This window comes from Rhinoraja longicauda, chromosome 3 (genome assembly GCF_053455715.1).
Source record: "Rhinoraja longicauda isolate Sanriku21f chromosome 3, sRhiLon1.1, whole genome shotgun sequence".
NCBI lineage: Eukaryota > Metazoa > Chordata > Chondrichthyes > Rajiformes > Arhynchobatidae > Rhinoraja > Rhinoraja longicauda.
In genome coordinates, this window is record NC_135955.1 from 14,102,854 (window position 1) to 14,356,635 (window position 253,782).

Genomic DNA, 253,782 nt, shown 5'->3' on the forward strand with positions numbered 1-253,782 from the left:
CAACCTGACCTTGGGTGCTGTCTTTGAGGAGTTTGCACTCCCCAACACCCCCCCCCCCCCCCCCCCACCCGGGTGCTCCGTTTTCCCACCACATCCTAAAGACGTGCGGGTTTGTAAGTTAATTCGCTGCTGTAATTCGTAGGGAGTGGGTATGAAAGTGAGATAACATAGATCTAGTGTGAATGCGTTATCAATGGTTGGTGTGGTTTCAATGGGCCCTTGGGCCTGATTATCTCTTTTTTTAAATTGAAAAACAAGAATTGATTGCACAGGTAAGTGCGGAAGATATTGTTTGGGATGGAACGTTTCAGTCGTGAGATTGTATAGGCTTCAAGCATCAGTCTGAAGAAGCGTCCTGACCCGAAATGTCACCTACCCATGGTCTCCGGGGATGCTGCCTGACCCGCTTTACTGAGTTACTCCAGCATTTTGTGTCTTTCCTTGTTTCGGCTGGGTTTGTTTTCCTTGGAGCTGCAGAGGGCCTGAGAGCTATACCAAATTGAGAAGAGCAGATAGGGTATTCCCCATAGAAATTGAGGTGTTTACGACTAAATGGCATAACTAAGAAATTTAACAAGGATTTGAGGGGTTATTGTTCACGCAGAGCATGGTTGCAGTTAGATGCACTGCCTGAGAAAGTCATATAGATAAACATTATCTACGTTGATGAAGCATTTAAACTAGCACAGTAGGCTACAGAACAAGTGCTAGTAACTGGGATTAGTTTAGATACGTACTTGATGGTTGCCATTGCCTGTGCTGTATGACTGACTCTAAAAGAGACCCAGTGTGTTCACCTTTTACTGATAGCATAGATTCTGGTGTGTATACAGTATATGGATTATAAATTGAACTTCCAGATTTCTGACCCAACTAGCCCGCATTGAAACCTGCTTAAAATAATGATAAACTGGATCGGAAATATTTTCTGAAGAGGCTTTATGAAACAATGTACTCTTTGTTGTGAAGGGTTACGACATTTGTAACTTCTTCACAAAAATTAAAAAACTCCCATTTTTATCTGGCATAGAGCATCATTGTACTTCATAGTATTTCTGAAAAATAAAATATTTTTGATGGGAAGAAAATATAGCTGTTTGAATAATTTAATCTGGGTTTAAGGCTAAATTCTGAAACTACATTGTCTGTAATAGGATATTTCAATGATTGCACCAGCCCAATTGATGAAAAACTGCTGTAACATGCATTGGAATTGGTTTGATCTATATTTTTCAATCTTCAGATATATCACTGGAACAATTTACATGAACTCCGATGGAACTTAAAAGAGATCATCGGAACAATTTTTTTCCTGAAGCATTCAACTGAGGGATTTCTGGCCGCTTTAATAATGTGTTGGTATTAGTATTGTGCTGTTGTAGGAATTTAAACAATGCAAAGACAAGCTGATCAAGTGAAACATCGTTCAAGCGCTAAACCTTCCATTCGGATAAGAAATGTTGACATTGCCAGAGGAAGAACTGGCTATGGATTTACTCTAACTGGGCAAGCTCCGTGTGTGCTGAGCTGCATTCTCAAAGGAAGCCCAGCACATTATGTCGGCCTTAGACCTGGGGATCGCATACTCAGTGTCAACGACATTAACGTCTCCAAAGCCTCCCATGAAGATGTGGTGAAACTGATAGGACAGTGCACGGGTGTACTTCGACTTGTTATTGCCGATGGTAATAACCACTGTGACACGGGTTCCAGCGATGAAGAACTTAACTTCACTGAAGACAAAGTGACATGGGGGAACAATAAACCAAAGTCTAAAGTACTGGGACTAAATAGGGCCGAAAAGGTTGTTGCTGATGTACAGTCGGGTGGGATTTTTAAAATGCTATTTGACAATTCCGGTAGTTCCAGAAAATATGTTCGGAACTGTACACAGCAGCAAGGACAAGGCTCTGAAAAAATCAGTGGGCTTGCCATCGGTCGCAAAAGTGCAAAAAAGAACCACAATTCACTCTCTGAAGACGAAGTACTAAAGGTGTTACATGATGACCCTGCCTTTGTCAATGGCCTGGAAAACCCAGATGGATTTGTTCTCGATGCTAGCATTTTGAACGTTGGGATGATTGTAGGCTATTTGGGTTCCATAGAATTGCCTTCGACAAGCTCCAATCTGGAGAACGATAGCCTGCAGGCCATCCGTGGGTGCATGCGACGCTTGCGCGCTGAGCAGAAGATTCATTCCCTTGTCCTGATGAAAATAATGCACGACTGTGTTAAGCTTTTTAATGATAAACACAGTGTACTGGCTTTGTACCCAGCAGAAAAATTAGCCTTCAGTGCTGTGTGCCCTGACGATCGCCGATTCTTTGGACTGGTCACCATGCAGATGTTTGCCGATCATAGCCTCGCTGCTGACGGTGATGGTGGATTGCGCACTTCGTGCCATGTCTTCATGGTCGATCCGGATCTTTGCCAGCACAAAATCCATCAGGGAATTGCGAGGCGATTTGGTATTGAGTGTACACCAGACCCGGACACCAGTGGCTGCTTGGAGTTCCCTCCATCCTCTCAACCCGTCCTTCAGTTTGTATCAGTGTTGTACAAGGACATCGGGGAGTCATTTGAAAGTGCGCGCGCAAGAGCCTTTGTTGATGGGGACTCATCTGATGGTCAGCAGAACAACAGTATTAGTAGTAATAGTGATAGTGGTATTGGATGCTACAGTCAGGAGGAAAAGAATAGCAGAGTGTTGGTTGTCGATCTAGGAACCAATTCAAACAAACATCCTCCCACTGCCGCCTGGGGTAATGTACAAGGCAAAGGACAAATTCAAGGTACTCAGTGGAATGGTTGTCGTCAGGACTTGGAAAACAAATTTCTTGCTTCTCGACACTCAGAGTTTGCACAGAATGAATGTTCTTTGCATAACGGTAGCAGACATCTTAATCACTCCCGGCTGGATGTACCAGGAACATCTCCGCGATCCGTGTTTAATTCAGCAAAGAAATCCGATGTGAACGGGTTGCCTTGTGGAACTCCAAGGTGGCTCCCCCTTCACGTCCATAAGGATTGGCAGTATTGCAGCAGTAGTGACCAGGAATCCTATGCAGAATCCACAGACGGATTATCCAGTGTCAACCTCAGTACACTGAAGCAGGACCTTCCTCCTCCAATGAGCAAGATTCAGACAGAGAAATACAGAGTTGGAAATGGCTTAAGCCAGCCCTTTCGAAATGCAGCTCAAAAGAATGAACTGACGAGCAAATTGTTTGGCATGGAAAAAATGTTTGGGATCCAACAAAATACCAAGAAAAGCAAAGATAACAAGGTAAGGCTGTATGTGAAATTTGTTGCAGCACTGTATGCGTTTGGAAGCAAAGTGTTTTTTGGTAAATTATCAAAGGTGCACACCAGAGCTTCTTTTGCCTGCCAATTTGATTTTTACAAAAGCTGAGGTAGCATGTTTCTGTTCATCTTTTACAGCCGGCACAGTTACCTTCTAATTGCAAGCATGTAACAGTGATTCATCCATTTTTGGCTTCAACTAACTTGTTGCATGTGCTTGTAATAACTAAACAATTACACTTACTCCTTACATTCTACAGAATACATCGACTTTACCTTAAAGATGATTTATCTTCCCTTTACAGTAAAAAAGGCTTTAAGTCGCTGTGAAGTCGACTGACGGAAGCAGGGTGCCTGTGGTATGTGCGTACATACTGAAGATGCTCCGTCTGTAGTGTACCGAGGTCTTTGTGTACACTACAGAAATTGTTGCAAAACCTTTTCCAGCATGTCCACTAAGAGCATTAAATTTAGCCATGAAATGGCAGATTTTACATAAGCTATTTAATGCATTGTAAGAAACCGACAAATCTACTGCATGTAAATTATATAATTGACACACCATGTGCATGTGTGTCCAACAATCCTGTTCAAGTTATTTTATGTTACTGGTTTAACTGGTAGCTGTAAGCACTGTTTCAGCAGTGGAAATTCCCTGTTATGTTACACGATTAATTCCATTATTTCCATCTGATAGGAAAAGCTGGGAGGGTTCTTTGGAATATTTAAAGACACGCTCTGTTTATTTTTATAAAATATTCATTTCCCATTAGACACACTGGACTTCTTAATCTGCATGATATGCCTTTAGTATTGCCTCTTGGGTAGTCATGTCAAAGGAAGTAAAATTGATTTCCTGTGGTGTCTAACTATTAGATTTAAAACAAGCAATACTGACACATCTTTGTGTTACTTAAAGCAGAAAATTAAATTGTAACTAAACCAATCTATGTGATGTTGAGCCATACAGTATGGATACAGGCCCTTTGGCACAACTAGCCCATGCCAACGAACATGCCCCATGTTTGTTTGTCCACATTTGTCCACAATATCAAGTTTGTCCACATTTAGCCAATATCCCTCTAAGCCATGCTGTTATCGAGGGGCAGCTGGTAGAGGGACTGTTGTCTCACAGAGACAGAGGTTTGATTCTGCCCTCGGATGCTGTCTTTGTGGAGTTTGCATGGTCTCCCTGCGACCTTGTGGGTTTCCTCTGGGTTCTCCAGTTTCCTCCCACATCTCAAAGCCATGTGACTTGTAAAATTGTCTCTTATATGTGGGGAGTAGATGAGAAAGTGGGTAACATAACTAGTGTGAAAGGGAGATCAATGGTCGGCATGGACTGGGTAGGCCGAAGTGCCTTATTCCATGCTGTATCTCTAAACTAAACTACATCCTCTGGCAGCTTGTTCCATATACTCGCCACTCTCTGAGTGGAAAAAGTGTCCCTCTGGTTCCTATTAGATTTTGCTCCTCTCAATTTAAACGTGTGCCCTCTAGTTTATAATTCCCGCACTCTGGGAAAAGACAATGCCCATTCACCCTATCTATTTCTCTTGTGATCTTACACACCTCTACAACATAGAAAATAGAACAGTACAGCACAAGAACGGGCATTTCAGCCCATAATGTTTGTGCCAAACATGATGCCTAGCTGAACTGACCTCATCTGCCTGAAAGTGATCCATATCCCTCCTTTCCCTGCAAATCCATGTGCCTATCTAAAAGCTTGTTAAACACCACTATCGTCGACCACAACCCCAGGCCCCGACCATCTTATGTGTAAAAAAAACCTTGCCCTGCACAATTTATATTTCCCCTTCTCGCCATATACAGTGCCCTCCATAATGTTTGGGGCAAAGACCCATCATTTATTTATTTGCCTCTGAACTCCACAATTTGAGATTTGTAATAGAAAAAGTCACATGTGGTTAAAGTGCACATTGTCAGATTTTAATAAAGACCAATTTTTATACATTTTGGTTTCACCATGTAGAAATTACAGCAGTGTTTATACATAGTCCCCCCATTTCAGGGCACCATAATGTTTGGGACACAGCAATGTCATGTAAATGAAAGTAGTAATGTTTAGTATTTTGTTGCATATCCTTTGCATGCAATGACTGCTTGAAGTCTGTGATTCATGGACATCGTCAGTTGCTGGCTGTCTTCTCTGGTGATGCTCTGCCAGGCCTGTATTGCAGCCATCTTTAGCTTATGCTTGTTTTGGGGGCTAGTCCCCTTCAGTTTTCTCTTCAGCATATAAAAGGCATGCTCAATTGGGTTCACATCGGGTGATTGACTTGGCCACTCAAGAATTGACCATTTTTTAGCTTTGAAAAACTCCTTTGTTGCTTTAGCAGTATGTTTGGGATCATTGTCTTGCAGTAGAATGAACCGCCGGCCAATGAGTTTTGAGGCATTTGTTTGAACGAGCAGATAGGATGTGTCTATACACTTCAGAATTCATTATGCTACTACCATCAGCAGTTGTATCATCAATGAAGATAAGTGAGCCACTACCTTCAGCAACCATACATGCCCAGGCCATAACACTCCCACCACCGTGTTTCACAGATGAGGTGGTAAACTTTGGATCTTGGGCACTTCCTTCTCTCCTCTATACTTTGCTCTTGCCATCACTCTGATACAAGTTAATCTTTGTCTCATCTGTCTACAAGACCTTTTTCCAGAACTGCGGTTGCTCTTTTAAATACTTCTTGGCAAACTGTAACCTGGCCATCCTATTTTTGCGGCTAACCAGTGGTTTGCATCTTGCAGTGCAGCCTCTGTATTTCTATTGATGAAGTTTTCTGCGGACAGTGGTCATTGACAAATCCACACCTGACTCCTGAAGAGGATTTCTGATCTGTCGGACAGGTGTTTGGGGATTTTTCATTATTATAGAGAGAATTCTTCTGTCATCAGCTGTGGAGGACTTCCTTTGCCTGCCAGTCCCGTTGCAATTAGTAAGCTCACCAGTGTTCTCATTCTTCTCAATGATGTTCCAAACAGTTGATTTTGGTAAGCCTAAGGTTTGGCTGATGTCACTAACAGTTTTATTCTTGTTTCTCAGTCTCATAATGGCTTCTTTGACATTCACTGTCACAACTTTGGCCCTCATGTTGATAAACAGCAATAAAAGTTTCCAATAGTGATGGAAAGACTGGAGGAAAGACTAAGTGCTGAGCTCTCTTATACCTGCATTAAAGAGGCATTTAAACACACCTGAGCAATTACAAACACCTATGAAGCCATGTGTCCCAAACATTATGGTGCCCTGAAATGGGGGGACTATGCATAAACACAGCTGTAATTTCTACATGATGAAACCAAAATGTATAAAAATACCCTTTAATAAAATCTGACAATGTGCACTTTAACCACATGTGATTTTTTTCTATTACAAATCTCAAATTGTGGAGTACAGAGGCAAATAAATAAATGATGGTTCTTTGTCCCAAACATTATGGTGGGCACTGTAGCAGTGTTAGACATTTCCACCCTGGGGAATAAGGTTCTGTCTATCTTATCTATGGCTTTCATCATTTTATATACTTCTATCAAGTCTCCCCTCAACCTCCAACATTGCAGAAAAAACAATCCAAGTCGATCCAATCTCTCCCTGTAGCTGAAACCTCTCTAATCCAGGCAGCACTCTGATGAACCTTCTCTGCACCCGCTCCAAAACTTCCACATACTTCCTGTAATGCAGCGACCAAAAATGCTATACTCCAAATGTGACTAGGACTGCAGGCAAGATCACCCCTCAGCTGCCTGCGCTCCAAGGAATAAAGTCCTAGCCTGCCCAACCTCTCCCAATAGCTCAGGTCGTCGAATCCTTGCAACATCTTCGTAAATCTTATCTGCACTCTTTCCAGCTTAATGGCATCTTGGTGATTCTCCTCTGCACTCTGTCCTTCCTATAGTGAGATGACCAGAACTGCTCTAAGGGTGGTTTGAACTAGCGTTATGTAAAGTTGCAACATAACATCCACACTCTTACATTCCTGACCTGTGAAAGCAAGCATGCTTTACGAAGGGGAAATCATGCTTGAAAATCTACTGGAATTTTTTGAGGATGTAACTAGGAAAATTGACTGGGGAGAGTCAGTGGATGTGGTGTACCTCGACTTCCAGAAAGCCTTCGACAAGGTCCCACATAGGAGATTAGTGGGCAAAATTAGAGCACATGGTATTGGGGGTAGGGTACTGACATGGATAGAAAATTGGTTGACAGACAGAAAGCAAAGAGTGGGGATAAATGGGTCCCTTTCGGAACGGCAGGCAGTGACCAGTGGGGTTCTGCAAGGTTTGGTGCTGGGACCCCAGCTATTTACGATATACATTAATGACAGATGAAGGGATTAAAAGTACCATTAGCAAATTTGCAGATGATACTAAGCTGGGGGGTAGTGTGAATTGTGAGGAAGATGCAATAAGGCTGCAGGGTGACTTGGCCAGGTTGTGTGAGTGGGCGGATACATGGCAGATGCAGTTTAATGTAGATAAGTGTGAGGTTATTCACTTTGGAAGTAAGAATAGAAAGGCAGATTATTATCTGAATGGTGTCAAGTTAGGAAGAGGGGATGTTCAACGAGATCTGGGTGTCCTAGTGCATCAGTCATTGAAAGGAAGCATGCAGGTACAGCAGGCAGTGAAGAAAGCCAATGGAATGTTGGCCTTCATAACAAGAGGAGTTGAGTATAGGAGCAAAGAGGTCCTTCTACAGTTGTACCGGGCCCTGGTGAGACCGAGTACTGTGTGCAGTTTTGGTCTCCAAATTTGAGGAAGGATATTCTTGCTATTGAGGGCGTGCAGTGTAGGTTCACTAGGTTAATTCCCGGAATGGCGGGACTGTCGTATTTTGAAAGGCTGGAGCAATTAGGCTTGTATACACTGGAATTTAGAAGGATGAGGGGGATCTTATTGAAGCATATAAGATAATTAGGGAATTGGACACAGTAGAGGCAGGAAACATGTTCCCAATGTTGGGGGAGTCCAGAACAAGGGGCCACAGTTTAAGAATAAGGGGTAGGCCATTTAGAACGGAGATGAGGAAGAACTTTTTCAGTCAGAGAGTGGTGAAGGTGTGGAATTCTCTGCCTCAGAAGGCAGTGGAGGCCAGTTCGTTGGATGCTTTCAAGAGAGAGCTGGATAGAACTCTTAAGGAGTGAGGGGGTATGGGGAGAAGGCAGGAACGGGGTACTGATTGAGAGTGATCAGCCATGATCGCATTGAATGGCGGTGCTGGCTCAAAGGGCTGAATGGCCTACTCCTGCACCTATTGTCTATATGCCACCTTTACCACTCTATCCACTTGTGCCATTTTCGGGAACTAAAACTTGGACCCCTGGTTCTGGTTCAAATGCAATTTTTCTCTCCTGGCATACGAGTGAAAACATGCAAGGTTTTGGGAAGTTTGGATGAAACTACTATGTAGCTTTTGCATTTTTTTTTATCGAAGCATTGTGCAGTCGCAACTCTTTAATTGAAAATGTAGGTATTAATTTTGAGCCTTCGTCATTTTAATTATAACTTTTCAGTAAGTTGTATCTATTTCTTGCTAAATCGGATCCTTAGTGACATGTGATAGGAGGTTTATCCTCCTTCAATATGTTTAGTAATTTCATTTGTTAGCCAGGCCAACACATCAAATACCCTTGAAAATATAGTAGTGAACCACTGTTTTGAAACGCAGCAATCCTACTGAGGGTACTCTCACGCATACTGCTGTTGGGTATAGTTCCAAAACTTGTCTTTAGCAATGCTGAATCACTGGCGATAAATGTCCAAGAAAGGATGATGCATGATATGAAGGGCAGCGTGCACTTGCTGGTGCTTCCATATGCCCACTGTCAATGTTCTTGATGTTTGCAATAGGTGCGGCATAGCCTAGATGAGTAACTGCAGTGCGTTTTGCAGATGATACTTACTGCAGTCTATGTGCGTTAGTGGTGGAGGAATGAACCTTGGTAGAATGCCTGTTTTATTCTGGTTGGTGTGCTTCTCTAGAATTGTTGGTACTACACTTATCTTGGCAGGTGGAGAGTATTCCATTATTTGGTTACTTGTGGCAGCGCCCAATAAGCCATAAGAGGAGAGTATTTGGCCCATCAAATCTGCGTTGGCCATTTGATATATGTGAGTCGTCAACTTGTTATTTCTGGGATTTTTCCAAAATATATCCTTCAATATTCCTCTTTCTGGGACCACATTCTAAAACAATTTAAAAACGAACTGTAAGAACTATCCCCAAATTAAAGAAAACCATTAGATTTCCCTTCAAGTATTTTTGGGAATACCATCAAAATTTTATCATCTCACTATTGTGAACCTACATGAGATCAGCTGGAATTGCTCTGCTATGGTGTGGCGAAAAAAAGTCTTAACATTTGACGTGCCTGTTCAAAATTAAGGCGATATAATTATTTTAAGTGGGAATTGCCTTCTGTCTTTGAGTTTATAATCTCAATGCATCAGCCCTTGTCATAAAATTAATGCTGAACACATCAAAAATGCATGCCTTTCCACTTTTTGTTGTGTGACTGGAGGAACATAGAAATATAGAAAATAGGTGCATATCCCCATATCCCTTGATTCCACTAGCCCCTAGAGCTCTATCTAACTCTCTTTTAAATTCATCCAGTGAATTCCTCCGTGGCAGAGAATTCCACAAATTCACAACTCTGGGTAAAAAGTTTTTTCTTGCCTCAGTTTTAAATGGCCTCCTCTTTATTCTTAGACTGTGGCCCCTGGTTCTGGACTCCCCCAACATTGGGAACATTGTTCCTGCATCTAGCTTGTCCAGTCCTTTCATAATTGTATACATCTCTATAAGATCCCCTTTCATCCTTCTCAACTCCAGTGAATACAAGCCCAGTCTTTCCAAACATTCCTCAGATGACAGTCTTGCCATCCCAGGGATTAACCTCGTGAACCTACACTGCACTGCCTCAATAGCAAGGATGTCCTTCCTCAAATTAGGTGACCAAAACTGCACACAATTCTCCAGATATGGTCTCACCAGGACCCTATACAACTGCAGAAGGACCTCTTTTCTCCTATACTCAAATCCTCTCATTATGCAGGCCAACATGCCATCAGCTTTCTTCACTGCCTGTTTTAACTGCACGCTTACTTTCAGTGACTGGTGTACAAGGACACCCAGGTCTCGCTGCACTTGCCCGTTACCTAATCTGACACCATTGAGATGATAATCTGCCTCCTTGGTTTTGCCGCCAAAGTGGATAACCTCACATTTATCTACATTATACTGCATCTGCCATGCATCTGCCCACTCACTCAACCTGTACAAGTCACCCTGCAACCTCCTAACATCCTCTTCGCAGTTCACACTGTCACCCAGCTTTGAATCATCTGCAAACTTGCTAGTGTTACTTCTAATTCCATCATCCAAATCATTAATATATATTGTAAATAGTTGTGGCCCCAGCACCGAGCCTTGCGGCACTCCACTCGCCACTGCCTGCCATTCTGAAAAGGACCTGTTTATTCCTACTTTTTGCTTCCTGTCTGCCAACCAATTCTCTATCCATGTCAATACCCTACCCCCAATACCATGTGCTCTAATTTTTCCCACCAATCTCCTGTGTGGGACCTTATCAAATGTGTGTGGGACCTCATCAAATGAACATCAATGTATGAATGATATATACCATACATTGCTTGGTATATCAGAAAAAAAACTTTGGATAGACGCCAGGTCATGAATTTGGCCTTGATAACTTTTCTCCTTGAAGAGCACATGATAATTGATGCACATATGGTTTCAATTATAATTTAATAAAATATAGAAATGTCTATCTTTTAGTTTAAGAAAATAACTGCAGATGCTGGTACAAATTGAAGGTATTTATTCACAAAATGCTGGAGTAACTCAGCAGGTCAGGCAGCATCTCAGGAGAGAAGGAATGGGTGACGTTTCGGGTCGAGACCCAAAAGTTTGTTCAGAGTTCAATGATATTTTTTTGTACTTTTCATGTGAAGGAAAAACAATGTTAGAGATACTTCGCAGATTGAACAGTATCTGTACAAAAAAAGCAGAATTAATGTTTCAGCTCAATGGCCATCATGACTGGAGAACAATCATAATTTATTTTACCATGATTGAGAGGGGCAATGGAGAGCAAAGGATGTGAAAATCAAAGTTGCTCAATTGTTTTCAGCAGCAAGGCAAATCCTGTTGAGAGGATCGGAGTTGCATTGTGGGCGCTCTGTTGCACTCTCTTTCAAAATTTCCCTCAGTCCATTTTACCTTGCTCACCCTCTGTGCTTCCTTTTTCTTGTTTTTGATGAAATGTTGACCAGAATTCACTCCCACGGCATCTCTCTTTGTTGACTCTGCAAGGTTACCCGAGGTTCCAGTTGTGTTTCAGTCCAAACCTTCATCCCACTTTTGCACTCATTAACTAGCTGCTAGCAAAAGCAATTGTGTCACCTAAGTCTCAGTTCTATCACAGATTATTCTCTTTGTTCTCTACTCTGTATCCTAAAGCATATTTGTTTTCCCTTCCTTCCAGTTTCAATGAAGGATCATTGACTTGAAATGTTTCTCACTTCAAGGATGCTATCTATCTAACCTGTTGCATAACTCTTATTTTATATCTTCAGATTTTTTGGCATGGGTTTTATTTAGGTTTTCCTCTCAAGGTGTCGTCCAATTGGCATCAAGGAGAATCCTCCTCATTGTAAGTGTTTTTAACGAGGCCAGTCTCTGCTTACTGGATTTTTGAAGTCTGCAGCAGCATCCTGAATGAGAACAAAAGAGTGTCTTTGGTCTTGAGATAAGCATGAATTATTCACCCATTGAGCCTAATTAATCAGGTTTGTGGAGTGCAGTGGACAGATGGATACTGTGTGCCTGCAATTACTGCCGATATTCACGACACTGACACTTAATAGCTTTAGATGGGTGGCACAAATGTTAAATATCCAAGCATGAAAACTTTTGGGGCAGTCCAATGAGATTGTGAAATATTATGATCAACATAATTGTAATGACAGGGGCAAGAGTAAGATTTATTCAAACTTTGAACTCATTCGTGTTGCATTGGGATGAAATATATAATTGACTTTGGTAGTTAAATGTCATTGGTCACTGTATTGAAAGGCATACCCCACTTGACGTTTTCATGTGACCTTCAATCAAGGTGTATGAAGAGCCTTTAATAATTAACTGTCTATCAGAAATGTGAAACTTAGTTTTATGGAAAGACATGCATTTATCTCTGTTAAAAGGCCTTTTGCCAATTATTCCCTTTCTTACTGCTGTTACCCATCCTAGAATTAGAAATGCACGGAATGAAAGAAAATAAATGTCGACCACACCGAATAAGGGCATCAATAACACTAAGTTTATAAAATAATGCATAAATTGAGTTTTTTTCTTATTTGCTTTGACTAAATTTTTCTAATTCTTCGATTGAGAGAGAAAAAAATTACTGATAGACTGGCTAGCATTCCTATTTGACAAGGTACTCTTTTGTGGAGAGCCCCATTATTTTCTGTGTTTACATTTGTAGCAACTCACAAATCATGAAACGAAGACCTACTTGTCTGAGTTGTACATGGCAAACCACAGGATAAGAGGTCTGATTGGACATATACTCTGTCCACAGTTTATTTCTCCTTTTTATTCATGCGTTTGACCTTGAAATCGAATAACTATATTTGTGAGTCTTTCAAACTTACAGAAATAAACTAATTATAGGAACTGTTTGCTTCATCGACTCTAGAACTTGGTAATATAACACACCTACACACTATCACTTACCACCATAATCTTCTTTGTAAAGGCAGAAACCAGTATTACTTTTGGCAAATTTAACATTTCCTCCTTGATTTCCAGATGAATAAACTGAATTGGAGGTATAAACAGTACTTACTAACCTATGTTGAATTATAATGACTATATCATTATATTTGCCAATATCACTCAATTATTTAGCTTATTACTTAAATGCCTTATTCATTGGGTCAGATTTTCAAATTTTAAAAGAAAGGACCTCAAAATTTGCAAAATTAACAAGCTCCATTACCTCTCAATCTACTTTAAACTGGATATTGAGGTGATCCTCAGAATTTCAAGTAAAATACATTAGATGTACTTCGGAAGACATTGCACTTCCTAAGTAATTTATTTGTAAATATAATTAATCAAAAATTTAATGAAATTGCATGTCTAAAACCAATGTCAAGACAGTGTCAATTTAGTTTCATAAAGCACAATTAGGATTGAATGTTGAACATTTCCATGGGGAAATGGTGAGGTGCTATATTACGTGAATCATTACAACCTTGTGCCCTCAAACATTCATTGATTTCTCAATCAAATTGGGGCACTGAGTATGAAGTTTCAATGATTCACGTAACGTAGCACCACATATTTCCCATTGTAATCTTCAGCATACAACCCAAGTGTGCTGCTTGACGCTAAATTGCGGTCTTGACAATGCTTTTATACATGCTTTTATATATTTATCCGAAATTGAAAGACATCTACTCCAAGAGTAATTTCATTTGGAATTAATTGAGACTCTCATGAATGCAATTCTGCTCATTTTTCACCGTTCAATTCATGCTTCCCGTCTTTCATTCTTGGTTCATGGTCTGAAAATACAATTGTAAGAAATTGCTTTGCTGACCAATATTACAGCCTATGAAATGAATATTAGTGAGGAAATGTGGTGACTCAGAATGTTAACACATGATAGCAATTTAATTTAAGTGTGCTTCCAGTTACATTTTTTGGTCAAATATAAAAATATTTGTTGGAATGGCTTCCAATCTAAGAAAAAGACCAAATGTCCAAACCAGTTTGCACAGAAAGCATCAATTCATTCTATGCAAGGTATATATTGATCTTTTGAGAGACTTACAGAAAAAATATTTAGCCTTTGATTTTGTTCACAACTCTCCAGTTTCTTTCTGCTTTTGAAGTAATTTAGACAATTAAAATGGTTTGCCTGAGTTTCACATCAGCTTCATGTGCAGGAAGGAATGGTAGATGTTAGTTTATACCGGAGATAGATACAAAGTGTTGGAGCAGCTCACTCGGTCAGGCATCATCTCTGGAGAAAAGGAATACCTGATGTTTCAGGTTGGAACCCTTCTTCAAACTGCAGAAAGGGCTCGACCTAAAAAGTCACCTATTCCCTTTCTCCATAGATGCTGCCTGACATGCTGAGTTTTGTGTCCATATCATATCATATCATATCATATATATACAGCCGGAAACAGGCCTTTTCGGCCCACCAAGTCCGTGCCGCCCAGCGATCCCCGTACATTAACACTATCCTACACCCACTAGGGACAATATTTACATTTACCCAGCCAATTAACCTACATACCTGTACGTCTTTGGAGTGTGGGAGGAAACCGAAGATCTCGGAGAAAACCCACGCAGGTCACGGGGAGAACGTACAAACTCCTTACAGTGCAGCACCCGTAGTCAGGATCGAACCTGAGTCTCCGGCGCTGCATTCGCTGTAAAGCAGCAACTCTACCGCTGCGCTACCGTGCCGCCCTATCTTTCACATCAGCTTCATTTTATATTTAGCGTGATCAACATGGTTTCAGTTCTATCGCACTTGTCTGTCTGTGGTAGATTTCAAGCATTTATGAATGCTTGAAATCTACAAACCGGGTGCTGGAAATACTTGACAAAAATGTAATCTGTGGAGAAAAATAGTTCCTGTTTTGAATCAAAGAAAAGTGATTAAAAAAAAGTTAACATTATTTTGCTCTGCACAGTGTTGCCAGACTTGCTGAATATTTCCAACACTTTTTTTATTTCCGTTTTTTTAATTTCCAATCTCTTCTGCCAGTTTCATTTTTTTAACTACTGGCTCAGATCAATGCAGGGAAGTGCACGCAACTCCTGAATTAATAAATTTGTTCCCTTCTTGTTGAAGAGTGCACAATAGCTTTGCAGGTTTTATTACAGAAGCTCCATGCTTGCCAATGGCAGCTAAGATTTCACTATCTGTACTGTCATACCTTGTGAGTGATGCACAACAACAGATGACTCTCATTCAGGTATCTTATTGCAGCTTTCTGAGTTGTCAAAAGAGAGCAACATGGTGATGTTGGTAGAGTTGCTGCCTCTCCTCTCCAGAGACCTGGGTTTGACCCTGACCTCGGGTGCTGTCTGTGTGGAGTTTGCACATTCTCCCTGTGACCACATGGGTTTCCTCTGGTTTTCTCCTATATCCCAGAGACGAGCAGGTTTGTAGGTTAATTGGTCTCTGTAAAATGGCACTGAATATGTAAGGAGTGGACGAGAAAGTGAAATAGCATAGAACTGGGCTAACTGGATCATCGATAGTGTGGGCCGATGGGCTCGTTTCCATACTGGATCTCTAAACTAAGCTAATCCACTGTGCGTTTCGAACGGAGTTCAGAATATCAACTGGTTTCCTCTTGATACTGGTAACACCACCAAAGTGTGCCAGAATTTGTATTATCTTCAGACAGTTTCTTATGTGTTATAATTGTCAATCATAGAATTTGATGACAATATCTGCTGACTGTTTAGCTGACGTCTGGTGGAGGGCCTGCAGTGGAAGCAAAGATTTTGGCGAGATTTCTTGATTTTTTAAAATATTGCTTCAATATTTCTGATAATCATGACAAAGATAAAGAAAACAAAGATCAATTAATGCGTCCATATCCGTGGAATTTGGGATTCCATAAATCTGGACTGGAATTAGAAAGCATAATGAAAGAAAAATTTCAGAAGCTTGAGTGTTATGTAACTGTCTCTGCATGAAGGCGGCAGCAGTTAAACTGGTGAAACGTGATACAGAGCTTCAAAATGAAAGGTGTAGATGAAAAATAGTCATCCAGCTAGTGCAGTGGAACTGGAGGACACTTAGAACATTCACAAAGCTCACTATTTCCACCTCTCCGCTGCTGTTAAGCAGATAAATAGAACAGACTTTTAGAACAGGAAATTGGCTTGGCATCATTGAAGTGAGTTATATTGAAACATTTGATGACTCTTATTTTTATAACATGCAAAAAAATGAACTCAGAAATGGGTGATAGATGAAGTTCATAAGAGCAATACATTTAAATTCTAGTTGGAGTAGCTTGCAGGAATAGCGTTCTGGACTTTTTAATGTCCATTAAAAAGACACCACACTCTGAAATCCTTCAGTGGTCTGGAATTTGCAGGTTCATTGAAAAGATCTGCTGATTTAGATCTCCACCAGGTCAGGTATACATGGGCTTTTAGCAGGATACATAGTCTATTTTTGTTATGCGTTATTTCCTAAAGGAAAATGGCACAAACAATGAGTGAATAAAATAGCATGTTGGCCCTTTTAATACTTTGCAGGCTGTTTTTAATTCTTTAACGGTGACATAATACAACGAGGGAGATTGATGATAATTCAAAAATTTTTTAAATGTTGGCAAGTTAACCAATGACTCCCAGTGGTGATGGCAAAATGGTCAAGAAGTTAAGTTACTTTTCAAGCTTTCTTAAAATTACTGATAAATATTTTATAATATTCCATATAGGCTTGTAAATAAAGTCCAGATGGAGAGCAGTGTAATAATATGTACTGAATCTAATACAAGAAATAAAAAAGACTATTTTCAAATAAAAGCTGGACTTTTTTTTGCAAAATGTGCTCAGTTTGTTTAATGTTTTACTTTTTAGGTGGTGCTGTGTTATTTCAAAATAATCAGTCTTCTGACTATTGTGTTTATGATACTGTTATAGCAAAATGACACCTATAGCAACATTTGTGAGGTCTGAAATGTTTTAATCTAACCCCATTCTCTTTGACTCCAGCATGGGAGAAGCACTTTATCAGTTTTCCAATGCAATATCCTTCTTTGCAACAAGCACAAGTGGTCCTAGTTCCCATCTCCATTCCTTACCACGATTATGTGAGGGCCCTCCTATTCTTCCTTGAGTAGACACCCAACCAGTTGGCACTCACCATCATTGTCCTTAATAACATTGCTGGACTTGTTCTGACACTCATTAACTTTTTCTTTGATTACATGTTCAGCTTCAAATAAAGGATGTATAGAATTAGAACATCACATGTCTGACAGTTTGGTGGGATGCAGAGAAAGTTAGTTTTTATTCTTTCTTCGGTCCTTTTGATCTGTAACTGATTAGTACGGGTGTCAGGGGTTATTGGGAGATGGCTAGAGAATGAGTTTAGGAGGGAGAGATAGATCAGCCATGATTGAATGGCAGAGTAGAAGGGCCTACTTCTGTTCCTATCACTTATGATCTTATGACCTTTTTTCAAATATATTGGTAACTGTTGGTCTTGACTATATTCTTGCCTCAGATAATTTTCTTGCAATTACTTTGCTTGCCCCTTTTATCATTCTCATCCTCAACATTGTGTTTCGCCATTAAAAGTTTTATGCTTTTAATTACATCATATTTTCTATGTATTTTTATTGCACATTTTTAATGTAATTCCCAAATGGATATTATATATTTTTATAGTTCTATAGTATTTCTACTATTTTGAATAATGCAGCTCATAATTGCAACAGTTTTCTCATCGGCAAGGAACTTATAATTCAGTCACGGTATCATTTGCTCACTTCCATATGGTAGTGTCAAGTAGGAATTGCTAACGCGCTTTCATTACAAGACAGCTAGAATTCATGTTCATAAGTTATAGGAGCAGAATTAGGCCATTCAGCCCATCAAGTCTACTCTACCATCCAATCATGGTTGATCTATCTTTCCTTCTCAATCCCATTCTCCTGCCTTCTCCCAATAACCCCTGACACCCATACTTTACTCTTTCCATAGATGCTACCTGTTCTGCTGAGTAGGACCGACTATTTTATTATTCGAAATCTCTTTAGCTTCTTTTTTCTATTTCGAACATGTTGCCTTTATTGGGTTGGAGATCATAATATAATTGGCAATGAAAGATGTAGGTTTCATCCTTCTAGCTGTGCTTTCAAATTTTGGATCTGCCATGGATGTTATGTTGGGTTACACCAGCTGTACCTTTTGGATCTCCTAACTCCATCATGGTAGAAAATGTATTCAAGAGCGAGTTAGGCACAGCTCTTAGGGCTAACGGAATCAAGGGATATGGGGAGAAAGCGTGAACAGGGGAACTGATTTTGGATGATCAGCCATGAACCTATTGAATGGCAGTGCTGGTCCGAAGGCCTGAATGGTCTACTCCTGCAACTATTTTCTACGTTTCTTTGGAAACTCAACATCAAAATTGTCACCATTTTCAAAAAAGGATCCAAGTCTGATTGTGGTCTCTCCTCTCTCTGGGGAGATTCTTTCCCCAACCTTGCTGGGTTGACCTCCCTCTTACTGAGGAGGTCCTCCCTTAGTCCCTGAGGCACCATCCAAAAACTCCTTTTATGACCTGATAATTACCTTCATCTCCCAGAATGAATCTGCTGAAGAACCTTTTGGGATTTAAACTAGATTCCAGTGGAACTGAGTGATGACACCGTTTTGTTTTCTTAAAATCATGAATATAATCAACTAAAGCTATCTGCCATCTGGTATCAGATGGACAGGGACCACTTCATCTTCTCCTTCCTCCGTGCCAACACCAGTTTACATTATTGTCTTAATCTGCAACTTATGTGCACCGACCGATGTCTGTGCTGTTGATGAAAATACTGGGGAGGTCCTGCAAACAGTCAACAGATGCTTTTCTTAAACATATTGCAGCCTAGAAGTCCAAGTTGGAAAGACCTGGTCGAGGACAATTATGTTAAACACTTGCATACCTCAGTAGTTGTGCTTCACAGGCTAATCTTGATGAAGTTCAGACTGGGTTTGGTATGCTATCTTTGCCTTTGGAATGAAGCATTCAATGTCCATGACAAGGAGCACTTATCTACACTGTTAACTACAAGAACTAGCCGATGACCCTGGAATGCCATCACCAGCATTGCCTCCAGAATTTTTTTGATGCAAAGTGGGAGATTTGCCTCGCGATTTTGGAGTCCTCAACAAACTCAGTGCACCAGTGTTGAGGTAACGAACGTCCAACCTTACAGTGATGTTGTCTACCTGATGAAGTGCAGCACCCGCAATTCCATCACACAAAAGGTCTCTCGGAGAAATTAACCTAAGAAAACACTATATGGTCTTGCCATGAAAGAGAGGGGACATCCCAACTTGACTTAGAACCAAAAATAATATAGAAAAGAAAGTAAGCAAACCTTTGGCACCCACAGTCTGATTTTTCCCCATTGATTTCTATCTAACGTCTGCAGAAAAATCTCAGTTCAAGGATCAGAATGATTGCACATGCATTTTGCATGTTTTCCTGATGTTGGCACACTTCTCTGCGGACCTTTATTTAATTCATTGGAGGAGACAGTTCTTGATTGTGAGAAAGTACAATTGCAACCAGACTATAGGGGGAAAAAAAGGACTTCTTAACTTCACCGTTCCAGATTGATTTTTAGACTTACTATCCACATCAGCCACTGATGTTTACCATTACCAGTCAAGGTCTGGTTAACTAAATGCCCCCCACCCAGCGTATGCTGACAAAATCCTCCCATTATATTGATATTGAACATACGGCCAAGATAGCACACCAACGCCTTTACTTCCTCAGAAGACCAAAGACGTTTGGCATGTTTCCAACAATTCTTACTAACTTCTACAACTGCATCGTAGAATGTATCCTATCTGTGTTCATCACAGCTTGGTTTGGCAACAGCTTTGACCAAGAGCACATGAAATTCCAGAAGGTTGTTGATGTAGCCCAGCCCATCACACACCAGTCTTCAACCTCCCCCAACTACCGTCATCAGTTCCGTACACACTTGACACTGCCTTTGGGGAAAGCAGACAATAATCGAGGACCTTTTTCACCCCGGTCATTCCCTCTTCTCCTCTTTCCCATCGGGCAGAAGATACAATAGCTTAATAGTGCCTACCACTAAATTCAAAATCAACTTCTTGTCTGCTGTTAGCAGTCTACTGAACAGTCCTCCCTTAAGATAGGGTGCAGTCCAGATCTCCCAACCTACCTCATTGCAGACTTTGCACTTTTTTAAATCTGTGCTTTCTCTGAAACTGTAATGCTATAATTCTGTTACACAGTTTTCTGCACTCTGGTATTTTTCTCTTTGCATTATCAGTTGCACTTGTGTCTGGCTTACTTGGACTTGTGCGTAGTATGATTTGATTAGATAGAATGCAAATAAAGTTTTTAACTGTATTTTGGTATACGTGACAATAATAAACCAATGACAAAAAAATCAACTGTATGTTATAATCTTGCTTGTGCCCAAACCAAGAATTTATTTTGCAGCAGTAACCTAAATGAAGCAGTAACCTAAATCTTGTAAATGACTCACCTGGTGCGTTTTATGTATAGTGTTGTGCCGTAAAAAGCAGTTTTGATTCCTATTAAGAAATAACAAACCTTGCACACAAATGGGGTCCAAGCAGACCATGTTGGTGTTTATGGTCCACTTGAGCTTTCCTCCTGCAAATCTATTAGCTTCTCTCTCATGTTTACCCGACTTCGGATGAAATGTATCACAGCTATTCCCTTCAGTCTATAGTAGCAAGTATTACATTTCCACCACGCTCTTAATAAAGAACACTTTTCTAAATTTGCTATTGGATTTCTCGGTGAGTATCTTATAGTAATGGCTTCTAGTTATATTCTTGTCAACAAGTAAAAACATTAAAATATGGTAAAAACATTTGCCAGACCTAACAAGGTGTCCAATAGGTCATCCCTCTCAATAGTAAAGGGATTAATTTCCCTGTGTATATACTTTTGGTTTCTTGATATCATCCCTGCATTCTCACTCAATGTCTGTTTATCTTTTTGATAACATGACAATCAGAATTGTATGCTGTATTCTTAAATATGGCCAAACCCAGGTTCATTACAGGTTTTGCACACTTTCTGTGCATTTTAGTTCAGTTGCAGTCTAAATAAATGAGAGCTAAGTTTGCTTTCTAAAATTGCTTTGGTAACCTGTGGTGCAACTGTTAGTGACTGAATGTATTTGTACTGCAAAATCCCTTTGTTCTTCTATCCTGTCTAGATATGAGCCTTGATTCACAGACCTGGATTTATTCCCAATGTAGCGTATGCCAAGCCAAATACGAGCAAAGAAAAATATTTTGGCGTGGACAGCCACAATCTAGACCAGAAAGGTGACAAAGGGTGGGGTGCAAGGAAGAGCAGAATGGAAATATGTTATTGAAGGAGGACTTTTAAGATTAGGGATCAGATTGTGTTCTCCGTGGCAAGAACAAGAATAGAGATCCGTTTGAGTAAGGGGCATCTGGAGGGAAACTTGGGAAGGGAGGTCATAATTCGAGTTGGCATTGTTCATGTTAGATGGGAAGGAGGTGTTACTCAAACAGTATCAGGTGTTGTGATGTGGATTGCTATGGTAGAATGCAGCAGTAAATAGTGCTATTTCACAGCTTCAGGGAGCTATTGGCACCAGTCTTGGGACTGTAAGTTTCCATTAGTAATGACTCCCCCATTCTAGTTATGTTGGGACCAGTGGAAAGCTTTAAACGAATAAGAAGGAATTTACAAGAATGTAAGCAAATTAAGTCGACTTTATTATATGCACATTATAAAATCTTGTTGAAGCAACATATAGACTCATAGAACACACAAAAACAAATAATGCAATAAATTACAAAAAGTATGTAAGTCAACATTTTGAAGTAATAACCAAGAAGGTTGACGAGGGCAGGGCAGTAGATGTCTATCTGGACCAAGGACTGTTAGGAAGCAGGGGTTGATGGTGAAAGGACGTTTCATTCTGCTTGTCATTTACATCAACAATTTGGATGAGAGCGTGCAAGGCATGATTAATAAGTTTGTCGATGGCACTAAAATTAGCAGTATTGCAGACTGTGAAGAAGGTTATCAACCATTACAGTGGGATCTTCATCAGCTGGATAAGTGGACTGAGGGACGGCAAATGGAGTTCAATTCACATGCACGCGAGGTGCTGCACTCCGGAAAGTCACACAAATCTAGAACTTTCACAGTGAATGATAAGGTCTTGGGGAGTGTTGTAGAACAGGGGTGAACTGGGAGTATAAGTACATAGCTCCCTGAAAGCGGCATTGCAGGTAGACGGTGCGGAATATTTTGCATGCTGGCGATCATCAGTCAAGGCATTGAGTATAGCAGCTGGGAAGTTGCAGTTGCATAAGACACTGGTGAGGCTGGATCTAGAGTAGTGTGTTCAGATTTGGCCACCCTGCTAAAGGAAAGGCTCCATTAAGCTGGAGAGAATGCAGAAAAGATTTGCATTGATGTTGCCAGGACTCTGAGGCTTGAGTTATAGATAGTGGTTGGGTGGGCTAGTACTTTATCCTTGGAGTGTATGAGACTGAGGGGTGATCCTTTAGTGGTCTATAAAATCACCAATGGCATATATAAGGTGATTTGTAGGATTGGGGGAATTAGGAAGGAGGTGACAAAGAATTAAGGCGAGAGGGGAAAGATTTAACTGGATCCTGAGGAGCAACGTTTTCCACACAGATTGGTAGATATATGGAATGGGCTGCTGGTGGAAGTGGTTGAGGCAGGTACAATAACAACATCTGGACGGGTGCATGAATAAGAAAGGTTTAGAGGGGTATGGGTCAAACTTGAGTAAATGGGATTAGCTTTGAAATGCATCTTAATCGGCATGGACGAGTTAAACCAAAGGGCCTGTGTGACTGACTGATATTTCACTGAAGAAAAGGGATGCAACCATAAAAAAGGCAAGATAGCTTTCACTTATATCATGATAAAATATATTAAATGGTTAATTTCACTAACATGTAAACTGCAGAAAACCAACAAAATGGAAGAGAGGTAAAGGAGGAAGTAGAGAGAACATGGCATATTCACTGGGGATAGTAATTGGAGGGCAGAGTTCGGTAAAGGGGGCAAGAGAAAGGAGTTTCTGCAATGTTAACAGGACTTTATAATTTAATGTAAAAACCACAATTGTTCAAGTAGGACAGATAAAGGTCAAGTAGAGGAACATCTTGACAATACTGATCACACAGTATATTTTACTCTATGATAATAGAAAAGGACACAAACACGATTAAAAAAAACAGTTAAGTGGATTGGCAAAAAGCAGATGAGGGTCTAGAAATAGAACCTGGGTAAATAAAATAGGAAATGGTATTGGCCAACCATGATGTAGAACATCAGAATCCTCTCCTGCGCCGGTGTGACCAATATTTAGGCTATCCGCTCAGATGTGCAGTCTTTGGAAAGAGACAGATTGTTCTGAGATCCATCTCAGCGTGTGCTTCCCAGAAAGAAATGTAAACACTTCAAGGATGTTCTCAAATCTTCCTTGATGTAGTGTAACATTCTCATCGATTCATGGAAGTCCCTAGACCATGTCTAATTGGAATGGAGAAGGAGCAGTAGCAGCAAGGCTGCTGAGATCGCCGAGTCTCCATTGAAAGGCTTTGTGAAAATGGCCACTCACCTGCCCTTTCACAAGCCCATGGCAGTGCGTGCGGCTCCTACATCGGACTTCGCAGCTGCTTTGTAAGTGTTCAAAGTGAGGGTGGCGCAGCCGTAGAGCTTCTGCATTACAGCGCTTGCAGTGCCAGAGACCCAGGTTTCATCCCGACCACAGGTGTTATCTATGCGGAGTTGGTACATTCTCCCCATGACCTGCATGGGGTTTCTCCGAGATCTTCTGTTTCAGGAATTGGGGCTTGCAATCGGCTTCTGGGACTCTGTAGTATTTATGTACATGGCACCAGGGGAAACAGAATTCAGTCATGGCTCTGATTTCCGTAATGGTTGACTCGCTGGTCAGAAATTTGCATGTGGATTTGCACAAGAGAAAATGCATATCTCTATAAGAACAGTAATTGTCTCGGATGTTCCCCTGAATTTACAGTTGTACATATTTTAATGTGAGAAAGGATTGGGACATTTTCTATTAGCAATTTAAAGAGTTTAGTGCAATAATTGCCATGAAAGTAGTTGAATAACAAATAAGGAAGTGATAGCATACAGTGCCCTCCATAATGTTTGGGGCAAAGACCCATCATTATTTATTTGCCTCTGTACTCCACAATTTGAGATTTGTAATATTAAAAAAATCACATGTGGTTAAAGTGCACATTGTCAGATTTTAATTAGATTTTTATACATTTTGGTTTCACTATGTAGAAATTACAGCAGTGTTTATACATAGTCCCCCCATTTCAGGGCACCATAATGTTTGGGACACAGCAATGTCATGTAAATGAAAGTTGCCATGTTTAGTATTTTGTTGCACATCCTTTGCATGCAATGATTGCTTCTAGTCTGTGATTCATGGACATTGTAGCGACCATAGAGATTAGTCCAGGGAGTTGAGCCCGCTGATTGGACAGCGACGTCACGTGTGGTTTTGGCGCCCAAAACCAGTCAGTTGGGAGAGTTCTTCGATGTGAACAGTTAGAGTTAATGGTTGTCTGTAATCTCGTGCGTTATACTTTGTAATCGAATGTTGCTGTCGCAATAAACTTCTTTAACAAAGAACGAGCCTCCAGACTCGCCGTATTGGTGACCCCGACGTGATCCAGCCGATCACCTACCATGGGTGAACAAAACGCCTCGTCTTCGGTTCCTACGCCCGGCACACCGCAGCTAAACGCGGTCAGCATTCACCTTCCGCCGTTTTGGGCACATCAACCACAATCTTGGTTTGTCCATGCCGAAGCTCAGTTTCACCTAAGAAACATCTCGACGGACGAGACAAAGTACTATTACCTCGTCAGTGCTCTACCGCCGGAGACGTCCGTGCGGGTGATGCGGTTCATCATCGCCCCTCCTGCAGAAGGCAAGTACGAGGCACTGAAGGTACTCTTGTTACGAACCTTCGGATTCAGTTGGCATGACCGAGCTAAGAAGCTTATGCACCTACCGGATCTCGGAGATCGGCTGCTGTCCGTCCTCATGGCCGAAATGTTGGCGCTAGCAGATGAACACACGGATTGCCTCATGTTCGAGCAGGCATTCCGAGAGCAGCTTCCCGAAGATGTCAAGCTCATGCTCACGCTCACGGATTGTTCTTTTAAGGACCCCGTGGCATATGCGGAGAAAGCTGATGCGCTCATGGCATCCAAATCAAAAAGAAACAGTTCTATCAACAAGGTCTCGGCATCAGCGGGCAGCCCGCAGCGGCACCAAGATGGCGCCGCGTCTCCCGCCATTTCTCCAAAAGCCCGCCAAAAGGATCCGCACAAGCGCGGCTGGTGTTACTATCATCTACGATGGGGTGGAGAAGCCCGCAACTGCCGCTCACCTTGCACCTTCTCGGTAAATGCCTCGGCCGATCATACATAGAGGCGGTCGCGATTGGCCAGAACCGACGCCTCTACGTCCGAGATCGATTCACGGACACGGAATTTTTGGTTGACACGGGAGCCATAGTCAGCATCGTGCCGCCGACCGACCTCGAAACCCGATCGGGTAAGAAAGGGCCTACCCTCATCGCAGTTAACGGCAGCCCCATCCGCACGTACGGTACGCGGACAATGTCTCTGGCTTTTGGCACCCGCACTTATGAATGGCCATTCATCATCGTGGAAGTCGGTCAGGCGATCCTGGGCGCAGATTTCCTCTGGGCCTTTTCACTAGTCCCCGATGTCCGCGGTAACGGTCTTCGACCCTCCGCCAGCAGCGATGAGCCCGCCGCTCCACCGGCCGCCACCCCGCCCAGCCCGACTATCCAGGCCGTCGTCGCAGCACCCGACCCGTATGCTGCGGTCCTGGCGGAGTTTCCGGAGCTGCTCGTTCAGCGGTTCGACGCCCCTTCTGCCCGGCACGGCGTGGTCCACCACATCCGCACCGAGGGACCCCCCGTCTTCGCTAGGGCCAGGAGGTTACCGCCCGACAAACTGGTGGTGGCGCGGGCAGAATTCCGGAAGATGGAACAAATGGGCATTGTCCGTCCGTCCGACAGCCCGTGGGCCTCTCCGTTGCATATGGTCTTCAAAGCATCTGGGGGGTGGAGACCATGCGGCGATTACCGACGCCTCAATGCCGTCACCACGCCCGACCGCTACCCCATACCGCACCTCCAAGACTTCTCGTCTGGGCTGGAAGGTGCCGTGGTTTTCTCCAGAATCGATTTGGCGCGGGGCTACCACCAGATCCCTGTGCGCCCGGAGGACATTACCAAAGACTGCCACGATCACTACGAAAGCAGGTAGCCGCTTGGGCCCGTTCCTGCGTTCCCTGCCAGACCGCTAAAGTTCACCGCCATGTTCAACCCCCGGTGCAAGAGTTCGCGGTTCCTGCGGCCCGTTTTTTCCATATTCATGTTGATTTAGTTGGGCCTTTACCTTCCTCCCCGGGCTACACTCATCTGCTCACGGTGGTTGACCGATTCACCCGGTGGCCGGAGGCTTTCCCGTTGTCCGATACCTCCGCTGCCTCTTGTGCCCGGGCCCTGGCCCTCCATTGGGTGGCCCGTTTCGGTGTTCCGTCCGTCATTACCACAGACAGGGGATCCCAGTTCACCTCTGCCCTTTGGGCCACGCTGGCGGAGCTGTACGGCTCCCGGTTGCAGCAGACCACGGCGTACCACCCGCAGGCTAATGGGCTCGTGGAGAGGTTTCACCGGCAACTTAAGGCGGCCCTCAGTGCGCGGCTGGAAAACCCGGACTGGGTAGACCAACTTCCCTGGGTCCTTTTGGGCATCCAGACTGCTCCTAAGCAGGATCTCGGTGCTTCGTCCACGGAACTGGTATATGGCTCGCCACTTCGAGTGCCCGGGGATTTCCTGCCGGAGTCCTCGGGTCAGCAGCCCTCGGTTCCGTCCGTTTTGGCATCACTCCGGGCGCGAGTGGGTTCCCTGGCTCAGGTTCCTACTTCGCGTCATGGGTGTTTCAGGGTGCATGAACCGCCTGCCTTGAAGGACTGTGAGTTTGTGTTTCTGCGTAGGGTTGCTTATCGTTCCCCGTTGCAGAGTGTTGCGTAAAGGGACGGTCACCTTCACCTTGGATGTGGGCGGCAGGAGTGAGCTCATCTCGGTGTCCAGGCTCAAACCTGCTCACTTGGATCCGGTCAGCCCTGTCCTGGTCGGCCAACCGCCTCGGCGGGGCCGTCCTCCTGCAGTTCCACCCAATCCGGGACCCCCTGCTCCTGTGGTTCCGGCAGCCTCTCTCCTTACTCATTCTGGTCGTGAAATCCGGCTCCCTGCTAGGTTCCGTACCTCGGGTTCTGGGGGGGGTCATGTAGCGACCATAGACATTAGTCCTGGGAGTCGAACCCTCAGATTGGCCAGCAAGGTCACGTGTGGGTGCGACCGTAGGGATTGGTCCAGGGAGTTGAGCCCGCTGATTGGACAGCGGCGTCATGTGTGGTTTTGGCGCCCAAAACCAGTCAGTGGGGAGAGTTCTTCGAAGTGAACAGTTAGAGTTAATGGTTGTCTGTAATCTCGTGCGTTATACTTTGTAATCAAATGTTGCTGTCGCAATAAGCTTCTTTAACAAAGAACGAGCCTCCAGACTCGCCATAACATCACCAGTTGCTGGGTGTCTTCTCTGGTGATGCTCTGCCAGGCCTGTATTACAGCCATCTTTAGCTTATGCTTGTTTTGGGGGCTAGTCCCCTTCAGTTTTCTTTTCAGCATATAAAAGGCATGCTCATTGGGTTCAGATCGGGTGATTGACTTGGCCACTCAAGAATTGACCATGTTTTGGCTTTGAAAATCTATTTTGTTGCTTTAGCAGTATGTTTGGGATCATTGTCTTGCTGTAGAATAATCCGCCGGCCAATGAGTTTTGAGGCATTTGTTTGATCTTGAGCAGATAGGATGTGTCTATACACTTAAATTCATTATGCTAAGACCATCAGCAGTTGTATCATCAATGAAGGTAAGTGAACCAGTACCTTCAGCAGCCATACATGCCCAGGCCATAATACCCTCACCACCGTGTTTCACAGATGAGGTGGTATGCTTTGGATCTTGGGCAGTTCCTTCTCTCCTCCATACTTTGTTCTTGCCAACAGTCTGATATGAGTTAATCTTTGTCTCATCTGTCCACAAGACCTTTTTCCAGAACTGTGGTTGCTCTTTTAAGTATTTCTTGGCAAACTAATCTGGCCATCCTATTTTTGCAGCTTACCAGTGGTTTGCATCTTGCAGTGTAGCCTCTGTATTTCTGTTCATGAAGTCTTCTGCGGACAGTGGTCATTGACAAATCCACATTTAGGCGCATTTAACCTTAAGAGTCACGGCAGCCTTATTTAATTTTTGCACACCTGACTCCTGAAAAGTGTTTCTGATCTGTCGGACAGGTGTTTGGGGATTTTTCTTTGTTGTAGAGAGAATTCTTCTGTCATCAGCTGTGGAGGTCTTCCTAGGCCTGCCAGTCCCTTTGCGATTAGTAATCTCACCAATGCTCTCTTTCTTCTTAATGATGTTTCAAACAGTTGATTTTGGTAAGCCTAAGGTTTGGCTGGTGTTTCTAACAATTTTATTCCTGTTTCTCAGTCTCATAATAGCTTCTTTGACTTTCATTGGCACAACTTTGGAAACTTTTATTGCTGTTTATCAACATGAGGACCGAAGGTGATGGAAAGGCTGGAGGAGACAGGGGGCTGAGAGCTCTCTTATACCTGCATTAAGGAGGCATTTAAACACACCTGAGCAATTATAAACACCTGTGAAGCCATGAGTAATGGAGGTTGTGGCACTTTGGGAGACTGAATGTAATGTAAAGTTATACGGTTGATGGCAAGAACCCTAACAGCCCAGAGGAATCTTGGGAACCAAGTCCATAGCTCCCTGAATGTGGCAACACAAGTGTTTAGAGTGGTAAAGAAGGCATGCGGTATGCTCACCTTCATTGGGACAGGGCATTGAGTATGAGAGTCGGTGACATTTCTCATGGTGAGCTTATTGCAGTAAAACTCCGATAATTCTCTGTCCGACTGTTCAGAAATCCTAGTGTTTTGGCATCAAGTTCACTGGGTAATGTTTTCCATGTTTCCTTCCATCTCTTGGGACCCCAGCTCCCATATTTTCTTCTGACTCCCGGAACACAGCTCCCACACTTCAAAACTCACCAGGTTTGGTGGAATATTTTAATCTAATACTCTATAACAATAAAAAAAAAAGCAAATTAAAAATATTTTGGGGTCTTAATGAAAATAACATCCACTGGTTTAGAAAACTGGCTAGTCCAGCACTAATAACGTCCTGAGCATGCCAGATTATTGGGTTTTCCAATAATCTTGTCTTCCTTGTAGCACAGCGGCATAGCTAGTAGAGCTGCTGCCTCACAGTGCCAGAGACCCTAGTTCAATCCCGACCTTAGACTTTTAGATTTTTGGACTTTAGAGATACAGCATGGAAACATTTACGCCCTTTGGCCCACTGAGTCAGCACCGACCAGCGATCACCCTGCACACTAATCTATGCACACTGGGGACAATGTACAATTTACCAAAGCTAGTTAGTCTTTGGAGTGTGGGAGGAAACCAGAGCACCCGGAGAAAACCCACGTGGCCACAGGGAGAACACACAAACTCTGTACAGACAGCACCCGTATTCAGGATCAAAGCAGGGTCTCTGGCGCTGTAAGGCAGCAATTCTACCGCTGTGCTGCCCCAAACCTCAGGTGCTGTGTGGAGTTTGCTCGTTTTCTCTGTGATCATGTGGGTCGCCCCTGGATGCTCTGGTTTCCTCCCATTTCCCAAAGATGTCTGGGTGTTTGCTTTAATTGGCCTCTGTAAACTGCCCCTAGTGAGTGGATAAAAAAGTGGGATAACATACTGTAGAACTAGTGCGAATGGGGGATCGATTGTCGGTGTGGACTGAAGTGCCTGTTTCCAATGCTGTATCTTTCAATAATTCAACGATATTCATAAATGTCTAAAATGGAATATGTTGTGTTGACTCTTGCGGATGACGGTCGGTGCCCCCGGCATTTTGATTCATAAAAATAAATACCTCAAAAAGGAGTTAATGCACAGATAGATGGTGTAACCTCAGGCTGCTTCCGTCTGAAGACAACTACCCGAAGCGGCCCCACGATAATCCTGAACAGAAAACTTGACTGATTCTTTTTAAAAAAACATACCCTGTCTCCCCAGCCCACAGCTGTAACTAATTGTAACATTCCTCCGACCATTGTAACTAAAATAAGCCAACTCCACACAGTTTAGAGGTTGTACCTCTCTGTACATATAACTTGAATTGATTCCAAGCCACCAGCTTTCTACAGGAAATTGAAACCTCGCTGATGTACATGCTTGTTTCACCTACGGTCAGATGGTCTTTAGCAATCAATGTCTGAGTGTTTTTAATGCAATACAATATAATACAATATCTTTATTGTCATTGTACAGGGGGACGACGAGATTGTTAATGCGACTTCCATACGATGCAATAAATTAAGTAGCTAATGATCTCCTGGCAGCAAAAAGATATCCCTCATAGGTTACAACTCAACATTCTCCTTCATTGCAAGTGTGTGCCTGCATCAGTAATATGCAGACTCCATTTGTGGTCATCGGAAGCTTTCATCCCGACTGCAACAATCTATCCACGCTGATCAGCTACTGAGAAAAGATTATAGGAAAATGTTGATAATCTGCTAGATAGACACGCAATGCTGGAGTAACTCAGTGGGACAGGCACCATCTCTGGAGAGAAGGCATGGGTGACGTTTCGGGTCAAGACCCTTCTTCAAACTGAGTCAGGGGAGAGGGAAACTAGAGATATGCATGGGCAAGGTGTGGAAATGACAGATCACAATGCTCAAGAACATGTAGAATGGTTCATTGTTGGCTGAGGGGAATATGACAACGAAGCATACAAACAGTAAAATTAATCAGGACAGTGAAACTAGTCAGAGAACTAGGGTGGGGGAGGGACATGGAGAGAGAGGGAAATGGTAGGAATAATGTCCAACAGTCCAGAAAGACTGCCACTCAGGAATCATCAAAATACCAAAGGTGCTTGATTAAGGGAGTTTTACTCTAGATTGATTATAGAGTCATGAACAGAGAAACCGGCCCTTCGGCCCAACTCATCCATGCTGACCAAAATGCCCCAACCAAGCTAATCCCATTTGCCCGCGTTTGGTACATGCAGCTTGTTCCATATACCCACCACCCTTTTTTTGAATAAGTTGCCCCTCAAGTTTCTAATAAATCTTTCCCTCTCTCCCTTAAACCTATGTCTTCTGGTTCTTGATTTCTCATACCATGTGTAAACAAAAACTTTGTGCATTCACCCTATCTACACCCTCCATGGCCTTGCACATTTATAAGATTATCGCTCCAAGAAATAAAGTCCAAGCCTATCCAACTTTTCCCTTTTGCTCAGGCCCTTGAGTCCTGGCAGCATCCTTGGAAATCTCTGTACATTTTCCAAAATTGTCATCAGCATTTCTCAACCCTTACTGTAAGTGTTACACTGAACTGATATTTTGCCTACCCTAAATGTCTCGCAGAGCACCTGACTGACGCCATCATTTGGTAACCTCCTCCGGCTCCCTTCAAAGCATTTCATGTTCATTGTTTTTTTGTCTCTCTCCCACCTCCACTATATCTGCACAATCTGCCCCTTGAGGTATTGTCATTCCTGGATTTTCTTTTGCTCGTCCTACAAAAATTGACATCCATTCAGATGCCAAGGCCCTAAACTCCGGAATTTCCTCTCTAAGCTTCCAAGCCAGTCTCGCATTCTTTAACGTGCTCCTTAAAATCGACTTCTTTGGCAAAGCCTTTGGTCATTTGCCCTAAAAACTAATTTATTTGGCTGAGCTTGAATTTTCTTTTGATAGAGTCCAATGTAACATTTAGGAACTAAACATGCTCAAGTGCCCTGAGCCGTAAGTTGTTGATCTGATTCAAATGTTGACAGTTACTCAAATGTTACTCTTTCATAGTGGCGTTCAAACGATCAAATCTGTGTTCTTCGGACAATGCACTGGATGCCTGTAACTTGCATTACTCATGATCCAATAGAATGTGTGATTTTTATTGAACACATTCTATTCAGTTTTTATTGCTCCCAAATAAGGTACCAACATCCAGATGTAGAATAAATATATATTTTTTTCTCTTTTCATACCTTCCCCATTGTTAAAGCACAGAAAGCATCTGAATACATTGCCATCATTTTTCCATTTCACACTTTCAGCCGTTTATGAAAGAACTTGAAAAATTAGGCCAAATTTAGGTAGTCTCATCATCTTGCGGAACCGAGCAGAGGCACAATATTATATTAATTTCATAAGGGATATGGGCAGGCAGCAACTATAGAAGATACCCCAGCATTGTACCTCATTGAACTATATATGAAACAAAGTTAAGGAAATATACCAATTGCACTCCTATAATTGATAAATTATTATACATTTACGCTGAAAATCTGAAGGCAGCTTGGAGACAGGAAATTAGACTAGAAAACCAATGACTTTATATAAGATCTCTATCCTTAACTGTGGTGTAGTCCGGTGACTACATACTGGAGTCCATCCTACATAACTAGAGACAATTTATAATTTACAGAAGCCAATTAATTTACAATCTGGTACGTCTTTGGAATGTGGGACGAAAAAACCCACGCAGTCATTGGGAGCACGTAAAAACCATACAGACAGCACCCGTAATCATGATTGAACCCTAGCCTCTGGCGCTGTAAGGCAGCAATTTTAGAGGTTGAGTGTATTGAATGTATCAAAGATTATGGATCTTGATAATAGAACCATATATTAAAGACATTTGATTCACTGAACCAAATTAATCAGATATCTAGTTGGAAAGCAGTCATAACCAGAGTAATTGAATTATACAACACAGTATTTTGAACGGTGTAATTGGACCTGCCTCTCCAGCTTCCTATGGCAGTTTGTTTCATATACCCACCACTCTCTGTGGAAAACGTTGCCCTTCAGATCCCTTTTAAATCTTTCCCCCCTCACCTTAAACCCATGCCCTCTTAAACTTCCCCGCCCTTAGAAAAGATTGTGAACATTCACCTTATCTATGCCCGTCAGATCCAGTCTCTTATCACTCATGCCTTCCCAATCTAGTAATATCCTTGTGAAACTTTTCTACACCCTATTCAGCTTAATGACATCCTTCCTACAGCTGTGTGACCAGAACTGTAACAATATTCCAAATGCAGTCTCACTGACGGCTTGTACAGGTGTAACATGACATCTGACTCCTGTACTCCATGTCCTGACTGATGAAGGCAGGCGTGCCATACTTCTTCACCACCCTGTCAACTTGTTTTGCCACCTTCAAGGGATTATGTTTAGTTTTGTTCATTTTCACGTTGCTGTCTGCAGTATACAGATGCAGGATAAAGGGAATAATGTTTAGTGCAAGATAAAGTCCAGTAAAGATAGTCCAAGGGCCTCGAATGAGGTAGATAGTCGGTCAGGACCACTCTAGTTGGTGATGGGGTGGTTCAGTTGCCTGATAGCAGCTGGGAAGCAACTGTCTCTGAATCTGGAGGTGTGTTTTCTCTCACTTTACCTCTTGCCTAATGGGAGAGGGGAGAAGAGGGAGTGTCTGGGGTGAGACTCGCCCTTGATTATGCTAGTGTCCTTGCTGAGGCAGTGTGAAGTGTAGATGGAGTCAGTGGAAGGGAGGTTGGTTTGTGTGATGGTCTGGGCTGAGTCTACAATTCTCTGCAATTTCTTGCGGTCTGGGAATTAATCTGTTCCCAAGGTCACCTTGCTGTGATGCACCCCAATAAAATGCTTGCTACGGCGCATCTGTAGAAGTTGGTGAGGGTTGTTGGGGACATGCCGAGGACTTGGTCTCTCTGGGGCACCACCATTTACTGTGCATGTCCTGGATTAATTTACCAAATTGCAACACCTTGCACTTGTCCAAGTTGAATTCCATCTGCTGTTCATTGGCTTGCTACCTCGATTCACCTGGTTCCTGTTGTAATCTTAGATAACCTTCACTATTCACTATACCATTGGTGTCATTGACAAGGTTTGCAATCCATGCAGTGGTTTTGGGTTGAGGCAGTGTGAACCATTGCAGCTTTCCATGTGTGGAGCATGTGAACATTCCAGTACGGATCTTCTGTGGTCTGTCCTTGGAATTTGTATTGGTTTTTATTTGAAGTTTAATGCTTGGGACTTCAGTGTTTGACCTAGTTGCCAAGTTACGGCTGGAGATGTTTGCTGTCACCCAAGAAACTCACCAATGAGAGGTGGATTTGACATTAATGTGTGGAAATATGGGCTGCAGGATTTCAAATAGGTGCCTGGATTTGTTCTGGTCCTTTGTACATTGGGATGTTTCTGCAGCTATTTGAGGTTTTATCTTGTCCCATGTATTGAGGTACAGTGAAAAGCTTTTGTTTGTGTCCAATCTAATCAGATCAGATAATACTTTACATGAATACAATCAAGCCAAGCACAAAAGGTAGAGGGAAAAGGTACAGAATGCAGAATATAATTTATCTGCATTGTAACGCAACAGTTCAGAGAAAAAAATGAGGTAGATTAGAGAACCGGGACTGAACTCTAGCTTAGAGAAGGACCATTTTGAAGTCTGATAAATGAGGGGAAGAAGCTGTTTCAGAAGGTCTCATGTAATGTGGAAATATGGGCTGTGTCTTAATGTGTTGGCCTCAGTCTTCCAGAGATGATCCTCATTGGCACTCAAGTGTGAAGACACTCAAGTCAGCTTGAGCAGTGTTACTGTTGATGGATAGACCAGGCTGTGAAGTAGCATGCACTATCTTGGCTCTGCTGCCTTAAATTTCTGCGTAAAATACACTCTAAAGAATGAAGAAGGGATTTTAATGTTGGATCATGATTGAGTGGTAGAACATAAAGTTCTTCCCTGGCATTCAACTTGTTCAGATGGCGAACTGAAATTCTAGTCTTAACGTTACTTTATTGTGGATTATCTTTGCCTGTCAACTAAATGGAAACTGGTCATTATGCAGTATTTTGGAATAGTCGCTGTTAGCTTTTCAGATGAACACGTTTGTGACTTTTCCATCGTCCTCATATATGATATATTAATTCAAATGTTGTTCATATTTTATTGTGAATACAAAATCAATCGAGGAGGAGAATTATTGCAAGATGAGGGCAGGTTCAAACTACAGTGAAAGGTTCCAGCATTACAAGATATCTAATATGCCTGAGTTAGCTTGATGTCAGCAATCTGCACTTAATGGAAACTTATTGCGGTCCATAGCACTGCCAACTGTCAGTCTGAACAAGCAGACAAAATACCAAAAAAAATCTTAAAAAGGAGACATGAATAATTATTACAATCTAATTTATTGCAGCAACTCCACTAATTTGCCGTGATACATTGAATTAAAGGGATAAGCTATTCCTGTCGAGTGCAACCCAAATGTAGAGGTGGACTTGATTGAAGCTTTCAGAGCTTAGTGGCAACTGGCAACAAAAGTAATAATTGTTGAGAATTCGTGTTCTTAAATGTTATCATATCATATCATATATATACAGTCGGAAACAGGCTTTTTCGGCCCACCAAGTCCGTGCCGCCCAGCGATCCCCGTACATTAACACTATCCTACACCCACTAGGGACAATTTTTACATTTTACCCAGCCAATTAACCTACATACCTGTACGTCTTTGGAGTGTGGGAGGAAACCGAAGATCTCGGAGAAAACCCACGCAGGTCACGGGGAGAACGTACAAACTCCTTACAGTGCAGCACCCGTAGTCAGGATCGAACCTGAGTCTCCGGCGCTGCATTCGCTGTAAAGCAGCAACTCTACCGCTGCGCTACCGTGCCGCCTGTAGCATGTAGCATGTCTTCACCTCTGGAACTCTTGAAGGCAGGAGTCTGCAGGAGTATTTGATGCTGGCTTGTATATTAAAGCGTAAAGCATTGTTAAATAGTAGTCAAGGTATCCATTGAACAATAGAACTAGAAAAGACCGTAATTTTTTGTTAAGTCACAAAAGACTTGGTTATCTTAAAGGAACCCGTGGAATGCCAGCTGGACTTTGTATGATGTCGCATCTTATAACTATGTGCATTGACCTCAAACAATAATCTGTTTGGAAATGATGCAAGCTAGATAATGTGGTTAATATTTAAGAGTTCTTATAGGCAATGGGGTTAATGGCCAAATGGATTACAGTAGTATTTGCCTTTAATAAATAATTTGAGACAATGCAAACTTGCACTGAATTTTTAATAGCGAGCAATCCAGCATATTTTACAGGATTAATAAAATATCAAGATAACAAATGCGCAAATTGCAAAGTAATAGATACTGGAATGTTGTAAAACACAAGCAGCACAATGGCGCAGCGGTAGAGTTGCTGCTTTACCGAGCCAGAAACCCGGGTTCAATCCTGGCCACGGGTGGTGCCTGTACGGAGTTTGTACATTTTCCCTGTGACCGCACGGGTTTTCTCCGGGTGCTCCGGTTTCCTCATACACTCCAAAGATGTGCAGGTTTGTAGGTTAATTGGCTTCAGTAAAAATGGTCAATTGTCCCTAGTAGGATAGTGTCAGTATAGTGCCAGGGTGGTTGCTGGTCGGTGCGGCCTGGTGGACTAGAAGGCCTGTTTCTGCGCTGTATCTCTAAAGTCTAAAATACAAGCGAAAATCAGGGGAAAATTCAGCACTTTGGGCCACAGCTTTGGGAAAGTTAACTTCATATGCCAGGTAATTGTCCCTTCATCAGATCAATGACAAAAAATGTGGTAACACGTATTGCCATTTTGAGGGTGCTCCACCAGGTGGCACCAGTGTGTACAGCATCATTGATTGTGAATTCAAACAGCTTTCGATTTTGCTTTAGAAAACCTTGCAAATTTTTTCTTGCATTCAACAAGAAAGTGGGAAGAGTCCACGATTTTACAGATCAAATGGCATAGACACAGTAACAGGCCATTTGGCCCGACAGGTCCAGGCTGACGTTTGTGATGTACTTGAGTCTCTTCACAACTTTTCATATATCAATGTAACCACCTATTCTTTTCTCATTTGTATGCTCTTGTACCCTCCCCTTAAATGTATCTATGCTGCTATCTATATATTCCATGTGGTGGGTAAATTGTATATTCTTGCTACTGTTTGGATAAGGAGTTGTTGCTACATTCTCCATTGGATTTGTTTGGTGACTATTATAATGATGTTACTTTACGTTGCTATCCACAAATGAGGATCATTCCCTCCGCCGCCTGTTCTCAAGTGGGGAGAAAACCCAATCTATTCATTCTTTCCTTTCATAAAACATGTCCTCACAATTCTGGTAACATCTTTATAAATCTTATAAATCTTAGACCATATGTCCATAAATGATGGAAACAAGGAATTGCAGATGTTGGTTTATCTCAAAGTACTGAAACATCACCCATCGTTTTCTCCAGAGATGCTGCCTGACCGCTGAGGTTCTCCAACACTTTGTGTCTTTCTTAGACCATATATGATTCTGCCGTATAAGGAGTATAAGAAAATAACTGCAGATGCTGGTACAAATCAAAGGTATTTATTCACAAAATGCTGGAGTAACTCAGCAGGTCAGGCAGCATCTCAGGAGAGAAGGAATGGGCGACGTTTTGGGTCGAGACCCTTCTTGGCGTATAAGGAGGTCAATGGTTTAGGAGACAAATCATTTATATTTCCATCGTGATGCTGCATAACAAACTTTACAAGCCTGAACTTGACTGAATTTTTTAAGATTGGAATCTAAGGTCAAAAGATATTAGACATTATTCCCATACTTCCTTTTATTGAGCATATCTTGATTATGATTCCCACTGCATTATCCTTTTATTTTAGGTTTTATTTCTCTCTTTGAAATGTCGCTTCCTACTTCGCTTCCTACTTCTCTTCATATGATGAATTTGCCCTGTTCCCTTCGTATGAATACTTGGTGCCGATTCATTGTGCTATCCTGCTCTTATTTGCTTTTGATTGTCTTGCTCTGAAAATGAGTTAAATCCTGGTAACTAAATGAGGAATTCAATTAAATTTGATGTCCTGCTTGTTGCTTTAGGTACTTCAGAACAATTTAAGTCTTTATTCCATAGATGTTGTTGTAAAAAACAAATCGATTTTTTAAGCAGTGTTGTGTGTTGTATAAAATGGAAGGCCAGATCAGTTATCCAGGCATAATATGTCTGAAGAAGCTTCTTGACCCAAAATGTCAGTCTGGGGAAGGATCTCGACCTGAAATGTCACCCATTCCTTCTCTCCAGAGATGCTGCCTGTCTCGCTGAGTTACTCCAGCATTTTGTGCCAACAATATGACCAAAGATATATTATGCAAAAATGCCTAATTTTTATGGAATAGCTGGTCTTGCCCCTGCACAATATCTTCCCAGTTGATGCGATGGGCAGGTTGTTGTCTTTTTCATTTGCAGATGAAACCCCGAGGCTGATTGCTGCAATCTGCTTGATTTGTCTGTTCCTCCCACTGTGTGCCTATGACTTGCTCCTTGTCCAGATGTTTTAGATAAATACATATGCTGCATGATAAATAACATGTATGAACCTGCACCTCAGCATTCCACAGCTTTTATAACCACTGCTTCAGTATGGAGAAAATTAAGCACTGAATTTAAAATAGATGTACTTAGTAGTGCATCACTGGATGTTTTCAAGAGAGAGTTAGATATTGCCCTTAGGGCTAACGAAATCAAGGGATATGGGGAGAGAGCAGGAACGGGGGAACTGATTTTGGATGATCAGCCATGATCCTATTGAATGGCGGTGCTGGCCCGAAGGGCCGAATGGCCTACTCCTGCACCTATTTTCTATGTTTGTATGCTTCCTGCAGTACAATTTAATAAAAATGTTCATTACAAGCTCACACTTTTCTAGCCATCTGTATATTTGTTGCATTTTTGGGATTTATTGGGGAAAAAAAGACTGAATTTGTAGGCTTGCTTACATGCTCTGTGTGATATCCATCTGGATATTGCCTTCTCTTTTATTGCCTTCTCTTTCTGATAACTATGATGGGTGTCTCATGCTGATGCAGAGGAATTGATTTTATTTAGAATATCTGTTATCATTAGTCTTAGGGTCTTTAATTAGGTCCATGGAAGTATTTGTATAAGGGATGGACATTTGTTGTAATCTTTTTCTCATTCTGATTTTGACCTCCAGATTTTTTAATCCTATTTATATTTGTCATTCAACTGTTTTGTTTGCTCCATTTTATGCTGAGAGGGCTTTTCTTTTCATCCTTATTTATGCCATCTCCATTTTGGTTGTATTACTTGGGGAAACTGAGTCTGTTTGCTTCAGATTAGAGGATGTTGCAGAGTGTTTTGTTTAGAGTTTTTAAACTTTGAGGAATTAAACCAAAGCCCCTCTTTAAAAAGGGCTGCAAAATAAAACCTGAGAACTATAGACCAGTGAGCCTAACATCTGGTAGGCAAGTTACTGGAGAGTTTTCTGAGCAGTAAGATATATATGCATTTGGATAGACAGGAGCTCATTGGGAATAGTCAGCATTGTTTTGTACGTGGGAGATCATGTCTTACAAATCTGATTTTTTTGAAGAAGTAATCAAAAAAAATTGGTGAGGGCATGTTGTTTCTATGGATTTCAGCGAGACCTTTTTTTAAGGTTCCGCATGGTGGGCTGCTCTGGAAGGTTAGATCGCATGGGATCCAGGGAGAGCTAGCTGACTGGATAGAGAATTGAAGATAGACACAAAATGCTGGAGTAACTCAGCGGGACAGGCAGCATCTCCGGATAGAAGGAACAGGTGACGTTTCGAGTCGAGACCCTTCACTTCATGGAAGGAAGCAAAGGGTGATGCTGGAAGGTTGGTTTTCGGACTGAAGGCCTGTAACTGGTGGTGTGACTCAGGGATCATTGCTGGGCCCTTTGCTGTTTGTGGTTTATATCAACGAATTGAATGAGAATGTAGAAGGCATGATTAGTAAGTTTGAGGATGACACTAAAGTGGGCGGTATTGAAGAGAGTGAAGATGGTTTTCAAAAATTGAAGCAGGATCTTGATCAGTTGGGCAAGGAGACTGAGGAACGATTAATGGAGTTTAATGCAGTTATGTATGAAGTGTTGCATTTTGGGAAGTCAAACCAGAGCAGAACCTTCACAGTGAATAGCAGGGCCCTGGGAAGTGTTGTCGAGCAGAGGGATCTAGGAGTGCAGATACGTACGTACAGCAGGTACAGGTGTCACACGTAGATAGGGTGGTTAAGAAGGCTTTTGAAATATTGGCCTTCATCAGTCATGGTATGGAAGTTGCGATGTTATGTTACAGTTGTACAAGAAGTTGGTAAGGCTGCATTTGAAGTTTTGTGTTCACCCTGCTGTAGGAAGAATGTTGTTAAGCTGGAACGAGTGCAGAGAAGATTTATGGGGATGCTGCCAGAACTTGAGAGCCTGAACTATAGGGAGATGTTGGGCAGGCCAGGACTATTCGATGGAAGGCAGGAGGCTGAGGGGCAATCTTATGGAGGTGTATAAGATCACATGGGGAATAGATAAGGGAGAATGCAGTCTTTTACCAGAGATGGGGAATCAAGAACCAGAGGACATGGGTTTAAGGTGAGAGGAGAAGGATGTAATAGAAACCTGAGGGGTGACTTTTTCACACAGGTGGTGATGGGTATATGGAATGAGCAGCCAGAGGAGTTAGTTGAGGCAGGTACTATAACAGCATTTAAAATACATTTGGACAGGTACGTGGATAGGAAAGGTTTAGAGGGATATGGGCCAAAACACAGACAGGTGAGACTAGTGTAGGTGGGGCATCTTGGTCGACATGGGCAGGTTGGGCCGAAGGTCCTGTTTCCATGATGTATGTCTCTATGACCAGGTGAAAGATTAACTAATGGATAATTGATATAAGATTATCTATAATGATTGAAGGAACAGGTTACAAATATAAGATTACAAATATACAAGCAATGGTGAACAGTTCCCCAGTATATTGCTGCATCATTTAGTTTGTAAATTAATTGGCCTCTGTGAATTGCCCCTGTTATGTAAGGAGTGGATGCTAAAATTGGATAACATAGAACTATTGTGAATGGGTGATCGATGGTCAGTGTGGGCTGGCTTGTTTCCATGACGTATCTCTAAAACCAAAACTAATTATCTCAGCCTTAGCGTAGGAAAATAACTCCAGATGCTGGTACAAATCGAAGGTATTTATTCACAAAATGCTGGAGTAACTCAGCAGGTCAGGCAGCATCTCAGGAGAGAAGGAATGGGTGACGTTTCGGGTCGAGACCCTTCTTCAGACAGATGTCAGGGGGGGCGGGACAAAGGAAGGATATAGGTGAAGACAGGAAGATAGAGGGAGAACTGGGAAGGGGGAGGGGAAGAGAGGGACAGAGGAACTATCTAAAGTTGGAGAAGTCAATGTTCATACCGCTGGGCTGCAAGCTGCCCAAGCGAAATATGAGGTGCTGTTCCTCCAATTTCCAGTGGGCCTCACTGTGGCACTGGAGGAGGCCCATGACAGAAAGGTCAGACTGGGAGTGGGAGGGGGAGTTGAAGTGCTCAGCCGATCAGGTTGGTTAAGGCGGACTGAGCGAAGGTGTTGAGCAAAATGATCGCCGAGCCTGCGTTTGGTTTTGCCGATGTAAAGACATCGATGTAAAAACTCCCCCTCCCACTCCCAGTCTGACCTTTCTGTCATGGGCCTCCTCCACAGTGAGGCCCACCGGAAATTGGAAAAACAGCACTTCATATTTCGCTTGGGCAGCTTACAGCCCAGCGGTATGAACATTAACTACTCCAACTTTAGATAGTTCCTCTGTCCCTCTCTTCCCCTCCCCCTTCCCAGTTCTCTCCCATCTCAGCCTTAGTTATGAGTTTAAAATTTTGGACTGCTCTTGAGCCCATGACCTTCAGAAAGAAGAATGCACAACTGAGTCAAATCTGATGACTATCAGAAATTGTGTTATATTATCAACATCACTCCATCAAAGACCATTATCCCTCAGCTATTTTCCATGCAGAACTTGGGTAATTTAATACTAGCCTGCACATTCCAGGTCTGTTTAGGTTTATCCCCAGATGTAACGCATGTATCTGCTGCTGCCTGCTTTTCAGTTCTGTTAGTTACTGTAAGATACCAATTCCTTTGATTTTGTTTCATTTTTTAGGGTGCGAAGTTTTCTGCAATTTCTGTCGGATTCTTACATGCTGCCCAACGCTCTTCTATCCGGAGATCATATGGACGGTCAAAGCGTTTTAGCATAACTCGGTCTTTGGACGATTTGGAAGTAAGTAAAAGATTTCCCAATCAAATATAACAATTCTATTGCCCAGTGAGATGGTGTGATGGTAGCATGCATTGTAGCTTCTGGTCAGGAAGCTAGATAAGAAAACAGATTTCAACGTTGCGTTTTGAACACCGCAAATAGCCAATCACTGTTAAAATCTCAACAGCTACCTTCTAGCTCAAAGAGATGGAAGGCTTGATGTGGTTAGGACATTATGATTCTGCGATAAAATGTATAGGAAAAATAACTGCAGATGCTGGTTTAAATCGAAGGTAGACACAAAATGCTGGAGTAACAGCGGGTCAGGCAGCATCTCTGGAGAGAAAGAATGGGTGACGTTTCAGGTCGAGACCTTTCTTCAGTCTTCAGTCTGAAGATGAGTCTCGACCTGAAACGTCACCCATTCCTTCTTCCCAGAGATGCTGCCTGACCCGCTGAGTTACTCCAGCATTTTGTGTTTACCTGCAACAAGATATAGATTGATTGAGTGATTGAGTGAAATGCCAGCAAACAGAATGTATTGTGGGGAAGTAAAAGATCATGAATTTTGGTAAGAGGAATTGAAGGGCAGATTATTATCTAAATGGAGACTGCAAATGAGTGACGTTCAGAGGGATTGAGGTCTTCCAGTGAGTGAATCACAAAAAGTTGGCTGCTGTAAGTAGTAGTCAAGAAGGCACATTGGCCTTCACTGTAAATGTGTTGGAGTTCAAGATTACAAAGGCTTTATTACAGTTGTACAAGGTGTTGGTTAGGCTCCACCTAAATACTGTGCATAGTTTTGGGCCCCTTGCCTAGAACAATATATAGTAGCGTATTCCTGGACTGAAATGTTCTATCAAGGGAGATTAGACAATTTGTGTGTGAATTCCTCGTAGTTTAGAAGAACCTTATTCAAACATATACAATCCTAAGGGGGCAGATTTTTTTTCATAAATAAGAGAATCACAAAATATAGGGCAGTTATTTAAATTGCAGTGCACAGAAATGACTTTTCTCAGAGTGGTGAAGTCTCTGGCCCCTCGGTTGGTGGAGGCCAATTATCAGATATATTTAAGGTGGGGGTGGATAAATATCTGAAAGATCAAATTAAGGGGGCCGTGCATAAAAGAGTTGAGGCCAGCATAGATCAGCCACTATCTTGTTGAATGGTTGGGCAGGCTCAAGCGATCGTCGCCAACTCTCGCCCTGATTGTCTTGTGTTTAGCATGCACAGATTGTTTAGGATGGAGGCCAATTACAGACTGATGCAGTTTTTGAGGCTTTGCAATGGGATGGGGGAAGGTTAAGTTTATTGTGGTTCTGCAGGTGAGGAGGGAGGGGTGACAGAGTGTGTATAAGTCAGCAAAGAAATGTTTTGTTTTCATGTACTCTCCATTAGGTGCCCAACAACTTTGGTCCCTTTTAAGATACAGGAAGTCCTCAGGTCACGGCTAGATTCCATTCCTGAGCAATGTTCATTAGTTTAGTTGAGTTTATTGTCACATGTACCGAGGTACAGTGAAAAACTTTTGTTGCGTGCTAACCAGTCAGCGGAAAGACAATACTTGATTACAATCCCGCCATTCATAGTGTACAGATACAGGATAAAGGGAATAATGTTTAGTGCAAGATAAAGCCAATAAAGTCCAATCAAAGATAGTCTGAGGGTCTCCACTGAGGTGGATAGTTGTTCAGGACCGCTCTCTAGTTGTAATGTTCATTACCCGAACTGTTTGTAACTTGGAGATGAACAAAAACAATGTTGGGAGAGGATCGCACAAGCACCAGTCATGGGAGAGGAAGTTGACGCGGGAAGAGTGGCCTCAGTGACTCAGTACACCCAGTTCTTCACGTCTTCACTCGTCGCCTAATCGTTGAGGCTTGGGAGTGGGGGTGGGGCGAGGCAAGCAAATAGGTAGGGATGTGGGAAGTGAAGGCACATGAAAATGTCCTCCATTCCCACCCGGCAGAAGATGTCTGCAGCCCTGCAGCAGCTGGCAAATCGATCCCCATCTATCCCGCTGGTCTCCTAAACCAGATCTATAAATTGGGCGTTCGTTAGTTGGGGAGGACCTGTATGTAAAATCACTGCGGAATGGCATTGGAAGGGGAAGAGTCGCGCTTAATGTCAACTAAATTCTGGCTGTTTTTTATGCCGTATCGACTCTATTAATATTTATTTGCAAAATAGTGGCCGAGACAACAATACAGATAATTTAAAATGAAAGAAAGAACATAAATGAAACTAGCCCACAATATCTGCAAAGGATCAGGTATTTCTGTGAGATTGATGTTCCAGGGTGTTATGAGTATCCCTGTTAAAGATATGGCTGACTTGCTTAACATGATAAAATTCCTTCCAAAATCTCTGGCTGCCTGTTACAGTTTGCATGTGTATATCTCCTTTTCTTTTCAAAGACAAAATAAAATTAAGAACTCACCAAATTTGGGATTAGATTTTATTTTGTCTTTTATGCAGGTGGGCTAATTGCTTAAAAATATTGTCAAACAATCCTATTTCTTTGACATTTTCATTTAACCCCAACTGAGCGGAACATTTGCAAGATCAAAGCAGCAGTTTGTATGTAATGTATAGTTTTTTAGATATTTTTGTAAATAGTTGCAAAATTCCAACTAGATATCACTCCAGCTAATAGAATAATTGCAAATATTGACACAAGGAACTGTGGATGCTGGAATCTGGGGTAAAACACAAAGTGCTGGAGTAACTCAGTGGGTCAAGCAGCATCTGCGGAAGGAAGGGATAGGCAAAGTTTTGGGTTGAGACCCTACTTCAGATTGTAAAAATAGGATTGAAAGATTTCATCAGTAAATCATGCATGGATATAAATCACACATGGTTCTGCTAAAGAACATTTCTATTGTTGCTACTGATTTTACAGATGACTCTGGGAGTTTTATCATTGTGAGTGTTTAATGATAATGTTGTGACTCAGCAAGGTCTGTGTCCGAGTCTTCAGCACTTGCAGTAGACATGTGCCATTGTTTTAAAGATTTATGTGGAATTATGTGACTCATTCAGTACTGCTTAAAACACACATCCTAATGTTTACTTTATTGCCACTAATCTCTTGTAGTACTTTTCTAATGGAAAATTTGTTTATTGGACTATTAATCATCTAACAAATAGAATGAGTTTATCGATGTGGTGGAGGAAAAAAAAGAACTGCAATCTTGAGTAACTTACAACCCAACTGTAAACATTAAATTCTTCAATTTGAGGTAACTTCTAACAACCCGTACCTATTTTTCTTCCTCCCCTCCTCCCCTGTGCCCCATGTGGACTCTTTCCTCTCTCTCCCCAGGACTGGCATCTCAATGACCCAGTGTGCAGATGCTTCATGAGAGACAGAGGTGGGGTTAAAAGGTGGAGCTGAGAAATAAGAAAGGGATGATCACTTTGTTTGGAATATATCACAGGCCCCCAAAGAGTCAACAGGAAATAGAAGAGAAAATATGCCAGGAGATTGCAGGCAGCTGCAGGACTAATAAAGTTGGTCGACGTGGGGAAGTTGGGCCGAAGGGCCTTTTTCCATGCTCTGTAACACTATGACACTGTCCGCCAAATCCAGTGCCTTGTTCGAGACCACAGCAACAGGACGGACCTTACTGCCATCACTGCTGGGTTAAATCACTCCTCCTCTCTCTGCCAGTAATGTCTGGGGGGTGGGGGGAGGGGGAGGGGGAAGGGGAAGGTCGCAATGCGTCATATTGAGGTGTTTGAGTACATTTCACACTCTTGTCAGAGACCAGCAGGCAGAAAGAGAATGATTGCAAGCTGTCGTGGTGCAGCTTTCCATTGTCTACATGTACCTTGATTCATCCACATACCAATCTTCCACTCTGCATGAACTGCAGGGGGTGACTTGGATAGGTTGGGTGAGTGGGCAGGCATGGCAGATGCAGTATAATGTGGATAAATGTGAGGTTGTCCACATTGGTGGCAAGAACACGAAGGCAGATTATTATCCGAATGGTGTCAGATTAGGAGAAGGGGAGGTGCAACGAGACCTGGGTGTGCTTGTACCTCAGTCACTGAAAGTAAGCATGCAGGTAGAGCAGGCAGTGAAGAAAACAAATGGCATCTTGGCCTTCATTGTGAGAGGATTTGAGTTTAGGAGCAAGAAGATCCTACTGCAGTTGTACAGGGCCCTGGTGAGACCACACCCAGAGTATTGTGTGCAATTTTGGCCTCCTAATTTGAGGAAGGACATTCTTGCTATTGAGGGAGTGCAGCGTAGGTTCACCGGGTTAATTCCCGGGATGGCGGAACTGACAAATGATGAAAGAATGGGTTGACTGGGCTTGTATTCGCTGGAATTTAGAAGGATGAGAGGGGATCTTATAGAAACATATAAAATTCTTAGAGGATTGGACAGGGTAGATGCAGGAAAAATGTTCCGGATGTTGGGGGAGTCCAGACCAGGGGTCACAGTTTAAGAATAAGTGGTCGGCCATTTACGACTGTGATGAGGAAAAACATTTTCACCCTGAGAGTTGTGTGAATCTGTGGAATTCTCTGCCACAGAAGGCAGTGGAGCCCAATTCACTGGATGTTTTCAAGAGAGAGTTAGATTTAGCTCTTAGGGCTAAGGGAATCAAGGGATATGGGGAAAAAGCTGGAACGGGGTACTAATTTTGGATGATCAGCCATGATCATATTGAATGGCGGTGCTGGGTCGAAGGACTGAATGGCCTACTCCCGTACCTTTTTTCTATGTTTCTATGTCAGTTTCCAATTGCTCAGCTTCCAGTTGATGTCTCACCATAGGTGGTGAATCTTGAAGATAAATGCTTACTATCGTAGCTGCAGTCATGATGCTTTCATTCTTTTGACTGTCCTTTTTGTTCAGTGACTGTTTTAAAAGTTCATTTTTCAGGAAGCAAGTGTAGCTGGCAAGTCCAACATTTAATACCTGTTTTGTTATTGTGTTTCCTTTCTGTAACCTGCTCCATTACAGCTACACAACTAATTAACAGAGGCTTTACACTCAAGTCTTGGGTTCAGCCATTTTAATTCAGGATCCCCTTGGTAAATCTCTTGAACTCCTCAGCTGTGAACTGTGGCCCATTATCATATCATATCATATATATACAGCCGGAAACAGGCCTTTTCGGCCCTCCAAGTCCGTGCCGCCCAGCGATCCCCGTACATTAACACTATCCTACACCCACTAGGGTCAATTTTTACATTTACCCAGCCAATTAACCTACATACCTGTACGTCTTTGGAGTGTGGGAGGAAACCGAAGATCTCGGAGAAAACCCACGCAGGTCACGGGGAGAACGTACAAACTCCTTATCTGTGATGAGCTGATCTGGTATTCCATATCTTGCGAACTGGTCTTTGATTTTATGGATGACATTCACTGCCAGTGTTTTCTCTCGATAGTCTATTTCCCAATATCCTGAGAAATAGTCCACAGTGACCAAATAGTTCCTTCCATCCAAGTGGAACAAATCTGCACCCACCTTCGCCCATGGCCTCTCTGGAATTTAATGGGAATGCAGTGTTTCTTTTGGTTGCTCTTTCCCTTGAGCTTGACATGTCTCACATTTCTGTACGAAGTCCTTGATTTCTGCACTCATTCCGGGCCAGTGCAGACATTCTCTTGCCCTTCTTAGACAGCCATTCACACCAATGTGGGAATCATGTACTCGTGTGAGCATGTCGCGTCTCCTGGCTTTAGGGATGATTACTCTCTCTCCCCTAAATATGAGGGCATCTCCAACACAGCTCATCCCTCACATGCAAATAGGAGATGAGCCCTGGGTCAACGTCCTTCTTGTTCTCTGGCCAGATCGTTTGATCACCTCTTGCAGTTTCTGCATAGTCTCATCTTCTCCTGTCGCATCCCTTATGCCATTTAGCAGAGGCTGTGCTATTGGGATGTGCCTTGCCAGGTTTACAGTCTCCAGTTCTTTCATGGTCTTGTCAGTCTTGCCAGTCTGAATATATGCTCTGCTCAGCGTGTCTGCAAGCTGCATCTCCTTCCCTGGTCTGTATCTTATTGTCACATCATAGGTCTGCATCCTCACCAGCATCATCTGCAATCTCTTTGGTGCACGATGAAGTGGTTTTGTGGCGATTATCTCCAGTGGCTTATGGTCTGACTGCACATTCACTGGCCTTCCATATGTGTACACATGGAACCTCTAGACCAAACATCACTGCCAGCAATTCTTTTTCTATTTGTGCATATCTGGTCTCCGCATCCGTCAGGGCCCTGCTGGCATAGGCAACTGGATGGCCCTCCTGCATCAGCGCCACACCAAGTCCAGTTTCTGACGCGTCGGCCTGTACTGTCAGCTCCCTGGATGGATCATAGTATCTGAGTACTGGCTCGGCAGTTACTAGCTTCTTTATGTCCATCACCGCCCTGTCATGCACCTGTGCCCACCACCAAACTACATCCTTCTGTGTCAGCTTGCGCAGCGGTTCACATAGGTCGCTTAATCCAGGAAGGAATTTGCTCGTAGTTAACAAACCCAATAAATCGCTGAACTCCTTGGACATCCGTTGGGTTAGGCATCTGTAGCACTGCTTCTACCTTCCCTGGATCTGGTTTCAGTCCTGCAGCAGAGACTCTATGTCCTCTGAAAGTGACTTCCTTCACCTTCAGCTTTGCCTTCACTATGTTCAGCTTCAGGTGTCGGTCACGACATCTCTCCATCAGAGCTTTAACCTTCCTGTCATGGTCTCTTTCTGCTTCCTCTGCCGTTTTTCCTTTCCCAAACACTAGGATGTCGTCAGCAACAGACCTCACTCCTTCCAGGCCCTCCAGCACTTGGTTCTGTCATCGCTGGAACTCCTCAGGGACCGTGGACAGATCAAACGGCATGCGTCTCCATCTATATCTACCATATGGTGTGTTAAATGTTGTAAGCTGAGAACTCTCATCATCCAGTTCCACATGCCAAAACCCATTCTTGGCTAAAGACCTTGGCATCATTCAGGTTGGTGAGGACATCTTCGATCGTCGTCATTGGGTAATTACTTCTTTTAAGCCCCTTGTTCAGATCCCTCGGGTCTAAACACACTCTCAACTTCCCATTGGGCTTTTCTACACCCACAAGGCTGGATACCCATGGTGTGTGGGTCTCTACTGGGGCAATTATTTCCGCTTCTGTTAGTCTGCCTAACTCCTCTTTCGGCTTACTCCGTAAAGCTATAGTGACTCTTCGTGGTGGATGGATCACTGGCGTTATGCTGTCAGCTACCAGCAGATGGTACTTGCCCCCCGGCGTCCATGTCTCTAGCGTTTGGTAGAGCTCCCTCCCTTGCGGTCCAACTAGGTACATGAGCAGTTTCCTCATTGTCTTGTCATCCTTCCCTTCCATGCTCAAATCAACATAGAGCTCAAACTCCTCCCTCCATTGCCTCCACTCCATTGGCAGGTCCCTTGCCTCAAAATTCATTTGCCTCGGGGGCTTTAGCTGCTCCATGTTCCTGATAAATCCACCCCTCTGTCGATGGAAACAATGTAGGCCGCACAATCGTCTCTCGGTAGTACTTACAAACGTCGTCCGCTGTCGCCGTGCACCCAATCAACTCTCAACTAATCCTGAAACAGGCCCCGATCTGACACCATGTTTTGTTATTGTGTTTCCTTTCTGTACCTGCTCCATTACAGCTACACAACTAATTAACAGAGGCTTTACACTCGAGTCTTGGGTTCAGCCATTTTAATTCAGGATCACCTTGGCTGCTGCCTCATGGGTATTATATCCTCGGTACTGCGCCACAGAGTGCGCTATTCCCGTAACAATACCCATCCCTTATTTTCCTTCAGAGGATGAGAGTGCACCAACTTTTTCAACTGCTGCATTGCATCTGGTGAAAATACTCTAAGTACTGTTGGGCAGGGAGTTCCAGTATTGAGATTCAGTGATGATGAATTTCCAGTGTATTTCCAAGTTAGGGTAATGTGCAATTTTGCAGGAAAACAGCTGGCTAATCATCCTTGTTCATGCATGTCTTTACTTATCCAACCCTTTTCTAAAGTTTTAGCGCAGAGCTATTTGAGTTGCTGCAGTGTTGGGAGTGTCTAGAACCAGAGGGCACAGCCTCAGAATAAAAGGACGTACCTTCAAAATGGAAATATGGAGACATTTCCTTAGCCAGAGGTTGGTAAATGTGTGGAATTTGTTGCCACAGACGGTTGTGGAAGTTCAGACTTTGGGTATTTTTAAGGTGGAACTTGATAGTTTCCAGGGGAAAAAGCAGGAGAATAGGGTTAAAAAGGGAAAAATAGATCAGCCATGACTGAATGGCAGAGTAGCCTCACTGGGCTGAATGGCCTAATTCTGCTCCTATGTCTTATGGTATTTCCATTACACAATTAAGATATTAGGTGGATGTGATGGCATTAAATCTGCACCATTAGCCTTAAAATGCTGCATATTGCTTGTGTTCACAAGCATGCAACTAGAGTTGGCCACCACATTCACACTGGGAAGGTGGGCTGCAAGCTTTGTGCATAGCTTTAAGGGCCTGCCCACTTAGGCAATTTTTTTTGGCGACTGTCAAAAGTCGTAGCAGATGGCCAAACTTTTCTTTTACCCGACTACAATGACCACAACAATGCCGAGTCAGGTCGAGATTACAGCGTCTTCTGAAACATCGCGAAAATTCCCATGCTGTTAATGCTTTTCTGGCGTCCTGGTTTTCGCTGAAATCACTGACAAGTCGGTAAGTGCTTGAGAGTTTTGAACAATAACACCTTGTATGGGTTACTTAAAAACCAAGCTTCACTGAAACAAGGAATAAACTGGATTTACTTCCAGTTTACTAATAGCGGTATTAAAAATGTTTTTTTAAGTGGTTAAGTGGATTTTTGTGAAAAGTGTGTGGGCATTCTTTGAAAATGTAAGGGAGATGTATATCTGGTTTCTGGGTTGCATATCTGGGTTTGGAGCCCACATTAAATGTAATGGCTGAGGCCAAAAACATCGCAAAAATTCCCCACGCTTACCTGACGGTCAAACTGTCGCCTCCAATCTACCTGTCAAATGTCCTGACGGTAAATAAATTCGTTAAACACAAGCATTTTATGGTATTTTGAAATGACTTTATTTATTTTAATATTACGTGCTTCTAAATGCATCTAAGAGAACCTATCAAACCCGGGGACAGCATGCGACAGCGCCCGCAATAAGCAACGATACCTGGCGATAAGCCAGCTGTCGCCGAGAAATTTCAAACCGTTTGATTTTTCAGCGACGCGCCGAGATCTACTACGATCCACTATGATCTTTGGAAGACTTCTCACGATCATGCCCACGACACCCCGGCGAACTGTCGGCGAAAGCCTAGTCGCCGGCAGTCGCCTTAAAATCGCCTACGTGGGACAGGCCCTTTACCCCAAATTGGTCCCAGATAGTTCCTTGCTACAAGCCTTTGAATGTGGGCTTTCCGACGGTCTTTCACAAAAATGGTGTTTTTCTGCAGGTTGCCAGCCTGAGTCTTGTGCAACAGAAAATGCACTCTCTCTTTATACCAAGGCTTTTCTAAACTAGAGTGCTATTCCCTTTCATTTTGTGTCACTTCATTTTTTCACGTTTGCTTCAGCTGTGGATGCCTGCCAGTACCTTCTGCAAGCACAGTGCACTACTCTATAAAAAACGCAGGCTATCTTTAATTGAAGTTAGCCACTCATGAAATTGGTCCTTGTGTAGCATCAAACCAAAGAAGAGTGCCGTTAACATTGGCTGGAAACTATAATGATTGCAGTTCGGAGCATCGTTAAGTTGGCATGTTGCCTGCATTACCACACAACAGGCACAGAATAATTACAATGCCATCTCCAATTTTAGGAGCCTATTGATTTTAGCTTCGTCTATTTTTAATTTTATTGTTATGCCTCTTCTATTTCTTGTGAATCATTCAAGCTATTGTATCAATTTGCTTTTAAACACTTTCATTTTTATCTATTCATTTTTCCTTCTGGTTCCCTTCACTGTGCTTTTTTTAAGTGCTTTTGTTTCAGTGGGCTGTTATCACTGAAACATTAATCTATTACAATTTTGAAAAATTAGATCTACGACAATATAATGAGTCATGAAAACAGCTTTTTACTTCTACATCTATTAGTCATTTCGTTAAATATTACTTCATGAATTGTTGTTTATGCATGTTTGACCGGGCTTTTCCCTTCTGGATTTCCAAATAGAACATTATGGTCTGAACATTGCAAAGTTTTACAAATTTTGTAAATTGCTTCAAATAAATACCCGAGTTAGCATTTAAAGGTAAACCCCTAAATTAAGTGTAATGGGACATTGTAAAAACAGCATGTTTAAATTTATTTCCCTGGGATTTTGTTGCAATCAAAGATTTCAAAATTCCGGAGTGACAGGATATTTTTTCTCTGTTAAAGGTTTCCTTTTACTGAGCATGCTTGTGTAACTGTGTTGTTCAGCCTTCAGGCATTTAACATGCTGAGGCAGTGGGCAGCTGCTGAAAGAGCATTTAGTTTGGAGAGAGCAAGAACAAACACAGGAAGGTGGAATGAGTGGAAAGATGGTACAACCAGAAATGTTTTCTCACTTAACACTTTAGCTAAGTCATCCATTGGTATTAATCAGTATTTTTCGAAAATCTATGTTCTGGAACCTATGTCAAGGACATTTTGTGCAAACCTCACGGTATATGGAGCATAATTTTACAGGCGATCAGGTAAGAAAAACTGTAGTACTTTGCTTGAATTGGGTAGGGCATAAAATATATGGTCTGTCGTACATATTTTCTGACGGTGTTTTTGAAGTTATAAGCTTAAAAGTTGTAACTTGGGCAAAAGTAACTAATGCTTATATATTTGTCAAAGCTTTAAAAACCAAGAAGGAAAAGACGAAAGGATGTGACTTTCATTTTAAAAATCAACGTTTCTGAACTGACTAGGAAGTGCTAGCCCATGATTAACTTTGATCCGTTTACAAGCAAAAGGATCAGCACAGAGTTTTTGATGTTGGCCACGAGAGGGCAAATGGAATTATCTGCTTACCTGATGCAAACTGTTAGCAAACAGTTTATTTGGTTCAAGAAAAGTATTTGCTTTATGGATTTCAGTTAAATTTGTTTTAACTATCAATTAGTATCTGTAATATTTTAACCAGACAATAGGGGGTATCAACGTCTTTCCTTATGATTACCTGGAGAAAAGACTTTACCTTTATTGTACCCCTTAATGCAGAAATGTAGTTTTCTACTTTGGGATCAACAATATTAACATTTATGTTGTCTTAAGTTAAAATTGAGGTTGAACATTAAACCAGTTTACATTTATCAATGCTAGAGCAGATATGGTGTGTGTAAATCTTAAGTTATTTTCATAATGCGCCATAGCTAGCTGGATTGTATTGTTCTATTTTGTATTCTTCTCTAAATACCATCAGCAAGTAAATGTAGTGGAAAAAGGTAGGCAGAAAGTTTGACTTTTTCCGTGTTCAGCCGACACAAGATTTTTGCTAATAAATGTTGCTAATTACAATTTCCTGCCTCCATGCAAAATGTAGCAGTCCAGACATTAATGTCTGAGTCAAGTCTGCTTTGCTAACAGCAGGATTAATTTACATTGCCATATTTTCACTCGGGCTGCTCAATAAGGTTTGTGCAGGGCCTTGCGCTTTTGATTACTTGGCCATAAACACATTCCCTACTTAAGCAATTTCTCTCCTCCACGTATCTTGTTTAGACATGGCAAGTGTAAAATGTTTTCCTACTGCCGCGAAGATTGGCAGGAGGAACCATACAGAGAATTTGCCTGGGGCGATTCTTGTTTTACATTCCCCTTTCATAGGAAAAGTCTGCCTTATGTGCATTGCCATTCCGTAGCACTATGGCTGATATTAGGTGGAAGGCTGTTAAAGGAAAACATTGTTTATTGAATATGTTGGAACCACCACTTTCATTGTAAAACATTGCTAATGTTTTAACCACATTCAGTCTCTGCAAAAAATGGGATAATCTATGATAATATTGGATCTGAAGTTACAATTGCACATTCTAAAACTAAAATATTGAAGCTTTAAGACCAATAGTTTGGTATGACTAACCATTTCAAATAAAGTTTTAAATATATATAATATTGTATATATTACATATATATAATATAGATATATAATATTATTTATTTATATATATATATATATAAAATATAGACATATAATATTGTGTGTGTGTATGTGTGTGTGTATATATATATATTTGTGTGTGTGTATATATATATATATATATATATATATATATATATATATATATATATAATGTCTACCTACCTGCGGTGTTACAATGTACCAGACTGTGGTCTTGAGGCATTTTGAAAGCTGTGGGAGGAAAAATGTTAAGTGCCATAAAAAGACTGCAAACGTGTTGTACCCGATACATGTTGATCTTAGACATCTGTTGATCTTTGGTCTCACCTAGATTCCAAGAGCTAAAAGTAGGGAGTGCAAGAGCACGGAAGTATAAAAGAATAGTATCTGTGTACATTTTGGGCTTGAGCAACACCACAGGTTAGATTTACTAAAATAATAATGCTTAAATTAGATATGACTTATTTACAACGTACAGCTAAACAGGCAGTTGGTGAGGCAGCCGCAGCAGTGAATCAAATAAAGAAACATGCATTTGAAGATTTTTTTTGTAATGATCTCTGCATTTCGATGAGATAAAGGTGCAGGAGATAGTACTGCTGTTCATAGCTCCAGGGACCAGGGTTTGATGCTGACTTTTGGGTGGTCTTTTTTGTATAGATTCTGCTGGGTTGCTCCCGCACCCCAAAGATATGCTGAGAGGTTATTTGTGTACTGCAAATTACTGCTTAGTATAGGTGGGTAACAGAAGGATTGGAGGGGTGGGTGCAGGGGTTGAATGAGTTTACATAGAAATTATAGGGGGAATGGGTCTGATGGGACAGGCACAAAAAGCTGGAATAACTCAATGAGACAGGCAGCATCTCTGGAGAGAAGGAATGGGTGACGTTTTGGGTTGAGACTCTTCTTCAGACCAGGTCTGATGGGATATCTGTTCTGGGAGTTGGTATGGACTGAATGGGCCAAATGATCACCTTCTGTGCTGTGGTATTATGTTTAGTATAGCCAGAGACTCTCTTAGCTCTTCTGGCTAACTTAGCACATACTATGACTCAAAACTGGTGTCTTCCAGATTACATAACCCAACTTTTTGTTTTCTAAATATACTGAACCATTGGTTTGGTTTAGTTTAGATATACGTGCGGAAACAGACCTTTCAGCCCACCGAATCTGCACCGACCAGAGATCCCCGTACACTAGCACTATCCTACAAACTAGGGACAATTTAGAATTTTTACTGAAGCCAAATTAACCTACAAACCTATACGTCTTGGAGTGTGGGAGGAAACCGGAGCACCCGAGGAAAACCCACACGGTCACGGGGAGAACGTCAAAAGACGGTCCACTCGGCACCCGCAGTCAGGATTGAATCCGGCTGGATTCGGTTGGCGCTGAAAGGCAGCAACTCTACTGCTGCGCCACTGTGCTGTCCTTGTTCCGATGCCAATAAAATCCATTCGATGTGCAGACATTATCATAATATTGCAGAGTATGAATGAAAGATTTTTAGTTGTTTAATGTTAAATTTTTGTGTTTTTAAGTTAAAAAACACATTCAAATATAGCTTCTTTTGACACGTGTATGAAATGATCTATATTAATTTGCATGTGCTTTTAAACTGAGTTTCATGCCTGCCTAGACTTGGAGCCTTCCCAGTTGTGGTGTACTGCCAAGAAAGTTATAATACAATCTTTCTCCAAAGTGCATCGGTGCATTATGTCATCTCATCTCAAGGCTAATTTCTCAAGATGCGATAACATAATGTGGTGGTGCATTGCGGAGAAATCTTGGTAGTATAGCTAAAAACATTGCAGCGGTGAACTATTTTTACATTTGTTCTGCTGATTATAGTTATGAAGTAAAAAAAAAAAAAAAGCATTTCTCCCTAATTTCAATCCCTGTCCAGTTCAAGGAGTAATTTTCTTGCTGGTGCTTGTTCAACAAAGACACCTTATCCTTTTTGCCTATGATTCATGTGTAAGAATTGTAGGGAGTGTCTCTTTATTATTAGGTTGGTTTAGACCAACAGAGCCGAGACACATTCTACTCAGACACGCAGGCTTTCATTGGGGATTAGTGGATAGCATTTTGGAGCAGGCTTTTCTTTTTCCTAACCCATGACTGCTGAAAGAAATTATAGTGCTAAACTGCTGTTCTGGCTAACTTAACACACACCATGAATCAAACCTGGTGTCTTCCAGATCACATAACCCAGCTTTTCGCTTTCAAAATCTACTAAAGAGTTGATGGAACCCAGAAGTAATATTTGAATTACTGTGAAAACACAAAGTACTTGTGCTACAACACCAGGATAAGCACACTACCAAGAAAGCCAAGCCCAATGCCAAAGTAGTATCTAAGCTACCTATACACACTTCTGCTATAAGGCAATAACTAACTTCATATTCAGTAATAAGCTATCTACATAATAACATACACGCAAGCTAAATGTCTAACCAAGAAACCCAATCCCAATGCCACATGAGAATCTGAAATACCTTTACACAGTTAAACTATGGGACAACACAAAGTAGGCGTGTAGTTACCAGTATATCATTGGGGTTATCAAGTGGGCACCTCCCTTTACTCGTGTTTCGTTGAGTTCCATCCAATTTCAAGCAGCACAGTGGCGCAGCGTGTGACCACGTGGGTTTCCTCTGGGTTCTTTGATTTCCTTCCACATTTGTACTTTAGGAGTATTTTCTCTCTATGCTGCCTCATCCATCTCCAACCTAGTATTATTGATGTAATTGAAAGATGGAAGCAAGCTGAACATCAATCACCCATTCACACTATGTGTAGGAAGGAACTGCAGGTGCTGGTTTATACCGAAGACAGACACAAAATGCTGGGGTAACTCAGCAGCACAGGCAGCAACTCTGGAGAGAGGAATGGGTAGGGTCTCGACCCGAAACGTTACCCATTCCTTCTCTCCAGAGTTGCTACCTGTCCCGCTGAGTTACTCCAGCATTTTGTCTCTACCCATTCACACTAGCTCTATGCTATCCCACCTTCACATACACTCCCTACACATCAAGGGCAATTAACCTACAAACCTCACCTCTTTGGGAGGAGACCAGAGCACCTGAAGGAAACATACGCGGTTGCGGGGAGAACGTGCATATTCCACAGACAGCACTCAAGGTCAGAATCGAACCTAGATCACTTGCACTGTGAGGCAGCGGGCTCTTCTGGGTGCGGCATTGTGTGACCTATATCTCTTGTTTATTTGGATTTTTTTTTCCACATTGATATTTACTTATACTAATAGTTCTAAAATGACCCTTTTCTCGCCCTTTTCTGGTGATCTACCTGATCCAACAGCTCAGGTGTAGAGAGGATGGTTTCTCTTCTCATCTTCCTTTCTTACTTTAGAGTTTGTGGCCTCATTTACTCTGTTTTCATCATCATCATTGCATAGATGAAAGGTTTTGCTCTTTGTCAATAAAACAGCTTTGGCGAATGAAAACTGGTCATGGTTTGATTGCACCCTGCTGTGGTGTAAAATGGTAGCTCAGTAGCATGTGTACCAGTCACATCTTCATAACACATTGTGTTTCCTCCAGCAAGCACATGATTTAAGCAGTGTTTTGTGGTCTTCGATATTTTGCTGGTATTTCGCCAATTCAGATGAGTAACTTATTGTTTTACTGAATTTATTTTTGTTTTTAAATGGTTTAGTTACTTCTACTTAAAACAGAGTTCCCTCTGGCTCTTGAAGAGGTGCTGGTCAAGTCTATTGCTTGATTTGATTGAAAATAAATATTCATTTAAATAGTACCTTCAAGAACTGCAATTAATTCCTTCATCAAAATTTTATCAGTTACGTAGCATTTTTACGTCCTATTGTCCAGATCTGTAGTCACACAGAAATATTGTCTCCTGGTATTGTTGCTAAGGGCATACTGTAAAAATGTAAAAATCAAATGACAAGCCCACTGAAATGGTGGTAGAATGTATCGTCAAAAATTCCACTGTCACAATAGATGTTACTCCATTGTTACCCTTTTTTTCCCAACTCAGAGATGTGCCTATTAATTGGTTAATTATTGACTGTAAATCACCTATAGTGGAGATGGGTGACAAGAGAATCTGGGTGGGGGTGGTGTTGTTGAACAGGTAGGAGAAAAAATGGAATACGGTAGGATTATTGTAAATGCTTGATAGCCAGCGCAGGTATGGTGGGCCGAATGGCCTGTGTCCATGCTACAGGATTCTTGTCTCTATGAAAGGACAGGTTCATGCCAACACCACTGCCTAAATGCATGTATCATTTTCTTTGCATTTAATTGATTGAAAGATGCAGCATGGAAACAGGCTCCCCGGCCTGGCACCCGTTCACACTAGTTCTACATTATCCCACTTCCTCATCCACTCCCTACACACCAGGGGCAATTTACAGAGGCCAGTTCCACTGCAAACCCACACTTCTTTGGGATGTGGGAGTAAACGGGAGGAAACCCACACGGGAGAACGTGCAAACTCCACACATACAGCACCCAAGGTCAGGATTGAACCCAGGTCTCTGGCCCTGTGAGGCAGCAGCTCTACAATCTGTGCCGCTCAGCCTTACGATTCATGGTCAAGAATTGCTCATGACACAAAGGATTCAGACCCTTTGGCCCAGCACTTTGATACCTTTTTTTCCTTTCTACACATCCTGTTTGCCCAGTATATGACAGTCTAATCCTTTCCTCCCCTTCCCTGTCCCCCCTCTATGAGGAATGGGGCCCAACGCATCCACTTGGTCTAGTCTTATATAAATCTTCCAGGTCAGCGTTCAGCCTCCTTTGCTCCAGTGAACATAAATCCAGCATTTCCCGTCTCTCCCCATCTAATCCAGGCAACCTTGTGAATCTTCTCTGCACTCTCTACAGTGCAGCCACATCTATAATCGGAGAGCCTGGTAAGCAGAACTGCAGACAATACTCCGAGTGCAGCCTAGACATTGTAAAGTTGCAACTAAACTTTCCAACGATGACCTTTAATGGTTCATTACAATCACATGTACTGGGATACTGTGAAAAGCTTGGTTTGCATGCTATCCAGTCAAATCACACTATCCACGAGTACAATCAAGCCATACACAAGTACATCACGTGGTGAAGAGAGAAAAATATCAGTTACACAGCATTGTAGCATTACAATAACAAAGAAAGAGTTGATTAAAAAAGTGCTAAGGGACACAATGAGGTGGGTTGGGAGATCAGGGCAACACCCTTAGCATATTAGAGGATTGTTAATCTGGTGGTCGGTGCTTTCAAGCCTTTGTATTTTCTGCACGACAGGAGAGGGAGAAAATGAAATGATGGGGGTATAAATTGTCCTTGATTGTGTTGGTTGCTTTTCTGAGGCAGCTTGGAGTTGGTGGGGAGAGTCTGGTCTGAACGATGGACTGTACTACATCCACAACTCTGCAATTTCTTGCCGTCTTGGGCAGCCCTGTTACCAAACCAAGCAGTGATGCATCCCGATGGAATGCCTTCTACAGTGTATCTGTTTAAGTTGGTAAGAGTCATTTCTGAGGAAATAGGGATGTGCATTATTGGCCATAACTTCTCTATGATTTGTCAAATTGTTGGCGATATTTACGCCTTGGAGTTGGAAGCTCTCAACCATCTCCACTCCATTGATGCTGACTGGGGTGTGTTCACCACTTTGTTTCCTGATGTCAGCCCTGAAGCGAAGATCATTCAATATTGACCTTACAATAGATTCCTTTTATTACTACATTGGGGTCGTTAAATAACCAAAAAAAAGCACTTCGACTTTTCTAAATCCAATTTGCAGCAAGGATGTTGAAAACTGACACACACGTGGTAATATTTAAATGCAACACTGAACAAAATGCATGCAGTGCTGAAACAGGATTTTTTCTTAATTAAAGATCCAGAGAGAAAAAAATTAAAATCCCTGATATATGTCCATTGAACCTCCCATTAAAAGCTGTACTGTGGAGATTAATGCATGCTCTTTTGGAATAGGATTGCAACTTATGTGGAAAAATATAAATATATCATGTTCATTTAAATTTTAGCAAATGGTGTGCTTTTTGAATCGATTTCTAAATTATCAGCTGGACCCCATACGGATGCTTTGACTTCCGTTATTTCGACTTTACAATGGTGTAAACGCTGGGCAATGGCAGCGACCCGTAGCTCGCCCCCGGCCACGTATTCAGGTGTATTAAATGCATTTCGACATACGATATTTTCAGTTTACAATGGGTTTATCGGAATGTAACCCCATTGTAAGTTGAGGAGCACCTGTATAATCTACTTGAATTCTTGACACCAGTTTAGTTTAGAGATACAGCATGGAGAGTGGCCCTTCAGCCCACTGAGTGGGCACCGATCATCGATTGCCCGTTTCACGCTAGCTCCATGTTATCCAACTTGCACCTCCACTCTTGACACACTAGGGGCAATTTACAGCGGCCAATTAAGCTACAAACAGGCATGTCTTTGGAATGTGGGAGGAAACCGGAGCACCCAGAGGAAACCCACGCAGTCACAGGGAGAACGTGCAAACTCGACAAAAAATGCATTACAGGTCAGGATTAAACCTGGGTCTCTCGCACTGTGAGGCAACAGTTCTACCAGCTGCACCATTGTGCCTCTCCACCATTTGATAGGAATTCCATTTAATATGGTGATGGTACACTGAACTCTATAATGTAAAATGTAACATAAGTCACAAGAGCACAAGGCAAGTCGATTCCTTGAGTCTGCTCTGCTCTTCAGTAGAATCATGGGTGAATAAGTTTTGGCATCAATACTACCTTCTCACTATATTCAATGACAAAACAACAAATTCCTCCTCAAGTAAATCTAAAATGAGTGACTTGTTTCTTGAATCAATGCCCCTTATTCTGAAACTGATAACCCTACTTGGAAAACATCCTCTTATTCCCCCTCAGAACCTTCTATGTTTCAATGAGTTCACCTCCCATTCTCCGGTGACCAGTGATGTGCCCTCGGGATTTCTCCTGTGTCCACTGTTGTTTGTCGTATATATGTTAATGATTTGCATGAGAATGTAGTTGGCATGATTAGTACGTTTGCATAAATAAATTGACTGGTCGCAGTCTTTTTCCCAGGGTCTGAGATTCTAAAACTAGAGTGCATAGATTTAAGGTGAAAAGGTAGAAGATTTGAAAGGGACCTGAGGGGCAACTTCTTCACACAGTGTGTGGTGGATATGTGGAATGAGCTGCCAGAGGAAATGGTAGAGGTGGGTACAATTACATTGTTTAAAAAATGATTAAACAGATATGGGGTAGAAAAGATTTAGAAGGATATGGGCCAAATGCAGTCAAATTGGACTAGCTAGTCAGGCAACTTGGTCAGCATAGATAAGTTAGACTGAATGGCCTATTTCTCTGCTGTTTAAATCTTGTGACTCTGTATTCCAATGTATACAGGCCCAACCTGTTCAATCTTTGAGTGGGGTAATTCTGTATTAAAAAGTTATACTTGCTTGGATTAGCAGTGTCAAAATCAGACAAAAGAAGTGAAAGAGTAAATTTGGGGGTCTCTAACAGAAAAGCACACCTTCCCAGGCAAATGCTCCTGCCAGCCCTGGCCTTACACCCATCAAGTCAATGCCAGCCGTCATGCACAGACATTGTAGGCCGAAGGGCCTGTTCCTATGTTATATATTCTATTAGCTTTAGGTGCGAGGGCAAAGTTTCTTACACAAAAGGTAGTGTGTGCCAGGAATGCATTACCGATGGTGAAGGTGGAGGCAAGATAAGATAGTAGCATTTAAGAGGCTTTTCGATAGGTACATGGAAAAGCAGGGAATGGGAGAATATGGATTATGTACAGGCAGTTAAAAGTTGGGCATGGCATCTTGTTTGACACAAACATTGTGGGCCGAAGGGCCTGTTCCTGTGCTGCACTGTTCTGTTCTATTTACACCTATCCTACTTCCCAACAAGTTCCCCTGGATTCTACTACTCACTCGCACGATAGGGACAATTTACAGTGGCCGGTAATCTACTAACCCCCCACATTTGGTTTGGTTGTGGAAGGAAAGTGGAGCACATAGGAGAAACCAACATTATCGCAGCGAGAATGTGCAAACTACAACAGTCAGCACTGGAGGTGGGGATTGAACCTGAAGCTGTGAAGCAGGAATTTTAGTAATTACGCCATTATGGTCAATGGGTGGATTTGTGGTAGACTCAGTTACAACAGGAAATGTTCACATCTATCTTGTGCAAAACACAAAGTGCTGGAGGAACTCAGTGGGTCAGACAGCATCTATGGAGGGAAATAGAGTAACAATATTTTGGGTCGGGGCCCTTCTTCATACTGTTTGGAGTAGGGGAGAGAAAGCTGGACAAGAGAGTTGGAGTGGGACAAAGCCTGGCAAATGATAGGCTTGCGATGAGAACGTTCTGAACCTTTTCATACCTATAGTTTCCCTCTCCCCTGACTCTCAATCTAAAGAAGGGTCTCGACCCGAAAGGTCACCTATTCCTTTTATCCACAGATGCTGCCTGACCCGCTGAGTTACTCCAGCATTTTGTGTCTGTCTTTAGTGATAACTGAATATAGGTTGAGGGGGTTTTGATTTGCAGATGGGTGCAGTGAGTGTATTTCTTTCTTATATTTGGTATATATCACTAGTTTTCATAGCAGGAAAATCAAACAGGTTGACATTTCAACTCAATTCATAAATTGTCATTTCCAGCTGACGAGCCAAGTCTGGGAAAGTAAAAGATTGGTGGCTCTATGCAGCTCAGTTATGACCATGTATAGTGACACTGCGAGTTTATGAGAGGTTTTAAACCTTGCAAGATTGGATTGCTCTGCGCTGAGAAAGGGCTGCGAGAGCTTGCATTATTACACTTTTGACGTGATATTAGATCTTGCAGGCTGTAAAATATTTTTGCAATATTTCATAATCCACTTTCCAGAGAAGGAGCAGCTTAGTTCAGTCTATCAAGAAAAGATAATGTTCCCTCAATTTCAGCAATTGCAAGATTGCTTTTTCAGAATCCCCTTACGCAGGCCCACGTCCAAAATTCAAAGCCTGACTCCTGTTCTGTACACTCATCTATGTATCTTTACCCGGCTGTCTTTAGCTGTCTGCGCACAAATTAAATTGATTTCAAAAAACGTTGCTCTTAAAGTCCTTTGCATATTCACTGACTCTCTTCGAGAAATCATCGGATAATCTTGGCATGTGCCTCCTGCACTTCCTCCACCATGTAATTAGTTTGTGCCCTCTGCAAATGCCTCCCAATTATTATTCATCTTGTTGCTTCATTTTCAATCGTCAAGAATTGTCGTAACAGTATTTTGGGGATTTTCCTTAGTTTTCAATGTACCATTTTCCTCCCTCTTTCAGCAAACTCACTTCAACAAAAATGATGAAGATTGATTGACCAGAAATAGACAGGTTAAACAGACATAGATAGGGTGAGCAGTCAGAATTTTTTTCCCAGGATGGAAAAAAATCAAATACAAGACGGCTTTAAGGTGAGAGGGTCAAATTTTGGAGATGTACAGGAGAAGTTTTCTTACACAGAGGGGTGAGTGTTTGGAATGAGCTGTAGGGGATAGTGGTTGAACCAGATACGGGATTAGTTGCATTTAAAGGACTTTTGGATAGGCATATGGTTATAGAGGGAATGGAGGGATATGGGTTATGTACAGGTATATAGGTGATGGTCTTGGCATGGCGTTTGGCACAGGTATTGCGGGCCGAAGGGCCTGTCCTTGTTAGCAATTAGGCTTGTATACACTGGAATTTAGAAGGATGAGGGGGGATCTTATTGAAACATATAAGATAATTAGGGGATTGGACACATTAGAGGCAGGAAACATGTTCCCAATGTTGGGGGAGTCCAGAACAAGGGGCCACAGTTTAAGAATAAGGGGTAGGCCATTTAGAACGGAGATGAGGAAGAACTTTTTCAGTCAGAGAGTGGTGAAGGTGTGGAATTCTCTGCTTCAGAAGGCAGTGGAGGCCAGTTCGTTGGATGCTTTCAAGAGAGAGCTGGATAGAGCTCTTAAGGATAGCGGAGTGAGGGGGTATGGGGAGAAGGCAGGAACGGGGTACTGATTGAGAGTGATCAGCCATGATCGCATTGAATGGCGGTGCTGGCTCGAAGGGCTGAATGGCCTACTCCTGCACCTATTGTCTATTGTCTATTGTGCTGTACTCTCCTATGTTCTGTGTTCTAAATAACCGTTTCTCCATCCTGCTTGGTGCTGAGTATCACCATAATTTTCTGGCATCATCAGTTTTTGTTATGCACCACACAAACATGGTTCTTCGTGCAGTGCTAGCTATATGTAAATTGACTATTACAATAGGGGCAGTGCTTTGGCAGTTCTTAAAACGCAAAGCACTTTGGTACGTATTGGGACTGTGAAAGGTGTGATGAAGAGCCAGTGGCCTAGAAGTCTAGTGCTGAAAAAGATAGCCTGTGAATTGAAAATCAATGTAACCCAAAGTAAAGCAAAATTTGGTACTAATTTCGATTTCTCTCAGCAACCAGGAAATTGGACTTTTGTTGGTGTTAGTCACGTGCTTTTGTATTGAACACAGAAAGTCCAACTATAGTAAAAATGGTTGTGAACGATTGCAGCAGGGTTTGGATCGATTGGCCAGATGGGCGGAGGAATGGATGAAGGAATTTAATACCGAGAAGTATGAGGTGTTGCATTTAGGGACGTCGAACAAGGACAGGACCTACACAGTAAATGATAGGCCTCTGGGTAGTGTTGTAAAGCACAGGGATCTAGGAGTGCAGCTGCATGGTTCCTTGAAGGTCGAGTCGCAGGTAGATAAGGCGGTCAAAAAGGCTTTTGGCACATTGGCCTTCATTAGTCAGAGTATTGAGTCTTGAAGGTGGGTGGTCATGTTGCAGTTGTGTAAGACGTGGGTGAGACCGCAGAAGACAAGACACGTACAATACATCTGACAGCATGAAGTCGGCTGAGAGAACGGAGAGATCTTGTTCTCAAAATTATCACTGGAAGCGACAACTGCAAACCTAAAAGCATTGTCTAAAGTACGGTTCCAGGGCAGAACACGGGATTAAACAAACCTTTGGATGACACCAATTCTGTTTTGTTAACTCATCCTGCTAACTTCATAAGTGTGTACAGTCATAGAGCAGGAATGGGTGTTGTTTCGGTTTAAGACCCTCCTTCACACTCAGTCTGAAAAAGAGTCTCGACCCAAAATGTCACACGTTTCTTCTCTCCGGAGATGCTGCCTGTTCCGCTGAGTTACTCCAGCATTTTGTGTCTGTCTTCGGTGTAAACCAGCATCTGCAATTCCTTCCTACATATATTGTCATAGAGTTGTACACCACTGAAACAGGTTATTTGGCCCATATTGCTGACTGGAGACACAAAAGATTGCAGATGGTGGAATCTTGAGCAAAAAATAAAATGCTGCAGAAAGTGTCAGATCTATGGATGGAAATGATGTTTTGGCTCGGAACTTTTCTTCAGACTGTATCGTTGACATTTTCTTGGCTATCTACATTAATTCTTATGCCTGCATTTGCCCTGTAAGGAGAGGAAAATCCATCATATTTGTCAGCAAATTTGAGCTGCTTATTTCACGTGGCAGAATCTGTATGCATTTATTGAGTAATGCATTTACTCATTTACTTGCATGTATTTCCAACGTTTCATTGGAAAACTGGTTTACATTTAAACTGAAACATAAGGCTCAAAGTTAAATTCAGTGGAGTTTCTACTCTGCAGCTTAACTTCTTTGGAAGTTGCTTGAAAACCCTGTTAATGTGCCAAGTTCTGGTGGGAGGGGAAACTCCAATGAATCCATCCTATAGTGTCAGCTGAGGTTGTGGGTTTGAGTTGTCACAACGCTAAACTTAGATGCTCAATGCTTCCCCCCCCCCCTCCCACCTCCGTTGTCTTTTTACGAAAATGATTATTATTTCCTTTAAAATGTGTAAAGGGCGGTACAGTGGTGCAGCGGTAGAGTTGCTGTCTTCAAGCGCCAGAAACCCATGTCAGTCCTGATTACGGATGCTGTCTGCATTAAGTTTGTACAAATTTGGCCCCTTTAAATGGCCCCTTGTAAATTGTCCCTAGTGTGTGTACGTTAGTGTACAGGGTGATCGCTGGTCAGCCTGGACTCGATGGGCCGAAAAGGCCTGTTTCCATGCTGTTTGACTAAAGTAAAGTTAGTTAATTTAAAAAAAACTATAATTATGTTTCACGTCCTCTGGACGCCTCAAAGTGTTTCACAAAGCCATTGACGTACGAGCCCCTATAAAATTCTCATGGGGTCACTTTGATGGAAAATAAAAGTTTCTTATTAGATTCACAAAATGCTGGAGTAACTCAGCAGGTCAGGCAGCATCTCAGGAGAGAAGGAACGGGTGACGTTTCGGGTTGTTTCTCGACCCGAAACGTCACCCATTCCTTCTCTCCCGAGATGCTGCCTGACCTGCTGAGTTACTCCAGCATATAGTGAATAAATACCTTCGATTTGTACCAGCATCTGCAGTTATCTTCTTATATTTCTTATTAGATTGTTGGGCGAATAAGCACAACGTAAGTTTGGATATAGGATTTCAAATGGTAGGAAATATTTTCCTTTTAGTTTGGCAGTTATTCAAGAACAAAGTGTAAAATGTTTATGGTATTACAGTAAGAAATCCAGCCTCACCCATCGCCTTTTTAAAATCCGTTAAGAAGTGGCACTGGGATGGGTTCATAAAGGAGATGGTTACAGCTGAAAAAATGCATTTAGGCTCATTCACTGGGTCTGACTTTGCTCTCCACTTCAGTGAATGTGCTTGTTCGGACGCTGCTTAAATTAATCATCGGTATTTAGTTTAGAAACAAAAAAACCATATCAGAGTTATTGCAATGAAGTCTTCTCACCCCTGCCTCTCTCCTTTCTTGCAGATAGCGGCCGTCTCCGATGGAGGTTAGTGCACATTTTCCAGATAAGTGACAATGAGAAATGGTATGATGTTGACCGCATGTTTTTACTTATTTTCTGCTTCTCTTTAATCTTTATTTGCTTAACTAAATCAATTTTGCAAACTGTGAGCAGAGATTTTGTATTGGGCAAACATTGCCGAATATTTTCTTGGGAATTTCAGGAATTTTGTGATTTGCTCGTGTTCTGATTTCCTATCAAATTGGATCGCAGTTTTCCTTCAGATCTGGTGATTAAATGCGATATTCCCCTCTTTTTTGTTCACATTTAATAATAACTTTGCAAAAGATGAGCCTATTTATACTTAAAATATGTGTAATTTAATATTATGTTCAGTATATATACTGTACATATGTATAATATTATATAAAACGTATGTTCAGGAACAGCAGCTTCCCAACAACCAGCAGGCTATTGGATGCTAAACTTCAACTAAACTTCGAACTACAAACTGTTTTTGCTGCATAATTAACTTTTGCACTAATTTTGGTTTTTTTATTTATTTGAACTTTTTAGATTTATTATTATGCTATTTATTGAGTGCTGTGTTTACAGACCTGTAAACTGCACTAAGAATTTGTGTTCTGTTTCGGTACATGTGACAACTAAACACTCTTGACTCTTATGCAAGTAAATAGTTTGGGAAATTCTACACTTGCAGTAGGGAGTGGCGATTTCAGAGGACTGAGGCTTGGCAATTGAAAGCCGGTGCAACCCTGTAATTTGTATACTAGATGCGCAGTAGATCATCAGCATGTTGCACTGCCAAGATATCGAGAGAGGTTTGGGCGTGTGCATTGGCGTGTTAAATCTGGTTCTATTTGTTGTTTTTTTTAAAAAGTCCATTTTATACAAAACTCTCAACCAAAGAGCAAACATTTGCAAATCTGTGGAGAGAATGGACAGATGACGTTTCGGGTTGGCACCTTTCTTCAATCTGAAGAAGAGTCCCGGCTCGAGACGTCGTCTGACAATTTACTCCACACATGCTGCCTGACCAATGGAGTTGCTTTAACACTTTGTGACACCAGGAAAGATGGTGAGGTTAGCACTTGCGATACATGCCTTTGCTAATCAGCGCTTAAAATATTAGTTTAATAACATTTCCGCCATCTCCAACGGGATCCCACTACTAGCCACATCTTCCCATCTCCACCCCTTTCCGCTTTCCACAGAGACGGTTCCCTCCACAACTCCCTAGCCCACTCGTCCCTTCCCACCCTTTCCCCAGGTACTTTCCCCTGTAACCACAGGAGATGCAACACCTGACCCTTTAACCTCCTCCCTCGACTCCGTCCAAGGACTCCGACAGTTTTTTTTAGGTGAGGCAGAGGTTCACTTGCACCTCCTCCAACCTCATCTACTGTATCCACTGTTCCAGGTGTCGACTCCTGTAGATCGGTGAGACCAAACGCAGGCTTGGCGATCATTTCGCTGAACACCTCCGCTCAGTCCGCCTAACCCTACCTGATCTCCTGGTTGCTCAGCACTTTAACTCCCCTTTCCATTCCCAATCTGATCTTTCTGTCCTGGGCCTCCTCAGGCCCAGCAAAATTGGAGGAACAGCACCTCATATTTCGCTTGGGGAGCTTCCACCCCGGTGGTATGAACATTGACCTCTAACTTCAAGTAGCCCTTGTTTTCCCTCTCTCTCCATCCCCTCCCCCTTCCCAGTTCTCCCACCAGTCTTACTGTCTCTGACTACATTTAATCTCTGTACTCCCTGGACATCAGTCTGAAAAAGGGTCTCGGCCCCAAACGTCACCCATTCCTTCTCTCCTGTCCCGCTGAGTTACTCCAGCATTATGTTTAAATCTTTGATTTAAACGAGCATCTGCAGTTCTTTCCTACACTTGAAATATTAGTATAGGAAGGAACTGCAGATGCTGGATTACATCGAAGATAGACACAAATTGCTGGAGTAACTCAGCGGGACAGGCAGCGCCTCTGGAGAGAAGGAATGGGTGATGTTTCGGGTCGGGATCCAATACTCTTTCGACTCTGGACATGTATTAGTGCAGGGAGGCTATAGTAATTGGAGCCTGTGTCCGGTTCCAGTTGCCACACTATAGTAGGTTATGCATTTAAATATCCAATGCAAAAGGCCGTGGACTAATATGGACCCAATATAAAAGGCCGCTGGTAAATGGGATGAGCATGATGGGTTCTTGATGGTTGGCATGGACACAGTTGGCTAAAGTGCATGTCTCAGTGCTGTATGATTAAAATTGAACGTACTTAATTGGAAACATTTCAGAGATGTGAAGAGCACCAGGTTAGCAAAACAAAAAGCTCTAGACTAGTGTCTGCAGTCTCTTGTATCTCAAGCGGGATAGTAATGCGGGAATAGCTGGTATAAGCTTAATGGTTTGAATGGTCTCCTCTAATTTGTACCGTTCTATGGTTTTATTCAAGTTCGAGTAAGTAGAGTGGATTTTTTCATGTCCGTATGGCGGGCCGAGCCACTTTGGTATCGAACCTTTGTTTGTCGGGCTCGAACTCTCGTGTGGACCGGGCGTGATCGTGATTCATCGGCATGGTGAATTTCTATCATCTCTGAGTCTACGACTTGCGTTCAGCACATCGCGGGCAAGAGCATCCGGGTCGCAGATGCGTTGGCCTGCACCGCCATCAATGCCATCCACGTTTTGGCCCCAGGTGTCGACTACACGGCTCTAGCGCCGCACAGCGAGGGGATGAGGAGATACTAGCCTACCGCACCGCCGTCTCAGGCCTGTTGTTGGAGGATGCGCTATTCGGGCCTGCTGACACCACGCTCCTTTGTGATGTGTCCACGGGACAGCGGATACCCATCATCCCTGCAGCTTGGCGCCGCTGGATTTTCGACATGATTCATGGTTTGGCTCACCTTTCCATACGGGCAACAACGGCTCTGGTGGCGGCCAGGTTCGTGTGGCACGGGTTGCACAAGCAGGTCGGCAACTGGCCCAGAGCGTGCACCCCTGTCAGACTTCAAAGGTTCAGCATCACACCAAGGCACCGTTGCAGAATTTCGACCTGCCACACCGGCGTTTCGACCACATCCACGTCGACATCGTGGGACTGCTGCCTCCATCCAGAGGTATCACCCACCTTCTCACCATCGTGGACCGATTCACGAGATGGCTGGAAGCCATCCCGCTCTCAGATACCTCCACTGCGATGTGTGCACGTGCCCTCACTGCCCACTGGATCGCCCAGTGGACAACTCCTCTGACAGAGGTGCGCAGTTCACCTCCGAGTTGTGGTCAGCAATGGCCCGGCTGTTTGGCGCTCAGCTGCACCACACTACGTAGGGCCTACCACCGGCAAGCCAACGGCCTGGTGGAACGTTTTCACTGTCACCTGTAGGCATCCTTAAAGGCACGGCTCGCAGGCCCGGACTGGATGGGCGTGTTGCCGTGGGTACTGCTGGGAATATGCACTGCCCCGAAGGAGGATCTGGCAAATTCCTCGGCCGAGCTGGTGTACGGCGCCCCGCTTACGTCCCAGGGGATTTAAACCCGGCAGCACGTGGACATCAGGACCCACCCGCGACCATGCTGACACGCCTCCGGTCAAAGGTGGGCACGCTCACTGCCATCCCAATGTCCCATCACGGACTCGCCCCCATGAACGAACCACCGGCCCTCACAAATTGCCAGTATGTTTTTGTTCACCGTGATTCCCACCGTACGCCACTGCAAAGGCCTTATGAGGGACCCTTCCAGGTACTGCAACATGGTGCCATGACCTTTGTCATCGACATGGGCGGCAGGCACGACACTGTCTCCGTGGGCCGTCTTAAGCCGGCACACTTGGACATTGACCAACCAGTGCAGGTGGCATAACCCCGCCGCAGGGTCGGTCCACCGTGATGACCGCACACGCCCTCAACTCTGCCGGCTGCGACCCTGGACACAGGAGACCTATATACGCAATCAGGCCGCCTCACTCGTCAGCCAAACCGCCTCCATTACTCCGGTTCTGGGGGGGTCATGTGGCGGCCCGAGCCACTTTGGCATCGAACCTTCGTTTGTGGGGCTCGAACTCTCGCGTGGACCGGGCGTGATCTGGGCCGACCAATCATGCGGTCGGGGGGGCGGCCGTGGTGTGCCAGGACAACAAAGGATTTGGCAGTGGGGATTTGAACTCGGGCACGCGCGGGTGAGCGACGGAACTGTATTCGGGTAATGATTAAGCAGAGTGTTTACACGACGTGTGGACCTCCACATCTGTCAGATTTAGGTTGGCCATAAACTCGAGCAAGTTGGGGCCTGCTGTGTTTGATATTTGATTAATAGAGTTTTATCTTGTATAAGATTTGTAACAGTGAGAATCAATGTATTAGCACTAAGGTCAGCCCACCTCATACTGTCCCTCAACAGGAAGGGCATGTAAAAATGTCAGGAATTTTAACTTCCCAGTCACAACTGATTTTTTTTGCTACAAAATCAGTTGCAGAGAATTCTGTTTGAAAATGACAAACACATGCTTTTTAGCAGTTTTGGCCTTCACCCAAGCCTTCACCTCAAGTCTTAAAGAAAGCATTTAAAATGAAACATGAGTGACATTAGTATTGGTATTGATCTCATAGTGGTGATTTTTCTTGTTGGAGCTAAGCCATTGCGTAACCCCACCCTCTCTCTTTGTCTTCCCTTCCCCCTCTCTTCCTTGTGCCCCAACTAGATTTTCACCCATTTCTCCCCTTCCCCTTCCCCTCCTGTACCCTTCCACCTCTATTCCTTCCTCTGGCTTACATCCTTATCTCACACTTGAACTTAACTTTCAAAAGTTTCAATAAATAATTGCAGATAAATGCTAGGCATTTCCTCCAAGTTTCAGAAATACCATGTTATCGAGAACAGTTTTACTTTCCAAAAATGATATGCTAACATTTCCTACCCCTGAAATACTTCTCTATAGTTTTCATCTGTGCTGTATTTTGTACCCCACAAGTTCATCAATAATTTGTGTTTCCACAGTGGAATAATTCCTCATAAATAATTTAGTTGGCATTCTTAAAGCTTTGTCTTTGACATTCTATCTGTTTCCTGTCCTTGCGGCCTCGAGGAAAGGAATTGTTCTGAACCAGCGGAGAGGCAAGCTCGGCTGTTTTGTTGCCCGTGTTCAGCCGTTTGTAGAATGAGCTGCGTTATCTTCATGTAAAACATAGGAAACCTGCTCAAAATGCCTCGGAGGCTGACAGTAGTTCTGGTGGTTGCAGTGAAGATGCAGTTGAGACTGGCATGGGTTCAATAGGTTGGTTTCCGGTGAACCGTTTAAGATATTTGACAAGGCGACATCACACTGGATCCTACCAGGTTCAGTCAGGTAAGCAGAGGACTGTATTCTTGGATTCACTACACTGCCTGAGAAATGTAACCAATTCTTTTGAATTCAGCTATTGCTAAAATTTTGCTTTCAGCGATTTTTAGGATGCATGGAAAGAAAAGAAAAGAAATGAAATGTAAGGTTTCCAACTTTGCCGATGCTGGTGTTCGTAATATTAATGAATGCGCTGGATGCATTTTGATAATTTCCCCTATTCACAGCAGTTTAGAAGTTGCAATAATGACGGCTCACTGTGATATATTTAAGGCTACATGCTGCCACATGTTGTCCAACAAGAGGACAAACAATGTGTAGGAATGAACTGCAGATGCTGGTTTACACCAAAGATAGGCACAAAAATGCTTCTGAAGACCCAAAATGTCACCTATTCCTTTTCTCCAGAAATGCTGCCTGACATACTGAGTTACTCCAACACTTTGTGTCCACCTAGCAGGACAAACAAATTATTCAGAAGTTAATACAACCTAGTTTGGTGAATGCCCTCAGAGTGAATTTACACCGTGCAGATTAAGTGTTTGTGAGATCAGGCAACCTTGTTATGCTGCAAGTCCAGAAAATCCCAGGAGCACTCAGCAGACCAGGCAGTATCTGTGGAAAGAGAAACGATTAACATTTTAGTTCCGGGGCCTCGTGTCAGAACTGGGATAGAAAGTAAAACTAGTTAGTTTGGAGAAAGCAGAGTGAGGATAGTAGTTCATTGTCAAAGCTCGTACATAGTGGTGGTAGTGCAAGAGTGATCAAAGGCTGTAGATTTCACAGCAAATCCACAGTTTGCAGTAAGAGTTGGTTTTGGCATCATGTTTGGCACAGATAATGTGGGCCAATGGCCCTGTTCCTGTGCTGTACTATTCCATGTTCTATGAATTTTTTTGGGAGAACAGACAATCAGTGGAAGATAGATGAGCAGATATGAAGGCAAATCACAGAGTTAAAAAATAATAACATGGGAAATTAATCCAGACTGCAAAAGCCAGTGGAACAGCGGTAGAGTTGCTGCCTTACAGTGCCAGAGACCTGGGTTCAATCCTGATTACGAGTGCTGTCTGTACAGAGTTTGTACGTTCTCCCTATGACCGTGTGGGTTTTCTCCGGGTTCTCTGGTTTCTTCCCACACCCCAAAGGCATACAGGTTTGTACCTTGGCTTCAGTAAAATTGTACTTTGTCCCTAGTGTTAAGGATAGTGTTAGTGTGCGGGGTGATCGCTGGTCAGTACGGACTCACTGGGCCGAAGGGCCTGTTTCCGCGCTGCATCTCTAAAGTCTAAATGTCCAGTCAATCAGATTCAGAGCCATTTGGCGAATTGGATGTAACATGGGCTTGGTGATAGGAGGCAGAGGATGATGGTGAAAGGTTGTTTATATCAAACTGACTAGTGGTGCACCTTAGGGATTGGTGTTGATGATACTATTTGTTATATATGAGCAATTTTCACGTGATCCTAGAAGTTGGTGTGGCATGGTAAGGTTCCAGATGACATGAGATTGGTGTTGTTGATAGTGAGGAGGATAGACTTCGACTACAGAACAATGTTGTTGAATTGGTAAAATGGGCAGACAAATGGCAGATGGAATTTAATGCTGGAAAAATTAGGTGATTTCCTTCAAGGGGTGATTTAAAGAAAAAAAAAATCAGCCCAGAAGATGGTTGACATATGGAATGAGAGTAGTATAGGCAGAATCTGTGGCAACATTTGGTTGAGCACTTGAATGGACCTGACATAGACAAGCCAACAGCTGGGAAATCGATCAATGTATGGAGTTACAATGGCCAGCATGGGAATAGTGGCGAAAGGTTCTCGACCCCAGCGATATAACTCAAGAAATCCTTGATATAGTTTAATGGTACGGACAGTTTCTTGTTGACAGACGTGGAGGTTATTTTTTCTTTGAATTCATTGTTCAGAAGCATTTGCAGATTTTATATTTGAATGCTGAGTAAAACAGAACATAAAACAGGAGCAGAACCTTCAGTCCATGATATCTGTGCAAATCTAGATTGGACTGCGGCACAGATATGGGCCATTAGCAATTTTGCAACTATGCTACTGCACCCATTGAGTACTGCATGGGTAGTTAAATTGCTCCCTTGTGGTGCAGAAATGGGCCGTGTGGAGAAATTGAGCTGACTCATCAGCTGCTATTTATTTGTCTCGTCTGTGGCATTTTGGTAACATCTTCAAAACTGGAAAGATTAGCCCTGATCGCGCAGTGGAAAACTCTTTGAATCAGAATTGTTTTCTTGTGACTGTTATTTAAAAACCATCCAATATACTTGGTAAATAGTGTTGTATGATCGTTATTAAGACACAGCCTAGTTCTTCGTTTTGCTATGGTGTAGCTCGTTGAAAAGTGCACCGCAGAAAAAAAATTGAGCAATTATTTGTCATAATGCCTTTAAACTCCTGCTTTCAATAATTTCCACTGCTTTTTGCTGTTAATAAGTCTGCATTAACCTAAAGTAGTAACCATACTGGGCTTTGAGGGGTGACTTTATTGAGGTGTACACGATCTTGATGGGCACGGATAAAATGAATGCTCATAATCTTTTTCTTAGGGCAGAGTATTCTAAACCTAGAGAGCATAGGCTTAAGGTAAGAGGGGAGAGATTTAGCAAGGACTTCAGGGCCTAATCTTTCACTCACAAGAGAGTCTGTATCTGGAATATGTTCATAAGTTCTAGGAGCAGAATTAGGCCAATCGGCCCATCAAGTCTACTTTGCATTCAGAGTCATACAGTGTGGAAACAGGCCCTTTGGCACAACTTGCCCACACCGGCCAACCAGCTACACTAGTCCCATCTGCTTGCATTTGGTCCATATCCCTCCAAGCCTGTCGTATCCATGTACTTGTCTAACCGTTTGATAAATGTTGAGATAGTCCCAGCCTCAATTACCTCCTCTGGCAGCTTGTTCCATACACCCACCACCCTTTGTGTGAAAATGTTACCTCTCAGATTCCTATTGAATCTTTTCCCCTTCACCTTGAACCTATGTCCTCTGGTACTCGATTCACCTATTCTGGGTGCACTCTGTGCATCTATCTGATCTATTCCTCTCATGCAAAAGGTAAAGAACTCGTGGATACTTAGCAAGGCCAAAAGGGACCACAGTGAGATCAGTTTGGACCATATTAATATGCCAGGGCAGTTTGAGATCAAGAAGAAGGTGGTGTTGGGTTCTTGAAGAGCATTAAGGTGGATAAATCCCCAATTGACTAGGTTTCAAAGGTCTTTTATTGTCACATGTACCAATTAAGGTATAGTGATATGCGAATTAAAATACAGCCATACAAAAGAAAAAGCAACAAGACACACAACTGCACAAAGGTTAACATAAACATCCACCACAGCAGATTCGCCCCATTCCTCACAGTGATGAAAGGCCAAAATGTTTGAGCTACTTCCTCTTTAATCTCCCACGGTCGGAGAAGTCAATCCGTCGGGGCGATCAAAGCTCCCGCAGCCGGCGGTCAAAGCTCCCGCGTTGATACGATCGAAACTCCTGTGTCGGGGTGATTGAAAGTCCCGCGTCAGGGCGGTTGAAACTCCCGCGTCGGGGTGGTCGAAACTCCCGCGGCTTGGAGTTCCCGAAGTCGGTCTCTGACCAGAGACCGCGGGTTCCATGATGTTAAGTCTGCAAGCAGCCACGGTTGGAGCTCCGAGGTCGATCAGCGGCAAAGGGATCGCGGGCTCCGCGATGTTAAAGCCCGCAGGCTCCCCTTGATGGAGCTCTCAAAATCGGTCTCCAGCAAAGGCCGCCAACTCCTCAATGTTAGGCCGCAGTGCGGACGGAGATACGATATGGAAAAAATCGCATCGCCGTCGAGGTAAGAGATTAAAAAACGTTTATCCCCCACATAAAAACAAGCTAAAGAACACTAAAACATACCTTCAACACATACAATTAAAACACAAAGAAGGAAAGGACAGACAGACAGACTGGCGAGGCAGCCACTGCTGGCGCCACCCGGTGGTACTAATTCTCTATGAAGTAAGATAATTCACTGCGAAGATAGAATTTTAGTTGTAAAAACACTTCTTGGTTCAGCACTTTTTTTTTAATCATTAATTTACATTCAAGATTAGATCTCAAGATTTGCGGCAGGTCAAGTTGTACTAACTTGTTTGAGTTTTTAGATGAGGCGACAAAGGTGATCGATGAGGGTAGGGTGGTGGATGTTGGTTGCATGGATTTTAGTAAGGCATTTGATAAGGTCCCCCGTGATAGGCAGGTCCAGAATCAATCATGGCTGATCTTTCCCTCTCAACCCCATTCTCCTGCCTCCTGCCCATAACCCCTGACACCCTTACTAATCAAGAATCTGTCAATCTCAGCCTTAAAAATATCCATTAACTTGGCCTCCACAGCCGACTGTGGCAATGAACTCCACAGATTCAACAGCCTTTGACTAAAGAAATCCCTCGTGGTCTCCTTTCTAAAGGTACGTCCTGTTATTCTGAGGCTATGGTCTCTGGTCCTAGACTCTCCCACTAGTGGAAACTTCCTCTCCGCATTCACTCTATCTAGGTCTTTCACTATTCAGTAAGTTTCAATGAGGTCCCCCCTCATCTAAACTCCAGCGAGTACAGGCTCAGTGCCTTCAAATGCTCATCATATCATTATACGCTCATTATAATGAGCTGCCAGAGAAGCTGTAGAAGCGTATGCCATTATAGCTTCGAAAAAACGTGGATAGATACATGGATAGGGAGGCTTAGAGGGCTACTGACCAAATGCAGGCAAATGGGACTAGACCATTAAGCCAACTTGGTCGGCATGGATAAGGCAGAGTGAAGGCTTGTTTCCATGCTGTACACTTCTTTGGCTCTATGGCTCTCTAACATTTGCAAAATAACATTGCTACATCTAGCCAAGGTCATAGGTTGCTTCCCAATTCCATTTGGTATTGCTGATAAGCAAAACATTACTGCTCTCTATCCTTTCTCTATCAGGATGGTTCCCAAACAGTGAGATTGATGAAGAAAATTATTTGAAACTTGCGTCAGTGAATCTTTGTTCCTTTGTGTACATAAATATTGAAATACGTTAACTGGCTAGTTACTGGGGTCAGGGGAAGGAGGAAGCGGAACATTTTATATAGCTCTTTCATAAAGAATTAATCCAGAACTTTGGGCCAAATGGTTTTCCCCTAGTTGTAAGATTCTTTGACTTTGACACTTGAAAATTTTCTCTGCTTTTCTATTAGTTCTAATGCAAGTGAGCACAATAAAAATGTATTTTTGTGTATCAGACATTTGTTGTCTTTTTTGACAGAGTTAAATGGTGCCGATCTCAAGAACTACAACAGTGAGAATAGCATCAACAGCAATGCCAGTCTTCCCAGTGTCCAAAGCTGCAGAAAACACAGAGAGCGACTGGTAGCCAGCTGGGCTGTGTCCTTTGAGCGGCTTCTACAAGATCCAGTTGGCATCAGATATTTCTCCGTAAGTAAACTCTGATAGAACCTGTGATAGAACTCTTGAAAGGAAAAGGATCAGTCTGAAGAAGGGTCTCGACCCGAAACGTCACCCATTCCTTCTCTCCCGAGATGCTGCCTGACCTGCTGAGTTACTCCAGCATTTTGTGAATAAATACCTTTGATTTGTACCAGCATCTGCAGTTATCTTCTTATACAAAAGGATGAGCAATCTGTACACCACATTGTCGATGAGATCACGTCATTTTGCATCTTTTGAATGCTGAGATAACTCAAAGACAATTAAGAAGGAGTGATAACAAGGATATGCAGCTGCTAGTTTATACCAAACAGAGACACAAAATGCTGGTGTAACTCAGCGGGTCATGCAACATCCCTGGAGAACATGGATAGTTTAGTTTAGAGACACAGCGTGAAAACGGGCCCTTCGGCCCACTGAGTCCACACCGACCAGCGATTCCTGTACACTAGCACTATCCTACGCACTAGGGACAATTTCCAATTTTTACCAAAGTCAAATTAACGTACAAACCTGTATGTCTTTGGAAGCGACATTTTGGGTTCAAATCCTTCTTCAGACTTCAGTTATCGATTCCTGGAAAAACTGAACAAAGACAGGATAGGACATCAGTGCAGAAACTGAGGAAAGTCAGAATTAGCATTATTTATGGACGCCTATAGTTCTCCTCTTTGCTTCTCTGGGCTTATGAAACGACTTCTCCTGTGCTCATCTGCTGCTGTAAACAGGGTGGAATTTAGTACTCAGAGCACGACCCATTCTTACTTCGATCTTATGTTTTTGATTACTGCAGGCCCAGTTAGAAATAAAGAAACCAGAGAAACTTATTTACAACTATTCTGCACTTTATCTTAAACTCAGCTATATCAACTTACCTTATATTAACTGGATTATGATGACAGGTTGAATTCAGTTTTTACATCGAGGGTTTTTGGAGAGTTTACCATATTTTTTCAGCAGAAAAGGAAAAAATAGCAGTTTAGACGGTACCTGCTTTTAGCTTTTATTCAGCCACGCTATTTCCTTTTCAACAAACAGCAAATATTTAACTTTGACAAAAAGAGATTGGATAATAGGTTTATTTATTTAAATTGCAGTATTGTTCAAAATTAACACATGAAAAGTGAATCAGAATAAATGTGAGTTTCTGTATTAAAGCAGCAGGCAAACAGCAAGCATTAGGAATTAATCATTGGATGTTAAAAAAAAGTATCATGTATCTCACAGAACTGGAGTATGCAAAACAATATTGCAGGAGTTTATGTTTACATATATATAAAATAATCTATGGTGATTGCTCAGTAATAAAACTCTTCTGAGGTGGAATCATGAATGCAGCCGTTTCAGAAAGCAAGTCAAGGAACTTCAGATGCTGATTTAAAAGAAACACAAAGCACTGGAGTAACAGTAGGTCAGGCAGCATCTCAGGAGGATGTGAATAGGTGACGTTTCGGGTCGAGACCCTGCTTCAGTCTTCTTTGAGAGTTCATTACATTAAAAGCAGGACCTTGTGTTGATACGGATGCATATATATTTTTTGAAGAATGATCCTTTGCTGTACCTTTAAAAGGCTTTGGATGGAAAACTAGATAAAAAGACAACATGATGAATCAAAATGTCCAAACTAAGATTTACTTGGTTGTATTTTGGATGTCATCGAAGTAAGACTGCCCATAGCCCTGAAAAGATCATATTTCTGATTGAAATTTGAATGCTTTTGTGCGGTCAGGTTATTTTACCATATTTAACAGTAACTCTTCCAATTTTGCTAAAAATCAAACCAACACTAAAGATTGAGACAGGTCCAATTAATATGTTTTTCTACTGACTGAGTTTCCAAAAGATCTTATGTTTTTGATTACTGCAGGCCCAGTTAGAAATAAAGAAACCAGAGAAACTCGGTCGTTTAGTTCTTTACCCCTGAACAATGACATATTACTTGGAACTGCAGTAGATGTTGTCAGATTGGCAAATGCGGCAGTTGTTTTTGGCATGTCTTGTATGAATGGTGCCTGGGGGATTAGGAATATCCTTCCAAACTGCATGAAATGGGAAACGGGTCTTTGGGTCTCCATTGCTGCTGGCAATCAGCATTTCTTTACAAGTTGAACACTACTCTTGATTTTACCTTTTAACAAAAAGTTACTTAAATCAAAATACAAGTTTTTTTCAGCAAGGAGGAAGGTTTTGCGAGGTTCGTAGTGTAACTTGTGGACTTGGATGTACAAATATTCTCTGCAACTAAAGTGCATCACTATATATTCGCTAGAAATGAGCATTACATTAGTCAGATACAGACAACCCATGCTTTACGCAGAGGTTATGCGCTTGAAAAGCGGGCATGTAAATCAAACATATGCGAGGCGCGGTGCGGCACGGTGGCACAGCGGTAGAGTTGCTGCCTTACAGCACTTTCAGCGCCATAGACACGGGTCTGATCTTAATTACGGGTGCTGTCTGTATGAACTTTGTACGTTCCTCCCCTTACCGCGTGGATTTTCTCCGATATCTTCAGTTTCCTCCCACACGCCAAAGACATACAGGTTTGTAGGTTAATTGGCTTGGTATAAATGTAAATTGTCCCTATTGTGTGTAGGATAGTGTTAATGTGCGGGATCACTGGTCGGTGTGGACTCGGTGGGCCGGAGGGCCTGTTTCCACGCTGTATCCCTAAACTAAAACTAAACTAAACAGTACTCAACTAAGCTGCCACACAGTGCCAGGCATAAATCTGAGCGCAATATTCTGACAATGGGAGCAGATAAATTAAACTTTGGTAGTAATTAGACAAGTGCAAATTAAGCACGAGTGAAATGCGAGGTGTGTGTATGTAAAATTGCTTCTGTAGTTGGCGAAGAAAATTATGAAATATTATTAAGGGAGTTCTTTTATTTTGCTAGGAATTTCTGAAGAAAGAATTTAGTGAAGAAAACATATTGTTCTGGCAGAACTGTGAATACTTCAGCCAAATCTCTCAACATGACAAGAAACAGGTGAGAAATTTGTTCAACGATGAACTTCTGTTTTTCATGTCTACTCCTTACCTTTGAGCTTCCTATCCCTGATTTAGACCAGTGTAATGTTTGGACATATCGGAGGGATGGATCATGGAGGGACAACATTTAGTAATGAAGAACTGCAGATGCTTGCTTATACCTAAGACACAAAGTGCTGGAGTAACTCAGGCGGCCAGGCAGCAGGCCAGGTCGGCACTGAACTGAAAGACTGAAAGCAGGGGGTGGGGGTGGGGAGGGAGGTGAAGAGCTGGAGGTGAGAAAAGACCAGGATCAATCAGGGCCAGCCTTAAATGGCCGCAGGCAGGGAGGTGCCTGTTAGATCCACTGTGGGCTCGGTAAAAGGTGATCTCAAGAGAATCAATGTGGCGAACTGTGTGGAAGAAGGGGGCAAAGAGGGAGGGGAGGGGAGTGTAAGATGAAGTTATTTAAAATGAGAGAATTCAATGTTCATAATGTCTGAAGAAGGGTCTCGACCCGAAACGTCACCCATTCCTGCTCTCCCGAGATGCTGCCTGACCTGCTGAGTTACTCCAGCATTTTGTGAATAAATCAATGTTCATAATGTTAGGTTGTAAGCTACCCAAGCAAAATATGAGGTGCTGTTCCTCCAATTTGTATGTAGCTTCACTCTGGCAATGGAGGAGGCCAGAACAGAAATGATAGTATGGGGATGAGAAGGGGAGTTGAAATGAGAGGTAGACACAAAATGCTGGAGTAACTCAGCGGGACAGGCAGCATCTCTGGAGAGAAGGAATGGGTGACGTTTCGGGTCGAGATCCTTCATCAGACCTCTTTTACCCATGATAAGGGTATCAAAAGGGAGCAGTTTTAAGGTGAGTGGGAGGAGTTTTTAAAAGGGTTCTGAGTGGTAGGTTTATCTCACCCAGAGCAGCAATCCAAGTTTATGAACTTATGAACTCCTTTTCAGTAATCTATATACTAAAACTCTCGTTTGTTTGTTTGTTTGTTCCTGAACTACAGCCAAAATGGTACATGATAGCACGACAATTTTAGGCCCACCTTACTCGCCGCCGTCCCTTTGGTGCTAATGGAAGAAGTTTCATTGAAATCGGTGTTATATTTTCAGTTATTCACATTTTAAAGTTCACTTCTATCTCCCAGGGAGGGTGGGGGGAGGGAGGGGGGTGGAGGGGAGAGGGGAGGACAAGGGGGGTTAAGGGGGGTGGAGTGGAGGGGAGGGGAAGTGGGGAGGGGGAGGAGAGGGAGTGGGGGTGGAGGGAGGGGGAGAGAGGGTGCTGCACCAATGCAGGAGTGGTTTGGGCCCAGCGGGTCCACTTGGTCTAGTAACCTCTAATAAGACAGCATTATGGTAAACCCCCTTCTGCACTCTGTCAATGTAGCAAGCAGAAGTGCACAGTGCTCCAAGTGCAGCCCAACCAAAGTCCACGAAGCTCTTGCACTCAATGCCCCACTCTTGTACTCAATCTCCTTGTTTACTCATCCTTGTGCTGGTAATAATAATAAGATAATTGTTAATGTTTGTGCACCCTTTGTTTGTCTAATTCCACTGTGATTTACAGCTTTTGTATAGAGCACGGGAGATCTACAACAATTTCTTATCCAACAAGGCAGTGACCCCAGTCAATATTGACAGCCAGGCGCAGTTAGCTGATGATATTATCAAAGCACCACATCCAGATATGTTTAAAGAGCAGCAGCTGCAGGTATAGTAAGCAGTGCCTTTATTCATTTAATTATTTCAAAAAACTTTAAATTATAGAATTTGTGTGAGTAACACATTTTCATTAAAAAATATATTTGCAAAAGATATTTTCAGTATTATGTTCTGATCTGAAAATAATCGTGTCATGGTATGTTTATACATGAAGATAATTCACTGTTCACACCAAAAGGTAACATCTATTTTTAGGCTGAAAGCTATAGCTCATGGAAATGAAAAACATAGCATTTCTTTTCTTCAAAGTAGATTTTTAGCCTGATGAAGTTTGACAGCTATACTCGTTTTCTGAAATCAACGCTGTACCAAGAATGTATGCTGGCGGAAGTGGAGGGTCGTGCCTTGCCTGATCCTTGTCAGATACCTTGCAGTCCTGCCTCAAAGCACAGTGCCAGCTCAGACCGGTCCAACCTCTCTACCCCAAACAAGGTAGGTAGTATGTTGATTTCAGCATGTGCATTAGAGCATGCGAAATGGAAGCAGGAGTAGGTGGGACAGTCGTTGTCGTCCCCCCCCACTCTGCTCCATTGTTCAATAAACTCAAAGCTAGTCGTAGAGCCCATCTATTTTGTCCAATCCTCATATCCTCCAACCCCCTTAACAATGAGACTGCTGTGATCCAGGATATGATTAGGGTTGTGGGGTGAGTGATTGAAGCTTCTAGTTTTATGAACTTTATCATGATAGATACACACTCATAAAAGCAAGACCTAGGTTATGGATCAGAGAGCCTCGAACACTCCTCTGTGAAATGGTATCCCATTACCTGGTGCTTTTAAGTTGACAAAATTGGGGAGGAAGAAAGGATGAGAACTTGTGGAAATGTTCAGCCCTTCAGTTGGACAAGTTGCAGAAGGGAGTGAGATGCATTTTAAATCCAATTAGTCTTGTCAGTTTTGTATATGTAAAAGGAGGAGGATGTTATTTAGCACAGACAAAGTAAAATTATATCGACTCTAACCATGATAATTTAAAAGTGGAAGTTAAAAATATTCTGAGCAACTAAGAATTATTTTACTTTACTCCATCATTCATCTTTGACCTCCGCACCATTTCTCCAGCGCTTACCACATATCTCTGCTTTGAATGAACACAGTGACTGAGTTCTCACAGCGTCAGCATAGAGAATTACAAAGGTTTATCACCTCTTGAAGATATTTCTCATCATCTCAATCAGTATGGTTTGCCCCTTATTTTCAGACTGTGTTCCCTGATCCTAGACTTCTGAGTTGGTGGAAGCATCCTGCTTGCATAGAAACTATCAGCCTACCTTTAAGAATTTTGTGTTTTGCTAAAATCTCACTTCTCATTCTTCCAAACTATAAAGAATATTTTTAACTTCAAGAGTCAAGAGTGTTTAATTGACATATTTTAGTTTAGAGATTTTTTCGTTTAGAGATACAGCGCAGAATCAGGCCCACCGAGTCCGCGCCGAGTCCAGCGATCCCCATGCACATACACACTCCTACACGCACTATGCTTAATTTACAATTACGCCAAGCCAATTAACCTAGAAACCTGTACATCTTTGGAGTGTGGGAGGAAACCGATCTTGGAGAAAACCCATGGTCATGGGGAGAACATACAAACTCCGTACAGACAAGCAGCCTTAGTCAGGATCAAACCTGGGTCTCTGGTGCTGCAAAGCAGCAACTGTACAGCCACACCCTTATGTACCAATAACAAAACAATTCAATTCTTACTTGGAAGAACATAACAGGAATGCTCATAGATAACACATAACAAACAAAAAAATTAATAAATTAATAACCCCAATATCAAAAACCTTGAAGTCCTTAATGCAACCAAAGACAGTCTACAGTTCATAGCTTAGTTAGAGTTTTGTAATGTTCTTTTTGTAAAATAGTGTTACTTACAGCAACAAAAATAAATTTGGAATAAATTAAAAATAACTTTTTTTTAAATCTGCAGAGAAAGGAACTCTGTTATTGTGAGACTAAAACCCTCTGGCTCTCAATCCCCTCTTGACACAATGGTTTTTATTATATAATTTTCTATAATTCTAGGTTTCTTAGGTCTGCAGCCATCCTGTTATAGCAGAACTACCTATACCTTGTTTAGTTTAATTTAGTTTAGGGATACAGCATGCAAACAGACCCTTCGGCCCACTGATTCTACACCGACCAATGATCACCCAATACACTAGCACTATCCTACACACGAGGGACAATTTACAGAAGCCAATTAACCTACAAACTTGTACAAACTTGAAATGTGGGAGGAAACCGAACCACCTGGAGAATACCCCCGTGGTCACAGATAGCAGCCATAGTCAGGATCAAACCCGCATCTATGGCACTGTGAAGCAGCAGCTCTACCGCAGTGCTACTGTGCCGCCCAATGATGTGAGCACTCTGATGATATGTATTCAGTTACATAATTTTAAACAATTTTCTGTACTTTAACTCCCTTTGCTTGTTCACTTTATTTATGCTGTCGCTTTATCCCACTTGCTATTATACTGGCTTCCTATTCCTGGTTTGACTGTTTCCTGAACCCCCATTGAGGTTTCCACCTCCTCTGCCAAACTAGTTTAAATCTCTCCAACAACACCTACAAAGCCTGCTGAAAATGGTACTGGTCGCAGCCCTGCTATGTTCAACCTGGCCGATTACTCCTTTAATCCTGATTTGCATCTTTGTTTTACCTTTTTCTTTCCTAATTGCACATTATTTCTCAGTCACTTGTGTGCTAGATGACCTGAGTTCCTTTGATCATCAATATTTATCAATATGTTACCATTTCAAATATACCCTGCTTTTTGTCTATTCTTCATTCTTTGTCCAATGATTAAAACATCACTTTTTTTAGCTTACTAGGGTATTTACCTGATAATTATTTATAAATTTCCCATAAAATTAATTATCAGATAAGTACTCTGGTGTGCTAAAAAAGGAGAACTTAGAATTATTTACAAATCACATGGGATCCTATAACCAGTGCAGCCTTTAAAAGACCATCCATCCCAAATTGTGTAAGGAGGAACTGCAGATGCTGGTTTACATCGAAGATAGACACAACGTCCTGGAGTAACTCAGCGGGACAGGCAGCATCTCTGGAGAAGGGCCTACTCCTGCACCTATTTTCTATGTATCTATGGATAGGTGGCATTTTGGGTCGCGACCCTTCATCAGACTCAGGGAGGGGGACACTGGAGGTATGGGAAGGTACAGAGGAACAGTACCTCATATTTTGATTGGGCAGGTTACAACCCAGCTTCTCTAATTATTATTATTATTAATTTTTTTATTAAGCAGACTCATGGTCCATTAGAATACACATACAGTACACAGTATATACATATAAAATTAAATTAAATTAGAAAAGGCAACAATACCAATGTTTCCACATAGGTGACAGGTATCTCACGGCACTGAAACCAGGATTTACCAGCAGCACAATGATGGAATTCTGAGAACCATTCAATCGGCATATAAATTTAAACATGAGATTCCTCAACAGGGCATGAAACATATTGACTCCTGCACTACAAAACAGTTCACTTGCACTGCACCACCTTGGCTTTCTAAGCAATATGCGCATGCAGTCATTATAGGCAACCTTAAGTTTATGGATGCTTGACTTATTAAACTTTATCCACAAAGGAGCAGTGTAAAGAGGAGTACAGTACGCTCTAAACAGGTTTATCTTGACATTTCCTGAGCACCAGTGGAATTTCCTAACCAACATGTTAGCTTGTGCATACAACATGCGGCGCTGTCTATACATGTCCTCATCATCAGACATTTGATCTGTGATGACATGTCCCAGATACTTAGCTTTACAGCAGACAGATAGAACCTGCCCAGACAGGTAAAATGATGGGAAGACTAGATCTTTGTCCCCTTTTACTTTACAAATCATGACAACGCTCTTTTTAGCATTGTATTTCACGTCAAATTGGACACCATACTCAGAGCATATATTCAACATCTGCTGAAACCCAGCACTGCTAGGAGAAAAAACCGCCAGATCATCGGCATACATAAGATGGTTTACTAGGGTGTTACCAATCATACATCCTGTTTTACAGCCTCTAAGCTGTTCAGATAAATCATTCATGTACACATTAAAGAGGGCTGGTGAGAGTAGCCCCCCCTGGCGAACCCCATTACCAACACCAAATGTTACAGAGACTGCATTACCCCATTTGACCTGCATGCTCTGGTTGGCGTACCAATATGCCAGGACCCTAATTATACTGTTAGGCACTCCTCTTTGACTCCGTTTTTGGAACAGCTTATGATGGTTGACTCGATCAAAAGCTTTAGAGGCATCAATAAAACCAATTAACACAGAGGAATTCTGCCTTCTATACATTTCAACCATTTCCTTCAGGGCATAGATACATAAATCTGTACCATGCTTAGCCTTGAAGCCAAACTGGTTGTCTGTAGTACCCAAATAAAAACATAATCTATCTAATAAAATTCTTTCCAGGACTTTGGATAACACACTGGCTAGAGCAATCGGTCTGTAATTATCCAAGCTCCCCACCTTGCCCGCTTTGTCCTTGATGACAGGCACCAGAGTAACGGACAACATGGAGTCCGGTAACAGACCATGATTCATAAGGCCAGTAAAACAGATTGCAAGAAGGACAGCAACCCTCGGGCTTGCAAGTTTGAGGTGCTCTGCAGTGATCTGATCTAAGCCGCTAGCTTTGTTATCAGCTAGCTGTGTGATTGCTTGATAGACCTTATTGGCTGTGATTCCCACTTTGTCACTGTTGGCAATGTTGCCCACTTTGTAGGGATCACTTTTAATACAATTGAATAGCTCAGAGTAATGTTGCCTCCACAAATCAGCTATGTTGTCGGCTCCTGAGACTCCTTCTATGGTACATGGCAACGATGTACTGCCTCTGTTCAGAGCTCTCACCTCCTTCCAGAAGCCAGTAACATCGTTACCAAGGAGCTTATCAGCCATAGAGTCTGCTCTCATTAATTGTTCGTGTTTGCTGATATAACGAACTGCATATTTATACCGAGCATTACTAAGCTTTTTGTGATCCAGGACAGGCCCCTCTCTGGGCCTACCTGCCAGGACCCAAGCCTTAAAGGCATCCTTAGCTTCAGCATGATGAGCAGCCACATGTTTATTCCACCCTAACTTCAAATAACCCTTACATTCCCTCTCTCTCCATCCCAGCCTCGTCCTCTTGTTAATTTTACCGTTTATATTCCTTCATTATCACCTCGTCCCCATCCAACAATGCACCATTGTGGGCTCCACCTCTCCTGAGTCATCAATGCAGGCAGGCTCTGCTTTATTCTGTACTTCCTGTACCTCTAGTGTCCTCTCCCTGACTGATGAAGGGTCTCGACCCGAAACGTCACCTATTCCTTTTCTCCAGAGATGTTGCCAGACCCACTGAGTTACTCCAGCATTTTGTGTCTGTATCACCCATCTCAAATTAATTGTGAAGACATTTAGTTGAATTTTGACATATTATGCGAATATATTTTCTTTAGTCACTCAGGAAGGACTTAGAAAAGGTTGAAATATGGAAAGGCTGTGAGTTATCAGTTTACTTTCTCACAGTTTTGAGCAGTTACTTCATTTCAGGCCAAAATAGTAAGGTAGACAACCTCATACTCCTGTATAACAAAGATGATTTTCTAATTGTGTTCCTTACTCATTAGAGGTGTTCCTTATTTAGTCTAGCACAAAATCTATATCAACCAGGCTACTAAACAGTGAACTTGAAGATGACAATGACAACAAGAAGAAGGCCTTTTTTTCCTGGTCACGAAGAAGCCTGGGACAAACTCAGAAGACGAAAGGGAATGGAAATTCACATGTTGGTAAGTATTATAGATTCTGCATAAGTTTTAATAACAGTCTGCTTTATTAACCTTATCATAACCTTATCACTTATGACCTTATGGTCTCATGACCAAACCTTGGCAAATGAGGATCTATAAAGAAAGAGGGGGGGGGGGGCGGTGGGGCGGGGGGGGGGGGTGGGGCCGGGGGGGGGGGGCGGGGTGGGGCGGGGGGCGGTGGTGGGGTGGGGCGGGGGGGGGGGAGGCGACAATGAGAGTGAGTGGATTGTAAGAGATTCCATAATTACATAAAAAGGAATAAACTGAAGAAGTTAAGTGGTCCCTTAAAGATATGGTGGAATTTACTTCAGGGAATAACGAACTGACGAAAGAGGGATACAACTTTTCTCCTTTGAAGTTTGATCCAAAGAGAAACTGCAGATAATTATGGGTCCAGAGAGAATGTGGTACTGAAAGAGATCAGAATTAGTTAAAGAAAGACATTGCTGGAGACATTTGTGTGATTGAAATTGAAAGTCAGATGAATTTTGAAAGAAGCAGCATTAAGTTTGCAAATGAATTTGCCACCATATTTTAAAGTAGGATAGATTCTGGAATGTGTCCTGCAGAATGGAAGATGGCAAATGTGACATCCTTATAAAAGGCAGGTTAGGGAGCTCTGGGTACCACCGACCTATTAGCTTAACTTCAGACTTAGGAGAAATACAGGACTCGTTAATGAATGATGTAAAAACACAACATCTAGAAAAGAATAATAGGGTTGATCAGAAATAGGAACCAAGAACTCGAGAATGATGGTGCTGGAAGCTATAGTACCAATCTGCTCAGAGAATCGAGCAGCAAATGGAGGGGAGGGGGGGGGGGTGGGCAATGAATTGTCCACGGTCCGTGTCTAGACCCTACATCACATCTGTGGAGATGGAAGATAGTCAGTACAAAGAGGGGAGGACATGTGGTGAAACAGGGCCGGTGGATGATCAGTAGACTGAAAGAGGGGTGAAGGATATCGGGCAGATCGAGCCAGGTAGGGGAGGGGAAAGGGCGATGCTGCAAGACAGAGGCAGGTGGGCAATAGTTAGAGGCAGACAAGTTAAAAGATAGGTGGGCCAGGTGTGGGGAGAGAAGGGTGAAGGAGAAGACAGATAGCTGAGTGATAAGCAGGACACAGGCTAACAGTGCTGGAATCTGACAAGAAAGGCAATTAAAAGAACCGTTCGGGGAGAGGAGAAGGGTAGATGGAACTAGAACAATCTCTGTTCCCTTCAACCAGAACAGTCATGGAGTTCACCACGCCCTCACCCTTTAAACAACAACATTGCTTTACCCCCACAGATGCTGATCAACCCGCAGAGTTCCTCCAGCAGTTTGGTTATTAAACAGAGGTTATTAAACATGGATTAGTTAATGGGAAGTAATGTTGACTAACGCATTGGTGCTCTTCAAGGATGTAACTAGTGGATTAGGGGCGGCGCGGTGGTGCAGCGGTAGAGTTGCTGCTTTACAGTGCCAGAGACCCGGGATCGATCCTGACCACGGTCAGGCAGCATCTCTAGAGAAAAAGGATGGGTGACATTTCAGGTTGGGACCCTTCTGACCCAAACTATCAGCAATCCTTTTTCTCAAGATATGCTGCCTGACCCGCTGACTTACTCCAGCACCTTGTGTCTATCATTGGTATAAACCAGCATCCTTGTTTCTACATATGTGTTTGTTATGTTAGTTTCAGAAGTCCATGGTGAGAAAGGGGCCATTGGAGTGTTGCCCATTATGGGCTGAAGGAATCTGGCTGATGCTTTTTGCTGCTGAGCAGTGCATCCATTCTCAAAACTCTGTGCCCAGGCACAAATAGTTTCTGCTGAAATACTGAGATCAGTTAATATCATAGCCAACAAGGTACTCTGGATAAAGTTTGAATACTGCACGTTCATTGAACCACTGCAGATTTCATTAAACCCTACAGTTTTTACCTATTTAAATGTACAATTAGGAGTATTTGTAATAATTCAAAAGACGTATTAAGCTGCTGTAGGGTGTTTTAAATCTAGAAAATTCAGGAAAGCTCCTTAGTGTTTATGCAATAAATATTGTTTCACTCACTAGACCTCTCCACAAGTAACGGGCTGTCTCAGTGGCATCGTGAATCATTCGGATCCATGTCTTCATCCACCAGCACAGAGTTAATGACAGCTGACTGTCCAGGAAATAACAGACAAGAGGTTAGTGCAAGTGGAAGATATGTTAGTTGTACCATAATTCTCGTAGTGCTTCTCCTAGTAGTGATTCTTAATCATTGTTTCAACACATTTGTTTGATAATGTTTCTGCAACTCCAGGTAGTTTACATTAGAAATAGGAGGGAATCTTTAATTCTGTATGTTTCAAGATTACTCACTAAAAAGTCTGTACAGACTGCTGGCAGAGTTTTGTTTATAGTCTCTGCCTGTGGAAGTGTAGAGGGGACTTTATAATTCACCACAGCCTCAATGGGGAGAGCAAAATTGTAAAAAAAATGAATTTCCAACACTCTGCAGCAACGTACACATCAGACTGCCTTACCAAAGCTCATGTTAAAATACACATGGGACTAATGTCACTCAAGGTGCCATCTTGAAGTGGAATCAAGCAAGGAGCTGACTTCTGTACAGAAGATGGGGAGGGGGGGGGGGGGGGGGTGCACGGCAGAGTTAGGGATAGGAACAACTTTTAAAAACCTGACACATGAACTTTAATATGCTTTTTTCATAACTAAACTCTCATCTAAATATGTTTGAATATCCTAGATATGTATAAACTGTTATGCTTATTATCGGGGGTGGCACAGTGGAGCAGTGGTAGAGCAGCTGCCTTACAGTGCCAGAGACCCGGGTTCCATCCTGACTGCGTGTGTTGTCTGTACAGAGTTTGTACATTCTCCCTGTGATTCTCCCTGTGACCTGCGTGGGTTTTCTCCAGGTGCTCCGGTTTCCTCCCACACTTCAAAGATGTACAGGTTTGCCAGTTAATTGGCTTTGATAAAATTGTGAATTGTCCCTAGTGTGTAGGTGGTGCTACTGTGTGGCGTGATCGCTGGTTGCTGCGGACTCAGTGGGCTGCTGTATATCTCTAAAGTCACATTACAAGAATTACATTACAAAAGTTTGTCACTGTATTTCAGTATATGTGACAATTATAAACCTAGACCTTTACTTAATTCTTTAGCTTATGAGCGATTAATGCTGAAATCATTAATATAGCCAGTTATGACTTTCCAACATCCTCCACCACCAACGCGTACTCCAATATCTCCAATGTCTTCTAAAGTCAATCTCGTCACCAGCGAGTGCATTCTTCCTATGAGTCTTCAATTGGCCTGTGCATGATGACCTCTTAAGCCCAGGCCCAGTAAAGGAGCACTGGTAGCACTAGACTTTAGAGAAACAGCATGAAAACAGGCCTTTATGCCCATTGTTTCCACGCCGACCAGCGATCACCCCGTACACTAGCACGACACATTAGGATCAGTTTACAATTTTACTGAAGGCAATTAACCAACAAACCTGTACATCTTTGGAGTATGGGAGGAAACCGGAGCGCCCAGAGAAAACCCACAATGTCACGGAGAACGTACAAATTCCGTACTGACAGCATCTGCAGTCAGGATCCAGCCTGGGTCTCTGGTGCTGTAAGGCAGCAACTCTACCGCTGCACCACTGTGCCACCCCCATTTCTGATTGTGAAATCTTACAACATCTGGGCTTAAGACCCACGTGATCCTAATTCAGACACGAGAATTTCAAGACACTCGAATGATCTTCTGCATCAGCATTTTGATGAAACTATTTAAGCCCTGTGCCAAATGTTCTGAGTGTGTTCTTTAAGATGCCCAGATGTGAGTATGCTTTGATGCACACGCAGACAGACACACACAGATAGGTACATACTCATACATAGACACATGTGCATACATGTCCAGTAGAAACAAGAACTGCAGATTCTGAAGTACAAAAAAGACACAAAGTGGTGGAGTAACTCAGTGTTGTCAGGCGGTATCTCTAGAGAACATGGATAGGTGACATTTCAGACTGAAGAAGGGTCGCGACCCGAAACATTACCTAACCATATTCTCCAGGGATGCTACTTGACCTGTTGGGTTACTTCAGGACTTTGTTTTTTTTTTACATACATGTTCCGCACACACACACACACACACACACACACACACACACATATATATATATACATACACACACAGGCACGTACATGTACATTATGAATGTGATACTTCAACCATTGATTGATAACTTCCTATGTCTGGTGAATGTTTTCCATCTCAACTATCTTAAATTGATGGAATTAATTTTATTCTAGAAAGGTTAACGCTGCCGTAAGATTCATTGTTGTGAATTATGTTCTCGTGGCTGCTTACCCAGAATTCAATCCTGATTGAAAATCTTCTTTTTCGTTGAAGCCTGATTCCACCAAAGTGCCTGCGACAGAGAAAGAAAAGTCTTCAAAACACTGCACTGTGATTCTTCCAGATGGTTCCTGGCGCGCCCTTTCAATCCAGTCTGGCATTTCTATTAGGCAACTGTTGACGGATCTGTGTGAAAAGCTACAATTTCAGCTAGCAGCTATAGACCTCTTCCTGGTCGGGGGTGACAAGGTACGTCATGCAGCTTTGCGCATCTTTTCCAGCCTACTTAAACTGGTGTCAATATGATTTCCCACTTTTCCATCCCCTCGTGATGGCCACAGGCAATTTACAATCGGGGGCAACTCTTCACAATTTTGCTGTTAAATGAAAACTGAAAATATCACATTGGGGCGGCACAGTGGCGTAGCTGGTAGTTGCTGCCTTACAGCGCCAGAGACCCAAGTTCAATCCTGACTATGGGTGCTGTCTGTACGAAGTTTATACGTTCTCACTGTGACAGCGTGGGTTTTATCCAGATGATCCGGTTTCCAAAGACTTACTGGTTTGTAGGTTAATTGACTTTGGTTTTTAAAAAAAAGTAAAATTGTAAATTATCCCAAGTATGTAGGATAACGCTAGTGTACAGGGTGATCGCTAGTCCACGTGGTCTCGTTGGGCCGAAGGGCCTGTTTCCACACTGTACCCCTAAAGTCACACTGAAATATTGGAGAGGCTTCTGGATGTGCAGAGAAAGCAAGGGTGAAATGAAAGTATCAGAGTAAGACAGAGAGAGCTGAGCCTTTGCTCTTAAAGGTGAGTGAATGAATAGATGGATATCCAAAGGAGGTCAGACTGGAGGGCATATTGGGACGCAAGGAAGCAAATGAGGTGGACCAAGCTGTGAAGAACTCCAGATGGGCATTTTCAATTATTTATAATGTTGTACTGGGAACTATTGGAGATTGACCAAGTACCAGAGAGTAGTATTGGATATAGGTAGGAGAATAACGTACTCCAAAGACGTACAGGTATGTAGGTTAATTGGCTGGGTAAATGTAAAAATGTAAAAATGTAAAAATTGTCCCTAGTGGGTGTAGGATAGTGTTAATGTGCGGGGATCACTGGGCGGCACGGACTTGGAGGGCCGAAAAGGCCTGTTTCCGGCTGTATATATATGATATGATATGATAATACCAAACAGAGCGTTACGGAAATTGGGGTTGCACATGTCAGCAGTGAGAAGGAGGGAGATATTTCAGTAATTGCATCGTTGGGAATAAGGGCTACACTCGTCCTTGTGTGAGTGAGAATGGGTGGGAATAAAAATGAATATTATGGACAGCAGGGAGATAGTAACAAAAAGAGGGATATGAATGGCACGGGGAGAAAGTAGCATAGAATAATGCTAGTTTCAATAGTTGTAGCAGGAAAAGAATTGCAGGTTGAGTTTATTGGAACATATGCTGAAGGGTTAGAGAATGATAAATGTGAAACCCTTGTTAAAAAAGGGATGCAAGAAGCCCAGACTATTGATGGCAGTGAAGGATTTAGAAAAGGAAAAAACTAATAGAGGAAGGGGAGAAATGGGTGCACATCCAAGTGGAGCAAAGGGAAAAGAGGGGATGAAGGGGGTGGGGTTATTTATAGGTTAGTTATTTGCAAACATTCTCTGAAGCAACCCTTCGACATTTGAACTTCCTACTTCAATGGAAATTTTACCACCAAGACCATGTGAATGCATGACTATTTTAATTCTACTTACTTTGCCTTTTTTTAAGCCTCTTGTACTTGATCAAGACTGCTGCACGTTAAATTCAAGGGAGATTCGAATAGAGAAGCGAACACTATTTCGGTACGTTATCATGCTTCTATGAAATCTGTTGTACTATTCAGTAAGTTCGTGGCTGTTTTGTATCATAACACCATTAAACACCTTAGTTCTGTCTGTGGCAGCTCCCAAGGGTCGGGCCATTCCACTATCGAACCCCTCGGCACGGGAATGGACTAATCCGGGGACGGCCCCTAGCTACAGGGATAAATGGCAGGGGTTTAGGCGCGATCGTTCTCTTGCAGACCCGACTGGACAAGAGAACGACAGCAAATAAAATTCCTCCCGAAACCCCTGGCTCCTCGCCTTCATTCCGGGCCTATCGCCGTGCCACATGTCAAAGATTAATAATGCTCGGCTTTAAAAAATTTATTTGACCTACATTTTGAAGATTATATCAACAAAACAGAATTAAATGCATTTAGAATAAAACATTAAAATATTGAATACCGTATTTTACACTGAATGATACATGAGCAATAATTGGCTGCAATACAAGAAATCAATTTAGTCTTGACAAAGAAAGAGTTATTGGATATTCTAGACTAACATCATAAATATTTAACTTTTCTAGGTAGGCACAAAAAGCTGAAGTAACTCAGCAGGTCAGGCAGCATCTCTGGAGCGAAAGGATAGGTGATAATTTGGGTCGGAACCCTTCTTCGGACCAGTATAAATCAACTTCTGCAGTTTCTATTTATTCCAATTTAACTTTTCCAGATAGTTTGCCTCTGTTGATGAGCCTGCATTATTGGCATTTCATTTGCACATCAATTAGTCATAGAGTGATACAGTGTGGAAACAGGCCCTTTGGCCCAACTTGCCCACACCAGCCAACAATGTCCCAGCTACACTAGTTCCACCTGCCTGCGCTTGGTCCATATCCCTCCAAACCTGTCTTATCCATGGACCTGTTTCTTAAACGTTGGGATAGTCCCAGCCTCAACTACCTTCTCTGGAAGCTTGTTCCATACACTCACCACCCTTTGTGTGAAAATGTTACCTCTCAGATTCCTATTAAATCTTTTCCCCTTCACCTTGAACCTATGTCCTCTGGTCCTCGATTTCCCTACTCTGGGCAAGAGACTCTGTGCATCTACCTGATCTATTCCTCTCATGATTTTATACACTTCTATAAGATCACCCTCATCCTCCTGCGCTCCAAGGAATAGAGACCCAGCCTACTCAACCTCTCCCTATAGCTCACACACTAGTCCTGGCAACATCCTCACAAATCTTCTCTGAACCTTTTCAAACTTGACAATATCTTTCCTATAACATGGTGCTCAGAACTGAACACAATATTCAGAATGTGGTCACACCAACGTCTTAAACAACTGCAACATGACCTCCCACAGTTAAGTGTGATTATACACAGATCTCTGTTGTACTGTTATCTGTGGAGTATTTAAGAGGTTCACACTCTAATGCTGCGAAAATTGGGGGGAAAATATCCATTACTGTACATTGGGACAAATCACCATTAACTTGGTCAGAGAGGTAGATTTTATGAGTTTTGTTTAAAGCAGGAGAGTAAAATGTAGTGAGAATGTTTGTTGATTTCCAGAGTACAAAACCCATTCCGTCCGAATGAGTATAATCTAGTTGATCCAAGCCATATTGTCCAAAACAAACATTTTATTTAAAGTCTCCCAGTCTGTGAAAATTAGGCAGGATAGTTGAAGTGTGGTGACACGATGATTAAATATCACCAAGATAGCAGACTTGGGATGCAAGAAGACCTTGTTCATAAGTTATCACACAATGAACAATGATTTGTTCCACTGTGGCTGTGGACTGGATTGGTAAAGATTAAGGAGGACAATAATGTCTCTTTATGAATACCAGAATAAAATTAATGAGACTATGAAATTGCTGTGGTAAGAAAAAGAAAACGTTACAAATGATGGAAATCCTTATAGAAGTTGAATCTTAAAAGCGGTGAGGTTGAAAGCAGATGGTTATAATATGTCACACTTTTATTTCAGACTCGATCTTGTTCCTATAAATAGATCTGTTGGTTTAAAGGCCAAACCTACCAAACCAGTGACTGAAGTGCTCCGACCAGTGGTGGCAAAGTATGGCTTGAATCTTGGCGAGTTAGTGGCTAGAATTGTAAGTATACAGACACAATAACGAAGCTACTTCATCCTGCTCCTCTACGAGCAGTGCGCCCAGAGTTAAGCGCTCCTACAAGTCAGTGATGACAGAGGTCTGTGACCCATAGACCTTGGGGGCATGGCGAACAATGAGGACTGTAACAGAGTAATTGGTTAACAATCTTTATTTGTGTTCAGTTCCTGTAAATGTAATGCATCATCTCAAAGGTTTCCCATATTCATGTTCATATGTCATAGGGGCAGAATGAGGCCATTGGTCCATCGAGTCTACTCTGCCATTCATTCATGGCTGATCAATCTTTTCCTCTCAACTCCATTTTCCTGCCTTCTCCCCATAATCCTTGACACCCTTACTAATCAGGAATCTGGCTATCCCCGCCTTAAAAACACCCAATGACTTGGCCTCCACAGCCGTCTGTGGCAATGAATTCCACAGTTTCACCATCCTCCCTTCTCCTTTCTAAAGGTGAGTCCTTTTATTCTGAGGCTATGACCTCTGGCCCTTGACACTCCCAAGAGTGGAAACATCGTCTCCACATATCCAGGCCTTTCACTATTCGGTAAGTTTCAATGAGGTACCTCCCATCCTTCTAAACTCCAGCGAGTGCAGGCCCAGTGTCGTCAAACACTCACCATATGTTAACGCAATCATCCCTGGGATCATTTTCGCAAACCTCCTCTGAACCCTCTCCAATGCAAGCATATCACTCCTCAGATAAGGGGTCCAAAACTGCTCACAATACTCCACATGCGGTCATATGGGTGACACAATTTCAAACACACTGCATAATTCTCCTTTCAACCTGCCTTAATTTGTATACTTTTGCTTCACTTCTCCAATTAAAGTCCCCAACGAGGCATTTTGTCTTCACAGCATTTACAAGTTATCTGCCATTGGAACAATTTTTAATGACCATCACCCCTCCACATCAGGATAATTCCAGCTCTAGTGTAAATAGATCCAAGACTTTTGAGTATGTTTTAAAAGCTACTGGTTGCAAATGTAATTATTGCCGCATAATCAGCCTATAGTAAAACAGAAGGAGCAGGAAAGAGCATGTGAAAGCTAAATAAGCATGTGCATTTAGATTGTGATTTTGTGTTCTGTACTCTTGAGTAAATTTCATCCTTTGATCATTGTTTTTACTGAGAATCAGATATTGTGCTGTGTCTTCATTCTGTAGAATGGGGAATCTGAAATTTTAGATCTTGGAGTTCCTATCTCCAACCTTGATGGACGCTGTGTTGTTCTAGATATTGCAGATCCTGCTAAGGAGAAAGGTATGTATGATATATGATGTAAGTTTTGCCCCTCTAAATGGTACTTTTACTCTCTTAATGCATATTACAGATTAGTTGACTGATGAATAATTTTGCCAAGTAATTTTATTTATTGTCTGAATCAAATTTGTCAAGAAGATAAATATGGGCAGCACTGTAGCGCAGCGGGTAGAGCTGTTGCCTCACAGCGCCAGCGACCTGGGTTCAATCCTGACCTCAGGTGCTATCTGTGTATAGTTTGCATGTTCTCCATGTGACTGCATGGGTTACCTCCCGGAGCTCCCGTTTCCTCTCACATCCCAAAGACGTGCAGATTTGTAGGTTAATTGGCCTCTGTAAATTGCCCCTAATGTGTAGGGAATGGATGAGAAAGTGGGATAACATAGAACTAGTGTGAATGGGTGATCAATGGTTGCATGGACTTGTTGGGTTGAAGGTCCAGTTCCCATGCTGTATTTCTAAACTAAACTAAACATAATAAATGGGATGCAACAAGGAATCACAGTGACAATAATGTAAAATGATCACATGGTTTTCATGGGCAACTAAAGGTATACCTGCATTTAAAAACAAACGATGTTGAAAATACTACTGCTTGTCACCTTTTTATGCTCGTCCACTACTTTGCATGTGCCCTTTGCTGCTACAGCAGCGTTAAGCTTCCCACCACTGACTCATTCTCTATCCAAGGCTCCCCCCATTGTTGCACAGCATTCTTTCTTCAGGCCTTTCTGCTCCTTCCCATACATTTATATGCCTCATTGTCCTCGGTACAAAATTCATCTTCTCGGTAACGCTCAGCCACTCAATCATAGTTTTAGTTTAATTTAATAAAGTGCTGAAACAGGCCCTTTGGCCCAACGAGTCCACTCTGACCAGCAATCCCCACACGTTAACACTAACCCACGCACACCAGGGACAATTTACAATTTTACCAAAGCCAATTAGCCTATAAACCTATATGTCTTTGGAGTGTGGGAGGAAACCGGAGCACCCAGAGAAAATCCACGTGGTCAGGGGGAGAACGTACAAACTCTGTACAGACATCACCCATAGTCGGGATCAAACCTGGTCTCTGGCGCTGTGAGGCAGCAACTCTATCGCTGCACGGTCTTCTGGCACTCCCTTTCTTGTCGGTATGATTTATATCTTTTAGGCACTCGGTCAAATTAGCAGGTTTCTGCTGATTAGTTTTTTGTTCTCATTGTTTCGTAAAAATCACCTTATTCTCTCTTCAGATCTTCCCTCTTCGGATCTTCAGTTTCAGTTTAGTTTATTGTCACGTGTACCGAGATGCAGTGAAAAGCATTTGTAGCGTGCTATCCAGTCAGCAGAAAGACAATACATGACTACAATCGAGCCGTTTACAGTGTATAGATACATAATAAGGGAATAATGTTTAGTGCAAAATAAAAGCCAGCAAGAGGATTCCCTCTTCATAACTTCCCTCTTCCGATCTTCCCTCTTTATTCGCCAGTCCTATAGTGTCACAACCTCACAAAGCTCACTTTCCCTCTCTTACGTTTAATTTGATTGAATAATATACTATAAGGGAAAAAAAGGAAAATGTTTCGGGCAGCATCTGTGAAAAGAGAGAACAAGTTGCAAATTGGCACGAAAACATTAGAGTTGTTTATTGGAGTAAGAGGCAACACCAATGCAATCATCGATGTAGCAGAGAAAGGGGTGAAGGAGGGGTCTGAAGCAAGCGTTGTTCCACAAATCCTACAGAGATAGGTGTAGATTGAACCCAGGTAGATTCCCATAAGCTTAGCTTTGATTTGGAGGAGGTTGGTGAAGTCAGTTGTTCAATGTGACAATGAGTTCAGCTGGGCTGGTGGTGGAGGGTAAGGGTTAGACCCCTTTTCAAAGAAGTGAAGGCCCTTGGATCGTTGTGGCATGGGATAGCATGGAAACAGGCCCTTCAGCCCAACTCGTCCATGTTGACCAAGATGTCCCATCTAAGCTAGTTCCATTTATCATTTGTAGCCCATACCCTTCCAAAGTTTCCTATCCATGTACATGTCTAAATGCCTTTTTAAATGTGGTATTGTACCTGCCCCAACTACTTCCTCTGGCAGCTCGTTCCTTTATCCTCCACATTCTCTGTTTAAAAAGTTGCCCCTCAAGCTCCTTTTAGATCTTTTCCCTCTCATCTCATGCCGTCTAGTTCTTGATTTTTCTAACCTGAGAAAAAGACCGTGCATTCATCTTATCTATTCCCCTCATGATTTTATGCATCAACTAGACCAAGTGGGCCCAAACCTCTCCTGCATTGGTGCAGCACCCTCTCCGACCCCTCTCCCCTCTCTCCATCCCCCTTCCCCTCTCCCCACTCCATTCCCCTCAACCCCCCTTATCCTCCTTCCTCCCCCCTCCCTTTCTAGGAGACAGATTTAAACATTAAAATGTGAATGACTTTAAAAATATAACACCGATTTCAATGAAACTTCTTCCATTAGCACCAAAGGGATGACGCTGAGTAAGGTGGGCCTAACATTGTTGCGCTATCATGTACCGTTTTGGCTGTAGTTCAGGAACAAACGAGAGTTTTAGTATATAGATATAAGGGCACCCCTTAGACTCCTGCGCTGCAAAGAATAAAATACTAGCCTGCCCAACCTCTCCCTATAACTCAGGCCCTTGAGCGTAGAGCGATTGGACACCAGGGCATGAGCCACAGGGAGAAAATTAGCCATTTGGGACCATTGTCAAAGTAGTGGCGGGTATTGCAGATGTCATGGTTGTAATTGAAAGACTCTGGATATGGAGAGAAAGAATAGTCAAGAAATGACAGGAAGAAATAAGCAGGACAAGAAAATGATGGGTCTTCTGGGACAGTCTTGCTTCTGATGATGGGGAAGAGGTTGTAGAGAACTTTGTATTGTTGTGACTTGAGAGGGCTGAAGGCTGGGGAGGGTAGATCTCCAGAGGGAATGAGGTGAATGATTGGCAATGTGGAAGACATTGGCCTAATGTTCAGTGGGAGGATCTTGGTTCACTGGGATCATGATCAAACCAGGCCTTGAGTATTTTGCAGCATTCTGTTATTTCACATTTTTAGCAGCTGCATTGTTTAGTTGCTCACAGCTCCAGCATTGATTTTTGTTCTTTATCGTCTGCTTCTTTCATTCCCTTCTAGTCCCACCTCCACAAGCAAACTGTGATTCCCAAACCTCACTGTCCCCTCTCATTTGGCATCACCACTTGACATTCAGTCTCACTTGGTCTCTTGCCCACAGATTTTCCATTGATTCTCTGCTACTCTAAACATGCTATCCGGCCTGCTGAGTGTTTCCACAAGAATCATTGTGTGATCACAATGTATTTAGGGCAGCATGGTGTCACAGCGGTAGAGTTGCTGCCTCACAGCGCCAGAGACCCGGGTTCAATCCCGACCACAGGTGCTTGGGATTGTTTGTACGAGTTTGTACATTCTCCCTGCGACTACGTGGGTTTTCTCAGGGTGCTCCAGTTTCCTCCCACACTCCAAAGACGTGCAGGTTTGTAGATTAATTGGCTTCAGTAAAAATTGTAAATTGTCCCCAATGTGTATGATGGTGTTAGTGTACGGGGATCGCTGGTCGGTGCGGACTTGGCGGGCCGAAGTGCCTGGTTCAGCGCTGTATCTCTAAACTAAACTGAACTAAATATGGCTGGGAAATGGGTCCTTCACGTAAGTCCATGCGAACCATTGTCACACCAAGTCCATGACAACCATCAAATACACTAATCCTAACTGGATCCCATTTTATTCTCCTCATGTACACTATCTTTTCATTTCAGATTTTCAAAATCTTTTTTTAAAATATGCTAAATTAATACCTTGAGTAAAAATTCCATACAATATACAGTGCCCTCCATAACATTTGGGACAAAGACCCATCATTTATTTATTTGCCTCTGTACTCCACAATTTGAGATTTGTAATAGAAAAAAAATCACATGTGGTTAAAGTGCACATTGTCAGATTTGAATAAAGGCCATTTTTATACATGTTGATTTCACCATGTAGAAATTACAGCATTGTTTGTACATAGTCCCCCCATTTCAGGGCACCATATTGTTTGGGACACATGGCTTCACAGGTGTTTGTAATTGCTCACGTGTGTTTAATTGCCTCCTTAATGCAGGTAGAAGAGAGCTCTCAGTACCTAGTCTTTCCTCCAGTCTTTCCATCACCTTTGGAAACTTTTATTGCTGTTTATCAACATGACGACCAAAGTTGAGCCAATGAAAGTCAAAGAAGTCATTATGAGGCTGAGAAACTAGAATAAAACTGTTATAGACACCAGCCAAACTTTAGGCTTACCAAAATCAACTGTTTGGAACATCATTAAGAAGAAATAAAGCACTTGTGAGCTTACTAATCGCAAAGGAACTGGCAGGCCAAGGAACATCTCCACAGCTGATGACAGAAGAATTCTCTCTATAATAAAGAAAAATCCCCAAACACCTGTCTGACAGATCAGAAACACTCTTCAGGAGTCAGGTGTGGATTTGTCAATGACCACTGTCCGCAGAAGACTTCATGAACAGAAATACAGAGGCAACACTGCAAGATGCAAACCACTGGTTAGCCGCAAAAATAGGATGGCCAGGTTACAGTTTACCAAGAAGGACTTAAAAGAGCAACCACAGTTCTGGAAAAAAGTCTTGTGGACAGATGAGACGAAGATTAACTTATATCAGTGTGATGGCAAGAGCAAAGTATGGAGGAGAGAAGGAACTGCCCAAGATCCAAAGCATACCACCTCATCTGTGAAACACGGTGGTGGGGTTGTTATGGCCTGGGCATGTATGGCTGCTGAAGGAATTGGCTCACTTATCTTCATTGATGATACAACTGCTGATGGTAGTAGCATAATGAATTCTGAAATGTATAGATACATCCTATCTGCCCAACTGGTGATGTCCTTGAATCACAGACTTTAAGCATATAAAGGATATGCAACAAAATACTAAACATGACTACTTTCATTTACATGACATTGCTGTGTCCCAAACATTACGGTGCCCTGAAATGGGGGGACTATGTATTTAACACTGCTGTAATTTCTACATGGTAAAACCAAAATGTATAAAAATTACCTTTATTAAATTCTGACAATGTGCACTTTAACCACATGTAATTTTTTTTCTATTACAAAATCTCAAATTGTGGAGTTCAGAGGCAAATAAATAAATGATGCGTCGTTGTCCCAAACATTATGGAGGGCACTGTAGATTTGTTGTTGAAGTTGTAGAATGTCATGAGAGAAATATAATCACCTGCAACAAAAAAAAACCTGCTGCAGTAAGTCCTTTAGCAAGTGGATAGATGCTGATTTCCAAAGACACAAAGTGCTAGAGTAACCAGGTACTTGTCAGACTTTGTCCTGTTCCTCCTATCTTCCAGCTTTCTTAATCCACAATCGTATTGCAAGGAAACAGGCCTTTAAAAATCACTTCCAGCTTTCTTAACCCCCACCTGCAATCAGTCTGAAGAAGGCCCTAACCCGAAACGTCACCTATCCATGTTCTCCAAAGATGCTGCCTGATCCACAGAGTTACTCCAGTGTGTCCGTTAGCATTTTTTATTTTTAATCTGATTTCAGCATTTGCAGTCTCTTGTGTCTACAAATATAATCATCTACCTGAAATAGGTTGAAAAAAAATTAATGTATATCCTTTACTCTGTCACTGACCAACATTCCTTTCCAAACACTTCCAGCAATAAAATTCCCAAACTTCTGCATTCCCTGCAGAAACATTGTAACCTGTGACAATGTGAGCGATTTATTGTACTTTAGACTTTACTTAGGAGATATTGCGTGGAAACAGGCCCTTCAGCCCAACGAGTCCATGTCGACCAGCAATCACCCCGTACACCAGCACTATCCAGCACACTAGGGACAATTTACAATTTACAGAAGTCAATTACTCTGCAAACCTACACTCCTTTTGGAGTGTGGAAGGAGACTGGAGCACCCAAAGAAAACCCACGTGGTCAGAGGGAGAACGTGCAAACCCAGAGTCAGGATGGAACCCGGGTCTCTGGCACCGTAAGGCAGCAACTCTACCGCTGCACCACTGTGCCACCCTTCTGCCGCGATTGTGAAGAAAAACTGGTTGCACTGTGAATAATGTTGTTGATGTTGACATGATAAGAGAAAAAGCCAATTAAATTATCTGCTAGTCATCTAGATAATTGTTGACTTACAGACAGACACAAGAACACAGGAGAAAATGGCAGCTCTTCCAAAAATGGCGCACACAATCAAACTGGAAAGGTAATCTTTGTTTTTATAATGCAATTATTATTTTACACACACTGGTATTTCATACACAGTTACTAATATGAAGGAAACAATGTGCTTTGCTCTTACAATCCTATTAGATTACATCAATTTCTCACTTGTATTCATCAGATCTAGTATGAGGATTGTTGGTCCAGTTCCTTGCTGATTCACCCATTTTTAGTTTGCTCTTTCCCTTATTAGATTTCCATGTTCATCTTACATTTCTGTAGCTGCTAATGTTTTCAATGCACCATATCTCATTAACACCAATCAATTTTATCAATACCAGGAAGCTGGAAGACCTCTGGGAAAAACCTCTTCAGTGAAAGTGAGAGGAGACAATGGAAAATCTTCCAAAGATGCACCAATTCTGAAGAAAGAAGAATTAATTCAAAGGGCAAACAGGAAGAGACAGCAAAAGCTAAACATGGATGAGGTGGAAGGTAAATTATGTACTGGAGTAAAAATCCAGATCAGATCAGTTTATTGTCAGATATATACCAGCGTGCAATAAAATTCCTTGTTTAGTTCTACGTTTATTATTGTCAGGTGTCAGGTCCTATGTACTGTGAAAATCTTAGTTTTCCATGTCATCTAATTCGCTCAGATTATACTATACATAAATGCAATCAAGTCAAACTCAAGTACAACAGATAGAACAAAGGGGAAGAAACCAAGTGCTGAATATAGTTCTCAATATTGCAGCACATGAAGTTCACAGAGTAAACTGTGTACATACAGGCTATCCATAGATTCTGCTGTTTTGCACACATTGTTGTATTTATATGATGCTTTGGAGAGGGCGCAGAAAAGGTTTACAAGAATGCTGCTGGATCAGGTGGTTTTCATAATTTGATTGATTTGAACATGAATAAGGATAAGTATACGTTATGTAATATTTAGACATAAGTTCATAAATCATGGGAGTAGAATGAGGCCATTCGGCTCATCAAGTCTACTCCATTCAATCGTGGCTAATCTATCTTTCCCTCTCAACACCACTCTCCTGCATTCTCCCCATAACCCCTGACACCCACACTAATCAAGAATCTAGCAATCTCCTCCTTAAAAATCGACTTGGCCACAACCTTCTGTGGCAATGAATTCTGCAGATTCACCACCCTTTGATTAAAGAAATTCCTCCTAATTTCCTTTCAAAAGGTACATCCTTTTATTCTGAGGCTCTGGCCTCTGGTCCTAGACTAGTTTCAGTGAGACCCCTGTCACTCTTGGCCATAAGGAGAGGGTGGAGAGGCTTGTATTGTTCTCTCTGAAGCGTTGGAGGCTGTGAGGTGATCAGAGAAGTACATAAAATTATGAGAGGCTTTGATGGGGTGGATGGTCAGCATTTTGTTTACGGTCAGTGAGGGATTGATTAAAGGAGATGTCAGGGGCGGGGTTTTTTTACACACAGTGTAGCAAGTGTCTGGAGTGTGATGCCAGGCGTTGGATCAGATATGATAGTAAGGTTTAAGGAGCTTTTAGATGGGCGCATGGATATGCAGGGAATGGAGGGACATGGATCATGTGCAGGTAAAAGGAACTAATTTAACATGGCATCTTAATCGGCACAGAGATTATGGGCGAAAGGACCTGTTCCAGTCCTGTAATGTTCTGTATTCTACACTCCATGTCTTACTTAATCCTGAAGAACTGCTAAAAAATACTATTTTGTTCCCTTGCATAAGATTATCTTTTCTACTAGAGCTGATGTCAATGTAATCGTCTATTATCATTTATCCTGCTCCAAACATCTGCAATTAATGATCCAATTCTGTCATGGCATTTTCATACAATATGAGGAGAAGATGCTACTCATAAATCTGAAAAGTCACTCCCAATTTAGGAGTTGTTCGTGATAACTCAATCTTTTGGCGACAAAGGCACTTTATTATTTAGCATCAACCAAATAAATTGGCTTGCTTAATTTGTCCAGCAGCAAGCTAACCCTCCTGAGATTTACCTCTAAATATTTTACTGTTTTAGCGATTATTAAGTAACAGCATTTAAACATTTAAACAATTCTTTAAGTATTTGGTTATATATGTTCAACCTGTGTGTTTTTCACATACTAAAGTGAAAAAGTATTTCATTTATCAGAGTCCCATCAGATGCCCTGAGATAATGAAAGGTTATCCCCAGAATCCAGTACAAAATCCTCCTCATGACCTACAAAGCCCTCCATAACCTGGCCCCATCCTACCTGACTGACCTCCTCCACAGGCACACTCCCACCTGCACGCTACGCTCTGCTGCTGCCAACCTTCTGTCCCCCCCATCCGGACCAAACTCAGATCCTGGGGGGACAGGGCTTTCTCCATCGCTGCTCCCACCCTCTGGAACTCACTACCCCAAACCGTCAGAGACTCCTCCTCACTCACCACATTCAAAACATCACTGAAGTCTCACCTGTTCAGCACTGCCTTCAACCACTGACCGTCACCTCACCTTCTGTCTCCTTTTTCTGTTTGTTTACTTATTTATCTATTTATTTTCTTCTCTATGTTCTAGTAATCCCTGTAAAGCGTCTTTGAGTGTTTGAAAAGCGCTATATAAATGTAATGCATTATTATTATTATTATTATTATCTGTAAATACATGTCTGAGGGATTTACCTTCACTGAAATCTTGATGGCATAAATGCTGGCTCCTTATCCCAAGCAGATTTCTTAATCAGTGTTAGGGTTACCTCCATTCTTTAGACTTTAGATCTTAAAGCTGCAGCATGGAAACAGGCCCTTCAGCCCACCGACTCCATGCTGACTAGTGATCACCCCATACGCTAGCACTATACTTACACCCTGGGGACAATGTAACCAAAGCCAATTAACCTACAAGCCTGTATGTCTTTGGAGTATGATAGGAAACCTGAGAACCTGGAGAAAACCCACGCGGTCACATGGAGAACGAACAAGCTCCATACAGACAGCACCCGTAGTCAGGAACGAATCCGGGTCCCTAGTGCTATAAGGCAGCAACTCTACCACTGTGCCACCCCAAACACTACACAACACTAGCCTCCACCACGCAGGTTTTACTCTCCATATCAGGTCTATTTAAAGTAAGTATAATTTATATTAATGCCTTTCTAACTGCTACTTTTCTGTTTTGATTTGTGACAGAGTTTTTTGACCTTCTGTCCAAAGCTCAGAGTAACCGAGTAAATGATCAGCGTGGACTTCTGAAGAAAGAGGACCTTATCCTCCCAGATTTTCTGCGCCTGAAGCCAAACGTATCTGAACCTGGTTCCTCCACACCTGTGGGACGTAAAGTAAATGGTAGAAAGAGAGAGGAAAGAGGCCAAAATTTGCACAGGAGCGTAATGTCTAATAAGTTAGATCATGCAGACTCCAGCACAGCTAACCCGCCTGCACTGAATTTTAATGAAAACTCCAACAATGTGAAAGTCAAGCCAACTCATCATCGACCGGTGTTAGTGCCACCCAGCTTTGTAAAGTCAGATACTAAGCAGACTAACAATGCTCCTTTCCATGCGCCGGTTTCTCCCATTGCACGTGTCAATGAACAGAGGTGGGAAAAGCAGCCTGCAGATGAGCAGTCGGAAACCATACAGCCTTACGAGGAGGAGAATGCATTTGATCTGACTCTGGTGGCAGAAGGTGATATCAATAGCCCAAACAGTACGTTATTACCACCTCTGCTAACACCACCATCCTCTGTCAGTAAACTGGAGGTAGCTAACTACACTCCACCAACTCCATACACAGATGGTCAGGAGAACTCTTCACACTGCAGATCCACTTCAGGTATTTAAATGTGGCATATCTGTTTGTAAATAAAAATAAACTAGTAAAGATATTAATTGTGTTGCAATTGATCACATTTGAGAGTGAATAAGAAACTGGAAAAAGTGGCCCAAAAAGTTGCTACATAATGCACTAACTAGTTTTAGTTTATAGCTCTTCTGTATATCTAACTATTGATAGTGATACTATTACAGAATATTGTGGAATATATGTGGGAAAAATCTAAATTGGGGTAGAACATATCGATCAAAGTGTGCATAGCAGGTACCAAGCAGAAATTATTTTAATGTAACCTATTCCACTTAATCTCAAAGATACGTTTTATTTGTCCTTTTGCACTTTCTAGAATAATTACTAACATATATTTCTGCATAAACCTAACTTTAATTTACCGGTGATTGAGAAATTGTTGCAAAATTCCAAGCTGATATTTCAGTGTTGTGTTGTTGGAGGTGTTCATATTTAGATGCAGTATGAAATCAAGACCTTAGATAGATTTGAAAAAATCATGTGCCACTAGAGCAATGGACAAGGTTGCTCCTCATCCAAACCTCCCCATTGACCTGACCAATGTTTATTTCTCAATCACCAAAGTCGCATTGCTGTGGAAACTAGCCCTGCTCAAATTAGGCTGTATAGTTCCCACCTTACAACAGTGATTGTACTTTGGTGGGTGTAAGGGGCTATGACATGTCCTTAAATCAATGCAATAGGCAGGATATAAACTTATTTTCCTTTTGTCGACTTTTGTCTACATGCATCTTGCAAATGTTTCATAATTTGTTCCATAGCAAGTAATAGAATAACAAAATGGCGTAATCCATTTCTTCCTACCTCCTAGAGTATTAATTTCAGGTGAGCTTGATGTTTAGAATTGTAACTGGAAATAGGTTTTAATATTATGTAGAATTATGTGCTTGTAACATCCCACTGGCCTTCAGTTTTGACATTCTTTTGACGTTTGACTGAACGACATTCAGTTTTGTTCACTCAAACAAAAATACTACTCAAATGAATGCAGAATTTACAGTATGTGTTAACATTGAGCATTCTGGCTAAGTTTCTATTTAATTCCAATTTTCATATCCATCTTAAGTAAACTACGATCTGTACTTACAGTGTGGCTGGTATAGGGATAAGAACTCACTAATGTGCTGAAGATAAGAGCTTGTTGTAATAAATGGTCAAATAAATATAGTTAAAGTAAGCGTGGGTGATGTCAGCCTGCTCAGTATTTCTTATCGAAGATAGACACACAAAGCTGGAATAATTCAGCGGGACAGGCAGCATCTCTGGAGAGAAGGAATGGGAGACTTCAGAGTCTGAAGAAGGGTCTCGACCTGAAACATCACCCATTCCTTTTCTCCAGAGATGCTGCCTGTCCTGCTGAATTACTCCAGCTTTTTGTGTCTGTCTACGGTTTAAACCAGCATCAGCAGTTCCTTCCTACACAGTATTATCGTTTTGTAGGGAAGAGATGAGGAATCCTGAGACATATCTTGTTGACAATGAGTTGAAGATGAGGGGATAAGACTTTTACTACAGAGATGGTTGATTCACTGAACACACATGCCTACCATTAGTATAAGAAAATAACTGCAGATGCTGGTACAAATCGATTTATTCACAAAATGCTGGAGTAACTCAGCAGGTCAGGCAGCATCTCGGGAGAGAAGGAATGGGTGACGTTTCGGGTCGAGACCCTACCATTAGTAGTTGTCAAGACCCCAACAATTGAATTTCTGTGTAACTTATGAATCTGTAAGAAACTCACTTTCACGAAAATGTTTATTAATATTTTAGAAATGCAAATATTGGCTTACAATTTGGCTGTTCATTTGCCTAACGGATGTGACCTTGAGTAAACAGAGGTTTTGAGCTTCATGGATGGTCAACGGAGTAATTCTGTGTTTATTTTAAATAATTTTGCTGCTTAACCTTCACAAATAAATTTCATTGATTTGAAAAAAATGTTTATAATGATTTAAATTCTCTCCTGTTCTTTGTCCTGTTCTTTATACTTGTATGGATGATGTTTACTGTCATAAATCATTCTAATGAATTTACAAATTTTCATTTGATCATTAATTTATCTGTGATATATGTTGTCACCATCCATTCATGTCTTTCAAATGCCTTGTATGTTGCTGTCTCAATTTCTAATCTATATTTTTAAACTCGGTTCTAATTTAAATTTTACTAATTTTTCCTTTTACTCCACATAAATGCTTTGATTCACCACCATGTTGTGGTTCTGTGAGTCAAATGATACTGAACACAATAAAGGTAGTTTGTTTGTAAATTTGTAATTATGGATTAATATGCTTCGTAAGTCATTTTTTACAAGGGAAGTTGTGTAGGGTCCTAACTCTCGGATAATTTCTATAAAATTATATTGTGTGATTAATAAATTATCCCTTTGTTGCAATGCTTGGTCCATTATGTAATATGGGCCGATCAGCGTTTCTGAGTGAGAAAATCATATCCGTGGTTTCTTAAGGAAGTGAACATCAAACTGAAGGTTGCTTGGGCTGAACAATTGCTCTTTGCTGTTTAGTACACTGCTGCTCTTACCCTTGACCTTGCTGGCAAAACTATTAAAACATCTGAAAAAAACTGAACTGTGTTATAAAGAAAAAAGGTTACACTTCTTTTCCCTCAAATGTTGTAAGTTACAAACGTTAAAAGGAAAATAAAGTCAAATGTCTACAGTGCCCAACCCATCACTTTACCATCACCTCGTTTCCCATCAACCTCGGGCAGCAGAGTGATGTTTGTTCTTTGATACAAAGATAAAGGTTTTGGAGATAATAGAATCTATTGTAGAATCGTTCACAGTTTTGGGTTGAGTTGTACGATATTGCAGTGCTAAATGTTCAAATTGTTTTGAAGAAAATGGCACGGTTGATAAATGATTGAAAAGTTAAATGGTGAGAAGTTCTGTACACGCACACCAAACAGGCTGGTATGAAAGTGTGGCTCATTCTTGCTATGTATGTACTTAGCTTGTCATCTAATCAAAGGCTGCTAGACAATAGTGGTGTATAAGTAAGTTTCCCTTCCATTTGACACATTGACACCTTGCTGCTTCCAATGATGCTACTCAACCTGTTGTATTCATGCTTTCATAATCAATTATTACTTGGCCTAATCCTAGCTTTGAGTATTGATATTTGCACAAGTACGGTGAGGCAAAAGGATAAGGAAAATCTTGCTTGCATCGACGTTATAGGCACATGGAGTTATGCAGCATGGAAACGGGCCCTTTCGACCCAACTCGTCCATGCCAACCAAGATGTCCCACCTAAGATAGTCCCATTCACCCGTGTTTGGGCCATATCACTCTATAACTTTCCTATTCATGTATCTTTCCAAGTACCTTTTAAATGCTGTCATTGCACTTGCTTCAACTTACCTCTTCTGACAACTTGTTCCATACACCCACCATCCTCTGAGTGAAAAGGTTGCCCTTCAGGTTCCTAGTAAATCTTTCCCCTTCATCATTAACTTATGTCCTCTGGTTTTTGATTCCGCTAGCCTGAGGAAAAATCTTAATTTTCTGCTGAGTGCTGGGATGAAAGTTCATCAGTCTTCGGAGCAGGATTAGGCCATTCGGCCCATTGAGTCCACTCCACCATTCAATCATGGGTAATCTATCTGTCCCTCTCAACTCCATTCCCCTGCCATCTCCCCATAACCCTTGTAATCTCAGCATTAGAAATACCCAATGACTCCGCCTCTGCAGCCATCTGCCCATGCACGAGCTTAACTCACGGGGAATTCACTTCATCTACCTTACTTTCAGCAAGGTGGAGGTCACTGCACATGGCAGTGGGATTTACAAGACTTGCTGGTTTCTCACGAGCAGAGGCAGCCATTGACGGCATTCAGAAGACTCCACTCAATAATCCGAACACCCATCAACACTTCCACTTCTATGGCTCATAAGAAGTAGTTCCTCACGCTCAATACAATATATCCTGACCTTCAAATCCTTTTGGAATCCTTGCATAATCTGGTCCTTTCGGACAAATGGATCATCCATTGTAGTGGAGTGAATGTAAATGCTGAACATAATCATTTGCAGCATTTAGATCATTGAGAGATGCATTCATCCTTGGGGTGAACAAGCTGCCAGACATCTTCAGAAATAGACATTGACTGGAATGAAGGATCGCTGGGGGGGTTTGGAGCTCACCTCTCCTCTGGTTTCTGACGTCTGCGCCATTCCACCACACTGCTTTACAGCAAAAGCCACGGACGTCGCTGAATCACTGTGGAGACTGCTGTGGTCCCTGCTCAAGATACAACTCAGCCATCCACATCAGTCTCCAGATGGCTTTAGTTTGAAAAATACAGCGTGGAAACAGGCCCTTCGGCCCACAGAGTCCTCCCCGATTAGTGATCCCCATACATTAGCACCATCCTACACACCAGGGACAATTTACAGAAGCCAATTAACCTACAAATGTACACATCTTGGGAATGTTTAGAGGAAACCCATGCAGTCACTGGGAGATCGGACAAACTGCATGCAGGCAATATCCATGGTCAGGATCGACCCCAAGTGTCTGCGGACTCGACTGCTGCACCACCCTCCAGTATACTCCAAGCAGCTGTGCATGTTACATAACTGTGCATTATGCTGCCCGATCTAGCAAGCAGCAAGGTGTTCTCAAGGAGGAAGAGGAAAGAGTCCTGCAATCTGAGGACTTGTGAGATAAAGACCTGAGGTTTCATCTGCCAGCAGTGAGGAGAAGGGAGGTCATCACAATGGGTGAGGAACAGACTCCCTTATAACCGCTCAACATCGAATTCCACCTCAGGCGACCCATCATGCAAAACAATTCCGGTCAATAATCTCCAAGATATGCCTGACAATATAAATGCACACCTCTCATTTCCTCTGTTGCATGAGCACAGACACTACTCAGTAGAATCAGTGAAGAAATGCATTACTCACTTATCCCAATTGTTTGTTGCAGAGTTATTGCCACCTATTGACCAATATCTAGTAAATGGATGATGTCATACAGAAACACTATCACTTACCCCTTTGCCACGATTCTTCTCTGCACTTGTTATCATTATTTTAATATCTGGGGAGAGATTTGTGGAATAACTTTATTTGGCCCATCTAGTCTACTCTGCCATTCAATGATGGCTGATCTATCTTTCCCTCCCAGCCCATAACCCCTGACACCTCTACTAATTAAGAATCTATCAATCTCCACCTTAACTTGACTTCCTTGACTTGGCCTGCACAGCCTTCTGTGGTAATGAATTCCACAGATTCGCCACCCAATGACTAAAGAAATTCCTCCTCATCACCTTTCTAAAGGTTTGTCCTTTAACCTGAGGCTGTGGCCTCTTGTCGTAGACTCTCCCACTAGTGGAAATGCCCTCTCCACATCCACTCTATCCATGCCTTTCACTTCAGTATGTTTCAATGAGGTCTCCCCTCATTCTTGTAATCTCCAGCGAGTACAGGCCCAGTGCCATTAAACGCTCATCATATGCTAATCCAATCATCCCTGGGATCATTCTCGTGATCAGTCAGATGAGCTGCCAGGCGAAGCTGGAGAAGCGGATGCAGTTCGGTTCAGTTTACTTTATTGTCACGTGTACCGACGTACTGTGAAAAGCTTTTGTTGCCGTGCTAACTAGCCAGCGGAAAGCCAATACATGATTACAATCGAGCCATTCAGAATGCACAGACACATGGTAACGGAATAATGTTTAACGCAAGGTAAAGCAGTAAAGTCTTATCAAAGTTCATCCGAGGGTCCCCAATGAGGTAGATGGCAGTTCAGGACTGTTCTCTGGTTGTGATAGGATGGTTCAGTTGCCTGATAACAGCTGGGAAGAAACTGTCCCTGAATCTGGAGGTGTGCGTTTTCACACTTCTATACCTTATGCCCGATGCGAGAGGGGAGAAGAGGGAGTGGCCAGGGTGCGATTCTTCCTTGATTTTGCTGCTGGCCTTGCCGAGGTAACGTGAGGTATAAATGAAGTCAATGGAAGGGAGGTTGGTTTGTGAGATGATATGAGCTGCGTTCACAATTCGCTGCAATATCTTGCGAATGCAATGATAAAAGACGTTGATAGATATGGGCTGGAAGGGTTTCGAGGGCTCTGACTTGATCAGCATGTACAAGGTGGGCCAAAGGGCCTATTTCAGTGTTGTACAGTGCTCTGCCTCTATTTGAGACCTATAATTCTGCCCATCAAAGTAGATGTCTGGAACACCAATTGGTCACAGCAACTATGAATAGTGCTCATAACAACAATGTAATCTGATTGGCATTCTAAGGTTATGGAGATGCTAAGAGAGATTAACATGTCCATCCACTCACATTGGACCTCGGTTATCAATGGGAGCTGGTGCATGAGATTCCGTTTGTGGGCAATCTAAATCGGAGTGGACACTCGGAATGGAGCAAATGCAGCCGCAGAACATAATCGTTTGGTGCACTTAGATCATTGAGGGATGTGGGAAAACAAGCTACTGCCTCTTGTCTGCACCAGACATCACTTAGCATTGCACCTCTCCTGAATAAGCAGCTCCACTCCGTTCCCCACCACTTTTGGGGGGGTCCAAAACAGAAGCAACAACATTGACTGGAATGAAAGGGTGGGGGTATGAACTCACCAAGGGTGGAGCGGTCTAAAACTAGAGGGCATAGATAGGGTCGATATCCATAGTCTTTTTACAAGGGTGGAGGAGTCTAAAACTAGTCAGATGAGCTGCCAGGCGGAGGTTTAAGTAAGAATGAAGAAATTTAAGAGAGATCTGAGGGGCAAGGTTTTCACATTGAGGATAGTTGTTATGTGGAAAAAGCTGCCAGAGGAGATTCAATTCAAAATTTGAAAGGCATTTGGACGTGTACTGGGAAAGGAAAAGGAGTAGTGAGATACAGGCCTAATAGAAAGGCATCAGAGTCGACATGGACGAGGTGGGCCGAAGGGTCTGTTTCTGTGCTGTGAGAGCTCTCTGACTCTGATTTCCAACAGCTACATTTTATTTATTTTTGTTCAGGATTCATTGATGTACCTCAGACTATATGCTCTTCCTATGCTAACAGTGGACGAGGTTGTACAGTGTAGAGAACACGACAGAATCCTCCGCTCCTGCTAGATGATGAATCCAGGCTGGGGTAGCCAGCGGTGTCTCCTTTCCACAGCGATCGTGGTGCTGATGCAAGACATCGGAGCGGTCCTGACTGTGGGTGCTGTCTGTACGTTCTCCTGTGACCACGTGGGTTTTCCCCGGGTGTTCCAGTTTCCTCCCACACTCCAAAGACGTACAGGTTTGTAGGTTAATTGGTTTGGGTAAAGATTGTAAATTGTTCTTAGTGTGTAGGATAGTGCTAGTGTGCGGGGATCGCTGATCGGCGGGACTCGCTGGGCTGAAGGTGCTATTTCTGCACTTCAGGTCTCTTAAAACGTTGCCCCTCAGACCTCTCTTAAATGTCGTCATTCTCACTTAAAGTGCTGGAGGAACTTGGCGGGTCAGGCAACACCCGTAGAGGAATAGACATTCTGGGTTGGGACCCAACTTCAGCACTGTTTAGTCTCACAAGAACCTTGGAGGTCGATGAGTGCTGGTGTAACAGAGAACAGTTCAGCCCACAATATTTGTGCCGAACATGATGCCTAGCTGAACTGATCTCATCGGCTTGCAAGTGATCTACATCCCTCCCTGCGCATCTTAAAAAGATTTCTAAATGTTACTGCGGTATCTGCCTCCACCGCCGCCCCAGGCAATGCTCTCCGAGCCCCTGGTGTTACCCACGGTGCAGAGGTACCCAGCAGCTATGCCGCGGCTGACATTGTTGTCGGGGCCAGGAACATAGAGCCTCTCTCGTCCCATTTCCATACCTCCAGGCAGTGCAGTCATGGAAAATGTCTGGGCATTTGCTCTCCCCGACGATTAACATGTCACGAGAGCTTTCAGGAGATATGACATTCACCATTACTGCACTCCCTCACCAATAACCTTGGAAAGAAAGTATATGTCCACCGTCGATCTTCTGGCAACTGGTGGTCTGGCACCTCCTTTAATGCGGACAAAATTACAAGAGCACATTTGAAATCCCCACCCCCCGAAGTCCCCCCGGAAATGTGGCGTCTAGGCCAGGGGAGGCGGCTGATCTTGACCTCATCAGGACTTCCACGGTCGATTGGCGGGCCGAATTTGCCCCCTGCAGCCAGGGCTCTGGAACTCCGGCATCTTGGCCCCTCGGCTGCCTAGACAGACCATTCCGGTACCGTCAGTCTCCTCTCGAAGGCTGTGACCGCTGTCGGTCTGGCGAAACGGATCATTCAGAAAGGCTCTGGAACCAACGGTGCCCGAAACCTGTGCCCCGAGGCCCTGTTCAAAATAGCTGGGGATTTCAATCAGGCCAATCTCAAGATCGTGCTAAATACCATCAGCACCTCTCCTGCCCAACCAGAGGCCCAAACACCTTTTACCACTGCGACACAGCCATAAAAACCTCATACTGCTCCATTCTGATCTGTGCTTCTACTCCTTGCCCACAATCAGAAAGTGAAGCGGGAGGATCCATTACAGAAAGCCATGTAGTGCTTGTCTGAGGAAATAGATGAAATCCTTCGTAACAGCTTTGAGTCAATGGACATGTCCATATTCAATGACACTGCAGCTAACCTAGATGAATATACCACCGTTATCACAGGCTTCATCAGCAGGTGTGTAGAGGATTGTGTACCAAAGAAGACAATATGTGTATACCTCAACCGGAAACCATGGATGAACGGCGAGGGCCACTCCCAGGTGAAGGTTGTTCAAGTGCAGCGTTCAAGTCAAACGATCCCGAGTGGCACAGGAAATCTATCTACGACTTTCGCAGAGACATTAAGGAGGCCTAGGAAATTTTGGACCAAGCTGGAGCCCTGAGGCAATGACACGGATACGTGTAGATTCTGTCAAGGCTTGCAAGAATCTGCACGAACAGGCTACAAATCACTGGCAACAATGCGTCCCTCCCCAATGTAATCAGTGCATTCTTTGCCTGGGGGACGTGCCAAGAAACTTGCCACGGTTTTTCAATGTATCTCAGTACACGTGGTGATAATAAAACTGGTACCAATGCCCTGAACTCACCGGCATGGCCAGTCAATGTCACGGCCATCGCACCAGTAACCAAACTGCCAGCAATCTCACCAATTTGTAAAGCATTGGCTCAGCCCCAGCTGGAATATTGCATGGATTTCGAGTCACCACACAATTAGGGCAGCACAGTGGTAGAGTTGCTGCCTTGTAGCGCCAGAGACCCGGGTTCGATCCAGACGATGGGTGCTGTCTGTGTGGAGTTTGCACGTTCTCTCTGCGACTGCCTGGGTTTTCTCTGGTTTCCTCCCACATCCTAAAGGCACATGGGTTCGTAGGTTCATCGGCTTCTGCAAATTGCCCCTGGTGTGTAGGATAGGGTATGTGTGATCGTTGGTCGGCGTGGGCTGAAGGGCCTGTTTCCAATTTTATCTCTAAAGGTTAAAAAAAGTTAAATCTGAAAAGGAATAACATTTAGTGCAAGATAAAGTCCACTGATGTCTGATTAAAGGTAGTCTGAAGGTCTCCAATAAGGTAGATGGTAGGTCAGGACCACTCTCTAGTTGGTGATCTCTATAACATTTGAAAAGTATCTAGATAAACACTTGTAAGAAAATAACTGCAGATGCTGGTACAAATCAAAGGTATTTATTCACAAAATGCTGGAGTAACTCAGCAGGTCAGGCAGCATCTCAGGAGAGAAGGAATGGGTGACGTTTCGGGTCGAGACTCTTCTTCAGACTGGTCAGGGGGGCGGGACAAAGGAAGGATAAACACTTGAATCGCCAAGGCATATAATGCTGTGGACCATGTACTAGGAAATGGGACTCGTATCACTGTGTAACGGATGGATGGTAAGGACATAATGATTGTAAGGGACTGTTTCCCTGCAACTTTACTCTGTGGCGAGGTTTCCACTGCATGAGTATCTCGGCAATCTAATGCTGCATTCCTGTTCTAGGCTTATGTCCTTCTTGAGAAAGTGCATTGCTTTTGGACAAGACATTGGCAAGGCTACATTTAGAGTATTGTGTTCATCTTTGGTCACCCTCTTATGGGAAAGATGTTGCTGAGCTGGAAAGGGTGCAGAGAAGATTTATGAGGATGTTGCCAGGACTCGAGAGCCTAAGCTATCGAGAGAGATTGAGCAGGCTAGGACTTTATTCCTTGGAGTGCAGAAATGAGAGGTGATCTTATAGAAGTGTATAAGATCGTGAGAGAAATCGGCAGGGTAATTGCACAGAATCTTTTACTCAGAGTAGGAGAATCAAGAACCAGAGGACAGGTTTAATGTGAGAGGGGAACGATTTATTTTACACAAAGGGTGGTAGGTAAATGGAACGAGCTGCCGAAGGAGGCAGTTGAGGTAGATAGTATAACGTTTGAAAAACATTTGGACAAGTACATGGATAAGATAGGTTCAGATGATATAGGCCAAATGCATGTAGGTGGGAGTGGTGTATTAGGGGCATGTTGGTCGGCATGAGCAAGTTGGGCCGAACGGCCTGTTTCCACATTGTGTGTCTATGACTCTCTAAGAGCCACAACATTAGCACTTAAGTCATGTTTCCTTGCCTTGACCTTGACATGCCTGTTTTTATCACCTCCCGTTCCAGATTCGACAAAGGAAATGGGAAAGGCAGCGCAGATGAAGCCTCCTTGCTCTGAGCAGAGTCCCGACACGCAGACGAGTGTAAACACCACTGCCTTGACCGCAATCACTAACCACTCCCAGCTGGGGCTTCCTGTAAGCAAGATTATTGACATCGATGGCGTGAAGTCAGGAGAGGCTGAACTGCTATCCAAGGGGTCGGACGGGAACCTGAGTTTCGAAGGATATATTTCTGAACTGAAAGGTTGCCAGGGAAGAATGCGTACAGGGGTTTATCGGATGTCAGAACTACCATCACTGATGGCGGTAAAGAATGAAAGGAGCAAGACTCTGGAACCGCGACACAAGGCCACGTTTGTCTGAAACCACCACCGAGGGTTTCATTCAGAATAATCACAGTACATTGCCTTAAATAATATTTGGATTAAATTTTAAATGAATTGCAAACAGTTCAATAATTAGTGTACAAAACTTAGTCACCTTTTTTCAACATATCTAATTGAGAAATATTAAGCAAATACGGTAAAGTGAGCTCATGAAAAATGTACGACTTTGCAAAATAAGATCTGTTGATGTTAGACTAAAAGAAGAATAATTATATTGATTCCAAAATGTATGATTGTAGTGGATAGAATAGGCAAGTAAAATGTTGACCTTTTTCTCTCTTAATTTAATTACGCTAAGCAGCCAAGATTTTTGTTAGAGTAAATATATTACACACAAATGTGAAAAGTTAGATGTAAATTTAGATTACAATTGATTCTTTCTCTTTGGACATGTTTGAATACTTCTGAAGAACGAGAACAGGATTTCGTTATGTTTCTGAAAATAATATCTGATCTTCACTAAGGCTGTACATAATGTGTCTGTTTGTGTGTCTTTGGAAAGGAGAAGTAATTTCTATTGAATTGCCCTACTGTGGTAAACCAGAAACATGTTCCCTTATGGCAAGGGGTGATCCTCACTACAAGGTTTCATAATCTTGGGTCTAATGGCTTAACTAAATGTTTTTACATTGGGGAAAAAAAATCTGATATTTTGTGGTGATTCATTTAAGTTACATTAATGGCGTGCAGTCTAAGGCAACAACTCACCATCATCTCTCAAGCGCAAGTTGGGTCAGGGAATAAATACATGACTTCCCCATGGCACTGACAAGGGGATGGAGGAATACGGATTACGTGCAGGCAGATGAGAGCAGTTTAATTTGGGGTCATGTTCGGCATGGACATTGTGGGCCAAAGGGCTGTTCCTGTGCTGCATCTATGCTCTAGATGTCATTCCAGAATTAATTACTTCGGGCGGAACAGTGGCGCTGCAGTAGAGTTGCTGCCTTACAGTGCCAGAGACCCGGGTTCAATCCCGATCCCGGGTGCTGCTGTCGAGATGGAGTTTGTACATTCTGCGTGGGTTTTTTCTCCGGGTGCTCCGGTTTCCTCCCACACTCCAAAGATGTGCAGGGTTGTAGGTTAATTGGCTTCTGTAAATTGAAAATTGTCCCTAGTGCGTAGGATAGTGCTAGTGTACGAGGCAATCGCTAGTCGGCGCTGACTCGTTTGGCCAAAGAGCCTGTTTCTGCACTATTTCCCTCAAGTCTAAAGAATGAAAAGTGCAACAAAAAAAATCAATTAAGTTGCTGGAATAGAGTTCTTATTGTAAAGACTCAGAGTTCTACAACCCGTCTGCTCAACACGAGGCAAAGCAGGGATGTGAAAAAGACACAAAACCCATTTATTCAGCAGACAAGCTGGTTTGGAATAGCTTCCAACTGTTTTGATTAACTTTAACATCTATCTCGCCACTATTGCTCTGAATTTATTTCCTGTTAGTTTCTGTCATCCTGCTTTATTTTGAAACGCGGTTCTGAATTTATATTGGCTGTGCAATTGGGAAAAAAATCAAAGGTGAGATGATGTAAAATTTCTTTCACATCTCTCTTTTCCAACGATATGTTCTGCTCTGGAACGTGCTGCTCCCAAGATCAGTGGGAACAAATTGAATAATAACTTAAGAAGGAAATTGGATAAATACTTGGAAGGGGAAATGTTTGTCGAATGTGGAATGAGCTTGGGGAATTTGGGATTAATTCTTTCAAAGAACCATTACACTTGCACAACGGAACCTATTTCTCTGGTGCTTTATTCTAAACCAAGTTGTTTATGTACTTTAGTAAATCCTCCATTAACAACAGGGTGGCACAGCTGGTGGAGCTGCTACCTCACAGCACCAGAGGCCCAGGTTTGATCCTGACTTTGACTGCTGTCAGTGTGGAGTTTACAAGTTCTCCCTCTGACCACGTAACTTTCCTCCGGGTGCTCTGGTTTCCCCTCTCATCCCCAAGACGTTCAGGCTTTCTCGGTTAGTTGGCCTCAAGTTGGCATCTGTAAAATTGCCCCTTGATTGTAGGGAGCGGATGCAAAACTGGGATAACAGAACTAGTGAATGGGCGATTGATGGTCGGCGTAGACTTGGTGGGCCACAGGGCCTGTTTCCGTGCTGTATCTCTAAATTGTACCAAAACCCTTTATTTCTCTGGTTGCAGGACTGCAGAAACCCTACATTTAATCTGTTAATTCAGGCTTCCTTTGAAATTGCAGAAATCATTGCACTTCCAAGACCCCTACAGTACGGAAACAGGCCTTTTAGCCGATCAACTCTGCCCAAACCATCAGCTAACCATCCACACCAATCTCATTTATTTTTATTCTCCCCAATTCACATCAGCGGGCCAAAGATGTATCCTTCACCTGCACACTCAGAGCCATTTAGAACAGGACAACTGGGGATGCATGGTGGTGCAGCGGTAGAGTTGCTGCCTCACAGCACTAGAGACCTGGCTGGGTTCAATCCTGACTACGGGTGTTTGTCTGTACGGAGTTTGTACGATCTCCCTGTGATCTCTGAGATCTTTGCTTTTCTCCCACACTCCAAAGACATACAGGTTTGTAGGTTAATTGGCTTGGTATAAATGTAAAATTGTCCTTAGTGTGTGTAGGATAGTGTTAATGTGCTGGTTGCTGGTCGGCGTGGGCCGAAGGGCTTGTTTCTGCGCTGTATCTCTAAACTAAACTAAAGATAAACACAAAAGTGCTGGAGTAACTCAGCGGGTCAGGCAGCATCTCTGAAGAATGAGTCTGAAAAAGGGTCTTGATCCGAAATGTCACCCATGCTTTTTCTCTGGAGATGTTCCCTGACCTGCTGAGTTAATCCAGCAGTTTGTGTCTATCTTTGGAATAAACCAGCAGTTCTTTGTTTCTAGAGAGGGCAACTCAGCTGACGAGCTGCATGCCTTTGTACCTGGAACACTCCAGGGTGTCTGGAGGAATCCCATGTGGGGTTACCTGGCGGGAGCCTTTCCAGCTCATCGCTGAGAATTCATTCATCTTGCAATGCATCCGTATACTGCTTGTGTGACCTCCCTGTGGGCAAATCGCTGAACATGGTTGCCTCCAACAGCCGCCCTTCTGCAAAGTTCTTTCTCTTGAGGATGTGGTCCCCTTCTTTCTCAAGCCTTTTACCTATCCTGTCCTGGTAGGAACAACATCTGCTGCCCTTGCCCTGCCTGACCCTTGTCTGATTCTAGACTTCGACCAATGTCCCCCTCCCTGACTCTCAGTCTGATGAAAGGGTCTCGACTTGAAACGTCACCTATTCCTTTTCTCCAGAGATGCTGCCTGTCCCGCTGAGTTACTCCAGCATTTTATGTCCATCTTAGACCAAAGTAGTTGTTCTTCAAAATGGCCCGATGGGCTGTGCTGATGAAGCACGATTTGCGATGGTTGGTAAATGCTGGTCCTTGCACTAACACCCACACAAAGTGAATGTTAAAATCTGTCATAATTGAGTCAAGATTTTAATTGCCACATTTACCAAAAATGGAGCTTGCTGCAGCTTATCAGTCCTGTGAATTCAATAAGTACAGAACAGGAATGGGGTCAACACAGAAACAGGCCGCTAGGCCTGCAATGTCCGTGCTGCACATGATGCCAAGTTAGACTATTCTCCTCTGCCTGCATGTGATCCATATCCCTCCATTCCCTGCAAATCCACATGCATATTCAAAAGACACTAAAACACCACTATCATATCTGCTGCCACCACCACCCCTGCAGCTTCCTGAATTAAGTCAAAATAGGGCACAGTGACGCAGCTGGTAGAGCTGCTGCCTCTTAACGCCGAAGACCTGGGTTTGATCCCGACTTCAGGTGCTGTCGGTGTGGAGTTTCCATGTTTTCCCTGTGACCGCATGGGTTTCCCCTGGGTGCTCCAGTTTCCTTGCAGATTAACCTTGTATGTTAATTGGCTTAGGTAAAATAGCCTCCAGTGTGTAGAGAGTGGATGGGAAAGTAGGATAACAGAGAACTACTGTGAACAGGTGATCGATGGTTGGCGTGGACTTGGTAAGCCTTTTTCCATGCTGTATCTCTAAACCAAACTAAACTTGTATGATGCCATAATGGATTAAAAACGGTGACAGTGGAAATCGCAGAGATCTGGACCACTGTACAGGTATCCTGACATTTAGGTCCAATTCAATAGACATACTTCTCCTTTAACTGTGTTTGTACAATGCATTCATTGTTATACAATTATCTGACAAATAAGGTTTACATTCAGAAATTCAGTCCAATTGAAGAGTTGTAAAGAAAATATTTTCTCTGTACTTTTTAAATTGGTTATTAGCTTCTTACTACTTCAAGGAGCCCTTTGCAATTTAATACAAAATCTAGTTGTGTAAAATATGTTTTTGTTCATATGTGATCTTCGCTTGATGAACTCGTGGAAATGTTTATTTGTTGGGGTGGTGGGGGGGAAGGAGAGAAAGGGTTTGGAGAAATTAAAACACAGCAGAGGAAACTGAGGGGTAACTTTTTTATGCACAGGGGAGTGGGCGTTTGGAATGAGCTGCAGGAGGAGCTGGTTGAGGCTGGGACTAGCGCAACATTTAAGAAACATTTAGACAGGTACATGGATAGGATAGGATAAGGGGGATGTGGACCAAACGCTGGCAGACGGGACTAGTGTAAATGGGGCATGTTGGTCGGCGTGGGCAGGTTGAGCCAAAGGGCCTGTTTCCATACTGTATGACTGAGGTGGGTAAATGGGGCAGTTAGAGCAAGTTTAGAGAAACCCATAATCAAATTGGTGAACAGATTTAAGCGACTAAATTGCAACAGAGCAGCAGCTAGAGAGAGGAAACTCCCTTGAGCCGAGTGCTTGGTTTAGTTTAGAGATACAGCGCAGAAACAGACCCCAGTGGCCCATCGAGACCGCGCCGACCAGCGATCCCCGCACACTAACATTATCCCACACACTAGGGACAATTTATACCGATGCCCAATTAACCTACAAATCTGCACTTATTTGCAATGTGGGAGAAAACCGGAGCCCCCGGGGAAAACCCACGCAGGTCACGTGGGGAATGAACAAACTCTGTACAGACAGCACCCGTAGTCAGGATCGAACCCAGGTCCCTGGCGCCGTAAGGCAGCAACTCTACCGCTGTGCCGCCCAGTGGCGTTGAATTGCGTGCTTCTGATCCAGATGTTTTTGGGCAGGGTCCGTGTAACGTGTCGGAGAAGCTGTCAGCAGGATGCGTGCAGTGGCTTGCTTCTTCCTATCTGTCTGGGCCCTGCTATCTGTGTTCCTGTAGGCTTCCTAAAGCACTGGCTCAGCCACTAACACAGGCTGCAGATTTCCGCTGGGCTTAGAACAAACTGTGGGAGGTTTCCCCTCCAATCTGCTGCCACTGACCGAGGGAGCTGGTGTAGAATTAGCCGCTGCCTCCTGTCGGAATAGATTTACATGAACATGAGCGACAATTAACTACTACTTTATTCACATTAAGCAAGTTATAACTCGTCAGACAAGGGGAGCTGCCGATCAAGAGACTGCTCCACAGATTTAAAACATGCCGCATTTTTATAACAAACTAGACCAAGTGGACCCATTGGGTCCAAACCTTTCCTGCATTGGTGCAGCACCCCCTCCTCCCTTCCCCCTCCCCCCCCAGCCTTCCCCCTCCCCTCCTCCCCTCCAGCCCTCCCCACCCCCTCCCCTCTCCCCCCTTTCCCCCCCTCCCCCCTCCCCATCCCCTTCACCCCTTCCCCAGCCATCCCCTCCCCCATCTCCTTCACCCTTCCCCCAATCCCCCCCTCCCTCTCCACCCCTCCCCTCCCTCCCCGTTCGGCCCAACCGTGAACCCGTTGCCGGGCGGGGAGTGCCCTCGTGGGCCGTGGGCGGGCAAGGGGGGACAGGGAAAAGGCACTGGTCTCGGCCCCGGCCCCGTTTCTCCTGTGGGCCGGCCCTGGTGTCAAATCGTCTCCTGCAGCTCAGCTGTGATCTGCGCCGAACGGCATGGACCTGTTGCTGGGCGGCGAGTGTCTCCCGGGGCCGTGGGTGGGGGTGAGTGGACAGGGAGAAGGCACTGACCTTGGCCCCATTTCTCCTGCGGGGCGGGCGTGGAGCCGAAGCCTCTCCTGCAGCTTGGCGGCGAGCGGCGGGAAGGGCCATCTTGTGGATCCTCTGCCGACGCTCTGCACCATGGGAGGAAGGTCAGATGCGGGGCTCGCCGGGACAGGCGCCGGTCCTCCCGCTGGTCCTCCCAGGGGTGGGGGGCGTATTTATTAAAGTTTATTAGGTAAATTGTTTTAAAAAAGTAACAAAAGTGGGTTTATTCAGACCATGGGGGAATGGTGAGTAGGGTGGGCCTAAAATTGTCACACTGTCGTGTACCGTTTTGACTGTGTAGAGGGCATGGTACACATATATACACAAACATATATACACACAAACAAACTGAGAGTTTTAGTAATGTATATATATATATATATATATATATATATATAAGATAGACAGATAATAACATTTAAAATACATTTGGACAGGCACATGGATGGGAAAAGTTTAGAGGGATATGGGCCAAATGTGGGAAGTTGGGACTAGTGTACTTGGGGCATCTTGGTCAGCATAGTTTAGTTTATGGTCACATGTACCGAGGTACAGTGCAAAGCCTGTTTGTTGTGTGCTAACCAGTCAGTGGAAAGACTATACGTCCAAACGAAGGGCCTGTTACGGCGTTGCATCTCTAAGCTAAACTAAACTAAACTACAGGGTTAACGATTGTGAACCAGCATTCAATAATTTTCCCCACAAAAACAAGACATGCAGGTGTTCAAGTTGTTGATTTTGTAGGCCACTCGAACCGGACGTGTTTAGCCTAGCACAGAATGAAGTGCTGCCCATTTTCAAGACAAAATGGAGGAACAGCTCAGTTCTTCCCACACTCCCTTCTCGTCACTTGCTCTCCATCAAGTCACTTCTTCACCACTTTATATTTTCCTCCTGTTTCCCATACCAACTCGCACTTCCTTTCCCCGTTAAGACATGCACGTGTTCAAGATCACAACAATCTTTATTCACTGCATTCAATGCCTAGCAATTAAGGCAAGCAGGCTGTGTGCCTTCATTGCCACCCCATCTACTTGCGCTGACATCTTCAGTGAGCTTTCAAGTTGGGTTTTCTCCGGGTGCTCATTTTCCTCCTACATTCCATAGACGTACAGATTGGTAAGTTATTTGGCTTCTGTAAAATTTTAAACTTTCTCTGGTGTGTGGGATAGTGTTCGTGTACGGGGTGATCATTGGTTGGTGCAGACTTGGTGGGCCGAAGGGCCTGTTTCCGGGTCTCTGGTGCTGTGAGGCACCAACTCTACCGCTGCGCCCTGTGTTTCTGCTAATGTGTCACTGGCTGGACCGCAGGGATTCCTTGAGTGCAAATGAGAAGTTATTTCACTCCGAAGGCGGATGGGAGAGATCTGACATTGGTCGGTCTCAACAAGTCTGGCCACTTCTCTTGCCGTTCCGTTAATGATCAATCGTGGTATTGATTGCAGAACACGCACTCTGCTAACTTCACTCACTGTGGGGTCAAAGTAACATTGGCCAGGGGGCAGAGGGGAGGAGGGGCAGAAGGTGAGGTTTACGGGACCACTGCGTGTGTGGATGTTCGTGTGGCAGATACAGGCGTGTCAGACTGTACCCTGGGCACCATGCTGGTACTTTACCCGGTGGTTCTGCTGTGCTGCTGTCTTGCGGCTGGAACGGAAGGGAGGGTAAGCTGATCTTAGCTCTTTAGCAAGCTGGCAAAGTGTCATCCCTCCACACCGAGAGAGTCAAAGCTACACGACGTGAGCAAGCGAGCAGCGTGTAAATAGCTGCCCGTCACACCCATCCCCTCACACTTCTGGGCTGGGGTCCCGGACAATACCCCCTCCCTCCCTCATGTACCTGTGGCGGGGTCCTAGACCTCTCCCAGCCCCCACCTTTGGGCAGGAGCCCCTCGTTTTCCCCCCTCCTCCCCCCCACCCATGCCTCCGACCCAGGGTCCTTGATGCTCACCCCCTCCCTCCCTCCGCCCCTTCACCTCCTGGCCAGGGTCCCTGATGCTCACCCCTCCTTCCCCTCTCCTACTCACCTCCAACCTAGGGTCCCTCTGACCCCCTCCCCCCCACCTCCGTGTCAGGGTCTCTGGTCTCTGGCATTTCCCCTCCCTCTGCCTCCGCTTCCAGCAGCCCAGAGTCCCCTGATGCTCCCCACCCCCCCCCCCCTCACCCACCCGCCCCCCCCACTCGCATCCAACTCTGGGTCCCTGCGCTCCCCCCTTTCCCCCCCCCCTTTCCACCCACCTTTCCACCCACTCCCGCCTCCGACTCAGATCCTGACCATTAGGGTGGTGTCTTCAACAAACGTGCAGATGGAGTTTGAGCAGAATTAGGCCGCACGGTGGTGGGTGTGCAGGATGTAGAGTAATAGGGTGAGAACGCATCCTCGTGGGGCCTCTGTGTCGAGCGTATAGGTTATAATCTCAGGGGTGTGGGTGAGGTACCAATTTAATGCCTTTTGTATTTGGATTCACAGTCTACAAGATCTTCCAAACTAGGGGTTCCCAGAGATGGGCTTGAGGATCAAGGTTCTACTCACCCATTACGACACCACCGTATAGGTAAGGCGTCAGAGACACCTTCATGCTAAGGCTTGTTCCACACTCACTCATAGGGTTGCCAACAGTCCCGTATTAGCCGGGACATCCCGTATATTGGGCTAAATTGGTTTGTCCTGTACGGGGCCGCCCTTGTCCCATATTAGGCCCGGGGGGGGGGGTGCACTGCATGCCCGGACACTGTTGGACTGGACACTGTAGGCCCGGAGACTGTAGGCCCAGGGCCCGCTGTAGGCCCGGACAGTGTAGGCCCGGTTCCCGGGCGCCGCCTGATGGAGGTTGCGTAGCAACCCGCCTCCCAGCCCGGGCAGCCACCATTAGCGGAGCGGGAGCACGTGGCTGCTGGCTGGGTGAGGTCATGTGGGGCGCGGGGCGGTTACGTCACTTTTGTCCCTTATTTGGGAGTGAGAAAGTTGGCAACCCTACTCACTCTGTACACCGAGGTAGTTTTAGAGATACAGTGCGGAAACAGACCCTTCGGCCCACCGAGTCCGTGCTGTCCAATGATCGCTCTACTAGCGTTAGCTCTATTCTAAACACCAGGAACAATTTACGATTTTTACGGAAGAAAATTCACCTACAAAACTGCACGCCTTTGGGGTGTGGGAGGAAGCCGGAGGAAACCCATGTGATCACGGGGAGAACGTATACACAGCACTCGTAGTCAGGATCGAACTTGGGTCTCTGGCGCTGTAAGGCAGCAGCTCTACTGCTGCACCACTGTGCCACCCCAGTTGGTGGGATGGAGGGAGAACGTGAGAGTTGGTGGGGAGGGGTGGGTGGGGGTCAGGATCAAACCTAGGTCTCCCTGTGACCCTATGGGTTTCCTCCGGGTGCTCCGGTTTTCACCCACATCCCAAACACGTGTGGGTTTGTAGGTTAATTGGCCTCTAGTGTAAAATTGTCCTTAGTGTGTCGGGAGTGTGTGAGAAGGTGGGATAACACAGAACTAGTGTGAATGGGTGATCGATGGTCGGTGTGGACTCAATGGGCCGAAGGGCATTTCTTTGCTGCATCTCTAAACCTTAAACAGTATCTGTGGAGGGAATGAATTGGCTATCAAAGTTTAGTTTAGTTTATTGTCACGTGTACCGAGGTACAGTGAAAAAGCTTTTGTTGCGTGCTAACCAGTCAGTGGAAAGACAATACATGATTACAATCCAGCCGTTCACAGTGTACAGAAGCATGATAAGGGACTAACGTTTAGTGCAAGATAAACACTAAAATAGGTGCAGGAGTAGGTCATTCAGCCCTTCGAACCAGCACCGCCATTCAATATGATCATGGCTGATCATCCAAAATCAGTACCCAGTTCCTGCTTTCTCCCCATATCCCTTGATTCCGTTAGCCCTAAGAGTTATATCTAACTGCCTTCTGCGGCAGAGAATTATATACATTCCAACACTCTGGGTTAATAAAGCCAGTAAAGCCCAATCAAAGATAGTCCAAGGGTCACCAATGAGGTAGATAGTAGTTCAGGACTTCTCTCTAGTTGTGGTAGGATGGTTCGGCTGCCTGATAACAGCTGGGAAAAAACCCCTAGGTTGTGAAAGATACTGTCCACATTTCTTACTGACTGCAATCTCTTGCCTGGACATGTGACTCCAGAGTTTTTGCATAACATTGGCCCATCGATAGCGTAATGGGATTGCCGGAACTAGGAGCAAGCTGATAGAGAGGCTGCAGTCGGATGTTCATGATGACATATGTTAAAGTCTCCAACCTTCCATGGTGTCTGAAGATGGGTTCCAACCCGAAACGTCACCAATTCTTTTTCTCCAGAGATTCTGCCTGTGTCACTGAGTTACTCCAGCACTTTGCATCTGCAGTAGCTTCAGTGGTGTCAACATGGGCATGTGCTTCCCCCTGGTGGTCGATATACCTGAACTGCAGGGACCAGGCTTGCACGAGGTTCAGCCCTGGCATGGGGCATGATTGTATGGGCATTGGCAAAGTCCTGGAGTAACTCAGCGGGTCAGGCAGCATCTGGAAAAAAAGGATAGGTGACGTTTCGGGTTGGGACCCTTCTTCAGACTGGAAGTTAGGGCTTGAGAGGGGGATGGGGGGGACGGTGGGGACTGGAAATGAGAACTACAAGGATGATCCCAGGAATGAGTAGGTGAACCTATGATGAGCGTTTGTCAGCACTGGGCCTGTACTCGCTGGAGTTTAGAAGAATTACGGGGGACCTCATTGAAACATACAGAATAGTGAAAGGCTTGGATGGAGTGGATCATCATCATCATCATATATATACAGCCGGAAACAGGCCTTTTCGGCCCTCCAAGTCCGTGCCGCCCAGTGATCCCCGTACATTAACACTATCCTACACCCACTAGGGACAATTTTTACATTTTACATTTACCCAGCCAATTAACCTACATACCTGTACGTCTTTGGAGTGTGGGAGGAAACCGAAGATCTCGGAGAAAACCCACGCAGGTCACGGGGAGAACGTACAAACTCCTTACAGTGCAGCACCCGTAGTCAGGATCGAACCTGAGTCTCCGGCGCTGCATTCGCTGTAAAGCAGCGGGAGAGTCTAGGACTAGAGGTCATAGTCTCAGAATTAAAGGATGTACTTTTAGTAAGGAGATGAGGAGAAATCTGTTTAAGAAAATAACTGCAGATGCTGGTACGAATCGAAGGTATTTATTCACAAAATGCTGGAGTAACTCAGCTGGTCAGGCAGCATCTCGGGAGAGAAGGAATGGGTGACGTTTCGGGTCGAGACCCTTCTTCAGTCTGAAGAAGGGTCTCGACCCGAAACGTCACCCATTCCTTCTCTCCCGAGATGCTGCCTGACCTGCTGAGTTACTGCAGCATTTTGTGAGGAGAAATCTGTTTAATCAGAGGGTGGTGAATCTGTGGAATTCTTTGCCACAGAAGCCTACAGAGGCCAGGTCAGTGGATTTGTTTAAGGCAGAGATAGATGGATATTTGATTAGTACCGGTGTCAGAGGTTACGGAGAGAAGGCAGGAGAATGGGATTAGGAGGGAGAGATAGATCAGCCATGATTGAATGGCAGAGTGGGCTTGATGGGCCGAATGGCCTAATTCTACTATTCCTTATGACCTTAAACCGGAGCACCCGGAAGAAACCCAGGGGGAATCGCACAAACACCACACAGACTGCACCTGTGGTCAGGATAGAACATCGGTCTCTGGTGCTGTGAGGCAGCAACTCTTGGTTTAGAGGGATATAGGGTGGTGGGTGTGGAATGATGCTTCCCCTCCCCCCCCCCCCCCACCAACCTCTGCTGGGTCCCCCTTCGTTCTCGGCGGTCCCTCACCTGGTTCCCTCATCATTCTAGACAGCCCTCACCAGGTCCCCCCCATTAATGGCAAACCCCCCCTCGCTGGGTCCCACCATTGTTCTCGATGACCCCCGCCAGTTCCCCCAATTGTACTCGTGGTCTCCCCCCCATCGCTCTCAGTGATCCCTTGCCAGGTCCCTCTATAGTTCTCGACAGCTCCTTCCGGCTGGGCTTCACACCCACCATCCTCATCTTTGGGGCACCCTGTGCATAGGGGAGAAGGTAGGGCTGAAGATGTCCTGGTTGGGTTGCTCCTGGGCCTGGCCAAGCTGGCCGTCCGCGAGTCACGGCGCCAGGAGCCCGAGCCGGCTGCCTGCCCCTTTTCCGGGGTTACGTCCGCACCTGGGTGGTACGAGAGAGGGACTACGCGCTGACCACGGGCTCCCTGGGGGATTTCCGGGACCGCTGGTCAATGTATCCTTGACATGGATTGTTATAAAGTTATTTAATATTCAATATATTTGGTATTTAAGAATATATGTTTTACTTTGTATTTTGGTGGTGGGTTTGTTGGTATTGTTTTGTACAAATTATTTATAAATAATTTTTGTAAATGATTGATTAAATTTATTTTTGGTAAAAGAAATTGTTCTTGGGGTCTCCCCCCCCCCCCCCCCCCCTCCCACCACTGGGTCCCCCTTTGATCACGGTGGCCCACCAAGGGGACCCCCCATTGCACTGTGCCAAGCCTGGAGCTGCTGAGGTGAACCTTGCGCTAATTTGAATCTAACCCCTTCAGTCTTCACAGAGACCGGGAGGATGTGCTCCTTCCCCTTCCGGAACGCCGGCAATCTGCACCGAACCTGCGTGCCCGGCAAAAAGGCGGGCAAAACATGGTGAGTGCAACTCCTTGTCCCTGTAGATTAGTGTAATGGTGTCACTCATGTTATGTGTCACGCATCTACAGCCCCCCTTTTGTTTGGTTGTTCACTTTCTCTCACATAAAAGGTGCAGTTGCGGTCTCACAGCTCCTGGCACAGACCCAGGTTCGATCCCGACTACGGGTGCTGTTTGCATGGAGTTTGCACGTTCTCCCCGCGGCCACGTAGATTTTCTCCGGGTGCTCCGGTTTCCTCCCACACTCTAAAGAGATGCAGTTCTGTAGGTTAATTGGCTTTGGTAAAATTTTAAACTTTCTCTGGTGTGTAGGCTAGTGTTAGTGTATGGGGTAACTCAGCAGGTCAGGCAGCATCTCATCAGGAGAGAAGGAATGGGTGACGTTTCGGGTCGAGACCCTTCAGACCCGAAACGTTACCCATTCCTTCTCTCCTGAGATGCTGCCTGACCTGCTGCGTTACTCCAGCATTTTGTGAATAAATACCTTCGATTTGTACCAGCATCTGCAGTTATTTTCCTACACTTAGTATATGGGGTAATCACTGGTCGGTGCGGACTCGGTGGGCCGAAGGGCCTGTTTCCACGCTGTATCTCTGAGGTCTAAGGTGTACAAACACTGGCTGGATAATGGCCTCAGAAAAACCTTGTGGAGATATGTGTTGAATTGGCTCTATGCTGCTGTGTATCCAGCTGATGACTGTTGGCAACAGGTAGAAACAAGGAACTGCAGGTGTTGGTTTACACAAAAGGACGCAAAGTGCTGGAGTAACTCAGTGGGTCAGGCAGCATCTCTGCAATACATGGATAGAGATTTGGGTCGGGACACTTAATAGCCTGAACAAGGTGTTCCGACCTGAAACGTCACCTATCCATGTTCTCCAGAGAAGCTGCCTGACCTGCTGAGTTACTCCAGCACTTTGTGTCATTCTGTCTTTACTTTCTATGAACTGATACTTTTGTTCCTTTTCAGGTGTTCCACCACCCCTAATTATGACCAGGATAAGCAATGGGACTACTGTGAAGAAATCCAGCCTCTTGTACATGGTACAGTTCCCTGCCTGCTATGAATGGAAGGTAGACACAAAATGCTGGAGTAACTCAGCGGGTCAGGCATCTTGGGAGAGAAAGAGTGGGTGACGTTGCGGGTCGAGACCCATCTCCTACACATGCTGCTATGAATGGAGATGGTTTCAATGCAAGAGAACATTGAACAGTCCCGACTGATGGAGGGCACTTACAGGGTTGTGATGCTGAGGCTTTATAAAGCACTGGACAGACCACATTTGGAGTATTGTGGGCAGTTTTGGGCCCCATATCCGAGGAGGGATGTGCTGGCACTGGAGGGGGTCCAGAGGAGGTTTACGAGAATGGTCCTGTGAATGAGTGGGTTAATACATGATGAGCATTTGACGGCACTGGGCCTGTACTCCCTGGTGTTTAGAAGGACGAGGGGGGGGATCCTATCGAAACTTACTGAATAGTGAAAGGCCTGGATAGAGTGGATGTGGAGAGGATGTTTCCACTAGTGGGAGAGTTCAGGACCAGAGGGCACTGCCTCAGAAAAAGAAAGATCTTTAAATAGGTGGCGAGGAGGAATTCCTTTAGTCAGAAGCTGGTGAATCTGTGCAATTCATTGCCACAGCTTGTGGAGACAAAGACATTGTGTATTTTTAAAGTGGAGATTGATAGGGTTGGTGGTGGAGGCAGAGACAATAGTGGCATTTAAAAGGCTTTTGGATAGGCACGTAGATACGTAGGGGATGGAGGGACATGGATCACATGCAGGCACATGAGATTATCTTGGCATCATGTTCAGCATGGACTGTGGGCTAAGGCATCTGTCTCTAGGCCGTACTGTTCTATGTTCCATGGGTGCATTGTGATTTTAAATGAATGATTTAAGCAAATATGCCGTTGACTGTAAAAAAAAAATCAAGTGACTTAAGTAGAATCAAACAACTGCAGATGCCGGTTTATACCAAAGATAGACACAAAGTTCTGGAGTAACTCTGCAGGTCAGGCAGCATCTCTGGAGAAAAGGAATGGTGATGTTTCAGGCCAGACCCTTATTCAGAGTAGCTTTATCTAGTTACTTGAATTTATATTCCACAGTGTCCTGCTTCAATGCAAATCTGCAGAGACAAGGAACTGCAGATGCTGGTTTATAAAATAAGACACAAAATGCTGGAGTAACTCAGCGCGTCAGGCAGCATCTCTGGAGTAAAAGGATGGGTGACGTATCGGGTCGGGATTTCTGAACAAGGGTCTCGACCCGAAACGTCACCCATCCTTTTTCTCCAGAGATGCTGCCTGACCCGCTGGGTTACTCCAGTCCTTTGTGCCAACCTACAAACCTGTAGTATTTTGGAGTGTGAGAGGAAACCAGGGCATCCAGAGAAAACCCACGTGGTCGCAGTGAGAACGTGCAAACTCCATACAGACAGAACCCATAAGTCAGGATCGAACCCGGGTCTCTGGTGCTGTGATCGGTGACATTTGGGATTGGGACTCCTCTTCATCTTCCCCAGAGATGTTGCCTGACCTGAGTTACTCCAGCACTTTGTGTCTATTATAAGTATAGCAATAGGCTCAACATAAGTGACTTACGTAACCTGTTTTAAGTGTAAGTATATTGAAGGCATGGAGTGGATGTGGAAAGGATGTTTCCACTGGTGGGAGAGTCTAGGACCAGAGGCCATAGCCTCAGAATTAAAGGGTGCTCTTTTAAAAAGGTGAGGAAGAACTTCTTTAGTCAGAAGGTAGTTCATCTGTGGAACTCATTGCCACAGAGGGAAGTCAAGTCAGTGGATATTTTTAAGGCAGATATAGACAAATTCTTGATTTGAACGGGTGTCAAGGGTTATGGGGAGAAGGGAGGATGATGGGACTGGGAGGCAGAGATAGATCAGCCATGATTGAATGGCAGAGTAGACTCGATGGGCCGAATGGCCTAATTCTACCCCTATAATTTGTGAATGTGCAGTCTAACTAACCAAGTATTCATTTGACAGATTATTGTGCGGACCATGCCTGCTGGCACGGGGGGGGCTGTGTTAATAACCCCAGCGAACAGTCCTATAAGTGCATCTGCACCGACCCATTCACTGGAGAGTTCTGTGAGAAAGGTAAGTGCCTAGAACATTCCCACTGCAGGAGCAAAAGCTTTGAACACAAGGAAATAGGAGCCACCAGACCCCCTCAACCATGCCCAATATCAGACCAAAGGTCATAGGTTGTAGGTGCAGAATTAGGCCATTCTGCCCATTAAGTCTACATTCAATCATGGCTGATCTATCTTTCCCTCTCAATCCTGCCTTCTCCCCCATAACCTCTGACACCCGTACTAAATCAAGTATCCGGCAATTTCCACCTTAAAAATACCCAAGGACTTGGCCTCTACAGCCATCTGTGGCAATGAATTCCACAGATTCACCGCCCTCTGACGAAAGAAATTCCTCATCTTTCCAAAGGTACATCCTTTTATTCTGAGGCTGTGCCCTCTGGTCCTAGACTCTCCCACTAGTGGAAACAACCTCTCCACATTCACTCTATCCAGGCCTTTCACTATTTGGTAAGTTTCAATGAGGTTCCTCCCCCCCCTTATCCTTCTAAACTCCACCCGGTACAGGCAAGTAATAGAATAAATATATACATGTTTGTGGGGAAATGGGCTTGAGATGATTAGTCTCGCTGGGTTCTCCTTCTTTGTTTTAGAAACAATCCGGTAAAATAATTCAGCAGACCTCACCTGGGCAGTGCACAGAGAGCCGCCAGGCTTCTGGCACCGACAAAGTTACAAAAAGTTCATCAAACAATGTTATCTTCTTCTCGCAGCGACAAACCAGGCTTGTTGTCGCAAGCGGACCAGACCTCCCCCCCGCTGGGTCCCCTTCAATCATGGCAGGCCCCCTCCCGAGTCCCACCATCATTCTCGGTGGCCCCCTGCTGAGTCCCACCGTTCTAGGTCCCCCCCGCCAGGTCCTCCACCGTTCTCAGCGCCCCCCCCCCACCAGGTCCCCCCTTCGATATAGGCCCTTTGTTCCCCCTTTGTTCTCGGCCATCCCACACCAGGTCCCCCCTTCGATAGAGGCCTTCCAAACCAGGTCCCCTGTAATTCCCCCCCCCCCCCCACCAGCCGGGTTCCCCTTCGTTCTCGGCAGCCCCGCCTGCTGCCTGACCCATTGAGTTCCTCCAGCAGTTTTCTCTTTCGCGCAAGAGTATCGCTCTTTGAAAGAGCCGCCGTGAATTCAGCGGGAACAATAGCCTTCGAGCTGCACCGCTTTGAAGACTCGATGATCCCTCTCCTTTACGTTTAGAGAAGTGCTTCGAAAGGCAACATCTGAAGTACTACAACCTGGGAGAGTCGTGGACTCGGATTCTTCACGGTGATGTCGTAACATGCTTATGTACTGAAGATGGGATTCGCTCCATCCCCTTGGCTTGGAAAGGTCTCTGGAGAAGAGTTTATATAACGTGGTGAACCGTGCATTGTTACCATTGACAGCCACCAGAGTTCCTGTCCTCCTGTTCATTGTAAAAACCCTTGAAGATTGTCGGTACCGGGGCGGGCAAAGACCATGTTTATTGAGAAGCCTAGCCAGATTATATCTTTGCTGAAAAGGGGAACATAAGGCTGGAGTAAGTCATCATCTCTGGAGAACATGGAGAGGTGACGGGTCGGGTCGGGTCGATAGTCATATTCTGACTAATTGTAGGGAGGGTTGGAGAGGGAGCTGGGCGAGGTTTTATCTATTTACTGATCCATTTCATAAGGGATAAATGTTGGTCAGGAAAGATGGATCAGCCACGATTGAATGGAGGATTAGACTCGATGGGTCGAATGGCCTAATTCTGCTCCCATGACATGAACTCATGAATGAGCTAACAGGGGAAGTTACAGTTAAATAAGACATTTGGACAGATGTATGGATAAGATGAGTTTAGAGGGTTATGGGACAAATGCAGGCAAATGGGACCACAGCAATATGTCAACTTAGATGAAGCCTGCACAGCTCTATCACTCAAATAAACCAATACCAATATTAGGGTACAAGCCTGTGGGAGGTGTTAACTGGGCTGTTCTATTCCCTGTATGAAGCTGTATCCTGATAGAGCACTAACCTCCATAGCAAGAAGGTAGACCATTTAGAATGGAGATGAAGAAAAACTTTATCAGTCAGAGAGTTGTGAATCTGTGGAATTCTCAGCCTCAGAAGGCAGTGGACGCCAATTCTCTGAATGCATTCAAGAGAGAGCTGGATAGAGCTCTTAAGGATAGCGGAGTCAGGGGGTATGGGGAGAAGGCAGGAACGGGGTACTGATTGACAATGATCAGCCATGATCGCATTGAATGGCGGTGCTGGCTCGAAGGGCCGAATGGCCTCCTCCTGCACCTATAGAAGGAATTAGCGACGTTGGTTTACAAAAAATAAGATATTATATGCTGGAGTAACTCAGCAGATCAGGGGTCATCTGTGGAGAACACTGACAGGTGATGTTTTGGGTCGTGTGGGGTTTCTCCGGGTGCTGCGGTTTCCTCCCACGTCCCAAACGTGCAGGTTTGCAGGTTAATAGGCCTCTGTCAATTAAATTTCTCCAAATGTGCAGGGGGCTTAGAGGGAAGAAGGGTGCCAACCAGAAATGACACCTATGCATGTTCTCCAGAGATGCTGCCTGACCCGCTGAGTTATTCCAGCACTCTGTGAAACACCACCTATCCATGTTCTCCAGAGATGCTGCCTGACCCGCTGAGTTATTCCAGCACACTGTGAAACACCACCTATCCATGTTCTCCAGAGATGCTGCCTGACCCGCTGAGTTATTCCAGCACTCTGTGAAACACCACCTATCCATGTTCTCCAGAGATGCTGCCTGACCCGCTGAGTTACTCCAGCACTCTGTGAAACGTCACCTATGCATGTTCTCCAGAGATGCTGCCTGACCCGCTGAGTTACTCCAGCACTCTGTGAAACGTCACTTATGCATGCTCTCCAGAGATGCTGCCTGACCTGCTGAGTTACTCCAGCACTTAGAGTCGTAGAGTCTTACAGTGTGGAAACAGGCCCTTCGGCCAACATGTCCCAGCTACACTAGTCCTGCCCGTGTTAGGCCCATATCCCTCCAAACCTGTCCTATCCACGTACCTGTCTAACTGTTTCTTAAATGTTGGGATAGTCCCTGCCACAACTACCTCCTCTGGCAGCTTGTTCCATACACCCACCCTTTGTGTGAAAAAGTTACCCCTCAGATTCCTATTCAATCTTTTCCCCTTCACCTTAAATCTATGTCCTCTAGTCCTCGATTCCCCTACTCTGGGCACGAGACTCTGTGCATCTACCCGATCTATTTCTCTCATGATTTGTGCCTTTTTGTTTTACTTGTATATTAATACTGCAGGAGCAGGCAGTCATTAGAGTCCCAACTGGAACCCACCGAGCCCACTGTGGCATCAAACCCTTGTCCAGTGATTCGCGCCACTGTGCTGCCCTGCTCTCTCCATTCACTTTGGCCACCAGCCTGATCCAGGTGTGGGCACCTGTAGTCCGGGAGCCATGGGTGTCCGAGGAGAGGGAATGGAGGAGCAGGCAGAGTCACCAGCTGACTGATGCCCCCTGAGATCCACAGACAGCACAGTAGCACAATGGTAGAGTTGCTACCTTACAGCACCAGTGACCCGGGTTCGATCCTGACCTCAGGAGGTGTTTGTACGATGTTTGTGTATTCTCCCTGTGACTGCGTGGGTTTCTCCGGGTGCTCCGGTTTCCACCCACACTCCAAATACATTAATGTAGATTCATTGGCTTCTGTAAATTATAAATTGTCCCTAGTGTGCAGGATAGTGTTAGTGTACGGGGTGATCGCTGGTCGACATGAATTCGGTGGGCTGAAGGACCTGTTTCCACGCTGTATCTAGATTTTTAGGCTTAGTTTTAGAAATACAGCGCGGAAACAGGCCCTTCGGCCCACCAAGTCCGTACCGACCAGCAATCCCTGCACATTAACACCATCCTATACACACGAGGGACAGTTTTACACGTACACCAAGCCAACTAACCTACAAACCTGTATGTGTGTTTGGATTGTGGGAGGAAACCGAAGATCTTTAAAGAAAACCCACGCGGTCCCGGGGAGAACGTACAAACTCCGTACAGACAGCACCCGTGGTCGGGATTGAACCCGGGCAACCGGCGCTGAAAGCTCTGTAAGGCAGTAACTCTACCACTGCACCACAGTGCCGTCCTTGCGATCTCTAAAGTGTACAAGCACTGGCTGGATAATGGCCTCGGAAAAACCTTGTGGAAATTTGTGTTGAGCTGGAGCCTTGGTGCTGTGTATCCAGCTGATGACTGTTGTCAACAGGTAGAAAACAGGGACCGCAGGTACTGGTTTACACAAGTGCTAGCAACTGGGCTGTTCCATTCCCTGTATGAAGCTGTATCTTGATAGAGCACTAATCTCCACAGCAAGAAGAGAAGGAACTAGCAACGCTGGTTTACAAAAAATATGATATTATATGCTGGAGTAACTCAGTAGATCAGGGGTCATCTGTGGAGAACACTGACAGGTGATGTTTTGGGTCGTGTGGGTTTCCTCCGGGTGCTGCGGTTTCCTCCCACGTCCCAAAGGCGTGCAGGTTTACAGGTTAATAGGCCTCGGTCAATTAAATTTCTCCAAATGTGCAGGGGGCTTAGAGGGAAGAAGGGTGCTGACCCGAAATGACACTAGTGTATGGGGGTGATCTCTGGTCTGCATGGACTCAGTGGGCCGAAGGGCCTGTTTCCAGGCTGTATCTGTAAAGTGTAAAGACTTGGTTTGTTTGAGGAGATGACGTGTGTCCCGGAGAGTGACTGTTCCTTCTGATTTGCAGCTTGTGACACAAGCCCTTGCCGCCACAATGGAACGTGCCAGGAGATTCGGGCCACCGGTGAAGCAGTTTGTTCCTGCACCCTGGACTATGCGGGGAAGAACTGCGAGATAGGTATCGCCACGCCACAGAACAGCGCACGGTTATCTCAGATTCAGATTTGGGGCGGCACAGTAGCCCAGCGGTAGAGTTGCTACCTCACAGCGCCAGAGACCAGGGTTCGATCTTGACCTTGGGTGCTGCCTGTGTGGAGTCTGCTCGTTCTCCCTGTGACTGCGTGGGTTTTCTCTGGGTGCTCTGGTTTCATCCCACAACCCAAAGACAAGGGGGGTCATTAGGTTCACTGGCCACTGTAAGTTGCCCATCGTGTGTAGGTGAGGGGCAGGATGGGGGAGAGTTTAAATGAGAGAATATGGGGAGAATTTAAAATGGGATTGGTGTGGATGAATGTAAATGGGTGGTTGATGGCTGGCATAGACTCAGGGGGCCGAAGGGCCTGGTTCTGCACTGTATCTCTCTGTGAGTAGTACTCATTGGAATTGAATGTGAATGAAACTGGCAGCATTAGGTGTGAGTGACCACGCGGTACCCTCTCCCTCTCCCCCCTCACCCTCCCCCTCACCTCCCTTCTCTCTCTCTCTCTCTCTCTCTCTCTCTCTCTCTCTCTCTCTCTCTCTCTCTCTCTCTCTCTCTCTCTCTCTCTCTCTCTCTCTCTTCTCTCTCTCTCTCTCTCTCTCTCTCTCTCTCTCTCTCTCTCTCTCTCTCTCTCTCTCTCTCTCTCTCTCTCTCTCTCTCTCTCTCTCTCTCTCTCTCTCTCTCTCTCTCTCTCTCTCTCTCTCCCTCCCCCCCTCCCCCCCTCCCCCTCTCCCCCTCTCCCCCCTCTCCCCCTCTCCCCCTCTCTCCCTCCCTCCCTCCCTCCCCCTCTCCCCCTCTCCCTCTCTCCCCCTCCCCCTCCCACGAACATTGCCAGAGGTTCCGCTGTGCCAGGAATACATTTCCACAATGGGTTGTTTAACACGGTGTGTTTTGTGTCCAGACACTGCTTCTGACTGCTACGAAGGTGATGGGAGCTCGTATCGAGGAAGGCGAGGCAGACTTCCTCAGGGACCGACTGTCTACGCTGGACGTCTAACTTCATAACCTTGGAGTTTGACATCAGGAGCGTGGATGACCCCCACAGCCTGGGTGTGGGGGACCACCCTTACTGCAGGTGAGAGATGGACACCTCAGAGGTCCCACGTAACATTGAGCATGACGTACCGCAGCCAATGGCTCAACAGTCTTGGTATCTTCCATCCTTGTCCGAGAGGGCGGCAAATTTTAGTTTTTCTTTTTTAGATTTTTAGATTTAGAGATACAGCGCGGAAACAGGCCCTTCGGCCCACCGGGTCCATGCCGCCCAGCGATCCCCGCACATTAACACTATCCTACACCCACTAGGGACAATTTTTTACATTTGCCCAGCCAATTAACCTACACACCTGTACGTCTTTGGAGTGTGGGAGGAAACCGAAGATCTCGGAGAAAACCCACGCAGGTCACGGGGAGAACGTACAAAACTCCGTACAGACGGCACCCGTAGTCAGGATCGAACCTGAGTCTCCGGCGCTGCATTCACTGTAAGGCAGCATCTCTACCGCTGCGCCACCGTGCCGCCCTTGTGCCAGCCTGTGGTCCTTTGCAACTCCCAGAGGTGGTCACTCCACGTCAAAGAATTATAGAATAGGATTGGTACCAAATTATAGCTCACTGAAAGTAGACAGGCCAGGACACAACCCAGACCATCACGCAAACCAACCTCCCTTCCATTGACTCCATCTACACTTCACGCTGCCTCGGCAAGGCCAGCACCACAATCAAGGACCAGTCTCACTCCGGTCACTCCCTCTTCTCCCCTCTCCCCTCGGGCAAGACCTACAGAAGTGTGAAAACGCACACCTCCAGATTCAGGGACAGTTTCTTCCCAGCTTTTATCAGGCAACTGAACCATCCCATCAACAACTAGAGAGCAGTGCTGAATTATCATCAGCCTCATTGGAGACCCTCGGACTATCTTTAATTGGACTTTATTGCACTTTATCTCGCACTAAACGCTATTCCCTTCTTTATCTTGTATTTGTACACTGTGGACGGCTTGATTGTAATCATGTGTAGTCTTTTCACTGACACCACAAAAAGGCTTTTGACTGTACCACAGTACACGTGACAAGAGAAGGCGTACAGCACTATTTCCTCATCTGTCAGAATGTCGAGTGCAGGAGTCAGGAAGTCATGATGCAGCTTTGCAGGGCTTTGGTTCGGCCGTATTTGGAGTATTGCGTGCAGTTCTGGTCGACCTCATTACAGAAAGGATCTGGCAGCTTTGGAAAGGGTGCAGAGGAGGTTTACCATGATGTGGCTTGGATTGGGGACCAGAAGGAGCATTATAGAGTTATACTGCACCACAAATAACCCTTTGTTCCAACTCGTCCATGCCGACCAAGATGCCGCCATCTAAGAAGGACACAGCGTGCTTCAGCGTGCCAGAGGGTGGTGAATCTGTGGAATTTATTGCCACAGACGGCGGTGGAGGTCAGGACATTGGGGATTTTTAAAGCAGAGACTGATAGTTTCTTGTTTAGTAAGGGTGTCAAAGGTAACGGGCAGAAGGCCGGAGAATGGGGTTGAGAGGGAAAAATTGACCAGTCATGATTGAATGGCAGAGTAGACTCGATGAGCTGAATAACCAAATTCTGCCTCGATGTCTTATGGACTTATGATAACTCAGTAGGTCAGACAGAATCCCTGGAGAACACGGGCAGGTGATGTTTCAGTTCATGACCCTCCTTCGAGTTCCATGTATATCTGTTTGACCCACATCCCTCTAAAGTTTAGAGGGACATGGATCAAATACGGGGATGTGGGGAGTAGTGCAGACTTGGTGTCTGGACGGCATGGGCTAGTTGGGCCGATGGACCTGTTTCCATGATGTATGTCTCCATGACTCAATCGCACCCTTCGTGTGGTTGATCCATCCAAGTGTGGTCCAACTAATGTTTAGTACAGCTGAAGAAGGACGTCCCAACCCTTACACTCACTGCGGACAAGGCTGCAGATGCTGCAATCTTGAGCAAACAACTGGAGGACCTCAATGGGTCAGGCAGGTTCGATGGAGAGAACGGACAGCAGATGTTTCTGGTCGGGACCACTCGTCAGAAGTGAATGCAGGTTAAATCTTGCAGCGAGAGACTTAATATTACTGATTAAAATTGTGGTATTATTGTACATTTATCTGTTGTGTTGTTGCAGTAGCGTGGAAAGTTGCAGCAATTAAGGATTTCATTGTCCCCTACCCTGTTCGTTTGACAATTAAACGGTCTCCACTCTTAAAGTGGGCGGGAGTTTTGGGCCATGGCTGAGTGGCTGTGTGTTTGTTTCAGAAACTTGGACAATGATGAGGAGCCCTGGTGCTACACGCTAATCAACGACGCGATCTCCTGGGATTATTGCACAGTCCCACAATGTCTAGTGCAAGGTACACCTTTTAAATAGTCTTTTAGTGGCTACTCTAGCTCCCGGCGCATTGATTAGATTTTAGATTTTTTTTTAGATTTAGAGATACAGCGCGGAAACAGGCCCTTCGGCCCACCGAGTCCGCGCCGCCCAGCGATCCCCGCACATTAACACTATCCTACACCCACTAGGGACAATTTTTACATTTTACCCAGTCAATTAACCTACAAACCTGTACGTCTTTGGAGTGTGGGAGGACACTGAAGATCTCGGAGAAAACCCACGCAGGTCACGGGGAGAACGTACAAACTCCGTACAGACGGCGCCCGTAGTCAGGATCGAACCTGAGTCTCAGGCGCTGCATTCGCTGTAAGGCAGCAACTCTACCGCTGCGCCACCGTGCCGAAAGGTTGGAAACAAAAAACTGCAAATGCTGGTTTGTACCATAGAAAGGCACAAAGTGCTGGAGTAACTCAGCGTGTCTGGCAGCATCTCTGGAGAACATAGATGGAGAACGTTTCGGGTCAGGACCCTTTTTCAGAGATTTAAATTTTAAACTTCTTTAAACTTTGGCCCTCTCACCTTAAAAGTACACCATGGCATCTGAGGAGTATGAATAAGGGTCCCAACCTGAAACATCACCCATCCTTTTTCTCCAGAGATACTGCCTGACTCACTGAGTCATTTCAGCACTTTATGTCTGTCATTGTTTAGTTTAGTTTGGTTTACAGATAGTTTGCAAAGGGGTCCTTTTGCCCAACGAGTCCACCTTGATCATACACTAGCACTATCCTACACACTAGGAACAATTTATCATTTTTATTGAAGCCAATTAACCTGCAAACCTTTGTATCATCGGAGTGTGGGAGGAAACCGGAACACCCGGAGAAAACCCACATGGTCACGGGGAGAACGTACAAACTCCGTACAGGCAGCACCCGTAGTCAGGATCGAACCCGGATCTGTGGTGCTGTGAGGCAGCAACTCGACATTCCTTTAGTTGAGGGCAGGGTGCCCACACAGGGGTAGAGTGGTGAGCCTGGGTCAGGCCAAGACATCTCATGGGGACATAAGCATCTGGCAGCTCTTGTCACAGTGGGTGCAGGGAGGGTAAGAGCCAGAAGATTATACAGCGGAGAATATGCCCTTTGGCCCAATATGCCCATTCCCACCAAGATGCCCCACCTCTGCTGGCATGGTCCATCTGTGCTATAGAGTGACGTTGAACAGGTTAGGGATTTATCCTTGGAGTGCAGGTGGCCCATATCTGCCTGCGTTTGGCCCATATTGTTCTACACCTTTGGGGCGGCACAGTGGCGCAGCTGGTCAGCACAGACTCATTGGGCCGAAGGGACTGTTTCCACGCTGTATCTCTAAAGTGTAATGTCTTTAAAAATCCATCCATGTTCCAGTCCAGGTGTCTTTTAAATGTTGTTGTAGCACCTGTCTCAGCTACCTTTTCTGGCAGTTCATTCCATATATCCACCACCCTCTGTGTGAAAATGTTGCCCCTTGGGTTCCTGCTAAATCTTGCCCCTCTCACCTTCAACCTTTGTCCTCTGGTTCTTGATTCCCCGACCCTGTGTAAAAGACTCTGCGCATTCATCCTGTGTATTCCCCTTATGATCTTATACACCTCTATCACATCATCCCTCAGGCTCCTGCGCTCCAAGGAATAAAGTCCCAGCCTGCTCAACCTCTCCCTGTAGCTCGGACCTTTGAGTCCTGGCAACATCATCGTAAATCTTCTCTGCACCCTTTCCAGCTTGACAACATCTTTCCTATAACATGGTGACCAAAACTGAGCACAATACTGCACGAGTGGCCTCATCAACGCCTTGTAAAACTGCAACATAACATCCCAACTTCTCCAGTCCTTACTCTGACTGATGAAGGCCAATGTGGCGAAAGCCTTCTTGCCCACCCCTATCTACCTGTGACCATGCAACCGATGAATAGCTCAACCTCTCCCTATGGAGTGCTCAGGCCTTCAGGTCCTGGTAAGATCCTCGTAAATCTGCGCTCTCATCAGTAAGGCTGGCTCCTTCCTGGGGGTGGAGTTGGGTTCATGGGAGGTGATCTTGGAGGGGAGGATGCTCCTCAAACTGCGGAGCATCCTGGACAATACAGCTCACCCCCTCCATGACACACTGGCCAACCTGAGGAGTATCTTCAGCAACAGACTGGTCCCACCAAGATGCAGCACAGAACACCACAGGAGATCCTTCTTCCCTGTGGCGATCAAACTGTACAACTCCTCCCCCTTCTGTCGTGGGGTAGACTGAGACTGAGACTGACTCCCCCTCCACGCCCCACACCCCCCCTCAATCTTTGCAGATCCCCCAAGCCTTTCCACTCATCACTTTAATATCACGTTTCATGTATTTTGTTTTTTTTGTGACTGTTGGCAAATCAATTTCCCTCCTGGGATAAATAAAGTTCTATCGCATCGTGCCGTATCATTGCAAGGATGTTTCCCTTGGGCTGGGGGATGGTGGCGGAGTTCAGAACTGTTGCCGCTGTAAGTTATTTCAAGGGTGAATTAAAATCTGACTTGCTTTGCTTTTGGGATGGTTATCGTGGCCACAGCTTGGAAGCTTACCGTAAATGCCTCTGCTTTCTAATTTTTAGATCCTTGCCTTTCAAATCCCTGTGAAAATGGAGGGACTTGCACCAGAGACACCTCCCAGGACTCTTACTATTGTCTGTGCAATGATCGATTCTCAGGAGCCACCTGCCAGCAAGGTAAGCAAGCACTGTTCATGACCGAGGCCGAGGTACAGGTCCACCAACGGTTTTCCGGCAACTGGTGGTCCGGCAGATCCTTTAATCGGGACAAAGTTACGAGAGAGCACTTGAAATCCCCCCCCCCGGAAGACCCCCACTGAAAATGTGGCGCCTAGGCTGGGGAGAGGCGGCCGATTGCGAGCTCATCGGGACTTTCGCTGCCGCTTGGTGGGTCGAGCTTACCCCCTGCGGCTGGGGCTCTGGAACGCTGGCCCGACTGGAGCTGCCGGGTCCGTTCCCATTGCCGACTTGTGGGCCGGGATCTCGACCCCGAAGCCCATGACCTCTGTGGGTGTGGAAAAGCGGATAATACGGCAAGGGTCTGGGAGCAAGGGTGCCGGGTAATCGGTGGTGGACTTGCACTATGTTACTGGGACTTAGTAAGTCCAAGGGGGCCCAACGAACTGATGCTGGGATCTTGGGCAAAAAGGCACAGAGCGCTGGAGTAACCCAGCGGGGGGGGGGGGGGTCAGGTGCCATCTCTGGAGAACATGGATAGGTGACGTTTCTGGTCGGGACTCTTTTAGTAAGCGACTGAGTTTAGTAGGTGTAGGGAGAGTTGGAAAAGAGGTGGGGGTGGGACAAAGAGTGACAAGTGATAATAATAATAATAATAATAATGCATTGCATTTATATAGTGCTTTTCTAAACACTCAAAGACGCTTTACAAGGTTTACTAAATCATAAAAGAAATTAAATAGATAAATAAGTAAACGAACAGAAAAGGAGACAGAAGGTGAGGTGACGGTCAGTGGTTGAAGGCAGTGCTGAACAGGTGAGACTTCAGTGATGTTTTGAATGTGGTGAGTGAGGAGGAGTCTCTGACGGTTTGGGGTAGTGAGTTCCAGAGGGTGGGAGCAGCGATGGAGAAAGCCCTGTCCCCCCAGGATCTGAGTTTGGTCCGAATGGGGGGGGACAGGAGGTTGGCAGCAGCAGAGCGGAGGGTGCAGGTGGGAGTGTGCCTGTGGAGGAGGTCAGTCAGGTAGGATGGGGCCAGGTTATGGAGGGCTTTGTAGGTCATGAGGAGGATTTTGTACTGGATTCTCTGGGGGATGGGGAGCCAGTGGAGCTTGTAAAGGACGGGGGTGACATGGTCACGGATCGGGGAGTGGGTGAGTAGACGGGCAGCGGAGTTCTGGATGTATTGGAGTTTATTGATGATTTTTGAGGGTGAACCATAGAGGAGGCTGTTGCAGTAGTCCAGACGGGAGGTGATGAAGGCGTGGATAAGGGTTTCTGCGGCTGTGGAGGAGAGGGATGGACGGAGACGGGCGATGTTTTTGAGGTGGAAGAAGGCTGTCTTGGTGATGTGTTTGATGTGTTATGTGTTTGATGTGATAAGGATGTAGAAGCAAGGAACTACAGATGCTGGTCCACAAAAAGAGACACAAAGTGGTGGTGTAACTCAGCTGGTCAGGCAGCATCCCTGGAGGACATGCATAGGCGACATTTCTGGTCAGACTGATTGTAATAGGGAGGGGAGAGAAAGCTGTAAGTGGGTGGGGATGACAAAACCTGACAAGTGATAGATGGGTGCAGATGAGGAGGGGGGATTGGCAGATGGCCGGTCAAAAACACCAGAGATTTAAAAAAAAAGTAGACAAAAGACTGAGATGAGAAGAGGTGTAAAATGTGAAGCCAGAGGAAGGGATGTACTGTAGGTGGGAGGGAACAGGGGAAAGGGGATGGGGAGGGGCAGGATTGGGTGAGGAATGGGTGCACAGCAAGGTGGGGTTCAGGGAAGAAGGGGGGGAGAAGAAAGACATGGGGGGGGGGGGTGGGAGTTCAGGCAGTCCAAAGGGAGACCTGACCTCAGCTGCTGTCTGTACGGTGTTTGTACGTTCTCCCTGTGATCACGTGGGATTTCTCCGGGTTGCTCTGGTTTCCTCCCACATTTCAAAGGCGTGCAGTTAAATTTTAATGTTAATTGGCTTCTGTAAATTGTCCTTGTGTGTGTGTAGGATAGAACTGATGTGCGGGGATCGCTGGTCGGCGCAGACTCGGTGGGCCGAAGGGCCTGTTTCCACGCTGCATTTCTAAACTAGACTAGACTAGACTAGACTATGTTTGGGTTTCCCACAGATATTTTGGTCTTCCTCCATATCCCAAAGACATTCAGGGTTGGTGGATTAATTATCAACTGTAAATTGTTCTGAATGTGTCATTGAGAATTAGAATTTGTTGGGAGGTGATGAAAATGTGTGATAAAATAGGATTGGAATGCAGGATTAGTGTAAAGATGTGATTATTTGCACAGTAGGGACTCAGTGGGCCAAATGGCCTTTTTCTTCATAAGTTCTTAAATCATAGAAACAGCACAGTCGCGCAGAAGTAGAGTTTCTGCCTTACTGCCCCAGAGCTCCAGAGACCTGGGTTCGATCCTGACTACGGGTGCTGTCTGTATGGAGTTTGTACGTTCTCCCTGTTTTACCGCGTGCGTTTTCTCCGGGTGCTCTGGTTTCCTCCCACATTCCAAAGATGTACAGGTTTGTAGGTTAATTGGCTTCAGTAAAAGATTGTCCCTAGTGTGTAGGATAGTGCTAGAGCACAGGGTGATTGCTGGTCCGAGCAGACACAGTGGGACAAAGGGCCTGTTTATGCACGTTATCCCCAAACTAAACTAAACGAAACTAAACTAAAAGAAGTGGGCCATTCGGCTCATCGAGTCTACTCCGCCATTCGTTCATGGCTGGTTTACCTCCCACTCAACTCCATTCTCCTGCCTTCTCCCCGTAACCCTTGACACCCATACCAATCAAGAATCTGTCAATCTCTGCGTCAAAAATACCCAATGACTTGGCCTCCACAGCCTTCTGTGGCAAGGAATTCCACAGATGCACCACCCTCTGACGAAAGGAATTCCTCCTCCTTTCTGTGGCAATGACTTGGTTCCAGTTATTTTCGTAAGTTCATAAATTGTGGATGCAGAATTAGGCCGTTCAGCCCATCAAGTCTACCCCGCCTTTCAATCATGGCTGATCTATCTTTCCGTTGTGTTTCAGAAAAGTGCCTGGAAAGTAGCCACCACAGGTACTTCAGCGTCGGAGAAAGTTGGAGCCGAACCATCAACGAGAGAGTTGAAGGCTGTGTGTGTACCAAGAGTGGGCCGGAGTGTCACAGCGTTGCACACGAAGGTGACTTCCCAAGTCCCATACTTCCCTTTCATCCTCTCCTCTCTCCCCTCCACCCTATCTCCTTCCCCCCTATCCCTCCCTCTGGCTTTACATTTCAATCCTCTCATAGAAACATAGAAACATAGAAAATAGGTGCAGGAGTAGGCCATTCGGCCCTTCGAGCCTGCACCGCCATTCAATATAATCATGGCTGATCATCCAGCTCAGTATCCTGTACCTGCCTTCTCTCCATACCCGCTGATCCCTTTAGCCACAAGGGCCACATCTAACTCCTTCTTAAATATAGCCAATGAACTGGCCTCAACTACCTTCTGTGGCAGAGAATTCCACAGATTCACCACTCTCTGTGTGAAAAAAAACATTGTCATCTCGGTCCTAAAAGACTTCCCCCTTATCCTTAAACTGTGACCCCTTGTTCTGGACTTCTCCAACATTGGGAACAATCTTCCTGCATCTAGCCTGTCCAACCCCTTAAGAATTTTGTAAGTTTCTATAAGATCCCCCCTCAATCTTCTAAATTCCAGCGAGTACAAGCCGAGTCTATCCAGTCTTTCTTCATATGAAAGTCCTGCCATCCCAGGAATCAATCTGGTGAACCTTCTCTGTACTCCCTCTATGGCAAGAATGTCTTTCCTCAGATTAGGAGACCAAAACTGTACTCTCCTCTCTTTACCTGCCACCCTTTTGTCTCTTTTAGCCTTTATCACTTACTCCCCCCATCTACCAATCATTCCCCCCCCTCACCTGTATCCACCTATCACTTTTAATAAAAAGGAACTGCAGATGCTGGTTCATACTGAAGATAGACACAAAGTGCTGGAGTAACTCAGCAGGTCAGGCAGTATCTCAGGAGGTGACCTTTTGGGTCGTGACACGTCTTCAGACGGAAGAAAGGTCCCAACTTGAAACGTCACCTATCCATTTTTCTCCAGAGATGCCGCTTGACCTGCTGAGTTACTCCAGCATGTTCACCTACCACTTGCCAGGTTTTGTCCTGCCCCCACCTCTCTCTTCCAGCTTTCTCCCCTTTTCTCCGTCAGTCTGAAGAAGAGTCCCATCATGTGAAGTCACTTGTCCATTTCCCTCCACAGATGCTGCTGGCTAAGGTGAGAGGGGCAAAGTTTAAAGGAGATGCGCAGGGCAGGTTTTTTTGCACGGAGGGTGGTGGGTGCCTGGAACACACTGCTAGGGTGCTGGTGGAGGCAGATACCATAGTGGTCTTTAAGAGGCTTTTGGGATAGGCAGGGAATGGAGGAATATGGGTTGGGTGCAGGCAGATAATAACTGGCCTTGATATCATGTTTGGCACAGGCATTGTGGGGTGAAGGGCGGTAGATGGTTTGGGAGGTGGGTGAGTAAAGATAGCACCTTTAGTACGAGGGACTCGATGTGTGCTGGTGGTGGAGGGAGTGAATGGTTGGGGTGGTGGGTGTGATGGCAAGCTGCTTTGTACTGACGGCTCTGAGCCTTTAGAGATACAGCATGGAAACAGGCCCTTCGACCCACCAAGCCAGTGCAGGCCAGCGATCACCCCGCACACTAGCACTATCCGACAAACTGGGGACAATCATTTTTTTTACTGAAGCCAATTAACCTACAAACCTTGGAGTGTGGGAAGACTCAAAGAGTGGTAGGTACTTGGAATGACCTTCTGGAGGAGGTAGTTGAGGCAGGTACTATCGCAGTGGTGCCGACACGGAGGGCACGGAGGCTATTGAGGGCGTGCAGCGTAGGTTTACTAGGTTAATTCCCGGAATGGCGGGACTGTCATATGTTGAAAGACTGGAGCGACTAGGCTTGTATACACTGGAATTTAGAAGGATGAGAGGGGATCTTATCGAAACGTATAAGATTATTAAGGGGTTGGACACGTTCGAGGCAGGAAACATGTTCCCAATGTTGGGGGAGTCCAGAACCAGGGGCCACAGTTTAAGAATAAGGGGTAGGCCATTTAGAACAGAGATGAGGAAAAACCTTTTCAGTCAGAGAGTTGTGAATCTGTGGAATTCTCTGCCTCAGAGGGCAGTGGAGGCCAATTCTCTGTATGCATTCAAGAGAGAGCTAGATAGAGCTCTTAAGGATAGCGGAGTCAGGGGCTATGGGGAGAAATCAGGAACGGGGTACTGATTGAGAATGATCAGCCATGATCACATTGAATGGCGGTGCTGGCTCGAAGGGCCGAATGGCCTCCTCCTGCACCTATTGTCTATTGTCTATTGACCGCCGGCTACGGGAGCCAAGATCGTCCCGTGAACGGAAGGCTCGAGGCCCCCGACCGTGGGAGAACAAAGAAGGGGAGAAGATGGAACTTTTTTTTCGCCTTCCATCACAGTGAGGAATGTAGAGGAGTCGCTGTGGTGGATGTTTATGTTAAAATGTATTTTGTGTGTTCTGTTGCTTTTTATTGGTATGGCTGTATGGCAAATCAAATTCCTCGTATGTTGCAAAACATACTCGGCTAATAAAGTATGATTATGATTAAGAAACATTTAAACAGGAACAGGGGTATGACAGGTTTAGAGGGATATGGGTCAGACGCAGGCAGGTGGGACTAGTGTAGATGGGGCATGTTGGTGGGTGTGGGCAAGATGTGTGGAAGGGCCAGTTTCCATCTTGTACGACAGTCTGACTCTGTTACAGATTGCAAGGAGAGCCCGTGCCTCCATGGGGGGGAGTGTCGATCGGTCCAGGCCACCGCGGAGATCGTCTGCAGCTGCAACAACGGTTTCGTGGGGAAGTACTGCGATATAAGTAAGCACCTTCAACACTGTGGGCCGAAGGGCCTGTTCCTGTACTGTACCTTGGCCAGAACCTGCTCCCACCGCAATAACTGCTGCAGGTTAACCCCACAACCGGAATACCGCACATGCTGGAAATCTGAGACAAAGCATTGTGGGTGGCACAGTGGCACAGCGGCAGAGTTGCTGCCTCACAGCGCCAGAGACACGGGTTCGATCCTGACTACGGGTGCTGTCTGTACGGAGTTTGTCCATTCTCCCCGCGACAAGTGTGGGTTTTCATCTATAAAAGGAACATCACCTATTCCTTTTCTCCAGAGATGCTGCCTGACCCGCTGAGTTACTCCAGCATTTTGTGTCCTTTTATGTAAACCAGCATCTGCAGTTCGTTGTTTCTAGGATCTTTAGAAATAGGAGGTGAACAATGTTTAAATTAAATCAATATGAGGTCAGGAATAAAACCAGGAAGCGCTGGAAACACTCAGTGGGTCAGGCGGCATCTGAGGAAGGAGAAACATCAACTCTGTCTTGGTCCTGAAACTTTAACTCTGGTCCTCTCTCCACAGATCACTGGTCAGTGCAGACTCGTTGGGCTGAAGGGTTAATTGTTTCTTAAACGTTGCAATAGTCCCTGCTTTAACTACCTCCTCTGGCAGCTCGCTCCATACACCCACTGCCCTTTGTGTGAAAAAGTTACCCCTCAGATTCCTATTATATCTTCCTCCCGCCCTCACCTGAGACCAATGTCCTCTGGTCCTTGATTCCCCTACTCTGGTGAAGTCAAGTCAATAGTCAATAGTGCTTTATCTATCAAAGACGTACAGGGTATGTAGGTTAATTGGCTGGGTAAATGTAAACAATTGTCCCTAGTAGGTGTAGGATAGTGTTAATGCACGGGGATCGCTGGGCGGCACGGACCTGGAGGGCCGAAAAGGCCTGTTTCCGGCTGTATATATATGATATGATATGATATGATAAGCAACTGCACAGTGAAATTCTTTTTGCATATATTACACACGTGAGTGCTGCATGCACTGTGTGTTTACCCAGTCTATTCCTCTCATGATTCTAAACACTGTCCTCACCCAGACAAGAATGAACACTGTTATGAGAACGATGGGATGACTTACAAAGGTACTGAGGACGAGACTGAGTTGAACATCGAGTGCATGCCGTGGAAGGAGGACTTTGTGCGAAACAAGTTGAACATCAGTAGCTTGGAGGAAGCTCTCCGCCTGGGTCTTGGTGACCATTCCTACTGCCGGTGAGGAAAGAGGGAACATATTTGCCCGAATGTCCCCTTGAGCTATTCTCAATTTAAGTCCGGGTCGTTAAAGTTGTACAGCACCGAAGCAGGCCATTCGGCCCACCAATTCTGTGATGACTATCAAACACCCAATCAAACCAATCCTGGAAAGAGTGCAGTGAAGATTTCCAGGGGTGTTGCCAGGACTGGATGTAGAGAGGATGTTTCCACTAGTGGAAGAGTGGAAGACTGGTGGGCAAAGGTTGTGACTTCAGAAAGGAGATGTGGAGGAATAACATCCGATGAGTGTTTGATGGTATTGGGCCTGTACTCACTGGATTTTAGGATGAGTCAAGTCAAGTCAAGTCAATTTTATTTGTATAGCACATTTAAAAACAACCCACGTTGACCAAAGTGCTGTACATCAATGCAGGTACTAAAAAAGAACATACAATGGCACACAAACCTAACAACACATACATAAACAGTTCACAGCGCCCTCTCAGAGGGCCTCAAACGCTAGGGAATAGAAGTAGGTTTTGAGCCTGGACTTCAAGGAGTCGATGGAGGGGGCACTTCTCATGGGGAGAGGGATGCTGTTCCACAGTCTAGGCACTGCAACCTCATTGAAACTTACCGAATAATGAAAGGCCTGGATAGAGTGGATGTGGAGAGGATGTTTCCACTAGTGGGAGAGTCTAGGACCAGAGGCCATAGCCTCAGAATAAAAGGAGATGAGGAATTTCTTTGGTCACATGGTGATCAACCTGTGGAATCCATTGCCACAGGTGGCTGTGGAGGCCAAGTCAATGGATATTTTTAAGGTACAGATTGACAGATCCTTGATTAATAAGGGTTATGGGGAGAAGGCAGGAGAATGGGGTTGAGAGGGAAAAAACAGATCACCCGTGATTGACCGGTGGAGTAGACTTGATGGGTCGAATGGCCTAATTCTGCTCTCATAACTTCTGAACTAAAGACTCAAGGGGCGAAGTTTATAGGGCTGAGACTTTATTTCTAGGAGGGCAAGAGACTGAGGGGTGATCTTATAGAGGTATAAAAAAATCATGAGGGGAAATAGATACAGTGAAGGTGCATGGTAATTTTCCCCCCAAGTTGGAGAATCAAGAACTAGAAGGCATGGGTTTAATTTGAGAGAGGAAAGATTTAAAAGGGACTGGTGGGCAACATCTTCATACAGGAGGTTGTTGATCTATGGAATGAGTTGTCAGAGTTTGTGGTTATGGCAGCTAAAATAACAACATTTAACAGACATTTGGATTAAATGAACACTCATAGTCTTTCCCCCCCCCCCCCCCCCCCCCGAGGGTAAAGATTTCTTAAACCTAGAGGGCTTAGGCTTAAGGTGAGAGAGGATAGAGGGACCTCAGAGACAACCTTTTCATTCAGAGGGTAGTCAGTATCTGGAATGAGCTGTCAGAAGAAGCAGGTGAAATTAGTTATTTAAAGACATTTGAACAAGCATATGAAGAGAAAGGGTTTAGAGGGCTATGGGGCCCAATGCAGAAGAAGCAATCGAAGTGGATAAAATGCACAACTTTTAAAAGACATTTGGATGGGTATATGGATAGGGAGGTGTTAGAGGGATGTGGGCCAAACGCTAGCAAATGGGACTAGCCCAGTCTTCCAACTTGGTCAGCATGGTCAAGGTGGGCCAAAGGGCCTGTTTTAGTGCCTGTACATTGTAAATTATCCCAAGTGTGTAGGAGAATGCTAGTGTATGGGATGCTCATCACCAACCAGCGACCGCCCCATATACTAGCACTATCCTACACACTAGGGACAATTCACAATGTACAGAAGCCACTTAACCTACAAACCCGCACGTCTTTGGAGCGTGGAAGGAAACCGGAGCAGCCGGCGAAAACCCATGTGGTCACGGGGAGAACTATCCTGTAGATAGCACCCGTAGTCAGGATGGAACCCAGTTCTCTGGCGTTGTAAGGCAGCAGCTCTACCACTGCGTCACTCTGCCACCACTGAGATGTGGAGTTCAGAGTTAATGCTGTCATTTATTGCCCATCCCAATTGTCCCTGAGGTCATTAAGAGTAAACACCCTGTTGTTAACGGAGAACATGGATAGGCGATGCTTTGGGTTGGGGCCCATCTTCAGAGTAGATTTATGTAGTTTTATCTAGTTACCTGAATTTCCACTCCTCAGTTTCCTGCCTCGTTGTAAATCTGTATAAACAAAGAGCTGCATATGCTGGTTAATATGCAACAGTTCAGGGTGGCAGAGCTGGTAGAGTTGCAGCCTTACAGCACCAGAGACCCGGGTTCGATCCTGACTATGGCTGCTGTCTGTATGGAGTTTATAAGTTCTCCCTGTGACTGCATGGGTTTTACCCGGGTGCTCCGGCTTCCTCCTACACTCCAAAGACGCACATGTTTGTAGGTTGATACAGAGTGGTGGAGTAGCTCAGCGGGTCAGGCAGCATCTCCGGAAAACTTGGATAGGTGACATTGCAGGTCGAGACCCTTCTTCAGATTTATTATATTCTTTAGACTGAAGAAGTATCTTGACCCGTCTTCTATCCATTATTCTCCTGAGATGCTGCCTGATCCGCTGAGTTACACCAACATTTTGTGTCCATCTTCGGTATAAATCAGCATCTGCAATTCCTTCCTACACATTTTGTCTGCTGCCTGACCTGTTGTGTTACTCCAGCACTTTGTGTCCTTCAGAAAATCTGTCCTGTTTTATTCAATCCTCCCACCCACCTCCCACCCCACTGTTAATCCACTGCTAGTGTGATTTGTTGTTGTGCAGAAGAAACACAAGGGACAGAAAGATTGAACCATTGTCTGTTTATCTTGTGCAGAAACCCAGATGGGGATAAAAAGCCTTGGTGCTACATGATGTTGGATGATCAGATATCCTGGGATCACTGTGACATCCCACAGTGTGGTACAGTAAGTGAGTGGCTGGCCTTTACATTTCTTTTTTACATTATTGTCGGGTCCACAATTATGCATTCTTCTTCTTCTTCTTCTTCTTCTACTTCCAAACCCACAAAACGACAATGGATGCAAGATCACCTTCAGTTCTGTGGATAAAACAAACTGAGGAAAAATAAGATTTTGGAGAGCTGAGCTAGTTATTCTATTAAAGATGGACACAAAGTGCTGGAGTAACTCAATGTGTCAGGCAGCAGTTCTGGAGAAAATGGACGGGTGATGTTTTGGGTTGGGACTCTACTTCAGATGACCCAAAATGTCACCTGTCCAATGACTCTAGAGCGTGTCTACCTTTGGTATAAGCCAGTATCTGCAGTTCATTTTTATTTCCAGTTATTCTATTGTCTCACAAAGGTCATGGATTGATGTGATCAATAATTGAGGTTCACGTCCACTCCCGAATTCTCTGTAACTCCCACGCTGAAATGCCAAACTCCAAATTATTTTGTTTGTGGTAAAGTGTCCTGTGATCTTGATTTAGTTATGAAACCACACAAACTGCGCACACACAGCACCCGAGTCCAGGATCAAACCCCAGTCTTTAGCTTTGCGAGGCAGCAGTTCTACCAGCTGCGCTACCCTACCGCCCGAAATTGGATGGAACATGATAATACTACTTCTGGGCGGCACAGTGACGCAGCGGTAGATTTGCTGCCTTACAGTGTGCCGGAGACACCGGTTCGATCATGACCTCGCGTGCTGTCTGTACGGGGTTTGCACGTTCTCCCTGTGATCACGTGGGTTTTCTCCGGGTGCTCCGGTTTCCTCCCACACTCCAAAGGCGTGCAGGTTTGTAAGTTAATTGTCTTCCGCAAAAATTGCAAATTGTCCCTAGCGTGTAGGATAGTGCTAATGTACAGGGTGATCGCTGGTCGGCGCGGACTCGGTGGGCCGAAGGGCCTGTTTCCACGCTGAATCTCTAAGCTAAACTATACTGGCAGCCGTGCCACTGTGGCGGTTCAGTCGTTGAGAGACGGAGGGGAAACAACTTAATGTGAAACGGGTTGCTTTTCAGAATGCAAAGACACAGACAGCCCAGGCACATGCCTCCTTCACGTTGCTCCCCCGCTCTACTTTACCCTTCATGTTCCTGTGTTGACGGCAGGTTTTATTTTATTGGAACTTGCGTCTGCCCTGTTGTCCCACAGACGTTGTCCCAAGGAGACCCCCTCCCCTGGCCAGGATGTTTGTGGCCAGGGTTCCCAAGCTCTCCTGCGGGAAGCGGAGGCACAAGAGCTTCCGTCAGCGCGTCGTGGGGGGTAGCACAGCCATGAGAGGCGCACACCCCTGGATCGCTGCCATTTACATCGGCGAGACCTTCTGTGCAGGAACACTCATATCTTCCTGTTGGGTCATCACTGCCGCCCACTGCTTCATAAACAGGTAACCAGACACTTCAGGACGTCGGTATTGGTCATAGAGTCACAGTCATACAGCACAGAACCAAGGCCCAACTTCCCATCTTCCCAGCTCTTAGCGAGGAACTGAACTGCCCTCTCACCAGCTAGAGAGGAGTCCTGACCTCCCATCTACCTCATTGAAGACCCTTGGACTATCTTTAATTGGACTTTACTGGACTTTATCTCGCACTAAACGTTATTCCCTTTACCCTGCAGCTGTACGCTGTGGGAGTGCTTGATTGTAATCGCGCACAGTCTTTCTGCTGAAGACAGACATAAAATGCTGGAGTAACTCAGCGGGACAGTTAGCATCTCTGGAGAGATGGGTGACGTTTTGGGTCGAGACCCTTCTTCAGACTGATAGTCTTTGTGCTGACAACACGCCACAAAAACAAGCTTTTCACCGTCCCTCGGTACATGTGACGATAAATGAAAGCACCAGGCTTTGTCCCACCCCTACCTCTCTTTAAGCTTTCCTCCCCCGACTACAATCAGCCTCAATAAGAGTTCCAACCCAAAATGTCATCTATCCATATTCCCCCAGAGATGCTGCCTGACCTGCTGTGTTACTCCAGCACTTTGTTTCTACTGTATTCTAATCCATGAACTCTAATCTGACTGTTGATCTCTGTTCCAATTCGCATTCTCTAACCTGCCCTTCATTCTCTAATCTGACCTTCGTTCTCTAATCTGACCCGCGTTCTCTAATTTGACCTGTGTTCTCCAATCTGACCCGCGTTCTCTAATCTGACCCGTGTTCTCTAATATGATTCTCGCTCTCTAATCTGACCTTCATTCTCTAATCTGATGCACGTTCTCTAATTGTACCTTCTTTCTCTAATCTGATCTACATTCTCCACTTTGACCTGCATTCTCTAATCTGACTGTTCTTTAATCCGATCCGCGTTCTCTAATTGTACCCGCATTCTTCAATCTGATCTACATTCTCCACTTTGACCTGCGTTCTCTAATCTGACCATCGTTCTCTAATCCGATCCGCGTTCTCTAATTATACCCGCTTTCTCCAATCTGATCTACATCTTCCACTTTGACCTGCGTTCTCTAATCTGACCCACATAGTCCAATATGACCCTCGCTTTCCAATCCGATCTGCATTCTCTCACCTGACCCGCCTTCTCTAACCTGACCCGCCTTCTCTAACCTGACCCGTCTTCTTAACCTGACCCGCCTTCTTAACCTGACCCGCCTTCTCTAATCTGACCCGCGTTCTCTAACCTGATCCACGTTGTTTAATCTGATCTAAATTCTCTAATCTGACCTGTGTTCTCTAATTTGACCTGCGTTCTCTAATATGACCCACATTCCCTAATCTGACCCGTGTTCTCTAATCTGACCCACGTTCTCTATGTAGACCTGTGTTCCCTAACCTGACCTGTGTTCCCTAACCTGACCTGTGTTCCCCAATCTGACCTGTGTTCCCTAACCTGACCTGTGTTCCCCAATCTGACCTGTGTTCCCCAATCTGACCTGTGTTCCCTAACCTGACCTGTGTTCCCTAACCTAACCTGTGTTCCCTAACCTGACCTGTGTTCCCCAATCTGACCTGTGTTCCCTAACCTGACCTGTGTTCCCCAATCTGACCTGTGTTCCCTAATCTGACCTGTGTTCCCCAATCTGACCTGTGTTCCCTAACCTGACCTGTGTTCCCTAACTTGACCTGTGTTCTCTAATCTGACCCACGTTCTTTATTCAGACCAGCGTTCTTTAATCTGACCCACGTTCCCTAATCTGGCGGGCGTCTCCTATTCTGACCTGTGTTCTCTGACCTGACCCTAGCTCTCTTTACCTTTCAGTCCACTGATCTCATCCATTAGAGTTGTGTTGGGCCAACACAGTTTTAATAAAACTGACAAACACACTCAGGAATTTGAAATCGAGAAATACATTTTCCAAGATGACTTCAGCCCGTATGAAGAAACCATACATGACCTCGGTAAAATAGCAAATATATCCTTTTCCCTTTACCTTGGAGGAAGTGTGCTGTTGTTTTTGAATGGCTCTGTATTTGTGTGTGGCGGTGTATGTGTGTGTGGGCAGCACTTACGTTTCTCATATTTGTTGGTGTGTGTGTGTGTGTGTCAGTGCATGTATTGTTGGTGATGTGCGTGTGTGTTAGAGTATGTATTGTCAGTGTGTGTGTGTGTGTGTGCTGGTCTGTAATGTATACACCGATCAGCCAAAACATTATGACCACCTGCCTAATATGCTGTTGGTCCTCCGTGTGCAGCCCCATACGCAGCAGGTTGTGACGCACTGTGTATTGTGACACATTCCTCCCATGACCACCATTAAAATTTTCTGTGACTTGTGCCACAGTAGACCTGTCGGTTTGGACCAGACAGGATAGCCTTCGTTGCCCTCGTGCATCGATGAGCCTTGGGCGCCCAAAAGCCTGTTGCCGGTTTGTGGCTTGTCCCTCCTCGGACCACTGTCGGTAGATACTCACCACTGCTGACCGGGAGCACCCTACAAGCCTTGCCGTTTCAGAGTTGCTCTTACCCAGTCGTCTGGCCTAAACAATTTGGCCCTTGTCAAAGTCGCTCAGGTCTTTACTCCTGCCCATTTCCCCTGCATCCAACACATCAACTTCAAGATCTGACTGTTCACTTGCTGCCTAATATATCCCACCCCTTGACAGGAGCCAATGTTATTCACTTCGCCTGTCAGTGGTCATAATGTTTTGGCTGATCGGTGTATGTGGTGGTATATTTATTTTGTCTGTGTGTATCAGTGTGTGGATTGTCTGTGTGTATATGTGTTAGCGTATGGATTTTCAGCCTCTATATGAATGTTAGTGTGACAATGGTCCATGTGTGGATGTTAGTATCTTTAGTGTCTGTGTGCGATAGTGTTTGTATTGTCTATGTGTACGAGTGCTCTGGCCATGTGTATATGTGTGTTCTTCGTGCGCGTGTCTGTATATTGTCCATATATTTTTGTGCGTGTGTGTGTATGTATTGTCTGTGTATATTGTGTGCGTGTGTAGATTGTCCGAATGTATGTGTTCCCTCTGTGTGTGTGTGTATTGTCTGTGTGTGTGTGTGTGTGTGTGTGTGTGTGTGTATTGTCTGTGTGTGTGTGTGTGTGTGTGTGTGTGTGTGTGTGTGTGTGTGTGTGTGTATTGTCTGTGTGTGTGTATTGTCTGTGTGTGTGTGTGTGTGTGTGTGTGTGTGTGTGTATACTGTCCATGTCTCTGTGTGTGTGTGTGTTTATGTATTGTCTGTGTATATTGTGTGTGTATTGTCCACGTGTATTTGTTTTTCCTCCATATGTGTGTATTATCTGTGTGCGTCTGTGTATTATCCAAGTGTGTTTGTGTTTCCTCTGTATGTGTGTATTGTCTATGTGTCTGTGTGTATTGTTCGTATGTGTTTGTGTGCCTTCTGTGTGCATGTATTGTCTGTGTTTAGTGTTTGTGTGTGCGTGCGTATTGTGTGTGTGTATATTGTGTGCGTATATTTGTGTGTGTGTGAATATTGTGTGTGTGGGTGTGGTGTGTGTGTGTATATTGTGTGTGTGAGGGTGTGGTGTCGGTGTGTGTGTGTGTATTGTGTGTGTAATGTCAGTGTATAGTGTGCGTGTGTGTGGACTTATCTGTTCATGCCACAACCAGAGTTCCTTTCGTCTCCTAGTCCTGCTAAAACTGAAGAAGAAATGGAAGCAGTGTGTCGTCAAGTCTCGCTTTATCCGAACCTTGTGTTTACCGAGCGCTGATACTGACTTTTCCGATAAGTCCGTGTGCCAGATCGCTGGATGGGGACACACCGTAATAGGTAAGCAGGCGCGGACAGAAAATATTGCCCAAAGCCAAGATCTAATATGCATTGTGTGTGTGTGTGTGTGTGTGTGTGTGTGTGTGTGTCCGTGTCCGAGAGGAAAGTGTGGAGAAAGAAGCCAATGCAAAAAGTACTCAAATGATCATTTGGGAAAGAGACCCTCCTTGTGCCAGTGATAGCCTTGCCTTTGATGGAAGGAAACTGGGAGGGAAAACAGGTTACCAGACTAACTGTGCAGTGCGGTATCAGTCATAGAGTCATGCAGCACGGAAACAAACTCTTTGGCCCAACTTGCCCATGCCGACCAAAATGCCCCATCAATGGACACAAAGTGCTGGAGTAACACAGCAGGTCAGGCAGTACACGGGAGAACACGGATAGATAACGTTTTGGGTCAAAACCCTTCTTCAAACTGATTGTTCTATGCTAGTCCCACCTGCTTGCCTTTGGTCCACATCCCTCTAAATCTTTCCTATACATGTACCTGTCCAAATGTCTTTTCAATGTTGATATAGTACCTGCCTTAACTACCTCCTCTGGCAGCTCATTCCACATACCCACCACCCTCTGTGTGAGATATTTGCCCTTCAGGTTCCTATTAAATCTTTCCCCTCTCACCTTCAGCCTATTAGAAGGCATTAGCTATAAGAGGTTGGGCAAACTTGGATTATTTCCTCTGGAGCGTTGGAGGTTGAAGGGAGACCTGATAGAAGTTTATCCAATTATGAGAGGTGTAGATAGGGTAGACAGTGTTTTTTCCGATTGGAAATATCAAAAGACTGGACGGCATACCTTTAAGGTGAGAGGAGCATGATTTCAAGGAGATGTGCGGGCAGGTGTTTTAACACAGAGAGTGGTGGGTGTCTAGAGGCAAATAGGCAAGTGTCATTTAAGGGGCTTTTAGATAGGCTCAAAGTTTCAATAATTCAATGGGTCTTTATTTTCACATGTACTAATTTCAAAGCACATGGAAATAGACAAAAGACAATAGACAATAGGTGCAGGAGGAGGCCATTCGGCCCTTCGAGCCAGCACCGCCATTCAATGTGATCATGGCTGATCATTCTCAATCAGTACCCCGTTCCTGCCTTCTCCCCATACCCCCTGACTCTGCTATCCTTAAGAGCTCTATCTAGCTCTCTCTTGAATGCATTCAGAGAATTGGTCTCCACTGCCTTCTGAGGCAGAGAATTCCACAGATTCACAACTCTCTGGCTGAAAAAGTTTTTCCTCATCTCCGTTCTAAATGGCCTACCCCTTATTCTTAAACTGTGGCCCCTTGTTCTGGACTCCCCCAACATTGGGAACATGTTTCCTGCCTCTAACATGTCCAACCCCTTAATAATCTTATACGTTTCGATTAGATCTCCTCTCATCCTTCTAAATTCCAGTGTATACAAGCCTAGTCGCTCCAGTCTTCCAACATATGATAGTCCCGCCATTCCGGGAATTAACCTAGTAAACCTACGCTGCACGCCCTCAATAGCAAGAATATCCTTCCTCAAATTTGGAGACCAAAACTGCACACAGTACTCCAGGTGTGGTCTCACTAGGGCCCTGTACAACTGCACACAGTACTCCAGGTGTGGTCTCACTAGGGCCCTGTACAACTGCACACAGTACTCCAGGTGTGGTCTCACTAGGGCCCTGTACAACTGCAGAAGGACCTCTTTGCAGGGAATGGAGGGATACGGATTACGTGCAGGCAGAGGAAATTTGTTTAGTGGGACATCTTGGTCGGCATGGATGAGTTGTGATGAAAGGAGTGTGGGAGGAAACTGGAGCACCTGGTGAAACCCATGCGGCCATAGGGAGAATGTACAACTCCGTACAGACAGCACCCGTAGTCAGGATCGAACCCAGATCTCTGGCGCTGTGAGGCAGCAACTCTACCGCTGCACCACCTTGTTGCCCTAAAAAGGTGCAGAGGGATATGGGCCAAATGCAGGCAAATGGGACTAGCCTAGATGGGACATCTTGGTCGGCATGGATGAGTTGGGCTGAAGGGCCTGTTCCTGTGCTCTGTGGCTCAGTTATCAAGGACAGCACGGTGGGGCAGCGGTACAGATGCTGCCTTACAGCGAATGCAGCGCCAGAGACCCGGGTTCGATCCTGACTACGGGTGCTGTCTATATGGAGTTTGTTCGTTCTCCCCATGACCTGCGTGGGTTTTCTCTGAGAACTTCGGTTTCCTCCCACACTCCAAAGACATAGAGGTTTATAGGTTAATTGGCTTGGTAAATGTAAAAATTGTCCCTAGTGGGTATAGGATAATGTTAATGTGCGGGGATCGCTGGTCGGCGTGGGGCGATAGGGCCTGTTTCCGCGCTGTATCACTAAACTAATGAAAAAAAGTTCATAAGCGATTGGAACAGAATTAGGGCATTCGGCCCATTGGGTCTCTCCGCCATTCAATCAAAGCTGATCTATCTTTCCCTCTTAACCCCATTCTCCTGCCTTCTCCCCACAACCCCTGACACCCGTACTAATCAATAATCTGTCTATCTCTGCCTTAAAAATATCCATTGACTCGGCCTCCACAGCCTTGTGTGGCAATGAATTCCATCTAAGCATTGCCTGTTTTGCAGATACCATTGAATACGCCAAGACATTGCAGGAGGCGTCAGTCTCCATCATTCCGGAGGTGCAATGCACCACTGACGAGTTCTATGGAGCTGACGTGACGCCCAACATGATCTGTGCTGGAGATCTAGTCAAGCCCATCGACGCCTGCCAGGTACGTAACGGGCCACCTACGTGGGGCCTTGCCCTGCGCACATCACCTGCCACCTTTAGCTACATGGAGAGGCTGGGGCGGCCCAGTGGCACAGAGGTAGAGTTGCTGCCTCACAGCGCCAGAGACCCGGGTTTAATCGTGACTACGGGCGCTGTCTGTACAATTTATACAGGAAGGAACTGCAGATGCTGGTTTAAACCGAAGATAGGCAGGACTGAAGAATGGTCTCGACCCGAAACGTCACCCATTCCTTCTCTCCATGAATCTGTGAATCTGTGGAATTCTCTGCCTCAGAAGGCAGTGGAGGCCAATTCTCTGAATGCATTAGTGAGAGAGCTGGATAGAGCTCTTAAGGATAGCGGAGTCAGGGGGTACGGGGAGAAGGCAGGAACGGGGTACTGATTGAGGATGATCAGCCATGATCACATTGAATGGCGGTGCTGGCTCGAAGGGCCGAATGGCCTCCTCCTGCACCTATTGTCTATTGTCCAGAGATGCTGCCTGACCCGCTGAGGTACTCCAGCATTCTGTGTCTATTTCCTACGGGTGCTCCAGGCTCCTCCCACTTCTCAAAGATGTGCAGGTTTGTAGAAGGGTCCCGACCCGAAACTTCACTTAGGTCTGAAGACGGGGCTCGACCCGAAACATCATCTGTTCATTTTCTCCAGAGATGCTGTCTGACCTGCTGAGTGCCACCAGGGTTTTCTTTTTGCCTACATGCAGTTTTGTAGGTTAATTGAGCCTCTGTAAATCGTCCCTAGTGTGTGGGGAGTGGATGAGAAAAGTGAGATAACGTAGAATGGGTGATCGACGATGTCTCTATAAAGTACTTCTTATAGACTTGTACTTTTAGACTTTAGAGATACAGCGTGGAAACAGGCTCTTTAGCCCACCGAATACGCACCGACTAAAGCTCACCCCGTACACTAACACTATCCTACACACGAGGGGAGCATTTCCATTTTATCGAAACCAACAAACCTATGGATCTTTGGACTATGGGAAGAAACCAGCGCAGACACCACATGTAGTCAGGATCGAACCTGGGCCTCTGGCGCAGTGAGGCCAGGTTCACCCACACACAGTGAGGCCAGGTTCGCCCACACACAGTGAGGCCAGGTTCGCCCACACACAGTGAGGCCAGGTTCGCCCACACACAGTAGCTGTTCCTTTTGTCCCTTCATCTCCGGGATGGCTGGTCGTCGATGCTAACCCCTTGTTGTTGTGTTGACCTCGACAGGGGGACTCTGGAGGGCCACTGGCCTGTTACGCAGATGGCACTGGCTACCTGCATGGAGTCGTCAGCTGGGGAGAAGGCTGTGCCCAGAAGAACAAGCCTGGTGTATACACGAGAGTCAACAAGTACCTAGACTGGATCTACCGTAAAATCAAACGCAGGCCAAAGTACCGCAGTTGCATTTGATTTTACGTGGAATCCAGTTACCCCCTCCCTCCCAAACTCACTCCTTTACTTCCTCTCTTACTCACTCCTTCTCTTACTCCCTCACCCCCTCCCTCTCTCCCCCTCTCTTACTCCCTGCCTTACTCCCCCCTTACTCCCTCTCTCCCCCTCTCTTACTCCCTGCCTTACTCCCCCCTTACTCCCTCACCCCCTCCCTCTCTCCCCCTCTCTTACTCCCTGCCTTACTCCCCCCTTACTCCCTCTCTCCCTCCCTCTCTCACTCCTTCTCCCTCCTTCTCCACCTCTCTTACTTCCTGCCTTACTCCCCCCCTTACTCCCTCTCTCCCTCCCTCTCTCCCTCCCTCTCTCCCTCCCTCTCTCCCTCCCTCCCTCTCTCCCTCCCTCTCTCCCTCCCTCTCTCCCTCCCTCTCTCCCTCTCTCCCTCCCTCTCTCCCTCCCTCTCTCCCTCCCTCTCTCCCCCTCCCTCTCCCCTCCCCCTCCCTCTCCCCTCCCGTACTCCCTCCCTTACTCCCTGCCTTACTCCCTCCCTTAATCCCTCCCTTAATCCCTCTCTCCCTCCCTCTCTCTCTCCTTCCCTCTCTCCCTCCTTCTGTCCCTCCCTCTCTCCCCCCCTCTCTCCTTCTGTCCCTTCCTCCCTCTCTCCCTCACCCCCTTTCCCTCTCCCTCTCTCCCTCACCCCCTCCCTCACTCCCTTCCTCCCTCCCTCTCTCTCTCCCTTCCTCCCTCACACTCCCTCACTCCCTTCCTCCCTCCCTCTCTCTCTCCCTTCCTCTCTCACACTCCCTCCCTCCCTCCCTCCCTCCCTCCCTCCCCCTCTCCCTCTGTCCCTCACTCTCCATCCTTCCTTCGCTCCCTCCCTCCCTACCCCCTTCTTCACTCACTCACTCTGCCTTATTTCCAAGAGTGCACATGTGGCAAGGAGTCTTTGAAAGAATCTTTGCTGTTTAATTATTCACCGCTGAAACTCAGCGAAGATATTGGCAAATGCTGTTTTAATTCCGTGCTGGATCAGTATCGCCCAACTGACTGGGAAATTAACTGATTAATGTCCAGACAAAACTACAAACTTGTTTTGGGAGAACAATTATGGACTCATTAAAAGGGGACTTTCTTTCATTTTCTTTGTGACTACAAATATTGGGAATATGAATTAAAACTGAATGACTTAAAAGTAGTGTCGTTTCCACCGTGCTGTTGTAGATGGGTCCCTCACTGTGTGTGTCCCACAGTTCCTGCCCCCCTCCCCCCCCCCCCAGACAGAACAAGGGTAGAGCTCCCCCCGTCCTCACCTCTCACCCCACCAGCCTCCGCATCCAACACATCATTCCCCGACATTCCCGCCGCCTCCCATGAGGCACCACATCCGGTCACATCTTCCCACCCCCACCCCTTTCAGGTTTCTGCAGTGATTGGTCCCTCTGCAACTCCTTCCCGCCCAAACCACCGCCTCCCCAGGTACGTACATTCCCCTGAGCCGCTGTGACCACCTGTCCCTGAACCTCCTCTGTGCCGCTGGGTTGCGGACGGTGAGAATGTGTTGCTAACCACGGTCGGGTGTGGACAGTGTACGGAGGTGAAGCTAAACTAGTGCGGCACAGTGACGCAGCTGGTAGAGCTGCTACCTCTCACAGCGCCAGAGAGCTGGGTTTGATCCTGGCCACAGCTGCTGTCCGCACGGAGTTTGTACGTTCTCCCTGTGACCACGTGGGTTCCCTTCGTGTGCTCCGGTTTCCTGCCACTTCCCAAACACGTGCGAGTTTGTGGGTTAGTTGCCCTCTGTAAATAGCGCGTAGGGAGTGGATGATAAAGCGGGATAACATTGAATGGGTGGTCGGTGGTCGGCATGGACTCGATGGGCTGAAGGGCCCATTTCCATGCTGTCTCTCTATTAAGTGCTTCTTATGCATTCAGACCCACACAGCAGCTGTTTAGTAGAGTTCCTTTGCGTTTACTTTACTCTAGAGATAGAGTGTGATAACATGCCCACCGATGTCGCACCAACTAGCAATCACCCGTACACTAGTTCTATCCTTCGCACCAGGACCAATTTACAGAAGCTAAATAACCTACAAACCTGCACGTATTTGGAGTGTGGGAGGAAACTGGAGCACCCAGAGAAAACCCACGCGGTCGTGGGGAGAGCGTGCAAACTCCGTGCAGACAGCACCCGTGGTCAGGGTCAAACCCAGGTCTCTGGTGCTGTGATGCAGCAACCCTTGCCACCCTTGCATAAAGTGCATCTTCAACATCCCGACCCACACAGCGGCTGTTCCCTGCAGCTTCATCACCGACCGGGACAGCCGGTGGCCGATGCTGCCCCCCTTCCAGCACCTCCGATGGATTATTGGCAGGATAAGTTCAAGCGTGCTCCAATAACCTGCAAACAAAGGCAATACCAACGGAAAAGGCCAGGTTGGTCAGCATCCAGGACGAGAGGATCAGAGTAAACATTTGACTGGACATTAGAGCCTCTGACTGACGGTGTTCATGTTCATAAATGATAGAAGCAGAAAGGTAGGTCATTCGGCCCATCTAGTCCACTCTGCCATTCAATCACGTGGTAAACCAAAGTAAACTAAACTCAAGTAAACTAAACTCAATTTAATTCTACGCCATTCTATCTTTTCCTCTCAACCCCATTGCCTTCTCCCCATAATCCCTGACACCCTTACTAACCAAGAATCTGTCAATCTCTGCCATTGACTTGGCCTCCACAGCCTTCTGTGGCAAAGAACTCCACAGGATCACCACCCTCTGACTAAAGAAATTCTTCCTCATCTCCGTCCTTTAATTCTGAGGATATGGCCTCTAGTCCTAGACTCTCCCACTAGTGGAACCATCCTCTCCACGTCCACTCTATCCAAGCCGTTCCCTGTTCACTGTGAGGGGAAATATTGTAGGTGCCTGGTGACAGAACAACAAAGGTGCTGGGGTAACTGGATTGGTAACCCAACCAGGTCCATCCTGCCTTGCCGTGAAATAAAAGCAGAGGATGCTGGAAACACTCAGCAGGTTAGGCAGCATCTGTGGAGAGGGAAGCAGACATAGTTCCACCACCAGTGACAGGAACCAGTTCCACAGTTCTCCACATTGTATCCACCTTGAGATCACACCGTCCCTAGTCAACAATCAGCCAATCAGGGAACCACCGTGCTGAGGTCATGTGTTGCCGGCCCTGATTTGTCCTGGTCTTTTCTCACCTGCTGTTCATCCCCCCCTCCCCCATACACCACCCCCCCCCCCCCACCCCACAGAAGGATCCTCATCCGAAACGTCACCTATTCCTTTTTCTCCAGAGATGCTGCCTGACCCGCTGAGTTACTCCAGCATTTTATGTCGATCTTTGGTGTAAACCAGCATTTGCAGTTCTTTGGTTCTAGAGTGAGTTTAGTTTCTATTTTCAATTTAGTTTAGTTTAGTTTATTGTCACGTGTACCGAGGTACAGTGAAAAGCTTTTGGTTGCGTGCTGTCCAGTGTGCGAAAAGACTGTACATGATTACAATCAAGCCGTCCACAGTATACAGATATAGGATAACGGGAATAATGTTCAATGAAAGATAATATGCACCAAAGTCCGATTAATTATATTTTGAAGATAAAAAAATAAAAATGTAAAAGATTGGAGCAATTGTAATGAATGATACTGTAGGTGCCTGGCGACAGAACAACAAAGGTGCTGGGGTAACTGCATTTGGTAACCCAACCTGGTCCATCCTGCCTTGCCGTGAAATAAAAGCAGAGGATGCTGGAAACACTCAGCAGGTTAGGCAGCATCTGTGGAGAGGGAAGCAGACATAGTTCCACAACCAGTGAATTCTCTGCCTCAGGTGGAATTCTCTGCCTCAGAAGGCAGTGGAGGCCAATTCTCTGAATGCATTCAAGAGAGAGAGTAGATAGAGCTCTTAAGGATAGCGGAGTCAGGGGGTATGGGGAGAAGGCAGGAACGAGGTACTGATTGAGAATGATCAGCCATGATCACATTGAATGGCGGTGCTGGCTCGAAGGGCCGAATGGCCTCCTCCTGCACCTGTTGTCTGTTGTCTATTGTCTATTGTCAGATCCACATCTGGGACCAGCATGCATAGAGTCGTCTGGCTTCGGTGCCATCTTGCTATTAACTTTTCAAAAGACACAAAAATGCTGGAGTAACTCAGCGGGTCAATCAGCATCTCTGGAGAACATGGAAAGGCGAGGTTTTGGGTCGTAAATTGGCGAGTTCCATGTTCATACCATTGGGTTGTAAGCTACCCAAGCAGAATATGAGGTACTGCTCCTCCAGCTTGTGTGTGGCCTCACTCTGACAGTGGAGGAGGCCCTGAACAGAAAGGTCAGTAGGGCAATGGGTGGTGACTTGAAAATGGTTAGATCCAGCAGGCCTTGGTGGACAGATGGCAAGTGTTTGGTGAATCGGTCGTTGAGTCTACGCTTGGTCTCATCAATGTACAGGAGGCCACACCAGGAACACCATAATGTAGTAGATGAGGTTAGAGGAGGTGCACGTGAACCTCTGTCTCACCTCTGTCTCCCCTGGAAGAGTTGTCATTCAATATTCAACAATCTGTTAACATCTTAAAATGGTTCGGCCCTGAAATTTGTCTGCACAACACCAATGAGTCACGGTCACACAGAAAAGAATCACATTGATACCGTGTTGACCAATTTCGAGCTTCTAGTAAAGATGGGCTTGTTTAGTTTAGTTTAGGGTTGGTTAATTTTTATAACCAAAGCCAATTAACCTACAAACCTGTCCGTCTTTGGAGAATGGATGGAGACTGGAGCACACGGAGGAAACCCACGTAGTCGCGGGGAGAACGTACAAACTCCGTGCAGGCAGCGCCCATAGTCAGGATCGAATCTGGTTCTCTGGCATTGTAAGGCAGCAACTGTACCGCTGTGCTACCTTGTTGGTATGAGAATTGTGTGAACTCTGGCAATGTTCCTCTGATGAGAAAAAAACAATCAAACAAAAATAATTTGCAGATGCTGGAAATCTGAAGTAAAATCTAAAAATGCAGCAAACCCTTAGCAAGTCCGGCAATGGGCGGCACAGTGGTGCAGCTGGTAGTGCTGCTGCCTCCCAGAGCCAGGGACCTGGGTTCGATCCTGAACTCTTTGCTGTCTCTGCGGAGTTTGTCTGTTCTCCCTGTGACTGCGTGGGTTTTCTCTGGGTGCTCCGGTTTCCCCCCACATCCCAAAGACATGGGGGGCCCTCAGATCCCGTATCATTCTTACATCTCTCATCTTAAACCTCCAGTTTTAGTCTCCTCTATGTTGGGAGAGAAAACTGTGACCATCTTCCTTACCTCTGCCCCCTCATGATTTTGCAAACCTCTATGAGGCCAGCCCTCAGCTCCCTGCGTTTCAAGGAAAACGATCCCAGCCTATTTCAGGACGGCACGGTGGCGAAGTGGTAGGATTACTGCCTTATAGTGCTCGAGACCCGGGTTCGATCCTGACTACAGGTGCTGTGTGCACAGAGCATGTACGTTCTCCCTGCGACCGCGTGGGTTTTATCTGGGTGTGCTGGATTCCTCCCACACTCCAAAGATGCACAGATTGATTGGGTAATTGACTTCTAGGTAAATTGTCCCCAGTGTGTAGGATATAATTAGTGTTAGAGGATCGCTGCTCGGTGTGGACTTGGTGGGCCGAAGGGCCTCTTTCCATGTTGTTTCTGTAAAGTAAAATAAAGTAAACTAGTTTCACCTTATACAGCAAACCCTCATTTTATTGGACCTCTTTATAGTGGATTTTGGTTTAGTTTAGTTTTGAGACACAGTACGGGAACAGGCCCTTTGTCCCATCAAAACTGGCCAGACCAGCGATTCCTGCACATTAACACTACCCTGCACACACGGGGGACAATCTTTACATTTATACCAAGCCAATTAACCTACAAACCTGTACATCTTTTGATTGTGGAAGGTAACTGAAGATGGGGGGAAAAGACCCACGTGGTCACACAGAGAACGTACAAACTCCGTACAGACTGCACCCGTAGTCAGGATCAAACCCGGTTCTCTAGTGATGTAAGGCAATAACTCTACCGCTGCGCCACCGTGCCCCCCTGTGACGGTTATAACAGACGACCTACTGACGGATGCCGTGACTACCCCTGGCTCGCTCCGCTTTCAGACCAGACCTTCGCCAACCCCACCTTGCCTACTGTCGGCCGCCTTGGGGCGCGACCATCGACTCTGCCGATCCATACCTCTCCAACGGCCACCAGAAGGCCAGGGCCGTCAACTCACCTGGATTCCAGGCCCAGTTCCAGACCAAGTGTTTGAAGAAGGGTCTCGACCCGAAACTTTAGGAAGTTAGGAAGAGGGGATGTTCAACGAGATCTGGGTGTCCTAGTGCATCAGTCACTGAAAGGAAGCATGCAGGTACAGCAGGCAGTGAAGAAAGCCAATGGAATGTTGGCCTTCATAACAAGAGGAGTTGAGTATAGGAGCAAAGAGGTCCTTCTACAGTTGTACCGGGCCCTGGTGAGACCGCACCTGGAGTACTGTGTGCAGTTTTGGTCTCCAAATTTGAGGAAGGATATTCTTGCTATTGAGGGCGTGCAGCGTAGGTTCACTAGGTTAATTCCCAGAATGGCGGGACTGTCGTATGTTGAAAGGCTGGAGCAATTAGGCTTGTATACACTGGAATTTAGAAGGACGAGGGGGGATCTTATTGAAACATATAAGATAATTAGGGGATTGGACACATTAGAGGCAGGAAACATGTTCCCAATGTTGGGGGGGTCCAGAACAAGGGGCCACAGTTTAAGAATAAGGGGTAGGCCATTTAGAACGGAGATGAGGAAGAACTTTTTCAGTCAGAGTGGTGAAGGTGTAGAATTCTCTGCCTCAGAAGGCAGTGGAGGCCAGTTCGTTGGATGCTTTCAAGAGAGAGCTGGATAGAGCTCTTAAGGATAGCGGAGTGAGGGGGTATGGGGAGAAGGCAGGAACGGGGTACTGATTGAGAGTGATCAGCCATGATCGCATTGAATGGCGGTGCTGGCTCGAAGGGCTGAATGGCCTACTCCTGCACCTATTGTCTATTGTCTATTGTCTATCCATGTCGTCCAGAGATGCTGCCTGACCTGCTGAGTTACTCCAGCACAAGATGTCCCTTTGTGGTACAATGATACAATGGTACAATGGTAATCCCTTACTGGGTTAGAGTGGACAATCATCAATAATGGACACCAGCCCCCCCCCCCCCCCCCCCCCCCCCCCCCATGGTCTGTGATAACCAGGGTTTACTGTACTTCAAACCCATGGCAAAATCCTCACGAATCTACTTTGCACCCTCTCTAACTTAGTTGGATCCTTCTTATAGCAATGATGACCACAAATACACTCAATTTTTCAAAGTAGACACAAGGAACATCAGGCGGTGGTTTACAAAAAAAAGACGCAGAGTGGTGGAGTAATTCAGTGGGTCATGCAGCATCTCCGGAGAACGTGGATAAGTGACGTTCTGGGAAGGGTCTTCAGACTGATTGTGGTTTGGGAGAGAGGAGAAAGCTGGAGGAGAGGATGGTCAGGACAAAGGCTGGTGAGTGACAGGTGGATACGGGTAAAGGGGGGGGTGGTTGATGGGCAGATGTTTTGACAAAGGTGAAAAGGTAAAAGGTGTGAGGTAAGGGTGGAAGGGTGCGAATTGTGAAGCCAGAGGAAAGAATATGTGGGGGGGAGGGGGAAGGGGTGAAATGGGTGAGAGTCCAGGTGGGGCACAGGGAAGAGCAGGGGGAGGGGAGGGGGAGGGGGAGGGGGGGGGGGTAGAAGAGGCGGGTTGTTTGAAAATAAGTCATATAAAATTGGAGAACTCAACGCTAATTAGGTTGTAAACTACCCAAGCCTACTTGGCATATAAAAGTGTCGCTGTACGTCGGCATACGTGACAATAAACCCAAACTAGAACATAGAATGGTCAAAAAAGGACACAAAAGACTGGAGCTCAGGTCAGGCAGCATTTCTAGAGAAGATAGACACAGAATGCTGGAGTACCTCAGTGGGACAGGCAGCATCTCTGGAGAGAAGGAATGGGTGACGTTTCGGGTCGAGACACTTCTCTAGAGAACATGGATTAGTGATGTTTTGGGTCAGGATCTTTCCTCAGAACCAAAACGTCAGCTATCCACGTTGGAGTCAATGCTTAGTCTAGTTTGTTTTATTGTCACGTGTACCGAGGTACAGTGAAAAGCTTTTTGTTGCATGCTAACCAGTCAGCGGAAAGACCATACATGATTACAATCAAGCCATCTACAGTATACAGATACATGATAAAGGGAATAACATGAAAAATGTTTAGTGCGAGATAGTGAGGTCCGATCAAAGATAGTCCCCGGGTTTTCAGTGAGATAGATGGTAACTCAGGACTGCTCTCTAGTTGTAGGCAGGACACAGTTCAGTTGCCTGATAACAAGTGGAAATAAATTGTCCCTGAATCTGGAGGTGTGTGTCTTCACACTTCTGCACCTCTTGCCTGATGGGAGAGGGGAGAAGAGGGAGTGACCGGGGTGAGACTGATCCTTGATTGTGCTGGTGGCCTTGCCGTGGCAGCGTGATGGAGTCAATGGAAGGGGAGGTTGGTTTGCGTGAGGGTCTGGTCTGTGACCACAACTCTGCAATTTCTCGTGGTCTTGGATGGGGCAGTTCCCAAATGGTGATGGGGCTGTGATGCTTCCCGAAAAAATGCTTTCTACGGCGCATCTGTAGAAGTTGGTGAGAGTTTATTGGGGACATGCCGAACTTTCTGAGCCTTCAAAGGAAGTGGAGGCTTCGGTGTGCTTTCTTGGCTTCAATGTGGCTGGTCCAGGCCAAGTTGCTGGTGATATTTACTCTGAGGAGCTTGCAATTTCCAGCCGTCTCTACTACGGCGCCATCAATGCGAATTGTGCCATGTGTACCACTTCGATTCCTGAAGTCGATCACTATTTCATTTGTCTTGCTGACATTGAGAGAAAGGTTGTTGTCTCGACACCAGGACCCAAGGTTCTCAATCTCCTTCTTGTTCTCCGTCTCATCATTAGTTTTATATCCAGCCCAAAATGGTAATGCCGTCTGCGAATTTGTAAATTGAGTTAGGTTTGTACATGGCAGCACACTCATAGAAACATAGAAAAAGGTGCAGGAGTAGGCCATTCGGCCCTTTGAGCCAGCACCGCCATTCAATATGATCATGAATAGCAAGAAGTGTAAGAAAATAACTGCAGATGCTGGTACAAATCAAAGGTATTTATTCACAAAATGCTGGAGTAACTCAGCAGGTCAGGCAGCATCTCGAGAGAGAAGGAATGGGTGACGTTTCGGGTCGAGACCCTTCTTCAGACTGATCATATGTCTGAAGAAGGGTCTTGACCCGAAACGTCACCCATTCCTTCTCTCCTGAGATGCTGCCTGACCTGCTGAGTTACTCCAGCATTTTGTGAATGAATAGCAAGAATGTCGTTCCTCAAACTAGGAGACCAAAACTGCACACAATACTCCAGGTGTGGTCTCGCCAGGGCGCTGTACAATTGCAGTAGGACCTCCTTGTTCCTATACTCAAATCCTCTCGCTATGAAGGCCAAAATGCCATTTGCTTTCTTCACTGTTTGCTGTACCTGCATGCTGACGTTCAGTGACTGATTGTACAAGGACACCCAGGTCTCGTTGCACCTTCCCTTTTCCTAATCTGACACGATTCAGATAATAATGTGCCTTCTCGTTCTTGCCACCAAAGTGGATAACCTCACATTTATCCACATTATACTGCAAATGTCATGCTTCTGCCCACCCACTCAGCCAACCTATCCAAGTCACCCAGCAGCCTCCTAGCATCCTCCTCGCAGTTCACACTGCCACCAGGCTTTGTGTCATCCGCAAACGTAGGTGCACAAGGAGTAAAGAAGGGGGCTGAGAACGCATCCTTGCGGAGCGCCAGTGTTGAGGATTAACGTGGAGGACGATTTGTCACCCTCCGTGTTATTATTCTGAATACAATTTATTTTTGGAAAAAAACATTTTTTAAAAGGATATAACTGTGAGGAGGTTTTCTCCTTTAAAAGGAGAGTGCTCTCCCTCTCACGTGCTTATGGGGAGGGGGAGGGTGGAGCCGTTGTGGGTGGAAGAGGCGTCAGTCTCCGCTGGCTCCACTGCGGACTGGCCAGCGTTGAGGGATCTGGGCTCAGCGAGCTATTTTTGAAAGTGACCCTGATAGTTTGCAGCTGTTTACGACCATGACTGAAGATGACGGATTCAGTTGTCGCGGAAGGCCAAGTCAAACTGAGGGACGGGAAAAAGGTTTGTGGAGCCCGGGGGGTGGCGGAAAATAATGTTGTTGCCGTCGGTTGGTTTGTGGAATGAAAGGATATGTGCTGGTCTGTGGTGTTAACTCAATGTTGTGTTTTATTTTGTATGGACCTCCAGTGGAAAAATAGATGGCTGGTGCTTCGAAAACCTTCCCCTGTAGCAGGTACAGTAATGTCTGCTCTTTTACCCAGTCACTGTAAATGGGGGAACTTAAACCAGGAAACCTGTGGAAATCATAACCAGGGGATAGTGGTTTAGTTTAGTTTGGTTTAGTTTGTTGTCATGTGTACAGTGAAATGGTTTTTGTTGCATGCCAACCAGTCAGCGGAAAGACTATACATGATTACAATCGAGCTGTCCACAGTGTACAGACACAGGGTAAAGGGAATTATGTTTTATGCACGATAAAGTCCAGTGAAGTCCCATTAAAGATAGTCCGAGAGTCTCCAAAAAGGTCGATAGTAATTCAGGATCGCGCTCTCATTGTTGATCGAGTGGTTCAGTTGCCTAAACTTGGTGGGCTGATCGTCCGGGAACATGCTGTATCACGAAATTAAACTGAACTAAACTGAACTAATACTAATCCCATATTCGAAGGTATTTATTCAACCTTCGAAGAGAGGAGGAGAACTTCTTCAAAGTGGACATACCGTGAAGAAGTTCTCTTTGTCCACTTTGAAGAAGTTCTCCTCTCTTCGATGTTGAATAAACACCTTCGATTTGTACCAGCATCTGCAGTTATTTTCTTACACTAATCCCATATTCACTCTTTTGAGTCATTGAACCTGAAGAAGGGTCCCGATCTTCACGCGCCAAAGACGTGCAGGATTGTAGTTAAGTTTATTTTATTTTATTGTCACGTGTACGTTTTGTTGCGTGCTATCCAGTTAGCGGAAAGACTATGCATGATTCGTAAATATAAGATTAATACATGTTTACAATCAAGCCGTCCACAGTGCACATATGCAGGATAAAGGGAATAACATTTTGTGCAAGATAAAGTCCACGAAAGTCCGATTAAAGATAGTCCGAGGGTCTCCAATGAGGTAGATGGTAGGTCGAGACTGCCCTCTAGTTGGTGATAGGATGGTTCAGTTGCCTGATAACAGCTGGGAAGAAACGCTGAATTTGGAGATGAGAGGGGAAATATTTAATAGGAATCCGAGGGACAAGTTTTTTCACGCAGAGGGAGGTGGGCATATGGAACGAGTTGTTCAGAGGAGGTAGTTGGGGCAGGTACTATAACAGCATTTAAAAAACATTTGGACAGGAACATGGATAGAGTCATGGAGTCATACGGCATGGAAACAGGCCCTTCGGCCCAACTTGCCCACACCGACCAACATGCCCCATTTGTCCCACCTGCCATCATGTGGCCCATATCCATCTAAACCTTTCCTATCCATGTACCTATCTAAATGTTTTCTATAGACTCTGGATCAGTTCCTGTGGACTGGGGGGTAGCCAATGTAACCCCACTTTTTAAGAAAGGAGGGAGAGAGAAAACAAGGAATTGTAGACCAGTTAGCCTTACATCGGCAGTGGGGAAGATGCTTGAGTCGATTTTTAAAGATGTAATAGCAGCGCATTTGGAAAGCAGTGACAGGATCGGTCAAAGTCAGCATGGATTTATAAAGGGGAAATCACGCTTGACTAATCTTCTGGAATTTGTTGAGGATGTAACAAGTAGAAAGGATAAGGGAGAGTCAATGGATATGGTGTACCTGGACTTTCAAAAAGCCTTTGACAAGGTCCCAGACAAGAGATTAGTGTGCAAAATTAGAGCACATGGTATTGGGGGTAGGGTATTGACATGGATAGAGAACTGGTTGGCAGCCAAGAAGCAAAGCGTAGGAATTAACGGGTCCTTTTCAGAATGGCAGGCAGTGACTTGTGGGGTGCCGCAAGGCTCAGTGCTGGGACCCCAGTTATATACAATATATATTAACGATTTAGACGAAGGAATTAAATGTGACATCTCCAAGTTTGTGGATGACATAAGGGTGGGTGGCAGTGTGAGCTGCGAGAAGGATGCTACAAGGCTGCAGGGTGACTTGGTTAGGTTGGGTGAGAGGGCAGATGCATGGCAGATGCAGTATAATGTGGATAAATTGAATTGAATTGAATACATTTTATTAACCAAGTGTGTATACATACAAGAAATTTGCCTTGGTGCTTTTCTCACAAGTAACAACACGATATACAGTAAACAATTAAGAGTAAAACATAATTTAAACATGTGAAGAATGAAATAAAAGAATGTGAGGTTATCCACTTTGGTGGCAAGAACAAGAAGGCAGGTTATTATCTGAATGGTGTCAGATTTGGAAAAGGGGAGGTGCAATGAGACCTGGATGTCCTTGTACATCAGTCACCGAAAGTAAACATGCAGGTACAGCAGGCAGTGAAGAAAGCAAATGGCATGTTTGCCTTTGTAGCAAGAAGATTTGAGTACAGGAGCAAGGAAGTCCTATTGTAGTTGTACAGGGCCCTGGTGAGATCACTCCTCGAGTATTGTGTGCAGTTTTGATCTCCTAATTTGAGGAAGGACATTCTTGCTGTTGAGGGAGTGCAGCGTAGGTTCACCAGGTTAATTCTCGGGATGGCGGGACTAACATATGATGAAAGAATGGGTCGACTGGGTTTATATTCACTGTAATTTAGAAGGATAATATAATAATAATATATTCCTTTATTCGTTCCACACCGGGGAAATTTACAGAGGGGATAATGAGAGGGGATATAGAAACATATAAAATTCTTAAGGGATTGGACAGGCTAGATGCAGGAAAAATGTTCCCGATGTTGGGGGAGTCCAGAACCAGGGGTTACAGTTTAAGAATAAGGGGTAGGCCATTTAGGATTGAGATGAGGAAAAACTTTTACACCGAGAGAGTTGAGAATCTGTGGAATTCTCTGCCATAGAAGGCAGTGGAGGCCAATTCACTGGATGTTTTCAAGAGAGAGTTAGATTTAGCTCTAAGGGCTAACAGAATCAAGGGATATGGGGAAAAAGCAGGAATGGGGTACTGATTTTGGATAATCAGCCATTATCATATTGAATGGCGATGCTGGCTCAAAGGGCCGAATGGCCTACTCCTGGACCTATTTTCTATGTTTCTAAATGTTGTGTTAATACCTGCCCCAACTACCTCCTCTGGCAGCTCATTCCATATACCTACCACCCTTTGTGTAAAAAAAGGTTGCCCCTTGCGTTTCTATTAAATCTTCCCCCTCTCATCTTAAACCTAGGAAATGTTTAGAAGGATATTTTAGTTTAGAGATACAGCACGGAAACAGGCCCTTCAACCAACCGAGTCCACACTGACCAGTGATCCATGCACATTACTGCTACCGTATACACACTAGGGACAATTACATTTCTTAAAAAATATGAAGCCAATAAACCTACAAACCTGAACGTCTTTGGGGTGTGGGAGGAAACCGAAGATCTCGGAGAAAACCCACGCAGGTCACGGGGAGAACGTACCCGTAGTCAGGATCGAACCCGGGACTCTGGCGCTGTAAGGCAGTAGCTCTACCGTTACGTCACTATGCCGGCCAAACATGGGCAGATGGCACTAGTGTAGATGGGGCATCGGTTGGCATGCGCAAGTTGGGCAAGGAGGACCTGTTTCCACGCTGCATGACTCGTTGCTCGAATATGGATAGCTGACATTTTGGGTCTGAAGAAGGGTCTCGACCTGAAACGTCACCTATGGATGTTCTCCACCACTGCTTTTATCTTCTGTTAAAGCCTACTCTCTCCTGTTCAATAAGATCATAGTTAATCTCATTGTAACCTTTATCCCACCATCCCAGTCATCCTCCTCCTTTCCCCTCCTCCAAACACTCAACTCCCATCCCCCACTCAAATACTTCCTCACATATCCCCCCCCCCTCCTTCTCCTTCCTCCCATCTCCCTCCCTCTGGCTTTACACTTCATTCCTCCTCTTCTTCTTATCTGACATCCTTTTCATCTCTAGCCTTTGTCACTTATTCCACCCACCTGCTACTCACCTGACCCCGACCCCCCCCCCTCCTCACCCTGTATCCACCTATCACTTAGAATAGAAACAAGGAACTGCAGATGCTGGATTACACAAAAGGACACCAAGTACTGGAGTAACTCAACGGGTCAGTCAGTATTTCTGGAGGACAATCCTGACCTCGGGTGCTGTCTGTGCGGAGTTTGCACATTCGCCGTGTGACCGTGTGGGTTTCTCTGGGTGCTCCGGTTTCCTCCCGCATCCCAAAGACGTGCGGGTTTGCAGGTTAATTGATCCTCTGTAAAACTGCCCCGTGTGTGCAAGGAGTGGATGAGAAAGTGGGATAACATAGAACTGGTGTGAACGGTCTGAAGAAGGGCCTCGACCCGAAACGTCACCCATTCCTTCTCTCCAGAGATGCTGCCTGACCCGCTGAGTTACTCCAGCATTTTGTGTCTACCTTTGGTGTGAACGGGTGATGGTCAGCCTAGACTCAGTGGGCCGAAGGGCCTGTTTCCGCACAGTATCTCTAAACTAAACTGAAGTAAATTGACAATTTATTGTATATTTAGTTGTTTGTTGTTGCAAAACTGCAGTCTCTAGAAGGGTCCCGACCCAAAATGTTGCCTGTCTATTCCCACCAGTACATTATGGGGACAGAGTTGTGCTTGATTTGGTGATATGAACTTTATTGGAGGGGAGGGGGGAGGGGGGGGGGGGGTTCTAACCTCCACCTCCCCCCACCCCCGTGTTTTTCTGTGAATTTAATTGAATTTAATTCAATAAATTTTATTAGCCAAGTATGTTTACATACAAGGAATTTGTCTTGGTGTTTTGCTCGCAAGTAACAACACGATGTACAGTAGACAATTAAAAATAAAACATTATCATTTAAACATGTGAAGAATGAAATAAAATACCAGAGCAAAAGGGGGCTACAGACTTTTGGTCGTTGAGTAGGGCTACTGCTCGTGGAAAAAAGCTGTTTTTATGTCTGGCTGTGGCAGCTTAGACAGTCCGGAGTCGCCTTCCAGAGGGAAGTGCTTCAAAGAGTTTGTGGCCAGGGTGAGAGGGGTCAGAGATGATCTTGCCCACTCGCTTCCTGGCCCTTGCGGTGTGCAGTTCATCGATGGCGGGGGGAAGGTTGTAGCTAACAACCTTCTCGGCTGACCGAACAATTCATTGCAGCCTCCAGATGTCGTGCTTGGTGGCTGAGCCAAACCAGACCATGGTGGAGAAGGTGAGGACAGACTCAATGATAGCAGTATAGAATTGGACCATCATTGTCTGTGGCAGATTGTGTTTCTTCAGTTGCCGCAGGAAGCACATCCTCTGTTGGGCCTTTTTGACTGTGGAGTCGATGGTGGCCCCCCATTTAAGGTCCCTGGAGATAATGGTTTCAAGGAACTTAAATGACTCCACAGATGTGACTGTTGTGATGTTGATGCTGAGTGGGGGGAGGGGAGAGGGAGCTCTCCTAAAGTCTACAATTAGTTCCACTGTCTTAGGAACATTGAGCTCCAGGTTGTTGCGATGGCACCAGGACGCCAGCTGTATCACTTCCTGTCTGTAGGCAGATTCCTCCCCATCCTGGATCAGTCCAATCAGGGTTGTGTCATCCGCAAACTTGAGGAGCTTGACAGAGGAGTCTGTGGAGGTGCAGTCGTTGGTGTAGAGAGAGTAAAAGAGAGGGGAGAGTACGCAGCCTTGTGGTGCTCCTATGCTGAGGGTCTGCGGGTCTTAGATGTGCCTTCCCAGCCTCACATGCTGCTTCCTGTCTGTCAGGAAGTTGGTGATCCACTGACAGAGGGGTTCAGGCACAGTCAGCTGGGAGAGTTTGTAGTGTAGTAGCTCTGGCACAATGGTGTTGAATGCAGAGCTAAAGTCCACAAACAGAATCCTGGCATAGGTCCCCTTGTGGTCTAGGTGCTGGAGGATGAAGTGCAGGCCTAGATTGACTGCGTCATCCACCGATCTATTGGCCCGGTATGCAAACTGCAGGGGGTCCAGCAGGGGGTTTGTGATGTTTTTCAGCTGGGTCAGCACAGGTCTCTCAAGGGTCTTCATGACTACAGAGGTAATTGCGACAGGCCTGTAGTCATTAAGACCAGAAATCCTTGGCCTTTTGGGTACGGGGACAATAGTGGAGACTTTGAAGCAGGCAGGGACAGTGCAGGTTTGCAGGGACCGATTGAAAATGTCTGTGTAGACTGGTTCCAGTTGTTCAGCACAGAGCTTGACTGCTTCCTTGTCACGATTGCAAGTATTTAACAAGATTTCTCTGAAAGAATCTTTACTAAATTTAAATTAGGAGGAAATGTAGGAGAAATAGACCTGGGATTTCATTGACCTATTGCCCATAACAGGGTAGTGAATGTAGGGATTCTAGGGCTGACCTGATGGGTTGCCTCAGGTATCCTTTCATGGCACCATTAGTAATGGTGAGGCAGGTGAAGTTTAGTTCAGTTTAGCTTGTTATTGTCACGCGTACCAAGGTACAGTGAAAAGCGTTTTTGTTGCGTGATAACCGGTAATTGGAAAGACTATACGTGATTACAATCAAACCGCCCACAGGATAAAGGGAATAATGTTTAGTGCAATAAAGTCCGATACAAGATAGACCGAGGGTCTCCAATGAGGTAGGTCAGGACCGCTCTCTAGTCGGTGTTAGGATGGTCAGCTGCCTGATAACACCTGGGAACATACTGTCCCTGAATCTGGAGGTGTGCGTTTTCACATTCTGTACTTTTTACCCGATGGGAGAGGGGAGAGGAGGGAGTGACCGGGGTGAGACTGGTCCTTGATTATGCTGCTGGCCTTATACGAGGCAGCGTGAGGTGTAAATGGAGTCAATGGAAGGGAGGTTGGTTTGCGTGATGGTTGATGGGAAGAAGCTGTTCTCGGATCTGGAGGTCAAGGTTCTTAGACAATAGACAATAGGTGCAGGAGGAGGCCATTCGGCCCTTCGAGCCAGCACCGCCATTCAATGTGATCATGGCTGATCATTCTCAATCAGTACCCCGTTCCTGCCTTCTCCCCATACCCCCTGACTCCGCTATCCTTAAGAGCTCTATCCAGCTCTCTCTTGAATGCATTCAGAGAATTGGCTTCCACTGCCTTCTGAGGCAGAGAATTCCACAGATTCACAACTCTCTGACTGAAAAAGTTTTTCCTCATCTCAGTTCTAAATGGCCTACCCCTTATTCTTAAACTGTGGCCCCTTTTTCTGGACTCCCCCAACATTGGGAACATGTTTCCTGCCTCTAACGTGTCCAACCCCTTAATAATCTTATACGTTTCGATAAGATCTCCTCTCATCCTTCTAAAAGCTCCTGAACCTTCTCCCCGATGGTGGCAGTGAGCTGACACGTGGCCAGGGTGGCATGGGTGTCTGATGATGCTGGCTGCATTTTTGAGGCAGCTCTTCCTATAGATCCCTTCGATGGTGAGGAGGTCAGTACCCGTGATGAACTGGGCAGTGTTCGTTCTCTGCAGCCTCTTTCTCTTGTTGTGTGAGCTATAATGCTGAGAACTTTATTCTGCACTTTGTACTATTCTGTCTATTGTACTTGAGTTTGGTTTAAAGATACAGCACGGAAACAGGCTCTTCGGCCCTCTGAGGCCGTGGCCAGCCAGCGATCACCCATACACTAACACTATTCTACATAATAGAGACAATTTACAGAAGCCAATTAACCTACAAACCTGCACGTCTTTGGAACGTGGGAGGAAACCGGAGCACCCGGAGAAAACCCACGCGGTCACGGGGAGAACATACAAACTCCGTACAGACAGCATCCGTAGTCAGGATTGAACCCGGGTCTCTGGCGCTGTAAGGCAGCAGCTCTACCGCTGCACCACTGTGCCACCCTGATTGTATTGGGTTGATTGTATTTACCTACAGTATCATGTGATTTGATTTTCTGATGCAGGTCGTGATGCAACCAGTTGGAATGCTCTCCACTGTAAACTTGTAGAAGCTCGATCGACTATTCGGTGACTTGCCGAATCTCCTCAAAACTCTTAGGAAGTTTAGTTTAGTTAATTTTTTTTAGTTTAGTTTAGTTTATTGTCACCTGTACCTACAGCAGGTACAGTGAGAAGCTTTTGTTGCGTGCTAACCAGTCAGCAGAAAGACTATACATGATTAGGAAAAACTTTTTCAGTCAGAGAGTTGTGAATCTGTGGAATTCTCTGCCTCAGAAGGCAGTGGAGGCCAATTCTCTGAATGCATTCAAGAGAGAGCTGGATAGAGCTCTTAAGGATAGCGGAGTCGGGGGGTATGGGGAGAAGGCAGGAATGGGGTACTGATTGAGAATGATCAGCCATGATCACATTGAATGGCAGTGCTGGCTCGAAGGGCCGAATGGCCTCCTCCTGCACCTATTGTGTATTGTCTATTACAATCGATCCATTTGCAGTGTATAGAGGCAAGTAGAGTGGAGTGAAGCAGAGGCATTGGTGAGCTTTCCCATTGATTGCATCAATGTGCTGAGCCCAGGACAGACCATCAGAGATGTGTACGCCCAGGAAGCTGGTGACTCTCTCCACCGCCATCCCACCAATGAAGATAGATGTGTTGTCCATCATCTTTCCCTTTCTGAAGTCAGTAGTGTGCCTCTTGTATAGACACAAAAAGCTGGAGTAACTCAGCGGGACAGGCAGCATCTCTGGAGAGAAGGAATGGGAGCTGTTTCGGGCCGAGACCCTTCTGCATCCTCTTGGTCTTGTTGCTGGTGAGAGGAAGACTGTTGTTCTGGCACCACTCAACTAGATCATTGATCTCCCTCCTGTGCTCTCACTCATCATTACCTGTTATTCGTCCAACGATGGTGTATTGTCGATGAATTAAAGGATGGGGTTGGGACTGTCCGGATACACAGGGCAGCACGGTGGCACTGCGGTAGAATTGCTGTCTCACAACGCCAAAGACCCGGGTCAGCTCCTGGTTACGGGTGCAGTCTGTACACAGTTTGTACGTTCTCCCGTGACCACGTGGGTTTTCTCCGGGTTTCCTCCCACGCTCCAAAGACGTGCGGGTTGGTAGGTTAATTGGCTTCAGTAACAATTATAAAATTGCCCCTAGTGTGTGCAGGATAGTGTTAGTGTACAGGGTGATCGCTGGTCGGTGCGGACTCGGTGGGTCAAAGGGCGTTTCCACTCTGTATCTCTAAAGTCTAGTTTTGGGGATAGAGGAGTGGAGCAGGGAGGTGAGCACAGCCTTGAGGTGCCCCTGTGCTGATGGTCATCACGGAGGGTGTTGTTGACAATCCCTACCCTCATGTGGTCTGCTGTCTGTTGCACAAGACCCCAGGAGACAACAGAATATAGTTGGGAGGTCATGTTACAGTTGTACAAGGCATTGGTCAGACCGCATTTAAAGTACTGTGTTGAGTTTTGGTCACCTGTTACAGGAAAGATATTGTTAAGCTGGAAAGGGTGCAGAGAGTATTTATGAGGACGTTGCCTGGACTCAAGGGCATGAACTACAGGGAGGGACTGAGCAGGGTATTCCTTGGAGCGCAGGAGGATGAGGGGTGATCTTATAGAGGCGTACAAGATCATGAGAGGAATACAGGTAGTATAAGAAAATAACTGCAAATGCTGGTACAAATCGAAGGTATTTATTCACAAAATGCTGGAGTAACTCAGCAGGTCAGGCAGCATCTCAGGAGAGAAGGAATGGGTGACGTTTCGGGTCGAGACCCTTCTTCAGACTGATTGGTAGATTGGGTAAATGCACAGTCTTTTAGCCCGAGTAGAAGAATCGAAAACCAGAGGACATAGTTTTAAGGTGAGGGGGGGGGGGGAGATTTAACAGGAACCTGAGGGGGAACTGTTTTGCACAAAAGGTGGTAGGTTTATGGACGAGCTGCAAGAGGGGGAGTTGAGGCAGGCACTATCAGAACTTTTAAGAAACGTTTGGACAGGTACATGGATGGGATCGGTTGAGTGGGATATGGGCCGAATGTGGGCAAGCGGGACTAGTAAAGAGGGGCATGCCGGTCGGTGTGGGCATGTGTGCATGCTGTATGACTTTATGAATAGCAGCAGAAGTCGGCCACTCGGCCCCTCAAGCCTGATTCCTACACATTAGGTTTAGGTTTATTATTGTCAGGTGTAACGAGGTACAGTGAAAAGCTTTGCTCTGCATGCTCCCCAATCAAATCACCTAATACGGAATAAACTGGAGGCGAGAAAAGGCCAGAACAAATCAGGGTCGGCAACAGACGAGCTCGGGAAGGGTGGAGCCATAAGGGCCCAGTGGTGGGTGGGGAAGGTGTGATAACAAGGGGGACACAAGGGTGTGAAGCGATCCTGCCGAAGGTCATCTGTTGCCTTGCGTGGGTGGCACACTCTCTGTGGGTGGGGGGTTTGGGCTGAGGACTGTGGTCTAGTGGCTCCCCGAGGATTTATCTCGGAGTTTTCAGCGTTTGCCTGAAGAACAGGTGAGGCTGAGCTGCAGCACGAGGGGAACTTGTGAATGGATTAGGGGTCTTTGAAGCCGCTGCTTTTGCAGCTGTTTGTGTGGCAGCTGTTCTGGTGGTGGGAGCGGGGCAGGGGGGGGGGGGAGCACAGCGGAGGGGAGGGGAGGGGGAGGATGGGTGAGGTGGAGGGGGGAGCGGGGCAGGGGAGAGCAGTGGAGGGGAGGGGTGGGGGAGGATGGGGTGAGGTGGAGGGGGGAGCGGGGCAGGGGGGGGAGCACAGCGGAGGGGAGGGGTGGGGGAGGATGGGTGAGGTGGAGGGGGGAGCGGGGCAGGGGGGGGGAGCGGGGCAGGGGGGGGGAGCACAGCGGAGGGGAGGGGGAGGATGGGGTGAGGTGGAGGGGGAGCAACTTCAGTCAGTCCGGGAGGGGGGAGACTGGAGGTGAGGGGGAGGGAGAGTGTGGGGGAGAGAGAGAGAGTGTGGGGGAGAGAGACAGAGCAAGAGAGAGGGATAGAGAGAGCGATCAAGAGGGAGAGAGAAGGGAAGGGGGAGAGAATGGAGAGAGAGAGAGGGGGGGATGGGGAATAGCTGGAGGGAGGAGGGGAGAGAGAGAATGGGGGGGGAGAGAGAGAGAGAGAGAGAGAGAGAGAGAGAGAGAAAAAAAGGGGGGCTGGAGGGAGGTAGAGAGGGGGTCAGAGAGAGGAAAGATGTGGGAAGGCTGGAGGGAGGTGGGGGAGAGAAGCCAATAAATCTACAAACCTGTCCACGTTTGGAGCACCTGGAGAAAACCCACGCGGTCACGGGAAGAACAGACAAACTCTGTACAGCCACCCCCCCCCCCCCACCCCACCCCCCGTAGTCAGGATCAAACCCGTGTCTCTGGCGTGGAACTCTGCCACTTTTGCGTAAAGCAGCATCTGCGGTTCCTTGTTTCTGCAAACGCTTGACCTTTCAAAGCTCCAGAGATCCCCTTTCCCCTGACTCTTTCTGAAGAACAGCCTCGACCCAAAACGCCACCCACCCGTGTTCTCCAGAGATGCTGCCTGACCCGCTGAGTTACTCCAGCACTGTGTGCCTATCTTGTCCAGAGATGCTGCCTGACCCGCTGAGTTACTCCAGCACTGTGTGTCTAACGCTGTTTACCTATTGAGCGGCAGTGTTTCATTGGCTGCCATTGATTGCGTGCCCCTTTGTGAATGCTTGCTTTCAGATTGCCTGCTCTTGCTGGTGTTCAAAGACAAGTGTGAGAAGACCAAGGGACACAAGGAGAGGAGCAGCCTGACTCTGGAGGATATATGTGGCCTGGAACCCGGCCTGTCGCTTGAAGGCATGAGTCACATCCTCGCCATCATCTGCCTGGGGCAAACTGTGCTGCTGGCCTTTGAGAACAAGGAGACCATGTGTGCCTGGGACATCCGGACTCGCTACAGCCTTGGAGAAGGTAACTCTCTCTCTACATCGCAGATGTCATAGACTGCTCCCTCCGAAACTCCCTGGTCAACTCGTCCCTTCCCACCCAAACCACCCCCTCCCCAGGCACTTTCCCCTGTAACCGCAGGAGATGCAATACCTGTCCCTTTACCTCCCCCCCCCTCGACTCCATCCAAGGACGCAAACAGTCTTTCCAGGTGAGGCAGAGGTTCACCTGCACCTCCTCCAACCTCATCTACTGTATCCGCTGTTCCAGGTGTCAACCTCTCTACATCGGCAAGACCAAGCACAGGCTCGGCGATCATTTCGCTGAACACCTCTGCTCAGTTCGTCTTATAGACAATAGACAATAGACAATAGACAATAGGTGCAGGAGTAGGCCATTCAGCCCTTCGAGCCAGCACCGCCATTCAATGCGATCATGGCTGATCACTCTCAATCAGTACCCCGTTCCTGCCTTCTCCCCATACCCCCTCTCTCCGCTATCCTTAAGAGCTCTATCCAGCTCTCTCTTGAAAGCATCCAACGAACTGGCCTCCACTGCCTTCTGAGGCAGAGAATTCCACACCTTCACCACTCTCTGACTGAAAAAGTTCTTCCTCATCTCCGTTCTAAATGGCCTACCCCTTATTTTTAAACTGTGGCCCCTTGTTCTGGACTCCCCCAACATTGGGAACATGTTTCCTGCCTCTAATGTGTCCAATCCCCTAATTATCTTATACGTTTCAATAAGATCCCCCCTCATCCTTCTAAATTCCAGTGTATACAAGCCTAATTGCTCCAGCCTTTCAACATACGACAGTCCCGCCATTCTGGGAATCAACCTAGCGAACCTACGCTGCACGCCCTCAATAGCAAGAATATCCTTCCTCAAATTTGGAGACCAAAACTGCACACAGTACTCCAGGTGCGGTCTCACCAGGGCCCGGTACAACTGTAGAAGGACCTCTTTGCTCCTATACTCAACTCCTCTTGTTACGAAGGCCAACATTCCATTGGCTTTCTTCACTGCCTGCTGCACCTGCATGCTTCCTTTCAGTGACTGATGCACTAGGACACCCAGATCTCGGTCTTAACCTACTTGATCTCCCGATGGCTCAGCACTTCAACTCCCCCTCCCATACGCAATCTGACTTTTCTGTCCTGGGCCTCCTCCATTGTCAGAGTGAGGCCCAGCGCAAATTGGAGGGACAGCACCTCATATTTCGCTTGGGTAGCTTACACCCCAGCGGTATGTACATTGACTTCTCTAACTTCAGATAGTCCCTGATTACCCTCTCTATCTCCTTCCTCTTCCAGTTCTCTCACTAGTCTTCCTGTCTCCGACTACATTCTATCTTTGTCCCGCCCCCTCCCCTGACATCAGTCTGAAGAAGGGTCTCGACCACAAAACATCATCCATTCCTTCTCTCCAGAGATGCTGCCTGACCCACTGAGGTACTGCAGCATTTTGTGTCTACCTTCGATTTGAACCAGCATCTGCAGTTTTATTCCCACACATCACAGATGTTACAGTCTTTAGTCATTGGGTGGTGAATCTGTGGAATTCTTTGCCCCAGAAGGCTGTGGAGGCCAAGTCAGTGGATATTTTTAAGGCAGAGATAGATAGATTGTTGATTAGTACAGGTGTCAGAGGTTATGGGGAGAAGGCAGGAGAATGGGGTTCGGAGGGAGAGTTAAATCAGCCATGATTGAATGGCGGAGTAGACTTGATGGGCCGAATGGCCTAATTGTATTCCTATCACTTATGTCCTTATGACCATATGATATCAGTGTTTACAGTCTACGTCGAGGATGCCGTATACGGAGGGAGAGCTGAACATAAGAGGAATAAATCGGGTAAATGCCCAAACCCTCGGGTTCCTATTAAATCTTTCCCCCTCACCTTAAACCTACGTTCTCTGGTTCTCAATTCCTCTGGTCTGGGCAAAAGATTCTATTCATTCCTCTCATGATCTTATACACCTCTATAAGATCACCCCTCATCCTCCTGTGCTCCAAGGAATAAAGTCCTAGTCTGCTCAGCCTCTCCCTACAGATACTTGAGGGAGAATAAGTCTTAGAGCTTTGGGGACAAAGTGGGAAAATAGACGTGAGGGGATTATTCCACAAGGATTTGGGATAGACTTGTTGGCCAAATAGCTTGCTCCCGTGCCTTTAAAAAATCTATGAATCTGTGGTTCTAGCTCTTCCTCTGGCTCTTCGAGGATCTTTTCTCATTGATGGTCAGTAATGGCGGCAAGGCGGTGCAGCGGTAAAGTTGCTGCTTTACAGCACCAGAGAGCCGGGTTCGATCCTGACTACGGGTGCTGTCTGTACGGAGTTCGCACCTTCTCCCCGTGACCAGAATAGAATAGAATAGAATTCCTTTATTGCCATTGCAACAGGTACAACGAAATTAAAATAGCAATCCTGACAGTGCATAACACACGAGAAATGAAACATATATACAATAAATGCAAATACAAAATGTAACAAACAAGCGAGTAGTTGATAAATAAAAAATAAAATAAATACAGGAATGAATATGGATCACATTGTAGTGCAGTTTAAAAAGTGTAACCTAGTGCTGAAAGTCAGTGTAACAGTGCGTATCAGTGTTTGACAGTGTTCAGTTCACGTATGGATCTGGGGTAAAAACTGTTCTTGAGTCTGTTTGTGCAAGATTTGATCGACCTGAAACGTCGACCAGAGGGCAGAAGATCAAACAGATGGTGGCCAGGGTGGGATGGGTCTTTTATTATTTTGTCTGCTCTGCTGAGGGAGCGTAGGCTACCACGTGGGCTTTCTCCGGGTGCTCCGGTTTCTTCCCACACTCCACAAAGATGTGCAGGTTTGTCGTTTAATGCTGATTGGGGCACCTTTAGTTTAGTTTCGTGCTGTATCTCTCCGTCAATTCAATCAATTGATTAACAATGAAGGGAACAATAAATGGACTGGTTCATTGAAAGATACAGCAGTGAAACTGGGCCTTTGACCCACAAAGTCCACCCCAGCCATCGACACCCTGTTCACTCTGGTTCTATGTTATTCCACTTTCCTTGACTTGGCCTCCACATTCCTTGTATGTGTACATACTTGGCCAATAAACTCATTCATTCATTCATTCATTCATTCATTCATTCATTCATTCATTCATTTCTCACCCACTCCTGACACACTAGGGTGCAATTTACATTGTTAATTGATTGATTGTAATGAGTCCAGAACAAGGGGCCACAGTTTAAGAATAAGGGGTAGGCCATTTAGAACTGAGATGAGGAAAAACTTTTTCAGTCAGAGAGTTGTGAATCTGTGGAATTCTCTGCCTCAGAAGGCAGTGGAGGCCAATTCTCTGAATGCATTCAAGAGAGAGCTGGATAGAGCTCTTAAGGATAGCGGACTCAGAGGGTATGGGGAGAAGGCAGGAACGGGGTACTGATTGAGAATGATCAGCCATGATCACATTGAATGGCGGTGCTGGCTCGAAGGGCCAAATGGCCTCCTCCTGCACCTATTGTCTATTGTCTATTGACCGAAAGATACAGCATGGAATGAAACTAAAGGTGCCCCAATCAATTTACAGAACCCACCTACAAACCCGCACTTGTTTGGGAAGTGGGAGGCGTTTGAAAGAGTGAGGTGGGGGGGGCCTTATTGAAACATACAGAATAGTGAAAGGCCTGGATAGAGTGGATGTGGAGAGGATGTTTCCACTAGTGGGAGAGTCTAGGACTAGAGGTCACAGCCTCAGAATTAAAGGACGTTCTTTTAGGAAGGAGATGAGGAGAAATTTGTTTAGTCAGAGGGTGGTGAATCTGTGGAATTCTTTGCCACAGAAGGCTGTGGAGGCCAAGTCAGTGGATATTTTTAAGGCAGAGATAGATAAATTCTTGATTAGTACTGGTGTCAGGGGTTCCGGGGAAAAGGCAGGAGAATGAGGTTAGGAGGGAGAGATAGATCAGCCATGATTGAATGGTGGAGTAGACTCGATGGGCCGAATGGCCTAATTCTACTCCTGTTCCTCATGACCTTAAACCGGAGCACCCGGACGAAACCCAGGGGGAATCGCACAAACTCCACAGAGACAGCACCCGTGGTCAGGATAGAACACCGGCCTCTGGTGCTGTGAGGCAGCAACTCTAGGTTTATAGGGATATAGGGTGGTGGGTGTGGAACGAGCTGCCAGAGGAGGTAGTTGAGGCAGGTACTATCATAATGTTTGAGAGACGTTTAGGCAGGTACATGGATAGAGTAGGTTTAGAGGGATATGGGCCAAATGCAGGCAAGTGGCACTAGTGAAGCTGGGGCATGTTGGTCAGTGTGGGTAAGTTGGGCGGAAGGGCCTGTTTCCACGCTGTATGACTCTACGACTATGACTGTACCAGCTGAGCCACTGTGCTGCCCTCCATGCACGGTACGCCACCATGCTTCCTGACGTCGACAACTAGCTCCTTCATCTTGCAGACACCGAGGGAGAAGTCGTTGTCCTTTGCGTGAATGAGCGTGTAGGGAGTGGCTGTGAAGGTGGGATGGAAAGGTTTTGTGCGCAGGGACTATCGCAACGTTTAACAAACATTTGGACGGGTACATGGATAGGACAGGTTTAGAGGGACATGGGCCAAATGCAGGCAGGCGGGACGAGTGTAGATGGGGCATGTTGGTCAGCGTGGGCAAGTTGGGCCGAAGGGCTGTTTCTGACCCCATTACTCGATGGGATGACCTAGAACTAGTGCGTACCGGCGATCGAAGGTCAGTATGGACTCAGTGACCGAAGGGTCTGTGTTCATGCTGTATCTCTAAACTAGATCTGAGATGGTTATCGCTCTTATAATTGTTGATTTTGATTGATTATTAAATTGACTGGAATGTACAGTACAGAAACAGGCCCTTTGGCCCACCGAGTACACTCGGACCATCAAACACACAGTAGTGCAAGGGGTAGACACAGAGGGCAGAATATAGTTCCCAGCTTTGCAGCGCATCAGGTCCAGAGACAAAGTTAAGTTCTGCAATGGGGTAGAGGCGAATTGGACTGAATTGGACTGAATCGTAGCTTATGGTAGGACCATAGCTAACTCTATTAGACATCCCTGAGATCAGAAGTCTGTTAACTTAGGGGAAGAAGTTGTTCCTGAGTCTGGTGGTGCACGCTTTCAAGCTTCTGTACCTTCTGCCGAATAGGAGCAAAGCGAAAGAATGACCGAGGTGGGACAAGACTTTGACTATGTTGGCCGCTTTCATGGGGCAGTGTGAAGTGTAGACGGAGTCAATGGTGGGGGAGTCGGGTCTGTGTGATGAGCTGGGCTACATCCAAAACTCTCGGCAATTTCCCGGGTTCTTGGGCAGAGCTGTTCCCAAACCAAGCTGCGATGCAACCCGACAGTGTGCTCTCTGTGGTGCATCTGTGGGCAATTGTAAGAGTCACTGGAAACATGCTGAATCTCTTCAGCCTCCTGAGGAAGTGGAGGCTTGGTGTGCTTTCACATCAGTGTGGTTGGTCCATGTGTTGTTTACTGATTAGCGCCAAGGAACTTGAAGCTCTCAACCATTTCCACTTCCGCACCGTTGTTGCAGTTTGGGGCATGTCGTCCACCGTGTTTGCTGATGCCGATAACTAGCTCCTTCATCTTATTGACATTGAAGGAGATTGTTGTCCTGACAGTGTGTCGCTTAGTTCTCTACCTCCTTCCTGTACTCCATCACGTCCTTGTTCGTGATCTAGTGCACCATGGCGATGTCATCTGCAAACTTGTAGATTTTATTTATTTATTTTTGATTTTTTTTTTAGATTTAGAGATACATCTACATTTTAGAGATACATTTTGTGTCATCATATCATATCATATCATATATATACAGCCGGAAACAGGCCTTTTCGGCCCTCCAAGTGCGTGCCGCCCAGCGATCCCCTCACATTAACACTATCCTACACCCACTAGGGACAATTTTTTTTTTTTTACATTTACCCAGCCAATTAACCTACTTACCTGTACGTCTTTGGAGTACATCTCACAGCTTTGTACTTTGGAGTACATCACACAGCTGTTTGCCAATAGTGAGCAGATTTTAGTGCCACGTCGTTGGCCTCGGCAAGATCCTTTATAGTACATGTGTCACGGTAGCGCAGCGGTAGAGTTGCTGCTTTACAGCGAATGCAGCGCCGGAGACTCAGGTTCGATCCTGACTACGGGTGCTGCACTGTAAGGAGTTTGTACGTTCTCCCCGTGACCTGCGTGGGTTTTCTCCGAGATCTTCGGTTTCCTCCCACACTCCAAAGACGTACAGGTATGTAGTTAAATTGGCTGGGTAAATGTTAAAAAAAAATTGTCCCTAGTGTGTAGGATAGTGTTAATAGTGTTAGTGTGCGGGGATCGCTGGGCGGCGCGGACTTGGTGGGCCGAAAAGGCCTGTTTCCGCGCTGTATATATATGATGATATGATGATGATGATGCTGCGTGTCACAGCTCTGTAGATGTTCCATAGCCTGGAGGCCACGTCCACACTCGCAGTCTGCCGCATCTTCAGTATATCCCCACTTCAGCATGTTTGATTTGCTCCTCCGCATGCCTGTCCGCAGTCTGTTGAGACGGCGCCAGGTTATCCACGGTTGGTCGGAACCTGGTGGGAGTTTCTCAGAAGGATCGATTGCCATGTGAGTGTCTTCCGGAGATTTCTAGACTCTCTTCCCAGAGTTTGATCCTTCTAGACGATGCACTGCAGTCCAGGGGATGGACAGAAGAGAGGAAACTTCTGCGTGATTTCAAACGCTGAGGTAGCAAAGGGTGGTCATGTAGGGGGTGTCTTTCATCCTCTGATTGTCTGAGGTGTTCTTTTCGACTGGCTACAGCTCTTCTGATTCCAGGAGGTGCAACGCCAGAGAGTAGGTAGATGTTGTCAGTCTTGGTTGGTTTTATGCATCCATTCTATTAGACAGCCCCGCTTGCGACTGCGGATATCCAGGCCAGACCATCCCACACATCGTGAATGGCTGCTCACTGAGGCTTTTCCCTGGTGGCATCAAGGCCATCCACCCAGCAACTGATGCTGCCCTGGCCTGGATGTCTACCCTTGACCTACAGCTTTAGGCTGTGCACGCCATATGCAAGAAGAAGAAGATGCATCCACTGATGCAATGACGGCTTGTGTTTAGCACAGGATCAATCTTCCTTGCATGAGCTGAGCGCTCCCATACTGCGCAGGCATACTCGGCAGTGGAGAAGCAGAGAGCCCGAGCTGTTGATCGAATGGTTTTAGAATTCACTCCCCATTTTGAGGTACACAGCTTGCTAAGAAGAACATTTCTGGACCTGAGTTTTCCTTTAAGCTTGGTGATATGTGCTTTGAGGGTCAGAGATCGATCAAGAGTCACACCGGGATAGACTGGACTGTCACAGTGCTCCAATCTGACCCATTCCATCTGATCTTCAACCCTCGATTTGCACACTTGTTCTTCAAGTGGAAGGTGCATTCTTGGGTTTTAGATGGATTGGCTCTCAGGTGATTCTCTTTGTAGATGAAGTTAGAGCTTTCATCCTTGAGAATGACTGTGGAATAGGTGTCACCTAGCCCTTCACTGAGTGTGGACACGATAGTCCACTTGTGCTTAATCAACAGTAAACACTGTCCTTTGTGACAAAAGAAAGTGAAAGGTGTTTGTTAGCAAAATGCATCAGGACCCTGAACAGTGTTTAGTGACCTGATGAATCAGTCTGAAGAAGGGTCCCCACCTGAAAAACATCACCGATCCAGAGATGCTGCCTGACCCGCTGAGTTACTCCAACACTCAGGTGGTGGGTAACAGAGCTAGTGTACAGGTGAGCACTGTTTGGCACAGACTTGGTGGGCTGAAGGGCCTGTTTCCATGCTGTATCTCTAAACTAAACGAAACAAAACACTGTTTAGTTTATTAATGTCAGGTGTACCGGGGTTACAATGAAAACCTTTTTGTTGCGTGCTATCCAGATAGCGAAAAGACTATACATGATTATAATTAAGCCGCCCACAGTGTATAGATGCAAGGTAAAGGGAATAATGTTCAGTGCAAGTTAAAATGCAATAAAGTCTGATTAAAGATAGTTCAAGGGTCTCCAATGAGATAGATGGGAGGTCAGAACCACACCCTAGTTGGTGAGAGGACGGTTCAGTTGCCTGATAACAGCTGGGAAGAAACTGAATCTGGAGGTGTATGTTTTCACGCTTCTGCACTTCTTTCCTGAAGGGAGAGGGGAGAAGAGGGAGTGACCTGGTGAGACAGGTCCGTGACGATGTTGGTGGTCTTGCTGAAGCAGTGTGAAGTGTACATGGCGTAACTGGAAGGGAGGTTAATTGACTTCTGTAAATCGCCCCTGTGTGCAGGTGCACAAAACTGGGATCACAGAACTACGGTAAAGGTGATGTGTAGGAAGTAACTGCAGATGCTGGCAGCATCTCTGGAGAGAAGCGATGGGTGACGTTTCAGGTCGAGACAGGGCCGTTTTTACAGCATTATGGGCCCCCGGGCAAAGCAGTGTACTGGGGCCCCTACTGTTACTCTCCCCCACCCCCCTTTCCCTACCAGCCCCCCCCTGTCGTGCCGGCGAAAAGCACTTACCGAAAAGCACTTAGCGATGGACTTAGGGTGCTACATTGTTGCAAAAAGCACTTACAGATCGCTGTGAGAAGCACTTAGGGACTGAAAATGTTGCGAAAAAAGCACTTATTGAACCTACATTTTAAAAGTAGTATTTATTTATTGCAAGTCACTTAACATACACAGATCAGCATGGGGCCCCTATGCTCGTGGGCCCCCGGGCAAGTGCCCATCAGGCCCATGCGTTAAGACGGCCCTGGGTCGAGACCCTTCTTCAGACTGAGATTCCGGGGAGAGGGAGACGTAGAGATAGGGAAGGGTGACTGCATCTCAAAAGTAAACTGAACACTTTGTGTCTATTTTTGTGAACCAGTGTCTGCAGTTCCTTGTGTCTACCGTCGGGCTGTTGTGTGTTTACAGTTCACCGGTTCAACGTCACTGTGCTCCCGGGCACCAAGCTGGAAAGTGGGCCTGCGACCCTCCACTTCTGCAACAACGTCTTTGTGCTGGTGCGGGATGCCCCGCCGAGCATCGTTGGCCACTGGAAGCTCTCCGACATGAGGCGTTACGGTGCCATCCCCAACGGGTTCGTCTTTGAAGGGGGCTCGCGGTGCGGACCCTGTAAGTACCTGCAGCTCCCTGCACCCTTTCATTCTCCGACTGCCGCTGGCAGGGGTCTGAGTCGCGAAAGATTAATCTGAAGAAGTCCACAGTGTTCAGATGCAGGGCGGCACGGTGGCGCAGCGGTAGAGTTGCTGCCTTACAGCGAATGCAGCGCCGGAGGCTCAGGTTCGATCCTGACTACAAGCGCCGTCTGTACGGAGTTTGTACGTTCTCCCCATGACCTGCGTGGGTTTTCTCCGAGATCTTCGGTTTCCTCCCACACTCCAAAGACATACAGGTATGTAGGTTAATTGGCTGGGAAAAATGTAAAAATTGTCCCTAGTGGGTGTAGGATAGTGTTAGTGTGTGGGGATCGCTGGGCGGCGCTGACCCGGTGGGCCGAATGGCCTGTTTCTGCGCTGTATCTCTAAATCTAAATCTAAATCTAAAAAAGAAAAAGGGAACAACGTTCAGTGCAACATATCGTGCAATAAAGTTTGATTAAAGATGGTTCAAACGTCTCCAATGAGGTAGATGGGAGGTCAGGATCACTCTCTATTTGGTGAGAGGATGGTTTAGTTGCCTGCTAACAGTTGGGAAGAAACTGAATGTGGTGGTAGGTGTCCTGAGCTGAAACATCACCTGTCCATGTTCTCCAGAGATGCTGCCTGACCCGCTGAGTTACTCCAGCACTTTGTGTCTTTCCTTGGTAAACCAGCTTCTGCAGTTCCATGTTTCTACGAAGTAAAAAAAATTAATGGCAGCCCCCGTGAGAAAATACTCATTTTATAATGTATATTTTATATGATTTTAGACACGACAGCACAGTAGAGCAGTGTTAGAGATGCTACCTTACAGAGCCAGAAACCCGGGTTTGATCCTGACTGTGGGTGCTGTCTGTATGGAGTTTGTACGTTCTCCCTGTGACTACATGGGTTTTCTCTTTGTAGCTTTGTAGGCTAATTGGCTTCGGTAAAAACAATGTAAATTGTCCCTAGTGTGTAGGATCGTGCTAGTGTAAGGGGGGATCGCTGGTCGGCACGGACTCGGTAGGCAGAAGTGCCTGTTTCTATGCCATGTTTTTAAAGTCTAAAATCTAACGGAAATTGAAAGATACAACACGGAAACAGGCCCTGCAGTCTTGAGTTCAGGCCGACCATCGGTCACCCGTTCACACGAGTTCGACGTTATCCCACTTTCTCATCCACTCCCTGCACACTAGGGGCGATTTTATAGAGGGTCAATTAACCTACAAACCTGCACGTCTTTGGTATGTGGGTGGAAACCAGAGCACCTGAAGGAAACCATCGCAGCCTTAGGGAGAACGTGCAAACTCAATGCAGAGAGCAACCGTAGACAGGATCGTACCCGGGACTCTGGCACTGTAAGGCAGAGCGCAAACAGGCCATTCGGCCCACTGAGTCCGTGCCGACCAACAATCACCCAGTGCATCAGCACCCAGCCTACACATCAGAGACAATTAACAATTTTACCAAAGCTAATTAAGTTACAGAACTGCACGTCTTTGGAGTGTGGGAGGAAACCAGAGCACCCGGAGAAAACCCACGCGGTCATGGGGAGAACGTACAAACTCCATACAGACAGCACCCGTAGACAGGGTGGAACCCAGGTCTCTGGCGCTGTGAGGCAGCAACTCTACTGCTGCACCACCGTGCAGGTCCTCTCCGGTTCTCCTTCCCACTCTGGGCTGGGGCTCGGTGAAGGAGACGGGCGCTGCCTCGTTGAATTCCTCTGTAACGCTGCATTGCAGCACAGGAGAGTGGCTGTGTGCGATGACCCAGCAGTGACCCAACAGCAAGCACCAACCATCCCATGCAGCATCGGCCGCCTCTCCATTTATAGCTTGTGAAGTCATTGCCTTTCTGCCTTTCACCCGATCTTCAAAGGAAGAGTTTCACGGGGCATTTAAAAAACTTCCACATTTTGACAGCTCCACTGCAAAATCTCCTCAGGCTGTGCCTTCGATGAAGAAGTTCTCCTCCTCTCTCGGACGGGTGTTCTGAAGCACCCTCTCTCACTGCTCCCCCTCTGTGCTTCCTACTGGTCTACGACCATGTTTTAACCTGGGCTTGCTGCCACAGCCACAGCCACATGGGCTTCCTTGCTGCTTGCCCGCACCTCCATCTTGTACCTCGTGGCTCCCAACCCCAGACCTCCCAGTTTGGCCCTCTTGAGATCACGCCTTCCCGAGCCAGCAATGGGCTTACTAGGCACCGTCCTGCCTGTGGTCATTTGTGGCCGGCCTTGGTTGGGCCTGGTCTTCCCTCACCTATAACTCCTCATCACCACCCCTCCCCCCCCCCCACCCCCAACTCCTACTCTCAGTCTGTAGGAGGGTTCCGACCCAAAACATCACCCATCCTTTTCCTCTCCAGAGATGCTGCCTGACCCGCTGAGTTAATCCAGCACTTTGTGTCTTTCCATGCACTAGCCATGATAGCAACATTCAGAGACAGACCCCCCCTCATTAATTTTCAATGCCCCACTAGCTGGCGTGTTTTATTGTCATATGTATCGGAACAGAACATTAAAATTCTTACCCGCAGCACCACAACAGGTTTGTAAACACAGCACTCAATAAACAATATTATGTAGGGCTGCTCAGTGACGCAGCGGTAGAGTTGCTGCCTTACAGTGCCAGAGATCCGGGTCTGATCCTGACTACGGGTGCTGTCTGTACGGAGTTCTTACGTTCTCCTGTGACTGCGTGGGTTTTCTCCGGGTGCCTTGGTTTCCTCCCACATTATAAGATGTTCAGGTTTGTAGGTTTATGGGCTTCCGTAAATTATCCCAAGTATGTAGGATAAAACTAATGTACGGGTGATCGCTGGTTGGCGTTGACTTGATGGGCTGAAGGGCCTGTTTCTGCGCTGTATCTAAACCAAACTAAAATTAAACTAAGGTATGGAAACAAATAACTACAGATGCTGGTTTATACCGAAGATAAACACAGGCGTGTCGGGCAGCATCTCAGGGGAATAAGAATAGGTGACGTTTCGGGTTGGGGCCCTTCTGAAAAAGGGTCCCGACTCAAAACGTTAACCATCTTTTTTCTCTCCGGAGATGCTCCAGCACTTTGTGTCTATCTTTGAAACTAAACTTAAGCTTCTTGCTTCCACGGTCGTTGCCTTCAGCCGGGCTTAGCTGTAGAAATGCTGAACCCACTTCAAAGCCTCGCTCGCCTGCTTCCCCATGCTGGCCCATTGAATGGTGAGACTATATTTAATGGGCTGCCGACATTGCTGTTCCTCCCTGTCTCCATGGGTTTGACTCCCAGCCGACTAAACAGCTGCCTGGCATTCCTAGCGTGGCAAAGACTTGCTGAGTGCCCCGGGTTGTGGGAGAGAGCTGGAGGGGATCGGCCGGCAAGCTTGGGCCCCAGCCAAGTGCGATGTGGCTGCCCTCAAGCCTCAAAGCTTTTTTCCAGGAAGGGATGAATTCAACGATACATTATTGTCACATGTACCGAGGTACAATGAAAAGCTTTGTTTTAGCATTCCAACCGGGTAAAATCATGCTGCAGACTTCTCCTAGGATGGACACAAAGATTTGCCACGTTCCTGGCACCGACAATGTCTCATCTAGTTCCTCAGTGCAGTGTTATCTTCTCGCAGCGGGAAACCAGGCCTGCTGCCATACCTGGCCACAGACCACCCCACCCCCCTCTCCGCAGGGTCCGTCTTTGTTTAATTTAGTTTAGAGGCGCAGCGCGGCAACAGGCCCTTCGGCCCACTGAGTCCGCGCTGACCAACGATCAACCTGTACAGTAGCACTATCCACACACTCGGGACAATTTACATTTGACCAAAGCCAATTAAACCCAAAGCCTGGAATGTGGGAGGAAACCAGAACACCCGGAGAAAGCCCACGCAGGTCACAGGGAGAACGTGCAAACTCCGCACAGACAGCATCTGTAGTCAGGATCGAACCCGAGTCTCTGGGGCCGTGAGGCGGCAACTCTACCGCTGCGCCACCGTGCCGCCAATCACCAGCACCTCCGTGTCCCTCTTAGTGCTCGGCAGCCCCGGCTGGGTTCCGCCAGGTCTCTTTATGCTCCCGGCCCCCCTCCCCCCGCCAGGTCCCTCTGCATTCTCACCGGTCCCCTGCTGTCCGCCCCACCCGCCAGGTCTCGCTTTGCTCATCATCCCTCGTTCGGCTCCACGGCGCGTACCGGGAGTCTTCTGTCCAATGAGTGAGGCAGCAAGCAAGGGCATACAGTGCTCTCTGGCATCGGACACATCCTCGCCATCAGCCTGCAACTTGTCCAGATGCACAAAATAATCTGCTTAGGTGCAGCACAGTGGCGCTGCGGTAGAGTTGCTGCCTTACAGCGCCAGAGACCCGCCCAATTTTGCCTATCTGGAGTTTGTACGTTCTACTCATGACCGCGTGGGTTTTCTCCGGGTGCTCCGGTTTCCTCCCACACTCCAAAAACATGCAGGTTTATAGGTTAATTGGCTTCTGTAAATTGTCCTTATTGTATTGTATTGTATTGTATTCTTTTATTATCATTCGATACCGAGATACCGAACGAAATTACATTTTCCAGCAGTCACAGAACACAACAAAAAAAGAACACAAGACACACGACCCCAACACAAACATCCATTACAGTGACTCCAAACACCCCCTCACTGTGATGGAGGCAACAAAACTTCCCCTCTCTACTCCCATGCCCACGGACAGACAGCTCGACCCCTACCAAGGCGACCGACCCGCAAGGGGATGGAAGTCCCCGTGGCCGAGCCGCACCGAGCGCTGAAACGTCCCGCGACCGTACCGGGCGATTGTGGGCCCCGTGGCTGAGCCGTACCGGGCAATAGAAGGCCCCGCGGCCGAGCCGCACCGGCGATGTTAAGTCCCGTGGCCGAGCCACGCCGGGCGTTAAAAGGTCCCATGGCCGAGCCTCACCCCGACCTAAAAAAAGAAAGGTTTCCCCCACCCCCACACCCCCCACACATACACAGCCAAAAACAAAAACAAAAAATACACCCCAACACCAACACACAACCAAAAGGGAAAAAGACAACAGACTGCCAGCGAGCCCGCAGCCGTTAGGCACCACTCCATCCAAAAAAACTATAGGATAGTACTAGTGTGCGGGGATCTCAGGTCAACACGGACTTGGTGGGCCGAAGGGCCTGTTGCCATGCTATTATCTCTAAACTAAACTAAAAAGTCACATTTGGAGTATTGTGTGGAGTTCTGTTCCCCCCATTTATGGAGGGACGTGGAGGCTTTGGAAAGGGTGCAGAACAGGTTTAGCAGGATGCTTGCTGCCTGGATTCGAGGGTATTAGCAGCTACAAGGACAGGTCCCACATTCTTGGATTGGTTTCTCTGAAATGCTGGAAAGTGTGAGGAGATCTGATCGAAGTTAATAAAACTTTGAGAGGCATAGATAGGGCAGACAGTCAGAACCTTTTACCCCATGGTGGAAAAGTCAAAGACTAGTGAGTGCAGTAAAGTTTAGTGCAGCAGCTAGATAGAGCTCTTAAGGATAGAAGAGTCATGGGGTCATGGGGAGAAGGCAGGAACGGGGTACTGATTGAGAATGATCAGCCATGATCACATTGAATGGCGGTGCTGGCTCGAAGGGCAGAATGGCCTCCTCCTGCACCTATTGTCTATTAAGGGCGATGTGAGGGCAAGTATGGCAGAGGGACTGGCCCTTCGTCCCATCCTGTCCGTACTGAACATGATGCTTCGTTTTTTAACACAGAGGATGGTGTGTGCCTGGAACTTGTTGCCAGGGGTGGAGGTGGGGGGAGATATGATAATGGTATTTAAAATGCTTTTAGATGGGCAATGGATATACTGGCAATGGAGGGATATGGATCGTCTGCAGGCAGAGGATATTAGTCTATCTTGGCATTGTGGGGTTAAAGGCCTGTTCCTGCGCTGTACTGGTCTATACTGGTTGGAGGACGTATCCCGACCGGAAACGTGACCTGACCATTTTCTCCAGGGGCGTTGCCCAATCCGCTGAGTTACCCCAGCATTTTGTGTCCGTCTTCTGTGCCGGTCTACGTTCTCTGTTCAAGGTGGTAGGATGTTCAGCCTGTACAATGCGCAAAAGCCTTCCCTGGAAGAAACGTTTGGTCCTATGGGCCTGCTGGTGGTGCAGAGGTTAAGTTACTAAACTAGTAACAGTGCCGGAGATAGCTGCCTTGATTCCTGAGTTCAATTCCCAGCACGGCAGCTGTGGAATTTATATTCACTTGTGGGGCAGCACGGTGGCGCAGCGGTAGAGTTGCTGACTCACAGCGCCAGAGATCCGGGTTCGATCCTGACCTCAGGTGCTGTCTGTGCAGAGTTTGTGCCCATGTGGGTTTTCTCTGGATGCTCCAGTTTCCTCTCACATCCCAAAGACGTGTAGGTTTGTACGTTAATTGGCTTCTGCAAATTGTCCCTAGTGTGCAGGATAGAACTAGTGTACGGGGTGATTATTGGTCAGCATGGACGCGGTGGTTGATTGTGGTTGTTTGTATCTCTAAAACTAACTTAATAATCCGAGATAATAACACACAGTGCTGGAGGAAGTCAGTGGGTCAGGCAGCATCTGTGGGGGGAATGAAAACTTTCTTCAGAGCCACTAAAACTTGAGGAATTCATTACATTGGTCATATTGTAATTGGCATTAAAAGCAACGAAGAGCTTAGAACAGTATGGCACAGGGACCGGCCCTTCGGCCCATCCTGTCCATACTGTCCGTACTGAACATGATGCTTCGTTAAACTAATTTCCTCTAACAAAACACGAAGCAGAACAATGAAATTCTTCATTACAGCAGCACAATAGATATGTAAACACAGTAGTCTGTAAAACCCATAATAAACAACAACAAAAGTTTATGTGTAGGAAGGAACTGCAGATGCTGGTTTAAACCAAAGATGGACACAAAATGCTGGAGTAACTCAGCGGGACAGGCAGCATCTCTGGATAGAAGGTATGGGTGATGAGAAGGAATGGGTGACGTTTTGAAACATCACCCATTCCTTCTATCCAGAGATGCTGCCTGTCCCGCTGAGTTACTCCAGCATTTTGTGTCTAAAAGAAGTTTATATATATATATATATATATAGGTTAATTGTAGGTTAATTGACTGGGTAAATGTAAAAATTGTCCCTGGTGTGTGTAGGATAGTGTTAATGTGCGGGGATCGCTGGGCGGCGCGGACTCGGTGGGCCGAAAATGCCTGTTTCCGGCTGTAGAATCTAAATCTAAAAAAAAAAAAATCTAAATATGTGTGTGTGTGTGTGTATATGTATATATGTTTGTGTATATATATTTGTGTGTGTGTGTGTGTGTGTGTACATATATATATACACACACACACACACACACACACACACACACATTATTGTTTATTTGTTATATATATATATGTGTGCATATATATACTTGCACATATACTTACACACACACACACACACACACACACACACACACACACACACACACACACACACACACACACATATATTATATATATATATATATAAAACCTATATATATATATATATATATATATATATATATATATATATAAAACCTATATATATATATATGTATGTGTGTGTGTGTGTAAGTATATGTGTGAGTATATATATGCACACATATATATATATAACAAATAAACAATAATGCGCAAAGACTAAAATAATGCCCCCAAGTTTGGAGCTTATTTGTTGGTTCTAGTGCGTAATAGCCTGGTGGTTAGGTTATGGCTTCCCCTTGCCCCTGAAGTAGCCTCCTGAGGTAGCCCCCCCACCCCCCCCGGCCTTTGTCAAACTGTGATGATATTCTTATTCCACTCCAGCCCTCCCCACCCCCCACCCCACCGGCACACCACCACACCACCCCTCCTCCCTCCGGCCGGTACGTGTCCCCATGTGTGCTTGGACATGGGTACGTGTCCTCCCGGTGTGTGCATGGACATGGGTACGTGTTCCCGTGTGCATGGACATGGGTACGTGCCTTCCCCGTGTGTGCATGGACATGGGTACGTGCCCTCCCCATGTGCATGGACATGGGTACATGTTCCCGTGTGTGCATGGACATGGGTATGTGTTCCCCTGTGTGCATGGACATGGGTACGTGTTCCCGTGTGTGCATGGACGTGGGTACATGTCCTCCCGTGTGTGCAGGAACTTGGGTACGTGTCCTCCCGTGTGTGCATGAACTTGGGTACGTGTCCTCCCGAGTGTGCATGGATGTGGGTACGTGTCCTCCTCATGTGTGCATGGACATGGGTACGTACTTCCCTGTGTGCATGGACATGGGTACATGTCCTCCCATGTGTGTGCGTGGACATGGGTACGTGCCCTCCCCGTGTGTGCATGGACATGGGTACGTACTCCCCTGTGTGCGTGGACGTGGGTACGTGCCCTCCCCCTGTGTGCGTGGACATGGGTACGTGTTCCCGTGTGGGCCTGGACATGGGTACGTACTCCCCGTGGACGTGGGTACGTGTCCTCCCCGTGTGTGTGGACGTGGGTACGTGTCCTCCCCGTGTGTGTGTGGACGTGGGTACGTGCCCTCCCCGTGTGTGTGTGGACGTGGGTATGTGCCCTCCCCATGTGCATGAACATGGGTACGTGTTCCCGTGTGTGCATGGACATGGGTATGTGTTCCCCTGTGTGCATGGACATGGGTACGTGTTCCCGTGTGTGCATGGACGTGGGTACATGTCCTCCCGTGTGTGCATGAACTTGGGTACGTGTCCTCCCGAGTGTGCATGGATGTGGGTACGTGTCCTCCTCATGTGCGCATGGACATGGGTACGTACTTCCCTGTGTGCATGGACATGGGTACATGTCCTCCCGTGTGTGTGCGTGGACATGGGTACGTACTCCCCTGTATGCATGGACATGGGTACGTACTCCCCTGTGTGCATGGACATGGGTACGTGCCCTCCCCGTGTGTGCATGGACATGGGTACGTGTTCCCGTGTGTGCATGGACATGGGTACGTACTCCCCGTGTGCGTGGACGTGGGTACGTGTTCTCCCCGTGTGTGTGGACGTGGGTACGTGTCCTCCCCGTGTGTGTGTGGACGTGGGTACGTGCCCTCCGCGTGTGTGTGGGTACGTGCCCTCCCCGTGTGTGCATGGACGTGGGTACGTGCCCTCCCCGTGTGTGTGTGGACGTGGGTACGTGTCCTCCCCGTGTGTGCGTGGACATGGGTACATGTCCTTTCGTGTGCATGGACTGACGCAGCTCGTTGTGTTTGCGGGCAGGGGCCGGCGTTTTCTTCCTGTCCTGTGCGGAGGGTGAGCGCATCAGCTTCCTGTTCGACTGCATTGTCAGAGGCATCTCGCCGTCCAAGGGGCCCTTTGGCCTCAGGCCCGTGCTGCCCGGTTAGTGCGGGGAGGGGGAGGGGGAGGGGGTGGGGGCGGGAGTGGGGATGGGGATGGGGGACAAGGGATTGGGGGGAGAGGGGGTGGGAAAGTGGGAGGAAGGAGTTGGGGGAGAGGGGAAGGGGAGAGAGTGTTTCATAAGGTCCTATGTTCATGTTATATGAATTAAGAATTAAGCCATTCGGCCCATCAAAGTCTACTCCGCCATTCAATCATGGCTGATCTATCCCTCCCTCCTAACCTCATTCCCCTTACTTCTCCCCAGAACTCAACACCTGTACAGAATCTAACCATCTCTGCTTTGACGGTCTCCACAGCCTTTTGTGGCAAAGAATTCCACAGATTCACCACCCTCTGACTAAAGAAATTCCTCCTCACCTCCTTCCTAAAGGAATGTCCTTTAATTCTGAGGCTGTGCCCTCTGGTCCTAGACTCTCCCACTAGTGGAAACATCCTCCCCACATCCACTCTATCCAAGCCTTTTGCTATTTGGAGGTGAAGGGGATGGGGGGGGGGGTAGAGGAGGGACGTGGGAGTGACAGAAAAGTGTTGCGGGGGAGGAAAGGGGTGGGGAGAGGGAAGTGGATTGGGGAGAGGGGAAGAGGGTGGGGGAGAGGTGTTGGTGGATGGAGATGGGGCGGGGGCAGAGAAAGGGATGGGGGCAAAGGGGAGGGGCAGTGGATGAGAAGGGGAGGAAGGGGGACAGAAGGTGGGGAAGGGAAGGCAAAGAAAGGTGTTATTTTCCTTCATCCTGGATTGGTGAATATATTTGGGTGATGGTATGAACGTAATTTATCTTATTTATCCTCCAATCACTTCATTTTAATCTGAAATTAGCCTGCTTTTACTGGGAGAAGTCAGTTTATGTTTATTAATGCATTGATTTAACTCCATATCTTTTCAAAGTTGTGCCTGTAAATGTATGCACGTAATTTCTGTGTGACCATCCTCTATTCATTATATTTATACTGAGCCTGCTTTTAGAGATCGGGGTGATCGCTGGACGGCATGGACACAGTGGGCCGAAGGGCTCGTTTCCAAATTGAGTTTTTGAACTAAACTGAATTAACCGACATACCTGTAAGGTCTTTGGAGTGTGGGAGGAAACCGGAACGCCCAGGGGAATACCCATGAGGCCACAAGGTGAACGTACAAACTCCGTGCAGACAGCACCCTTAGTCAGGATTGAACCCGGGTCTCTGGCGCTGTAAGGCAGCAACTCTACCGCTGCGCCACCGTGCCACCAAACCAAAGCTTGGTCCAATTAACCTTTGTGTGGCACGGGAGCTGCAGGAGCGGGACGGGGTTGTGGGGCAGAAGGTGCAAGGGGGAGTATTGGGATGGTGTTTCCCCTCAGTAAACTAGGCCCCCGACGCATTCAGCCCGCTACGCCATCCCAGTTATTTTCTACACACGGCGTTCAACAGAAGAGATCTCAGCGTGAGCATTCGTATGACGTGTCAGTCCCACTAAATGTACCATGAACTTTAACCTTTAAAGAAATACGTTTGGTTTGCGTGAGGCGGGGTTTGGGGAAGGGGTGGGCACGGGAGAGTATTTGTGTCGTCGCCTTCTAGGAACTATGAGTAAAATTACCCTCTCCAGCCCGCCTGGGTTACAGAGGGAGGACCAGGAAGACATTTCTGTAGGACAACGGGTTTGGCTGAATGAATCGCGGGCCTGGATTGAAGGATGGGATTGAATTAAGGGAAGTGGTGGGCTATATAGAGAAGAGCTATTTCTGCCAGTGGAGGGAGTCTGGAACAAGATGTCACAGTTTAAAAGCTGTAGCTGGGCCTCTGTTGTAGAGGTTCACCCTCTCTCTAGTCTAGCACGAGACAGGACAAAGAGTCAAAGAGTCATACAGTGTGGAAACAGGCTCTTCGGCCCAACTTGCCCACACCGGCCATTTGGCCCATATCCTATTAAACCTATCCTATCCATGTACCTATATGAAAGTTTCTTAAACGTTACGATAGTGCCTGTCCTCTGGCAGCTCATTCCATACACCCACCACCCATGAAAATGTTACCCCTCAGGTTTCTAAATCTTTCTCCCCTCACAAACCTATGTCCTCTGATTCTTGATTCCCCTACTCTGGGCAAGAGGCTCTGTGTGTCTACCTGTTCTATTCCTCTCAAGAATTTGTACACATCTATAATTTCACCTCTCATCCTCCTGCGCTCCACGGAATAAAGTCCTGGCTTGCTCAACCTCTGCCCCTTAGCTCTGGTCCTCAGGGTCTGGTATCATCCTCGTAAATCTTCTCTGCACCCTTTCCAGCTTAACAGCATCTTTCCGATTATAGGATGACTAAAACTGAACAATATGCCAAATTTGACTTCATCAATGTCTTGCACAACTGTATCATAACCTCTCAGCTCAATATAAAATGCTGGAGCAACTCACCCAGTCAGGCAGCACTTTGTGAGAAAAAGGATGGGTGACGTTTCGGGCCAGGACCCTCCTTCAGTCTGAATGTATGAACTTTGGCACTAAAGTCTAGACTGACTGTGGGTGCTGTCTGTATGAAGTTTGTACGTTCTCCCTGTGACCATGTGGGTTTTCTCCGGGTGATACGCTTTCCCCCCACACTCCGAAGACGTGAAGGTTTATAGGTTAATTGGCTTCATTGAACTGTAAATTGTCCCTAGTGTGTAGGATAGGGCTAGTGTATGGGCTGATTGCTGGTCAGCAAGGACTTAGTGGGCCAAATGGCCTGTTTCCGCGCTTTATCTCCAAAGTGCCAGAGAGCCGGGTTCAATCCTGACCACGAGTGCTGTCTGGAGTTTGTACGTTTTCCCTGTGACCACGTGGGTTTTCTCCGGGTGCTCCAGTTTCCTCCCACGCTCCAAAGACGTACAGGTATGTAGGTTAATATACGGGTAGTTAGTGTATGGGTGATCACTGGTCGATGTGGACTCGGTGGGTGGAAGGGCCATATTTCCATGCTGGTCTCTAAACTGCAGCCTTGTAGGTTAATTGGCTTCTGTATATTGTCCCCAGTGTGTAGAACTATTGTGAACGGGCGATTGTTGGTCGGCACAAACATGGGGGGGCTGAAGGGCCTGTTTCCATGCTGTATCTCTAAACTAGGCTGCAGATATGTAGGTTAATTAGCCTCTGCAAATTGTCCCTAGTGTGTAGGATAGAACTGGTGTGAACGGGTGATCGCTGGTCGGCGCGGACTTGATGGGCCGAAGGGCCTGTTTCCATGCTGCATCTCTAAATTGCAGGTTTGTAGGTTTATTGGCTTGGTAAATGGTCCCTAGTGTGAATAGAACCAGTGTGAATGGGGGACCACTGGTCGGCATGGGCTCGGTGGGCCGAAGGGCCTGTTTCCATGCTGTATCTGTAAAGTAAAGCAGTGGTTGCCCGGATCGGTGGCCCAGTGCTCCTGGCAGCGAGCGGGTGAGGAGCTGGGACGGTGGGATCTGGCTTTGGTGAGGACAGAGTGTGGGTAATGGCAACGCATTCCACCGGGTGAGAGGTCAGGAGCCTGTCCTGTTGAATGGAGCAGGGTGTGCGATTGATGAGTCTGCCTCTGGCCAGACCATGCATTCTGAGGTGTTCCAAGTGTAACCTTGTAAGTCGGATTAAATCCCCATGGAGAGGCTCTGCGTGAAACTGGATCTTGCTCTTGGAATGTGAGTGGATGCAAGGATGAGAATGTCTGGCACTGATCCACGACAGCTGCCCCCTTCTGCTTTAATCTTGCAAGTGGAACACATTCAACCCGCCAGCGTAGGATCGTCCCAAACTCTTCGGGCGGCACTGTAGAGCTGCTGAAGAAGGGTCTCCACCCGAAAAGCCAGCTATTCCTTTCCTCCAGAAATGCTGCCTGACCCGCTGAGTTACTCCAGCATTTTGTGTCGATCTTCGGTGTAAAGCAGCATCTGCAGTTCCATCCTACACAGCAGAGGCGCTGCATCCAGCACCAGCAAACCGGGTTCGATCCTGACCTCGGGTGCTGTCTGTGGAGTTTGCACCTTCTCCCTTTGCCATCCACGGTGTACAGATACAGGATAAAGGGAATAACATTTAGTGCAAGAGAAAATCTAGTAAAGTCCGATTAAAGATAGTCCGAGGGTCTCCAGTGAGGTAGACGGCAGCTCAAGTCCGCTCTCTAGTTGTTGACAGGATGGTTCAGTTGCCTTGACCCGCCGATCGTCCCGATGATGTCAAGCTCGGCTGCCTCACCCCGCCTGGGGGCCAAATTTTCAGGGTAACAATAGACAATAGACAATAGGTGCAGGAGGAGGCCATGCAGCCCTTCGAGCCAGCACCGCCATTCAATGTGATCATGGCTGATCACTCTCAATCAGTACCCCGTTTCTGCCCTCTCCCCATACCCCCTGACTCCGCTATCCTTAAGAGCTCTATCTAGCTCTCTCTTGAATGCATTCAGAGAATTGGCCTCCACTGCCTTCTGAGGCAGAGAATTCCACAGATTCACAACTCTCTGACTGAAAAAGTTTTTCCTCATCTCTGTTCTAAATGGCCTACCCCTTATTCTTAAACTGTGGCCCCTGGTTCTGGACTCCCCCAACATTGAGAACATGTTTCCTGCCTCTAACATGTCCAACCCCTTAATAATCTTATACTTTTGGGGAGGATTTCAAGTGCGCTTGCGTGATTTTGTCCGGACTAAAAGAGGTGCCGGACCATCGGTTGCCGGTCAATCGGTGGTGGGCCTGTATGTTCTATTATCAGTGTTATTGTACTGGGGAGCTGGGGTAGTTCTGAAGGATGATGAGCTATTCACTACAGGGGCTAAACCCAAGGCTAGCTGCCTGTATTTGCCGCGTCAGATGGAAACCTGCCCTCTCCCATTGAATTGTAGATCCCAGCGTGAGCATTGCCTCCATCGAGGAGAGGATCAGTCACGAGGCGCTGGAGTTGGAGAAACGTTTGAGTCTCCTGTCACAGTCCAGTCGGCACAGCAGTGGAGGTACGAACGCAAAACTGTACAGCACAACCACAGGCCATTCGGCCCAGCATGTCAATGCCACCCTAGAAGCCAAACACACCAATCTCATCTGCCTGCCTGATTTCTCCATCACTGCCAATAGACAATAGGTGCAGGAGGAGGCCATTTGGCCCTTCGAGCCAGCACCACCATTCAATGTGATCATGGCTGATCATTCTCAATCAGTACCCCGTTCCTGCCTTCTCCCCATACCCCCTGACTCCGCTATCCTCAAGAGCTCTATCTAGCTCTCTCTTGAATGCATTCAGAGAATTGGCCTCCACTGCCTTCTGAGGCAGAGAATTCCACAGATTCACAACTCTCTGACTGAAAAAGTTTTTCCTCATCTCCGTTCTAAATGGCCTACCCCTTATTCTTAAACTGTGGCCCCTGGTTCTGGACTCCCCCAACATTGGGAACATGTTTCCTGCCTCTAACGTGTCCAACCCCTTAATAATCTTCTACGTTTCGATAAGATCCCCTCTCATCCTTCTAAAGGATGCCATTCACGTGTCTCTCAAAAGCCACTGTGGTAAATGCCTCCACCACCACCCTTGGCAGCACATTCCAGACATGCCCTGCACTTATCCATTGAAGAGCAGCACAGTGGTGCAGCACTACAGGCCCGGCTTCGATCCTGACTTGGGATGCTGTCTGTGTGTGTGGTGTTTGCACTTGTTCCCCCTGTGACTGCATGGGTTACCGTCAGTTTCCTTCCACATCCCAAAGATGTGCGGGTTTGTCCGTTACAGTAATTGGCTGCTGTAAATTGCCCGCAGTGTGTAGGGAGTGGATGAGAAAGTGGGATAGCAGAACTAGTGTGAACCGGCATGCACTCGGTGGGCCGAAGGGCCTGTTTCCATGCTGTATCTCCAAACTAAACATTCCCCCTCTGACCTTAAAGTTATACCCTCTAGTCTTTGACATTTCCAACCCGGGGAAAAGGTTCTGACTCTCTGCCCTATCAATGCCTCCCTTCTATCAGGGTCTCCCTCCCCTCAGCCTGCAACACTCCAGAGAAAGCAATACCGTTTGTCCAGTCACCTCTTGTGGCTAATACCCTCCAATGCAAATGCAAGAAGCATAATGCATAATGTACCCACCCCCCACCGCTAACCTCTTAAGCCGTACTCACTAGCTAATTGCCCCCCATCCCCTCTGGGCCACCTCTGATCTCTCTCTCCTCACTTCCCCCCTCTACCCCTCCCTCCCCTCCCCCTACTCTCTCCCCTTCTCCCTCCCCTCTCCTCCTTCCCCCTCTACCCCTTCCTACCCCCTCTACCCCCTCCTTCCCCCTCCTTCCCCCTCTACCCCCTCTACCCCCTCCTCTCTACCCCCTCCTTCCCCCTCTACCCCCTCTCCTCCCCCTCTCCTCCCTCTCCTCCCCCTCTCCTCCCCCTACCCTCTCCCCTTTCCCCTCTACTCTCTCCCCTCCTCGCCTTCCCCTCCCCTCCCTCTACTCTTCCCATCCCTCTACCCTTCCCCCTCCCTCCTCGCCTTCCCCCTCCCCTCCCTCTACTCTCTTCCCCCCCTCCCTCTCCCTCACCCCCTCCTATCTCTCCCTCTCCCCCCTGTCTCCCTCCACCCCTCTCTCTCCCCCCTCCTCTCCCCTCTCTCCAGGTGATGACCGTAGTCTGTCCAGCTCCACCGAGTCCTCGGACACCAGCCAGTCGGACACAGCAAGCGTTGGCAGCCGCCTGACGTTGTGGGCGGAGCAGCAGCCGGTGGGCCCGGGCCCGGGGCCGGGGGGAGGCCCAGGCTCAGGTCCAGGCCCGGGGCCGCAGGAGGCGGGCAGGAGGCCGGGCCCGGAGGCCTCGGGCTCTGCTAGGCCTCACGCCCCGGCCAAGCCTCCGCGCTGCCGCCGGCTGCAGGAGGTTGGTCGCCAGGGCTCGTCGGACAGCGGCATTGCCACGGCCAGCCACTCGTCGTCGTCGGGCAGCTTCTCCTCCTGCGCCGGCAGCGACGAGTTCGGTTCCCAGGCCAGCCTGATGCCGGCGGCCAGGCCCGCACCCGCGGCCCGGGCCTGGTGCAACTGCGGGCCTGGCCTCAACTACCTTGTCCCCGCCGCCCTCCAGCACCACCACTACGACAGCCCGAAGAGCGTCCTGCAGCCGCCCGGGCCATGGGAGGGGGAGGAGGAGGGGACGGCCGGGGCCTGTGACAGCTGCGGCCCGGCCCCGGCACCGGCAGCGCCCCTCAACGCCGCCTGCCTCAGCTGCGGAGGCCTCAAGGTAAGGCCGCCAACCCCGCCACACGTCGTCTAAAGGAGTCGCTACAAGTTGTCATAAGTTGTCAAATGTAGATGCTACAAGTTGCCAAAAATAGTTATAAGTTATCATAAGTTTTCAAAAGTAGGTATAAGTTGTCAAAAGTAGCCATTCGTTATAGATTATCAAAAGTTGTTATAGAAAATAGAAAATAGGTGCAGGAGGAGACCATTTGGCCCTTGTGTTATCATAAGTTGCCAAAGGTTGTCATAGGTCATAAATTGTCAAAAGTAGTTACTATAAGTTGTCATAAGTCATTAAAAGTTGTCATAATTTATTGTAAGTTGGCAAGATGCCGCATCTACACTAGTCCCACATAGAAACATAGAAAATAGGTGCAGGAGGAGGCCTATCGGCCCTTCGAGCCAGCACCGCCATTCATTGTGATCATGGCTGATTGTTCCCAATCAATATCCTGTGCCTGCCTTCTCCCCATATCCCTTGATTCCACTAGTCCCTAGAGCTCTATCTAGTTCTCTCTTAAATCCATCCAGTGATTTGGCTTCCACTGCCCTCTGTGGCAGAGAATTCCACAAATTCACAACTCTTTGGGTGAAATAGTTTTTTCTCACCTCAGTTTTAAATGGCCTCCCCTTTATTCTAAGACTGTGACCCCTGGTTCTGGACTCACCCAACATTGGGAACATTTTTCCTGCATCTAGTTTGTCCAGTCCTTTTATAATTTTATATGTTTCTATAAGATCCCCCCTCATCCTTCTAAATTCCAGTGAATACAAGCCTAGTCTTTTCAATCTTTCCTCATATGTCAGTCCCGCCATCCCAGGGATCAATCTCGTGAACCTACGCTGCACTGCCTCAATTACAAGGATGTCCTTCCTCAAATTAGGAGACCAAAACTGTACACAATACTCCAGATGTGGTCTCACCAGGGCCCTATACAACTGCAGAAAAACCTCTTTACTCCTATACTGAAATCCTCTTGTTATGAAGGCCAACATTCCATTAGCTTTCTTCACTGCCTGCTGTACCGGCACGCCAACTTTCAGTGACTGGTGTACAAGGACACCCAGGTCTCGCTGCACCTCCCCCTTACCTAACCTAACTCCATTGAGATAATAATCTGCCTCCTTGTTTCTGCCGCCAAAGTGGATAACCTCACATTTATCTATATTATACTGCATCTGCCACGCATCTGCCCACTCACTCAACCTGTCCAGGTCACCCTGCAACCTCCTAACATCCTCTTCACAGTTTACACTGCCACCCAGCTTTGTGTCATCTGCAAACTTGCTAGTGTTGCTTCTAATTCCCTCTTCCAAATCATTAATATAAATGGCAAATAGTTGCGGCCCCAACACCAATCCTTGCGGCACTCCACTCGCCACTGCCTGCCATTCTGAAAGGACCCGTTTACTCCTACTCTTTGCTTCCTGTCTGCCAACCAATTTTCTATCCATGTCAACACCCTACCGCCAATACCATGTGCTCTAATTTTGGTCACCAATCTCCCGTGCGGGACCTTATCAAAGGCTTTCTGGAAGTCTAGATACACTACATCCACTGGCTCCCCTTCATCCATTTTACTTGTCACGTCCTCAAAAAATTCCAGAAGATTAGTCAAGCATGATTTCCCTTTCATAAATCCATGCTGACTTGGACTTATCCTTTTACTGCTATCCAAATGCACCGTTATTACCTCCGTTATTAATAATTAACTCCAGCATCTTTCCCACCACCGAAGTCATGCTAACTGGTCTGTAATTCCCTGTTTTCTCTCTCGCTCCTTTCTTGAAAAGTGGGATAACATTAGCTATCCTCCAATCCACAGGAACTGATCCTGAATCTATTGAACATTGGAAAATGATCACCAATGCGTCCACTATTTCTAGAGCCACCTCCCTGAGGACCCTGGGATGCAGACCATCAGGCCCAGTGGATTTATCATCCTCAGTCCCATTAGTCTACCCAATACTATTTCTCGCCTAATGAAAATTTCTTTCAGTTCGTCTACCCCCCTAGATCCTCTGTCCTCCAGTACATCTGGGAGATTGTTTGTGTCTTCCTTAGTGAAGACAGATCCGAAGTACCTGTTCAACTCTTCTGCCATTTCCTTGTTACCCATAATAATTTCACCCGTGTCTGCCTTCAAGGGACCCACATTTGACTGGTATTCTTTTTCTCTTAACATATCTAAAGAAGCTTTTACTGTCCTTCTTTATGTTCTTGACCAGCTTCCCCTCGTACCATCTTTTCAGACCGTATTGGCCGTTTTGTTACCTTCTGTTGTCCTATGAAAGTTTCCCAATCATCTGGCTTCTGGCTACTCTTTGCTGTGTTATACATCTTTTCTTTTAGTTTTATTCCATCCCTAACTTCCCTAACTATGCTCAGAAATTCCTGCCATTGCTGTTCCACCATCAATCCTGCTAGGATCCCTTTCCAGTCTACCTTGGTCAGCTCCTCTCATGCCTTCATTGTCCCCTTTGTTCAACTGCAACACTGACACTTCCGATTTAGCCTTCTCCTTCTCAAATTGTAGATTAAAACTAATCATATTATGATCACTACCTCCAAGCGGTTCCTTTACCTCGAGTTCTCTTTATTAAATCTGGTTCATTGGACAACACTAAATCCAGAATTGCCTTTTCTCTGGTTGGCTTCATTACAAGCTGCTCTAAGAATCCATCTCGGAGGCACTCTACAAACTCTCTTTCTTGGGGTCCAGAACCATCCTGATTTTCCCAGTCTACTTGCATATTGAAATCGCCCATCACCACAGTGGCATTACCTTTCTTACATGGCAGCTTTAACTCCTGCTGCATCTTACACCTTACATCCGGGCTACTATTTGGGGGTCTGTAGATAACACCAATTAGTGTCTTCTTGCCTTTACAATTCTTCATCTTAATCCACAGTGACTCTACCTCGTCAGTCCCTATGTCTTCCCTCGCAAGGGACTGAATTTCATCCCTCACCAGCAGAGCTACCCCACCGCCTCTGCCCACCTGCCTGTCCTTTCTATAGGATGTATAACCCTGAATATTAAGTTCCCAGGCCCGATCCTCCTGCAGCCACGTCTCTGTAATCCCCACAATATCTACCAACCTCTAACTGAGCCTCAAGCTCATCTACTTTACTTCTTATACTTCGCGCATTCATATACAGTACTTTTACTTCCTTACTCATCTCACCCTTCACATCGATCCCTATTACACTTGGCCATACTCTCCTATCCCTTAGGTAGCTTTCTTTCCCGTTAATTCTGGGGTCATTAACTATCCCTTTACTCTCTTTCCCTTTAACTCCATCCTATCCCATTTGACCCCCCCCCCTTATTTAGTTTAAAACCACCCATGTAGCAGTGGCAAACCTGCCCGCCAGAATGCTGGTCCCCCACCTGTTAAGGTGCAATCCGTCCCTTTTGTACAATTCCCCCTTACCCCAAAACAGATCCCAGTGATCTAAGAATCTAAATCTAAATCCCTGCCCCCTGCACCATTTCCTCAGCCACACATTTCCCCTGCACCATTTCCTCAGCCCACCTGCCTGTGTCTGAACCTGAACCTTTCCTATCCATGCACTTGTCCAAATGTCTTTGAAATAACATAAAAGAGGTTGCTGATGAATTTAATGACTACTTTGTAAAAGTTGGGCCTACCTTAGCAAATGAGATTACTAAACCGAGTAGCAAGGAAAGTCTGGAACATGAGACCTCTGATAGAAATGCTCACTCCATGTTCCTCAGTGGAGTACACGAAAATGAAGTCATTGATACTGCTAATAAATACAGAAACAAAAAGTCTACTGATTACAATTCCATTGATATGACACTAGTCAACAACATTATTGAGTAAAACCGTTGACACATATATGTAATCGATCCTTCCTCACAAGCACATTTCCAAACATAATGAAAATAGCAAAAGTCATTCCTGTCTACAAGAATGGCGACAGACATTTGTTTTCAAATTCCAGGCCGATATCTCTGTTTCCCCAATTCTCAAAATTATTAGAAGAATTATTTGTACAAAGACTTGAAAACTTTATTGATAAACATAACATACTAAGTGATCACCAGTATGGATTTCGAGCTAAAAGGTCTACCTCACTAGCGCTAATGGAACTAGTAGAGAATATTTGAACTGTAATTGATAATAAAGAATATACTGTGGGAGTACACTGGAATTTAGAAGGATGAGGGGGGATCTTATTGAAACATATAAGATAATTAGGGGATTGGACACATTAGAGGCAGGAAACATGTTCCCAATGTTGGGGGAGTCCAGAACAAGGGGCCACAGTTTAAGAATAAGGGGTAGGTCATTTAGAACGGAGACGAGGAAGAACTTTTTCAGTCAGAGAGTGGTGAAGGTGTGGAATTTTCTGCCTCAGAAGGCCAGTTCGTTGGATGCTTTCAAGAGAGAGCTGGATAGAGCTCTTAAGGATAGCGGAGTGAGGGGGTATGGGGAGAAGGCAGGAACGGGGTACTGATTGAGAGTGATCAGCCATGATCGCATTGAATGGCGGTGCTGGCTCGAAGGGCTGAATGGCCTACTCCTGCACCTATTGTCTATTGTCCATTGTCTATTGTACTTATAGATCTCAAAAAAGCGTTTGATACCATAGATCATGGTTTACTGATGAATAAGCTGGAAAGATATGGTATTGGAGGAGTAACATACTCCTGGTTAAGAAGCTACCTTGAAAACAGTCTGAAGAAGGGTCTCGACCTGAAACGTCACCCATTCCTTCTCTCCTGAGATGCTGCCTGACCTGCTGAGTTACTCCAGCATTATGTGAATAAATACCTTGAAAACAGATATCAGTATGTTCAAGTAAATAATTTTGATTCAGAACTTATGAAGGTTACCTGTTGGGTTCCACAAGGCTCGGTGCTGGGCCCAAAGCTCTTTATACTCTATATAAATAATATTTGTAAGGTGTCAAAATTGTTACATTTAGTTATATTTGCGGACGACACAAATTAATTTTGTTCAGAGAGAAACATGAAGCAACTTTTGGACACAGTTAAAGGGGAATTGGAAACCCTAAAGAAGTAGTTTGATACTAATAAATTGTTTGTGTTTGTAAATCGAAAAATAAATTTGGAGGTAACACTCATGATTAATGATGTAGAAATTGAAAGAATGTATGGAAATAAATTATTGGGAGTGATAATAGACCATAAACTCTGTTGGAAACCTCACATAAAACATATCAAATCAAAACTGTCTAAATCCATTGCAATACTGCACCAAACTAAGGCCATCTTGAATCAAAATTCACTATTAAATTTATATTGCTCACTCATTATTCCATATATTACATACAGTGTGGAAGTATGGGGAAACACCTACAAAACTAGCACTAATTCAATCTTTATATTGCAAACAAGAGCTATAAGAATTGTCAATAAGGCTGGTTATAATGACCCAACCAAGCCATTATTTATGAAATCACATGCCCTAAAATCTATGGACCTAGTAGACTTTAATACTTTACAAATAATGTTTAGAGCAAAAGAAAGAACACTTCCTGACTGTATCCAAGGTTTGTTTTCAGTGAGGGAGAGCAGACAGGTATCCACTCAGGGGAAATTATATGTTTGAAAAAAAGACGGTACGAACAAATGTGAAAAATAAATGTGTGATTGTTAAAGGGGTCAACTTATGGAATAGTTGCAACAATGAATTAAAAGAGTGTAGTAATATGTGTAAACTAGAAAATGTTCAAAAATATTATAGTTGAAAGATACAAAATATGTGATCAGCACTGACATGACAGAAATGATGGTTCTTGACTATATTTGTGTTCCTTACTATGTTTTGTTTATCTGCTTCTGACTTAAGATGTTATGTTTTTTAAATGATATTTTGTTAAGTATTATGGGTAGGCACAATAAGCTTTGGCTTCTGCCTACACCTTTTTTTCGGTCATGTGTGATTATATTGTTTTATTTTTGATACAATGCTTTTGCACTATTTAACTTTCACAACTGTATGGTCAATCTGTTGTATTGTATTGACCCCCCCCAAAAAATAAACCACGCTTGAATCACCTGGGCAGAGAAGGCTCTGGGCCAAATGCTGAAAAATAGGATTATTACAGATTGCTGTTCTTTGGTCAGTGATGAAGTGATGGGCCGAATGGCCTCCCCCCCCCCCCCTGCTGTACATTTGCAGTCCTGCTGTGATCCATCTGGTGGCAGTGGTGCAGCTAAACCGCTTGTCTGATTCGGCAGCACCATCTATTGATGACCAGAAGACAGCAGATGCCGGAATCCCGAGCAAGAGACAAACTGGAGGCATGAGACTAGATGCTGGATTATTGAGCAAATGACAAACTGGACGCGTGAGAATGCAGATGCATGAATGCCGAGCAAAAGAGAAACTTGAGACTTGAAGTTGATCCAAGTCCAGGGACTTAGAAATTGTCCGAGACCCAACACCGTCCAAACCAAGAATCACTGATACTTTAACCACCTCAAACACCTCACACTGACCAAGAGAAGAGGACACGCATGTTATCATTGGGCAAGTTGTTCCGAATTGGGTAGACCACTCAGCTGGGGCAATCCCCCGCTCTGATTGTTTACAGACTTGGCTTGGTCTAAACCGGACATGGTAGAGATCTGAGGATGGTTGGAATGTGAAGGCACTACCTAAAGGGGTGGTGGAGGCAGAGACTATCTCAACACTTAAGTATCTAGTTGAACAGTGGAATCACCAAGGCTATGGACCAAGTGGTGGTAAATGGGACAAGTACAGAATCGTAGAGTTGTATGACATGGAGGCGGGTCCTTCGGTCCAACTCTTCCATGCTAACCAAGTTGGCTACCTGAGCTAGTCCCATTCGCTTGTGGACCCCAAAGTGTTAGACTAACACGGCGGGATATTTGACATTTTGGGACATCTTCCTCAGATTGAATGTGTAGGAAGTAACTGCAGATTCTGGTTTCTACCAAAGACAGACACGAAATTCTGGAGTAACTCAGGGGATCAGGCGGCATCTCTGGAGAAAAGGACTAGGTTTCGAAGAAGGTTGAAGAAGGATTCTGACCCGGAATGTCACCTATTTGTGTCTTTCCTCAAATTGAAGAAGGGTCCCAACCCAAAATGTCACCTAACCATGTTCTCCACCAATGCTGCCTGACCTGCTGAGTTACTCCTGCACTTTCTATCTTCTTTTGTAAACCAGTATCTGCAGATCCTTTTATTCCCATGTGCCTGTGTTTGGTTTGTATCCCTTTTATTCCCATGTGCCTGTGTTTGGTTTGTATCCCTTTTATTCCCATGTGCCTGTGTTTGGTTTGTATTCCTTTTTTTCCCATGTGTCTGTGTTTGGTTCAATTATTCCTATCCATGCATGCCTTTTAAACCACACAAGAGCACCCATCTCTAGCACTTTCTCTGGCAGCTGGATCTACAAACCCACCACCCTGTTTGTGAAAAAAGTTGACCCCCCTGGTCCCCATTTAAATTGTTTACCCCTCCCATCTTAAACTATGCCCTCTAATTTTATGCTCTCCTACCATTTGGATAAAAAGTGTAACTATTCTCCTTATCTATGCCCCTCATGATTTTACATCCCTTTATGAGGTCAGATGAGTAAGTGTAATGGTCAGCATGGGTGTAGTGGGCCGAAGGGCCTGTTTCTGTGTTGTACAATTCTACGGCTCGAACATCAAGCTTGAGTCGGACTCAGTCAGGTGGTGAACAGGCAAACTCTTCTCACTTCGTGATCTGCAAAACGTTCTTTAACAACATCCAAGACCGCAAGAAGTTGCAGAGAATTGGAGACGCATCCCAGTTCATCACACAAACCAACCTCCCTTCCATTGACTCCATTTACACCTCACACTACCTCAGCAAGGCCGGCACCATAATCAAGGTTGAGTCGCACCCCGACCACTCCCTTTTCTCCCCTCTCTCATCTGGCAAATGGCATAGAAATGTGCAAAAGTACACCTCCAGTTTCAAGGACAGTTTTTTCCCAGCTGTTTCAGGCAACTGAACCACCCTGCCAACAACTGGAGAGCAGCCCTGAGCTAATATCTACCCATTGGAGACCCTTGGACTACCTTTGATTGGATATTACTGGACTTAATCTTGCACGAATCGTTATTCAAGTTATTCCTTTTATTATGTATCTGTACACTGTGGATGGCTCGATTGTAATCATATATTGTCTTTCCACTGACACAACAAAAGCTTTTCACTGTACCTCGGTACACGTGACAATAAACTCAACTAAACTAAACTAACAAATGTTTTATTTATTGTTGTTGTACAGGGAGCACCAGCCTCACAATTGGGACCCTCGCCTGTCCTAGCTGCCCCAGGTAAGAATGGCCAACTCATTACCTTCTCCTTGTTTTGGTGCAACATTAATGGGCAAAAACGCGAAGAAGAGGGTTAGTGGATGGAAATTGTCGATCGCTAAATTAATATTCCTGTGTGTTGGGATTGGGTGATATACTCAGCTGATGTATTTTTATATATATTTTATAAATCAGCTGGGATTAAAGCGTCTCTTTGTTTTGCAAGTTTACAAGCCAACTGTGCAAAAGGACGCAAAGTGCTGGAGTAACTCAGCAGGTCAGGCAGCATCAATGGAGAACGTTGATAGGTGACGTTTCACAAAGTGCTGGGGTAACTCAGCAGGTCAGGCAGCATCAATGGAGAACGTTGATAGGTGACGTTTCACAAAGTGCTGGAGTAACTCAGCAGGTCAGGCAGCATCAATGGAGAACGTTGATAGGTGACGTTTCACAAAGTGCTGGAGTAACTCAGCAGGTCAGGCAGCATCAATGGAGAACGTTGATAGGTGACGTTGCGGGTCCTTCTTTTGAAGAATGTCTGAAGAAGGATCTCGACACGAAACGTCAACTATCCACATTCTCCAGAGATGCTGCCTGACCCGCTGAGTTACTTCAGCACTTTGTGTCCTTTTATGTTTTAACCAGCATCTGCAGTTCTTTGTAAAGAAAGGAACAGCGGATGTTGGTTTATACCGAAGATGGACACAAAGTGGTGGATTCGCTCAGCGGGTCAGGCAGCATCTCTGAAGCAAATGGGGGGTTATGTTTCAGGTCAGGATCCTTCTTCAGACTGAAAGTAGAGGGTCCCTCCAGTTCCCTCCCCTCTACTTTCGGTCTGAAGAAGGGTCCTGACCCAAAGCGTCACCCATCCTTTTTCTCCAGAGCTGCTGCCTGACCCGCTGAGCGAATCCACCACTTTGTGTCCATCTTCGGTATAAACCTGCATCCACTGAGTTACTGCAGCACTTTGTGTCGGTCTGCAGTTCTTTGTTTCTACAAGCTGAGCGTGAGTTTGTGTGTGAGCGTGGGCGTGGGCGTGAGCGTGGGCGTGAGCATAGCCATTAGTGTGAGCGTGGGTGTGAGCGTGGGCGTGAGCATAGCCATTAGTGTGAGCGTGAGCGTGGCCGTGGCCATGGCTGTGAACGTGGACGTGGGAGTGGGCGTTGACGTGGCATGGGCGTGCGCGTGGGCGTGAGAGTGGGCGTGGGAGTGGGCATGACCGTGAGCGTGAGCGTGGGCGTAGACGTGAGCTTGGCGTGAGCTTGGCCGTGAGCGTGGTTATGAGTGTGAGCGTGAGCATGGCCGTGCGCGTGTGTGGGCGTGGCCGTGGGCGTGGGCATGGGCATGGGCGTGAGGTCGGGCGTGAGGTCGGGCGTGAGGTCGGGCGTGAGCTCGGGCGTGAGGTCGGGCGTGAGGGTGGGCGTGAGAGTGGCTGTGAGCGTGGGTATGGGCGTGAGGGTGGGCGTGAGAGCGGCTGTGAGCATGGGCGTGAGGGTGGGCGTGAGAGTGGGCGTGAACGTGGGCGTGAGCGTGAACGTGGGCGTGAGGTTGAACGTGGGCGTGAGGTTGAACGTGGGTGTGGGCGTGAGCCTGAGTGTGGCCGTGGGCGTGAGTGTGGGCGTGACATTGAGCGTGAGTATATATATCTCGCTTGCAACTAGACTCTGCTGAAGATGAACACAAAAAACTGGAGTAACTCAGAAGGGTCTCGATACGAAACGTCACCCATTCCTTCTCATCAGAGATGCTGCCTGTCCCACTGAGTTACTCCAGCTTTTTAAACCAGCATCTGCAGTTCCTTCCTCCACATAGACTCTCTGCTGTTCAGGTTCATACTTCATTCATTTAGATTCACTTTTTCCTCCGCGCTCATGTCAGTTCTGGTCTTGTGATAGCAGTGCAAGAATTTGTAGAGCTGCAAATCTGATATTAAAAACAGAAGATGGTGGAAACCTTCCTGTTCCGACAGTATTTAAAACTAATGGGCTTACCTACAGAATGGAAGATGCAGAAGGGAACTTGGGAGGATCTTGAAGGATCTGAAGGGGGATTTTTTTCACCCAGAGAACTGTTGGAATCCGGAACACACCGCTTGAGGGGGGTGGGGGGTGGGGGGGGGGGGGGTTGTTGAAGGCAGAGACTCATACATTTTACAGGTATCAACATGAGCACATGTATCACCATTTTGATGTTGGGGCTAAAGGGCCGGTAACTGATCATTGACTTGCAACCTTTAACCCTGCTTCAACCCCCACAGCTGCTGCCTGAGCTGTTTCCAACATTTATTTTTGTTTCATCTCGAGATAAATGTACATGACTACAGAGGTCAGGGTGATTAGTTGCAGGCATATTGAATAAACAGAGAACATATCTGAATGTTTGGAAGAAACTGCCTCACCTTGCTCACAAGGAAGTCCACCACCAGGGTTTAACAGGGGTGGAGGTTGTCAAGTTGAAAAGGGTGCAGAAAACATTTACATGGATGTTGCCAGGACTGAGGGCCTGAGCTCCAGGGAGAGGTTGAGCAGGCTAGAACTTTGTTCCTTGGAGCGCCGGAGGGTGAGGGGTGATCTTATAGAGGCGTACTAGATCATGAGAGGAATAAATCGGGTGAACGCACGGATTCTTTTACCCAGAGTAGGGGAATCGAGAACGGGAGCAAATAGGCTGACGGTGAGGGGGAAAAGATTTAATGGGAACCCGAAGGGGAACTTTTTGTACGCAAAGTGTGGTGGTGTATGAGTGAGCTGCCAGAGGAGATAGTTGAGGCAGGTACTATTGCACGTTTAGGAAACATTTAGGATGAGGCATGTTGGTCAGCGTGGGCAAGTTGGGCTGAAGGGCCTGTTTCCAGGCTGTATGACTCTAGGTAAATCCTATTTCTTACTGGTGTGGTCGTATCACTAACATGTTTCCACTAATGGGAGAGTCGAGGACCAGAGGCCATAGCCTCAGAATTAAAGGACATTTTAGTAAGGGGATGAGGAGGAATTTCTTTAGTCAGATTGTGGTGGATCTGTGGAATTCATTGTGGAGGCCAAGTCATAAATATTTCTAAGGCAGAGATAGATAGATTCTTGATTAGTACGGGTGTCCAGGGTTATGGAGAGAAGTGAGGAGAATGGGGTTAAGAGGGAAAGATAGATCAGCCATGATTGAATGGCGGAGTAGACTTGATGGGCCGAATGGTCTAATTCTGCTATCATTTGTGAACTGATGAACTTATGATTGTTGCGTTAACCCATTTGGAAGGATTGTGTTGACCACCTTATCAGTGCACTGCACTGACCTCTACTGGCTTATTCTCACCTCTGGAGTACAAGGAATCAGCAAGGCCTGTGGACATGACCACAGACCTATTAAAGATTTCCTTCACACGGTGAAAAAGGACACCGAAGCTTGCATCTCCTGCCAAAAAAAAGCGGGGGCGTTTACAGAAGCCCATGTTTGGTGGACATGTCACTACGATGGTATTGTGGGGTGCTGGGTCTGTAAGGTATGTTTAACCCTCTTCATGGTTTAACCCTCTTCATGGCAAAATTAAATTACATTATCATATCATATCATATATATACAGCGCGGAAACAGGCCTTTTCGGCCCACCAAGTCCGCGCCGCCCAGTGATCCCCGCACATTAACACTATCCTACACCCACTAGGGACAATTTTTTACATTTACCCAGTCAATTAACCTACATACCTGTACGTCTTTGGAGTGTGGGAGGAAACCGAAGATCTCGGAGAAAACCCACGCAGGTCACGGGGAGGACGTACAAACTCCTTACAGTGCAGCACCCGTAGTCAGGATCGAACCTGAGTCTCCGGCGCTGCATTTGCTGTAAAGCAGCAACTCTACCGCTGCGCTACCGTGCCGCCCATTATGCCCATTGAATCTACGGTAAAGACCTGCTGTTAATAATTAATGAGTAGTGAGTTGATGTGAAAGTGGGATAACAATGTAAATGGGTGGTCGATGGTCGGCGTGGACTCGGTGGGCCAAGGGGCCTGTTTCCGTGCTGTGTCGCTAAACTAAACGGGCCTATTTGGTTATAATGCAATTTCAATCGGGAAGTAGAGAGCCACTTAAAAGTTCCTTTGGAAATTAACTTTCAGTAAAAAAGCTGTCTTTGATTTAAACAGTACACATGGAAAATAAAATGATTTCTCGTAACCTCCCCGCAATAATCAGGCATCAATCATTCTCTTTCAAGAACTGACAATAGTCTGTCAGTTTCATTGTTGAAATTGACAAGCAATCGCCTGTATTGACACTTCAGTATTAATACTCGAGTTAACAAGGCATCATACTGCCTGTAGTATTTTTAACTTTCAGCATAAAAAAAAGACTTATTGAAAAACCTTTATTTTCTGAAAATCTTGCAGAAAAAGTAACTAAGTCTGAAACTCTTCACTTCCTGAACCCCTTTTCCCCCACTGACGCATTTGTTTTTATAACGCAATTTTCTATAACACGAGGGTTGTCAGGAACGCCACTTCCCTTTTTCATGTTGTAGCAGAACGATCTGTACAGGATGTGGCCATCGGTTTATTATTGCCACGTGTACTGAGGTACAGTGAAAAACCTGGCGTGCTATCCAGTCAAATCAAACTATACGAGTACAATCAAGCCATACACAGGTAGTGCAAAGAAAAAAATTGAAACAAATTGCTGTAAAACTGTTTGGATAACAAGTCCGAGCAGAGTAGAGGAGTAACGAGATCTGATTTTGTAAGGATGGAAAGGCAGGGGAATCAATATGAATGGCCTTTTCCAGAGAGAATCATTCACATATCATCTTGTTCACCAGTCACAGGTGTCAGGGGTTATGGGGAGAAAGAAGGAGAATGGGGGTTACGAGGGAGAGATAGATCAGCTACGATTGAATGGCGGAGTAGACTTGATGGGCCGAATGGCCTAATTCTGCTCCTGTAACTTATGAACTGTATCTTTAAAGTCTAAAGTAAAGTCTAAAGAAATCTTTTATCAGTGTTTGAGCAATGCTAATTGCCTCATGACATTTTGCAATGATCTTAGATGCACTGGGACAAGATGTTAATATATTGTGACACACGCCCTCTCATGTATCAAAGGCCCTCGTTTGAAGGCTACACTGACAACACATTCCCTCAGCAATTATGGACAGACGGATGATGATTAAACAGAGTAACTGCACCCGACAATTCAATTTGAAGTCCTTATCCGTCACCTTGCGTTGAAGGACCTCTACACATGGAAGGGTACTTAAATAGATCAAAGGAAATGTGAATCAAAGGACCCTTCCTTGGTCATCTGCTTTGATCTGGCCTTTTCTTACTTCCAGTTCCCTTCCTCTCTAATTTCAGTCTGAGGAAAGGTCTCGACCTAAAACGTCATCTATCCCTTTTCTCCGGAGATGCTGCCTGACCCGCTGAGTTACTCCAGCACTTTGCGTCTTATCTTCGGTATAAACCAGCAGTTGCAGTTCCTTCCTACACACAGGAAATGTATCTCGGTATCCACCAATAGAAGTGCAGGATGATATTTAGTATAGGCTCCTCGTGTTGGTAAATGGGTTTGTGCAGACGGGCAAACAACTTGGCATGGACATGCTGGGCCAGAGGGCCTGATTCTGTGCTGAGGATCACAGGTTTTAGTGATCAAGTGGATATACATCAAGACTGTCTCTTAACCCTTATCCCGAACAAATCTGAAGAAGGGTCTCGACCCGAAACGTCGCCCACTCCATCTCTCCAGAGATGCTGCTTGTTCAGCTTTTTGTGTCCATCTTCGGTTAAACCAGCATCTGCAGTTCCTTCTTACACACTGACTCTTAATATGATTAGTGGAATAATTAATTACCTGGATGGGATCGCACTGACCAGTTAGTTAGTATGGTTTGGCTTGGTTTAGTTTAGTTTACTCTAGTTTACTTTAGCATAGCTCAGTTTAGTTTAGTTTAGTTTAGTTTGCTTAGCTTAGCTTGGTTTGGTTTATTGTCACATTTGTTTAATTTACTTTGGTTTATTGTCACGTGTACCGAGGTACAATGAAAAGCGTTTGTTGCGTGCTAACCAGTCCGCAGAAAGGCAATGCAGAATTACAATTGAGCCATTCACAGTGTACAGATACATGATAAAGGAAATAACGGAAGTATCATTTAGTATAAGATAAAGCCAGTCAAGTCTGATCAACGATAGTCTGATGGTCTCCAATGAGGTAGATAGTAGCTCAGGTCTGCTCTCCAGTTGTGGTATGATGGTTCAGTTGCCTGATAACAGCACCAACTGAGGTATATTTAGGGTGAATGCACACAGTCTTTTCCCCAGGGTTTGAAAATCAAAGAACCAGAGGACCTGTGCCTATCTAAAAGCCTGGGTGGCATGGTGACACAGGAGTAAAGTTGCTGCCTGATCACGAAGGCCAATGTTCCATCACACTCTCGGTGTCTCAGTTTTGAGACTCAAAAAGACACAAAGCGCTGGTGTAACTCAGCAGGTCAGGCAGCACCTCTGGAGAATATGGATAGGTGACGTTCCGGGTCAAATGGTGATGATCCCATGCACCCACTACCCTGTCCTTCATGCTGGTTTAGGATGTGGTTTGGGATGTGCCGTACTTTAGACTTTAGAGATACAGCGCAGAAACAGGCCCTTCAGCCCACCGAGTCCGTGCCGACCAGCGATCACCACGTACACTACCTCTATCCCACGCACTAGGGACAATTTACAGTTTTTACCAAAGCCAATTAATCTACAAACCTGTACGTCTTTGGAGTGTGGGAGGAAACCGGAACTCCCATAGAAAACCCACGCGGTCATAGAGCATACAAACTCTGTACAAACAGCACCCACAGTCAAGATCGAACCCGGGTCTCTGGTGCTGGAAGGCAGCAACTCTACCAACGCGCCACTGTGCCGCCCTACCCCACATGTGTTGTTGGAGTCGCTTGGGTCAGGGACACCTGAAATGCCACCTAGCCATGTTCTCGGGAGATGCAGCCTGACCCGTTGAGTTACTCCAGCACTTTGTTGTCTTTTTGTGTACTAACCAGCATCTGCAGTTCCTTGATTCCACATCTTTCTGTTTTGACAATAGACAATAGACAATAGGTGCAGGAGGAGGCCATTCAGCCCTTCGAGCCAGCACCGCCATTCAATGTGACCATGGCTGATCATTCTCAATCAGTACCCCGTTCCTGCCTTCTCCCCATACCCCCTCACTCCGCTATCCTTAAGAGCTCTATCCAGCTCTCTCTTGAAAGCATCCAACGAACTGGCCTCCACTGCCTTCTGAGGCAGAGAATTCCACACCTTCACCACTCTCTGACTGAAAAAGTTCTTCCTCATCTCCGTTCTAAATGGCCTACCCCTTATTCTTAAACTGTGGCCCCTTGTTCTGGACTCCCCCAACATTGGGAACATGTTTCCTGCCTCTAATGTGTCCAATCCCCTAATTATCTTATATGTTTCAATAAGATCCCCCTCATCCTTCTAAATTCCAGTGTATACAAGCCTAATTGCTCCAGCCTTTCAACATACGACAGTCCCGCCATTCCGGGAATCAACCTAGTGAACCTACGTTGCACGCCCTCAATAGCAAGAATATCCTTCCTCAAATTTGGAGACCAAAACTGCACACAGTACTCTAGGTGCGGTCTCTTAATTGGATTTAGTTTAGTTTAGCTTATTGTAACATGTACAGAGGTACAGTGAACTTTCACAGGGTGGCACAACGATAGAGATGCTGTACGAAGCTCACGCATTCAAGTTGTGTTTAGTTTATTGTCACGTGTGCCTTGGTACAGTGAGAAGCTTTTTAGTTGCGTGCTATCCAGTCAGAGGAAAGACAATACATGATTACATTCGAGCCATCCACAGTGTACAGGTACATGATAAAGGGAAGATAGTGAATAACTTTTAGTGCAAGATAAAACCCAGTAAAGACTGATCAAAGATAGTCCAAGGGTCTCCAATGAGGTAGATAGTAGCTCGGGACTGCTCTATAGTTGTGGTAGGATGGTTCAGTTGTCTGATAACAGCTGGGAAGAAACTCTCCCTGAATCTAGAGGTGTATGTTTTCACACTTCTGTACCTTTTTCCCAATGGGAGATGGGAGAAGAGGGAGTGACCATGGTGTGACTCGCCCTTGATCATGCTGGTGGCCCTGCGGAGGTAGTGTGAGGTGTAAATGGAGTCAATGGAAGGGAGGTTTGTTTGCGTGATGGTCTGGTCTTTGTCCACAATTCTCTGCAATTTCTTGTTTGGAGCTGTTCCCAACCCATGCCGTGATGCATCCCGATAAAATGCTTTCCATGGCGCATCTGTACAGGTTAGTGAGAGTTTGTTGGGGCTCATGCCAAACTTCCTGAGCCTTCGCAGGTAAGTAGAAACATTGGTGTGCTTTCTTGGCCATTGTTTTTGCATAGCATTTGGAGAAGTATCGTGGTAAAGAGGAAGAACCTTTCTCTTTCTGTGCTGTGGGGGACCTGCCTGCCACAGGCGCGACCTTCTGTAAAATGTATCTGGCTCTTTCTGTCACGGAGCAGGGTCCGGTGTGGAAGTCGGTGGGAAGGCCGGCAGATTCGACCTGTACGCTCTGCTCAGGTCGCAGGTCGTGCAGCGTAAGGAGCAGCGGCGGGTGGCCGGCCAGACCAAGGTCAAGCACAGTGGGAGCTGGCAGAGCGTCTTCGGGGACCGCTATGGCACGCTGTGGGACTTCAGGAGCGGGCACCTCAACGAGCACCGTGTGACAGGAGACGAGCGGGAGCATTCAGCTGCCGGGGCCTACATGTTGAGGCGCAGCTGTTCCGTGGAGGGCGGATGCGAGGCGGCGGTGCCCCAGCAGGGCGCCAAGGCACCCGGAGGTGGTGGCAAACGAGCCGCCCCTCCGCTGAGGCATCCCGGCAACCCCCTGTACCAGGCCATGGCGGCTGCAGGTCACTCCCAGCCGGGACAGGGAGACGGAGCGGGCTGGAGTCGGGGCTATCGGCCGCTGATCGATCTCTGGGGGTTGCTGGAGCGGGGCGGAGACGGACGCAAGGTGGTCTCCGTGCCCGGGAGGCTGGCGGCTGCCATGAGCAAGGTGCGGACCTTCCCCGGCACCAGGGCGGCCGCCCTCCACCCTGCCGCCGAGCCCTACCTGCTCCTGCAGGCTCCCGCAGATCCGCACAGCTGCCAGCCAGCACCACAGCGCCGGTGGCCCCAGGCGGAGGAGCCGAGGGGAGGCGGGGTCCCCGGGAGACACGGGGAGGAGCGGAGCAGACCAGGACTGCACCTCCTGAACCCAAGGACGGCCACACAGGAGCACGCAGAATACAGCACCGCCTCTCGGCAGCCAGGCCTGGCCCATCACAGCCACCTGATTGAAGGTAAACCAACACTTAGCTTGACATTGTTAGTTACCCCTCCTCCCCAACCAGGGTCACCATTACCCACACGGCCCACACTCTTCCCCCCTAAACATGGGCGTCCTCTCCCTCTCATTCACTATATCACTGTTCTCCTGTCTCTTCCCTTCTGGAGGAACAACTCCTCCTATCTTTAGTCAGAGAGGTGGTGAATCTGTAGAACTCATTGCCACAGGTGGCTGTGGAGGCCAAGTCATTTGGTATTTTTAAGGTTAAGATAGAGATTCTTGATCAGTACTGGTGTCAGAGGTCATGGGGAGAAGGCAGGAGAATAGGGTTGAGAGGGAGAGAAAGATCAGCCGTGATTGAATGGCGGAGTAGACTTGATGGGCCGAATGGCCTAATTCTTCTCCTCTCACTTATGAACATGAGTTATGATGCCCAGGATCTGTCATTTGGACAGGTACATGGATAGGGTAGGTTTACCTCGGTAGTTTACAAGCCGAATGCATTCATGTTGCATTCAGTAATTTCAGGTGCCGCCCTCCCTCACCCGGCCCCTCAATCCACCCACATCCTCATCCTCCCACACTGATACGGCACGGTGGAGCAGCGGTAGAGTTGCTGCCTCACAGCGCCAGAGACCCAAGACCCATCATGACTACGGGTGCTGTCTGTACGTTCCCCCTGTGGCCCAGCGGGCTTCCTCCGGGTGCTTCGGTAACCTCCCACATTCCAAAGATGTGAGGGCTTATAGGTTAATTGGCTTGTGTAAATTGTCGCTAGTGTACATGATAGAACTAGTGTACGGGGTGATTGCTGGTCAATGTGGACTCGGTGGGCCGAAGGGCCTGTTTCTACGCTGTATCTCTAAGCTAAAGACCCTTCGTTACCACAGCATCCCACCCCCCCCTCGCCCCCTCGTCCAGCTGTCTCCTCACCCACACCATCCATCCTTCACCAGGTCCATGTCCCCTCCTCCTCCTCCCCCCTCTTGCCATCTGCCCACCCTATTTCCCTTATTTAGTCCCACACTCCACCTCCCTTTCCCATCAGGTTCCACGACTCACTACCCGTTCCCTTTCCTTCCACTCCTCACTGGAGTCTCCATTATTCAAGGGAAGTGGGCAAATTGGGACTAGCGTAGATGGGACATCTTGGTCGGCATGCACAAGGTAGACGGTTTTGATGCTGTGCGACTCGATGACTCCATTCCACTGCCCAGCCACTTTCTCCGTCATTCCAAAGCTTTACCCAGTGTCTGCTGTCCCTTTTCCCCAGTGTCCCATTATCAAGATTCTCCATTATTCAAAATAATGGTCGAGTTCCCCTTTTTGCCATTGCAAGGTCATACTTAGTTGTTGAAACCGATTTCCCCTCCCATCTCCATGCACATTCAAGAAGCACAGTAGACACTGTAATGGTAGGCAGGATTGGATCAATGTTGGCCAACTTTCCAGTTGCTGGAGGTGGGACAAAGTCAGAGAGGAAACTGATGGGCGGTGAGGGGTGGAATTTGATGGGTTCGATTGGGCACAGTCAGCAATAATGGCACAAAGGCAAACTGGGCAATCTAAAGTGGACCATTAGAAACTACAGCCAGCTGATGGACTGTTGGGAGGAAGGAGTTCCATAGCAATGGGGTGCTGAGCGAAGATTACAAATATTCAGTTGAAGTGTTGGGAACCCATTACATCTTTAGAAAGGAAATGAGGAATGGTTTGTTCAGTCACAGGGCGGAGAATCTGTGGAATTCTTTGCCACCGATGGCTGTGGAGGCCAAGCCATTTGGGTATTATTAACGTGGAGATTGATGGGTTTTTTATTTAGTAAGGGCGTCAAAGGTTATGGGGGGAAGGCAGGAGAATGGGGTTTGAGAGAGAAAGATAGATCAGCCATGATTGAATGGTGGAGTAGACTCGATGGGCTGAATGGCCTACTGCTGCTCCTATAGCTTGTGAACCTGAGCAATGCTCCAATGATTCCCTTCCTTATAACACTCCCATCTTACGGTACCTTCACCCATCCCACCTCCCATCCGCATCTTTGCCTACCTCAATGTTGCCACCTATCCTAACATGTGCCATGATTTGCATGGGCTGAATGGCCTCCATCCAAACCCTCTGGTCCTTCCAAGCAACCCATCACCTGATGGTGTCTCCACCCAACCCCATCATCTCATCTCTCTGCTGACTGTTATTTGTTGGTGTGCCCACCGTATCTACCACGGGTGCATGTCCACTGGTGTTTATGATTAACTCTTCACCAGCTGGAGTATCTGTCGTCCTCCCTCTCCCTGTCCTTTCTCCCACCCCCTCTCTGGAGAATCACCTCTGACAGAACTGTGTTTCCTAGTTTTGTGTGCTGTTTATAATATCCTCTGTCACCAATAAAGATAAATCTCCCAACACTTGTCTGTGTGACCGTGTCTTCTTTCTGTTTCTCTCTGAAATCTCTCTTGCATGAGTCATTTCTTTAATCCTCTTTGGTTTTGACCTGGTCTGTTTAATATACTGACACGCACTCCGCACTAGGATTGGCGTCTGTAGACTTTATCTAATCATAATTTTACACTCCAAACCCTCACAAATGTTTATCCTTCCTGTCTGCTTTACACACCTCCCCATCTTTTGTCATTGGATGCCCACCAGTCTCCTGACCCCTTGTCTGCCGATCTATTGTGGCCACCTGACTACGAATGTTGGCAAGTTACAACGGGAAGGAGATCAGGGCAAAAATGTGACACAAAGCGCAGGAGTAACTCAGCGGGTCAGGCAGCATCTCTGGAGAGAAAGGATGGGTGATGTTTTGGGTCGTGACCCTTCTTCAGACTGATTATAATAATAATAATAATACATTTTATTTATATAGCGCTTTTCATATACTCAAAGACGCTTTACAGAGATTTTGAGAACATAGGGAAATTAATAAATAGATAAATAAGTAAATAAATAAATGAACAGAGAAAGGAGACAGTAGGTGAGGTGACCTTCAGTGGTTGAAGGCAGTGCTGAACAGGTGAGACTTCAGCGATGTTTTGAATGTGGTGAGTGTGGGGGAGTCTCTAACGGTTTGGGGTAGTGAGTTCCATAGGGTGGGAGCAGCGATGGAGAAAGCCCTGTCCCCCCAGGATCTGAGTTTAGTCCGGATGTGGGGGGATAGGAGATTGGCAGCGGCAGAGCGGAGGGTGCAGGTGGGAGTGTGCCTGTGGAGGAGGTCGGTCAGGTAGGATGGGGCCAGGTTATGGAGGGCTTTGTAGGTTATGAGGAGGATTTTGTACTGGATTCTCTGGGGGAATTATACGGTACTGACCCGAGGCATCACCTATCCTTTTTCTCCACCGATGCTGCCTAACCTGCTAAGTTGCTCCAGCACTCTGTGCCTTTCATTGGTATAAACCAGCGTCTACAGCTCTGTGCTTCTATGGTCTATTGTAGCCACCTGACTACGAATGTAGGCAAGTGACGACGGGAAGGAGGTGAACAAGAAGTTCATGAGATCAGGGCGAAAAAGTGTCACAAAGTGCTGGAGGAACTCAGCGGGTCAGGCAGCACTTCTGGAAACCATGGATAGGTGCCTGCCTGAGGTCATCTGTTGCTGGCCCTGCTATGTCCTGGTCTTTACTCGTCTCCAGTTCTTCCCCTTACCTACCCTCAGTCTGAAGAAGGGACCCGACCCAAAACGTCACCTACCCATTTTCTCCAGAGATGCTGCCTGACCCGCTGAGTTACTCCAGCACAATGTGTCTTATGGTTAAGTGACGATAGATGAAGAAATGCTGCAGTAACTCAGTGGGTCAGGCTGCATCTAAGGAGAAAAGGAAGGGGTGACATTTCGGGTAGAGACCCTTCTTCAGACTCGGAGGAGAAGGAAACGAGGTATGAAGAGGTGCAAGGAATCACAGAGGGGGTGCAGTGAGAGAGGGGCTGCAGAACCCTTGTTGGAGAGAGGAGGAACACCTCTTCAAAGTAGGCATACCTTGAGGAGAGGTGACGTTTGGCCTGATCCAAACGTCACCTATTTATTTGCTCCAGAGATGCTGCCTGATCCGCTGGGTTACTCCAGCACTCGGTGGGCTTTTGTGTAAACCAGTATCTGCAGTTCCTTGTTTCTAGGGTGAAAAAGTTTGAGTGTAGAAGCTGTCATGAGTGTGGACTGGTGGGCTCGAATAATTTGTTTCCAACTGTTGCTTCCCAATCCCACAACCTCTTTCGTGAAGGAAGTCAAGGGAAGAGGCTCCTCCATCACCATCACTGGCTGGTTCCTCTCCATGTCGCACGCTATCGTGGACGAGTTGTTGTTGCTTCATGGTCACTGGGTCTGCCTTGGACGTCCCATCCCAACAGCATTATATTGCTTAGCTAAAGCCTGTAATGTTTCGATGGTGCAGTCTTAAACTGTAGACCTGGATTTTCCTAAGGTGCATTGGGGGGGGGGGAACCGGAGTACCTGGAGAAAACCCACGTGGTCATGGGGAGAACGTACAAACTCCATACAGACAACCCCCATAGTAGGCATAGCTGTCACAGCTGTCGTTCTAGCGAAGGTACTCCCAGTGCTGTAGGATGTAGAGACCCGGTGATGATGAAGCCAAAAGGCGTTGCACACCACTAACTTGACCAACAGTGCGTGACTTGTTGAGGAAACTGGAAGTGCTGCCTCCTGCCATTAGACTTCTTTTCCAGCGGAGGTGGGTCTGAGAGATGTTTTTGAAGAAGTCCTATCTTCCTGTAGTTGCTTTGTGTGCAGGTACTGGATCACCTAAAACACTTCAGCGAGCATTTGGACTCAAGAACCTAGTTTGGGACAGCAGCCACATCTAAGACTGGGCTTGAATGTTTAGTTTAGTTTAGTGTAGTTTAAAGTTTAGTTCAGTTTAGTTTATTGCCGCGTGTTCTGAGGTACAGTGAAAGGTGTTTCGTTGCGTGCTGTACAGTCTGCGGAAAGACTATATATGACTACAATCAAGCCGTCCACAGTGTACAGATACAGGATAAGGGACGGGTTTAGTGCAAGATAAAGTTTGATTAAAGAAAGTCCAAGGGTCTCTAATGAGGTAGATCGTAGCTCAGGACCGCTCTCTAATTGTTGATAGGATGGTTCGATTGCCTGATAATAATTGAAGATGGAAACCCCCTTCTGTGGATTGGTTTAATAACTAGGGTAGCACAGTGGTGCAGCTGGTAGAGCTGCTGCCTCTGCGCCAGACACCCAAGTTCATTCCTGACCTTGAGTGCTGTCTGTGTGGAGTTTGCACGTTCTCCCTGCGACCGTGTGGGTACATTAACAGGACTTAAAAACAAGACACGTGTGATCACTTTGATGGACTATGTTACAGGCTCCACAAACTCAATGGGAATTGGAAGAGCTGATGTGTAGTGAGATCGCAGATGGCTGTAAGAATAATATGATTGTATTAGTGGGAGATTTCAATCTCTCTAATATTTACTGAGTCACCCATAGTGCAAAGGATTTGAAGCGGGTGGAATTAATTAAATGGTGCAGCGGTAGAGTTGATGCCTCGGAATAAAGATTTAAAAGAATGGAGCGATTGTAATGAATGATAGCAGATCCACTTTTAGGATCGGCACGCAAAGATTTACTTGGCTTCAGTGCCATCTTGATTTCCATTGGATCTGGAAGGCCGAGTAAAGGAAAATCCCTAAAGGTTCTCCATGTATATTAGGAGTAACGGGGGAGAATAGGTGCCCTTAATGATCAGCATGGGCATCTGTGTGTGGAGCCACAAGCGATCGGTGAAAACGTTAGAGAATGTTTCTCATTAGAGTTTGACTCTGGAAAAGATCATAGAAGCTAAGCAATTGAGGCAAGTGAATTGTGATGTCTTGGACATATACAAAGTACCAAAGAGGAGGTATTGGCAGTTTTGATGTGCATTCAGGTGGATAAATCCCCAGGGCCTGTCCAAGTGCACCCTCAGACCTTTTGGAAAACAAGGAAAGAAATTGTGGTGGCCCTTGCTGAGATCCTTGCCACAGGGATTGGTGCTGGGCCCATAATTGTTCATCATTAATTTAAATGACTTTAGTTAAGTTTATTGTCATGTGTACCGAGGTACAGTGAAAAACTTTTGATGCATGCTAACCAGTCAGCGGAAAGACAATACATGGTTACAATTATACAGATACATGATAAAGGGAATTACATGAATAACGTTTAGTGGAAGGTAAAGTCCAGTAAAGTCAGATCAAAGATAGTCCATGGGTCTCCAATGAGGAAGATAGTAGCTCAGGACTGCTCTCTGGTTGTTGGTAATTGCCTGATAACAGCTGGGAAGAATCTGTCCCTGAACCTAGAGGAGTGCATTTTCACACTTCTCTATTTCTTGCCCGATGGGAGAGGGGAGAAGAGGGAGTGACCGGGTTGAGACTCATCCTCGATTATGCTGGTGGCCATGCCGAGGCAGCGTGAAGTGTAAATGGAATCAATGGAAGAGAGGTTGATTTGTTTGATGGCCTGGGCTGCAACGACAGTATACAAGGCATGGTTCGTAACTTTACAGATACCACTAACATCGGTGGTATCGTAGACTGTGAAGAAAGTGTTTAAAAATGACAGAAGGATCTTGATCTGCTAGGTAAATAGGCTGAGGAATTGCAAATGAAGATTAATTCAGATAAGTGCAAGGTGTTGCCGTTTGAGAAGTCAAATCGGGATAGGAGTTTCACAGTGATCGGTAGGGCCCTGGTGAATGTTGTAGAACAGAGGGACCTCGGAGTGCAAGAGTGTACTTCCTGAAAAGTGGCGTCATAGTTGGAGAAGATGGTGCAGAAGGCATTTGCAAGTTGGCCTTCATCAGTTAGGGCAATGAGTATAGGATTTAGGATGTTATGTTTACAGTTGTACAAGACATTGGTTAGGCTACACTTGGAGTCTTGTGCTTGTTTTTGGTCACCCTGCTTATAGGAAAAATGTCATTCAGCAGGAAAGAGTGCAAGGAAGATTTATAAGGATGTTGTCAGGACTTGATGGTCCGAGCTATAGGGAGAGATTGGGCAGGCTAGGACTTAATTCCTTATGCACGAAACTGAGGGGTGATCTTTACAGGTAAATAAAAACATGAGAAACAGATAAAGGCGGTGTCATAGTTGGAGAAGATGGTGCAGAAGGCACACAGACTTTTCCCCCGGGATGGGGAACCAAGAATGAGTGTCATAGGTCTAAGATGTGAGAGGGGAAAGATTTAGTAAGAACCTCTTCACACAGAGGGTGGGAGGTACATGGAGCGAGCTGTCAAATGAAGTGTTTGAAGTACAGTAACACCATCTAACAGACAACTTGGACAGGCACATGGATAGGAAAGATTTAGTGGGATATGAGTCAAACACTGGCGAATGGGACTAGCTTAGATGGGGCATCTTGGTCGGCAAGTTGGGCTGCAGGACCTGTTTGCTTGCTGCATGGCTCCACGACAACTAGATTGAGGGAAGTGAGGATCACTCGTTTTCAATGGCAACATTTAGAATGACACAATCCAGCATTCCTAGGCACCAATCTCTCAACAGACGACAAATTGAAGTGCTGGAACCCTATTAACTTCATTTTATGATCCTACTACATGGGCTGAAGGGCTTGTTCCCATGCTGTCTGACTCCAAGTCTCCTCTCTGCATGATTGAGAGTGTTGGGGTGGAGGTTCAGAGGCAGTGGGAGCATCCTAGATTTTGCTGAGGATGAGCATTGAAAGAGTCATAAGTTCATAAACCATAGGAGCAGAAGTTGGCCTCCACAGCCTTCTGTGGCAATGAATTCCACAGATTTAACTCCCTCTGACTAAAAACATTCCTCCTCATCTCCTTTCCAAAGGTACGTCCTTTTATTCTGAGGCTGTGGCCTTTGGTCTTAGACTTTCCCACTAGTGGAAACATCCACTCTATGCAGGCCTTTCACTGTTTGGTAGGATTGAATTCGATCCCCTCTCATCCTCCTAAACTCCAGCGGGTGCAGGCCAGTGCCATTAAACGCTCATCGTACGATAACCCAATCATTCCAAGGATTATTGTTGTAAACCTCCTCTGGACGCTTTTCAACGCCAGCAGATCCTTACTCAGATATGGGAACCAAATCTGCCTACAATACTCCAAATGCGGTTTGACCGGTGCCTTATAAAGCGTCAGTGTTACATCCCTGCTTTTATATTATCGTTCCTCAGCTGGATGTTAGTTTAATGACTGGCTGAATATCCCGATGTACACATTTTGTTGCCCATGTGTGATGGTCCGAGTGGTTTGGCCATGATCAAGTATCCTATAGATAAGGCTGGTACAGTGCGTAGACATGTCCACTCAAAGGGACAACATAAGGAAGGTTTGTCTTTGAGGATGCATTTCATAGATGTGTTGTGCTCTGCCTGCAGATAAAAAAACAGTAAAAAAGGAAGAGAAGCCGAAAGTGGTGACGGGGCAGATGTACGAACTCATGGAGTCCCTCCCAACAGAGAAACAGTCGGAGGTGAGGATTCGGGGCATCTGTGCCTACTGCCTGTTCTTGTACATCCATACATAGGGCACAGCTGGTGGAGCCGCTGCCTCATTGCACCAGAGAACCGGTTTGATCCTGCCTGACCTTGGGTACTGTTTGTGTGGCGTATGCACGTTCTCCCAATGACTGCTTGGGTCTCCTCCGGGGTGCTTCGGTTTCCTCCCACTAGGGAGGACTTGTGGGGTTTGTAGGTTAATTGGCCTCTGTAATTGGGATAACATAGAACTATGTTATGAATGCAAACGAGTGATGAATGATTAGCATGGACTCGGTGGGACGAAGGGCATGTTTCCATGCTGTAACAATTCAATCGATCAATCCATTCATGGGATGTGAGTGTTGTCGGGCAAACCTGGTATTTAGTGCTGCTCCTTAAGTGTCTCTCTCTCGAGAAGATGGTGGCGAGCATCTGTTTTGAATTGCCACAGTGAGCAGCCATCTTGAATTGCTTCAGTGAGCAGCCATCTTGAATTGCTTCAGTGAGCAGCCATCTTGAATTGCTTCAGTGAGCAGCCATCTTGAATTGCTTCAGTGAGCAGCCATCTTGAATTTCTAAGAAGGTGCTTGCATCGTGTGGGTGTGGTGGCACCTTCAGGATCTGAACCCAGCATTACTGAAAGATCAGTAATACATTTCCAAGGCAATCAATGAGTGGCTCAGAGAGGAACCTGAACTGGTGGGCTTCCTATCCATTTGCTACCCGTTAGACCATAAGCCCATAAGACATAGGAGCAGAATTAGGCCATTCAGCCCAGCGAGTCTACTCCACCATTCATTCATTGCTCGTCTATTTCTCACCCACAACACTATTCTCCTACCTTTTCCCTGTAACCTTCTGGCGCCCTTACTAATCAAGAAGCTGTCAATCTCCAATTTAAAAATACCCAGTCTTGGCCCCCATAGCCATCTGTGGTTCCCCAGGTTCCACAGGTTCCCCATCCTCCAGATAAATAAATTCCTCCTCATCTCCGTTCCAAAAATACGTCCTTTTATTCTGAGGCAGGGCCCTCTGGTCCTAAACTCTTCCATGAATATCTAATTATTAACTATGAGATTTATTAAGAAGTCAGAAAGGGCTATTGAGCCAGAAGCTGGTGGATCCCTATAGCAACCATATAAATGCCAGCACAGTATAAGAGGACCAATGTGTTTTTTCACACACAGAGAGGTGAACTTTGAAGATGGAGATGCAAGTTTTGGAATTTGCAAGGGTGGCACAGTGGTGCAGCTGGTAGAGTTGCTACCTCACAGCATCAGAGACCTGGGTTCGAACCTGATCTCGGGTGATGCCTTTGTGTGTGGAATTTGCACGTTCTCCCTGTGACCACGTAGGTTTCCTCCGGGCACTCCGGTTTCCTCCCACATCCCAAAGACGTGTGGGTTTGTAGCTTATTCGGCCTCTGTGAATTGCCCCCTAGTGTGTCGGAAGTGGATGCGAAAGTGGGATAAGATAGAACATGCGCGAATGGGTGATCAATGGTCGGCGTGGACCCGGTGGGCCAAAGGTCCTGTTTCTGTGCTTTCACTCTAATAATAACAACTAAACTCGACCAAACTCAACTCTACTAAAGTAAACTCAAGAGTAACTTTCAGTAGGGAATTGGGAAACAGCAACAGTTCAGGACGGGGAATGCCTCAAGTTTATCTGAGGTGGAGATTCCCCCTCCCCCCCGGCTAATGATGCAATGCTTTGACTTGCAGGCAGAGAAAGGCGGTGGGTATGAGTACATGGCCAGCTGTGGACAGCAGAAGCCCCTCCTGGAGGCAGAAGGTACGGAGCTTCGTCAGCACAGAGCAGCAACAGCAACGCCCGGTCAGATGGTGGTGCGCCTGTGTTAACCACATCCTTGTCTGGTTAAAAAATAACACGCCAACAGAAGAGATGGGAGCTGGAAGGGACATAGAAACATAGAAAATAGGCCATTCGGCCCTTTCAGCCAGCACCGCCATTCAATATGATCATGGCTGATCATCCAAAATCAGTACCCATTTCCTGCTTTCTCCCCATATCCCTTGATTCCTTTATCCCCAAGAGCTATATCTGACTCTCTCTGGAATACCCCAGTCCCCAATCCCTGCTCTGCCTCCCAATGGCAGATCTCATCACTGACCTCAGTTCCATTTGACTGCTTTTACCATGAATTCCTCTGGATTTCTGTGGGGTGGCAAAGTGGCACAGTGTTCGGGTTGCTGCCTCACAGCGCCAGAGACCTGGATTCGATCCTGACTACGGGTGCAGTCTGTGTAGCGTTTGTACGTTCTCTCTGTGACCGCCTGGGCTTTCTCTGTGTGCTCCGGTTTCCCCCCACATTCCAAAGACGTGCAGGTTTGAAGGTTAATTGGCATCTGTAAATTGCCCCTATTGTGTCGGACATAGAACTAGTGTACGGGTGATCGATGGTCAGCGTGTTATTGGTGGGCTGAAGGCCTAATTCTATGCTGTATCTCTGTGCTCCATGCTCCAAAGGAGGATGGACGTAACATGGAATCTTGGAGTGGATGTCCATATACCCCTGAAACTGGCAACAAAGGTGGATAGGGTGGTAAAGATGGCTTTGGGCAGGCTGGCCTCTATCGTAGGGATGTTGACTATAAGAGTCATGGAGTCATGTTACAGCTTTAGAAAACTTTTGTTATATCACATTTGGAGTTCCGTGGCAGTCCTGGTCACCCCATTACAGGAAGGATGAGTTTCCTGTGTTGCTGCCTGCGTTAGAGGGCACTGGCTAGAAGGAGAAACTTGGCAAACATGGATTGTTTCTCTGGAGCGTCGGAGGTGAGGGGTGCTCTTAGTTATGTAGGAAAATAACTGCAGATGCTGGTATAAATCAAAGGTATCACAAAATGCTGGAGTAACTCAGCGGGTCAGGCAGCATCTCAGGAGAGAAGGAATGGGTGACGTTTTGGGTCGAGACCCTTCTTCAGACTGAAGAAGGGTCTCGACCCGAAACGTCACCCATTCCTTCTCTCCTGAGATGCTGCCAGACCCGCTGAGTTACTCCAGCATTTTGTGATACCGGTGATCTTAGTTAGTTTGGTTTGGTTTATTGTCACGTGTACCGAGGTGCAGTGAAAAGCTTTTGTTGCGTGCTATGCAGTCCAGTCTCATCGAAATGTATAAAATTATCAGAGTCGATTCAGGGCAGACGGCCAAAGTTTAAAGGTGATGTGCAGAGCTAGTTTTTTTTTTCACATATGAATGGCAGGATTCTGTGGATCAGAAATCGGAGGATTCAGTGGCCGAGCGGGGGTGCTGATTGCTAGGGCCCGGAGTTAGGAGGTGAGTTTGGATGGGATTATGGTGCTGATGGCAGAGCTGTAGTCGATAACTTGGAGTCCTTGTTATCCAGGTGTTCCAGAGGTAGGTTTAGGGCCAGGGAGATGACATATGCAGTGGACCAGTTGCAACGGTAAGCAAACTCCAATGGATCAAGGTTGTCTGAGAGGCTGGAGTTAATGTGCACCCTCACCAGTCTCTCGAAGCACTTCGTGAGAGCCACTGGGTAGTAGTCACTAAAGCACACTACCTTTTTTCGTTTTAGTTTAGAGATACAGCATGTAAACAGACCCTTCGGACCACCGAGTCCATGTCAACCATCGATCACCCGTTCACGCTAGTTCTCTGATTAGTTTAGAGATAGAGCATGGAAACAGGCCCATCGGCCCACCAAATCCACGCTGACCATCGATCGCCTGTTCATGATATGGATCTTCGTGAAGCAGGCGGGGACCACAGAATGGAGTATTGAGAGGTTAAAGATGTGCGCGTATACCTCTGCCAGCTGATCCGCACAGGACCAGAGGAACGAACGTCCAGGGACTTCATCCGCACCAGTTGCTTTCCGTGGGTTCTCTCAGGAAGGTCGATTTTAGTTTAATTTTAGGTTAGAGATACAGTGCGGAAACAGGCCCTTCGGCCCACTGAGTCCGCACTGACCAGCGATCCCCGCGCACTAACACTATCTCACACACACTAGGGACAATTTACACTTACATCAAGCCAATTAACCTACAAATCTTTGGAGTGTGGGAGTAAACCGAAGATCTCAATAGACAATAGGTGCAGGAGGAGGCCATTCGGCCCTTCGAGCCAGCACCGCCATTCAATGTGATCATGGCAGATCATTCTCAATCAGTACCCCGTTCCTGCCTTCTCCCCATAAGCCCTGACTCCGCTATCCTTAAGAGCTCTATCTCGGAGTAAACCTACACGGTCACGGGAGAACGTACAAACTCCGTACAGGCAGCACCCTTAGTTGGGATCGAGCCCGAGTCTCTGGCACTGCAAGCGCTGTAAGGCAGCAACTCTACCGCTGCGCCTAAGTCTCGATCTTCCATCTGCCTCAGTCACGGTTGGGACAGGTGCCCTGGGCTGGCGGGGCAGAGGAACTGGTGAGGTTCAACCACCGACCTTCTGTCGCAGCACCACTCAACCAGGTGTTGTCTTTCTCCTGCACTATGACTCAATCCCACCCTATGAATCAGCCAAGAGTAGCCGTGTGGTCGATGTATTTGTGGATGGCAGCACAGTGGCACAGTGGCACGGCGGTAGAGTTGATGCCTTACAGCGCCAGAGACCTGGGTTCGATCCTGCCTATGGGTGCTGTAAGAAAATAACTGCAGATGCTGGTACAAATCGAAGGTATTTATTTCACAAAATGCTGGAGTAACTCAGCAGGTCAGGCAGCATCTCAGGAGAGAAGGAATGGGTGACGTTTCGGGTCGATACCCTTCTTCAGACAGCCTATGGGTGCTGTCTATACGTAGTTTGTACGTTCTCCCCATGACCCGCCTGGGTTTTCTCCGGGTGCTCCAGTTTCCTTCCACATTCCAAAGACGTACAGGTTTGTAGGCTAATTGGCTTCGGTAAAAGTTGAAAGTCGTCCCTGGTGTGTAGGGTAGTGCTAGTGTACGGGGCGATCGCTGGTCGGTGCGGACTCGGTGGGCCGAAGGGCCTGTTTCCGTGCTGTATCTCTAAACTAAAAAAACTAAACTAAACCTGGGTGAAGCTATGGGTTTAGCTGGCATTTTGCTCTTTCCGCTCACAGGTCCACCCGGGGCATCTAAGTCACAGCGAGGGCAAGGCAGCCACCCAGAGATGCTGGGCCCGAAACAAAAGTGGGTAAGTGTCGAGGAGTGGCCAATGGTTAAATGTACCGAGGTACAGTGCAATTCATTTTTGTATGTAGTTCAGACTGTACCAGTATACAGTACATAAGCACTAAGATAAGCACTTAGATAAGCATGCCAGATACAGTATAATCGTATCGCAGTTGTACACTGCAACAGTATACAGAGTCGCCAGTTTTGGCGCCATTTTCAAGTCCCAGTTGTGGAAAATGCAGGGTTCTTGATCTGACCATGAAGACCTGTTATTCCTAGCGGGGTCGGCCTGACCAAGCGTAGGCGTGGTGTACTCCGCCACTTCTCCATCGCTTGGCGTCTTGGAGTGGCGCCCGAACCAGTCGAGCCCCCAGACCATTGCAGGACCTCCTGTGGCTCACTCCATCATCAAGGCACTGCACTCCGTCCCGCTTTTGGTCTGCTCTGCCTGACTTCCTCCACTCTGGGTGGGCGAGCCGGACCTTACAAGCAGCTCCGCGGCCAGCGAGCCGGGTCTTCCGAGCGAATCCTTGGTCCTCGGTGGGCGAGCCGGGTCTTCCGGCCCTGCTGGCGGACTTGTCCGCGGTTTGCAGGTGAACAGGCAGTGACTGTGCTACTGCCGGACGGGAGGAATCATCACAAGTCCCAGCAGCAAGCTCAACAGGGGCAGAAATGGTAGCGTGGACCAGATGGGTGAATGGTTGCTGCTGCGCTGAGTCCTGTGTAAATCAACACTTTGCTCCTTCCCTCGAATGATCCCTGGGCCTGGAAGTAATGGTCAGAGTGAAGGTGGGCGCTGCATCCTCTGACTCTAACTGTAGATCTGCAGACGCTGCCTGTAGAGATGTCCCAACATGTCAAGATGCCCACACAGGTCTACACACACCGCTGCTCACACTCACACACATTCATTACTATGCCCACACACACACCAATGCCCATTGGCACACGTACATTGCCACACACATGACCACGCACACACACACACCAATGCCCATTGGCACACATACATTGCCACACACATGACCACGCACACACACACATTAACGGCCACTTACATACATTGCCACACACATGGCCACGCGCACACACACACTAACGGCCACTTGCACACATACATTGCCACACACATGACCACGCACACACACACACTAACGGCCACTTACACACATACATTGTCACACACATGACCACGCACACACAAACACACACCAACGGCCACTTACACACATACATTGCCACACACACACACGACCACGCACACACACACACACCAACGGCCACTTACACACATACATTGCCACACACATGACCACGCACACACAAACACACCAACGGCCACTTACACACATACATTACCACACACGCACCACACAACATTTTCTCTCTCACACACAACCACCATGCACACTCATATCATCATACATACACACACACACTGTGTGGGTGCAGGATGGCACGGTGGCAGAGCGGTAGAGTTGCTGCCTTACCGTGCCAGAGGCCCGTTTTTTTCCCTGATTATGGGTGCTGTCAGTACAGAGTTTGTATGTTCTCCCTGTGGCTGCATGGTTTATCTGCAGGTGCTCCGGCTTCCTCCCACACTACAAAGGCGTACAGGTTTGTCGATTAATAGGCTTCGGTAAAAATTGTAAATTGTCCCTAAGGTGTGTGTAGGATAGCGTTAGTGTGCGGGGATCGCTGGTCAGCATGGACTCAGTGGGCCAAAGTGTCTGTTTCCGAGCTGTATCAATAAACTAAAATAAACTAAAAGTAAACACTGGCTGCTCTCCTTATTTTTTTGCTGGTAAAAGGATGGATAGTGATATCCTGGCACCCTCGGTTCCAGAGCTTTTCCAGATTATCCAACATAGGTCACGTGATAATGAAACGATAATATACCCCTGGCCCGCTAAACGACAATACACCCCTCCAGTGGCTCTAAAGCGCCATGGAGTGCCAGAAAATTAAATAAAACAAACATAAAATGTAGACTGAATGTGAATGCGATGAACTGCTGCCCATCCCGGCTCCCACCATCTCCACGGCCATTTAAAGCCCCGTTTACAGCTGCCCACCCCACTCCCGACTCGCAAAGTGCACCAGCAAGCCCCTCTTCACCCACGGCACGTTCCGGTGTCTCAGCTGTTGTTGCGGCTCATGTTTAGCCCCTGGGGACAGAGCTGCATGGCGACCGGAAGAAAGTCATACAGCACGGAGACAGGTCCTTCAGCCCATCTTGCCCCTGCCGACCAAGATACCCCATCTACACTAGCCCCACCTGCCCTCCTTTGGCCCATATCCCTCTAAACCTTTCCTATCCATGTACTTGTCCAAATGGCAGTTTGAATGTACGTGCCTCAACTACCTCCTCTGGCAGTTCATTCCATACACTCACCACCCTTTGTGTGAAATCCCGATATGTTCAGTAACTTGATGTGAATGTGTGGGGAATAGGTTGCAGGGATAACTAGAAGGGAATGAGGTTGCTCTGTGAACCATAATGGGTTTGACGGTCTGAAACGCCTCCGTCAGTAAATACAAAGGTAAGATGGATGCCCTCAGCACATTGCACAATGCACAACAGCTTAGTTCTGTCTCACAGAATTATATAAGCATCCCAGTGATAATCTAGTCACATGACCTCCCAACCTCTATATTCAATACTCTGACAGATGAAGGCCAATGTGCCAAAAGCCTTTTTGACCACCCTATCTACCTGTGACGCCACCTTCAAGGAACTATCCACAAGCACTCCTCGATCCCTCTGCTCTACAACACTCCCCACAGCCCTACCATTCACTGTGTAGGTCCTGCCCATGTTAGATGTCCCAAAATGCAACACCTCGTATTTCTCTGTATTAAACCTGTAATAAAATGATGCTGGTTTATACCACAGATAGACACTTCAATACTGAAGTAACTCACTGGTGTCAGGCAACATATCTGGATAAAATGGATAGGTGACGTTTCGAGTTGGGATCCTTCTTCAGTATGAATTACTTCCCTCCTCAATTAGCCTCTGTAAATTGCCCCTTGTGTGTCACGAGTGGATGTGAAAATGGCAAATGGTGGCTTATAAAAAGAAACACACACAGTACTAAAGTAACTCAGCGGGTCAGGAATCAACTCTGGTGAACAGGGACGATTCTGACAGGAGAAGGGTCCTGATCCGAAACGTTGCCTATCCAAGCTCTTCAGAGATGCTGCCTGACCCTCTGCCACTCAGTTACTCCAGCACTTTGTGTCATTGCCAGTGATAATTTAACCTGTTTCCTAAACTTCTTGTGTTTTCAGGAGAAAGGATTTCCAGAAGATGAGACGTCAGGCAGCTTTGACACAAAGAAATTATCCGGTAAACACTTCAAAATGTCCAAGAGGACGTGTGGAGGGAGAGGGAAATGAGTGCTCTGCCACTGTCTTCAGGAAAGCTGAGGTTTCAGTGAAGGTGAAAGTCTTGGGCCACATATCCGGGGAAGGATGTGCTGAAGTTGGAGAGTCCAGAGTGGGTTAACGAGAATGATCCTGGGGATAATTGGATTAGTGTATGAGGAGCGTTTGATGGCTCTGGGCCAGTACTCGCTGGAGTTTAGAAGGACGAGGGGGAATCTCATTGAAAACTACCGGATAATGAAAGGCCTGGATAGAGTGGACATGGAGAGGATGTTTCCTCTGGTGAGAGAGACAAGGACCAGAGGGCACAGCCTCAGAATAAAAGGACGTACCTTTGGAATGGGGATGAGGAGGAATTTCTTTAGTCAGAGCGTGGTGAATTCACGGCCACAGAAGACATTAGGTATTTTTAAAGCAGAAATTGATAGGTTCTTGATTAGTAAGGGTGTCAAAGATTATGAGGAGAAGGCTGGAGAATGGGGTTTAGTGGGAAAAATTGATCAGCCATGATTGAATCAGGCGTCACAGGTAGATGGGGTGGTCAAAAAGGCTTTCAGCACATTAGACTCGATGGGCTGAATGCCATAATTCTGTTCCCCCCTCCCCCCTCCTCCCCCCTCCTCCCCCCCTCCCCCCTCCTCCCCCCCTCCCCCCTCCTCCCCCCCTCCCCCCTCCTCCCCCCCCCAGACTGAGGAAGGGTCTCGACCCGAAACGTCACCCATTCCTTCTCTCCCGAGATGCTGCCTGACCTGCTGAGTTACTCCAGCATTTTGTGAATAAATCGATTTGTACCAGCATCTGCAGTTATTTTCTTATAGATTTACAGGGATGTTGCCAGGACACGAGGGTCTGAGCTATAGCGAGAGGTTGTGACTCTATTCCTTGGAGAGAAGGAGGATGAGGGGTGATCTTATAGAAGTGTATAAAATCATGAGAGGAATAGATTGGGTATACTCAAATAGTCTCTTGCCCAGACTAGGGGAATCGAGAACCAGAGGATTAAGGTAAAGGGAAAAAGATTTAATAGGAACCTGAGGGGTAACTTTTTCACACAAAGGGTGGTGGGTGTATGGAACGAGCTGCCGGAAGAGTTAGTTGAGACAGGGACTATTGCAACATTTAAGAGACAGATACATGGGTAGTTCAGGTTTAGAGGGATATGGGCCAAACGCAGGCAGGTGGGACTAGTGTTGATGGGACATGTTGCTCGGTGCCAGCAAGTTGGGCCAAAGGGCCCGTTTCCATGTTGTATGACTCTATAAGACTATATATTACTGTTCTCTTTGGATTGTGTAAAGGTTGCAGCAGTATTCATCAATGTTATATTTGACTGTGAATCTTTAGCGTAGATCACACCTTTGCCCCTGTCCTCATTTTCCTAAACCCATAACATGTTTTCTCTAAACCTGCTCTCCTGCCTTCTCAGTGGGGACACTCATTTGCCCCCAGGACCTGGCTGGGGCGGACAGATCTCGTGGTGAAGGGGCGACGTACATCAACATCCCGGTGAGCCCCGTCTCCAAGAAGCAACTCCACTACATGGAGCTGGAGCTCCAGGAGTCCAGTCCTGCCATCCGAGGTAATTCAGCACAAGGATACCACAGCTGAGCTGTCCACCTCGCCACACGTCCTCAACCTCCCCTTCCAAGTTAAAAGGATGCTCTGATAACTAACTCCTCAAAATAACAGGCGGCACAGTGGTGCAGCGGCAGAGCTGCTGCTTCACAGCGCCAGAGAACCGGGTGCCATCTTGACTACGGGTGCTGTTGGCACGTTCTCCCTGTGACCAGGTGGGTTTCCTCCCACGTTCCATAGACATGCAGGTTTGTAGGTTAATTGGCTTCTGTAAATTGCCCCTAATATAGGATGGTAAAGTGGGATAACATAGAACTAGTGTACGGTGATCGATGGTCGGTGTGGACTTGGTGGGTCGAAGGGCCTGTATTACTGAACCATCACTGAGCTATAGGGAGAGGGTGAGCAGGTAAGGATTTGTGGAGGTGTACAAAATCATGAGAAGAATGGGTCGGGTAAACGCACTTGCCCAGAGTAGAGGAATGCACTGTGAGTCTTTGTAGATGCCGGCTGCCTTTTTGGGGCAGAGTCTCTTATAGATCCCTTCAGTGGTGGGGAGGTCAGTACCCATGATGGACTGGCTAATAGTTACCCATTATTGATCATTGCACAGGACTAATAATTACCCATAATCCCACCGGGTGGCACAGATGGTAGAGCCATTGCCTCTCAGTGCCTGAGATCCGGGTTTGAACCTGCTGTCTAGTTGTGAATATTTAGTTTAGTTTAGTTTAGAGATACAGCGCAGAAACAGGCCCTTTTGGCCCACCGGGTCCGCGCCGACGAGCGATCCCTGCACATTAACACCCACTATACCCACTAGGAACAATTTTTTACATTTATTAAGCCAATTAACCTACAAACCTGTACGTGTTTTGAGTGTGGGAGGAAACCGAAGGTCTCGGAGAAAACCCACGCAGGTCACGGGGAGAACGTACAAACTCCGTAAAGACAGCACCCGTAGTCAGGATTGAACCCGGGTCTCCGGCGCTGCATTCGCTGTAAGGCAGCAACTCTACCGCTGCACCACCGTGCCCCTAGGGAAGGCAAATTGCCGCACTAGCTGATACCCTGGAGCTGTGAGGCGGCGGCTCTTACCCGCCGTGCCACTGTGCCTGGAGGGGCAGTGTAAAGGTTTGGTTGGAGACATTGCCCCGCCTCTTGCTAACCGCAGTGCCCGCCTGTCTCCAGTAGGGGCGAGCTCGTCCAAGTACGCGCAGATTGACATCACGGCGACGGAGACGGCGCACAAGGTGGGCAGCCAGCACGCCCAGCACAGGGAGGAGCGCTTGCAAGAGTTGGAACAGAAGAGGAAAGGGCCGCTGCTGCAGTGATCCGACCCGGTGATCGACTCCGCTGAACATTCTTCCTTTCGCTCAAGCCTTGAGCACTGAATCAGACTCGGTGCAGGCCTGGGTGGACAGGCGCCCGGTCCAACTTCCACGTTGACCTTGCTCCAAGATTCTGTGATCCTGCACAAGCTCCGAGCGTGACTGGATTCATCAGGAATTTTGTGCAACGCATTGTCGGCAGAGAATTGTCTTTTTGACCTATTTCCTCCTCATTAGTATTGACATAGGCCATAGAACAGTACAGTACAAAAACAGGCTCTTCGGCCTACATATTGGCCGAACATGATGCCAAGACCAACTCTTAACTGCCTGCACACAATCCATATCCCTCTATTCCCTGCATATCAATGTGCCTATCCAAAACTCTTATCTGCCAGCACATTATCCCCCCATTCCTTGCACATCCCCGTGTCAATCCAAAAGTCTCTTAAATGCCACTATCGTAGCTGCCTCAACTACCCCCCTCGCCTCCAACCACAGCTGTTTCCTGGCTATGGGCGCTTCTTGCCTGGCGTTGTAGCCTTGGGTGCTGGTCACTCGTAAGGTACTGTGTCCATTCTTTAGGTAGAGACAAGGAATTGCAGATGCTGATTAATACATGAAAGGGCACAACGTGCTGGAGTAACTCAGCAGGTCAGGCAGCATCTCTGGAGAACGTGGATAGGTGATGTTTCGGGTTGAGTCCAAGAAAGGTTCCGACCTGAAATGTCACCTATCCACGTTCTACAGAGATGCTGCCTGACTCGCTGAGTTACTCCAGCAGTTTGTGACCTCTCCATACACATTGTCCACTCTATCGGATCATCGTTCAGATTTCTCTCTTTGAAATAGAAGTGGCCCAGGTTTATCCATTTGGGGGCTCAAAATGCACTTCATAACTGTTCAGGTTTTGGGGATGGGTGTTGGTGGGTTGATTTTATCCTTCAGTGCCTGGGATGTGGAGCCTGTGATTCCATTGTGTACGGTGGCTGCCCATTGATTGTGGCATGGGTGAGAGTTGGTTCTGCAAAAGTTCCTGGAATTTCGAATTCCTCTTGAGTTGCCTCAGTTCCATTTGCCAAAGCCAGTGTTGCCCATTGCCCCACCCTGACCTACAATACCGCACACTTAAAGCACAAAGTGCTGCAGAACATGGATAGGTGACGTTTCCATAAGACCATAAGAGCAAAATTAGGCCATTCAGCACATAGACCTCATTCAATCATGGGCTGATCTATTTTCCTTCTCAACCCCATTCTCCTGCCTTCTCCCCGTAACCTTCGATGCACTTCCTAATCAAGAACCTATCAATTTTTGCCTTAATAACACCAATGTCTTGGCCTGCACTGCCATCTGTGGCAATGAATTCCACAGATTCACCAATCTCTGGCTAAAGAAATTCTTCTTCATCTCCATTTTGCAGGTATGCCCTTTTATTCTGATGCTGTTTCGAGTTGGGACCCTTCTTCAGACTGATTTCCACTTTAGACTTTGTTGAATCAAATCTCATTTAATTCACAGGGTGTGGCCAACACTCATTTCTCTTCCCAAATGTCCTCGGGAATGATGGATTTTCTCCCAACAAGGTCTTAAGGTGTTAGTGGGCGAGATGGTTTTTAAACAAACATGTTTCATGGTTGTAGACTGCACACTGGGCAACTCCAGCTGAATGTACAGCATCTAACCCACATATATGGCAAACGGGAGTTTCTATAGCTAAAGGCACCTTCTGTTCATCCACCATATTCCCAGTTGGGGTGTTCAAATTTCCTTGCATTATTTTCCTTGGGATTGCCTTTTTTATTTAAACTGCCCTATTGATTTTTCCCTATAGCAGGGTGACCAAAACTGTACACAATACTTCAAATGTGGCCTCGCCAACGTCTTGTACAACTCTAAACTTCTATACACAATACTCTGACTGATGAAGTTCAATGTTCCGAAAGTTCAGTGCTTTTATTTCCCCTCAGTGTTTTTGGAGTACAATCATTCTGCACCGTTGCACAGATGTGAATACCAGATTATGCCGATCGGGATCTTAAGGTCAATTCCTTTTATTTTCCACTAAGTCCTGCTGAACAAATCAAGCACAATGTAAATGTCTCTGTGACGAGAAATCATTTTGCAAAAGTAAACCAGAAGGGAATGGATGAAAAGAGTAGAATGAACAACGTAGTTTTGAGGAGGGATTTCATGGGAAGTCTGGTTTAGTTCTTGATTTGTGTATTTATAATGTATTTATTTCACATGCACATATATATAAATATATAATTTTAATTGACGTTTATCTTTTAACTATTTTGAGTTTACTGCTGTTATCTTAATGTATAGGGGTTATTTTACTCCCAGTGTTAATATATTGCCTCTCTGGGCACAGTCCC

At 45.9% G+C, this 253,782-nt stretch overlaps 2 protein-coding genes across 2 annotated transcripts; both read left to right on the forward strand.

Moving 5' to 3' along the window:
• Positions 1–1,393: 1,393 nt before the first annotated feature.
• rgs12b (regulator of G protein signaling 12b) lies at positions 1,394–119,949 on the forward strand. The gene is made up of 17 exons (XM_078432059.1): positions 1,394–3,286; positions 42,405–42,524; positions 67,532–67,553; positions 78,176–78,345; positions 81,258–81,350; positions 82,916–83,059; positions 83,323–83,502; positions 88,757–88,901; positions 90,984–91,099; positions 93,330–93,524; positions 95,054–95,127; positions 97,092–97,218; positions 98,408–98,504; positions 104,709–104,776; positions 105,075–105,228; positions 107,908–108,552; positions 119,242–119,949. The coding sequence occupies exons 1-17, from the start codon at positions 1,394–1,396 to the stop codon at positions 119,598–119,600; spliced, it is 4,602 nt and encodes a 1,533-aa protein (XP_078288185.1). The 3' UTR covers positions 119,601–119,949.
• A 7,292-nt stretch (positions 119,950–127,241) lies between these two features.
• hgfac (HGF activator) lies at positions 127,242–167,164 on the forward strand. The gene is given in 21 exon segments (XM_078432064.1): positions 127,242–127,278; positions 127,281–127,351; positions 128,157–128,241; positions 132,295–132,391; positions 133,363–133,436; positions 135,404–135,517; positions 136,709–136,840; positions 140,260–140,370; positions 141,293–141,337; positions 141,340–141,466; positions 143,676–143,770; positions 146,380–146,493; positions 149,538–149,669; positions 152,310–152,420; positions 153,497–153,671; positions 156,498–156,592; positions 157,782–158,016; positions 159,848–159,987; positions 161,687–161,827; positions 164,419–164,567; positions 165,808–167,164. Coding segments are annotated over 21 exon segments (2,463 nt in total). The 3' UTR covers positions 165,991–167,164.
• The last annotated feature ends 86,618 nt before the right edge of the window (positions 167,165–253,782 follow it).

What these genes read in the sequence shown, in the direction of transcription:
- rgs12b (XM_078432059.1), top strand. Translation starts at nt 1,394, where the DNA reads ATGCAAAGACAAGCTGATCAAGTGAAACATCGTTCAAGCGCTAAACCT. An exon ending in TTGGCATCAGATATTTCTCC is followed by an intron (nt 78,346 to 81,257) that starts GTAAGTAAACTC and finishes TTATTTTGCTAG; the next exon opens with GAATTTCTGAAGAAAGAATT. An exon ending in GAGAAGCGAACACTATTTCG is followed by an intron (nt 95,128 to 97,091) that starts GTACGTTATCAT and finishes CTTTTATTTCAG; the next exon opens with ACTCGATCTTGTTCCTATAA.